The sequence below is a fragment of the Anguilla rostrata genome, chromosome 7, assembly GCF_018555375.3.
Source record: "Anguilla rostrata isolate EN2019 chromosome 7, ASM1855537v3, whole genome shotgun sequence".
NCBI classification, from domain to species: Eukaryota; Metazoa; Chordata; class Actinopteri; order Anguilliformes; family Anguillidae; genus Anguilla; species Anguilla rostrata.
The window spans coordinates 19,020,035-19,265,322 of NC_057939.1; the positions used below are offsets into that span (position 1 = coordinate 19,020,035).

The 245,288-nt window shown below is 43.4% G+C and overlaps 1 protein-coding gene across 7 annotated transcripts; it reads right to left on the bottom strand.

Moving 5' to 3' along the window:
• Window positions 1–5,249: 5,249 nt before the first annotated feature.
• ppargc1a (peroxisome proliferator-activated receptor gamma, coactivator 1 alpha) lies at window positions 5,250–240,459 on the bottom strand. 7 transcript variants are annotated; one of them, XM_064343468.1, is made up of 13 exons: window positions 239,968–240,456; window positions 38,995–39,174; window positions 25,873–26,064; window positions 24,767–24,889; window positions 23,112–23,550; window positions 21,292–21,337; window positions 21,040–21,113; window positions 16,284–17,316; window positions 13,884–13,988; window positions 13,056–13,176; window positions 11,195–11,316; window positions 10,618–10,769; window positions 5,250–8,032 (listed from the first exon to the last, which is right to left on the bottom strand). In XM_064343468.1, exons 1-13 carry the CDS (start codon window positions 240,046–240,048, stop codon window positions 7,929–7,931), a joined length of 2,772 nt encoding a protein of 923 aa, XP_064199538.1. In that variant the 5' UTR covers window positions 240,049–240,456; the 3' UTR covers window positions 5,250–7,928. The 7 variants fall into 7 exon arrangements, with proteins under 7 accessions (XP_064199538.1, XP_064199537.1, XP_064199543.1 ...); XM_064343467.1 differs by having other exon boundaries at window positions 25,873–26,067; XM_064343473.1 differs by having other exon boundaries at window positions 23,373–23,550; window positions 25,873–26,067; window positions 239,968–240,455.
• Window positions 240,460–245,288: the final 4,829 nt, after the last annotated feature.

Genomic DNA, 245,288 nt, shown 5'->3' on the forward strand with positions numbered 1-245,288 from the left:
GAAGTGGTCAGGGGGCAATATACTTTCCCCACTTCAAAGTCACCTGGAGACAACACTGACTGAGGTGAGTAAAAAAACTCAGTAAGAGCTCAGGGGACATCAGGAAAACAGGTTCCCTGTAAGTTGGGCTAAGATTACATTCAAAATGCAGACATTAAAGGTATAAGTGTAATACTTACCTGAATCTTCTCATCAAGATTCTTTGCATGACATTTTCCAGAGTGCAGTGTGCAATTAACTCAAATAAAAAGCATCATAAAGCAAGCCACAGGCCCTCTTTCCCCTGAAAATCGTACTGTATTAAATAATTAAAAGGACACTGCATCAGGTCACTGGATGATAAATATACCTGTTCCACATGAACACCCAGGTATCCTCCTCAGGCAGTCTGCTACCACTGATGACCTCCAGTCTGGTGCCTTAGCAATGTGCTAACACAAACCATAACAGGAAGAAAGACTCTGCTTTAACATATACGTCATTCACATCAAAAAATGGAAAGAATGAAAGAATATAGAAACACCAGCAATATATGTGCTGAAATTCCTAATATGTTGAATCATATGAATTCTGAATGATATAAACCCAAGCCCCTGGAACAAGTTTCTCATCTCTTTTTTTTTGTTTGATGGTCTTATTATTTATAAAAACGATGTGTCAATACAATTAATTTTGCACCAGGGAGGCACGGTTCTCCATGGGGGGAAGCAGAGCACTCTGAGTTAGGTGTGAAAATCTGATTATGGAGAAAAAGGGCACCAAAAAACCATCGTTATGTTTCTGTACTGTTTGCAAACACACTGTGTCAGTTTTTATGGGGGAGAGTTTGAAGACAAATTCCATGTCTGCTGGCAACTTTTTCTATAGCCTTGGCTGCTGGTAAGATGGAGTAGGAGTCAGGTGCTAAATGAATGCTCTCACATAGTGACCATGTCTGAAAGAAAATGCCTTCAAGCCCCATTCTATCTCTCATTCTGTATTATCTTCATCTGCATATGTATTGCAGCATTAGTATAATTTTAATAAATTAAAAGCGTAAATGCTTGAATCGGAAAGTGTGGACAAGAGCACATTTTCTATGACAGACTTGAACAATTACAGTTGGGGAATTACTTTTCAGTTATCTGCATTCTTTTCAATGAGAATGTGAAGGAATTCATTACCTAATCACCCATACTGTTCTTGCGCAATTGTGCCTGCGTGGATCCGTTTACTTCTTTCTCAGGTTACAATCTCATGCCAGTTTGCAGCATTAAAGCATTGCAACTACAGTATTTTTTTGATTTTTTAAAATAAATTTGGGCCCATATACAGCACCTGCAGCTGGCCTGAGAGTGTGAAGACAACTGGTGGTTCTCCTCAAAAATATACGGTGTTAGCCAGCTGCTTCTTTCACACCACAGCCACTAGCTGTGGAGGAGACCCAATCATACGCGTGTGCAGAGAGCAAGTCACAGGTGCCTGGATGGCCAACAGGGGTTGCTCGAGCAGTGAATATCTCTTGGGTGAAGCAAAGCCAAATGTTTACTGTTCCTACGGGGCTGGCGGCCGCAGTCGGCACTGGCACGGGTCAGATTTGATCCGAGACCTTGGTGCTCACTCGTACACCGCAAACGGCACTTTTACTGAGTGAGCTACCCCGCAGCCCTGCAACTACAGTATATTTATATTTGTCAAAATTATAGTGCAGCAGATGCATCCTTCGAGCTCCTACATATGCCTGTCATCTGGGGTAAAGCCATTTAAAGTAAATTACATTCCTGCTCCCGTCCTTTCCCTGGTGATGTGCAAGACTCTCATCCAAAGTCTTAAGTCTTAACAGCCTGTGTCAGCTGGCTGTCCCCACGGCCACTGCAGCATCTCTCTCTCTCTCTCTCTCTCTCTCTCTGCTTTTTGCTGATGGCCCAGCATGTTTTAGACTTGCCAGCCCAAGCATTCTAAAGGCCTGCTCTTGCTGCAAGGCATTTTCTGATGCCGCTCCCCTGCCAGTAACCAGCAATCCACCTTTACTGACAACATCAACTGGGGAAGCCATGTCTTGGGTGAAGTTAATTTATTTACTTTGTCTTTAGTTTCTCCCCCATCTCCCCACGTATATCTAATTCATTTGATCTCAACTTTCCTTTTGTTTTTTAATTAATATGAACGTCTTTAGCTCTTTCGAAGTAATTAGCGCTAAGCATTCGCTGACGACACATACCAGATGGTGATTGAGAATAGAGGGATGACTTGCTCAATCAGCCGCCATTTGTCTATAGCTATTAATTATCTCTAGAAGTATACATTTAGTCACAAAGTTGATGTTTTTTTGGGGAAAAAAAAAGAATAACGTCCTTATGTTCCTCATCAGTCTTCAGAAGTATTAAGGGCTGAAATGAAAACGGCAACAAAGAACGTGTGATTTTAATGACTTGATCATTAACGACCAGCGTAAATGTGAGAGGTAGAACGAGACGCAAGCTCTGGCCCTTTGTCAACGCAACACTCATTCAGCCCGTTTGGAATGAACAAAAACCTTCACAACATTTCCAGATTAAGGCTTGAATGTTTTTTTCTCTGGGTACAGTTCAGCGTCGGCTTGTTTGAATTTAATTATTTATATTGCTCCTAGTCCACTGCAGAGCCTCCATCTGTTTGGTCCTGGGTCTAAGGTGTTTTATTAACTGATCTTCAAACGAATAATGGAGAGAGGCAGCTGTACTTGAAAGACGGTGGCCTTTCCCCTCCGATTCAAGCCGGTTAAATGGCAGACTGCTACAGAATATTTTTGGCTGCGAAAGAGACACCGTCTTGATAACTGTCGCGTAAGACGATGAACCCCCAGCTTTCACAAAACCAAAACCGGCGCTGCGCGTTGGTCAGCCTCCCAAAGCAGACTGCCTGGTGACAAAGAGGAACTGCAGTGGCTATAAGATCCACACGGACATAATGGAGCAGGGAGGGGGTGGGGTAGGGGAGGGTGTCATGTTTTTGATGATGCATGGAGCTCTGAAATAAGAGACAGTAAAAACTCAATAATCAAGGGACCCCTGCTCCCAAAATACATTCCTCAAATCGCTTTGTATCTCATGCAGCTCCTTAATCCTGCTTCCTGGCATGTGGTAATCCTGTTTCCCCCCTCACTAGCTACCTCTAATAGTATCATTTCACTTTAATTATTCTGATAGAATTATACAGAGCAGTGGCTTTACTAGAAAGCCAGTTTCACACTGTCAGTGAAAAAAATAACTAAATTCAGGGATGGGTATTTTCCAATGAATTTTTGCTTTCCCAAGACAAAAATGTTTCAGATACTAAATTACTGGTAGCACTGCACATGTTCCGCCTCAGAACTTTCAATTAATTAGTCTTGTGTAGCCTAATCTTATTATCATGATTTCTTTTTACATTTTTTTTTTTTTTTTTACAATAGCTACCGTGATCAGCATATCCCAGAGAGAACACAAGATGTGTGTGAGTTACTGTATAATATGGGAAAAAGAGGAAATGCTAGTCTCCCAAAAGGTTTGTTGAAGAAATAAAAAATTGAATAAATTGCCATTTTCTCAGTTTTTACTTGTCCAGGTTGAAAAAACATAAGTACAAAATAATTTTTGATTAAACTTCCTGGTAACTTTAAAAATCGTAAATGGAAACCAGAAGATAGAGTATATAAGTTATATATTGATATTCACAAATATCAATAACAGAAGAAATTTATCAGAATTCCCTTGTTGTTTAAAGCATTCCTATCTATTTATGGACAAAATTAACCCCAGCAGTATTTTAACATATATTAAGCAACAACTGAAGAAAATAAAACATCTTTGATCAATGCCGGTTATTGTTTAGTTAACTCTGTTACAAAAAATGGTTGAACAAAAAAACATGAACATACATGGTTTGGCAAATACTGAACAAAATGTATATATTGCAATTCCTTCTCGTATTTAATATGCCAGATATATAACAGACAGCATACTATGCAAAAAAGAAAGAACGAAAAAAAAAATAGCCTCAAAGAAGAAATTTCCAGAGATATCAGCCCCATCTGCTCCATTCTGTGGAAAGGGCACATTTGAGCAGACCCCCTGCTACAGCACCATATAGCTGAAATGAAAGCAGTGGTCCTTTCTCTCAGGCTAAATAGTGCCCTTAATAAAAAAGCACAATCACACTCGCTCCCAACCTTAAACTTTAATGTGCATTCCATCCATATTTCTTTCATACTGCCAAAGGTCCGCCTCTCACAAAGAAACCAAGCAACCAGGCCAACCAGAGGAATATTATGATGAATGATTATGAACAGAACCCGAGATCCAGCCTTCACACACAACACAGTGGCAGCTCAATACATGAAATTGTTTTAATGAATTCAACGCCCTCCCTTTTTTTTTATCTTGCAGAATAATTTCACGGATCTCAACTCACTGTCACACCGTGGGGCTGTGTCATTTTTCAGTTTGTGCAGAGTTTGCAACAACACCCTTGTTTTGCCAAAAATAGCTGCTTCCACAAATGGGTCATCCAAGGAAATCTGCATATTTACTGCACATGCTTACCTGAAGAACAGGCCATATCAGAAAAAACTCTTTACATTTTTTAAACATTTTTTTTTAAAGGATATGATGATAAATTAAAAATAAACCTGTAAAAATGATGAACTGACATATTGCTGCAAGGATAAGTCAACGAGCTCAATCTTGTATTTAAACCATACAAATTATTAGGAGAGTTTTTTGAGAAAAAAACTAAAACAAGGAATGGTTTAGACTGGAGCAATTACATTCATATCTACAAAGCATGATGTACATTTTTTTATTTAATAAATCAAGTCGTGAGCTTGTTTTCTTTATCTTGCCAACAGACCCTCTTTACATTTAATGAAAAATATCTGGGGAAAAAAAAAAGTTTGTTTGCAATCAATAATTCCACAAAAGGCCAGGCAGCTTTATATGCGTTATGTCAACTTTAAAAAGGGAATGCAGTGAAGGGAAAAAAGTGTCATTATTTCAAACAAACAATAATGTTAAATTGCCCTCTGGTAATAAGGCAGAGGAGACAATGTCATGTCATATTAATTACTGTACACTGTAGAATTCAAGCACTCCATCACAGTAAAACCTCATTTTAATTGACTGATTTCCAAAAGACTGGTAACTAGCTTTATTCTGCTCGGTTATAGCACAATAACTAACGATTAAGGAAAGCAATGGGGGACAAAAAAGGAGACGTAAATCAATAAGGATCACATAAAGGCGTCTGCCGTGTTTCTTTGAAATGTTTCCCTTTATTGGCTTGGTGACGCTGATGAGAATTGCACATAAAAAATAAAATTCACAAGAAATTCATACAATAGGTAGAACCACAAAGGCATTGGTAAGGAGTTGGCAGAAGGCAACGTGGATAGGACACAGACAGACAACACAAATCCCCGTGTATTGTCCTTCCAAAAGAAACATGATCACCCACAACGTTAAAGCAGTGCCATATTCCTCTGTAATTCACATTATTAAAAGGTCTGCCACGCAGTTCAAATTTAGAATCATCAGGAGTTATATTATATTGCTACTCTAGGCAATTTACAAAGCAGATTTTATATTACAATGATTAAAGCCACATATACCAAATGGGACATGACACCATTACCCACGCTCTATACAGATAAAAGATATAAACAGGTAAAATTTTCCCCTCTTTTATTTTAACTGACTTTGTCTCTTTAAAATGAACAGTTTCATCTATGCAACCATATTTCTTGACAGCCGGCCAGTGAACAACAAGCTTCAAGACGAAAGATGTCCACCTCGTCTGATATTAGCTGGTATTGTCATTGCCTGGTTCTCTGTATAAATGGGACCTTAATTGAACCAGAAATCACAAGGTTACCTTTCAGGCCACTCTGATGGTGCCATGGTATCTGCACTTCACAGCTCAGCAAATGGAGATGGGCCAAAAATATACCGTACGTTATTTTCTCAGTACAGCAGATCAGCATATAGGTACAGTTAGATATGCATTTGGTTTGCTTTAGGAGTTATGCTGACTTTGCTTACAAAGGAAAAGTACTGTTGAGTATACAGTACAAGTACAAAAGTTAACTTGTGACATCTGTCTCTTTTTCTCTCTGACATGCACTCACAAAATACACAGTTTAAATATGTATTATTATTATTATTATTATTATTATTATCATCATCATCGTCATCATCCAGCCAAAGTCAGGAAAAGATACTGTGCTGAGACCCAGGAGTAGACATTTTGTGAGCAGCTGGGTAATGAGTCTGGTCCAAAACGACACAACATTATGAGCTAAAATACAATTTTTGAAAAATAATTTATTGCTTCTTTTTAATGTTTTTTTTATTATTCTTATTTATGTTTTTCAAACAATTCTTATTATGAAGAGTCAATAGTATATTATTATTCTTTTTTAAATTATTTATTTATTTTTACAACAAATACAAGATTTAAAAATCCAAGAAAAAAAATGTAAACCTTTGTTTGGCATTCACATAATCAAGCATGTGTGGAATAGTTGCAGATTAGAATAGGTCAGTAAAGTACCTGTTAAATTATTTTATTGCTTTATGATGATTTAATTAGAAAAATGAGACATGACTTGGGATTTAATTTTTTATAGTAGGGGACAGCAGGTTTTATTGAAATAAATCACAAACTAGGAGCAGCATGTTTTATAAAGTTGAATAATTATTTAAATCATTTGATTATTTCTGAAAGGCTTAGAAAATCTTTTAATGATAACATTAGTTCACTGTATACCCACCTTCCCCACTGATTTAACAAAATTAAATAATTGAATAAATAGTGTGCTACAGTACATACTCCATGTGTGATGGAGACTGTATAAATATCTTAATTCAAATAAATAGATAAATAGTGTTCAGAAAAAATAGGGAAAATTAATGTTCTGTTTAACAGAAGAGCCTGTTTTCCATAAAAGTGGTCTGAGAAAAACAAATCATTGGTGTACAGTGAGAATGAGTAATCAGACTGAAAAAAGGGATGGCTATAGATCATTTTAGAATTAAGAAAAAAAATGCAAAAGGAAGTTCTTATATACAATCATGAAAAAACACGTTAAAAATGTATATTACATTGGTTGTATAAGGAAAACACTGATTGAGAAACTTTAAAAACAGATAAAACTATACATGGGTAACAATATTCGTTTCACCAAAATAAACTTTAAAAAAGAAATCTGTTCAGGTGCTCCCCAAAAGAACAGCCCATCTTCATATGCATTTTTACAATCATATCACGTCATCTAAACGTCAGGTGTACAGTGTTTTTTTTTTTTTTAAACGTCATTTTAACTACAACATTCTTAATTAAGAAAATTTCAGCATCATTTAAAAAGAAGGCTGCATTTTACAGTGCATAGCTGTAACAAATAAAGAACTTTGTCAGATATGTACACAAAATAAAAATACTCCATTTAATAATATCTGTAAATACGTGACTACAGTTTTGCCAAAAAGTAGACAACAATCAATCTTGGACACCCACATATAGCCTTTCCCCCAATGCTTATTATTAATGTAACACCACATCCAAACATCAGACTAAAAAAAATACAACAAACAAACAAACAAACAAAAATAACTGAACAAGCTGCACGTTTTCACCAGTAAAAGAACCGCTAGTGTATTAAAACAAGGAAGATTATCCATTAGACAGTACAGGGTAAAGCACACACAGAGTGAATGTGCCCAGTTGGGAAGAGAATCCCCATTCATAATGTCTTCTCCCTTCAGCTTTTCAGCAGCTATGTTCATGTAAACTTTACTTTTATATATCTATATTTTATTTATATATTATCTTTTTTCATACATAGAGTGTAAAACTTCTGGTAGTTAGTCTCGTAGTCAAAGGAACATCTGTGAGGTATAGCGAATCCCCTCTGTAGATGGCAGGTGTGACGCTGGTTACCTTCTCAGGCTGCGCTGGGCCTCCCGTAGCAAGCTGTCAAAATCCATGGAGTCATACTTGCTTTTAGTGGAGGCGGGATCAAAGTCATCAGAATGGGAGTCTGGAATTACACAAAACGCAGAAATAAACAAAAGGGGCTCCGGCTCTCATCCTGTTCTGTCATTTTGCGCTCAAGATTAAGAGGAGAAATGGGAACACAACATTTATTTCGGTTAGAAAGTCAAATTCAGATACTCTAGTGTTTGTAAGCTCTTGCCAAGGACAGAAACTTACAAGCTCCGATATCCGTTTGACAGCTAGGATTATACTTGGACAGGTAAACGTCACTGTGGGTTTAGACCCATATAACCTCGTGTTTATTATTGTGGATTTCACTGATCTGATATAAACTATGGAAAAATTAACAATGTGATAATACTGTCATAAAATCACTCCTGAAGTAAAATGCTAAATAAAATAGCGACAGGTATGATTTTAATAACATGGCAGCCAATAGGTGCTAATCCTTGATTGGATTACATTTCCACAGTGCTTGAATGAACTTAAGGTTCCTCCATTTATCTTCTTTCAATACAATATGAAAGCTTCCTGACATTTTCTATTCAAGGTGAATGAAATGTTTACAATGCAACCATAAAGTGAAGAATGAGATGATGAAAATTTAAGATGAAAATGAGTTATACTCCCCCAAATGCATTATTTATTTTCCTTCCATTCTAGTGCTTGGAACAGCAAATTTTTACACATTTTACATAATTCAAAGGTGTGGTGGGAAATAAAGCTTTTGATAACGGACAAATGACAAACTAGCGAACGCGAGGCATATATTTTGATTTGCCGGGCGATAATAAATAACAGTGTCTTATCTCCCCTGGAGGACAGCTGCACAAATGGGCCCCACGCAGACAACAGCACACTCAGAGAGCCTGAGAAATGGGAATGACCATGGCAGGCGGTAGATGCCAGGTGTGATCTAATACAATGGCCAAGGGGTGGATTGTGTCACACTGCGCACCTTGAGGGATGAAATATGCCCCCAACACACCGCCAAGAACTAATGGACAGTGTCTTAGAAAACAAAAAAGTGAGGCGGCGAGATTGAGAGGAGGAACTGCAGCCACCCTGGCGTGACATTATTCAACTCGCTGCCTCGAACGTGACCACCACCCCCTCCTCCTCCCTCCCTTCCTTTTCTCTTTTTTTCCCCCTAAAACAGACAGTTCTGTTAAGGACAAGCACACTTCCAACACGAGTACCAATATTCAGTTCTCTCCCCCACTTTGGATGAAAAGGCGAAAAACGGAGTATCTTTTCAGTCAAACTGCTTTATAAAGCCTTAAGGTTAATAGATGTGCCCCCGGAACACACATTTCAATTATCAATACATTATGTCCACCATTTCTACCTTTTGTTTCATTTTAACCTGATGCTGTGCGCTGCACTAGATTGCCCTCATTATTCCAAGAAAGGGTTCTTGTTTCCCTAGAGCAACCTGCTCCTCTGTCATTGAAATTGTCTTCCAAAATCCCCGCGCCGTCCATTAATGACCTCACATTTTACAGACATAAATGTCAATTTGAAAATGGCTATTGGACGTTTCCCCCTTATAAACGTGTCAAATTATCTGCCCAACTAAAATGCACAGCAATGCCTTCTTCAGAGACCTGGTACTAACACATTAAAACACCACAGCCTGGACATATTATTCTCTTGCCAGCTCTCTTTAAAATGAATTTGCTGCATTTGAAAAACGTAGCTTTTTTGATTTTTTAAAAATCACTATATGCAGAAATTATTCAATCTACTCTATGCATTTAGGTATTTAGTTGACCGAGCAGTGCCTTCTGAAATACAGCTTGTTATGATCCCTCTGTTACAACTTAGGGAAACAGCCCTGTAAAACAGCATTATGTTCTCTCCAATTATCCCTGGCCTAAAATGCTTGATATTATAGGTGCTTTTTATTCTGCGGAAGTGTATGGTGGTACTTCCCAAGCACACATTTCTAATGGGTTCCCTTAAAAACAGAAAGGGGCTGATTATAAGTCAATCAGACCTTAGCTGTCAGACGCACTTCACCCCCTCACTGACAGCAACACACTGCTAGGTGTCACAGCGAGATCTTGCTTCTATTCAACATCACAACAGCTGGCAACAGATGGAGACACACTTGGGAGGAAAGGACTGATGGGACTCGACCTTGGCCTCCATCTTAACATTCTTCATCTTTAACCATTTGGGAGCCGGTGCATGAAATATACATGCACGTGCAGTATACCATATCAATTCATCTACGGGTGCACTTCGGAAAGTCGTACCCACTTCCTGCAGCGCACTTATAGAATATTTATTGAGTACAAAAATATAGGCGAGGCATGAAATGGATGACTCGCTCCTTCCCAAACGATACTCCTACATGGAGTAAATAATATATCTATTACCGGGATCAACACAATGGTGACCCCGTGAACTCCATCACATTCTGCACTTCAGCAAACACAGACACTACAACTGTGAATACATCAACTGTGAAGGATCACACTTGTGGCACTCTTATTTATTTATTTATATGATTTCTTATTTTTTTAACATTAAAACTTATTTCCAGCTGCTTGTTTTCCATCTGCTTTATTTCTACAGTATACTACATTAACTACCAGGCAAAAGATGCAAACAGGCTCTTACCCAAGTCTGTGTAATTTGACTTGCAAAACTGCTTTCTTCCACCAAAGCAGAGCTCAAACTGAGGCTCATTAGACCTGCGCAAGGTGTGTCCGTTCTCAAGAGCAGCGAAGGCGTCACAAGTGTAGCGGTAGGTGATGAAGCCAAAATTGTCCCTAGTTAAAAAAAAAAAAAGATAAAAAAAATAAATGCATCAGTCCACATTTGTGGGCCAACATCTCAAATTATCAAGGGCCATGCTTACACCCAGGTCCAGTGAGTAACGCACAAAGGAATCACCGACACTACACTGGTATCAAACTTCAAAGTGTGGCAGTGCTGTTCAACTTGAACTTTTCTAGTAAAACTGAAATTTCTAGAAAGATTTCAAGAGAGACTGAAATCCCAGGTGGCAGTCCTTTCACATGCAGCCGGCTACAATAGTCCCACCCAACGGAAGACACCACCTTAGATTAACTAACTACAAGCCAGTAGTGAGAAATACACAAATGAATGAATCAGAATAGTTCCCTTTGCCTCATACCAGGGGGCAACACCCCCCGTAGCCCCCAAATTCCAGCACTTCGCCCTGAAGCCTTACCCGTCGTCTCTCAGGTTTACAGCGCACTCCTCGATTTCGCCAAAGACTTCAAAGCGCCTCTTGAGCTCAGTTCGAGTGCTGTCGGATCGGAGCCTCCCCACATACACCACCCGTCTCTCCTCCTGGTAATTAAGAGCAAAGAGAAATTACAAAACGAGGCACTCTCCTTCACGTCCCCCACTTCAAGCGGCGACGGAAACCACGCTCTCCTACCAGCACATCGACACGGGCAGGCTGCAAAAAGAATATGGCCACTAGGTACTTTAAATCCTTCCTCTTTTTTTCCTTAGATTTAACAGATTAAGAGATTTCGAGAGAGGAGAAAGTGAGAGAAACAGAAAGGGGGGAAAGAGAGGGAGGGAGAGAGAAGAAAGCGAGAGAGATGTGGGAGGGGACGTTCATTTAACGTGCGTACTTCAATACTTCCGCAACACAAGTGCAAATAAAACATATTTGAATTTGAATCAATCGAGGGAAAAAAAGCACGGCTTTCCCGCACTCCCAGCGACTCCATTTATCCCGACCCCATGCCGGGAACTCTGGAGAAAGCCCACCGGCTGCCTTTGTCTGACGGTACGCGCGGAGCTGTTCTGCGCAGAGTTAATCTGGAGTTCACAGCGGAGGGATCCAAAAATGTTCAGCCCCTTCCCTCTCCCCCCCAACCCACCTCCTCGCCCAGCACACGACTGTCTGGGTTTCACCTGACTGTCTGAACCCGAGTGGGGGTGGTGGTGGGGGGGGCTTTGTTAGTCACGGGGCTGCCACAACAGCCTCAAGAAGTGAACGGGGGAGAAAATGCATAAAAACAAGGGGCTGTCAACCCCACCACCAACAACTACAGGAAAAGCAGCTGGGGGGGGGGGGGGGTACATTGCTTCTTTCACTGTAGCGGGTGCAAAGGTCAGCAACAGCAAAAGCTTTGCCGCAATGGAAAACACAGCTGCTTCTCTAAGGCTGCAACTATATCTGAGAACAATTGAATTTCGCCCGCTAATTATTTAACACAAAAAGCGCCTCTGGGTATTTTGTGTTTTGTATCACCAACATTATTTATTCATTCTTTCGTTTATTGGCGTAAGTTTACGGGGTTACTGTCATATTCTAATGGATACCCTAAGGACGCAAAGCTAGCTGTTACACAGAGGTTCAGTTAAAAAAAAAAATGATATCAATACCACATACACAGAATGGCATTCAACAACTGTTTTTCCCCGTCACAGACAGATAGTTGGTTTGGTTGCTGATAAATGATAGATTGGACAGCGTAAAGATGATATGAAAATGTAGATGTGCTGTTTGAGGCTTTCACATCTCGTTCTCAATAAACCTCTGCCGACAGGCTCGCTTTTCTGCCTGTAATTGTCTAGTCTGAAATTTATGCTTGCCAAGTCATGTGTATATTATTTGACGTGTGCATTTGTCAGTGAAGATATTGTGTTAGAAATGTCTAATCTTTTTGTCAGGGACAGGGAGGAGGGGTACTGGGAACAGATATTAATCCCAGTTCATTGTGTTTTTCACAATAAATTGATTCTGAGATAGATAACCGTAGCGCTATAAATATTTTTTTTTTTTACACACTTCTCCTTTTTCTACCCATCCTTAACGTTCTTTCCCCCTAGTGAGACTAATATCATCCGACACTATTTCTAGACGCCCCTCCCCACCCAAAAATGCGGGGGCCTGCAGATATGGAGGAAAGCAGCTGAGCTCGGGCGATTGCGCCGCTCACTTTGCATGTGTTCAGTCACCAAAAAGCAGGCGCCCTCTCGGCGGAGATAACGGGCTCGGCGGAGGAGAGCCGCCAGCCGTGTTAACGCAGGGCCCGCGGAAGGTTCCGGAAGCGCGACGGCGCACTCACTATTGCTTTTTGCCTCTGCCTCTCCCGCTGCTCGGCCCTCTCGAACTCCCGCTTCTCGTAGTCGCGGCGGTGCTCCTCCCTCTTGAGGCGCTCGTGCTGGTATTCCTCGTAGCTGTCGTACCTGCGGAGGAGAGGGCGCGTTACGCCGTGCACCCCAAAACCCTTCCCCCCGGCCGCCCCGCGGCCTGTCCTCCCAGCGTACCCGCACCGCACGCCCGCCGAAAACCAGAGTCAACACGCTTTCAGAACCGAACTGAAACAAATAAACACATTAATAAGGCCTTTTTTCCCCTCATCACAGAGGTTATGGCTCCCGCAGGACGGGGTGGCGGAGAGGCAGTTGGATTCAGGCAGCTGCCGCTGTCAGCAGAACTTCACATGTCATTACTTTCTGCTTAGTGTGGAATTTACCAGAAAAAAGTGCAACTTTCCCCAGAAAAGCTCCAGTCATTAAGCTCTGTGATTTCGCTTCTCTGAAATGATGTGACTCATCATTTCACCATCTTCTTAATTATTTGTTTTTGTCGGAAGGGGACCGCAATGCTTACGCGCGAGACGCGAGGGGCTGCCTGATAGAGCCTGACATACGTTTAAAAAAAGCCAGCTGTACGAAGAAGCAGGCTAGCAGAAATAATATAGCCTTCAGAACGGCGCTACGTGGGTGTGCGGGAACACTGAGAAAGCTCAGCAGCTCCGGGGGCTCTGACACTAGACATCCTCTGTTCTGGTGACTCATGCAGCAAGTGGCCAGGTTCGAAAGTTTGGGAAAAGATGATGTAACGGGAATGCCTACACCGGTGTAGGGCTCACAGGTGTGACGGCACTCACCTTGGCCTGCGACTGAAAGGGGATCGAGAGTGGGACCTGGACTGTGTGTGTGGGCTTTTGGGAGCCCTGGACTTGCACGTGCTGGAGTCCACATGCTGAGGAGACCTGTTCAAAACATGAGTGTAAACAGGGAGATATGTATTATACATGCGTTAGTCATATTCATCATCTAAAAAAAAAAAAACTAAAGAAAAAAAAAATTCATATTCGCCAACAGATCAGGTTAAACAGTAAAAAGACACTAACAGCACATTATTATGACATTTGTTTTATACAGCAATACATTTCTTCACATGGAAGTATTTATAGCAAATAGAAGATAACTTCACCTGTCTGATTCTAGCTAAGGATACAGTGCACTGACCACAATATTTTGAAAACCCTTTTTCTGGTTGCATTTCCTTTGGTTGCTAGATGACTGCTTTCATGTTTTATCAACCACAAAAAATGTTCTGGGAGTCATAATATAAGCATTAGCATGGTGCATTTCGGCAGATGAGCAGTGCAATTCACTCCATTATCCTGAGTTCTTCTAAGTCCAGTCGGGTAATTATTGAATTGATGGTGAAATTGAAGAGTAACATATAAAGCAGTGAGCCAGAACAGAAGATTTGTGGTGGACAAGATTCCTCTGACACTCCCGTTCACCAGGGGTTCAAAGATAGAACCAGTTTACTGAAAATGTTTCCTTTTGCCCTCTTGTCTTATATCAAACCCAATTCTGTAAAGGTTTAGAGTCTCTCCACAGAAACACAATTTCTACACAGATGATTGGTTTCTGGTGCTGATTTTAGCTAGTGTGTGTGGGCGGACAGTAACCCAACTGGTGGACGGTGCGTGATGTCTTTCTGCTTGATTGACCTGCACTCCACAAAAAAGAAAAAAAAGATGAGAATCTAAACCCCTTGGACTGCTGCACTTTTGCATCTGCAAACACAGCTCTAATTAACCTCTTCGTGCTAAATAAACCGGCACAGAAACACGGCTATCTGATTTAATGAGTGACGACTGAAATCTGCAGAGAAATGAGGAGGGAACGAAGGTCCAGGAGCCGGCGCTGACATACAGTGCCGCTCCGCGTTCGTGTCGGACGTGCCATCGTGGGGATTTCCCCACATTAAATATACAGCCAAAAACGGATGGAATTATCGCAGATGCCCGGGAAATGCACTGCACGGCTGTGAGAGCGCGGTAACAAAGCGCTAGCGCCGAACCGATAGCGTCCCTTTGTCATCCCGGCTTCGGATCCCTCAAGCAGTCGGCTCCGCCACGCCAGCCCCTTTTGGCAGAGAACCGGTTAATAAACCCTTTCCAAACGGTTCCCCTCCGCTATTATTTTTTAACATCCTTTTTTCCTCGCCCAAGCCCATTTTCTCTGTTTTCCAATCAAAGGCAACAGTGTAAATATTGTCTTCCAACAGGCTGTGATGCTGTAACGGTCTTCAAAGGGGAGCGCGTCCAGGACTCCGCCGCTCGCTGGTCTGGCTTTCATCTCCCCAGACAGACGGGAGCACTGATAAGCAAAACAACAGCTGCAGCTAGAGAAACGGCACCATCAAATATAGGTGCACAGAAATGGAAGGAGAAAGGGTGGGTAAAAAAAAACAAAAAAAAAAACAGGGAGACACGTCTCCAATTTCAATGGTAATAAAAAGCTCTGGAGGCTCAGCGGCACCGAGCTCTGGGCGCCGTTCGCCGATGTTTCTGATTCGTTAGGAAATACGAGGGGAAACGCAACGTAAATAGGATGCGTCTATTAAGTTCCTCATTTCCAGGAGCAAATGAAGCCGTGGCGGGGGACAGCCGCGGGGCCTTCTCTGATCTCCCCACCTGGGCTCCGATGATTCTAATCACGCTCATTAGACTTCATTACAGCAGCTTAACCTTCTCTCCGTTTTAAGAGCAAATAGGACATTTTGGGGAGGGGCCGGTCACACAGGCTGGCCTGTTACTCTGTAAGTGCATACCGGTGAGAGGTCTGACTCAACTGACGGGGTGCTTCAAGAGAAAACTCCTGTTCCTAAAACTCAAACCACCCCCCCCCCCACCACCCCATCCATGAGTCTCATCTTGGTTCACAACCATAGCTTTTAGCTCAGTTCTTTTCCCCCTCCCTGTAGACCGTCTTTAAAAATCAATTCACCACTTTCCATTCCGCACACGCAACAGACACAAGGCCTATTCTGAGATGTGTGGAGAGACTCGAGTGTCGCATCCCTTTAATTCTGAAACTCACGCTGACACTAGTCATGACGGCTAAGAAAGATGTTTACTTGCAAGATTTGACTCCCGCTGAGAGCGGGCTAAGCCAACTGCCTTTCATCCCACATTTAACTGCACTCTCCCTCAGCCCGCCATCGCGGGGGGTCCCAAATCCCGCGGCAGAGACGCCGGCCTTACCGTGAAGCGGAGCGGCTGCAGGGGGACCTGGAGCGCGAGCGGGAGAAGGGGGACCGCGAGAGGGAGCGCCGCCGGCGGAAAGACGCGGACCGGGACCGGGACCGGGAGGCGGCGCTGGGCCAGTGGAAGCGCTGGGAGGAGGAGAAGAGCGAGGCGGGCGGGGAGACGGAGCTCCGCGACGGGGAGCAGCTGGACGGGGAGCAGGACGGGGAGCCCTGCAGGAGCAGGTCCAGGTGGGAGCCCTCCCAGGGGAAGAGGAAGCGCTCGTGCTCGTCCTCGCTGTCCTCCAGGACGCCGTCCAAGGGCAGGCCCGGGTGCACGTACCCCGGCAGCTTGCAGTAATACTCGTCCCCGGAGTCGCTCTCCTCGGGCCCCGGGGCCCCCGCCGGCTTGTCCTCGCTGTAAATGGCTTGCTTGGGGTGACCAAAGTGCTTGTTGAGTTCCACCCTGATCTCTTGGTCGCGGAGCGGCTTCCTCCTGCCAGATTCGCCGCCGTCGGCCGGCGGCCTGGCCTGTGGAGCTTGACCCTGGCGCTGCCCGTCCCGGTTCGGGGCGGGCTCGTGCTCCACAGAGGAAACGCCCCGCAACTGTCCCGCCAGAGAGCAAGGGCGGGAGGAAGATGAGGAGGCGGAAGACGAGAAGGAGGAGTAGGAGGAGGAGGAGGAAGGCGGCGCGGTCGCGTCCCAGCATTCCGCGTGCCTGCCGTCCAGGCAGCCCAGCGAGAGGCCCAGGGAGAGGTGTCGCTTTGTGCTCATGAACTGGCAATAGTCGTGGTCGCCGAAAGCGCGGGGGGCGCCGCGCTTGCCCTTGCACTCCTCCGGCCCCCCCAGGGGCAGGGCGGGGACCTTGCTCAGCTGGGCGTACAGCTCAGTCTGCTCGGGGCCCCTCTTCAGGGCGCAGGAGGGGGGCTCCTCCAGGCGGGCTTTTTTTGCCGGGGGCGAGGAGGTGCATGAGGACAGCTTGCTTTTGATCGATGTTTTGAAAGGATTCTCTTGACTGGCTTTGTGAGGAGGCGTGGTCGGTGGTGTCAGACCTGAGGAGCAATAAAACGGAATGGAATTATAATAATTTGCCCGCAGCCTGTTTACGGACAGTAGACACACAGGCCTGATTAAAATATTCACTCTCATTCCGCCTAATCCTGATCCGTATTTTATTGCAATCTTGACAGATTAATGTAATGCTCTGTGTAACTTAATATAGCGTGGTAGTACATGGCTGAGCTGCAACGCCCCTTCCTAACCTTGGCAAATCCCCGCGCATGAAGAATCGCGCATTAAACACAGGCAGTGAGGTCCGTGGTCATGCTGGCATGGCAGAAAACGCCAGATCCTTCAGAAGGACAATATACACAGGACCATGGCCAAAACACTCTTAATAGAAATAATAATTTACTCAGATTCCAAATGACAATACATACATATTTTATTTTTTTTTCTTCTCATGTAGTTTTTCTCTGTGAGTCCAGGTTACATTATTATAGCCTTGATAATGTGTAATACTGTTACATTAAACCTAATGCGATATTAAGCTTGTAATGAAAACATACTGACTGCTGGGCAACCCTCCTGCTGTTGCTCCATGGATTCCCTACATATCTCCCTCATCCAGAACCTTGTCCATCCTGACAGATTTATACGCCGGCAGATGGCAATTATATGTGGAGGCCTGAGAGAGGCTTCTTTATGGCATTGTTAATGCACTCACACAAACAACACACAAATCCTCTCCGGAATTTAATTCAGACCTCTTCTCAAAAGTTTTGCCTTTCCTTTCCCCTTTTTTCTCCCCCCCGCCCCCGTCTGTTTGAGTGCTGGCCTTTCGGTCAGCGGCAACAAACGGCAGCCATTAGCGAGAACGTGCTGTCACTTTGGGCGTAGCAAGCCCGCCGCCTGGACACTTTCTGCAGCACTTACAAGGGGAAGGAGGGGTGAGGCTGAGACAGCAGTGGGCTCCTGTGGCATTCTCCTGAGCCCGTCACAGTGGACAGAGGACTGTGACTCATGCACAGGTGCGACTCCTCCTCCAGATTTTTACAGCGCGCGACGCCTCGCTTTTTCCAGGTAGACAAACAAACAATCCGGCGCATGGCACACACAATATTTCAGCCATAACCTGGCTCTGTTTTATTTATGATTACATTGATGAAATGAGCTGTAAAGGCAAGATGGGGTGGAGGGGGGCTTGGTGAGAGCAGGGGGTGTTCTGCCAAGGAACTTCTGTTTTGCAACCGAAACGCCATCTGTGCACACAGTGTAAGCAGGGTCATAAAGTAAGAGCTATTAATGTCTCCAAAATAAATCAGAATTAGATAAATGTATGCACGCTTTTTTTGCGAAAGCTGCTTCTGAGCGATACACAAGCACAAACACGAATCAAATGGCTTCAGGTGCTCCAATCTATTTGGTGCTCTGCGGTAAACTGCAAGAGGAGAAACTGATAACTAGCTTAAGCTTAAGGAGTCATTTCCCAGCAATTTGCAGCAGCCACACGAACAGGCATACTTAGGCATACCGACCCCGGTCTTATTATAGCGCTAATAGATTGTACTGTGTGCTACAGTGTCTTTATTAGCACACCGACACAACCAGAATGGATCTGCATTTGCAACGGCCGGCGTCAGGCTCCACCAATTACGGCTGGACGGCTGGTACATAAGCGTGGCAATTCTTCAGCCAGAACCGCACACTTGGTTAATGCACTCCCCTGCCACAACACACAGCACAAAGCACGTCACAGCGAGGAGGGAGTGACCAGTCCGCTCTTTGATGATCTGTAAAATCTACAGAGATGGGCCTATCTTTAGAAAACAACCTACCCTGGCCGACTTGTGTAATAAAACCCATTAAATTAATATCCTTAAGTTTAGATACATATTCCTTTCCCTCATCTCGCTTATATGAAGCAGACATTGTGGTTCTTCCTTTGTGTCAGACAAAACGCCGAACACACAGTGAAAATATAGTCCAGAAAAGCTTGCTGAAATTACTTTCTCATTTGCAGAGCAAGAACTGCGCCTCAGCTGTTGATTAAAACGCTATCTGCTTAAACAGAAAAATATCAGACAGAAAAAAAAAACTCCTTCCAGAAAATTCTGTGTATTGTAAGTGCAAGACCTCAGTTTTCTCTACTCTTCACCCACATGGTAAAACATTAAAAAAATTATTTTCCTCTCAAACGAAGCACAAATCCCTGAATAAAAATAAAAATAGAACAAAAACTCCTCACAGGTCCCCCTCAGGAAACAGCAACTCACACAGTGTTGACTCAGTCTTTCCTAATTTTTAGGCAGGGTAGTTATGGCACTGGAAAAACTAATCCGTGAGTTGAAAGAGTCAATCTCCAAGTGTTTCCCCGCTAATAGCTTTTACCAGTGTATAATCCTATAACACTTAGATAAGGGTGAGTGTCAGGGTATATCCTTATTAACTAAGGATAGATCGGGGATTAAAAACAATAGGGATTTAGTCTGATTCCTGCGAGTGGAACATTACCTATTTATGTGCTGGATTTTATTTCTGGCCGAAACTACTGGTAGAAGTAAAGAAATATTAACCGATTCCGACTACACTTAAAACCTGACAAACTGACGGCTTAGTTGACCCCACTGCCCTCGTGCCTCCCCCCATCAGCACAAACACACACACAAAGCACATCAGGGCAAAGCACGCTCGCAGAGACAGCGAGAGTGAGGTTGTGGGCAGGAACCCGTGTCCGATCAGATAAAAACCTGAAGGGCCATCAAACACGTTCTGATTTCTGCATCCAAACTGCCCACAAAAGCCCCTTACCATCTCAATTCAGCTAAACCATCTAACAAATATCACCTAACAAACAGTGCCTTAAGGCTTATGGCAGCTGAGCCAGTTTGCAAGAGAACGACAGAAAATACTCAAATATATTTAGTGCTCTTTCCTGGAGGCGGCAGAACAATACGAAAATGCCCATTCACTATGAGCCATTATGAGTAAAAGGGCAGACATTTTGTTTTTATTGACCCGGAATGATTAATCACAGCTTGTGGGATACTGATATAATTACCAACATAATTCATGCAGAGAGAGAACTGCTGAAGCTCAGTGTTTTATAGCATCAACTGCCACTCATTTCATTTAGGTTTAATTACCTTTGCCTATAGTCTTCCCCCTAACAAATAAATATATGCATTAATAATAATAATAATAATACCCTTTAGCACTGACCTCATTCATAAAATGGCACTGTTCACATAAATACCAGCCTTTACATTGGAAATTACCTTCATGTCCCTAATGAAATTAGCAGATTGTCTGAAAAGACGCAGATAATATCAGCAAACTGAATTACGTGGCAAAGCCAATTAAAACAATACTAATGCCATATCCATTTGCCTGTGATGTATCGGATAAGTGAACATCGCAGTCAAAGAGCATTAGCATCCAGACAAGACAATGGAAGAGAAAGATTAACTCTTCGATGGAGTGACAAAGTTTCCAGTCAACCAGGGGAAATAGGAGAGTATTTAATATAAAGGTACGTAAAACTGAACACAATGTTCCTTCACCTTGAACCCTGAACTTTTATGGAACGATTAAGCTAAAAAAAAAAACCCTGAAGTAGCAGAGCCAATTAACCCTGAGAAGGATATTTCACAGAGCTCCAGTTTTCCATTACAGTAAAAACTGGTCCAGCTATAGCATCTACCATTTTGAATATGCCCCACTCATGAAGAAAATTGAATAATTATCGTATTTATTTAAAACCAACATCTGCTTACCTGGAGTTCCAGATAGCTCCACACTCAATGTGCGTTCAATGGATTTGTTCTCAAATGGTGATCCCTTGTGGTCACTGAAACACAAAAACAGAACATATTTGAGTACTGAGGGGGAAATACGGTCTTATTTTTGAATGATTTTACAAATGGAATGAAATTACAAAATGCCTCAGTTCTTTTTTTGTTTCTTTGTCTGGTTCGTTTCCTTTTTCGATTTGTTGTCTAAAAATGCGGAAAAACTCTCTCACTTACTTTGGAGACTCTGGGGTCAAAGGAAGTGGCAAGGTGGTTGGTTTGGCTGTAGAACACAAAGGAGCATGGGTAATTATTTAACTAGATCACACTGAGCCACATCAGTTCCACATCTACATATCAATCTCAGATTTGATCATTGACAGCAGTGTTTTCTCAAACCCATCCCCGTATGACTAGAATATTTTCCATAGTTCTTTGGGAGTGATGGCTTCTAACTAGACTAGACCCCATTTTTTTGGTTTACAAATCACTGTTTGAGGCAGGATGGAGTAATGGCATATGCATTCTGATTCAGAGCTGTTCACGACTAACCGACTCACCCGGACAGGGAAAAAGGAAAAGCACAAACACAGCACATTATGCCGCATGAAACCCGACCATAACACTTTAAAAGCAATTTTAACATGCAGAGAATGAGAGCAGAGGCAGAAAGAACAGTCAAGGAAGCTTGTGCAGTTGCCTGAGGCTCTGATTATCTCCAACTGCAGCTAAGGAATGCCTTTCAGTTAAACAACTATGTCATTATAGCAGTGCTCGGCTGAAACTCCATATACAAACATTCGGCTTGATCTAGCCAGAAATTGGCTGACTTAAAAATGCCTTAATGTATCGAGACATAACATCCTCCTCCCTCCGCACTAAATTTAATCTCGAGCCAGCGCTCGGTGCGAATTGAAAGTGTATCACTTCCCTGCAGCCTGTTTTTGAAAGTTGCTGTCTCCTGGAATAGAGGGAGCAGTTGCCTGACTGTTTTCAAAGTGACTGTTAGGTTCAAATTAGCAGGGGGGAGGGGGGGGGGGAGGTGCGTTAGTGCGGAGTCAGACTAAGGAAGCGGTTAAAAAACGAGAGGGGGAGAAGAGAGAGGGCGGGGATGCAGCAGAGATTACCTAACAGAGGAAGGACCCGGTCGTCGGGGGGCTTGCAGAATGCCTGACTGTGTAGCTGTTGCTCTTGTGTCATGGAGAGGTTGAGGTCTCCTACTGGAATTACAGAGTCTGGGAAGAGGGGGCTCAGGGCTGTCTGTGCCCAGGATATGGGGCTGCCCAATACATCTTCAGCAACATCGTCCCCAACACAACCAGCCTGCTCCATGGGGCCCTCCAGCCACCCCACCTTCAGCCCCTCTCCTGGCTCACTACCACAGTACCCCACGGCCGCTACAGGAGCTGAGAGTTCCTGAACAGACCACCTGACCTGTCTGTCACCCTGGCGACCCGCCGCGCACGTCTCTGTGTGAACTCTCTCAGTGGCCCGCACTGAAGGCCTATTGCCTCTGGGGACCGAGGGGGCGGTTGCCAGGGAAATGCCCCAGCTGGTGTGGGAGAGAACAGCTGGGTGTGGGTTACCATGGCGATGGGCGGGCTTACGCTTGGACATCAGCAGCTGGCTGAGTATAGGGTGCCCTGACTCCTCCCTTCTCTGGACCGTGGCTGCGGTGTGCGTATGCGTGTGTCTGGCCCCGCCCGGGCGCTCGCTAGCCGAAACGCCTCCCTCCTCACGGCAACGGCCACAGCTGCCTGACTGACCCATCTCTCTAGGAGGGAGAGAATAAGAATGCATGTACCTAATGAACCTAGCGGCTGCCAGGCGCCCCGCGTCCAGGGCCGGCTGCGGACCTGGCGGCCTTCCTTCTTCACTGGACGGCCTGCGCTCCAGTTTGAGGCGGGCATTGCCACGGCCGTTCCTACGGGCTGGGGGGATAGGAGCAGGTGCTGTGGGTTCAGACCGTCCCTGAGTGCCAGCCCCGTGAACGCACCCTCTCCGCTTCCCAGCACCCACACCAGCCACACAACACCCGGCAGCAGCCTGGCTCTCACCTCGCTGGGTCTGCTGCTGCGGCTGCGGCTGCGGCTGCTGCTGCTGCGGCTGGGACAGCGACTGCGACTGCGCTGGCTGCTGCTGCTGCGGCTGCTGCTGCTGCTGCGGCTGGTGCGGCTGCGGCTGGAGCGACAGGGAGGAGGGAGCCGGCTTCTTTTTGGAAGAGGACGAGGAAGAGGAGGAGGAGGACAGGGAGGAGAAGGAGGAGGTGGAGGATGACGACGGCGAGGCGGAAGACGAGGAAGAGGAAGGGCAAACACCTCCGCTTTTGTCTCGGCTGCCGCCGCCCCCCCGGGCGCTCTTGGCCTCGCAGGCTTCGGTGTGCAGGGCGTCGGCGCCGGACGTGAGGTACTTGAGCAGCTCAGTGCAGGGGCGTCTCACTGGCCTGGTCTGCTGCGAACAGGCTCCCCTCGGTTTGCAGGTCCAGGGGTTCTCCGTCTGTGAGCGGGGGGTGGGGACACACCAGGAACACTCAACCTCACTTTTAAAATCAGTGGTTTCCTAAATAGGGCAAAACTCACAATGTGCAATCCCAGCAGAAGAGTGAAACTCATTTCATGCAGCCAGCTATTTGCTTTTATTCATATTCACAAATTTTTGCGGGCAGCAATTTAATCCATTTGATTGAAAAAAAAATATAATTTTACACCGTGTAGCGAATTTGCATCAGAATAATACAATCAACCTCTAGTTCTGTGGGTACAAGCAACATTAATTTACAAGAAAAAAAAAGGATAAATTGATTTCAAGCTAATTGCCAGCTAATTCTTCATTTATTTAATTGTTAATTCTCTTTCTCTTTTCACATCCTGAAAAAAATATATATGCAGCCAACCAGTTCTATTCATTCTGCTTGGTATCAGCTTCACACATGCAGCACACATGAAAACCACAAGTGCACAAACGACAAGAGTAATTGCTGTTTTGTGATGAGGTAGGGAATGCCCTGTGGACGGAAACTCTTCCTCCCCTGGCAATAGCCAATTATGCAGTGCCTTACGGGACCAAAAGCTACAGTCAGCACAGTCTGTACGGCTCTGCTGCACTAACAATAAGTTCCTACATGCTACTATATATCTGCAATGTAATCTGAGTATATATTTTCACTCCTATATTTGAATGGTACAATACAATTTGGAATGTTCCATTTGAAGCTATTTTTGTAATGCAGAAAAAACAACAACCACTTGACAATCAGCTGCCTTACACTATATCGGCAGTGTTCCACAGAAGGATAAATTCTAAAGACACAATGATAGAATGGCTCTATTCTGCATTTCCCCTTTTATATTCAACAAATATTCCATCTCCTGAAACCAAACATCTGTGCAATTTGGGGACAGCAGTTAAGTTAATTTAACGGTTTGGTTCAAACCATCAGTCACAATTCGCATGGGGGGGGGAAAGCTGTGTCCCTTTAGATGAGTGGTATATAAAAGCGGATATAGCAACAGCTAACGAGATGCCAACCCTGGCGTAACGCTTAGAAACCCAGCAGCAATCACCTTGTTTTCTTCGTAAGATGGCACAGGGGAGAGACCAGGGGACCGCACGTTTAATGCGCTCCAAGCATGCGACAGAAATTAAGGATACAAGCAAAACATCGAGGCCCACAGAAGCCGCTTTTTATGTAAACACTACAACGGGGAGTTACCTTGACGACAGCAGGTGTTGGTCTGTTCCTGTGGTTGCTGGCTGCATGGTTTTGTGTCTTGCCACCTGTGTATTGATTATAGCTGAGCTGTGAGTTAGCAGGTGCCAGCAGGAGTTTCTTCAGCTGCAAAAGGCAAGACAGAGGAGGAGAGGGTTTATGCGCGAGGATGGGCATGCGTGCTCTATTACGCATCCTCAACCACACTTAATTAAACCATCACGGAGAAGGGCTGATGGGCTTTTGTCTTTGTGCCGCTGGGGGTGTTGGGTAATTAGATTTGTCTTCAAGAATAAAAAAAAATAAATAAAAAACACAAACGCAACCTATACAGTCTCAGATCTGCAATCTGCTCATATTCTCGGCTGATGAGAACCTGACAAGAAACCCGTGTCTCCACAACAGGTGCGATGATTTTGCACACAGGTGACTCTGCACAACGCCTAATAATGATACCACGGATGAACATGTGGATTGGCTGCTATTATGCGGAGCCAACAGAGTAAACACAACAGCGGTGAAAACAGAACACATCAGTACTGCCGCTGAAGCCACTGCTCAAAAGGAAAAGGAGTGACCTCACAGGGGTTTGCAGTCCTCCATACAGAAAGCAGATGTGCTGCTCTTTCAGAATCTTCACCTTCTTTTTTATGCTTTATTTTTATAAAAATGGCTTGTGTCAGGGCTGCACAATAATGCATAAACAATAAACATTCGAGCTTATGCATCCTTTTGTTCAGAAGTCCATCGGTTTTGAAGTTGTAGACATGTCTCTTTCCATGGTTAAATGAGATGTCCGTGTGGCCTTTTTACCCTGCGCCGTTTCTGATCAAAGCACCACCCATGGAAAAGAGATCCCGACTAACCATTACACTGAATCATCGTTTTGAGGTATTCATCAAAGTGTCATATATCTTCACCCAAAGCCGTTGCAGCACGTGCATCCTGTGCGGTGAAATGAATACCTCGGTGATGTCAATTCACCTCCGCCTTTGCCTTCCATCCTCGTGGCTCCGATACACTCACAGAGATGGGCACCAAGCACTAAAAATGTGTGTACCGGGGGACTTGGGGGAGGGTTTATGCACTTATTTGGGGGAGAAACTTACCAGAGACGGCTCCTCGGTTTCCGGGGTAGGGGGGGAGCCGTCGGGCGTGGAGGGACAGCTCTGGTCGCTGGCATTGGTCACGTCCCCATCTGCCAGGGCCTCGAAGGAAGGCAATCCGTCCTCGTCCACCGGGATGCTGTCCAGGGTCTCTGTGAGCACTGCCAGCAAGTTGGCCTCATTTTCATCATCTATCTTCTTAGGAGGGGGAAAACGGAAAACAGGAAAAAATAGGACAGTTTAGAGGAGTCGGGGCTTTTTCTTTTTCTACATTTTCGCTCGCTCGCTCGCCGGGTAACGTACTTTATTGTTAATACCAAATTCTTCTTATTTTTTTCCCCCTCAGAAAATATCTGCAGTGCTGTTTTTTTTATTATTTTCTCTCTCTGCATGAGTCAGATCCGCCACTCATATATTAAGCATGCAGCTTACTGGACCAAAATAATATCTCCCCCTAGAAATCCATTAACAAGGCTGACATACAGCAAGTTTCGGGGGCTGGGAGGGGGTGGTGAGGGAAGAAAACAATACAGTAGAACTTGCTTCGGTCCCAAACTCTCCCTTCAGAACAGAATGATCAGCTTGACAGCAAGATGTTTGCGAGAAATCCTCAGATAAGGAGAATTACAGCCACGCTGTTTCTGAGGCACTGTAGTTTTCTTCTTTTTTTTTCTTTAAGTATCAGAAAGCACCAAAGATAGTAACGTGGGAAGACATTACCATTTCTGATAAGGCTTGCCGCGTATTAACCATGGTGTTCTCTCATTCCTTGGGAGGAATAACAGGCAAATGTCGTCTAAGCAAAAGCTACTCTGGGAGCAAAAAGGGAATGGGCATATTGTGCTGGAAGTTCCCACACAAAACACATGGGACCGAAGGCAGACGAAGATAAACACTTCATTACTCTGGGAAGCTCCCAAGCACACCCAACCGGAGGAAGCCTTTTCAGGCACAGTATGGGATTCACATTGGCCGGTGATGCCCTGCGGTGGTGATCACCCAGTTAAGAGCGAGCCATCGCATTAAAAAGTGGTGCTCCACCGGACAAGTCTCACACGCTCATGGTCACTCTTTGCATTTCTTTCCACCCGATTTGTAATTTTATGACATATTACAGACCACCACAGATACCTCTTGGTGAGAGCAGCTTTTGAAATATAAAGGCAGCAGTTGTTTCTTTTTTTGGGGGATGGGGGGACTGGGGGGGGGGTGCAGGGGGGGAGATCCCATTACAGATACAGTAATAAGCATTTGATTTGCCACTGACAACGTGGAAAATGCGAATTAGAGGTCTGCCAGGATGACATTTCTCATTTGGCTGCACGCTTCCTCACTAATGACTCAAAATGATAGAGAGAAACTTATTTCGGAGCAATACTAAAATGCCAAGTAGGGCAGCGTGGCACTGATGTTCAACAGTCTGCAGGATACGGTTTCCTGCAAATTAGCATGCCGCTTAAACGCTAACAAAGAGCCTCAGATTGCCGCTGCGCAGCCCCTGAGGCTACGCCATCCACGGCTTCCCTGTAACTCTCTCTATTGCTGGGTAGGTAGGTAATAGGGCAAACACCAAGAGCCTTTACTAAAAACTACATGTCTCACAGCTTGGATATTGTAACGGCAATGATTTAGGCCCTTCCCTTTAATGGCTAACCATCTGTTTGGTTTACACTTAAAAAAGAAGAAAAAAAAAATTTTCAAAGCAAAGACTTTGGACTGTGTTTTTGTTCTTCATTTAAAAAAAAAAAACACAAACCGGTTAAGGTTGACAACCCCCATCCCCACACCGTAAACGAAGAGCAGTTTTGATAGCAAACTCCAGCGGCCTTGAGGCAGAACCAGCGCTGAAAGGTCAAATGGAAAAGGTGCGCATCCCCCCCCCCCCGCCCCCCTCGCAGCCCGACCTTGAGCCGGCAGAGGGCCAGGAAGTTTGCGGGCTCCGTTTCGCGGGCGCGGCGCTCGTCGCGGCGCTACGGTTTCATTAGCGTAATGTGCAGCCGCGAGGATCACCCTTAATATCCTCCTCCAGCTCCTGAGGACCCGTGGAGAAGAGGCAGCGCTCCGGCTGTCCCCAAACAGCAGCGTCCTTAAAGCTGCAGAGGAGCGATGGAACGGGGTGTGGCAGAAGTGCGCCCCCACCCCCACCTCCACATTCAGGGGAGGCTGCCTTCACCCTCCCCTCTCCCCGCCCCACCCCTGCCCCCCCCCGACCCCCCACAGATCTAATGACTCCCAGCAGCATCTGAAGACCTGTTCATGCCACTCAATTAACTTCCTCTCCCAGCCCAAAACCTGACCCTCCTCCAGTAAACCCCTGTGATATTCACTGCTGAAACAAGCTGGTAAGATATGTGTCCGAAGGGGGTAGGATCAGCATCCCAGGCTAACACTGAAGTGTGCTTTATTGATTCAGGTAACAGCTGCTGAGAGGAAAAAAGAAAGAAAGATGGTCTCTTTGAGGCCCCCACCCCCCGACCCCCCCCCTCCCTCGCAGAATAGTTAATGGACCTCACAGAATTAAAGAGATCTTAACAATCCAGGGCTAATTGTGAGATCACAATATATTAACCTAATTCAATTCTAAAGGGTGCCATTCATGCTGTTTTACTCAAAATGGTTCAATTAGCCATAAAACATACTGGCAAGAGAGAGCAGCTCATTCCTTCTCCCCTTCCCTGCCTCCCTCTCTGGAGAAAGAAAGCGCACACGAGTCATTCATTATCAGGTGAGGCCTTTTGTTATCAGACAGGTTGTCTTTGAAATTGTCCTTGCTTTAACTCTTTTATGGAGTTCTATGGCACCATTGTGTTCCTTAGATATTATTCATGGCACTGATAACGGAATTGTTTTTTAATATGTACACTTTTGAACTCCCAGGCAAATTGCAAATTTAAATCTAGCCCTAATTGCTTTTTTGTGGAAAACTCTTGAGTGCTGGGGATCAAATTGCATGTACGGTATACAAACAACCTTTAGAGCAAGGGAAAAAAATCACTACATTGCGTCACAGCAATAAACCCAGACACTAAATTACACACAGGGAACTGGACAGTCAAGGCAGGCTGTGGGCACCATTAAAAAACACATTAAATCGAAATGAATAGTTTAAATGCTTACAAAAATGCATAAAAAATCTAATCTCAACTGGGCAGCACAAAACAAAGAGAGATGTACACTGCTGTTTATATCCTGTCAAAAACTGCTCAACGAACACGTGCACCCAGCCAGAGAAAATAATAAATCATAATCATACTTTGACCAGAGCATTTCTTGGGTTAAATTCCTATCTTGACTATTTAATTGCAGCGTTTTCATTTTCAGATTTCAAAGCTGTCCCTGGGATGAGGTTAACTGAATGGGCAGGTTTCCTAATCACAGTGGCCTCAGAATTAGAGACATGCCTCGCCACAGCTGAACTCTACGTAGAAAACACATTAGATTTGATAAACAAATAATGTCATTCTGCGTTATTACCCAGGCCCCAGATTTCAGGGGAAATAAATCAAAGTCACTCGCAGCAAAATGTTAGCTTTGCTGACGTGCACTGAACAGTCGCACAGACACAGCATATGGCAGGGGGAGACGGGGAGCAGACGGGGGAGACAAATCGCACGGGGCGGACGGTCGTCCGGCACGAACGCAGGAAAAAAAAAAAAAAAAAGCGAGGAATCACCGCATTCGGAACCGTAAAGCCAGCAATCAATAATTATGTTAAGCTTCTTAGAGAGGCGTACGTGCAGCCACACTGTCAGCCGCACCATACATTATAAAGAGAAATACAGAACTGTCAGGGCCGCCAGCGCTCAACTGGACTAATAATGGACTCGCCTCCGGAGCAAGAGGCCAATCTCATTTTCTGTCCAGATAGGAGACTCGGGAGCGTCTCAAATTATTCAAATGCCAATGCCCCCCCCCCCCCCCCAATCCCACCTCCCCCTCCCGCTGCCAGCTTCCCTTCTCAGAGCCGAGAGCAGGCCGACACTTCAGAAAACACAATCGCTCAAGTTCATGCCAAGGCATTCCTTACTTCGCGGATTAACTTTTCCTGACCCCACAGAAAAGAAAACAACAGCTGCCCCAACCCCCACTCCCCCACCCCCTTCCGCCAACAACAGCAAGAATGACAACAGCAGCATTAACTTCAGCAGAACCGCAGGCGGCAGCAGCACAATTAGCATTCGCAGAACCAGAGGTAGCAGCAGCGGCAGCACTGGCGCTAGCAAAACCACAGGGAGCAGCAGCATTAGCGTTAGCAGAATCAGAGGCAGCCGCAGAAGCGTTAGCAGCAGTGGCAGCCATTCCCCACACCCGTACGCCCTGCTCCCTGAGCGGGGGCCGGCCTGCATCCCTGCGCGGCCGTCCAGCGCTGAATTTCTGAGCGCGCTGACATTCCGGATCTCTTCAGCCCGGCTTGCCGGCCCGAGATAAAGAGAGACAGAAGCAGACCTCCACAGACTACTTAAATGCCACTGCCTTTGGTGACCTGAGCTGCTGATTTCAGGCAATTTCACTCCGGCTGACTAATGCCACAACAGGACTTGTCACCGGCGCCTCTCCCAGTCGAGAGTGAGAGGACGACATCAAAACCAATCTGTGAGCAGCTAGGGTGAGCTAGCTGAGAAAAGAGCAAGCAGACATCGGTAGCTTGGACTCCAGTACCTGGATCAGGGCACCTGAACTGAGAAACGCAGGCCTTTCCATGTGGGCTGGTTCACGTTAATGAACTAACAACTAAATTCTGCATTATGTCTTAATTTGGCAGTTTGACTGATAGTGTGGAGCACAGATAAAACTGCGACTGGCAGAGTTTAATTAACAGTCTGCTGATCTGCTGATCCGCTAGGGGATAAACTGAGGCGGTGGACCGTCGGAAGTATCAGGGCTCAGAGGGAAAAGCTTTCTGCGGCTCACCTGGGATCAGCATAACCACGCCGCTCCCATTTTACACGCAGTTCGCAGGGCCCGTTCCACAGCTGACCTCAGGTCAGCATATAAATATATTGTGATGTCCTCACAGCAGGCTCGTGTCCCAGCTGCCACAATTAGGTCCCCGCCTGACCTAACCAGGCAGGGGAAAAAGCCAGGCGGGCTTAAATCTGCTGATGCCAACACCTGTAGGTGTGAGAGCGCTAAGTTCTGAGCAGAACTTTCCAGCACAAATTCAGGAGCCAGCAGGCAGAGATATGCCTTGACAGCACTACAGAATTATGTAAAGATCCAGTTCAAGGGCCTGCAGCTGCAGCGCAGGCAAAGGAAACACAAAAAGTGCTGTGAAAGTGTTTGATTTGTAGACTGGAGGTCTTGGAAAACTTGAAATGGCCAGCCTGGTGCAAACCCAGAGAAGTCAGACTGTTTAAAAGGCAATTTTGCGAGACGGTGTTTCCACCAGCGACTTAAGAGGGGGAGAGGAACAGAAGGCTGAACTACCCCCCGGGGCCAAAAATTGTCCACCCACCTTAGCTGATGACAACCGGAGATCTCAAGCGACTGGAATTTGTCGAGAGGATTAGTCACAAGCGACTACGAAAGTACCAAACCCAGGGGGACACTTCAAACTGCAGAAATAATGAGCGGAGTGAAAATAGTGTGTGGAGGACCTGTATCTAAGGCTGCTGAACACTTGGTTTTGTTTTGGGCTTTACCATGTGACAGTTGCCCGGGGCTTCTTTAAAAAGTCATTATGATACATTATCTTGTTTGAGTTTCCTTTGTGTTGTTGTTTTTTTTTTTTTGCAAAGCCAGGTGACGGGACGAAATGCAACAGTTTATATTAAAAGGGAAATGCATATTCCGAGATTCGCTCTTTATATATCAACAAGTCTGACAGATAAATATGGAAAAACACAGCCATCGAAGAGCGTGACATTAAATGCTATGCAAATAGCTACCTGGTTAAGAAGCCACCAAATAAATCTGTACCAGTAAGCACCCCTTTGAACAAATTAAAATGCAGAGGAAGGGAATTCTAAATAGAGGGAAATGTAGCTTATTGGGACAAAAAAATTGACGTTTTTTTTTCTTTTAGAGGTTTACATGGATCTGAGAAGAAGGGGTTTACTAAATTCCTTCCTAACCAGGCACTCAGTTAACCTCATGGCCAGTGACCTTTCAGACACTACTAGGCACATCAGAGCTCAAAAGCTTTCCATCTGTCACGTCGAGTTCAGAAGAGGAGGATGCTGGTGTGAGTCGAGCAAAAGAAGATATCACTTAACGGGACAAAAGTGATAAGACATTGTTATGCAGGAACTGGTCTATGGGGTTATGGACCCAATATCAAAAATTTATGGTAATTGAAACCACAGAATCTTTGGAAATGCAGTAAATTTGATTCAGTATCAAAAGGTCACGCTATTCAATTTACACTCAATGCTGAGTATAATATGGAGAATACACCTGAAAGCAAATGATCTTATCAGCATCCAGACCTCAGCACTTACAGACTACATAAAAGCTATTTGCTGATTACTAAATAAACGCATTACCTTTTACCTTGACATTTTTTGTTCTGGGTAGGATGCTACTGGAGGCCGGCACTCCGAGGCCGTGACTTTGTAAAAGGGATTACTTGACTAGATTTCATAGACCTTCTAATTGCATTTTTTTTCGGACTGCAGGGCTCATTCCTTGCAGTAAATGCAGCGGACTTCTTTTTGTAAAAAAAGGCCGGCCCCGTTTGTACAGGACCACAGATATTTGTATTTTTTCAGAAGCTGGGAATGAAATGGTGAATGAAACGGTGCAGTGGAGTAGTCCTCTTCAGCATCAAACAAAGAAAGGAGGATTACATACGAAGGGGAGAAACCACACCATTGCCTCGCTCCCTCCATTTCAATTAGTTTACCCACTTTGAAAAGGAAGATTGCTAGTGTGATAATAAAATGGCAAGTTTCAGAGGTGGGATGCACTGAACTTTTCCATACGAGTAATTCTTATACATTGTACACTTAAAATTCCCATGGCGTATGCTTTTGAATTCAATTAGTGTCCTCTTTGAATAAAATATGTTACTGCCCACATAACGTCCTAAAAAGGCAGTGTTAATAACACTTATTAACATTCCTGAAACTCTTTTTTTTTTTTTTTACATATCAGAAAGCTTCAGGCAGGTGTTATAACGCTGATAGGCGCTTCAAAATCCACCATACTGTATTAGATTACAGTATGGTAGGTCTCTTACAGTACACAAAATATAAACCTGTATCCATTTTTGATCAATTTATTTTCATGCAATTTATTTTAATGTACTGTATGACTATATGTAATTATTTCAAGGTGTATGTAGGTATACCCGATTAGATTGTAGGTAGAATTTTTATCTTTGTTTGAAACAGTCACCAGCTGGGCCATTGGGAGGTTGCAAATTGCAAAGCAAAGGCATAAAGTAATGGAAAATTCATCATCACAATTGAACTTGAGTTCTATGGCAAAAAAAAAATCCAGTTTGACAAAGCAGCTATTAGAGTAGCATTCTATCACTAAAAAAGCATACAAAATAGAGAAAGGAAATGCAAAATAGGAGCAGCCAAATAAAAATAAATCCCGAGCATGGCGAAGTAGAAGTAATAAAAATATGAAGCATTCTGGGTAATACTTTGAAGACTGAGCAGTTTGCTCATAAGGCTGAGAATAGTCATTAATTTATTTATCTTTACCCCCACCAAGATAGTGACTCAGTATAACAGTGTCCGCACCCCTGATCAATATCCTTTATTGTTGAGGGAAGAGGTGGATCACCTGAGACTGATACCACATCACGCCTCATCATGGATTTAAATCTGTTTTGCATGCAAGCAGGATGCAGCCGTGGTTTTACACTGGTTGCATAAGGACAAAGCTTTCTTGGAATCTTCCATTTTAATTCCCACCCATCAAGAAACCAAAAGCAGCGATGCTCTGTCCACTTCTGCCTTCTCGTAGGAAGGAAACAATCAGATGGCAGAGCTTATTGGCTTAGCTTGTCCAGCCAGGTTAAAGAGAAGTAGCCCTGAAAGGCTTTTAAAGCAGATTAGTCCCGGACTAAAAATAGCCAGCGCAGGAGAAAAGGCACTACTATGGCTGGCCATTCAACGCATGTAAACACCACAATCTGATCTTTTTATACAGCGTGACAGCTCCGAGCGCAGCTCCAGGGTGCGCTAGTGTCTGAGCTCCGGGAGGAAATTGCCGGAAGAGGTGCCTTTCCCAACAAGCCAAAACAGACCCCTGCACCACACCCCCGGCACCCGGCAGCCAGCACCATAGAAGGGAGGGGAGTTCCTCATCTGTAAAAGGTTCAACATTCACTCACCCCCAGCCTAATAAAGGCGGAAGCATGTTTATAAAAAGGACATCCCCAGCGTGAGAGTCCCCTACCGCACTGAAATGGATCCTGGATCAGGGGTCATACATTTGATCCTAAATGTAGAGGGCAGCCTCAAACATAACATCTGACTCTCCTGTTTCAGCTCTCTGCTCCCATTTCAATAGAAAGAACAGTGTGCCTCTGTGATAGAACTGAAGGCACTCACTACTCATCATTCTGACACACACACACACACACCTGCACATAAACAGACACACACACACGCATACAGACAGACAGACACCTCACATACACACAGACATATAGAAACTCAACCCCCCCCAACACACACACACTCACACCACACCAAAAACGCATCCCCTGCTCTCCCTTGGAGTCCTGGCGCGAGCGGAGGGGGGAGGCTGTGGATTTGGCAGACGGGCGATGTCTCCAATATGATGTGGATAATGCAGCACATGCCTCGGCTCAGGTGGGCGTGATTACAAAGTACTGCGCCTCTAATCCTTGGCTCATTGAGAATCAGCAGCTTTCCACTTCAGGGACAGGCTGAAGAAAGCTAGCCAAGCAACTACCAGAAGATGTTAACTTGCTCTTTTCCAAACATGCCCTAGGGGGACCGTTTGCCGGCTGCAAGTGCTCTTTTTTTTTAACCACCTCCCCCACCCTGCTCTTCTTCTTCTTTTTAAAACCGAGTCTGCAAGTGAATACATTTGTTTATGCCTCCTGGATTTTAAACTTTCTAAAGCACTGTTTAAACAGGACAGACTGCCCTGCATGAGCCAGAGAACATGCAGGAGAGCACTGGAGTGTTTCAAAGAAATGCAGTGAAGGCCCTTGCCAAGGAACAGAATTGACAGCCACTTGATGATAACACTGGGACTAGCTGCAGGACGCTTTATTGCGGTGTCTGAATATTAACACAGTTTTGTGTTTTGTTAGAGAGATTACTTATAAATAATATAATCTGATGACGCTGTGTAAATATATGCACTCACAAAGGCATGGCAATGAACAGCAATGTTTTTTAATGGTTCAAGAAAAAAAAGAAAAAAGAAAAAAGATCTACAGCACGGTATGATAATTCAACCGCCCTAGCCGAACTGGTACATCTACTGGTGGCGTACTTTGAAATGTCAGCATAAATTTGCAAAATAAACACGAGCAGTCAGCATTGGTAGATGTTATCGGGGAACACAAAACACATTTGATCACATGTTCAGGGTAAAAAGCAAAGACTAATCGATCTATAGTTCCATTACATTATGCTGAATGAGTACGCATCACATCTGCAGGGTAAATTATAAAATATGCCACTGCAGGATGCTTTTCCGAACAGTGTGCACCCCCACAAGCCTCAGTCCCTTCAATAACTAATCATCTGGAACATCATCACATCCCTACTCACATAAAAAGCTATATCATATACATTACGCTGTAAATGCCATAAACCCAAGCATCTCTTTCAATGATGTCTTAGTCTTCCCTTAATCTATCAATGGAGTCTATTGCATTTATGCCATGGTTTCTATGCTTAAAATCCTTTAATGAAACAAGCAGGCATGGCTTTTATTACCAACTTGTTAATGCATATGTGTATGTGCGTATGTGTGTGCGCGTGTGTCTGTGAGTGCATTCCCAACTGTGTACCATTTTGTTTATCTCATTATGAAGCCATTTTGTAGATTACTTTTCATTGAGCAAACAATTGTAGGAGCAGATTAATGATGCAGTGGTATTCTTTGAATTCCATTCCTTCTGTCCTCTGCAAAATGGTTTCATGAAATGGTCGTATTTTCAAAAAAAAAAAAAAAAAAAAAAATCTGGGTAAAATCCTTGAATACAAAAGCAGCTCGGTTATATGGAGCTAAGTCTCCCTTTCCTCTAATGGTATGCTAATGAGAGACAATTTCCTTGGAACACAAGCCACAAACCGTGAATGTCTGTCAAAAAAAAAAGTGAAATATGGAGTGATCGCCTAAGGGGGGGGGGGGGGGGGTACAGGCAGTGAACTGTTCTCCTGAAAGAAGAGAGAGGCCCCTCAGACCCAGCCCACGAGCCCACGAGCCCACGAGCCATCCACAGTCCGGCATGTTCTCTGACATGTCTCACGGTGCTTTTGTTTTCCTTCGCAGAGCCCCTTGTGAGTGTCTCAGATGTCAGCCCTTTTAATCACTTTCCTCTTAATGGCAAAACAACCTGTTCTCCCTTTCTTCTTTTTTAGCAACCGAATCAACCTCCTTACGCCCGACCTGCCAGCAAAAAGCTGTCCTTTCATGCACTCCTTCCTTTCTCATTTGTGCTACTATGGAATACAAAGACAGCTGGGCTTTAGCTTTCTTTTTTTTTGTGTTTTTTTTCCCCCCTTTGCAAAGAAAGGATTTCACGTGTCGCTAACCACATCAAAATAACAAACAAACTCCCAAAGAAGGATCACAGCTTTATTTACCCTTCTGGGGGTTCTATGATTCGGACCAGAAAGCATCTTGTTCCTCCGTAATGTCTTAACGGGAAACGCTGTCTGTTCCTCCGCCCTCCCTCCGGCAAGCGGGACCCGGCGTGACAGCTGGATTTGGGCTCCCAGGCGCTCCCCCTCGAGCGCTACACCCCGCACGCTACCTCCCGCCACCACCTCTAGACTCCATTTTAGCGAACAGATAGGACGGATAAATCATGCTGAACTGGCACTGAAGGGCATCAGCCATCTAGTCACACAATCCCAGGCCTTTCTGCTTCCCCCTGATCATATCTGCCTCATCTGCTTGCCCAGGGCCACTTGTATTTTTTGGCGAGGGGAGAGAAAGCGTGGGGAGGGAGGAGGGGCGGGGCGGGGGAGGGGGGGTGATTTGATGAGAAAGTGAAATAACAGGGAGCAGAGTGCAGACCTAAACACCATGAAGAGCACAGATTTCCTGGGCCTCCATTAACCAGAGCACCACAGCAGCCTTGGCAGAACACGGTTGATATTTTCCACCGGGAGACAGCACAAAGTTATGCCAACTTGTTTTAAACAAGAGGTGATCACTCATTAGTGCCTATACACTGTGACTGGGTGTTTCAGCGACCCCTGGAGGCCAATGCTGGAAATGCACAGAAGGACAACTATTGTTTATGTTCAGCCACAAATGCACTGAAAATGATTAATGTTTGTATACGTTTGTTACCATGTGCCACTCTAACAAGATATTCAACTCACTCATACAATGCATCTTTATTGATATATTTTGTATGGTTACTGAAGTGGAATAAGTAGCCAAACAAAGATGAATTAAAGGCACAGTTTATGCTCTGAATTTAGGGTATACATAGAAAAAAATCAGCATGCCATCTCACCAGTGTTAATTGCCTGGTAAATTGAATGTGCAGTAAAACTATTTTAAACTGAAAATATACAATGTAAATAAATGAGAAAGTTTTGAATATCAGTAAGTAGGAGCTCTGGGATGACAGTAACAATGAAACTCAAACTAATGATGTACAGTCATCGCGCAAGCAAAAAAAAAACAAGCATTTCTGTTGCAGACTAAACATGCATTGACCCCTGTAAGTTTGGACCCATTTTCAGAATTTAATCCCAGAGAACTGATATACAGATCCCGAAAGAGCCTTAATTATGTTTCAGCCACCTGTATAACCAGAGAAATACGTTCACTGCACAAAGAACCAAACTTAAAAGGGGAATAAGTTTGTGCTTAGATTTTTTTTTACAACCAAAACAATCACCTCAAGAAACCTAACAGCATCACTAAATGGCCCATAAAAATAGATGAAGATTTGAAACGTTTGCTGACAATATTTCCTCGCGTGGGCATGGATGATGCTACTAACTGCGGGTTGAGTTCTCTTCAAGCGCCACAGTGCTAATGGTGATTGTAGTTTTTTTAAGTCTGTGTTTCTGTCCAGACCTCAAGTGGACTGCATGCCATTCAGACAGCAGACCCTGGGCACTGAACTGCTGGTCAGCCACTACTGTCAGTCAGAAAATGGCCACAGGGCATGTGGGTGGAAAATAATCTCTTAATTGCAATCAGAAACACTTATACAGCAAACAATGTGTGCAAATGATGATTAAGTTAATTAGACATGCTATTATTAAACCCCAGGACCCTACTGTCATAGGAAAACAAACAATTTTAACACTCCTTGAGTGGTCGAAACCCTAAGCCTATTTTTGACAAGGAACGGCAATGAAGAACTTTCTCTAATACTGGGCTTAACTGCTGATCTGCTTCATTTAATGGACTTTGTTGTTTGAAATGTGACAGAATCACAGGTGCAACAAGTACTCCGACCCTTTGGAGATATTTCACAATATGGCCTATAATCAAGGGCATGTCAACTTAATTGTACAGTTCCCTCTGTGCCTATACTGATAACTGCACTTGATTCCGGTGAATGGCTTTAGATTTTGGAAGCTGCTGTCAGCGAAGGGGACTATGGGCAAAAGTCAAAGGTTGGCCTCATATCACTCTGCTTTATCTCTGGCAGAAATATTTTTCCCTTTGTACTTCTGGAGATAAAAAGAACCTGTTTGTAAACTCCTGCAATATGGATGTTATACGAGGCCGTTTTTTAAATCAACCACCTAGTAATTATTTATAAATACCGCATATATTGGTACTCTAATATTTATTACCCCTTTACCATAGATAGACAAAATTTCCATTGAAGTTTCCTTGGTTTAACTAGTATTTATTTCCAAAGCTTGATGAAAAAAGCAAAACTACAAAAATAATCTTGCAAACAAATAAAATAATAAATAAACAAATATAATAAAAACACAATTTTATACAAGGTATGCAAAGATATAAAAGTTATCTTACCTCAAACAGGTTTGATGCTTCATTGCCATACTGATTGGAAATGATTTCTGATTGGTCACTGTACCACTTGAGTCCACCCAGAAAACTATCTGCATCCAGGTCACTGACATCTAATTCTGATAGGTCAAGTTCTGGAAGGTCAGGGCAGAGAGGCTGGTCTTCACCAACCAAGGCAGCACACTGTAGGGATAGAGACAGAGTAGGTGGTGTTAAAATACCACGATTAAACCATCGCAATGAGAGATGCAATAGGTTTGGGAGCCATTTAATGCAATTACTCCATGAGGAAAAAGAAAATTGATCAGCATTTGGATATTTTTGCACAACATCCCTAACCTCATGAGCACACATATCTATGCACTAGCAGACAGACAGACAGACAGACACATCACTTTCATCTTTGTTTATTTCCATTAATGCTTATTTCATCAAGTCTCTCTGGCTCCCCTTTGCCAAAGACACGTAGTTGACTTGTTGCTTTTCCACCTAAGATTTATTTCATAAGTACATTTTAACAGTAATGATCTATTGCACATTCAGATACTCCACTAATTCGTTATGCAAATGTTTGCAGCAGCCCCATTCTTCAGCGATATTGCAACTTGGGGGCCTGTCTGACGTGCTGATTGGCTGCATGCTCTCAGTCACATTCTTTGGACAGTGGCAAGACTCACCCCCTGACCAGCCAAAGTCTACACAACCGCTGCCATTGAAAATTACCTTTCGTTTTCTCCCCACTTTTTTCTGTTATTCTCTGCTTTCCTTATGGTGCCGGACTCCACATTGCTAAATGCTGCCTGTTGACGTTTCATTTTCCCTGCCTGTGTTTGTGTCTGTCTGTCCAACAGCTGCTCTACTGCTCTCACGATGCAAATCACTGGCTTCATCTAACTGCATTTGAGGGATCCGTGAATTTCAAAGCTGCCAGCCTGACTGGGATGTAAACTTTATGACACAATGCTGACAGAAACACTCTCAATGCAAACAAGTTCCTGGAACAGTTCTATAAACCCACATTACTTATTCAGCTGCCAAGATGTTACAAATGTTAATTGCTTTAGCAGCTATGCTTGCAGCAAGGTTACTTTGTTAGTTTTAACATTTTTATCTGAAACATATATTCCACATTTCCAGGCACAATGGCAGTTTAAAGGCAAACAGAGGCATTTAGCTAAAATGAGCAAAATAGGCGTAATATAAATAGCAGGAGCTTGTTAATGACTCAGTCATTACAACCTGACAGAGTATCTCTCCAGAACCTGAATGTATAAGGATAGCTCTACTGAACCACATACTTAGTAAAAAGATGACTTCACACATCACATGTGATAAATTATTTTGGGTACCACAATTCCAGGCACAAAGCCAACTGTGCACAATTCAAGAGGTGCACTTAGGCCAGAGGTGTCCAATCTTATCCGAAAAGGGCCGGTGTGGGTGCAGGTTTTTGTTTTAGCCCAGCACTGAGGCACCTGATTGTACTTATCAAGGTCTTGATTGAAGACTATGATTCGTAATTAGTTGAATCAGACAAAAAAAACCTGCACCCACACCAGCCCTTTTAGAATAAGATTGGACACCCCTGAATTAAACAGTGGACTTGCACAGCATACAGCACTTTTGCTGGGACAAGAGAAAATCAGCGTGGTACGTGATGATGTTAAAGTGCCGAAGCAACATACTGTAGTAAACAGGAAACTAAGAAGCACTGCTACAAGCAACTGAGGAAATGTAAAATGCAACAGTCATCACACCCCTATAATGGTCTCTCACAGCATTTTTTTGTTGACAGTACTTGGAATGGCTAAAATTCTGAGTTTTCTTTTTGGGTCATTTGATCGTTTGATTATCCAATGGAAGGCAAAGGCCCCCGATCCACACAGAGATGAACCGCAAGTTCAACTCAGGGCAACAAGGAGTGATACACCACGCCAAGTGGGTGGGGAAAAAAGGTCCAGCACACACGTCACAGTTGATCCGCACTCTGATTGCACTCTTGCAATGACAGCGTGTATTTACTACTAAATAAATAAATAAATCCCACCATAGGCTGTGACAAGATACATAACATCATTGCATATGTCCATCTACACAAAGATGTTTTCTTTGACACACACACACACACACACACACACACATATATATATTTTTTTAATCAGGATGATTTCATAAATTTCTCTCAAAAGGCACATTTCTATTAAATCTTCTACTCCCTTTCCCAGGATGTAAATGAAAGTGTGTGGCTAGACAGGCAAAAATAGTGGGCACTGCATTTGAGATCCAAACTGATTTATACCTAGAGAACACATAAAACCACCTGCTACTACAGCTATATTGATATGATTAAAATTACGGAGCTATGAAGCAATTTCTGCATTGTTTGGGGCTTTGGTAATCACTGTGATTTAGTTTTTTTTTCTCTGGGACGCCATTTAAAAATGGACATTTCAACAAAACACTAAAAGACCTCTGGAGAGCGGCTTCTAGAACAGCAGGATATTGCTCAACATTTAAGTGTCCTACCAATGTGAAGACACCAAAGCAGTATTGTATACATATATAAAATGTGCATAGTCAAAAATAAAAACTGTTTTCCGATAAACGTGACTTAAGACGACTCAGGCATGAAATTCTAGAAATACTTTCAGATCAACCGAGAAAATTTTAGCGCTTGTAGTCCATAAAGCATTGTCCGAGCCCGTGCAAAACCTACACTAAAATACACCAATCTATCCTGCATCAACATCATGACAGCTAGGACTATAAATATCATAGTCTCAGAAATTGAATTTGGATTACATTCGCAGGCGAAGCAATACCGACAGAAATATGAAAGCACAAGCCGTTATATCCCCATCGACCACCTACTTGGTTCAAAAAGCGCTGATCTTAAGGAAGCTGGCCATTTACATGGAACGAATCGGCCCAGGGAAGTGTTGTAGAGATGATGCATTGCAATCTATTTTTAAACTGACAGGACTTCGTACAGAAGAGCGTTCAGCTTCGTCTTTGTACCTTTCTATTATTCCAAAATTTCCGGTTAACTCGTTTAATTTAGCGTGCAGCTATAATCGCGGATTCTGCATGGATTAAAACTAAACAATAAACTTCAACGAGGCAAACATCAAACACAGCTCTATAGTTTACATTGTCAGCAGAAATGCAGACCGCGTAAACAGTGGAAATTTTAATTTAGTCATAACAGGCTTAATGTCTCAATTTCACCGTTTTACAGTTACCCACCCAAAGAGGTTTGCACAGACGTTCTGAGTCGCTGACGGGTACCTTAAAAGATGCGCTTCCGATACTGTATTACACTGTTTTTGGAGACCTGCATTTCTCCGTGCGCCGTCCGTTTAATAGTCTTATTAGATCTGAATAAGAAACTGATCATACGGCAGATAGTCGCAGGGTGAGACAAAAGTTGCGCTGTACAGGTATATAGACTAATAAATAATTCCAACATTCTGCTACCGCCAGTGTCAAAGGAATTATACTTTGCGATCACCTACAAGTCCCACCAGTTTACAACGAATAAAGACTCGGAACGATTTCCAAATGCATGTGAACACACTTTTCAATTGGACGACATCGTACAGTCACAGCCGAAAACCTCGCATGATGTAGCCTACTAGATAGGCTACAGCATCACTGTAATTTCTAAGACAGGGAGTTTACCGTGCCAGAACAAAGTAAATAACAGAAATAATATCTACAATAAAGGGAATATACTTTTCCCACTTCCTTATATTATTTTGCTTTATATCCCCCCGTATTCCCTGTGAGCAAACAGCACATACAACAAAACCCCCGTTTCTCCTTATGCTATTAGATGTTAAGGATGGCCCAGGTTCCCCGAATTGTTCCGACGCCCAACGACAGTTGATGATGAGTTCATTTCGATAGCTTACCTCGAATTCTCGCCACACAGAATCCTGATTACACCTGTCCCACGCCATTCAGCCACTGAATGACGCACAAAAATAAAAATCAAGCAAAAGAAATCCACTGGCTCTTCAGCTGTTTTCACTCAGGGAACTGCCCCCTTACTGAGAATGAACTGAGGGCACCTGTCTTACAACTGCTTGCCATCACATGACAAAGCTATTAAAAGTAGGCAGGGGAGTGACTCCCTCCAGTCCCCCTCCCCACAACTCGCGAATGACGTACTGTCAAGCAGGCGGGGTTTGGCAAACGCATAGTAAATCTTTTCAACTATTAAATCTCCCAATCCTTGGAAACGTATAAAAATTAAAGACATGTCAGACGCTATATACGTATATTATAACACGGTTATGAAAAAGTTAACAAAATAAATAAAGGCTAACTGTTTGTATTTTAACAACGATACAAGTGTATAGCAAAAGCAGATACCGAATCGCAGCGAGAGGAATTATTTACGAAGCGAAACATTGCTATAGCTAGTCTATTTGAGCTTGCATGTTCGCTTGCGAACGTCTGCTCAGAGCCCCACCGCATAACATAATATAGGAAGCTACATTTAACGAAATAAAATCACTTCCTAGAGAAATAATCTGTTGTCAGTGTGTGCAAACAATATGCATACGACTTTTCGGAAGCGTAGCCTATTTGTGGCGAAATGTGTATTTCAGCCACCGCATATGCTAAGACTGAATCGTTGCGATAAAGCGGATTTAACACATAGGAATATGTCTGGAAGGGAACGGTATCCTCCTCGTGCATCTTTATGAGAGCGCGTTTGGAAACACCGCCTGCTCTCCCAGCGTCGCTGGTGCGTGTAGTTTACGCACGAAATGCCATCACTGCTGTAAAGATTTAAGGAAGTCTTCGATTATTTCCAGTGTCATGTACTATAATTATCCTATAGTTTCCTATAGGGAGGTATTGGTATTGAATACAAAGCATTTAGTTTACATAGGCTACTAAATATTACATGGCCGGTCTAACACGGTTTTTTATTTGGGAATGAATTTGCCTAAGTACAGTAAGTACATTTTTTAGAGTTCGCGAGTTATTTCACTGTTAAGTTTCAAAGCTAATATTTCTAGTAGGCATGTTGGAATGAACGCTTCCATTCGATGACGCAAAACGGTCATATTAACCCTATCGTTATGTCAACGCTTAGGCTACTTCGTGTTTTAAAACAAACTGCTCTCTTTTGGTTTGATTTATTTCGGACCGGTACTTAAAGACATCAGGCAGCACATGTCAAAGTGTATAGTGTCAACAAAGCGTGTATACAAAATACAGCCACAGCAAACAAAAACAAAAGGTTCGTGTGGACACTGAAAACTTCAGGTCAGCTGCCTAGCCATCAGGCGCACAACATCTGTTCTTTACAGCATGCGAGGATCCCATTAATATCGACACAGTTCAGCTTACCACCAACATAATTTTAAAGATCTAAACGGTTATGGTTATCCATAACCTCCATAAGCACAAATAATTTGTTTCCACAAACTTCAGTAATTTAACATGAATACGAGACCACAATCTCATTTCTTGATTTATCACTTTTCTGAAAAAACAAACAAACAAAAACAAAATCGTGAAATTACTGGATGAATCACATATCTTTAACATTCGCAGTGAAATGACTAATGGTTGAATAGGGTAACATTAGTTTGTGCGTATCGCTTTCGTAGCGTAATTAATTTCAAGGGGTTGAATGACAGGGCTGGTTATTAGAATGGCTGTACAACATATCTTACATTTTGTTATAGTGGACTGTATTCCGTCTATTAAATTCATGTCAGCATGTGTTCAGCAACAGCCTTCTAAAATTAGCAGCCACATACCTATAATTGTACAGAAATTCGTATAAGGATAACAGATCTACTAAATGGGATTTGTACTGTACACATTAAAGGGATATCTGCTTATTACCTTTGCGACAAGCATCTATCTGTCAGTACATCTATGTATCTGTCTCCCTACATGCGAGCAATGATGCTAACATTATGCCTAGAAGCCAGACCTTATCTAAACGACTGAAGGCAGGCAGGTGGTATGAAATGCCCTCGTGCTGTTTTCATGAGGCGGGTGGACCACTGCCTCAGTTGTTGGAGGAGGAGCTGTAAAACGACATCAAATCTGATCTGCTGTACCTCTCAAAGCACGCGTAAATATAACCTAACGGGTAGCCCGCTTATACAACAGGGATCTGCGGCACAATATGGCACACTGAAATTGCTTCGTGATACATTCCACCCCAAAACCCAATGACTCACACTGAAGCCTGACTAGAACCGAATATTAGAGAAAAAAGTTTTTAAGATAAAATACTATTCGCATTCATGGATGATATATTATACACTTACTGTAAAAGTGTTTATTAGCATGAAACGCATCTATCTGAATCTGGTTTTAAGGTAAATAACAAAAATCTTACCCCGGAATTTGATCGCATCTGTTTCCACATTCATACGCACAGTTGACCTCAGGCCAGTGTTTCAAGCTGTCCCGATAAAGGTACCCCGACATCAAATGATGTACACAGACTCTGGATCAGAGAGTTACGAAGCAGTGCTTTCTCCTATCTGCTTGGCCAGACTTGCTTAGTGTGATAACTTCCATTAATGTGTAGCTACAACTTTGAACATGCCAGATATGGGGAATCAGAAGATTGCATCTCTGTTCTGAGTGCCCAACATGATCCCAAAGCCCGAATTCCCAAGACTGCTTAGGGAACAGCTACAGGTGAAATCTAATGTCAATCTTATAAATTATTATGAATGCTCACTGTATGTTTCAGCCTAACTAATCTATTTTTAAGCACAATGAACATGAATATTAGGCTTCTGGGAAGAAATGTTCTCTTGTTGTTGCAAATCCATCTTTCACTCACATCATCTGATCTGGTTACTGGCACACATTTAAAATCAGAAATACATTATAGTTTTTCCAGTTGGCTGTACTGTACCATATACTGTGTAATGCTATTTAAGTGCAGACAATCAAAAGTGTGGTATTCTATTTACAAAGACAGTTTCCAACTATTACAGCGGATATTCACAAAGAGCTTTATGCATTTATAAGAGAATAAAGGAACACAAATTTGGTGAGAGCAGGAAGTGGAACATGGCACCGTGGCACTTCCATAAATAGCCACAAGATGAAGACTTCCTTTTGTGATGTGGCTATTTGCAGAGCTATCTTTCCAAGCACCCACTCCAGGATTTACCCTGCTCTGGTTAATTTATCCTTCAGTATGTATATTGCCCCTTTATGACTATGAAGAGGCCAAAACAGTTTCCTTTTGACAATGACCACTATTAATGGAAGTGATACTATTGTCCTGTATCAATGTTAAAAGCAAAAAGTGGCCAAAAAAAAAAGCACATATGAGCAAAGATAGCACAATAATAAGCATTTTATGTCAATATCAAGCCTGTCTTTTAAAGAAATTGGAGAAAGAAACATTTGATACAAACATCAAGAGGAGACACTAGTTTACTGAAAAAGAAAATCCTTTGTTATCCAGTGTACTCAATAGTGTGGTTTCAGGTCCAAAGGAAGAGAATCTCATAGCCAGGAGTCCAGCGCACATATTAGCAGAAATGACACAATGAGGTTCGGAGTGTGTGAGGACTGAGCCTTGAAATTGAAAATAACATCAGCCCTGCGCTCAGCCATGTAGCCCAGGAGGGGTCCAGCACAGCGGGGCCCGTTCCCTTATTTTCGAATCGAGCGTTGCAGCAGGCGAGGGCCCCAACAGACAATAATATCATGGTTGTACAACAAAACAAGTTCAGCCTCCCTTTGCTCCTCCGCTCCAAAGGCAGTGTTTTTGACTGGTATTAAGGCTCTTTAAAAACACCGTTCTCTCATGAAAGATTTATTAGAGAGGAGTGGTTTCGGGAGAACAAAACTACGATGACTGAATGGCGGTGTGGGCAGCAGGCAGTGCAGCCTCGCTACAGTAAAGAGCTATCATAAGCTGACATTGGAGACAATGTTTTCTTTTGTGTGTCTACGTGCACAATTGGAGCAGCTTAGAGCCACTGATTGTGAACCAGAGGCACAGAACTGAAGAGTTCAGTGACTAAAACATCATACCTTCTCCAGTCCACCATTTCCAGAATCGCTGTTTCTATTCTGATCCACCCGCGCTAAATTTGGACAGGAAATTGAATAATCGTCTTCCACGGCTGTCGTAGTTACTGCATTCACAGAATAAAACACTGAACCTGATGCCATGAGAATGTGGTTGCATGTCATAACAAACTACAAAGTGCTAATGTTGCCTGCTTCCCCACGAATGTAAACTGGTTTAGAAAAGTAGAGAAAAAGAACTAGAGGGAAGTAGCAAGGGTGCTTTGAAGCAGGCAGTAGATGAAGATACACAACCCTGTACAACACAATAGCTCAGTATTAGTTAACATGCTTGTCAAGACATTTGTCATGGTTCAATAAAAATATGAGAGGAGAATGTGCCAGAATAGAACATTGTATTAAATAAGATAAATAAAAGGTGCATCATCCATAACCCTAACTGTAATTCAAGCCAAATAAATAAACACACATTCTGTGCATTTTTTAAAATGGTTTTTGAATAGGCTCACTACTTATGTAGCCTCAGCAGTATCTAGCTACCAGACAAAAATGAGGTCAGCTGCTGTGCTGTGTGTCTGCTGTTTTTCCAAAGCTATACCTAAAACCATGTGCTGCAACATATACAGTAAGCTCCATAATGCTTGGGACAAAGACATATTTTTCTTTATTTGGCTCTGTAATCCACAATTTTAGATTTGTATTCAAATGTTCACATGTGGTTAAAGTGCACATTCTCAGCTTTTGAGGGGATTTGTTTTTTTATGAACTTCAGTTTCACCATGTAGAACCCTTTGCATACAATGACTCTTTGAAGTCTGTGACCCATAGATATCAGGTTCTTTGGTGATGCTCTGCCAGGCCTATATTGCAGCCATCTTCAGCTCCTGCTTGTTTTGGGGACTACTTGCCTAAAGTTTTCTCTTCAGAATATGAAAAACAATGTTCAACTGGATTCAGATCAGGTGAATGACTTGGCCAGTGAAGATTTTTTTCAGCTGTTGGCTTTGAAAAACGCCTTTGTTGCTTTTAGCAGTATGTTTGGGATCTTTGTCTTTCTGTAGGATGAAGTGCTGTTCAATGAGTTTAGAGGCAATTGTCTGAGCAGATAAGATGCTTCTGTACACCTCAGAATTCATTCGGCTGCTGCTATCAGCAGTTACATCATCATTGAAGACAAGTGAGCCAGTACTTGTGGCAGCCATACATGCCTAAACCATAACAACCCCCCATCACCATGTTTCACAGATTTTGACAGGTGCTTTGGATCTTGGTCAGTTCCTTTTGCTCTCCACACTTTTTCTTGCCATCACTGCTCTTGCTATGTATAAAAAGTGCTGTCATTTTTAACCAAAGTGTATACAAATATTCTGAAATAGATGCTGAGAATGTGCACTTCAACCACATGTGAATTGTTTGATTACAAATGTAAAATTGCGGTGTCCAGAGTCAAATCAAGGAAAAAAGGTTTTTCCCCAAATGTTATGGAGCTTATTATACGTATATTATTCTCTGAGAATTATGCCTGGCTCCTTCTAAGTTGAAAAATTGTATTGCTGCATTGTGGCCAAAAATTCCAGACAGCCGTCTAATTATTCGGAGGAAAAAATGCTTTATTTCCCCAGTCTGCGTAAGGTGTTACCACAATGAAAATCCTTACGCTGTCATAAAAATCATTGTATCATCACCTTTTTTTCCCTTGCAGAAAGCATTTCTTTTCATTACCCTAAAACAAGGGTGTACCGCTGGGGCAAGCTGGAAAAGGAGCAGGGACTACCAGGGAAGAGATGACGCATTCAAATGCCATCTTTCACAGAGGTGTCCCACTGTCAGCGAGCTAAATTCACCTCAACTGCAGGGGACCAGGAGGATGAAGAAATTGAGGGAAAAGGGTAAGAGGTAGAGGGAGGCAGAGAGAGAGGGAGCAAAAGAGAGACAGAGAGAGAGAGAGAGAGAGAGAGAGCAGATCACCACCCTTCTCAGCTCACCCCTTGAATAAAGTGGAGATGACAGACTGCTTCACCACCCCCATCTCTCATCTTCAGATAACTCAAGGCGCACACCAACTGTAGGGCAGCCCTCAGTGGGCCTGAGTCAGCCTTTCATTGGCCCAAAACAAGCCCGTCAGGCTCTGTCGCTATCAAGAAGCTAATCTAAATACATGGAACAGCAGCTATTATTACATCCCACAGAGCCCCCCCCCCCCACCCATCCTCATGGTCTTCCCACTCACGCTTATGCTTACATATATACGCATACATTTAAAGGAAAGCCTCTTTGTCCTTTGCACTGTTATTCATACTCAACATGACTATTACATTTTTAGACTATCAACTCTTCAGCAGCGAATCAGCCCGTAATGAATTGACCAAATGTTTGCTGGGTTGTGGTATTATTTGGGGGGCATAGGCGCTGAGGCCAAATAAAGTCAGCCATTACAAATAATGCAAAAAAAAAAACATTTACATGCTGTGTGTCACTGTTTCCACACTCGCCTCCCCGTCCAGACGGTGTGCCCTTTTATTAGGGCTGTTTACCACAGAGTCATTTTGCATGACAATTTTGTGGTTCGCCTCCGTCTGCTTCCCAGGGCGGCGGTTTGCATGTTTCCCATGGTTTAGCTCACGGCGCGCAAAAAAACCCCGCCTAAGCAATAATTACCCCTGGCTCTCCCCACACCGAGCCGCGCGACGCCGCGCCAGCCCGGCGTTCACGCGGACGGCGGCGGGAAGATGCACGGCCGTCGCGTTGATTACGATATCAAAGCCGCCTCCTTCCCCGGCCCCCCTGTTCCGGCTGCGGAGCCGCAATCAGCGGCGGGTGTCGCCCGCCCCTCTCCCTCTCCCTCTCCCGCTCCCGCTCGCCGTGACCGTTGGAATCCTCGTCAGCGCGGTAAACAGGATTAATCAGCACTGGCTACAAGCACTCTCATCCTGATGATGAGTGTAATTAAGGAGTAATTGGCAAATCATCTGTACATGAGGAAAAATGACAAGGTTGCCGGAGACCTGTGCGCGGGGGCCTCCTGTTCCTCCGGCGTCGCCCCGCCGCCACATCGCTCAGAGGGGGGCGAGGCCTGTCGTGCTGAGCCGGACGCAGTCAGGTGGGCTTTTTTGGGACGAAAGCAGAAAGAAAGGGAGGAGGCCAGTAGTGATTTTTGTTTGAGAGATGGAGTGCTGAAACAATGTACGCTGACTACGGTGGTCCAGTTTGGAGGGCCTGTGGAGGGCTCTGAGGGAGAGGATCGTAAGAACACAAGAGCAGTGGAAGGTTTTAGCAGAAAGAGAGCTACAGGCCATTCAGCCCATCTAAGGTTTTCCTTTCCGTTTGTGTTACTCAAGCAAGCAGCCATCGCTGAATATAAGCGAACGAGAAAAGACTTTGGGCGTGTCACCAAGAACAGCTTCGACTCGCTAGCGCTACCAGGAGATTACTCAGTATTCCGGGCGATTCCGAAATGGAATCTGACTTTTATTTTGTCGCGTACATATGAAAAGAACAGCTCCTTTCACTGAAGTTATAATGGACTGGTGCTCGTTGCAAATGGAGGAAACTTTCCAGGGAGGGGGTCCACCGCGCAGCAGCTGATAACCCGAGATAGCGGCTGGGTAATTTGCTCTGTTCCCTATCACAGTGGAGCCCAAACTGCACGCTGAGGAAGAAAGGTGCGCCATAATAGCAAAGCAAATGGTTCATAGAGATATCCCAGTTGTTTTTCATCACATCAATTTCACGGTCGCACTACCGTTTTCTGTATGCTGTACAGGAGGGGTGGGGGCTAGTGGGGTTGGGAAGGGGGGGGGGGGGTTGGTGGGTTTGGTATCTGCCTGTCCTTCAGTCAGGGAGGGGGCTTAGACAAACTGGGTCACTGATATTCAGAATATGTGGGGAGAACTGCCACAAAAGCAGCCCTTAAAGTCTTCCTCAATTTTGCCTTTGGATTTAAGAAGCAAAGCTTTTGATTGTCGAATCCAAACAAGTGAGACGTAAACAAATATCACAACAGTGAAAGGGAGAAGGTCAGGGAAGACATTAACTAACCTGTAGGAGTTACAGCAAACAATGGCACTCCATGGTAACAAAATATAAACTATATCTTTTTTTATGCTCAAAATTCTCTTGTGACTTGCAATTTCTTTTGTATATGGAAACACTAACTTTATGCCTTAACACAATGGAAAAATATCTTGTGGGAAGGAATGTTTTTCCTCTAAGCTTCAGTTAATTTTAGAAGGCAGACATTTTATCTTCTGGCATATCTTTCAAGCTGTGGCTCTATTCTATGGAATCAGCTCTTCTCCAAACGGTTATGTTTGACTGGCAGACCTTATCGCGGTTCGCGCCCAAAGTTTTCCTTCAGAGGATTCCGAGAGTGCTGCAGTTATCTGCCAATCACATCTCCTCTAAAAACAAACCTGTTTATCCGAGCTTAATATCGCTATCTGGATTTCAGGTCTGCATTTAAGCATGTTTGCTAGATGGCAAATATTTAACCTGATCCGGCTTTATCTGCCTCTGAACCCTGTGGAAGCCCTTTCGATTTCTGAATCCCCATCCATACAAGGGGTTGTGTGTGGAGGCAGTGCCCCCAATACTGAAGTGAGCAGGAATTACCTGCATGCGCTACTTCTATATAGGCTCCCCGCATACATAATTATTTTGCTATGACTCTTTTGATTCAAGGCCTGCACTTTTATAGCACTGTGAACTTTGCATCGACTTATGATAAATGACCATTGGGACAACTGGCTACTGGTAATACAATTTCAATAGTAATTGCAGTATATAGCATTGCATTCAAAGACAAACCAATCATTCTATGCATGTGGAGGGAACTCTGTGTCTAGGTGATAGAAGAAACTTACCAAGTAAGGAGCCATAATTCAGCATTACACAACTAATTTTTACAATCGCTGGCAATATAATAAATGACAGTGAATTTTAATTGCTATTTCATTGTGGTGGGTTCCACTGCTTTTGTTTATTAAGCCCTGTTGAACCCCATATTAACAGAGTTAGGTTAATGATAGAGGTATTTTACTTAATAGCATTTTTATTACTCCTGGTATGTGTGCAGCAATTAATTAGTGTTCTGCGAATTAAGTTCGTTTTTATTACTGCCTACCAACGTAAGACATCATTACCAATTTTCAAAATCATTTATAAACTAAGGAGTCAGGTGGCATGATGTCGGAGGAAAAATGAATATTCTCCTCACTGTTCTCTTTTTTACATGCACAAGCCTGCTCCTTGCAGGTTGTGTGACTGCTGCAGCATGTACATTAGTTCAGTATAATAATAAAGGGCTTTCCTTCGGCATGCCTTGTTGAAAAAAGAGGACGGAAACCAATGTACTTAATTACTTAATTCCAAACATATTTACCTTTTGAGAGAGAAAGAGAGAGAGCGAGGGGGGCGGGGGACAGAGTGAGAGGGAGAGAGCGAGACTCTATTTGAGACTTGAGAATAAACATAAAAGATGACATACATGAAAGGATATAATCTTTTCAGCCTGAATCTAAAGGTATTCTTTAATTTAAATATGCAACCCATTTCTCTGAGAAAAAAAGAAGTGCAAAGCAAGCAAAACTGATAGGGACTATGGGCCTGATTCATCAAATGGTGGCCAGATACTTTAGTGCATGGTAAAATGAGTAATCCCCGGCTGTGTGCTATTTTAAGCCGTATTCATTAAACCTGGTACTTCAACACTGAAACAGTGACATTTACAGTGAACTGAAAGGCACTGCATGTACTGCGGTGACTGTGCATTTTGATTCACTGTACATTCAGTCACACCTTCTCAACTGAAAATGTGTGGGCATAGGCAACTGTTTACTGATAAGCATTTCATCTTGATTACACTAGTAGAGCTATAATATAATTACACAAACATATTTGCACACGGAACCATAATGCTACATCAAATAACGTCACATTTATTCAACATGTAGCATGGCTGCATATTAAGTGATCTTGTTGCAGAAAGAAAACAACCTGCCTTAAATAATTCTGGCACCATTAATAGTTGTACTAGCATGTGCTGTGTGAAGCTCAAAACACAGTGCGAATCCAGATATAGTGCCACAGCAGTTGATATTACTGTAAAAGCCTCAGCTTGGCCAACGTACAGTCACCACGTCTGATGCTGAGACTCTGTGACATCTTCATTGGAACTTTCTGCATCTAATTTATCCCCATCCAGCACTGCTGCCACTTCCAGTCAACCCTATTTCAAACACTTACAAAACCAGTGTCATTTTGTCAGTACCTACAGAACAATGAATGCCGGGTCGATACTTGGATAACTCCAAGGTGGTGCTTCATTTCATGGGAGGAATGGAAAGTTGCGGTGTCTGATAAGGCATCTACAGCTGCTTAACTTGTGATAGACTACTCTCCGTTACATTATAAAGAAAGTTGACGTGAAATAAATCTTCAGTTGTCACGCTGTCTTCCTTGTTCTCTTACATTTATCAGCCTCTACATGTGAGCTAGTGTGATTTCACACTCTCTGCTCTCACATGCTTGTGGAACTGCCTCTCGAGTCTAATAAACGTAAAAAAAAAAAAAAAACACAAATCGGGCTCTGACATAAAATTAGTGTCATGCACCTTTTAAACAAATTAAAAAATATAACCATTTTACAATAAAGGGAATCGGTCTCTCTGAAACGTCGAAGCACATTTAAATGTGAACGGAGATCTGTTTCAGTGCATTTCTTACCCCGGCACCGATTATCAGCGGGGAAGACGCGCTCGTCAGACACTTTTGAAGAGGTATGAACACATAAAAGTGGACCAAATGCAAACATGGCCCAGAGGAAATAAGGTAATAACGCAGTGAATATTAAAACATCCTTCTGCCCGCTCATCTGTCACCAGCTTCTCTCACGCAGGATCCATAGCCGACTTGCCTGGGAAAATGCACATTAAGCAGAAAATTAGCCCCGTGTACTGCATGCTGTAGTATGCCGTCTCTTTTTTCCAGGACTAAAGGAAACTCCCTACACATGTTTTCTAAACTGGAGAGTGTCACCACCGAATGACAAATTTTAAAATGACGTGCGCTAGACGCCAGATTCAGGCTGGTGTTACAGCCCGAGCATCATAATGACATTATGACCCCATTATTTGAGCTGCTAAGTGGTCGCTAAGCCTGTCATGTGAAAGAGGCTTGTCCCATGATGCATTCCATGAATTGCATATTTAAATAGAAGCGATGTAGGCCCATACCCTGTGCTGGATCAGGTTTTCATGTCATCCCTAGAAAGATGTATGTGTGTGTGTGCGTGTATTGTCCGCGTGTGTGTGGATCAGGTTTTCATGTCATCCCTAGAAGGGTGTGTGTGTGAGTGTGTGGGCGTGTGCTTGTGTGTGTGTGTGTCTGTGCGTGTGAGTGTGTGTGTGGGTCAGGTTTTCATGTCATCCCTAGAAGGGAGAGTGTGTGTGTGTGTGTGTGTGTGTGTCTGTCTGTCTGTCTGTCTGAGTGCGTGTGTGTGTAGTTACCACGGTGAGGGGAGCTGTTTTGAGTAATAGAAAGCGCTGGTTGGCATGTCTGCATCCCGTACTTCACATCGCAGCCAGCTGGCTGGCATTTGGGGCATTTCAGCCCCTGCCAGTGTCAAAAAGGGAAGCAAACAGAGCTTCATCATATATAAATGGAGTCTGGCAAACTGCAATCATCATTAAAAACACACTAACACTGAACTCCTGCATTAATCTGCCTGCCGCATTTAGTGACTGTGGCCTTGTGTACTGTCTATAAAACGGTGCCATTAAAATAGGCCACGGCTGTTAATGAATTTTGGACAGTGATCATTTGTAATTACATTTGCCTACCTCAATGACTGTCAAAACCAGCAATATAAAAGCAGATATACTATTAAGCAACCATGCTTTGAATAAAAAAGAAAAACATGTCATAAACAGGAAAAATGATCAGAAAATAAAATGTGAATATTGAAATGATATTTTTACTTTATGTCTTTATCGTGTGATGCGTGTGTGAGTGTGTGTGTGTGTGTGTGTGATGAGTGTGTGTCTGGGCACGCGCGAGCGAGTGTGTGTGTGTGTGTGTGTGTGTGTGTGTGTGTGTGGTGTGTGTGTGTGTGTGTGTGTGTGTGTGTGTGTGTGTGTGTGTGTGTGTGTGTGTGTGTGTGTGCGTGTGCGTGTGCGTGTGCGTATGTGTGTAATACTCAGTCATATTGCACTGCCCGTGACATGCCGTGGTATGAGAGAGTTTATCCTGACTCATTACGTGCGTAATGATTTTAGCACTTTTTTTGCTGTTGCTGTTCTTACAAAAAAAACCCTGAATGTAAGGGTGTTACAAATTCCAGCCCTGCAAAACGAAGGAGGGAAGATAGATAGACAGATCTAGACAGATAAATTGGGAGAGAGAGAGACGAGAGAGAGAGAGAGACGAGAGAGAGAGAAAGAAAGAGAAATCTGTGGATGGAGATTGGAGATTGGGCACACAGGGCTTCCGGTCCCCGTGATAAGGCCTGACGTCTCCCTTTTCACAGCCCTTACAGAAGAAAAACGATCCGCGGCGCTAGCGCGGGAAGTGGCTCCCATTGGACCTCCCGTTCGCGTTGACCTGATATTTTTGTGGATTTTCAATTTGATGTCTGTCACAAGCCAAAGCAGGGCATTGCCTCATTCTGTTACATGGCCTTTCACAAAACCCACTTGCTAACTCAGCCGCGCCATCTAAAAATAAAATAAGTAAATAAAACCCTCAAAAGCCAATGAGCGCCTTCAGTTCCCCCAACACGAACCATTAAAACACACTAATACGGTACCCAAAGCTACACTGCGCATTTAATAATAAAATACTCTGAAGTACCTTCAGTATTATTTCTATTTGGTCCTAGTAAATCACATTGGATAATAGTATTAGCTGGATAAATATGTAATGATGAAAGGAATTACATATTGACTGGCTGAAGAAAGGCAGCTCAGGTGTTTTTTTTTAGTTTTTTTTTAGAGATTCTGCTTGGAGGGCAGTCTGCTTCTTAAATCCCAGAATCCCATCTAGACCTTAACCCAAGACGCCGCCTGCTGCAGGTAAGCCAGGGGAAGGGGCGTGACCACAACTGCATTTGTGTCTCAAGCTCAGCTTTTTGCCCAGGGATTTTATCCCCACAAATATAAGAACCAAAGATCAGACCACGTGATGCCAAATCAGGAGATGATCCCACCTTCAATAGCAATGCAATCAATGGTAGGGAGTATGGAGTGGTGCTTCTCACTGCTGGGTAATTTTTTGATGTAATAATTTTGAGAAATTTCACTTTGCTTCTTGCAGTAAAAAAAAACCCCGAAATGTTCCAGAAAATATCCTTTCTTTCCCATTAAAGTGTCTAAGGCAGACACCTTGCGCTTCACAGCTCTTATCAGAGAGAGAATTGGGAAACGCGGTTCTTTTGCCTCTTGTTTTTTTTTTGTCATTGTTGACAAAGGCTTTAGAAAACAGAGCAGGTATGCCCACACACAGTCAATTATCTGTCCAGTGTTTGACCACCATGACTGCCAGAGATCCTCGTGACTCACAAGACTTTGAAAGAGGCTGGAAATCAGCTCTGCACAATACCCAATTCAATAGAAGTGAAGAAACAGCACTTTTAAATAAAAAGGGGAGAAGGCAATGAGGAGCAAAAAGGTGTAGATAAAGTTGAATCTGGCCTTTTTTTGTATAGCCAGTATCATATAGCCACTCCTTTAACCGACTACAGCTGGAATTGTGTCTGTGGTGTTCCAATACCTTTTTGTACTGAGGTTAATTACTGGCGAGGCATGAGGAAATTACATTCTCAAAATAAAGCATTATGATTGGCTCTCTATTGGCTATTTTAAGTCTGCATGGTTTTCATATTAGATTGCTAGGAAACCGGATTTGCAGACTTGTCCAATATCAAGTAACCTCATTTAAAGTCCCTATTAAACTCAAATTCTGACATGCAAATTACCTTTCTCCCAAACATGATTTCCCTTCATGAAGATTAAGTTATCCCCTGCACTTGAGAGCGCTGGAATAACGCAGCCTGCATTTCTTTAATAGTAAAGAAGTGCATTGCTTTCTGCTATCGTTTCCTGGGATAACTCTATGCATTTTGGTGCATAATGTGTCCCAGGAAAACCACACTGAAAATTAGCATTTATAATCTGGGAAGCAGTGAGGGGAAAGTGTCAGCAAATTCCTTTATTTTCTGATTGAATTCAAAAAGTGAGACAGGCCATGAGCAAAAGCCCAAGACTAAATGAATTGTTAATTAACCTCAGTAGCTTCTCCACAACAGCAGCAATTTCAGACTCCATTGATGTTCCGAATATCGCGGCGCAGCGTTTAAAGGCAATTATTTTGTGTTTTTTTGCAGAGTTCTATTTATTCCCGCGTTCCACATGAGGTGGCAGGCCGAGGCGCGGAGCGCGTCTGCTGTGTTTACAGTCCGCTTGTTAAGCCGCATTCAATACCACACGTGTCAACACAAATAAACGTGAAAAACGGCTCCCCAGGCTAAGCGTCATGACGATGCACTTGAGGGACATTACCGTGTAGAACAGATCTCCCCGAACAGAGCCGCGCTAACGGGCTTCCATGCATCACGAGCAGGTTAATGCACCACCACTTCTTACTACTGGCATGTTTAACAATCGCTGGATCTGCAGCTAGGGCCAACCACTCAGGACACACAAGAACGTACCTGTGGACAGACATCTATCCTACAGACAACCCCACTACAGGCAACTCATAATGCGGCATTACACTGGGATACATTTTTATTTCTTTAAGAACGAAAACAAACTCTCAATTGGAACTGCCATTCTTGGTTGACTGCGTCGAAAATCATGCATTACAGTCCCTGTAAATGTGTCTGCGTTAATGTTAATGTTTTATTTTCCGAAACTTCAGCGCTCACCACTAAACTGAACATGAGGGAGAGTTAACATCTCTCATCTTTTCTTGCAGCATCCCCAGCGCGTGCTTTGAAGAGCGGGAGAACCCGTAATCCGTTAACCTCTGCAGATCCGGAGCCAGCAGGCTCCAAACAGATGGTTCGTAATGTACGATACGCGCACATTGCTTTCCGCAGCCTCCTATTGCACTTCTGCACCGCGAAGGTGTCTCCGCTTAAGTGCAAGTCCAATAATATGCACAGGAGACCGCGTGGAGTCCTGTGGGGGTGGGGGTAGGGGCTCAGCACTAAGAGGGAAATGAAAGGCCTATTTTCGCATATGAAACGTTTGGGGCCGGCGGTGCTGAGGAAAAAAAAAAAAAAACCATCTTGCACATCGGGTCCCGCAAGCCGCTCCCATCAGACCCAAAGCATCATTATTTGCACCTTAAATCGCTCATCTGGCCACACATCTGGTGTGCTCGCTTTTTTATCCCGGCTCTTCTCTGCAGACACAAATGATTTATACACGTGCCAATGAGTCTGGCAGGCAGGTATCAGGCGAGAGAACCTCAAGGTTTCTTACAGTTAACTTTGTATTGCTTACCTTGATCTAAATGGACTCACTCTGTTCAACTGCTGACAGCATTCAATAAACATGAAGACCCTGCCAGCTTTAGCCTCACTGCACTGCACTGCACTGCACTGCGGGGTATAATATTGTACTATATAACTGCAGTATTTATGTCAGCATGCCTGATTGAGTGTGCGTGCATTAACTCATATGTGTATTAAACGTAATATGATGTGAAATAATATTTAACCTGTCATTATGCAGGAGCATATTTCCTTTATTTTTTGTTCTACTCTGCTAAATAACAGTTTCACAAACTAAGATTCCCCTCCCCTTAACTTCAAAGTGCCTTAATCTGTCTGTTAGGAAGAAACAAAAGAGAATTTGACTGTCAAAAATACCCATGTGTTTGGGCTACACTCTCTAAAGAAAGGGTTCCAAAAGGCTCCTCTGTGTCTCCACAGAGGAACCCTCTGGGAGCCTCCACACTTTTCACACCTACCATAGACGATTCCACGAAGAACTGAAAAGGGTTCTCCTATGAAGACAAGCCCAAAAACCCCCACTGGGCTACCAATCAAGGCATATAGGAAGAGAAACAGCTATAAGAGAAACACCTATCATAAAAGGTCCATGGGGAGGCTCCATATTGCAAGCGCTATGGGGGCTGACTTCATGCATCAGATGGGAATGTGCTACTAGACTCACACCGTGGATTCCCCAGGCTGGAGCCAAGGAGGCCCTCACCAAATATGCCTTAGCTAAATACCTCTCTATGTGGCCCCTGGTCCCCAAGGGCTTTTCCCCTAGAGTTGGGGTTTTCAAACTCAGCTCTGTGGGACCCTTGCGTATGGTGGTTTTTCTTACAGACAATCTCTTGCTCAGTATAGGACCCTAACTGTTAAAGTCTTTTTTCATATTTTCCCCCTTTTACTGTCATTTTCTTCAAATTATGTAATTCCAGAAACTAGACATCCACCTTCAGGATTATGGACCCCACTGATTTCACGTGTTGGTCTATAATCAGTTAAAAAATGCATGCAATCTTTCTAAAGCAACCAGTTTCCATATAACACATTAGTGAACATGAAGGCATTAGTAGATCTGACTGATTAAAAGCCCTGGGATATGAAAATGGGGCATTTCTTCTTCATGGCAAGAGTAGATATAGACATAATGTGGCTTAAGAGGGTAAGTCATCCCTCTGCAGACATTAAGGGTCGGCCTGAGAACAATTTACAGCTCATTATAATTCGGAGGACACAACCGCGGTTGGAACGAAAACCACGCACATCGGTCCCTGCTTGAGAGCCTCTGTCCTCGAGCAGTGCCTGCTGACCACTGGCAAGGGATTCTGGGGCCTTTTATTCAGTCTCATTCCAGCCAATGATCTCTGCGCCGCAGTTATCGCCATGCAGCACATGGGCCCGTTAATTAGGCTTAATAGTCCAAAGGAACAGTTTTCGAGGTGCACAAATGAAGAGATCTGGAGGAGTGATACAGGGTACTGCTAGGGTTCTGTGGGGTTCCAGGTCAGGAAGGGGCAGGAATAGGGGGTTGTAGTCAGCATAGGCACAGTTTCTGTTCATAACAATATGGCGACGCTCGAAAACTTTACCATGCCAGCAGTCTCTCTGAGAATAATGGCGATAACAGACAAATTACAGTTCATACACACTGCACTAATATAGCACTGCTTCTAATGATAAACAACAACATGCACAAAATGCACAAAATGTTTCATATTGCTTGTCACTTCCTACATTTTTAGTGAAAGCCCCATACTTTAAAAAGACATTGACTGGTCCTGGCAGACCAAACAAATCAACACAATATTTGTAATAACAAAAATATAAGTTATTACATATTTTAACATGTTAACATATAACCACTGAACAGTTATTATTAACAATGAGAGACTGACAATTTTTTTCTGTAAGCAGGGAGAACAGAGCATAATTTCAACGTATGAGAGAGATCTGCAGCACATCTCCACATACATGTCAATTAAAACCTAATTATTCAGAAGGAAAAACATTACATTATAGCTATAAAATTTGTTCGAAAACCATTGAAATACGGAGGACACATAGATATGTTCTAAATGCATCTAAGGCATACATATTTTCACAAGTATCTAAGATTTAAATGAATATCTGCAAACTGCTGTCAAGGATTTGTTAATTGATGCAATCCTCCTCCCTTTTTAATCGCTTAAGCTTATCTAAATCTGTGTTTAACTCACTGATAGCAGAGCATTGATGTTTTTTCTTTTTTTCCCAAGACACGCACAAAAATCCCTGTTAAACCAAAACCTCCCTGTTTCAACATAACAGTTTGTTTTGAAGCCTTCAGTGGAAATTATACATTCCCCTATAGACCATACATTCGGCTGCGCTAATTTCCTTTTTAAACGCCATCAGGCAAATCGGGTCCCGTGCAGTAATGAGTAAAATTATATCACATCTCTCACAATGCACACAGCTTCATTTTGCTCCGTCTCTTAACCGAGATCCCGCCGGTTTGCTCACACCTCACGAGCCCCAAAAATAATATCACAGTCATTTTTCTGTCTTCTTTTGTTTATTACAGTTCTATACCGACAACAAACAGAGGCAACAGGCGAACAGGCGAACCTTACAGTACCTACTTCACAATAATGACCCAATCAAAAGAGAACGGTGCTGAAAGTGAGCCGATTAGATACAGTATGAAGCACTCGATGTGCTGTGCTGACAGTTGAAGGGCAGTGATTCGGATTTGAAAGTGCCTGATACACCCAGGTTTTTATAACACCGAGCCCCAGGCAGAGTGCCTCTCCAACGGCTATTATTCCCGTAGTTAAATGTGTTTCTGCAGTCCTCAGACAGCGTTAGCCGAGGTCCGGATGTGACGGCGGTTATTAAAGCCTGTCGAGAGAGCGCATTAGCCGTCGCGTTGGTTTACATTAATTGTGACACTGATGATTTAGCATGATCTCCCTCCCCCCCAACCCCCACAATTTTACTTTTGTAAAAAGAGTATTGAACCCTGTGGAAATTTGCCTTGCACAAGAATAACAGGGGCAGGAGTTGTGCTTATGGGAGGTTGAGAGACGCCAACTGTCCCAGACCACCCCCCACCAAAAAAAACCCCTTCTCCCCAACACTCGCATACCATGTCATGTTGTAAGTCCTGTTGCATCATAACAGAGCATGGTCTGTGGGGTCTGTGTACAGTGCAGTATGTACAATACTGCAACTCAATACAGCTATCACCATTGGTGAAACCACATTTATCTGGTAACTTAGAAGTGAGAAATTAGAAAACATAAGAACATAGCACGGGCCCTGTACTTACACTTGACAAACACAGAGCATTGGCAGTGGAGAACACGTGGGAATAAATCACTAAATTAATTACTTTATGCTGAGGTGGTATTACACCTTTGAAATGCCCCCTTGTTTTGCCCGCTTGAATTGAGGAAGATAAAGCTTTCAGGAGGTCTTTGAGGTGACATAGACTGGGGCCATATCTCATATCTGAGCTGAGAGACATGCTCAGGAAACTGTAGGAAATTGCCATGCTTGAAGGCTTGGCTTTGGTATCCTGCCATGAACAAGAAAGAGGACATGTGCATGTATGGAAGGGATAAATTCTAAATGAAGCGCCACAGTTTGGAGATTAGCATGCACTGTAGAAGATGGCTTTTTCCCTTCTCTCATGAACAGTAATCCTGCTGTGGGCAATCACGACATATCAAAAAATAAATATATTATATTCTGTAATTATTTTGCTCATAAACATCCCCTAATGCCTGCATGCGTATCTGAAAAAATGCAGACGCAAACAAGACCGACGTCTGGGAGTGACGAAGACTTTGGGAAGGGATAAATCTGTGAAAATTCTAATCCCTGGTTTGCTGAAACCCTGGAACCCCCTGAAATAGATTAGGAACTCTCAGGCCAGCTTTCATAAGGCACCGCGCTTCCTCAAAGTCATGAAGCAGCACTTGCCTAATGTGCAAAGCTGTAACTTCCTGTAATTATCGTTTCCCATTTGGAAAATGATTCAATAAACAGCGATCCACAGTGCCTTGTGCATACAGAGGACGGTATATGAAAAGCAAGGGGGCAGTTCAGTGTAAATCTATGGCAATCAAACGAGAGCCTCGTTAAAAACTCAGTTCTGTACCTCATCTCCTTATATCCCACAACAACAGGTTTTTATTTGCAGATTTATGTAAACTGGGAAGGTCCTACATACCTTAATTTTGTTTGTATCTTGTGATATCTTTTGAAATGAGACCAAGCAATAAAAGCAAGAAAATAAGCTATCGGCATTTGCATATGGTTCCCTCTGGAATGCAGAATCCTTCATGGTGGATGAGCACACCGACATATTAAAACAAATCCTAAACAGTGTTTATATATGTAGCAAGGGGATATGTGCACACTAAGTCAATAAAGAAAAATGAAAGAGGTTAAATGAAACAAGAATAAACGTGTACTGTGCTAGGATGCTTTATTCAAATATAAAATAAAATAAAAAATGCCAAAATGTATTAAAATAATATACAAACCAGTCAAACAAAAACCACCTCAGGGAGAATATGAATTATAAGCAAGATAAACTACCAAGACTAGTGCATTCAGCAGACAACTAAATTACTGTATCCAAACTGTCACTAGACAGGGTGACAAACTGACTAAAGATGTCATTGGACTGACAGTAGATGCAAAGCATGTTTATGAAGGCAGCTTTCGGTGAAATGGCCATGGGAGTTTCAATGTGGAAAAACACCCTAACATGTACATGTATGTTCTGTGATTCAAAGCTGAACATGAAAATATTCCATCAGTTGGTGAGTAGCTGGAAAGAGTATCCAGCTGAAGTACTTTTTGTTCTAATCAAACCCACATCGTGCCAGTGCTCTCTATGGTCAGAAGCCCTGTAAGGTGGCACTTAATTGGCTGCACTGCCACTCAAGGAAGTTTTTAAGGAAACATTTTAGTCAGCAGGGAATTCCAGACTTAATCACAAAATAGCACCTCCTCTGGTCAAACAGGTGTATGCTGCCAACCTATAATTGCTACCGGAAGAAAACGGAAAAGAAAATGGAAAATAAAATGAGGAAGAATTTCAATTTCCAATTCATGTATAAAAGGCAACAGTATGTTATGAATTATGCAGCCATCAAACATTTCATCACATTTATCACATCACATTTATCTTCCTTTTATGTTTTGTAATATTCCAGAGACACTATGATTTCAAATGAATAATGTTGTTGCTTTGCTGGGTAATTACTTTTTTTTATATAGATCCATATACACAGACATAGACCAGAGACCAGAGCTTTGTGTCCCTCACAGATACCCCTTGCAATCCAGTTATTTGAAATCTATTGACAAACCACTGACTCGAGCAAACAGTCCCTATCAGAGTAATTGGCATGTCACGATGACAAATATTTGCCAAGCCATCCACTGATCAATTAAGAAAATGGGTCAATAGCCGTTATCAATGAGGCAGGCCTAAAAGTATTCGTATGACTTGGATATCTCCGGGCCCAACAATAGGCTCTGTTTTTCAAAAGAGCCGAATGCTCTTCCACGGGAGGTATCAGTGCTTTCTCACCTCAAATGACAATGCAGACAGTGGGCCAGCTGCACTTATCACAGCTCTGGTGTCTCTGTTTACCCGTAGCCAGGGAAAGCTATGCGAGAGATAGCCAAATATATGCATGCCACAAACTTTCCCACTGCTGCGCTGCATGGCCTTATGGGTAGAGTTCTCTTGGGCTTGGCTTGTTTGTCCATGCACATACTTAAGCCTCTCCTGAGGGGTCAAGACAAGCACAGTAGCAAAATGCCACAGAAACAGCTATATAAGCATCACAGAGATAGCATTAAATCCAGCAATATCATGGATCACAACACCTAAAACCCTTTCAAGGTCTTTGAACATATAGTTTTTCATTTATAAAGCAGTTCTAAAAGTTTTTTTTTCCCTTTATTTTTCCTGGCATCCAGCTCTTTTCCTCCAGGTACCGTGATGCAAACTTGAGTGCCAAATAATTTTCTATAAACTTTACATAAACAGTCTATACAGCAGGAAAAGTTCGTTTGGGGTCCATTTTCAGTCTTTTGATCAAAATGCAACAGTTTTTTTCCATAACATTCCCAGTGGTGAAGAAAGCATTGATATTTTAAAAATATAAATAATATAATCTAGTCATTAACGACTATTTACAAAGAACATCAATGAAAACCAGTGACTAAGTTCTACTGTTTTACTTTCAGTGCATCATGGGAAGCAGTCATGCCAGCCACTTTATGTGAGGCCCCAAGAGTGGGTGGAATTTGCCATTTAGGCTGCCCATCCAGAAGGGGGTGCTGTCTCATGTTCAGCAGGGCATTCAGAAGAGGAAATCATCGCAACGTGCGTGACGGACACGTGCCGTTTTCTCCGCCTCCGTGAGAACCAGCTAGGGGAAGAGCGGCGAGGAGCAGCTAACCGCTCCACCAATGGGCCGTGGAGAAAGCGCGCGCCGCGCGCTGCGTGTCAGTGATCACATCTGCGAACGGATGGACAAGACTGCCATAAAACGCCCCCGGGGAACACAAGCTGTGGCCTCGCTGTTGCTTATCAGCTCTTTACGAAATTAAAAGTCATAAAAAACACTTTTCTCTCTCCAGAGAATAGGCCCATTCTGCTGCTAAATACTGAGGGTTTACAGAAATATGTTAAACAATCATACGCAGTTTGGCACCGGCTGTGCTTCCAGAAGCACGCGATAAACAAGCCACGGCAGTCTTTTTTTTTCTTTAAAAAAATCTAAACAAAAAAAAAAACGACCGAGACAACAAAGATTTTTCGGGTTCTTTAGTACTTGCGTTAAGAATGAAAATTGAAGCAGAAAATGGAATTCAAAAATGAGAAAGGCCAGATTTCAGGAATGAAAGCTACTCATGTTCTCCTCCCACCCCCCAACCCCCCCCCCCCCCCCCCTTCGTTAATCGCTGTGCAAGTTAATGAAAGCTGATGTTGGCATTTTGTGAGTTTTTAATTATGCTAACAGCAGTACCACGCAGCGCCTATGCATGTGTTCCATATAATGACTCTGTGTTCTGTTTCCACCCTCAGACAGGCGGCAATCACAAAGCTCGACGGAAAGGGGCTCCAGGAGAGAGGATCACTGTAATCCCCGTAATACAAAGTGCGAGCTCCTCGGCTGTGTGCTGTAGTAGCGCCTGGTCATTCGGCTGCCCACTTAGTGCCTTTCCTGCTCCGCATCAGAACAGGGAGCACCAGCCACTGCTTGCCTCTTATATTCCAATGATTGCCGGGGCTATTTTGATTTCAGTGTGCGGCCCCAGAGCTCCCCACTGTTCTGAGCATTCGCACGCATATGCTCGGCACTAGAAGCCATTCCATGGAAATGCAAATGCCAAGGGAAGGATACCAAGAGTGGAACTATCCTCTTGTTGAAAATCTTCAATAGCAGTTAAAAGGTACATGGAGGCTTTGTTTTTTTTTTTGTTTACTTGGCTTTTTAAACCTGCACTTGTTGTTTTAGGACCAACTCTGTAATGAAAGAAAACTTTGAACTGGGCACTTGATGTCTCAGCATACGGAGTCTCTGAACTCAATAACATTCTCTGCCCTGCTGTGTAAGGTCCAGAATCCTAACCAAGAACTGCCAGACCACTTAAGTGGCTTTGCGATATAAGAATTGATAGCACTAAACCCTTAATAGCTATTTCTCTGTAATCTTTCCTATGAAAGGCTAAACTAGGGGTATTGATTTGTTTGAAAAAAAAAGAAAGGGGAAAAAGTACTCCATCAGAATCAAACATCTTCAAGTGTGACAAAGCTCTTTATGGGCTGAAGAGATAAGCTAACACTGCACAGTTTTATCTGATAAATATCAAAATAACAGACATATAAACAATACAAAACAAAAAGCCCCATAACAAAGCAAAAAACAAAACAAACATAAAACACTGACAGCCTTGTCATGTACGACTGTCCAGGAGAAATTAACAATTATTCTACTGAAATGATGCCCCACAGTTTGTGGAGGTGGGGACTTTACCATTTCAAAGCCAGACTGTGCCACAGCCCGTTATCAGGAGTTTCTCTCTTAATGAAAGAGGCTAATCTCAGTGTGCAGCCCCACCAGCCCCCGTCGGCCTGCCTAAACACCTGCAACAGTGCGTGCCAGTCAGTCATATCCAAGAACACGAATCCTACTGGCGCTAAAGTGCATTTGCAGGTCCAAAAATAGGTAGATGGCGAAGACAAACGTTCCCAGAAAATGCTGCTCCTGTCTTCTCCCTGTTTAGAATTCTAGAGAGGGAGTGGTCACCCAGACATCTATGTCCCGATTCTTTCTACCCCTTCTCTTCAACGGGCTGCAGTTTTAAATAGATGGTTGGTTCACGTTTACAGCCCAGAAAATTACGTTGTATTCAGGCAATTGGGGAGGCTGATGAGGCAACTGAAATGCATCAAATTTCTAGCTATGTTCAGCAGACTTCCAGCATCTCAAATACTTCCCCAAAGCTACTACCTGCTCATAACTACTGCCGATACGTGCATTTACTTAGTCGATAGAAGCTGTAAAAAAGACATAGCAGCTCAACCCCTAAAACACACACTCAGACAAAACATACTCACGCCCTGGAATTAAGGCTAAATGTTCCCAAGGTTTGCAATGGACCTTTATGTTGGTCCAACCAGACAAGAGCCATTGTGCGTGTATGCACGTGTGCGTGTGTGTCTGTTGGTGGTGGTGGGGGGGTGGGGGCAGGTACAATCAGGGGAGTAGCGGCTAGAATGGGGGACTGGGTGGGTGGGGGGGTTGCAGTCAGCCTGTAGCCAGGGGAGGTGATTCCCAGCTGTTAAACTGAGAATGACCTGAAGAGCAGGTCTTTCAAATGCTAAAATTAAACTTCAAAAAATGATGAATTACCAAGTGTCACACTGAGAACAGAAAAAAAAAAAACTTCAAATCATTGGACACTGGAAAACACCCGCTTGCCACGACTGACTTTTGCTAGGGTGACACAACAGCATGTTTGTCTGAAGCAGCCAATAAACCCAGTCCCGGTGTGACACACGCTCATATTTGTTTTGTGTGTGGGGTGGGCTTTAGAGAGTGCAATAGCCTCTGTAGTGACCTGTGGTCGAGGGATTCTTTCACTTCATCACACACAACCCTTGGCTCCTGAAAACACAAAAATGATTCACTTATTAATTACATAAGTATGAACTGGACGGAAGCCACGCTGCCACATGCACTCATAAATATGTACACATTTATTTACACCATAATTTGCCTAATGTATGTAAGTTCAGTTGTAATGCTCAAATCTACATGTACAACAGCTCAAGGGCAGTCGCTTATGTATGTTTACAACCCCTCTCATGGTGCCAGCATGATAATGCAGTTTGTGTCTGTGTCAAACAAACGTAGCGGCCACCACTGATAAACCTGGAATGTAAAGTTTCCATCTGGATTGTTTGCTAAACGGTGCATGACTATGATTTAAACAGCTTGCCCAGACGTCACTGCTGATGTAAACGCCAGCGAGCAGGAATCAATGCTGTTTTTTTCAGTGCTGCTTTCGTCCAATCTTCTGGACTAGGGCTTGGGCAAGAGAGTTTGAATGACTCGTGAACATGCCCTCATCTACTTACAGACAGCTTATGACAAGATGGAGGGTCCCTCTCCCTCTTTCTCTCATTTCTAAGGGTCTGGTTCGAAGAGGAGGAAGATGCCTATTGAAATGTAAACTTATTTATGTGGCCATATAGATGTGGCCACAGACCCTTGAAGAAAGTACTTTCTGAACAGTTGACCATGTGACATTTTCTCAGAAACCACTGCTAAAGTAGAAGGGTTTGTAATACAAAATGTAGACATTTGATAAATTTAAAATGGTCCAGTTAATTACACCAGCTGTTTAAATCTATAGCATGTACGTGTATAAGCTAGGTAATTCATTCTGACATGTAAAAACAAGTCTGCTACGAAGATAAACAATTCCCCAGAGCCCGGTGAATGTTAGAACAAATAAAAATGCATTTGAAAATGCAAAGGATAAGACACAAAGGTGATCTTAATCAAAACACCAAATTACAATGGTTTCAACACAATTGGGAACTACGGTGTGTTGTCATGAGCACACATAAGCAAGAACAGCACAAACATGTAGCTAATGCTGCTGTTATGAGGATGTTACTAAATATTAGTCAAGCAGGCTATGAACAGCATCTACCCCGAGCAACAGAGCTGACTGATTGATAACTACTTTAATTAAAATTAGAGTATCAGTGCACACAATGAAATCATTAAATACTGTGCTGCCCCAGAGGTTCAACGTTGAATGACACTCTTTTGAATAACTGTCTCTGACCACACTTTCTGCAGATGTAAAGCACTTTTGTGTTTGCTCTCGTCTCTTCCTCATTAAATAGAGTATGGACCCACACATTTATGATCATTTTCACTGACTGAAGTCACCTGAGTCTTGCATGACAAACCCAGAATGTGCAGCGTATGGCAATGTCTCAAAAAAGCAATCACATTACAATAGAGGACACGGAACAACATACACGCAATATAAAGAAATAAATTAGTAAGTTTACTTTATTAATCAGATAATCACATTAAAAATAATAAATGAGATCATGGTTACACTTTTAAAATAAGGAGCCATAATTACATAAAGGAATATGATAGTAAATCACACAGAAACACACAGCATGCGGAGGAATAGGATTTATAGTTGGATATTGGCTAATAAGTAGCCACGTATGCCTCCAGTTGGATAGCCTTGTCCTTCCTAAAGACCTCTGGATGTAAAATGCATGAGCTATTAATCTGTGAGGGCAAATCATACATATAAATGCATTATTGCCTTATTACCCAGCAGCATAGATTAATTTAAAGCAGTTGTCTACTTCATTCATTTAGCTGAGATAAACCTAAATTAACTGAAAGACCAAATAAACACCTTAAATAAAGCATAAGACATTCAAATAAGCAGGGACACAAACTACCAATTTCCTTTAACATGTAATTTAGCTTGTAATGCCAAAGTGTCAATGCTTGTTGTTGAAACATAACATAGCCTCTCTTACATTAGCAATGCAAGTACAATTGTCTTCTTAGCCAGGTATACCTTACTGTTGTTGGTGCATTGTCATTGTCGTAAATTGGCGATGTGATGTTTTGAATAAACCCTTACAAGCAAAATGCTCCAGCTTAATTTTCTGGAATTGCTGGTGCAGCTTTACATTGACCCATAAACCTGTTTTCTGTGCCACGTTTTTCTTGTGCAGAACACTGAAAACACCACTTCAGCACAACCCTAACGACTCCATACCTCAAAAGCCTGTCCACCTCCCATCCCTACTGTCAAACAATTCAACATGAAAAGAAACAGGTTGCAATCTGGCGCCAATTGCAAATTAATGTGTTAAACCTGATGTTTATGTGTGCAAAACAAACAGAAAATGTGGTGGTCCCCAGATTCACACTGTATATTAACTCCCCACTGTACAGTCAATTATTGAACATCAAGCCTAATTATGCTCGAGTGTTACTTAAGGGCATTCCTTCCCAAAATTGTTCCTGGGGAGCCTCTGTGTGCACTGTGCTTGTTCCAAACAAAAGTTCAAATCCTTAAGTGTAATGAGCTGTTAATTGATCTGCAGTACAAATTAAAGATCTGCCATGATCTTCAAAGGCAACATTATCCTAACACAGTATGTGTATACATATTTATTCAAGACCTCGACAATCCCATCCTATCTCTTGGTCTGTGACATTTCATGTTCAAAACAGACAGAAGAACAGCCAGGCAGACAGACAGCCAGTTTCTACAGATATCATGACTGCGGAACAGTTTGTTATTCTGGTCTGTACTGCATGCATAATGCCATTATAGCAGCAGCAATATATCCATGAATGTTTATGAATGCTAAAAAGCAACAGAACCATTTAAACACAATTTGCGATGAGGAATAATAATTTTCATCTTATCAAAAATACATTTTATTGTACAGTAATTTGGCATATGCAGTTATTTGGTGCTAGGCAGGTTGTTGATGGTAATCTATACTGTAATTGCTTGGCCAATGTATGTGTAATAATATTAGTGATACTGACAGTTAGAGTAATATATAAACAAATTAAAATTATATGCATTCAGAAAATTGCTACACATTTCCCAAGAATTTCTGTTCAAATGGTAATCTGTGTGTCTATAATTTATTTCTATTCCTGCAATGAATATAATTATGTAATCATCTGTAATGCTAATAATGATTTAATGTATACCTATCTGAGTACAGTTATTTCACCTGAATATTTGAAAACTAGTACTCTCTCTCTCTCTCTCTCTCTCTCTCTCTCTCTCTCTCTCTTTCTCTCTCTCTCACACACACGCACACACACACACACACACACACACACGCACACGCCCACGCACACACACCACACACACACACACACACACAAACCACCTTGGTAGGGTTTATACACTGATGGTGAAGGTGAGCTCCCCCCCCCCCTTAAATGTAAAATGCTTTGAGATCCAGAGACACAATCCATCATTTATTGCAATCCATTAGCTGGAGCACAATATGTAAAATTCATACGATTTTAATTTGGTAAGCAAAAGGCTATTAGGTAGCATTAGACTCCAAATGCATGCATTGTGCACAGAGTAAATATTACATTCTAGCTGCTTTGTTTTGCTTTTAACATCACTATGGGATCCTCTCAGTGCCAATGATCTCATTTTGAGGCTTTTCAGCCTTCCTGAAGTGGTGAAATGATACAGTGGTGAAGTAGTACTGGAACACGGTCCAAGGCAACTCCCTATTTCTGTGTGAGCTATACCTGGTGCATAACTGGCATACATGTCAATAAAGAGACCATCAATCAGTCTGAATAATTGATATGTTGTCCAGTCAAGTACAACACAGCTTGCACAGAAGCCCAATTTTAAACAGCGTGAATATGTGAATAAAGATGCTCCCCACGCAGCTCTTGGTCCCTGCTGCTTCATGCAATTATATGAATTATGCATTTAACTACCATGCATTCAACAGAATGGGAAAAAAACTAGCTGCATTCTGTGCAATTAAGCAAATTCAGCAATTATTATCTGATATGCAAATACGCAGAGATAACATCAACAGACAGTGTATAGAGGCAGCTCAAATGACCCAATGTGTTCATGAAAAGCAGCCATGGGAATTGAGTCTTGGACTTTTGTATTGAGGCTAGCATATCACCCTATTGTGGTTACAACCATTAATTTCCATTAGATATGTAAAAGGTGAAATGTACATGCATAATGAACGCAATATTTTATCTTTTCAATTAACAAGGTGTTGTCAGATGGTTTAAACTAGACCCTGATGTTTTTTTTTTTTTTTTAACAATCCAGTGGCACCTTCTATTGATCCTACCATAAAAGGTGATTTTTATCATTTCCATGGCTTATCAGAAAAATATTTAGCAGTTTTTTTCCACGGTAAGATTTTGACACGGCTAACCATTGGTTTACCTCTGTTTTTCATTTTACATGAAAATGATCATTACCGATATATAAAAGGAGGTTTCCCATGGCTTCTTATGCCAAATAAAAGCAGGAAGAGTGGTGCAGTTTTGTAATTAGTTCTAGGTACAATAAGAGCTGCAGCATTATTGGCCCCCTCACTCACTCATCGTGACTCATAAAACACTGTCAGTGGCTCAGACTCCCTATTGAGAGAACATAAGCCCCATTCCGGTGCTGCACATATTCTTCCCAGTTCTAATGTGAGATTAACAATGAATCCCATTGTCTGTTTAATCTGCCGGGGACAGCACCAGCACCAGCCCCAGCGTTTTGTTTTAAATATCAGAGGAGCGGGGCATTTCAAGGCTCACCGTCTCCCTGGAAAGTCAGATTTCTCTACGCGTGTGCACGCACACGTGCTTGCTGTGTGTGCGTGTGCACCTGCAAGGCGGCGTGTGCGTGCACGTACGTGTGTGTGTGTGTGTGTGTTTGTGTCCAGATTCCTGTGGTCCTCTGCCTCTCCTGCTGCCTTCCTCTGATCTCAGAATTTTTGTCTTTCCTTTTCTGTGTTCCCGGCCTCCAGCCATTTGTTTTGATTGATTCCAGTTTTGTTTTACACAGAGGCTGGGGAGATAGGGAAGGCCCATTCAGAGCTGTGGCTGCCTTTAAGTCACCTTCCGCACCAGAAATGGTGGAGGACCGGGGCTTTACTTTCGAATAAACACAGGACATTGAGAACGGGGCACGCTGCTTTCCGCGGCTCTTGCGCGGCGCAGGTAAATTAGCATGATTATCAAGCGGCCGAGAGAAAGGCAGTGTTGTTCCCATAATCTGCCCGGTGCTGTCAACAGCAGCTTTGTTAGAATGAGATCAGATAAGGGGCGGCTCTAAGTGAACCGCTCTTCTGACCGGAGAGGCACATGACTGCTACTGTAAGTCAAAGTTTGCCCTTCAGGTGAACTTCGGCTCAGTTAGCACGAGCGCGGAGGTACGGGGGGGGGTAGCCTCGCTGCCGCCCCAGCCCTCCGCTACCCACCCCACCTCACCCCCCCACCTCAAGGAGGAGGGGCAATGAGGTCAAACCCCTCAGGGCGCCGGCATATACGTATGTGCTTATGCCTGCATGCGTGTGTCTGCGCGTGTGTTTGTCTGTGTGCGTGCGCTCGGGCATATCTGTGTTTTTGTGCATGTCTGTTTGCATGTGTGTGTGTATATAAGTGGTATGTGTGTTTGCGTGTGTGGGTCCGCGTGTGCTTGTTTATATCTGTGTTTTTGTGCACGTCTGTCTGCATGTGTGATTGTATGTGTATGTGGTATGTGTGCTTGTGTGTGTGTGTGTGCGTGCGCGTGCATGCGTGCATGTATGTGTGTGGTGGGGGTTTGGGGTTGTGAGCTGCCTGTCCAAATCCTGCAGGGCGGGGGGAAATAGACTAGCATTATTGGTCTCTTGCTATAGCCTCACTCACTCTGCAACAGTTTTGGCTCTCAAGCCCTGCAGCTGACATGTGCTAGCAACACAGTCTCACAGAGAGGAAATCTGTCAGATAGTTCATGCTTCTGTTATTTTTTTTTTCTCTTTATTTCCATCTGTTTGTATCTGCCCACCAGTGTGGGCATGTTCACGGGCGTGCGTGTGCGAATACGCACCATGCACGAACGCTCACAAGGGACAGGCAGCTGGAATATGTGTACATATATTTTAAAGCAAGTTCGAGGCAGTGGCTCGCGTTTTATCTTTATGACACCTATAAATTTCTCCTATTTCAGTTTGTACTAGAGAAAATATTTCACCAAATAATTTCATAGACCAGACAAAAATAGTGGTCGCATTGAGTAATCAGAATGGAACTTGAATGGCTTGCAGACACCTCCACTGCCCGTTATATATCCCAGACAAAAGGAAGCATGTGTAGGTGCCAGGCAGATGTGCTTTTTTTATTCCCCCTCTGCAAAGCTGCTGCTTCTGGTGAGCTGAGCAACCGGTGTTTACAGGCATTAGTTCCACACACAGCTCCTCAGAGTGATTCAGGGTGACAGTTGCAAGATGGATAGAACAGGAGTATGGGGAGAAAAGCTATTCTTTTACAATAGGAGTGGGGGATTGCAGCGCCGAGGAAGATTGAATGCTCACAGACATTCTCTGCAAGCCAGTGTTTAAAACAACCCTCTGATTTGCAAGAAAGTGCATGCAGACTAAAAATAAATGAATACATAAAAAACAACAGACACACGAACACTGTGCAGTGCCCAGACAGAGTCTTGAAAATAAGCTGTCTGTGTTTGTCTCTGAATAATCTCTGAGTGACTGTTCTTGTTCTGCATTGTAGGCTTCATGGAGATGTGACCTCCAGGTAGTGAGCTTTTCTGTGGTGATTCTGTGCCAATCTATAGGCAGTTGTTTAACAGAATAAGACTATAAGAATACACAATGAAAATGAGAACAGGCCATTCAGCCCATCTAGGCTAAATGTTTCCCTAAAAACTAGAGAGTGTCTTGCTCTGTGTAAAGCCAGGATTTGAATATCCCAAAGGTCTCTGCCTCCACTGCATGACATGGCAAGCTGTTCCATGACTAAAGGGTGTTCTGACCAGGTCACCTGGCGGAACCTGGAACACCTTTCTATGGATTCATTGTTAATGGAGCATGGAATCAATATGGTCACGATCCATCAGAGCAACATAGCCAGCCTCTTTACAGCTCTCCAATTCTGTTTTCCTTCCCCTTCATCCACTCCTCTCCTTGGCTCCCCAGTTCTTATTGGCTACTCCACATTTACCCCAGGATTACATTTCCACTGGTTTCCTCTACGACCGAATCCTTCTCTTTCATTTTCTCTTAGATGATGGGACAGGGTATTTCGTGGTACAATAACAGCAACTCTTGCTCCATTTCCTCAAACAGGTGCCCACAGTACAACAGCAGTGGGGCCCCCGGGGCCCGCTGGTGAGTGGGTTTCACTCACACCAACATAAATCATTAACGACTGAAGACTCGGAGAGGAGCGTGTAACCAGTTCATCTGAGTCCAGCTGCAAATAGATCAATCATGTATTGAAAAAGGGAGGATGGCAGAGGGAAGAATCAGCTCTCAGCTTTAAGGGCCCCAGGCATGTAGCTCCCTTATGTGAAGACGTTCTTATATGAAAGACGTGTGGAGGCCATGTTCTAGCTACCATCTCAAGCACATTATACATAATGCATGGCCCCTGGCTTGCAATTAGCAATGCTTACATGCAAGAAGAAAATGATGTCAGTTCTGCCTTGCAGAAGTGCTAATTCATGAGAGAGAGCTAGCCCTTGGCCCATCAAAAGACAAAACAATAATTAGATAAGATAAGATAAGGGGAGTATTGACTTCCAGTTGCATAATTCCTATACCTAGGCTTGTCTTTTGTTGTTCCATCCCATCTGAGAGGAGCGATTGCACATGCTAAGATTTTATGCCTGGCACTGACTTCAGGTATAAGACTGTTTCTTAACATGTTTCTAGCACCACTAAACATTACCACTGCCTCAGCAGTCCAGTCAATTATGTATCAGTGGTCAGCGCTATCTTACATCAGTGCCAGGGGCAAACAGTGAATATATAATTCCCAAGGCAGCATAATCATGGCACGCCCATCCCATCAAGCATGCACCATAATCATGCAGGGTGAATTCGAAATGAGCTCCAACCAACCGGAGCCCTGAAACAGGGAGCATGGCCACCTCCTCTGCTTAGACGGAGCTCTGGAAGACACCAGCTTACGGCGAGGCCGTGTAAACAGACAGGCACGCTGCCCCTTGTATCCTTCCCCGCCCAAGCTAGCATTTCTCAAACCGCCGCCCTCAGTCAATTTATATACCCAGGCAGGATTTATCTACCCCCTAGACATCACAAAAGCCTTCCCGGGAGTATTTTGCTATGTGCAGCCTAATCCACCTGATGGATATCAAACCTGCAGCCTTTTAATCCATAGCTAACAGTCGCACTCTGCCCTGTGATTATAGCAGCGAATCAGGAGAGAGGAGAGAATCAGCCCACGGGCCAAATATGTGTTCCTTCTGATACCGAGCGTTATTATCGTTCTGTTTGTGTACCTGATTAGTCGAAACCCGCCGTCAATAACAATCTCCCTGAATAATAGGGTGTGAAGACCTTTAGGAGACACGATAAAAGAAACATTTGATTTAAGGGCTTCAAAGCCGAAGGAGAAAACCAGAGTGCAGACCTCAGTCCTCCTCCAGAATCCAGGCGACGGCGAGCAGGTATTTTTCCCCCCTAAAATGAAAACTAATGACACTTCCAAATGGTAGCATATTCATCCAGGCCAGAGCATTAAGCCAATCATTGGAAAAATGCACTCTCTCCACCCGTATTATTATTGGTACATATCCATTATTCTGTTCCTAATTTCATTGCATATGAACCATTTTACTTTCACTTTTATATTTGTATCTGTAAGAATCAATGTGAAACAAGTGATAGCACTGAGATATAAGAATATATTTTGAATGGTCCATTGAATTAAGTTTTTACAAAAATGTAATATCTGTTATGACAAACTGCCCATTGTCTATAGTCAAAAACAATGCAGCTGCACTTTCAAGTTGGGATGACGACAATCTTACAGTGAAATACATTCATTAGATGGCCATGCTGTAAAAAGCTGATTGGTTCAGCCTCTTCATGGTTTCGTGTGTGAGCAGTCCCCTCATCTGTATGCTAAGAGTGTTTATGGTCTCTCAGGGTTGTGTGCTTTATGACACAGAAATGACGAGCTGCTCCGGCTCCATAAGGACAGACGCAGTCCTTATTATTTTGGGACATGCAAGCAGCTTTTTTTTAGCTGGGGAGGGAGGGGAGGAAGGTGAGGAAGCCAAAGCACAAACAAATTTCATGACATCATTTAAGTGAGGCCAAAACTCTGGAAACTAATCTTCAGCCGGATGCTATGATGTTGAATATTAGTTGGAATAAAGCAGCTGCACCTCCAAATGATTCTGCATTTCCAGCTAAAGGCAACCTAGTCACTTAAAACGAATGTATTGCCTCTAATTTGAATCAACAGGTGAAATCATGTTATGAAGCGGAGTAATTAGCATAAACAAAACCAAATTTGCTTTTGAATGACAATTTCCCTTTTTGAAAATGAGTGGCTAATTCTTTGATAATGACAATCAGAGATGATGTTGTTTGGAAAACAGAAAGTTTTGATAGTTAACCCGACTGAAGAACAGCAAATGTTTGGAGCTGATTTAAAGTGTGACTCAGTCACAGGCATAAAAAAGCACTCCAGAGAGGCTCAGCCAGCATAAGCACTCACTGCTAGCACAAACCAGGCCATGGACTACCTGTTGTCAGCAGTGAGAAATGTGCCTTCCCTTAAATTGGCAGTATCACCTGTAGAGTACCTTGTAGCCTGCAGTTTGGAAAATGCCTTTGGCCTGTGGGTAAGTGCTTTGGAGGAGTACACACACTTCAGCTGCAGTGCTCCCAGAACCTAGTGAGTGGATCGGCGGTGACTCAAGATGCACAAGTTCCAATCACAAAATGTGGAAGGGGGGAGGGGCGGAGGGGGGTGAGGAGGGTGGAGGAAAAGTATTGTTTGAAAAATATGTGAAATTTTAAAACATAATGAGAGCTCAACCTTGAATTTCATGGGTGTAAAACCCAAGTACAATATAGAACAGTGCTGGCATTGTTACCCTCTTCCTACACAGCCTGAATAGACAATGGGATTTTGGCTACTTGGGAGGCTGCTCTCCTTGTAAAGCAGGGGGAACGTGTGGCCCATGTGGACATAGATGTCTGCACCGGCTGCCTTGGCCCCCAGCCCAGACAAAGCCACCCGGCCTCCCCGGGCCTCACACCGCTGATCTTGTGATCCACGCGGCGGGGGCTCACAAACGAGGGGCCACGCCGCGCCCGCTTCGCCCAAACCGCCCCTCTTACGGGCCTCATCCTCCAAACGCCGCCGGCCCTGACGACCGCGCGCGGTCTCTCGCCCGCGCCAAATTCCTTTTAGCCGACGGGCGGCGGCGTCCGGGCTTCTGGCTTCCCGGCGTCGAATCTGACTGCGCGAGTGAGGAGGGAGAGAGAGCGAGAGAGAGAGACGCTCCATTCCTCCTCCTGCCGGGTAAAGGAAGCGGCCGGCCCCAGACGGTCATTATTAAGAATCCGGGGACGTAGGCAAAGCGTTCTTTATCCTGCGCATCAGATTGGACCTGCCGCGGATTCTGTCCATGGAGCACTTTATTATTGCTGTGGCAGGGCTTTGAAATCTACTGAAGTCCACTCATGGAGGAGAGAGTGGAGATAGGATCAGGCGGACAGCTCAGGAGGGGGTCAGAGCGGTATTAACCTGCGCGGGGATTAGGCGGGGTGAGAGGGGGCCCCGGCACCTGCTGCAGCAAAGTGCCCGGGGAAATTATATCAGTGTCCAGGTGTGCGAGCGCATGTCCGTATGCTGATGTGCGTGCGCGCACGCGGCTGCGCGTATGCGGACGCATGCATTAGACGCCTTAGTGTGTGTGTGTGTATGTGTATATGCTTCTGCGGCTATGTGTGCATATCTGCGAGTGTGTGCGTGTCCAGGTGTGTGTGTGTATGTGCACGAGTGTGTGTGTTGTGTGTGTGTGCGTGTATGCTTCTGTGGCTGGGTGTGCATGTCTGCGAGTGTATGCCTGCGAGTGTGTGCGTGGGTTTGTGCACGCGTGTGCGTGTTTGTGTTGTGTGTGTTTGTGTGTATACATGCAACGCTCCCCATGGCCTGATTAGAGGCAGTGGCTCAGACCCCTCCACCCCTCATTACACGCCATTCACTGTAAATGGGCTTCCAGGCTCCCACCGTCCTTTAAAATTCCTGAAACGGCTCCCTCAGACACGCCGCAGCCCCGCCCCAGCCCCGCCGCTCGCCGACATTCGCTCGCCGCTTTTATTCGCGTGGACGTACGCTGGCGGGCGGAGCGGCGCGGGGGTGCCCCGGAGCGGGAGGAAGGGGCAGGAGACGGAAGAGCCGGGGCACAATGACGCCGGTCCCGCTCGGCGCGGCTCAGACAAACACGTCAAGCCAAAGCCAATTGTTTAGATTCCTCAACTTTCCTCCTCCGGGCTATTCAAAGGATCAAAGTGGCTCTGGTTCGATGGCTTCCCAGCTCCTCTCAATGATAAATCGCACATAATGGGAGCGCGCGGATTTGCCGGCGAGACAATGCCGGGGCTTCCCCCTCTGACAGGTTTTTGTTTACACGGGGGGGAGCCGCATTGTTAAAGGACCCCGGGATTAACCTTTGCCTGCAAACGATCCCGGTGATGGGATCTGGAGCGACGCCACGCGACGCCGTGATGAAGAAATGCTCGCGCGCCCTCGAGCGAGTCCGGGCTCGAGCCGCGGTGCGTCGCGAACGCGTATCCCAGGAAACGGCGGAATCCGCCGCCGTCGCCTCCTCTCACGCGACCGTGAGGAATCGCGCAAACGGCAACCACCGCTTCGGCAACACGGCGACGGGGATAACTCAGCAGCGCAAGGACAGCTGGGAAACTGGTGGTGCAAACCAAGCACTGCCTACTAAAACAGTATATTCCTTCAAAAGCCCTGTCGGCTTGTTTGCACATAACTGTAAAGTCAAGATACAGCCAATGGATAACACTGTATATTTCTGTGTGTGTGTGTGTGTGTGTGTGTGTGTGAGAGTTTGTGCATGTGTGTGTCTATATGTATGGACAACCACACAGATACATAAATAAAACTATCCTCCCATGGATTACAGTATTGAGATTTTAATTTTGCTTTACAAAACCTCCCTAAATAACAGGTTTGAAAACAACCCTGCAAGAGACAGCTTGTTGCTAATGAACACACTTTAAAACACTGTTACGTCTGACAGCTGAAGCAGATACCGACACCAACAAAGGAGGCTGTTTAAAATTACGGATGAATATGTTATATTAGGTGCCACATCTGAGGATAATAAGCAAGTGGCCATATTAATACGGTTCATTGCCATAGAAACAGGTTGGGTTGTTAAAGAAAGGGATATTAACCGGACCCATCTGTGCAGCACTCTTTCATAAAATGCCCCTCTGTGTAAGCTTTAATACTGAAAGTGTGGCGCGTGAGTCGCCCACCCCCCTCCCGCCCATCCTTCCCCCCCCCCCCCCCCATCCACGGGCAATATTTGCACGGAAAGCAAAATGTATCAAAAAACTGAACTCGGATCACCTTTCATAGTTCGCCCACATCCACAGAACAAATTGAACAGGACCAATTGAATGTAGTGATAAAGAATTCAGGAGGAGGCTTAGGGCCAAGACAAACGGAGGGACATAAAACGGAAGCGGGCCTGTAAGTCAGGGTGTGTGTTCCCGCGGCCTCTGTCCTTCGGGTTGTTTTACCATTCAGTCTCCGGCCGCGTGACATTTCCTCCCGATCGCCGCGCGTAACCTCCCCGCCTCGCCGCCCACACCCGGGCCGCACCTCCCGCACCTCCCTCTCCTCCTCCGTAAATCTGATTTCCTCAGATGTTTGAGGAACTCGGCGGCGCGGCGTGACTGCGAGGGAGGGTCACGCGCACCTCCTCAGAAATGTCACAGACACAACAGCAACACAGGAAGAAGTTGTCATTAAAATTGATTTATGTTTAACTCCCCTCCCGGTGGGGGGGAAAGGGTGCTCCTGCACAAAGCCATGTGGCAGAGTTAGCATTCTAGCAATAGCTTTTGACAGCAAATAGCACAGTCCCTATAATTACCCCCTAGTTAGTTCAGCTATAACCAACATTTAAGCTCAGAGGCTTTCGCCAGCCATACCAGTCATACCATACCCTACAGAGATGTGGAGTTTAAATATAACATGGCAGGCATATTAATTCCTAAAAAAACAACAGCAACAACATTCTGGTGGCTCAGTCAGTAAAACTGTTTTCCTCGAGCGCAGGCATGGCCCCAGTAGTCGAAGGCCCATGCCTCAGCTGTGCCATTAGCCAGGAGCTCTCACTGGTGGGACCCAACAGCCTGAATGACCGCAGGGACAGGGAGGGTTTGAGTTGGCCAGGGACGCCTGGGTTATCAGTGCATTAGCTTCTCCCAAGCACACACCAGATACCCTGAGGCCTTCGGGTGTCTGTCAGCGAGAGCCACACCTCTTTGTGATAGGCAGCTCTCCTGCAGTGCTGCATTGGTGTGAAATGGGTAGTGGTGGGGAGGTTGGGTGGGGGGTGGACTGCATAGGAAGAACACACACGGTTCAGGTGCAAAGGCACTTGCACAGGAGCAGGTGGCTCGGAAAGTGACTCGAGAAGGTCGCTATTTTCGCTATTTTCAAAATAAGGAGGGAATAGAAAAGATAAAAAATCATGCCCAGTGCATGCTGGGATAGGCTCCAGCACCCCCATGTGACCCTGCCCAGGATAAGCAGGTATAGATAATGATGGATGTATATGTTTTTAAGAACAGCTCCTATATTCATGACGACGATTCAATTCAATTATGGTATACAAAGCAGTTAAGGTTTAAATGTTAACACACCATTTCTAATGGGCTGCTTTTACTACTTACAAAAGTAATCCAGGAAAAAAAGTTTTATTTAAGGGATGCAGTAAACTTACTCTCAAATCATGAGAGGATCATTAATGTTTTATGAACCCAAGCCAATAGATGAGGATAAGATGCCACGGCCCTCGTAGCAAGAAAGTTTGGGCCCGCACTTATAGTGTCAGGACTTTTGTCCACACAATGCAACTTTTGTGCTGGTGCTCCGCTCCCCAGCGATGCTCTCTCCCTTTCATCGCGATGCTGGACAGTGCTTAATTTCCTCACTTCCCTCCTCTACCACAAATCCTAAATTACTTTGGGAGAAAAAGGTAGGGGAGATAAATAAAAAAAGTGTCACAGGTCTGTACATTTTCTGCCTGGGTCAACACATTGGCCAGTGATCATCCCGTGGAGAGACTGAAGGGAGGGAGAGGGAGAGCTAGAGAGAGAGATAGAGAGGGAGAGCAAGAGAGCACAGAGAGAAAGAGAGAGAAACTGGAGAGAGAGAGAGAGAGAGAGAAAAAGATGAGTGAGAACCTTGTCATTGTCATTGTCATCCTGACAGCTGTGCCCATAACAGGAGCAGGGATGGGATGCTGTCACTCAGAGCCGCCGCAGGTCCGGAGCAGGCGGAGCTGAGGCACCCCGCTCGCGCGCTCCCCTGGCCACGCTCCCGTGAGCAGTGCGTAATTCCTTCGCGCGGACGGTGATTTACCGCGGCTCCTCGAACCCGGGGGCTGACCTAATGATGATGACCCGGGGTGCCGCGCCGCCGCTGCATCTGCTGCCCGCGTCGCCTTCACGTGCCATTTACCCCGCAAATGAGCGGGCCTCGCCCCGCGGCGCCCCCAGCAAACACGGCACGGGAACCGGGCCGGGCGAACCGCAATTAGAGCGCCGGCCCCATGTCCCGAGGCAGCCGCGCCGACGCGGGCGGGGCAGCGGAGCAGCGCGCCGCTCGCAGAAGAGCCCCGCGGCCGCGGGCCGGGGTACCGCCGGGGTCAAGCGAAACAGCCATGGTGGGCCTTGATTAATGCGCCGGTCCGCCCCAGTCCGCCCCGGCTCACGCGGCGTCCTGCTTTCACGGCCGTCTCACTGGTGGCCCAGTATGACACCCTGTAATTTTTTAATGCTTCGCTGTAATTCTTCAAAAGGTCAAAAAAAAAAAAAAAAAAAGGCAGAGGATCCAGCGCCTAATCTCTCTGGAAGAATGAAGATGTGAACGGAATTAAGCAGCAGGCATTCCCAGGCTATGATTAGCGGGTGGGGCTAAGGACCTGTGTGAGCACGTGCGAAAGCCCTCCCGCCTCTCCCACACGGGCTCCTCCCCTCCCCCTCCCCCTCCCCCACCCCGGGTGCAGCAGGGAAGACCTGGAAGACGGTCGGCGTTCTGTGTATCAGCGCGGGTAATTGAATGTTGGAGCCCTTTTTTCCCCAGTCTTTGTTGTTCAATCGATACCCTGTTCCCACGGGGACTAATCTGTTTCACAGGAATTAGCCGCTCGCACACCCGGGCGTTTGGGCCGTGCGAGCGGGTGGGTGGCTGGGTGCGTTCGGTTCACACCACTCGCGCCCAACATCTGACGGAGGCCGCCTCCCCATACGGAAAAAAATAAAACCAGGAGGTCCCCCCTCCCCCGGCGAGTTTCCACTGATATACGATCCCAAATGCAGCTGGGGGGGGCTGGATTTCTCATAGCATTTCTCAGTGGCATTTCTCATAGCGAGGAGAGAGCACCATGCATCACCGGGGAGCCACCAAGATTTATTTATTAAAGTCAACAAAAAGCAACAGCAAATGATCATTAAGGATGAGAGCTCTGGCCTCTCTAATTGGAGGTGAGGGGAGGAGGTAATTGAATCCCCCCGGACCGAGCGCTGGAAGTGGAGGTTAGCGGATGGAAAGTCTAGATCTTACGTTATCCCGGTGAGGATATATTATCTCCATTCGGGCACGCCCAGCAGCTGTGTGTCCCCGCCGTCCGCGCCGTCCCCGCCGTCCGCGCGCGTCCTCGCGTCGCCGTAAACAGGGCAGCCGGTAAACAGGGGCGGTCCCATCAGTCACATGACAGACTGGATGGGTGCGTGGAGGGACAACCCCCAACCCACCCCCGCCCCCAACCATTTTTTTAAAAGGAAATCAAAATCTGGAGAACAGATTTGACTGACATTCATGGGCTGAATTAATAATACTGAGCATCAATTATTTACGGCACCGCTCCTTTAGTGGAATGTCAAAAGGTGTGTGAAACAGCGATTTCTGCCCGAGCAGCATTTCAGCAGGGCCATCTCCCGTGTTTTTTTCCCCCTTTCAGGATGAACGGCGTCCGCCTCTTCTTCTCCCTCCACCTCTTGCTCTCGCACGCAACTGTTTGGACGTGTGGAAGCGCGAGCCTATCTGTGACAGCGTGGGTTTGTCCCCCCGTAAAATGCGAGCTGAGCAAAGCGAGATGAATAGATATGCAGAGACAGACGTTGATAAATATTAAAATGCATGGGGGGAATAAAACACATACACGTGGACCTGGATTTCAGCACAGCCGCGCCTTGCATCGGCGTGATATATTGTGTTTGCTTGTTTGCATCCTCCCCAGACTACTTATTCACAGCAACTGGGGGACGGGCTATGAGGCCGCATGCGTATTCAATGCATGTACTTTTTACGCTTTTAATTTAATTTCGGCGCACAGTAAAATCTGTAGAGGCAATTCAGCTCATAAAGAGTTTATACAGTACACGAGTCCTTGCTGATTAGAAGGAGCTCTATCAGTGCAGCGCTATCAGGGCTGACTTTACTCCGAGCATTCTGAAGTGCTTTTCCTGAGGTTCCGGCGCGATTGACGTCATCGAGTAACCTCTGTGGGAAGGTGTGTCTGCGCGCGCGGGGGAGGGAGGAGGCGCACTAGGTAGTGGCACCAGCCGCAGACGCCCTCTCCGCAACCTGCGTGACTGTACGTTCCCTTCGCGAGGAAGGAGAGGCGCGAAACCGCCCACTCCAGGATATCAGAGGAAGGCTGCGCAGTTAGCTGGCGTCAAAAGATTAAGCTGGCCCAAAAATAACATTCCCCAAAGATAAGTCCGTTTATTTACTAGATTGGCTGTGCAGATGGTATAGATGATAAAGAGCCCGGCGGGTATACACGATCACAGGCAATGTTATTAATGATCAGTGAGGTATTTAAAATGTAGTTTCAAGGCGGCAGTAAAAACCTTCTCAGGGAAAAGGGCTGCTTTGTCATCTCGTTTATCGCCCCCTTCTTTCGGGAGGCCGGGGTGCGAGCGGTAAGGAGGACACGCCACTCCATTCTTGCCACAGCGTCCACCCTGCCAACCCCCCCCAATCGTAATGATATTGTAATTAAAAGCTTGGAAAAGGCGAAGGCTTCTCTGGCGTTCCGAGCACGGCGTCGGCTGACTCGAGCCCCTGTCAATATGCTCCGTTCTGCTCGCGCTTTAAATGCAAGCGAGTCCACGGCAGTGCCCCAGTTCGAAGGCAGCTGCCTCGCCGCCTGCATCCTTAGAAGTGAGCTCCCTCTGAAGGCGGCGTCCTAACGGGAAAGGGACCTCAAAAGGCAGCGAATTTGGGACGCACTTTGAAGGCAGGAGAAGTCTCAGAGCATTCGCATACCCACATGAGATCAGTGTTTACTGTTACTGCTGACGCCTTTTACCTTCCAACTAAGAGACCCAGCGCAAATAAACACGGATCATTGCCGCAGTTGTCCTGATGCTCTATTTAAAAATTACAAAATTAGTTTTACATTCAGCAGAAAAGAAGTAATTAAATTTTTTGACACAATCTTAGATGACAAAAACATCTTGCAGTGAAAATATTTTCAAAAAAATTATTTTATTTTTATTGAACGTCCTTTCTAGTGTAGGTTTCAACACAGTGAAATATATGGTTCTTGAGAAAAAGACTAGACATTCATGTCCCCTTCAGGGGACAAAAATGAATTGCAGAGTCTCAGGAGGATATATCTCAACGGTACAGACCAAGCCTTCCAAATCTTAGTCCTCGAGGGCCTTGGTCTGCTGGCTTTTGTTTTCATCTTCAGATCAACCCCTAGAAACCAAGTGGGGTGCATTAACTGCGTACTGAACTGCGTAAACTGAGCAATTAAGTGTTTTGTCATTATGAAAACCAGCAGATCCTGTGGCCCTCCTGAGACTGGGGTTTGGGAGTTGTACAGAGACACCCGCAGTAGCTGTGGCCAATCAGAAATAAAGATGTTCACAACGTAACATTAGATGACAACACGAGGCCTACAGCACAGATGAACGCTTTCTGAACTGCTAGTCGAATGGCAGTTTGGTTAGAGATCTACTACATATCAGGTACTATTGTGTTTTGTGTGTATTTTGCCGTTTCGAAGGGGCTGGCTGTCGTCCATGTTGGTGGAGCCCCCCCGCCCAAGCCCCCCACCCCCAGCAGAAGTGACGAAAGGCTTAATCTCCAGAGCTACCTCATCAGTCCAGCCAGCCCAGCAGAGGCGTGAGGATTTATTCACCGCACCGAGAGGGCTCCACCAGCTCCGCTCCGCCCTCACTGCCTGCCCTCTGCTGTGCCAACTGGCATTAATCAGGCACCCTTTCACCAAGACTAAAAAAAATTAAAATGAAAAAAAAAAGTTTCTGAAATGAAGTGATTCACATTTCATGGTACATTACAAATGCTGTCCTTTACAATTACTGACACCTAATTAGGTACATTATGAGGAATATTAGATGCTCTCTGAATAATCTGTGTTTATGTGCCACATCCAAATTGCTGAAACCTCTGCTACGTTATGTCCTCTGTTATGATGGCTTTCACTGATTAGCTTCTCAAGTCTCCTTTCATCCTCAAAACAGAGAGAGATCAATATTTTATTAACAGATAATAACACAATATTATCAATGTTAGGCATGTATTTGCGCATATTTGCAACCTCCGTTGGAGTGACTATAGCATGATGGTTAGACACGCATGGATGGTGCCACAGGAGCAAAGCTGGTTAGTGCCGCGGCAACAGACCGCTCTTTCTTCACTGCACACACGCGCGTGCGGAACGGCACGCTTCATTCCATAACAAGCACGGAACCGTCCAGACCCACGGCGCAACTCACTGGCACCACCTGCGCATGCGTCCCACAAAATGTCCCTCAAAGGTCGTCCGTGAGTGAGTGAATGAGTGAGTGACCACAATAGCCCACAGCGGCAGTTCCTGCGCGCCGTGGGAAAAAATAAAAGAGGAATTGAATTGTTGAAATTAAAGTAAAACGGACACGAGTCCATTTCATAGCTGCTTTCAAGAGTGCTGAGCGCATTTTCGCAACACGAAAAAAGAGGGCTGAGATTTAACTACAGTTTCTTTTTAACTGTAGAAAACACGAAACTCCTACATTTCTCACTGCTGCCTTCTATCAAAACGCAGAAAAACTCCTGGATGTGTCCCCCACGATTTGTCATAAATACAAGTCATTATGAAAATGAATATTATAACTACATATTACACATACGAAACCTATGTGTGTGTGCGTGTGCCTGTATGTGTAGATGCATACATATACATATATATACAGTATATATATATATATATATATATAATATTTATGTAATATGATTTTTTTTTAAAAGGACATAAGCCTCTTGGAAACACGTAATAAATGCATAGGGTGGCTACTACTTTACAGTAGGCTGTGGTCATCACCTCTCTGTTTAAATCTGAAGCACTGTTCTCAATGATTTGATGAAATGATTCCTCAAAGATTTTCATGTTCATCATAGAGAAGAAAAGCCTCTGGGTAGGGAATTAAGTACAATTCACCTTTTCACTGACCTGGGGAGAAGGCTGGTAGTTGGCCGTTGGGGGTTTGGAGGGGGGAGGGGTGCAGGATTACTCTCCGGCTTGAAACGGGCCTTATTAAATGACTCAGTGACCAGGCGAGGTCCCTGCTCTTGGTTAGCCTCTCTCACCCACAGGATCTGACAAATAGGGCAGCTCTTCGGCAGGGCGAGAGAGACGTTTGTTCGAGGATAAAAACAAACCCTCAGCCAATTAAGCACGGGGAGTGAGGAAAATCACCGCGGCAACGGCGGCGGGGTTGTTTTCCCGTCTCTGAGTTCAATTACCTGAGGAGAGGAGACGGGGCGATGTCTGAAGTGCTGCGCTGTTCCTAGACAGCTGCAAAAGACACACAGAGGCAGCTCCCGCCCCCGCCCCCCCCCCACACACCCCCCCAAGGAGAGCTACAGTTGGCCGGGGCTCCCAACCTGTGGGCTTGGGCTGCCGGGCAAAGCAGGGATGATTGCAGGGTACGGCGGGGGCGCGCAGTCACGACAGCGGCACAGTCTACAGGGAGGGGGAGAACAGCTGACGGGACACGGATTTAAGCGAGGAAACCTGATCCGATTGACTGGGCGCGTGATATCCGTTTTCCTCCTTTTATTTATTTATTTTTTTTAATAAACACACCCACTGTGTTCGAACCTGATAAGTGTTGCTGGAAGCACTGCCCCCCCCCCCGCCTTCCACCTTGTCCCCACATTACCAGCCGGCCCCTCCTGGCGACCCACCCCTTTCCCTTTCTCCTCTCTTCCATAGCCGCCATTCATGTTAATTTATTTGGATCACTTCCACCTCAGGGAGATAATCCGCTAACTGGCTCATTCATACGGATGACATCATCAAATCCTTTCCTAACGTTTACTGAATTAATCCCGCTCATTCTTTCTGACTGAGTCTATTATAAAGCACAAATCCTGAGCATTAAAAAAGGGCCCAGCTCCGGTGGAGCACCAGCCGGGCTCTCAGGCACTCAGCCCCCTCCGAACACGCAGACTCACATCACCGCTCTCTATCAGCGCCCTCCGCACCGTGATTGTGCAGCCGGGTACCAGAAGTGTTCTCCATCAGAAATAAACCAGACGCGCCCGTCTCTCCAGCCAAATCAGGAGGTCGCAAAGTTCAGTGAGCGTTTGTGAACGTACCCCAGAGTGTCCAAACCAAAACTGCCACTCTTGGTCCTGCAGACAAATTCTCCATTGTAGCAAAGAATCTACTCAAAAATATGTGCGCACAAACATGCACACACAAAAAGGCAATCACAAGCACACATACACACACACACACACACGCACCCACACACACACACACACACACACAGGCACACACACACACACACACACACAACCCCCTCCCGTGTACCAGTAAAAACAGCTGCGACAGAGCATATCGAATCAGGACCTCACTTCCCTGACAGAGGAAGGAGTGAAATTAGCAGGATTTTACATTTTTTTCCGAGGCAGTAAAACGCCAGAGCCGGGTGCCGGATGCGCCGGGAGGGTCAGGTCTACGACGGGGATCTGACCGGAATAAATCACGGCAGCGAGGAGTGGAAGCCATTAGCCAATAGGATTTCCTTCTTTGCTCCTTGCGTGACAGCGCTGATGGGATTGCCTTGATAGCGGACAGCTAAGTGCTTCTATGATACAGTGGTAAATCAGGACAACGGCATGATGTGAAATTCAACAAGCGGCTCTTCGGCGTGCACCGCCGAGGGAGGAGCCAGGGCCGGCCCGACGGGCCAGGATTTCTAAACAGAGCTGCTGGGAGGAGCCTGCTGTCGTGTGCCCGCCCCCTTTTTTACCCGGCCAATGACGGCGTGTAAACAGAGCAGAAGTAAACAACATCTGACATGCCCCCGCCTGCACCTTTAAGAGCCGCGCGACAGCCCAACCCAGAGGAGACCTGCTCCGCTTCGCTTTCTCCATCTGCAATGACTCACCGCCTTATGGAGAAGCAATCGCATTACGCATGTGAAATTAGCCTCCGAATGAAGTGAACACACCTGCAGTAGCGCACGCAGGAAAACCCGAGCTGTAAACCCCCCGGAGCAGCCTGATTGGCTGGCGGGGGCGGCTGACTGACTGACTGACTGAGAGGGTTGGGGTGGGGTGAGGTGGGGCGGGGCGGTCGAGGCCTGGACAGCGGCCGTTGTACATTGTGATTTTTTTCCCAGATGGCAGCCTGTCACCACGCTGCCATCGTTAGTCAGACATGGATACAAGTCGCAGACAGCGTCACGCACAGCCGTCCAGCGAGTCCAGCCACAGGCTCTACTGTGGCTGCTCGGAAAAGCTGCTTCAGCTACTGCCAGATAAACCAAATAAACAGATTTTTAAAAATATATATAGATATAATTAACTCTTTAAAATCAAAAATAATGAACCACAGACCGAGTAATACATGAGCAAGCATCAGAAACACATTTTAAAGTTATCTGTTGACTACAGTATGAGCAATTGTGACGGAATGGAAACACTCGTGAAAGCTCGGCGGATACTTGCTACATGCGCTACATCCACAACTACACCAGCCTCCCCGCGGCTGCTAACATCCACACGCCTGCGTGACGGACATGCCTGGAAAAAGCCCCGCCCACTGGAGAGCCCGGGGGTTCCCTCAGGCTTCAATCGCTCTCTACCAAGAAAGAGGGGAGAGCTCACTCTTGTAGGTCCAACTTTGTAAGCGCATCCCCTCTGAGGGTCCTGGGTGGCTTAGCTTGCTTAAGATTCGTATCTCAGAAGCGCTCGGCGAGGCCACCTGTTAAAGATGGCTGCCGGATTCCTCGCAGAAGCGTCGGGAGCGGGCGAAGCCGGAAAGCCCCGCGGGGCCGGAAGGTGCGCGCGGCGTTACGCGTCCAGGGCTCGCGGCGGGCGCTGAATTATTGGTATGCAGCGGGCGCGCCGCTCTTCTTCCCCTTTTATTGATCGGAGGCAGGTGGAGGATTCCGTGGGAGCGCGCGGCCTGGGCTGACGTGATGGATCGCGGCCTGGCGGGGAGGTGTCAGGGAGCCGACGCCCAGCGGCGCCCCGTCTCCCCCCCCCTCCCCCCCGGTCCGGGCCGGGCTATCCGGGCCCGGGGAGGCTCTCCTTGGGCAGGCCCGCGTCCCGACCGCGCCGGAGGGGTGTAATGGGATTTCCAGCTCAGCAGAAAGTGGCTCTCATCAGGAGCCGCTCCTGGTATTGATCCGCAGCTGGATGGACGGTGATTCATCAGCGTACCATAATGCCCTGCAACTGCGCGGCACACAGCCTAGCGCACGCCAGGCACATAGAGAGCACACACCCCCATACATGTACAGCCAGGAAACCCCTCACGCAAGAATGTATAATCTGTGTGTGTGTGTGTGTGTGTGTGTGTGTGTGTGTTTTGTGTGTATGTGTGTGTATGTTTGAGAATGTGTGTGCATGTGTGTGTGCGTGTGTGTGCATGTGTGTGTGGGTGTGTGTTTGTGCGTGTGTGTGTGTGTGTGTGCACACCTAGACACATGTGGCATGAGGTGCACTTGGTGAGTATGTGCATACGTGGGCTTGCTTTGCTTTGATTTCACCACAAGTGTCCTTTGGGATTGAGCTGTGCTACCATGAGCAGTGGTATGGAAGCCTTGGACTGGCCCAGCTGATGTAAAAGTAGTAACGGGGTGGGGGTGGGGGTGGTACTCCATGCCACAGCAGTCAGAGCCCTGTGGTCTGGCTCGTCAAAAGGCAGCAGCACCCTCTGACACCCGCCACTCACTCGTCACCCTCGCAGCTCTATATCTCGCCCTCTGCTCCCCCGACAGCTCCTCTGTGTTGTCATTACACCAGTATTCAATTACCCTGACCCCAGCGAGGGCACCCCTCGCCTAGTGTCCCGCTCCATTGATATAGAAGGTTAATTGAAACAGAATGCACTGCTAATTTCCTTTTTAACAAGGAGGCACACTCGCAATAACTCAGGATATATTATAGGGTCTTCCTTGGCTCGGGTCTGCGGAGGGTGCAGGGGGGTGGGGTGGGGTGGGGGTGGTCACTGTGGTTCTGCTCCCTTTGTTCGCTGACCCAAACCCCCCCCCCCCCACCACCCACCCCCGCCCAAGAAACCCGGCCTGCGGGTGACAGGCACAAGCAGCAGCGCGCTCACGTCGCCAGTCTGCCCACAAACAATGGAGCGCGGGATTGCGTTACCCGTCTCTCTAATGAGGCGGGGGGGAACTTTGCATTTCAATACGCGCCACGCGCTCGCCTGTTCCTGAAGAGAAACCCTCTGCCATTCTACCCCGTAACAATATTCCACAATATTCCGCTCTCTGTTCTCTTCGGCTGTTGGAACACGATAAGATTTAAAAACGTCACGCAGAGAACAAGTGGGTTTTTCTTCAATCTCCTTAAACAAATAACCAGCAAATGAATGAATTTTGAACAGCTGAAGCGGGCTGTATCAAAAAGATATATCTTAGTTTTCTTTTTTTTTTTTTCATTGGGATTAAATTCTTTTTTTTTTTTCCTGATGTGTGCTGTTTGCTTTTAACAATTCAAAGCTTTTCTATTTGCTGCTCACCAAGTACAATAAAAAGGTACTTAATCTGTAAAATCTCGAGTTCCAAAATCAAAAATGCTAATGTTAATAATTTTGCATGACAGACAAGAAAGACAAGCACATTCATTTGCTACTTTACTTTGCAGATCCATACCAATTTATATGCATATTCTGCAGATTTAAAGGCCACCACTCATGTCTTTTTAATAGGCATGCAAATATCTTTGTTACAGATTTCATCTTTGTAGATTTTTACAAGACAATTCAAAGTTCACATAAGATGGGCTATCCATAAATCATATCAAAGCCAAAGTATAAGTATAGAAAAAGTACATCAGAACATTTCCAACAAATAAGGGTTTTCTTCATTACATGTGTGATAACCCTTGTAATCATTTCTCTGTGAAGTGAAATGAAATGAATACACAGAAGTCAATTTTGTTTTGATGTGAGTGGCTATGGCATATCACACCATTTAAAAATGTGAATAATTAATGAGAACCATCATTTGCTCCCCTAAAATCTAAGCGAGATTCGTGCTTCCCTGCAGAGCATGTATAGTTCAGTGAAGAATACATATTTGAAATCAATGAGCAATTATTACTGAGAACATGAGATGAAGAAATAAAATGCTAGTCATGATGTAGGAATCATCTCAAGTAACCATGGGAGGGGACAACCTTCCTAGACATTTAAACTGTCATTTTTGAAATTTATTTACCAAGAAAAGTGATTATTTATATCTGAGAAGTATTTACATTTTTTGACATAATATAAGTGTCTTAGATGACAAAAACATGCAGTGAAAATATTTCCAGTAGCATAATTTATTTTATTTTTTGTTAATGTCCCCTGTAGTGGACAACAGAATATTATGGTTCTTAAGATTAAGACCAGAGACTCTGCTGGGTCTTAGGAGGGTGAGGCGTGATTTTGTTTGCCCTTATTAAAAAAAAAAAAAAAAAAACGTATATTTATTTCAGACGAACCGGTAGATTCAAATGGTAATAATCATCAGAATAATTCCGAAGCAACACAAATAAAGCACTTTATCACTCTCCCACCCTGGCTCTGCTTTCTTTGGGCCTGCCTTTGTTTTGAAAGATTAAAAGAGGGGGGAATATTATTGATGTGCGACACTGGCTCAGATAAAGGATGGCTGGGGCCCGGGCTCCTATCTGGCTCCTCCAGTGAGGAGATGTTTACTCACCGGGAGCGGCCGCCGCTGTCTGGAGTCTGGGAATCGCACCGAGGCTTTTTTCGGAATTAGATTCCATATTGTAAGAGTGCAATTAGAGGGCCACCGTACGGGACTACAAGATGAATTCTCTGTGCGGTAATGGGACAGGCGCGTTACCGGCAGAATATGATTACAATAGATCCATTTCTGTCATGCTTTCAAAAGCAATGCCGGGGCTGAAAATAATGCATATCTGAGGATGAATCAATACTCTTTCACATAAAATGGAAGGCAAAGCAAATATCGCGGCTAAAGACCCCGATGAAGAGACTGCTTTATCAAAAATACATATTTCACCGGCGCTATGATTTACTCAGACGTGGGCGAAATGACTTATATGAGGATGTCGTCTGCTCGGCGTGATCTCTTCATAAGTTCGCGGTCTGAGGCACTTCAGCGGCTGCCCAAGGCCTCAGGAACCCGCGTCTTAAGCTAACCTTAGCCTTGCATTACGAAGCTAATTGAATTCTGATACCGTACAGAGCTAAATGAAAGTGGCAATAATTAACTTCTCACTCTATGAAATGGCAAAGTTCCTTGAATTACACCGTTTCAATTGAGTAAAACAAAGCCCAGAGCAGCATCCCAGCTATTCTAAGAGAAAAGGCTAATTATTAGCAGTGCATTTTCAGGATTGGCAGGAGCCAGAGCAGCCCTCCTTTCTAGCAGAGCCCTCCTTTGGGGCAAGGTTACAGGGGTGGGGGCAAAAATATTGCAGGAGTGCACCAATGTCAGACGCCCTTGTTCTCTTCAGAAGTCCTGCTGCGTAGTGCCTTCCTCTCATGGCCACCTCTTTCAAATCAATGGCATGTGCTTCCACACACCCCGGACGCTTCCTCAGTCAGCGTGGGGTGGGGCAGGGGGGTGAGCGCCACACAAGTGCTAAATAATGCAGCCATTTTGGCTCGGGCAGGAACGCTGACGTGCATGAACATCAGAGCCGTGCTGAAACCACTAACAATTGACCCCCCTGCAACTGAAGCAACTTCTCCAGCTGACAGGACCACCTGCCAAAAGGGCTCTAATGTGATCCTGTAAGGGCAATGCTGGGGAGGGGTGGGGGGGGTTGGGTGAGGGGGTTGTGGGATGCCTCCAAACTTCCATGTTGCGACAGAACCTGACCGTTAAATTTAAACAAAAGAAAGGTTGAGCGATTCTTGTTACTGTAAACTTGCTCGTGCTCCCTACTGCATATCGAGTGGTCCTGACTGGTTCCACAGGAACGCTGCGAATGTGACCTTTCCCAGCATGCTTTGGAGAGCGGGCATTTCATTAGGGAGCCCAAAAGGATAAGGCCGGTTGCGCTCGCGCACGTGGCGCGGTGAAGCAACGCCGGGCCCCGAGGGGGGTGCGAGCGTGACGCGCGCTGCGGTCGGGTGACCTCCCAGTCGTCTGGCTCCGCGGCCAAGCGGCACCGCCGGCAGGTCGCGGGCCTGAAACCCCATCCGGGGGGCCTGAAACCCCATCTGTCAGGAACGGCAGACCCCGAACAATCCGGCCTGCAGCAGGGCACCGCGTGACTCCCGCCAGCGCATTCTTTCCCCCCGCGCGGGATCATCGAGCCTCTCGCTTCAAACCCGCCGCCGTCGGAAAGGATCAGCGCGGCTATCGTCACGGCGCAGTTTTAAATTTAAGGGGTGCGAGGGGAACGGGTGCGAGTTGAAGGGCCAAAGAAAGGCACACGCTCGTGGGTATTACCCATACGCACTTCCAGCTTAAGTTCTCCATAACACGAGTCGAATGTGCTACCGGGCTGGCTGGCTGGCTCTGGGCTAATTTGAATTCAGTGCCAGCCGAGACTGATTTCAACACATCCTCTAAGCAGATGACCAATTTAGCACTGGAACACTAAACATTTTCCCTGCTGCACCCGCTGCTAATGTCATTCGTAACCACGTGCCCGCACTGTCTGGTAACATGAGAATGCCCCCGCTATGTAATCTCGCTGCGGGCCCGGGCTCGTGATGTAATGGCAGGGGTCACGGGCCGATGTGGGACATGTGAGGATCGGGCAGTGTGACAGGGCCTGTTTCCACGCTTGTACATTTGACTTGGCTTTTCTTTTTTTTTAGGAGCGAGACGCTGGCCGGTCCACCAGCCTGCTGAGCGAGCGTTCGAGTGCCGAGGGGCCAGAGCTTGCCTGACTCCAAATCTCTGACCCCGGGAATCCCACATAACAACCGATCAGGAGGGGTAATTAAAAAGAGCGCATATCCACCACCACAGCAAACCGTCACGTGGCTGAGGACACAGCGGATGGGGAGAGAGCATAGCTTAGGAGCTGCAAAAGGTGTGAAAATACCGCACTTTTTATTTTGTATGTAGAAAGGCTCGGGGGGCAGGGGTCATAGGTTAGCCAGGGGTGAGCGGCAGAGGAAAGCAGGCAGTTACTTTGAAAGCGAGAGGGAAGCAGAGCGGACCCAGTCACAGGCTTGCTCGTCTCACACAAGCTCAGCCCTCATCTCCATCTCCACCAGCCAATAGGGACCTGCCTGCCGGGAGGATGGGGGGGCTTCCTGCTTGACCTTTGACCTCGGTGAGTCGTGTGATCATCTCTATTTAATGTCCCTCACGCTCTCATCTCTCTGCCCGGCTCTCCCATGGCCCAGGAGCGCCATCCATGCAATTTCCAAGATCTTCTCATTTGTGGTGACCTGCCCAGCTCCCCTTTCCCATATCACACTAACACAGAATTCCTCTGAGCCCCAAAGGGTTCTTGAAGGGAATATCCTCACAATAGCAGAGCGGAGCCCCTCTCACATTCTTTCCCGCTTTTTTTTTTAGCCAGGCCGCATGTATAGCTCATGCCAGGCTATATTTCCCAAGTATCCATCATTTCTCATGCTGTTCCAGCCACTTTCATGCTAACGGAAAGAGAAGGTTGCCGTGTGATATGCTAATGAGCCATGGAACGGGCCCAGAGTCGCCTTGAGAAATGGGTGCAAAAATTATGTCAACATATTTCCGGTTTCATGAAAACATTGCTGAGATTTTGGATCACACTCAAGTGTTCAAATTTGAATTGGACCACTTTAACAAATTAAATAATAATAATAATAATAATAATAATAATAATAATAATAACAGCATCATATCATCTATCATAAGTCTATCAGCGGGTATATTAGTAATGGATATACCTGCTTCCTGAAGATCAGCTGGTAGGCCATGAAGACTAACTGCAAGGTATAAATATCTTCACTAGATGTTTCGGAAGGTGATAAATGTTGCTGCTCGTTTTGTACATTCAGATTACTGCTTGCCATATTAAAGGTAATGATATGATGACATTGTATATTAAATCCAGGCAGTCATAACTGTTGTCAGAAAGCAATGCTTAGTAAATTGAAACATAGGAACAAATGTTAACAAAAGAAGCTGGCAATACTTGTATTATGACAGTTCGTGGGAAATCTGTAGCTAAATCAATGGCTTCACTTCCCAAAGGAAGTTTCCAAAGATTTGTTTTTATCTCAGAATTTTTTAGATGAATCAAAATCATAGAGTGCATTGGTGTCTACACAAGTAGTAACACCCTATTAAAAATGTACTGTGTGGTGTTTCTGACTCCTTGTGTTCAGACTCAGGATCTCTGGAGGGCTGATTGTTCCACTAGGCCGTATCTCTAGCTTGTTACTGGGTTTTGTGGACGATGTAGACAATGTAATTTCAGGCTGAATCTCTGCCTCAAACAAACTGCTGTCAGGAGCGAGCACTGGGGAGGGAAGCTCTCGGGACGTCACTTTGAAAACTATCAAAAACACAAAGTGGTGGGGACAAGATCATGGCAGGAAAATGACCACCACTCATGAAATCAGTCTGATGGTGTGTGTGTGTGGGTGTGCGTGTGTGTGTGTGTGTGTGAGTTTATGTGTCGTTGCATCAGGGATCAAAAAACAGAGGGGTTTATCTGTAAATTACAACTCTGGACTATTCTGAAAGTTTGACCACAGCTTTGGGGGGCTGGGGTGGGGGTGGGGCGGGGGGTGTAAGTTACAGTACACTTAGTGCCAGACAGCTACTATTGCCATAGGAACAACAAGAGTTGGCATTCTGGAATGTAGCACTAAGCACTGTGGAATTCCCTGTAATTTACATTCATTAACGAGTAGTGTGAATTTAGGAGAGCCAAAAGACCGGTGCCAGCCCTGCCAGTGCTGATAAGGAGGGTCCACTTTTCACAACCTCTTTGAGTTTCTTTCTTTTCGCTTTCTCCTAAAGTAATGAACCACAACAGTCAGCCCCAGAATTCATTGATTCTTGTTTTCCTCTGTAGTTTTTTTTTAACTTGTTCATTTCTTTCTTTTTTTAAATTAAAGTTGATGTTTTTTGGGGGAAAAATGTATTTAATGCAGTAAACTGCCTTCAGCCTTTAAGAGCTGTGGCCCTGTATAACCTACCTGCATTTCAGAGGAATTTAGAGAAAATTCATTCCATTCACACAGTCTTAGTATAGGCTACATGGGGGCGCAAGGATAGCTCACACACATTTAGATCTTCCAAGGCACACACACGCGCACACAAGCGCACACACACAATCTCACAAAAAAAAAAAACGTACAAACATACAAATAATCTTCCAAGTCAGAGTAATATTTACATATCCTGTTTTAAAAGGTCCCGTCCAGCATTTTGTTACTCCATGGGACTGGACTAGTGACTAGAGCAGCCAGAGGACTGAGTCTTATTTAATTTTGACCTTTCTTAAAATCTACAAATCAGGGAGGAAGCAATGGCAGCACTGGTAATAGTGCATTTGTACCATTTCCAGACATCACTCAAGAACGGTCTTCTCTTTCACCTTTATTAGGCATCTCATCAGCAACACAAACGGTAATGAAAAGGCACTGATGCTGACAGAGACCTGTACATTTCACATTGCAGGTCATATACAGTACTGAACCCCAGTGAAATATGGAGCTTCGCTTTTCAGGACTGGGTGTACCAACTGATACAAATGCTACGCAGAGACAGGAACTCAATGTGACCCACTACCCCCAGGCCTAAGAGTCGCAACATTTGCTCCAAAATAAACAAGAAGCAGTCAGAGTTTCCATCCCAGGGACTGGCACTGACTGGAACATTATCTTCACGTCATTAACGGGGGGGTCAAATAAACTCAGTTCTTCTTATTTGTTTCCTTATTTCTTCTGCATTGCTGCAGACACCCACTCTGTGACTCATATTACAGATCATTTAGTATCTGTAATTCAGCCGCATGCCATCCCAAAAAAAAGAGAGTTGTGAAGCCCAAAATTTGAATAACCTCACATAACAACATTTCTCTTCAGCTGTAAGCCCTGTTACTCTTTCTGATGCAATAGAGCACTTCAAAACCTCTTCTCTTTCACGGCCCTGTGAGTGGGACTCAACAGAGTATTGAAATTTCAATGCTTTTTCTCCTGAAAACTGGGTCTGACTCCAACTCCATCTTGGTTTCGATCCCTCTTGAATATTTCCATAATGACAGTCTGTGAGAAACGGAGCAAGGTTTTTGCTGTTGCCAAAACCTGTTAATTGCATGTTTGTGCATCTTGTTTGAACAATGTTGTCGAGCAGTTGTTGAAAAGTCATTGTAGAAACAAACAAAAGCTTGCGAATATGCACAACACTCACAGGTGGTCCCAGAATTCATTGCAAGCTCTGTCTTTGAGACCTGGCGCCCCAGGGTACAGCCTCTTAATATTGTCACAATGCTGCATTATCCTTCCTCTGAGGTCTTTTAAGTACAGATATCATTACATTGGGAAAAGAAAAAAAAATGTTTTCAAATGTAAACAAGTACAGTGTGAGATCGGGTGAGGGTAATGATAGTCTGGTAAGAGCTAAATAAATAAACAAAAACTGCATTTCTAAATGTCAGACAGCATGTGTCATGCCACCTAGTAGGCCTGGTGCTTGAAAACTAAAAAAAAAAGAAAAAACCAGGATGGCCCTGTAAGCCAGCTGAAGATGATAATTAATGTGGACAGCGATAGTGTTTTTGTTAAGTACAGCGAGATGACGCTTTTTTTAATTCAGGACTGCGGGACGGGATAATCTGTGCTCTTAAGCTGTCATCCCGACGAGACTCCACGCCAGGTAAGTGCGGTAGCAGATGACAAGCGCCAGGCCGGCTCCAGCTGTGACAGTTAAGAGATTAGGGCTCGTTTTAGGCAGGACACGGCGTGGGGGGCAGGGCTCTGTTCCCGCCGTAGCGCCCTCTCTCCACGGAGCCGGGGAGGGACGGTTAACACCGGACGCTAACCTCGTTCTAATTCTGTCCTGCCCGTGACATCACAAGGCGGCACTCTGGGATCTTGATGTCACTATTCCCACAAGCCCCCTCACCGGGACAACAGCAGTTACCTTCATCCTCTCATTTCACGCCTCGGCGGCTAGATCCTTCACTGTCAACCCCCCCGCCCCCCACCCCCAACCCCACTCCCCCTACCCCTGCATCCCTCTCCCCTCTGAGACCATGGAACGACACACTTACTGCCCTCAGATACAATTTTTAGCAGGTATGACAGCCTGTGCGTGCTGTCTTTCTACTCAGCACATTAGAAAAAGCCCTGCAGTGGTCAGAAACAACACAGGTGATGGATACAGCAGCCATGTGATGTGCCTTACTGAAAATAGGGAGATTTCCATGGAGCTCACGCCGATGGAGAAAAATCCTTCTCCACGGAGGCTGTGGAGCATGAAGGAAGGAGAAAGCATACACAGCGCACGAGACTGTTCAACACAGGAAGAACAACCAACAAAGAATCGCATACACGTAGAGAAGGCTGCTCAGCACGGTGGGTACCGATTGCAAACAACAAACGTCTGCAGATTAGTCCGTGCCAGAAAAGGAATGCAATTCAGAGTTTTGGAGAAACTCTTAGTTTTTAAAATTGGGATATGGGTGTCTTAAGGGCCCCTGTCCCATTGTTAGCGCTCAATGGAAACAGAAAAAAAGACGGCCATTTCCAGGGAATGGGTGTTTTAGGCTGCTTGGTTTGGGCACACTGTGACTCAAAACAAAGCCTGCTATATTTGCGGCACAGGGCAGGAAGCCAGGAGAATGTGGGATTGTGGGATCGTGAGGGAGCACCTGGACATTAAGCCGTGCCTCCTTTCCTCTGTAGCTTAACCTCCCCCCCCCCCATCCCACCACCCCCACCACCCGAATGAACAATTCCAGCTTATCACACCAAGCAAAGGGAATAATTACCCGAAAACTAACCGGCACCAAGATCTTTAATCAGACAAGTGTGTAATTACTGCGACACAAATTACTTCAGTTCATTACAAGCCAGTGTAACATGGCCGGCGATGGATTGTTCATCATTTAAAAGTATTATTTACAGAGGCCGCACGGGCCATGAAGGGATAAATACGCAGTCGTCATTAGGACCAGAAAAGAAATGGATGTGCTGGTCAATGGAGCATTTTTCAAAACACAAATTAAAACAAAGTGGAAACGGGAGATAATAACTGAGTTACTTCTGCCTGAAGTAATTGTCTCTACATTTTAAAATAATTTGTCGGGGGAAAATCCTCTTCCCTAATGCTATTTAAACACATTTACGACCCTATAGGAAGTTATTTATATGCAAGTGCAAGCTTTTTTTTCTTTGGGAGAAGAATCATCGCTAAATGTCAATGAGTGCACTTTAAGTTAGTGACATATTTCATAAATGCGAGCGCTGTGTACTTTCATGGGATTTTCTATAATCAGGCTGGGCCAGCTGTAGAGGGAAAAGCCGGGCTCAATGCAACACAGCTAAAATTTGCGCATTACTTTAGCCTAATATGATGCCTTCCTTCCCCCAGAAGAAGTCAAGACAGGTTCCAAAGTACCATCCACAGTCTGTCTTCCCAGCATGCAACAGGAATTTTGGTTTCTGGGTTTATTAAAGACCCTGGAGAGTGTGGGGGGCTCATTATTGTCTTCATCATCTCTGCCAGGGCCTTGACATTACAGTATTGCTCACAAACACCTTTGGCATGATCTCTCTCTCAGTGGAGTGAGCAGGATAATTGACTATGCAATATATATATTTTAAGCAATCTAAAATATATGAAATGCATCAAATTATTAATCTTTGTCAGATGACTAATGCAAATCCAAGAAGCTGACAGAGCACAAAAATAAAGAATATAGTGGCACCATAGTGGAGAATGACAAGACTATAGAGACAACATAGCAGTGAAAACACCAGGCTCTATAATTTGTAATCAAGTATCACAAGTATAGTATCACAAATGTTAAAAAAACACAACAGAAATATATCCTCTTAATGGCTTCAGAACAAATATTTAGAGACAAGATCAATGCAAATTACACTAACAGTGCTACAGCATAGCCTTGAAGAATAACTTACGATACATCAACAGGCAGTCTTTTTGCGCACAGTAGCCTACTGTACAACTGAATGCTATGGCCAGCCATTTAATGTATCCTCCAATTTTCAAGGCCTATAATTTGCTCCCATTGGAAATATAAGTAATGTTTCATTATAGAAACAAATAATGAAGGCAAACTTCTGTCTCCATTCTTCTTACTAGCCGCCGTTAAAATGCAACACGGCGTTCTCACTTTTAACGATGCAGTCGTTTCAATTCAATTTCAGTAATGGTAACTGTCGTGGTGTCAAGAAAGCTTTTGTAATACCAGCGGTTGTGGCAGCCCATCAGTAGAAAATTACAGCCCAAAGAGAACACAATCAGCTTCTCAACTGGTTAAAGGGGTCACACGACATGCACAGCAGACGACTCAAAAACTCCATCTTTATTCAGCAGCTGCCTTCGTTCTGTTCATTGTCATGGACTGAAAAACTACAAACCCTCCGTGGCTGTTCCCCAGCAAACATCTGACAACAAATCATTACTGCGTCGCTAAAATTGATCAACCGTCACCTGGTAATTGATACCAACAAAGTGACTTTTTTCTTTTTTACGCTGAGACTTTCTGCCACGGAGATGCAGTGAGAAATGCGATATGTATTTCCGTCCATTATGCATTCATTTCCATTCCGCATTTCAATTTATCACTGCTACATTTGGGAGGAAATAAAACTATTGTAATGACTGGAAAGACAGGAATTTGTTTATTCAATTATTTTATTATGTACATTTTTGATCAGTCCACTTCAACGCCTATTTAAAAGCACCTGCTATAATTGTGTAATCACATATTTCATATATATGAGCACCAAAAGCATAGGATAAACTGCACTTCGGGTCATGTTTGCTTGCAGCTCCGACGAAGCTTCGCAACACTGAGTTTAATTAGTTGTGTCATATGCAGTTTAGTGCATTATCTAGTTTCTGCTACTATTTCTGTCACGTACTTCAGTGTTAATGACCTTCATCTGAGTGGATTAGTCATTCCAAAACAATATACATTTTAACCAGTCTCTCCACACCAGTCTATTTCAACCGCTTTTCATAATAGGCTGGATGCACTCTGCATTAAATTGATTCCTTACAATTTGTGAGAATTCCACGCAATCAGCGCAGGTAAATGGGCACAGTGATGTGATAACAGTGGGAAGGAGAAGCCTGGGGCTTCACAGACTCCGCCGGTGTTTATGAGAGGGACTCGAGTGACAAATGCGAACACAGTGCAGGTCATTCCTTCCGTGTGGAATGTACCCAGGTACAGTGGGTTCAGCATACCTACCAGGGCAAACATAGCTGTGGAGGCACAGCCTTGACCTCTGCGCACCGACTGTCTTCACAAACACCCATCCGTGAAAAAATACTTCCCCCTCCCAGCATGGAGGGTGGGGGGGGGGGGCTCCCTGGTGATTTACAGGCCGCAGAACAGGGGGGGGACCCTCTCCCATCTGTATTCCGGGGGGTGCTCCTTCGCTCGACATCCGCGCGTCTCCGCTCGAGTTCCGCGAGCGTTCGCCATGCCAACCGTGCGCTGGCGACGCCCATAACTCTGTACAACAGGTGTGCAAACATATATCAGGGTCACACTGTGGGCCCGGCGTGCGACTCATTTGGAAGCGATCAAATCATCTCCGTTCGCCCCTCGAGCCGACGGTCTCCCCGCGGCTCCAATATGGTCCGGCGCAAGCGGGGGAGCCGCCATTGATTGAAGCCGCGGCGGGGACGCGATGCAGTCGGATGCAGAACAAATCAAATATTTAGCCTGATGCGGATTCCTGAGGCTGATGACTTAATTACCTGGGGGGAGGAAAGGGTTTGTCACTCAAACAACACCGAGAAGCGTCACGCGCGTGTTCCGCAGAACCAGAGGATCCTCGGCTACACCGTCACCCTTCCTGTCCTTCGGAAGGGAGTAGTCTCGCGCCTCCGCAATTAGGGAGGCCTGCAGTGAGCTGGGGAAAACCTTTCAGTGCAGCCGGGATAAGAAAAAGAGGGGGATTTCTGCATAAGAATCCCTAAAAACAAAATTCGCAGAAAAAGAGAAGAAACGGCTAATGACACACAACACTGGCTGAGGGTTGAGTCATCGCTGTTCGACTGTGGTGTGACATAGGCTTAAAGCGCTACCCATAAACCCCCTTGATGGACATCACCACCGCCCCTACTGTCACGTTTGGCTTACGAGAATAAATTTGAAACGAAAGCATATCATCTGTGCGTAGAAAAACTGCAATATACGAAAGTAGTTGCTGGTTGCTAGGAAACAAATGACTTTCTTCCATGTATAGACCTTGTCACGGGCATCCCAGCGCTGAGTTCCAAATGATACAGTTTATGAAGCCAGTAAGATCAAACAGGGTAGAAATTTTGCAGGGGCCTGCGTTAAAAAAAAAAAAAAAAACATACACACACACTCACACTCCATCTCTCATGCCCACACACACACATATACACACACACACACACTCCTCCCATTGACCGTACAAACAGAAAAGAGAAAAGACACCTTGAAGAAGATGAGGTCTTTCCTCTGGGCCATTCTTCACAATTACCAGGGAAAAGGGGGAAAAAACCCGGCACGGCAGAGCGGCGCTCTCTTCCACGCCGTCTTCGGCCCTCCCGGATCAGGCATGAATTATAAATCGGCGCGTTCTCCGCCCCACCTCCGCACGTCAAAAGAGTTTAATGCCAATCGTTGCCATTTCTCCCTCCGCATGGAAAATCGATAGGTCCTCCCTCCCGAGACGAACGCTCTGCCGGGGCCAGTGAATTAGGAGGAGCTACATTCCGCAAATCAATTGAAACACACAGGTGCGTCAAAAACGCCCTCCAGCCAAGGGCCCGTGGCTCTCCCTGCACCTCGGTGGGTGATAATATACATGATGGAGAGTGACAGGGTCTCTCCTCGCTGATCCACTCCTGTTTAAGGATAGAAACCTTCTCTGACACCTTCTCTTACCGTGTATAAGAGGCTACTGGCAAGCGCACCAGGCTCTTTGTCAGTCTACGCCTAGCTTCAACCTGCCATAGCTCGCCTCAGGAACGAGTCAGGGCCCTGGTGAAGGTTGCCTGCCAGTCAATGAGACAGCAAAGACAGTGCGTGTCTCTTTCAATCCAAGAAGTGATACCCACTTACCTAAGTGCATGGCGTGGATCTTGAAACCCATCCAAGCACACACACATACACGCGCACACATACGCACACACACATACACGTACATACACACACACACAAAAGAAATACGCACAAATACACAAAAAACTGTCACAAAATATCACATTAAATATGTGATCACACACACGCACACACACACACGTGCGCGCACACACACACACACACGCACACACACACACGTGCGCGCACACACACACGCACACACACACACTCCCCATTTCCCATTTGTCAACACCCATCCTTCTCTAGTCCTCTGCAGTCCTTCCACAGATCTAGCTGGCTGTCAAAGTGCAGTTATATGTGTTAACATGAGTGACAAGAGCAGCGCTGTCATGCAGTTCTCCCTGCTCCATTCCTGTCCTATGCGGTAGCACCAGAGGCCAGCCTGGCCTGCCAGACCACTCTGCATACCTGCCCAAGGTAAGCTGCTCTAATATCACCGCACACTTCACACACTCTGATTAAAGCTCATCCAAAATGGAGGGTTCCTGCTCATTTATGCACAATCACCCGCATTCAGGAAGCCGAATCTGCCATAAGGAGTCCGCGAGAAGACGACACGCAAGGATATGTAATTATTGTGTGGTTAATTAGCAAACACACAGCGCCGAAACGATGTCCGATGTCAGATAACTGTACGAAACCTTGGCAATGGGAACCGGAAAACTACCCACTTGTCCGTGCTCCGGTCTCACTGGAGTTTTCACTGGTCTCGCTCCATCGACCAAGGATTTATCAGGTTTCGCAAAACAAACAAGCAGTGTGTGGTCATCCTAAGTGTTCCTAATTGCCTCTTTAAAATGCACAAGAGCTATTAAGGGCTACATTCTCATTTTTTCCCCCGGATCTTAATATGTGACGAGCGATTAAGCGGAGTGACTTAATTCATTAGAAGCGGATTCCTAATGATTATTAAACTGCGCACAACTGAGAAAATAACCAGTGAAGAGGGAGAGGGAGAGAGAGAGAGAGGGAGAGAGAGACAGAGCATGCACAAGAGAGGCTCTGTAAATTGGCAGTAATAGTCGGGGGGCTTGATGTGAGGCATTGCTCTGAGCACCAGGAACATGGCACAAACAGGCAGTCGGGAGAATTGCAGCCCTGCCCGTGATAAGGGAAAGAGGAGGATGGCCGACAGGTGCAGGAGGAAAACGTCTTTGTGATTTGAGCCCAAGATGGCAGTGATGCAGGGGAGGCGTGGAGACATTGGCTTGGGTGTCACACCACATGCAGATGGGCAGCACTGGCACAGATGAGCCGGGAAAAGAAAAAACACGAGCTGCATCTTTTTTTGTCAGACCCCGCCCCCCACTCCTCCCCCCCCTCCCTCAACTGCCACCGCCACCACCACCACCACAACCTCCGCCACCAAACGCATACCTGACGCTATCTCTGAAGGAGATTTATGCACTCCTGAAGGCAAATTTATGAGAGGCAGCTCCACAGTAGGGAAGGCAGGCTAAGAAATTGCTTTTGAAAAAATCTGATTCAAAAGATTTATTTCAATCTACACCAAGGATGTATGATACATTCAATCTGTTTATTTGAGTGAAACAATCATTTCAAGCCTGAGAGAAGTCTATGGCCAGATAAGGCAGAATCACATTTAGTTGTATGCATTTAGAAAACCTAGTTCCACATGTTCTCTTCCATTTTTATTTCAAGGGGAAGACAATGCATCATTCATTCCTTTGTTTGTTTTGTTTATTGATAAATTGATAGTTCAGTTGGGCATCAGCACCATTATTAAAGATCTGAGAAGAGAATATGTTTAAGAGGATCACCATAAAGTGCAAAGCACTTCCTTTGCGGTTGACTGTAAGCAAATATGTTTCCGTTGACATATGTGAGTTTTCACACGAGACAATCCCACAATCCTTATTGTTTACTCCCACAAAGAATTGTGGCCTAGGTCCACTGTTTGCAGATGAGATCGGCACGCAATTCGGATTAGAATATGCGATTAAATATGTGATCAGATACGAGATCAAATATGAACAACAGTGTTAATCAAGGTAGTGCGTTTGTAGTCCCTTCAGTCAAACACAGGGCACCATCGGGTCACAGTGAAGAGAGAAGATCTTGGAGGGACATTGCAGTTGCATGCCTCAGAGGCTTCAGACACACATTTGCTAGGGCTCAGCGGCTTCTGAAATAACCAGCTCTCTCCACAGCTGTGCATCGGTGCAAACAGGCCTAACTTGTATCACAACAGAAACTAAAATGTACATTTTCTACAAAGAACAGAATTTTCTCCAAGTCCATGTACTGGTGATTCTCATTAAAGGGAGAATTGAGAGTATAGTGCAATGGACACTGCACCTCATTCGCTGTCAGGAACTGTGCTGTACCATCTGGTGTTTTTACTTACAAAACATGAGGGGAACTATATCAATGGTGTTACTCACTTGTGAAACTGCTGTTAGTTCATGTACACAGGTAAAATGTCCAGTTATTCCATAAATGACTATATGTTAACAAACTAATAATGTGCATGTACTTGTTTGAGACAAGACAGCCAATCTGACGGCAGTACTTAGGCACAGTGATAATGTACTCAGAGCAGTTCCATTGGGATATAATAGGCTAAAACAAGTCTGCAAGCTCTTCAGACTGCTGGTTTATCATCTTAATGTGTCAACTGAGCAAACATAGAAAGAACTGGGAAAAACACTCATTCAATGCAATGGGAACAATATAGACCAAAATGTGAGAACCACTTTAAAGGCATTTTGAACTTTCTTTTTGGGCTGGCTGCAACAGAATGTTTAAAAGCAGATTAAACAAGCAGGCATGCAAACACACACACACACACACACACACAAAATCGTACATGTTTTATCGAGGCAATTTAGTTTTTTAAAATATTTATGTCCACGCTGACGAACACTGACCCAATTAAACGGAACAAATCCATTTGAAAAACGGGGGTTCGGAATTGATACGTCAATGTTGCCAGCGTAGCGGCGGGTTCGCTGCCAGCAGAGAGAAGGAGAGCTGTGCACGCGATAAAGCCTTTAATTCCTACAGGATTAATGGACGGGCATTATGTCTCCGACTCAATAGGTAACTAGGAGGTCCTGCGCCGCGGGTGGAAAGGTCGGGGCGTCTCTCCGGCAGAGGAGGATGAACCCGGGCACTCCTCCATTAAGCGCCACTCCACACCGGGTGGGGCCCAGGGGTGTTTACAGGGCAGGTGACATATTTCACGGGACACGCTGACCTCTCTGTCCGCTGCTCAGATCAGATATAATGCATCGCTGGACAAATGGGCACAATTAAATGACAGGAGTGCGAAGGGCCACCGGGAGAATTCTCCTTGATTGAAGGCTCAACCTAAACTGCGTGTGATTATGCTCATTGCCATTAAGGGAAGGCAGGGTGGTACACTAGTTAAAGCAATGGACTTGGAACTAATGGGCATAACGTCAAATTAGGAATGTTAATGAATATCACGGCACTGAGTTAAACATTAGTGGGTATCTAACTGGAAACGCTCAAAGGTTTAAATTAATAATTCACATTTTAAAACCAAAAAAAGACATTTGATTATGGTTTTCCAAACAAAAATTCAAATAAATGAAAAAAATGCTCGCCAGTAAGTGTGCGTGCATGCACGCGTATGTGTGTGTCTGAGTGCTTTGGTATTAGACACAAATGGACAGGGGTTCGAACAAGGGAAGAGATTTTAAAACAAAGTGACCGGAACTCATGTTATCACCAGCAGGACACTGCTGGCCGCGTAGCTACAGGAACATGCAAGCAGTCCTGTGGGAAGCCTTTGGCTTCACCCCAATCCATTATTTTATGTTCCTGACTTACTGAACTCAGCATTCACTAACTTTTGTGAGCCAGAGGTAAAATAGCAGGCATATTGAGGGCTGCCCCAATCTTTAAGATGGAGGGCAAAAGAAGCCTGCTGTTTCTCCATCAGATCAAGTGCAAAATAGTGTGTTTCAGCCGCACAGACCTTATTTATCACACAGCAGAAGTAACTTTGAGTTGGGAGCCTTAACACCTTCCCTCTAAATCTAAAATGGACTGGAAGCATTTAGAAAAATAGGAACTGCAATGGCAGATAAGTCTGTTTACAATTGTAAGTGCGGTATTAAAATACCATATTTCGTATGGTAACTCAGCTTATTAAATTCAATGGAGGTTTTGAATGTTTGTTCTCTGTATAATTATAATGCTGGGAAAATGTCTCATTTCACTTGCTTGTTATTACCTTGATATCCTTCCAACTAGTTTTAATGCCTAAAGGGAAATTAAAATTGCTGTAAAGTACTTTCATTTTCATTATCATTTCTTTCCTCTAACACAAATTGTATGTACATTTTGCAAGTGCATTCATATTTATAACTATAAGAGAAAATCCGTCTATATTATATGAATTTATATAGTGAAGGAAAAACTGCAAATACTAGTAGCTTGCAAACTACTATGTTCCAGCACATATGTGATAGGAAATATATTTGAAGAGACACGTTCAATGATGACCCTGAGAAAAGTACACTGTACCCAGAAGCAGTCAGTGAACACTCCTGTGCAAAAAAAAAGAGTTACTCACAAGGTACACTGAAGTCATCTGGATGAAAGCATCTTCTAATCAAATGAATATAAAAAGTAAGTATAAAAAGGCGAGCCCTTCTGTGTTTGCATTCAGAGCCAGCCGATTTGGACTGGAAAGCTTTCCAGCATTCAATTTACTCCGTATTACTGTCCTCGTGTTCCTCCTGCTAATCTTTTCATAGGGTCACGGCAAGAACAATTAAGGGAGAAAATCTGACAGGTCGCAGAGAGAGGACCGTGTGGGTGTGTAGGTGAGTGTCGTAAAAAGTGGCTCGGAAAATACGGGTGATTTATAAGATCGTGAAGTGCACCTGGTGTACAAGGCCTGCATGAGGGCTTCTGCCGTTCCCTGCCCCTCCCGGAGCAAGCCACGCCCCATTGCTTTCTGCTCATGAATTATGCACGAAGGCACAGCCCCAGCCATAAAAATATAAATATTCATTCATGCTGATAACTAGATGAAAGTGTTGGGGGGGGGAGGGGGGGGTGGTGTCTCAATAGATCACTCTGAATCTTTCTCTTTTTAGGTAACTGTTGAAGTGTTTAGATGGAGAAAAATGAAAGACACTACTGCCGTTGACAGGGTTGAAACTTTGTCCTGGGAGTCCATACTGCTCTCTATTTCTCAGAGACCAGAGGATATGACCATATCTGGGGAACTTTCCTGTCAACTGGAGACAGACATGACAGAATGCTACACTAGTTACTTTTCAAGTTCTTGCAAATTACACATAATTGTACTAAACTTAATTAACATCTCACAATATATTGTCACAGTATGTTTTACAGCACACATTTAAGATCCACTTATAAATGTGAAATCTGAAAAAGAAAACTTGGTAAAACTTAACTTGAATGATATAAAGTCAGGTTAATATTGCAATAAGCATTACAAAACACCTGACATTACATAATAACCAGCAATAACCAGCTCAAAACCTACAGTATGTCAGAACAGTTATAATGTATGCGGCAAATTTTTACAAAAGAGATTTCAAAATAACAAAATTATTTCTGCATACATTGTGAAAGTGTTTTGACATCTGTCACAGTGAGCTATAATATGCTTTAATGACAGGTTGTGGCAGGTGTTATGCTATGCTTACGACTGTGTAATGCAGCCTTTATGGCTTATAGTTCAAGTAAAGTGTAGCCAAAAATTTCAAGCGACTATGATGTGCCTCACTTTATATTTCTGCTGTACTAGGCATTTCCTGAGCAGCTGACAAAAGCCTCCAACTGTACCCGCTATACATAGGGCATTATCACCAAATACCACTCACATAAGTTGAAAGCTTACTTCCAAACAGTCATGCTTGCTTCACCCATCAGCGCTGAACAAGATGGGCAAAGATCCACCGAGGCCTGTCCATTCAGAAAGATTAAATCCAAACTAAGCTGCTATCCAGGACATCGTGAAAAGATAGAGAGTTTTTCCAAAGGTAAAAGACTCAAATACCGACAGTTAATGCGACTGATGGATTAGACACAGACCACGGGATGATGGCACGCAATGGAGAGAAGTGCCGGAGTTTCGCTGCTCAAACGGCTGCACTAAAATCATGATTAATGCACCGATTTAACTAATTACCCTCTCACCGGACCATCGCTTTAATGGCGCAACTCATCAAAACAATTCTGTTATTGCGTGCGGTCGGAATACATGAGGGAGCCAGGCGGAGAAATAAACACGGAGAAAGTGCGCCCCGCTCTCTCCCTCCCGCCCTCCCCCCCGAAAAAACCCCGCCCTACACCCCACAGCCCCCGCTGCCATTCAGGTGCACGGAGTCACACCATTACACCGAGACACCCAGTCTGCACTGTTGACTACACCTCTGTTTAATAACCGGCCCGTTCCCCATTCCCTCAACCACCAATACAGGGCCCATTAACTGCTATGTGACACATCACTTTAAGCTCCAATTTTAACAACAGAAAATAGCACTTCTTGAAATATTGGGGCAGTTATGTCCAAGTGCCCACCCTCCAAATAATGAAGAAATCACAAGTACATTTTTCAACGGCAGGTTATGTTTCACGATGGGACTTGGTGTCATATGAATTGGCAAGCAAAAAGAAAAAGAAAAAAAAGACTCATTCTGGATGAGAGAATCGGGTTTACAGACTGTGATGTCTGCAGCTAGATCAGATTTAGGTTTACCTTTAACTCTTTCTTAATCTTTATATCTGAAAGGACAAAGTCCACATGCACTAGGGTAGAGCATGGACACACTATTTTTCTAAGATGTCTGCTCCGACAGACATCACATACTTGTGGAGCATTGCTAATTGAGGATGATGGGTCTGGACTGCTGGAACTAAGAACCCCCTTCATCATCTCTTCTGCTTAAGGCTTGATTAATCCAATATCTGGTCCATCAGTACTTAGGCTCAGGCCTCAGAGATGAAATTTAAAAAATGGTCATTATGAGCTCTGATGCCCATCTGAAGCTTTTTCAAGCCATGTCAAGTAGGACTAGTACTGTGATACAGTATTCACAGTTATTAAAGGCATTGCCTGTGGACACTGCTTTTCTTTGTTTACGGGGGGATGGGGCCTCAATGGTGCATTAAACTCTCAGAAAAAAGGGTTCTTAGGCTTGTCTCCATAGGTGAACCCATCTTAGATCTTTATGGAACCCCACTTTGGCCAGTGTGACAGGAGTGAAAGCTCCCAGATTGAACCATTTTGCCCAACAAAGAACCCTTGAACTAGATACGGTTCCTCTATAGAGACACAGAGGAGCCTTTTGGAATCCTATCTTCTGAGAGTGCAGTAAACAATGATCTGCAATATTGTAAACTTGTACATTTCAACCAAACTGAACATCAGGAATAGAGATTGATAAATTACACATTTTAAAGTGCATAGATAAAATGACTGAATTCATTTATAATTGTGATTCCTGAGGGAACACTGTTTTGCATGTTGGGCATGTGCTCATGTGTGCATATACATTCAGTTTCTTCGTTCATATTTACTTATTTATTTTAAAAACATTTTTCCACCATCAATCATTCTGTTCGATTTAGCCAAAATTAACAGTGCCTAAATGACATCACATACAAAGACTACTTCAGTAGATCAGAAAGAAAAGATCTTGATTGTGTGGCAGAAGTCCTCCATGCAGATATAATGCTACCACTCAGATCTGCCAATCAGGGATGACTGGGCGGGGCTGGGTTTGTCAGCTGAGGTGCAGGGAGAGACCGACTAGGCCCAATGGGAAAGAGAGGAATGAACCAGCTGAACTGAGAAAGGAGAGTGGAGACCTGTAGATCCGTCACTTTCACAAATGAGATGGATAAAAGAGTCCTTGATGCCACCGGGTAAGAAGGAAAAAAAAATCTCCCGAATGCAAGACATATTGCAATGCTACCAGGTTCAAAATCAACAAAGTAACCAAACAAAACACAATTCATTTTGCTGGTGGTTAAATACAGGAAAGCGACGGTCACTTAAACAATGCCAGCCTTGAAGCGGTTAACCGACGGCACGGTCCATTAGCCCCTCCGTTTTGAATGATGCCGTCGGCGAGAGCGGTTTGAAAGACGAAGCGCGGCACGGAGAGGCGTGCGCGTCGCGCCGCGGCCCCCACAAGGCCGAGGATTTTTCACCATTAATTTTGGCTCCCCCATCGATCCAGCCAAATTGTTCGAAAACAAACCCCTAACAAGAAAGAATTTGACTACAAATGATTTTGTGTACAAGACGCGAGATGATCGCCTCATTTTGTTGACTCTACATTTTCCGCCTAATGGAAACTAATAAGTGAACCCTTTGCACATGAAAAGCCGTCCCATTCCATTTTCTCACGCATTAAGTGGCAATCACGGAAGTGTATAGGCTGTTCTGCCGCCTGTACCTTAACCCCCTCTCCGTCAGCAGCCTGCTGCATGCACACAGCCCGTGTTAATAACTGGCAATCATTATAATCTATCACAGCACTAGAGTGAAGTCCCTAGGTGCACGTTACCATGATGTCTCTGCACAATAAATAACTAAACAAATAAAATGACTGCCCCTGTTTACTGCAAAATGTTCTGTTGTGTATGCAAATAGGTCAATTACACCACATCTCTGGTTATTTCAAGCCTGTTCTCCTTTATCGCTTCCATGGCAATTCTTGTAAGAAAATAACCAGCATGAAGGTATGTCACTACTCATTCAGAATCGAGGAGCTATTTTTTCCCCACAGAAGGATATTCAGTAAAAATGACACAGCCCATTTGTCTTCTGTCTGGAGTTTTTTTTTTTTAAACCTGTGAGGCAGCGAGGAAAACTGCAGTTATTCACATTTTCACCAAATCAAAGTTCATGAGGATAATGACAGTGGCTCTGAGGAGATCTCATATTTTTAAATGTCAATGCTCTGTCAATAAAGGTTTAGGGGTTTCATTAACTTTTGTGGGGGGCGAAACGATGGGAGGGGGCGGGTGGAGGAGGGGGGACGGAGGTGGGTCCTGTTGGAACCCCAAGGTGTGACTCGTGTTCGGGACAGCCAGAGGCCAGGTGTGGCGGCTGTTAAGACCAATGGTTCCTGACAATGCGCCATTGTTATGGGCCCCTCCCCCACCCCCCTCAGTCCCGCTCCTCTAACTCCCCCGCTACGCTGACCCGCCATCTCGTGTCGTCTCTCTCTCAGCCTCGTCCCGCTCCTCTCCCACAAGCCTTCGCTCTCCCACGCACGCGCTCGTCACGTCCACTGCTTGACTGAGAAGCGGCACGCACTGACAAGCGGCCCAGCTCGCGCCTGTCAGCCCCGTCCTCCCCCAAACCCCCCCACCCACCCCAAACGTGCGTCCCTTCAGAGGCTTGATTTGAATTTCCGTCGCCGACACCGTTGTTATTTCTCGCATTCGGGGGCGGGCGGGAGCTGAGGGGAGAGCGAGCCCGCGTTTTCTGACAGACCATTATGAAGAGAACATCATTTTGGGAAAGAAAAAGGCCTTGACATGGACCAGTCCACACGTGATGGGAAGAACTGCGGAGGGGGGTTGGGGGCGTAAGCCTTCCTTACAACATTGTATTGATCGGTCCAGTTAGCATACTGCTTTATCCACTCAGCGCTCAGTGGGCTAAGGTGATAGACAGTGAGACTTCAGTGATAGCATTTGATTGTCAGCTGTAGTGGCAGTTATAAATTTACTCCAGGATAGCTATTTACTGTGACGGCTCAGGAGCGGGGAGGGGGGAAGGGGGTGGGGGGGGTTGGGGGGGGGATGGGGGGCGCAAGCTTTCTAATCTTCAGGTTCTATCATCCCTGTGATAAAAGAGCTTTTATAGAAATAACATACTGCTAGGATATCCTCCAGACCGGAGCAGAATGGCTCCACAGCGGATGCTAACATGGAACCTTTCCGTGCATAACCTTCCGTGCGAAGCTTTACAGTAAAATATGGTCTCTGTTTGTCGTAGGTTAAAAGCACATTAATCTTTGTTTACAGTATAATGCTTCCAGTGTTCGATATTCATTTCATGCTCAGGACAGCAGTCGCATGCGGCTCGGATTATTTCTTCAATACTTCAAGGATCAAAGCCTACCTCGCATTAACTGACTACGTAAGGAAAAGAAGGAACGTGACCACGCCAGGTATCTGCAAACGTGGAGCCCTATGAAACATGCATGCCGTTTTTCAAAATCTATAGGTTGTCTGATGACACTTCATACGGCACAGTGGTGTAAAACACTTTATCAGCAAGAGACTGTGTGTGTGTTCTGACAGCAACCCCACAGCCTTTTAATTACAATCAGATTCCATTACGGCATTCTCTCTCCCGCATCCAATCAACAACTAAGCCCCAACAACAGAGGGTGGGGAGGGTGGAATAAACAAGAGTGAACCAAGAGCTCTGGCCAGTACCCCACATTGATTGCTTGGACCTGATGAAAAACAAAGGTCTTCTCTTTTAAGGAACAGCTGCTGATGGTTTCATTACACAATGAGCCTTCAGAAGGTGTCTGAGGCGCTTGATTTATAGGGCTGTCATAGCCGTAAAGTCGGCTGCTCGGCTGTCCAAATGGTCACAATAGAAGCGTTGCCTGGCGTGGTCCCAGAGCATCTGCAGAGGGGAAAAGGCTAAGGACAACCAGGAGGAGGGCGAGTTTGGGGGGGGAGGGGGGGGTGGGGGGAAGCGAAGACACACAGAACCGCTGCCATGCTAGCTCACCACCAATGCCACAACTTTTAAACTCTAACCACCCAAAACAGTTTATGTATATAGATGGGAAGAATAGAACAGACTGGATGTGTTTTACAGCTGCAGTAAAGAAGGGCCCAAATGCCATGTTTAGGATGCAGTAACAGGGCCAACGGGAGGAGAGAGAAGAGCAGAGGACCCTGCAGAGGGATAATGCCATGCACAGTGCTGAGAGAAGCTGCCTTAATCTCCACTTACTGTACCTTCTCATGCAATTTCCACTTACCTCTACTGCAGGTTTGGTTAGGCACTTCATCACTGGTGACTGTACCCAGCCAGCAGCTTCAATGACCTGCCTGTGTGTCTATGTGTGTGTGTTTGTCTGTGTGTGTGTGTGTGTGTGTGTGTGTGTGTGTGTGTGTGTGTGTGTGGGTGTGGCTGTGTGTGTGGGTGTGTGCGTTTGTGTGTGTGTTTGTCTGTGTGTGGGTGTGTCTCTGTCCGTGTGTGTGGGTGTGTGTTTGTCTGTGTGTATGTGTGCGTGCTCGTGCACTTGTGAGCTCATTACATTCAGAAAGCAATGACTTGTAATTGTTGACTTCCTTTTAATTTACAACGTGTCAGTGTTGGGAATTGCCAGTTTAATATGTATCTGACCACTTTACATTCCTGCCCGTCAGGAAAGCTCCCAGAGTTCACTGCTGTTTCATTAGCCGCGCTCCGCTGACAAGCACATGTCTCATCAGCATATCCTGTCCTGCCTCTCACATCCCAGTCTCCCATGAACCCGCACACATTTCTTCTGGGGTTTCCCCACTTCTCGTTTTAGAACAGTGTGGCAGAGAAAGAGGAGTCTTCCAGAGGAGGGAGATTTGATTTCCTTTGATATACAGCACTTTGATCATTTCTTTGTTCCATAAATAGCTGACTGTAGAGCTGGTGAGCCAGAATGGCTGGTGATCCCCAGGGAGCAGTATGGTGGACAGCATGGAATTCAGCGATGATTCCACGCCTTTCACTAGGTGAGGCGCGTTTAGATCTGTCGAAAAGACCCGTCTTACCCCGGGGTGACACCACAAGAACGATTTTCGAGAGATGTCACCCGAGAAGAAGCGATGATGTAATCATAAGGACAGAGGATGCAAGATTTTATTTTAGATTTGAATTTTTATTTATTTATTTCCCGCTTTGATTTCGACGAACGCTATCGTCAAAGATCTTCCGCACATCCCACGAGCGTCGGCGTTTCTCGAATGCGGAATGGTCGCGCGCGTCGTCTTATCGCGCGCGGTTCCCTCCGTCTCGGCGCAGGTCCGGGAAACGGCGGCGCGTACCCCGTCCTTACAGATCACACCCATTAACCCCAGCCTCCTTTACTGCTGAAGGCGAGCCGGCTGTCATCCGTGTGGGCTGGAGCAACAAAGCCCGGGAAGTGATTAAAGTTACGACGCGCACGCGTCTCCAAAAGCGAGCCCGCTGGCTCGCCCCCTTCCCCCTACGCTGGGTCTAATAGCGTGTCTCTGTCAGCTGGGGAAAACGTATCGCGCTGACAAGTCAGACCGCCGCCTTCATTTCAGCCCGCGGAAACAAATTGGCGCCCGCTCCGTGTATGTCTTTATTATCACGGGCCCATTACCACGCGCGGTGTAAATTGCCAGCTTTACCTAAGTAATGACACTTGGATGACACACTTGTATATGGGAATGGAAGTTCCTGCTGGATTGATAAATTTGTTACTTTGTGAACCCGATAAATGACAAATGAGTTTAACTGCCACCGTTAAGGCATTTATTATATTGATCTGGTTCGAGTCAATAAAGTGCGCCATACAGGCTCATATAATATCACTTGAGCGGCAGCGAAAATCAATGGACACTCTTGATATTAAAAGAAAGACTAATGTTCTTAACTAATGGAAATAAACATGTAATAAATGATTTCATTGAGCAGCCAGTGTGGACCTCACTTAATCCTGACACAATTGATACCTCATTAGTGGGGTGATTGTTTTTTTTTTGTTGTTGTTGTTGTTTTTTTTTTTTTGCGCTCATATTTATTGTTGACAGTAGCAGTGGCTATCACCATTTTTCACACTATAGGCTTGCGAGGGTGGTTATTTTAAACTGAACCAGCACCTGACAACGGAACATAATGTCTGGTGGTCCAAAATAAGTACTATAAAAGAGCACAGGGCAGGGAAGTGGCTAATTAGAAAGAATTTTCTGGTGAAAAGACACATCGCTGAGAGATTGCAGGGTGTGAAGAGCGAGTGGACTACTGCCAGCCGCTGCTAAAAAGGGCATTGCAGAGCCATTACAAGCTATTCACTTTAAAAAAATTACTACATTTTCTGTGTGCAATAGATGCAAAAATAATGTACTATTGGTTTCAGGGAAAAGTAAAAAGTTAAGTAAAAGTAAAACAGATGTGATTATAATCCCATAGTGTTTTTCATTCTGTTATCAACAATGCTCATCTGATATGTGCCCATTGTAGCCTTTAGTTCTCATAGGCTCTGGTTGACTCAGAAAGCTTCTAGAACAGCCTAGCACTGATAAATTCCATTTTGAATAACACATGCAACTACAACTTGGAAAAAGGTATTGTGGTGTAATGATGTCCGCTGAAGATACCAACAGAGTGGGAAAACATTTTGGACTGAACAAGCACATACCAGTTTCAAACTCCCTTTTTTGAAGTCTAATTTCGTTGTTATGTTGTTGCACACAATAGGCCCAGATCAGTGCTGTGACCGATTCACTGTTCCCTTTACCTACTGAAGTCAGAGGGTCATGCACAGAGACCAGGCCTTCCCAGGCAGCTTGTTTGATGCCAAGAAATGGCCACATTGTTCTGAGTGGCCGAATGGCTGCCCAGGGTCACCACTGACGGGCAGCAATCTCCAGTTATGGCACAATGACATGGCAGATCATTTCAGGGGTCACTTCCCTTTACAGAAAAAACCACAGTTCTCTCTACAAGATGATACATACACACACACACACACATACATATATATATATACAGTGTCCTCCAAAAGAATGTTGATGGCAGAGTGAAATTTTTTATTATTATTTGCTATATAGTTAAGGCATTTGGATTTGAGATCAAAAGATGAATATGAGACAAAAAACAGACAGTCAGTTTTTATTTAATGGTATTCACATGTGCGTATTTCTTACCATTTTACAGTAACATCTGTTTTATGTGGGCCCCCTATTTTCAGGCATGTAAAATCTTTTTGAACAGAAATCCTTTCTGTTTCGGGGGGGTTCTGTCTTCAGTCTGCTCTTCAGCAAGTGAAATGTATGCTCAGTTGGGTTTCGAACAGGTGACTGACTTGGCCAGTCCAAAACTTTCCACTTTTTCCCCATTGATGAATGCTTTGGTTGCATAGGCAGTGTGTCTGGGGTCATTGTTTTGCTGCAGGATGAAGTGCCAGCTGATGAAGATTCTTTGCACATATCCAGGCAAAATCTGTTTGTTCCCTTCCAAATTCATCCTACTGCTGTCATCCTCTGTTAAGTGATCAATACAAACGAGTGAGCCTGTTCCAGAAGCAGTCGTACATAACCAAGCCATGACACTACCTCCTACATATTTCACAGATGAGGTGGTTTGCTTTGGATCATGGGCTATTCCATTATTTTGGTCTTATCTGACCATAAAAGCTTGTTCCAGAACTCTTCTGGTTTCTGATTTGTGCTTTTTGGCAAATTCTAATCTGGCCTTTCGATTCCTGCTGATGAGAGGTTTACATCTTGCAGTGTAGCCTCCATAATTCTGCTCGTGAAGTCTTCTGCATACAATGGCTTTTGATATTTTCACCCCTGCACCACCCCTGCTGGTGACGTCACTGACCGTTGCTTTAGGGTATTCCTTCACAGCTCTTAGGATTTGACTGCCATGAACTTCCTTGGCTGACCCACACAGTGTTTATTCCTAAGCCCACCAGTGGTTTCTTTCTTTTTTAATACAAACTGCTGTACTTGATATACCCAGTTTCTGTCCTATCCTTCTTAATGAATCTCTCTGTTCTCTCAGCTTACGGATGAGTTGTTTTTGGCCATAGATAGTTTTGGTCTTCATGGTTGTGTATGCCTCTGACTCCAAATGCAGTCTCCACAAATGAAAACAAAGGCTACAACCAATACTAGAGACTTGCTGCTCTATTATATGTGAACAATCCATGCAAGTGGATCTGTTAACTTCATTTTGTGCAGCTGAAAATGGGGGTACATCTTTTGATTTCAAATTTGATTTCAAATCCAAATACTTTAAGTATATAGCAAAAATAACCAATATTACTCTATCGTTACCATACACTTGTATAAACTATATACAGTATGTGTATGTACATACATACATGAACACACACACACTCACACACACACATATGTCACAAACACCAAGCACACGTTGTAAACACAAATACACACACACCACTTACTTTCACACACAGGTAAATTCCCTTTGAATTACCTTCAGATATGGTTGAGTTACTCTGCTGTACACCCTGCACCTATGTCACTCACTCTATCAGTTTAAGAGTGTTCACTTCAGATCAGTCCTGTCCACAGTACTGAGACAAGACCTGATCGAGCAATGCTGATTACTATTTCAGTAAACTCTCTGTAGTGTATGCTGGAGACCTGTGGGAAATATTTGAACAAGTCAAACTGTACGTGTGCTCCTTTAAGGTTCACTATGGCAACAGTATTTACATCCCACGATACAGAACAAAACATACGGTACGACTGGAACATTTTTCAATCTACGCATTTCCATAATTACAAATTTCATGCATAAAACAACTGCACATTCAGCAATATTACAAAATAACACGAGAAATATCAAGTCTGTAGTTTGAATCATTTCTAATGTGATTTCAAAAAATTATTGCGGATAAATGTCAGAATTAAGCCATTAAGAGAAATTGTTTTGAAAACAAAAGGTTACATTGACTGATCAATCATGTGATGAAAAATAGATGTTTGTTCTTTGTAATGAACTGACAGCCCTAATTTAAACTGCTGTGTAGGAATGGGCACATTCAGATACAGGAGCAAAGGCAAATCTGGAAATAAACATGTCAAAAATTGGATATCTTACCTGAGCGACATTGAGGCAACGTTGTGGTAAAGTTGAGGTATTGTTAGAGGGCCCAGGCATTTCCCAAGGGGAAAGACAAAAAGAAGAGAAAACATATTGTGTTATATAAGGAAATGGAAAACAGCATTTTCTTCAATTTTAGTTATCTAGACTAGAGCTATAGTTTGGTCTGTTTTTATTTTATAGAAAACCTGTCTATATTTATATACTCCATGATATTTTCAAACCAAAGAGACCAAGAACCTTTTAAAGACAATAAAAACAGACCAAACCGTATCTCTAGTGCCATGGTTTGGGCTTTTTAAAAATAAATATCTACCTATATGTGAATACTCCTTGATATTTTCAAACTAGCAAGATAAAAACCTTTTCAATGGCATAAAAGACACCTCAAGTTTTCTGAGTTTTAAGTTGATTGACGTGTCCTTAAATCACATCACAGGTATTCCATTGGTTCCACAGTAAGTGTAAGAGTCCAGAAACTAATTGAGGGGGTTGGGTGGAGGTGGGGATGGGGGGGAGAAATGCTTGTTGACAGTAAAATGTAAAATTACATAAATTAGAAATAAAATTGATTATAATAAACCTAAAATGAGATGGATGACAAATGATGCCTGTCTTTTATTCTTGACGCTTTTACATTAGACTTTCTAATTATTGTGGGGATTTAATGTGTTTGTTAATTCTGTCAATAGTAATTATGTCTCTTTTGGCTGCCGTATGCATGTTTTATGCTAATACGCTTTTCTGTATGTATTTCCGTCTGCTGCCAAACACGACTGGCCAGCAAAGAGGCTTACTCCCTGTGGATCACATGCTATTCTAAATATACTTCAGCAAATAAATTCAAGACATTTTCTTTCATTGCACACAAAAGAATGAATTTATAAACTATCTGAGGTATAAAATTCAAATAGTTTGCTGATTGGCACCAGCAAACTTCACACTGGAGGACTGTACAGGCAGAAACAGTTTTTCTTTTAGAAAACAGTAATATAGAATAGACATATTTGGAAAACTACCTTATATTTTTTTCCATTACTTGAAGATTTTTAATTTTGTTAACATGGTGTGTGCAAAGCATCCAGTACCCAGTAAAATGTTCAACGCTTACAGAGTTTATGTATGTCCAGGAGGAATCAAATATACTTTATCAGTGTAATATCTGCTCTACCAGAACTAATTTAGTATTGAACATTTTACTGTGTACAGTTTCTCAATGAGGTTGAAATTGGTGCATGCTGTAACCAACCACAGTGATGTATTGGCAGTGGAAAAGTATGTCAGAGAGGAAAATATTATTATTATAATTTTTCAAATGAACTACACCTTGCTATGACTGACTGGCCAAAGTTTCTTTAAAAACAAAGTCCTTGGTGCTGTTTGTAGTAAGGTTGTGGGCTTAGTGCTTTTGGAAGGGGAGAACAGCCCCGTCAGCAAACACACAAGGACAGGAGGCCCTGTTTAAAAAGGGACAGACACAGTTAACATTGAAAAGAAGAGTATCTTTCTGCTGCTGCTGCACCCCACCTCACCCCATCTCTCTCTCTCTCTCTCTCTCTCTCTCTCTCTCTCTCGTGAATTGTTGGTCTATATTATCAGACTGTGGTGTAGCTTCAATTTTCTTTCTATCCATCAATCACAGAGGACATTTTTTTTTGTTTGAGGATAAGATAACCAGGTGTAACTGAACACAGACAAAGGGCTAAGCTTACTGTACAAACACAGGTACAGTAAGCAGGGCGAGAGTTCTGTGATCACACCCTGTGTGTCTTTTTTGTCTCCCTGTCTGTCTGTAAACAGCACAACAAAAAGGACCATGGAGGGATTTCAGGGGTGAAAATGATTGCCTAGGGTGTGTTTTCTTATGGATTCTCTTAAGGGTGGTATGCGTTCTGTTTTGTATACAGAACACACCCAGCGCCACTCCAGCTGTTGTTCTTTATGTGGCCCCATCAGTATTAATTTTATTGAGAGCAAAAGAGAGCCGTGTCACATGTGAGGGATTGTGTAAAGAAACCAATAAAAACCCCACTCTTCAAATAGCTATTTTTGGTGTGAGAGGCCTGCTTATGGTTTTCTGAAACATTACCAGTTTTTCTGAGTTTTTCCCAGACAGAGCACATTAGATTTTCATCTGCACACCTGTGCCGAGAGGGTCCCCAAAGAGGGTCCGCAGGGCCAACACATTGAATTACCCCCGCTCCTTCACTCCCCATGCTCAGATTGCATACTATCAAAACAGTGAGAGCCCCTCCAGCCCCCCCCTCCCCCCTTCCCTTCTCCACTCCTCACTCCCGCCTCCCTCCTCTGGTCCAGTGACTCCGCCGTAAAAAAAAATAAAAATGAGCGGAGGCACGCTGGCCTTCTCAGACGTTTTGTTGTGAAATGTCGGCCCTGCAACAGCACAATGCACATAATGAGATGGTAATGAGGGATAGGCAGTGTAGCATACGTTTACAGGTAAACGGCACGCTAGCGTCCTGCCAGGCCGCTAAGCTGATGAATGCATTGTTAAGACACAGCAGGAAGAAAAAGGCAAAAAAAAAATCAAAATCAAAATAAATAAATAAACAAATAAAAAATAAAACCGCCTAAATTGTACAACTGAAAGGAACACCCAGGCGCTGGGAAGGGTTTTATTCTCTTCCAGAGAGGGCGATAAAACGTAACGGCCGTCGGACGTGGCTTACTGCCGAATAGCCGCGCGATTTTAGACGAATTGGCGGTGTGGTCGGAGGTAAGGGTTATAAATAAGGAAATCAGAGTTCCTATTTCCCCCTGGTCCTCCGCCTTGCTTCGGGCCATGAGTCACTTTGTCTCCTTCCCGTTGCTCGGGAACCGCTCGCCGCGAAAAAACTGTGTACGCGCGGGGGCCTCCCCGGAAACCAGATTGGACGTTTCGACGAGTTACCCGGGGTAAAAAAAAAAAAAAAAAAAGTTCTAAAAATACGAGCCCGTGGAGGAGAGCGACTGCAGAGGTTAAGCAATCCTAGGGCTCCGGGCAATCATTCAATTTAAAACACACCAGGAGCCTCAGCAGCTCAGGAGCGGAGCATAAAGAAATTTAACAATGTAATGTTTTACGGCGTACGGAAATGAGATCTGAGTGGGGGAGCGAGGGCGGCGCGAGGAGGCGGCAGCATCCGCGGGGGAAAGGTCACAGACGGAACCGGGTTCGACACTTCGTTCAGCGCACGGACTCCGCTCTGAAAAGACTCTGTGACGGTCCTAGAAAATATGTCCAATATGCTGCCGAATTCACATTTAAGCCGTAACCGTGAGTTACTGTAGCCAGGACCGGAGGCCTGAGAAGGCTGAATCGTGAGAGGCCACTCAAGTTATCCTTCACATCGTCCTTATACTCACTGATATTCAGACTGCTCCTTTAGGGATATTGAAGATTTCATTTGGACATTTTTACAGTACATGTACGCACTTGGCAAGTGCTGATCAAAGATAAAGCTGCCAGGTATTCCAACAATTTCATTATTCAGTTAAGCACTTCATTATGTATACAGTTAGACTGTATCAGTACATCAGACAAACTGTAATATTATTAACCCTCCCAATATATATATATATATGTTCCTGGGAAGTCCTCAGTCAAATTGAGGGCTTTCCAGATGGGAATTACAGTATGGGAGAAAATTAAAAGATTGGTTTAAGATAGTAAAGAACGATAGAACAGATAGGAAACAGAGATCTAAGTGAGAACTTTGAATAATCTAAATGTATGTTTTAATCCAATGACCGCGCACTAAAATGTATTTTTATATTAATATTTAAAATCACCACCCCTACACCCCTGCTCCCCACCAGAACAATAAAGACCATCCCCGTGACCAGCTATTGCACAGTCACTGTCTGTTTTAATATGTTGGTGCTTGACAATGCATGACTGAATCAAAAGGAGTTTGCTCCTGGCCCCAGGTGCAAGGGTCCCTTCTGAAGGCCAAAACAGAGCGACCGCAGAGCGTCATCCTGTCAGGCCCAGCTCAGGGCGCTGGGAATTTAGAAACCGCAGAGGGTCTGAGTTCGAGCGGGAGCACGTCACATGCGATAAAGCGTCCGAGGGCGAGCTGCTGTATATTTAAAGGGCCGCGAAGGGGGCGAGAGAGGGGGGGCCCGGGGCGGTACGGGTGGGACGGGGCCCGGCCCGTGTCGGAACGGGGCCTTCAGGAAGGCGGGGCCGCTCCGCTCAAGGCTGGCAGGACGGGGGAACGGCTGGCAGCAGCCTCTGCGGTGCGGGAACCTCCTCAGCAGGCAGCCTGGATGCATTGTAAATAACAAAATCTGCTCCATTGTGCGATTCATTCACTTCTGAATACGGGAGTGAGCTGAATAGAGGCTTGATAACAAATCAATAGAGCAGACATGTCGAAACCATGTCCTTGAAACACTCTCCTCCTTTGTTCAGTGCGTAACAAATAAGCGGTTTAAAACTCCTTCCTTTTTAAGAAAGGATTTTTTTCTCTTCCTCACTGCAGTTTCACAAAACGATTAAAATGCTTGGAAGCATCTGCATCATGTGTTTTTTTTTTTAACGCACGGCAGTGCTCTACAGTTGAAAGCGACCTATGGGAAAATAACAGCAAACACAGCCACTCAAGCCCAACGGTTTCTTGAATTGAACATGCTGTGAGTTATATTTGTACTGAAAGTTAACTCCACACTGCAAACAAACAGATAGCTTGTCTGATACCAAAAGACTTGCCAGAGGTGCAGTACTTCACCTGAAATGTTAATGAACTGTCTACAGAGTTCAGGGTGAGGAGTATTAACTAGCTAGGATTCATCCATTTCATTTCAGTCAAGGATTTTGTATCTTGGGAACCTGGGAACTTGACTAGCCTAATTGAATGATGTACGCACTCAAACAGGGCCAAACTTAGAATATTAGCCAGCTTCATAGGTATCCCAAACAACTCTTAAAGGGAAATAAGCACATCCTTTTCTTCAGAAATTATGGAGAATATTTTTAGAACAGGGGAACTGACATCCTTTTATTACATGACCCTCGCAGAAGAAAAGAGAAAGCCCAGAGGCACAAACACTGAAAAACAGCAATCTCAGGGAAAAAATACGAAGTTAAAACTGACAGAGCTGCAACACATATATGCCATATATTCCACTGGGTTGTGGAATGCTTAAATAGAAATGCAGGATTCAAATGATAATTTATCATTTGAAAGACTCGCTCTCCTGCTCTCCAGTAGTATCATGTTGCACACCACAAGCTGTGTCACCAGTTTCCAGATGTGCATTGGAGCAGTTCACAGTGTGGGTGTTATTAGGTTACTGCTGATGCAACATCCCATAGACTGTAGAAAAATATGGACAAAGTCACTGTGACATCACCCATTGACTCTCCATGGGCTTGGTGAAAAGGGTTTTGAAGCCTGGGAAGTGTAGTTCGTGGGTGCCGCCATGTTGTACAAATTGGAACAAGACACTGCGCAGTAGGGACATGAAGCCCAGTCGTCCACTAAGCGCGTGCTCGGTAGTGATGCAAACTGTTCCTGATTCGTTCACAAAATATTCTTGGCTTGTTCAAATAACACAATAACTTAACCACACGGCATATGGGGAGACATTAAACCAAGAAAAAACACCTATTGCGACTACTATTTCTTATTTTTGACTGTATTGTTGCCACTGACTTACATTAAAACGGGAGGCTGAAACACCGATACTGGAACCATCCGCAGTGGCGCTAGTGAGCAACGTCAACAAGACAAGGAAGTGAGCTTCAAGAACACAGCCCCGTTTTGGCTGCTTGGTACAAATGGTCATTCTTAACTGTAGAAAAAAGTAGAACCCCATTTCAACACCCCACACCCTCCCCCCTGGAAGTAATGTCTTGCTTAGCTCAAAGCCTTATTCAGTTTTACAAACAATGCTTTGCTACAACCTCACTCATTCTATCCCTCATTCAGCCACACAGGTTGGTCTGCACTGGAGCAAGTGAACTATGAAGTATTTTGCTCAAGGGTAAGACAGCAATATTCCATCTGGAATTTCGACAACAAGCCCTCAGACTTCAGCACAAACCACCGCCAAAACAAGCATTCCCCTAGATAGCGAACCAGGCAGCTTCTCCCTCAGTAGATGCCTTCTTCATTCATTTGGGTACTTTGTGCTATTATCATTATCGATCTTCAACAGTGATTCACAGGTGTTTCGTGGGGCTCAAAGTCAGCACCGAGAATTAATAGAAAGTGTGAACAAAACACCCCAAAAAAGATACAGCGAGACCTTAAAACTACGACTGAAAAAGGCCTAAAGCGGTCTGCAGAGGACACAAAGATGTGCATTTTTGAAATCTCTTGTAACGCTCCTTGAAAGTGACCTATGAGAGCAGACAGAACGGGGATAGTTGTATTCAGGGAGCGTTTTTAAAGCGGAGCTCGCAGACAAGCATGGGTGCTGCAGGCCCCAGCCAACCGCCGACGGAGGAAAAGAAAAGCCAGACGGGGGAAGCGGCGGCAGCAGCGCCCCCTCATTGTCTGGCCTGTTATCTGGGGTGCGCCTTTAATCTATTCTGTCCCGCTTTCTCAAAGACGCGCGTCCGCCTGTTTGGGAGAATTCCCCGCCAAACTGTGACAGCGAAACTCAAAGCCTTTGAAACTGTCAGTTTAAGTTTCCGCCGCGGTTTGGGGAAGATCCTCCGTGAGGCTCCCCTAACGTTCCGACGCCCCGTCTCACTCCGTCTCATCAGAGGCTGTTAAATTAATGAAAGAATAAATTACGTTAATTACCAGAATATAAGAACAGCTGCGGCGAACACCAGAGCAACAACAATAAAAAAACAAAAAAAAAACGAAATAAATGTAAAACAGCTCTCTTGGCCCTGGTTGGCCAGCCCACGTAGAGAGAGAGAGAGAGAGAGAGAGAGAGAGAGAGGGAGAGAGAGAGAGCGCACATTTATGTGGCTACTTCAGGTTCCCGCACAGATTCATTTCTTTTGTTCCTCGGGAGCGAGGGAAGATGTGCTGGCACGCATTACTCTCCCTGAGTAAGGACCTTGGTCATGGCCGGCCTGCCCTAGTTGCAATGACACCTTCCCCATTATGTGCAGGTGCATACTTAATGAGGTGCTTGTTAACCACACACCTGCGTTTACCGGGGAGCTGCAGGGGCGCAAGGCCCGCCTTGATTAATGTCCTCTTCCGCTCTCCCTCTCTTCCTCCCTCTCTCTCTCTTCCTTCCTCTTCCCTCTCCCCCCAGGAGCGGCGGAGGCCTGCCCGCCCGCGGCCGCGGCGGTGCCTGGAGAGGGGGCTCGTCGGAGGGCGTACCGTTAACCCTAATTGATTCTGGAGGGTGACACGAGGAGGCAGGTGCTGCAGTGACTGCGCAGGACCTGCCACTTCGCTCTCTTTCCGTTCGGCTCTTCCTCTCCCTGCTTTCGATTGGGGCTGTGCAACGAGGTGGAGAGTTACTTTCCCCCCCGATTGGTCAGACCTCCCGGCCCCTCTCTGGGTACCCCACGGTACCCCGCTGGTTACTGCGGCGGCGCCGGCCAGGGCTCTGACAGGAGGAACCACACGGGTTCCGCCACCGAGCGGAGACGTTTCCCGAGCAGCTTCGAGAGACAGCGCATTTCTGCGAGGTTACGAGATTACGAATACATTTCAGCTGATTTGTGGGGTTATTAAAAATGGCTTAGCATCCACGTTATCCTCATTTTATGTTTCCCAGAATTAACCCTGCAGGTATATCAAATCCCTTTTTATTTCTTTTAAGCGCCAGCTGTTGGTGGCTGTCTCGCTTCACAATCCGACCGCAGCCCTCCGCCCTTTTGTATCATGTTTACTGAGCATCTTTTCCTGGCAGTAATCTCAGTCTCTCCTTCCATGTTTGATTATTATTAGAGCGTTTTAACAGCATGCAATAGAAACATTTACATTTACATTGGCCCACAAAGAAGAGGCATTTAATAATGCAGCAGTCGCTCCCTACCACTCCTTATCAAGCCATAAGCCCTTTTAAAAAAAAAGAATTGTCCTCTTAACGTATAGCATATGAATTATGCCCATCAGTTATTTTATTATGCAAAACAGGAAAGAGATGGAGTGTGCGTGTGTGTGAGAGAGAGAGAGACAGAGAGAGAGAGAAAGAGAGAGACAGAGAGAGAGAGAGAGCTTTTCCCAGATGCTAACTGTGTAAGCAAACCCTCAGAATCACTGCCTCTAACGGAATTCATAATTCCTGGGAGAATCGATGGGGCACGTTGCTTATCATTTCATAATGATGATTGCTCAGAGTCTATGTGCACTCCGCCAGGGAGTAGCAGAAAAAAAAATGTGTGAAGCAAAATATACGCCTTCAAAAAAAATTACAGGACATTCAATTGCAGATTATGCATTCGCCCCCTAATAAGTATGGTACAAGGGAAAAAAAAACTCATGCATTTAAATATGCTTTTTAGCCAAGCCTATTTCTCCTCCATTGTGGCCCAAGTAAAATGTCTGAGCATTATTTCTCCCCTCAACTAGTGTTTGTTTGCTTTACGTCTGAACGGTGTTTCCGGGGTTTGCGAGTCACAGTGGGTCATTCCGTTCCAATTAGCGACGGCCCTGCAGGCGAAGAGAAGAGAGGAGGACGGGGCCTCGGGTGACGCAGCTGTAAAGACCCCAGTAATGGAGACAATGAAATACCCAAGAAAGTTCAGGCGGACTCGGGGGGGCTGGCGCAGGCCTACGTGTGTGCGTCAGGGGGACTTTGCTAAACCCCTTTATGACCTATTTCCTAGAGGCCTGGGGGACCCGCTAGGCAAAGGTGTTGGCGGTGCCTGCCAAGCAACCGCGCCAAGCAACCGTGCCAGGCAGCCGTGCGGCCTGGTGAGGAGCCGGGATGCGTGACACCGCCTGGTGACAGTCGCCGTCCCGGGAGGTACTGATGTAACACTGGAGGGGAGGGGGGGAGAGCCTGGCAGAATCCCTCTAAGGCTTCATGCACACTTACTTTTAGAGCAGATCTCATTTGGCTCCAATATGGCAAATGTGTGCTTATGCGTGGATTTGTTCACGTCCAATGCCACGCCATCAAGAGTCAGATTATATCTCCACTTCTCAAAGCAAGTGCTGAACACCCCGTGTTTTTGAAAAAAAATCTGTTACTGCAACTGTGAAGCACAGTGAGCGTGTGCGGTGCAACAGAAGCCAGTCTGGCTGTAGACAGCAAGTACAGGTGGATGCAGAGATGCATTTTTGATCCAACAAAGAATACTCAAAGGGAAGTACACTTGCTATTGCAATGCGGTTAGGCCAATGCAATAACATATGATCCTACTATCACTATTTCCCAGACTATATATAGTATTGCCCACTACAGAGGGGTATATGCAGAGATTCTGTAAACGCATGCATGCGTGTACCAACAGAAAGTCTGTTTGAATATGATTAGTTAAAATGGCATTCAGCTTGGAACGTGTCATCGGGGAAAAACGGGTGTTCACTCACATTCTAAGTATCTAAATAATGGCTTTGTGAATTTAATTGTGAGATATAGACAGACTGCTGTACATTTGGTGTGATAAATATGTCTGCCACCACAGCATATTTGAGTGCCATATGACAGTACATCATTTATGCAGCACCGTATTAAGAATTATGTATAGTTTAATGGAACAGTAGTTGTGATTGAGAGTCCTCTATTAGGAGAGAAATTTGCGCCAGTCCATTCCTCAGTAACGTGTAATTTTGTATATACTCTCCATGTGCACACCACTAAAATCGCTTTAAAAAATAACAGAGGAAAATTAGCAATATGACCTTAAACAGTTTCACTTGATATTCAATATTCAAATAGTCACCCACACCCACAAAGCTGTTTGAGATAATTATACAAAGTTGTGTGTGTGTGTGTGTGGGTGGGGTGGGGTGGGGTGGGGGGGGGGTTTGGGGGGAATGGGGGAGGAAGGTTAATAAATGAAATGATACAGCAAATAAATATGCTGGGGAGGGGCATCTGGGTTACATGGGTGTGTAAGCCCTGTATGAATACTTGGGGTTTACAGGAATGAACAGCCTTTGTTTGCAGGCTCCCACATTCAATCACAATATCCCAAAATGTTCATGGCCGTAAACTGCATCTGGTTCTTATCATTATACGAGCAGCTCCTGTTTCTAAAGCAGTCTGTGCGGGGAGAGCCCGCCCCCTCTGGAAAGTCGCAGCAAGGCTCCTGAGAGTGGTTAATGATACAGGGGAAATGGAGGAAACCCTGTGGGACCCACTGCCAGAGCCATGCCAACATGCGATGCTTATCTTTAATTTCCTGTTTACTGAATCAGCGGCAGATGCTGGGAACTGCCACATGTCTCAAAACACACTTGTGAAGATGCACACACACACACACACACACACACACACATGCATCCACAGACACATACACACACACACACCCACACACACATACACACACACACACTCACACGTACAGAGTACTGTCATTCATTCATAACAAAATAACAAATGTTAACAAAGACAAAAGATATTTTAAACACTCAAGCCTGCTATTAATCATATACTGATTGAGCGTAGTCCATAAAGCCACACCATGCTAGCAGCAAGGTTTTCTGGGAGGAAGAGGATGTCAGCCACCGGGTTCACTGGGCCCTGAAACTCTCTGATTAATAGACTGATAATCCCATCCATAAATAGGTATGGCTCTCTCTCTCTTTCTCTCTCTCTCTCTCTGTTTTGTGTTTTATGTATCCCTTTTTACTGCAGCTATAACTATCATGGCCGTATTTTATGGGTATTGCAGTCTAACAGCGCGCTGGCTCCACTCCACTTTGATGAAGAGTGACAGAATGTGTTCTTTTAAACTTTGGCAAAGAGAAAAAAACACAAAGTAGGATAGCTTTCAAACAGGGCTGGGTGAAACAGCAGGCTCGCTGGAGAATTGATGCTTTTCTAGTGGATGCACTGCCTTAGGGTAGGGCAGAGAGGGAAAAAGTTTGTCGGCGTTTCTTATTCAGGGAGTAAGGGCGTCTGACAGGTACTGGATGACCTAACACAGGTGACCACTGGTACTGGAGAAGTGACTAAAGGGATGCCAAAAAACGAACACGCAAGCACAAGAGTGGTCAAGCCTCTCTCCCACTGACCCTGGCAGCCAAACAGGACCGGAAAGGCCTCCGTTCTCCATACTGGCTCGTCTGGTTCGGGCTACGGCAGGGGCAGTGCTCGGTGTGCGAATGCTGTCAGCGTGACCCGGGATTACACGGGTCAGAGGGTCCCAAGTAAACAACGGAGGAGGACGGTGGCAGAAATGCACAGCCCAGCTCAGCAGGGAAATGAGGTGATGGGCAGAAAAGCTTTTACCATATCCACGGTAAAACATCTGTGTTATTCACCACGGAGGGACCGCAAATGGTCACAGCAGTCCGCGCTTAAAAAACCCCTGCAGGAAATAAACATGCATGGAGCCAAAATTATTCCAAGGTGGAAACTTATGCAGCTACAGATTAATCTGTAAATATTCAAGCAACCTGGAACTCTCCCCCATGCTATTTACCCTCGGAACTTTCAGAGTCCTGGGTTGTGTGTTGCAGATTTCCAAGTGATGTGCTGTCTGGTGCATTGTGGCCTTATAGAAATGAATCTGGACCATTACTCCAATCAAGTGGCAGAAGATATGTTGAGTGATTAACTGGCGAGGAGCATGCTGTGTGATGTGTGTTTTCAAATCAAAGAGGAAAACTATAACAACAACAACAACAACAACAGCAACAAAATCACTGAAACACTTTGGTCCAATTAGGCACCATCCAACTGAGTCCATCTTTAAACATGACTACACAGGAAAACGAGAGGCATGAACTCCCCTTATAAATACAAGAATGCATTTGTTTATTTCACAAAATTAGAATTTTTTTTTCTCAGACTCATATTCAAATTCTTGCTTTTTATGTTTGTGCGGGGAGGGATTGCTTATGCTACACAAGAACTTCATTACCATTTCATGTCATTAAATCTGCCAAGGGGCTTTAATGTGCAGCGTGCTTATATAATCTCAAAAAAACACACAAATTGCGTGAGTCCGCGACAAAGCAAACTCAAACTGGATGGAGAGATTATAATGCCAACATTACGAACGTCAAAACTGAGCCGTGGTCAGTATGTTCATTATTCACTATCATATGCCTGCTAGGATTAAAATGCGCTCACAAGCCTCTCAGATACTCACGGAAAGGGGTTAGATAGCTAGATATGGGTAGGCGCTGGAGTAGTGGTTATTTACGGGGTCCAGCAATGTTGCCTTAATTTATTGATACCAGTTTGTTTTCAATTTAAGGCAGGTTCTGAGGAGCGTCGCAAAATTTCAATTATGTTCTTAGAAAAGGCAGCGACAGTCCTTTCAGTGCACAATGCTCTCCTGTGACTTGATGAATGGCTACCCTTTAATGTTATGGGGGATTAAAGATAACTTTTGAACGATCGAGGGTGAACGTATAGGCAGCTCCTCTTTCACCAGTATAATAAGTTTTCAGCTGCCAGTATTTTAATTACTTTCTTTTTAAACTCAATCTGTGTTACACATTAAAAAGCAGACACAAACGGTTCAGGTATTCCATCGATTACAGGATGCCATTCAAGATGGGGGGGGGGGGGATGCATTTTAAATCATTCATCTCACAATAAGAGTGAAGTTGCTCTAATGAGCTTCCTGTACACCATAAATTATGCTAATGGATTTTTACCCTCTAATGTGCTAACTTAGTTTCTCTCCCTGGTATAGCTTTTGATGTCCCTATAGCTATGCGACTGTTGCCAACACGTTTGAAAACTAATGTGCTGCTATTTTGGTAAATTCATTAGGACACTGTCAGGATGCACTGAGCACATTCATTACTTCTGATGGGGAGGTCAACACTTTGTGATTTGCTTCTATCATAGAACACGCGCACGCACGCACACACACGCAACATTTATACTGTCAATAAATTATGAGTCACGTGTATTTATTCCTCATTGCACTGTAATTACGAGATCAGAATGCAAAGGCTATGAAGTGAATTGTGATTATCTGTGCGCAATCGCCAGGCAGCTGTAATTGGTATTCCAGCAATCTTCCGGCAAATCAACGCCTTTGCAAGCTTTCTGAAATAATGGACTTTAAAGGTGAGCTGCATTCTTCCCTTCTAGACTTTGAAAATCCTTAATTTTACATTCTTGGGGGGGAAAAAAAAATCAGGAGACATGATGGAAATTTAAATGAGGCCTATAAAACCAACCATACTTTTATTTGCATTGGGAAGATGGATTAGGGCCAAAAATAAAGTGCATCCAGAATAAACAGTTAAATTCCCACATGCGCCACAATTACGCTGGTGTCAAACACGGTTAATATGAGTCCATAATAACGGCGCTGTGTGTTTATAGCCTCATTTTCATGTTTAAATCCATGACAATTTTAGTCGAATCTCTAAGCTCTGATGACAAATGAGGGGTTTTCAGGCAAAATCTTTCTATTAAAGGGACACAAACTGGGTAAAAGGGAGCACTTAGTGAAATAAAAGGGTAAACAAAAAGGCATTATTTCACAATGACAGATAGCATGCAGCATATTAAAGCAGTGTATAATGCAAGTTAGACTATCGTATAGCAGACACAGTTCTGTCTGGCCTCATATGCAGAAAATGTGGCGGCACCTTTTGTTTTGACCCACCCAGTGAATAGAATAGAATAGAATAGAATAGAATATCTTTATCTTTAAATTATACCCATCTAATAATCATTTAAATTCTAAACGGCTTGGTTAGAGTCAGTCTGCTGGGATGAATGGCCTGAAACATGCGGCTCAAGGATGATGCTGGCAAGCGCTCCTCATTGGGTTGTGCTGAAAGATCACTCCTCTTTCAACACATACAGCGGCTCAAGGTATCATGAAGTAAGGGTTCACAAAGGGCACACTTTGAAGCCTGCACTGGAAAATACACATTCCTGGGTGAAAACGAAACCACCACAACACTGGCTGTGCTACCACACAAGCGAGATGGTCTACAACTGACATTCAGCATCAAATGCTAAAACAGATTGCTCGCTTTTTTTTTATAAATGTGCTGCAATTCGTCAATTGTAAAGGCAGGTTTGTATACCATCCTTATTGTAAAACTCATTTATTCTTTCCTCTGATTTACTCTTGGACAAATCTGTGTATTGCCCGAGGTAAAATAATTGTTATTATTTTTTTTCTCCTATGGAACGGACAACTGAAGGTGGGATGCAGGACAGCATCTGAGGGCTTAAAGCAGAGATTGCCAAATTGAGACTTCCAGGCTCTGACGCGGTAGTGGTGAGACTGTGCATGAGCGAGCCACCAGGACTGGCATGCCTTCTCCTGGCTGGGGCCCGGCAGTGGGACCAGCTGGCTGGCTCGACACCTGCTCTCATCAAACTTAGCATGCACGCTGCAAGTGGGGGAACGGAGAATGGCGCTCGGAAGACGCGCTAAAGGGAATGATTAGGATGGCAATATTTTGCTGTTGTTGTCCTTGTTCCACCGAAGAATAATGGGTTTCCACTGTGTGTTATGAGGACACAAATGATAAATATGATTTGCTAATGAACAGCTGCATTTAGGCACTAAAAACAAAGTCTTGCTGGAGAAAAGGCCTGTTGCCGTAGAGATATTCCAGTGAGAACAGTTCAAACACGCACTCAGGGCAAGGATAATGTCTATTTATGCATACTAATAGAACAGAACAGTACATTAATCCTCACTTCATTTCTGTATAAATATAACTAGTCCACTCTTTTATCTGAAAGTAACATTTACAATATGCATACATGGAAAGAAAATATCAAACATCTTTCTCCAAGTTTTTGGATTGTGGTAACGCTTGAATGCTTCCAGCTTACAGTACATGTTCCTTTTGCCTTTAACTATTTTTTCCAGGTTGATGGCACAGCAAGAGCATATTGATATACTGAATATCGGACATTCAATTAGGAGTCTGATTACGCCCTTTTTCTTTAAGATCCCACTGCAGCGGGTGAGGAGGCAAAGAGAGGAGATAGCGTTCTGCAATCAGCCAGCTCTGGGCAGCCAGAGTCCTCTGCCACTTCCTGGATCTAACCTATAAATACTGGAGCTGGAGGCACCCTATCCCTCACAGCGCCCAGAGAAAGCAGGTCACATACATCAGAGACTTGAGAAGCCTCAGTCGCGGGCTCCCTATCCATAGCACTCAGCTCCACTCCTCCATCACGCCAAACGGCGCCCTGACAGAGAGCAATTGAGAAGCCCGGCATCCACGTGCTGCGCGGTACGGCACAAGCAAGGCAAGTTCCCGCCATGGCGGAAATCAGGGTTGCTACAAAACACGGCTAGCAGTCGTACACAGAGGGCATGCAACGTGCAGTACTTTTATAAATGAGGTGCGTTTAATTTCAACGTGTGTTTTTTCTCAAGGAATCTGTTTATCATACTCAAAATGGCTTCCCTGGACTTTTAAAGCGATCTTTATCAAAAAGCCCTTTGTCATTCGAAAGCCATGCAGAGGCTCCCTCGCCATCCTTTTTAATGTTTCTATGGGAGAGATTAGGAAGTGCTTTTCCCCGTAATCATATTAGAATTGAAAAATGGTGTTTTATCGAAAGTTTTATTTGTTATTACTTTTCCATTCAACTGAAAAAAGAAACAAAAAGTTCGGATTCTAAGTGCTGAAAATATAGAGGGAATACCAAAAGGACAAAAATGCTGACAGGTTATTGCTCAGATAAGTTTGAGGGAAAAAAACTAAGGGAGGATGGAAAAAACAGGACAGGCTCTCAAAGGAAGAATTCACTACAGCAGAAAAGGAAGACTTTAATACAATTTTGCTATACCGAGCCAGTTTAGCTAATCTCTGCCACCCTCATCAAATAAGTTGTTCATTACCTCAGGTGTTCTCTTAATTATTCCTGCAATCTCTAACCTAGGTATTACGGAATACGTGCCTCCTCTGTTAATTCTCTCTCTTTTTTCCTCCCCCTTTCATAGCCGCAATGGCTAGGAGCATTTTTTTTTTCAGCTGGTCGGGGAATTCACAGGGCCACTGCATGGATGTAATGCAAAATATCAGTGACACAGTAAGAATTGCTAACGTCGTTACGTCCGCACAATGGGCCCGGAATGTTCCCAGCACTGACGGAGCGGGCAGCCCTGGACAACAACGGGCATGCAGCATCCCCGGCTCAAATCGGATAGCACAGGACCAAATCGAATCAGGAGGACAAAGACAGAGCGAGAGAAAGATAGAAAGCGAGAGAGAGAGAGAGAGAGAGAGAAAGAGGAGGGAGAGAGAGAGAGAGAGAAGGGGAGAGAGAAGGGCTTTTTGGACTCCCATGGTTTGTTTGCATACTTCCTCCCCATTAGCAATTTGAAACCCAGCTCTGCCCTTGTGCAATGGCTGATGCACATGGGTTACCTCTCAGTAAGGACAACACAATGGTGGTCTGGTGAACCTGCTGCTAACATGCCCTCAGTGCTTATAGGAGGGAAAAGGCACGGAAAGTCCTTAATGATATCAGCATTGTACAGCAAGCAACCGCGGACTCTGACATTTGGTTTTAACTAGGCCCTTAGGAAGCCTCATTTAAACAGGATGGCAAAAAAAAAATCTAATTTAATTTGCAAAACATATACAAGATCTTTTGGAGATAGTTCAATGCTCCGTGTCTTCCGCAATGCTGCAAATTGCATTTAAGGATTTTAATGAAATCCTGCCTTCAGTGATGGTCCTTCTCAGATAGATAGATGGATAGAGAGATTAGATACGTACACAGGCACGATTTTGTGTGGAAGATGCCATTTGTTTCTTTTGTTCACATTCCATCACGTCCTTTTTCCAGATCCAGGAGATATTCTGGAATGCTGTGACACTGTTTGGTATTGGTAATCTTTTTTTTTTTTAAATGCTAATTTGCAGGTTTCTCATATTTGAGATTTAAACACAGATAGTTTATCTTAATATTGACAGTTCAAGGTGTGTGTGAATAGCAGGAAAACCCCAAGGATAACATTGATAAAAGATAAATGGAACCAAACAACGCACTTCAGGAAAGGTCGAAAGGTCAGCTTGCTCAATTTATTCTCTCCTGGCTCCTCTGTCACACGTGTCCTTCATCCCCTGTATGACAATCGTTCTTTAAGTTTGGGGCAGGACCCATTCATGGATCTAAAACACATTTGTGACTGCAACAGGCACCATTCATGTATTAGAAATGAATGATGAATTACCATAGAAAAGAATACAAGAACATCATAATAAATTATAAAATAGACATCAATCGAAAACCAAGGTGGCAGTGTAATACAATGGAAACTGGGCTTGTAATGCAAAGATTGTGGGTCTGATTCCCAGCTGGGGCACTGCAAAAAGTACTTGATCTGTATACTCAAAAAATGGCACGTTAAAAAATGTATATGATCTGTGTAAGTCACTCTGGATAAGAGTTCCTGCCTTTTAAAATCATATAACAGATTTTAAAGTGGAGTCTCTCACTTCAGAATCAATCCACACTACCTGGTAAGATGTTTCTCACCATTCAAAGGTGCATGGGTTTACAGTGCAAGCTTTAAATCAACAGTGTGTTGTACACCACCGTGTGAATTATAGAGTATCCCACAATAGTAGAATAAAACTATTCACTATTTTTGAATGCCAGGGAAGATATCCTAGTCAGCTTAATTCAAATGAAGCACTACTTTTCAACAATTCAACACTCAAGCTACTTGAACTCTTAACTATATAACAAAGTTAAATATATTTTATAATGTTTTATGTTTTACCCTCTAGTGTTTTTTTTTTGTTGCTTAAATTAAGGTCAGGCATATCTACATATGACAAAAATGCATCAAGCATTCCTCTGCTCCATCAAGGTTCACTTCTGTGAAGATTCCCCTCAATCTCATAATCTGTATTTCTGCAATTAATGTGTTTTTTTCTTCTTCAGTACACTAGAAATGCAGGCCTCTTGAAAATGAGGAATATGCTAAAGCCTCCTTATTTTCCCTGTGCATAAATCTTGGCTGAACGGTACATGCTAACTCAGCACACACAGGAAATCCCGGGCTGCAAAGTTGTTGTTGTCTGAAAACCAAAATAAAGCTTCAAAAGTTTCAAAAGGAGACAACTTGCTCCATGCATTAATAGTTTTTAAATAATAATAATAATAATAATAATATATTTTTAATGAAAGGTTTATGAAGATAATTCAAACATAAATGTATTTCAGAGGCTTGTTTGTTTGCCATAGTTTTTTATTGCAAAAAACAATACCTTTCGTTGCACAGTGAAAGCTTTCCACTTCACATCCTGCTTCATGCAGTCAAAGCCACAGGGATTCATTATCAACAGATAGCATATCTCCCGAATCATACCATCGGTTGGTACCAAATGTAGCGTGCAGTCTACCACATCTTATAAATGAGATTTATTTTTGAATTGGAAACAATTTGCCAAAAAAAACTCCAACAGCTACTTTATATCAGAATCTCCTCATAATGCTCATACTAAACCTGTTTGATGCTTGAACATTGATGGTGCATCAGAGTGTAATGTAAGGCTTAGGTATTACAATCAATATTCTAATCAAAATGCTGCACCATCCCTACTTATAGTGCCCTTTAAAATTATTCACACCATTGATAGAGATGACTAAGTGGACCTACTATTACCCATTTCTCTGGTAATTCATTTTTCAATTGGCAATGTAATTAAAGGTATTGTCTCAACACCCTGAAGATATTTTTCTCTAAAATGAGAACACCATGCTTAATATTTGCTTCTAAACTCTTCAACATTATAAAAAATTGGCAGGGTAGTAAAACTAATGCATAACTCTTCTGCATTTCAAATGTACCCAGTTGTTACGGGATTTTCTAATGATTTTTTTTTTTTTTTAGCAACAGATCTATGGGTTGCTACTGTGTCCTGGACCAGCATGCCAAATTTCAGCCAGGCTGCATTCTAGGGACTGGCCCAAAGCAGAGGGTTCCAAGTTTGTGGTGTGTGGGAAAAGACGTTTGGAAAGACTCTGTTCTACACTTCAGATTTCTGTGCCGAAAGGAGCCAGGGACGCTAAATGTTTAGTGTCAATCAGGTTTTTGTTTGACAGCCAGTTGACGACTTCATTTGCAGTCAATTTGTCAACGGTACTGAAATGCAGTTTGTAATGATATTCAGGAATGTTATAATGACATGTGATACACATACTTTTTGAAAACACTGCTCACAATTATTGCATACTTGAAATTTGAAAGTTTTAATGTAGTTGTATCTACATCAGCAAGTCCAGATGGAAAACTCTTTCATGGAATATTGCAGAAATGGCTTACTTCCAGTATCCAGTTAAAATTTTCCCAAATGCAGCAGGTATTACTGTTTAAGTTACAATATAGGGTTAGCAAAAAAAAAAAAAAAACAAACTTGTGAACTAGAAATAAGACGACAATCTCCCTTGCGTGTTGGTATTAAGAATAGGGAACATTTCTGTTAATAATATGACTAAACATAATTAACCAGGTGAACATAAACATTTGGAGAGTGGAAAATTATAGACAAGCCAAGACCAATGCAGGTATAAATGGAATAACATTTACACGCAACTGTGAAAAATGCCCACGCATGTGCCTGCACACACGAATGTTAAGGAACTGTGGTGGCAGAAGAGTGAAGCATTGTGGGGGTCGTAGGCAATCAGGTCACTCTTCAAGTTGCTCTGCGGGTTGCTCTTTAACAGAGGAAATTAGTCTCCTCAGGCAACTAAAATAGCACCAACCCCACTAATCATCAAAACACAGACAAAAAATGTAGATTGGTCATAATTATATGTAACAGCAAAATTAAAGAGAAGAAAATGAAACGAATGAGTGAATACCCTTATTATCTAAAAAAAGAGAAACAAATACAAGAAATAGCATAAGAGGAGTGAGCTACACCAAATTGCAACATTGTCTCGCACCGTGGGGTAGAAGGAGGCAGCAAGACATTTCATTTGTGAGCAGTCTGCACTCCCCGACGTCCAGACACTCAGTGAAACCACTGATTTTCTACTGCAAATAAATCAAGAACAGCAGAATTATCATTGGGACAGATTTATGAGTATGATATGCAGATATGTGGCAGGCCTCCATGACATAAGCTGAGTCTGCTCCAAAATGCCATCTTCATATTTAATTGCTTAAAATAAACAATAATGGCAAGAACAGCAGTAAACTAAATTGTGTTGGGCCCTCTACTAATGGCTTTCTGAGAAAATGTGCAGAATTTTTTTTTTCTTAGAAAATTACATACATACATCTAATTGCATTAAATAACAAGTGATTCAACAATTATTAAAAAAAAATTAAGTTTGGTGGTCCTTCACTGCCAGAAAATATGTCCGCATGTACGTACGCGCACAGTCAATAATCTGATACTTTGCTGAGAGATACAAATACTGTTAAGCGGGGGACCAAAATGGAGGTTTTATAAAATATCAATGATAGCATTACCATCAAAAAAATATATAGCTGGAAATGACAAATGAATTCATATAAAGTATTTGAAGACATTCATTTGTACATTGAATCTTATCACTGGCGCCTTTTATTTTGTCGTAAACTTTTCTGAAGAAATGCATTTGTGGTATTTCGCAATTCACGGTGCCACATTGCTGGCTTTATCAGAAAGTTGTTATAGGGCAAGTGATATATTCTGGAAGCTGTTGCAGCATTTATCTCTGTCACTTGTCCTCTTTGATTTATACTAGTTCCCAATGTGGCAAGCGTGGCTCCCTCTCCAATTGGTACTTTGTGATAGCGGAGTGTTCGGTCCGTCTACATTATTGGTGACATTGAAGGCTTCTCCCCAAATTAATGCAGAAAATAAACAAGGAAGAATTAAATTCTTGCGGAGTCGTAAAAGAGCGACAAGATAATGCAAGGCCTCGGATTTCCAATCTGTGTGAATCCATTACTGTTAACGTGGCTGCACCGCGATGACTTTGATCAACTACAATTAATCTCTCACCAAGACCAAGGCTCATGAGCGCAAACGCACTGGAAGTATGATATAAAACACATAGGAAGGTTTTGAAAGCAGGGGAATTGACAGAATGTATAGGAATGTAAAGCTGATTAATGAAGGTAGAAGGCCACTGATCTAAAGACATGTTTGGGCTTTGGTCAAAAAACGAACAAACAAAAAAAACCCCCAGAAGGTCTTACATGATCATCTCCAGCATATTCATTAAAAGACCACCAGGACCGTGCACTGCTTAACTCCGTTTTTTTCCCAAAGTGTTTAATTACTGATGATTTATCATGTGACTGTCGTTCACTAACGGGGGGCGTTTTTCTAACCATTCCCACGCCAGTCCTGCTGTGCGCTGGGATCCTCACATCATTATACAGAGCTCATTTATATTAAAATGAGTATTACCTCTAATTCGCCCCATACATTTCTGACACAGCATGCGTTATGTGTTGGCTTCAGCCTGCACCTGGTTTTGTACAGCTTCAGAATACATCAAATGCTTTTTTTATCACATGGTAAATACACATTTGATCCCATGGAAATTTTCCATGAAGATTAAGGGAAGACCGTGGCTCCGGATGCACGGATTACGCAAACTTCCAATGACGCGTCTGCAAATGGAAGCAGGATATAAAGAAATAAGAAGCATTAAAATAACTAAAATGATAATAAATCCTGTATTATTTATGAATCATTGCATGTCCTGTGGTAATCAATAGGGAGCATTGATCACAGATTTTCATCACATCCAGGGACATTTGTAATGCAGCCTCCGTTCTGCTACCACAGCAAGACAGATGTACAAATGCACAGGATGGATACTTAAAATACACAGCGACATAAATATGCATGGAAATTAACCAAATTAGGCAAAGGCTGCGGTGCATTTCCCAGGCTGCCACCGTAAATCAAATTCAATTCTCCAGGTGCACAGCCAAGACTACCTAAAGTGTCTAGAGAGGCTGAGCATAACACTAGAAACACACACACACACACACACACACACACACACACACACACACACACACACACACACGCACATGCACGCACACACACACACTCATATACACACACCCACACTCACACACACACACACACACACACACACACACACACACACACATACACACATACACACACCCACACTCTCTCACACACACTCACACACACACACACACGCAGCGACCCATGAGGATTGTGTCTTCAAATTTCAGCCTCCGAGAAAGAAGCAAACCACCAAGCTCAGCCTGCCTCGTCAGAAGAAACACACAAGAGACCAGTAAAGGAGGACACACGTAAAGGCTAAATACTTTCTAATCTGGAGGGGAAGAGGCCTTTACCACAGTAAACCCGGTAGCGGCACTTTGATTGGAGGAAACAAAGACTGAGGTTATTAAATACCACCGGCATATGAAAAATAATAACATATTGATCCCATACATGCTTTAAGAGGCTGTAACTGCCTGATCCCTGGTATTGATCCGAGCGGGCCTTCAGCTGGACGTTTTCGGGGACCCCTGGTGAGGAGCGTTTCGGTAAGCTGTTTTGCTGTCCCTTCCCTTCCCCACATAGCGAATGCAGGTGGCACATGCTTTGTTACACAGCTACAGGATTTCTACGGAATTCTACAGAGCGTTTTTCAAACTGGGTTAACTCCTCTTAAAGCTTACACACAGTTTTCTGAGCTTAAATCACCCCCTAAACTATTCATTAAATATTAAATAAACAATAGGGGGCTCCTTCAATAAAAAACAGAGTCTATGTGAAGGCACAGCTTCAATAAAGACAACAAAATTCTCAATAATTCTCAAAATATCTCAAAAAGATCTCCAGAGGACCACAGTGGATGTAGCTCTAACAGCAAGTCAAGTACTGCCAACCCATGCTTCAGGACTGATATCTGTGCATACAAAAATTGTAGCTAATATGTAACCGTTCGAGAGCGATTCATACCACTTATGCTATTGCCACTTGCATCAAATGCAAAACAAAACAACTCACTGAGTGTACAGATCTGCAGAATTTGTGCACTCTAATTCATCGTGACCTCGAAAAATTTCTGAGTTGTCTGCATCAAAGCTAATGTTACCAACTACATATGCAGTGCAAGAGAATAAAGAAAACAAAACTTCCAGGGAGGAGTTGGCAGTGGAAGTGTTGATAATCCAGGTGGTTACAATGAAAGCTGCAGCTGCTAGAGATAGTTTCCAGCTGCAGTGTGTCTAGCAAGAGCGATTGCTTCTATTTTATAGAGATGGCATCCCGAGACACGGCAAAGTGTTCTTGACTTTGCTTTAGTTATTGATTAGCCAGCTATTTCTGTCAAAGAGCAGCTTTCTAAGAAAAAAGCCGCGGTACAGCTGAGAGTCTAACAGACAGTCCTTTACCACCCATGCACTCCCGGGAGCTGAACTGCAGCGGCAGTGTCATCAACACAGGCGCAAGGCGGCAGCTCTGCACCAACTTAAACGTCCGAGGAACACAGCCGGGCAATCATTTCTGATAAGATTTCGATTTTACTCTAAACAGGAAAACTGACAGATGCTCAAAGTTGTGCTCAGAGAAGACGGGAAGTGAACCCATTTTTCACACTGCGACGGCTCTCACAGCTAACCGGTACCGCTACGCGGTGCTAAGTAATTAGGTAATTAACTGAATGGTGATTTTATATCAATAGGGCTCTCGAGTGCCTCATTCAGTAGAGGCACCTGCCACAATCACAGGCTGGGCCATACAGACTAGTCGCTGCATTTGCAAGAAGCACAGCGCAGTGGGTTCCATTCCACTAGATGTGGGAGGGGGTTAAGGGGCGTGTCTAAAATGGTCTGGGTTCCTCCTGCTACCACTGTTTTTAGCTCCTCCCAACAATGCAACAGACAGCCATGGGCTACCAGCTGTCACCAGTGAAAAATATGTCTCTCTTCACTTTGGTGCCAGCTCTCCTGTGTCACTGTGTGGACTAATCTTAATAACAATAATAATAGTAATAATAATAATAAAAGAAGTAGATTTTTCTATATAAATATTTCTCATATATGGAGAATATGAAAATAGTATTACAATGCAAGTTGAGAGGCATTCATTTAAAAACATGTACTATAAACTCACAAATTATAGACTTTTATATTTATTGATGCATGCATGTTTGTAAATGAGCCATGTTGGCTAATTCTATAACAATCAAAACAATCAAAAGTACAGACATAACATCAGAAAATAGCACTTCATAAAAAGGAATATGTCATTTTTAAAAAGCCATTCTTTAGTAAGAGGATACAAGTGAACATCTAGAGTATTCATTTTTCAAGGTTAGAGACACTGAATGTAAGTGACATCCTGAAGTGTAACAGCAAGCACTATCTCTCCGAATGCAGACACTCAGTAAGGCTGTTTTTTACATGGGTCAGTGTGTGTCTCTCTTCTAGTAAGCACTCGTAAATATCTCTTTGCTGCAAGACATCACTGAAATTCACAATAAATCAAAGACAAAGCAGAAAACAAGCGCCACCCAAACACCATACACTTACTGTATCAATGTCTCCCGTAATGAAAACAAACATTCAAGTCATTTCAAATAAAGGTAATTGTTGCTCAGTCTCTTCAATAAATGCAATTTGTTCATTACTGTATCATAATGCGAAGCACTAAAAAGCAATTTTGTCCACTTGAAGTTTGCTTTGAAACCTTAAATTGCTATGTTCCAAGCTCTGCTGATGATAATTCTGTGCAGTAAGCATTCAGTCTCAATGAATTGCTCCATGAAAGTGACACCACTTATGTTCCTCTGCTCTTTTGTATTGAAAAGCAACCTTCTAACCTGAGCCTTTTAAACATCGTTCAAATAATGTTTGAAGAATAACCACCACAAAACAAGTATATTAGCATAGTAAATTTAACACACAATTAAAAAATAATGAATTTAGAAAACCTTATACAGACATTTTGATAAATGATGATAATTAATACAGTGCCTTGTAAGATACCTTCTAAACACTGAAAGTTGTAGTAACACTGAAACGTGTTGATGTCAAGTCCATACAGTTACTAAAGGACACAGCCAGTTCCATGTAAAGAATGTGATTTCTTTACACCAAATACGTTTGTAAGATGTGCTGTAAACACAAGTTATTTTATGTGTAATTCATTCTGAACAAAACTGCCGCATATCCTAGTGTGATGATTCTCAAAGGCTTTCATACTGAACGCTTGACAATACAGATATGATGCCTATTAACTCAATACTTAATACTGACAGATTGATCACATCCACTCTAATTAGTGCGTTAACAGCAGTCTAATTAAATGCTTTGTCCTTTTTAAAACCCATGCAGGCTTGACTAAAACAACAGCAAATAAAGATTTTAACTCAGGAGCCGTTAAAAGAGTAGCCACATCATTCTGAATATAAAGACAGCTGGATAATTCAGTACACTGAATACGATATTGGATAAAGTTGTGATCCGGTAACATTTCCTCATGCTGATTGTATCGTGGAAAACATTGCTTGCTAAAGAACGCGTATTATTTAAATCTCTAATACCACCAAACAGAATTTGTAAGAAAATCTGTATCGAAAGAAAACACATCACCTGGAATGGATTATTACTATAATGCGGAATTAGACTGACAGCAGAGAAAAATGCTCTAGTGTGGGGCACTTCTGCTGAAAATCAGTTGGTAGGCAGAGTGCTTACATGCATGCATATGCACGACTCACTCTCTCCTGGCATTCCCTGCTTTTTAAAATTTGCATTCATAGGTAGTAGATTTGCAGTCAGCAAACTTCTGTTTTCTTCCAACCAAAAGCTGCACAATATATGGAAAGCCATGCTGCTATCCATTTTCTATTTTGCTTTTATGCGTAAAGAGCACATTGAAGTCAATTGCCATGTTACATTCAGGTGTTTGTGCTGGCTAATGTTATAGCTTATGACAGCAGAACGGAAATGATCATACTGGTGAATTGCACATTTGTTCTAAATAGATTCCAAAAATAACTGATAGCTGATTCAAGTGCGATAAGATGGAATGCACATATTTTACAACTGAGGGGAAAGGGTTTTCGGGGTTTTTCTGCTTTGGAACTGCCCACCGACTGTATATTTTTTCCTCATTTATGAAACATATTAGACATGAATAATACATGATGATGTATGGTGTTGGAAAGCTCACTATTTTTATAGATCAATTATAAATGAACGGTGATTGTTTTTATGATGATGGTAAAATGTTTGAAGGAAAGAATAACAAGTTTATCATCTGCATAAAACACAAGGACATACATGGACAAGTACTGGATGAAATATGTAGCAGATTCCCAAGAAAATGTGAGCTGCTGGAATTAATGACCGCGACATTGGGAAGGAAGGAGAATTACTGTTGGCCAACACCATACTGACAAAAGCATGGATCAAAATTTCAATCTGACAAAAAATAGAAATGAATGGGGGTGGCTGCTACAATAATCTAATCTTTATGATCAGTCAGATTAAGAAATAGCGACCCAAAAGTGTCTAACTTTATATGGAATAATGCTAACCAGAATAATGACACATACATATCATTGAAGCAGTAATGCCTTAGCATTAGAGGCAGAAATGTGTTCAAACAGAGCAGCACAGTATGCTTAGTTATAAGACAATGTTTTTCAGCACAGGTTAAACGGTATTTCACTGAACATGGCTTCATTTTGGATAACATCTGCTCACTGTTGCAATATGGTGTGGTAGGCCGCTGTGACAAAAACATAACACTGTGCCTCAATTTCAGCTCCAGCACACCTCAAAATGACAGTGCTTTATTACCCACCCACGCTCGAATGTGGCAAGTAAGAAAAAGACATTACATTTCTGACAATATCCGATGAGGCTTTAGAGCTAAAAAATGAAAGATGAGGATATTGTTATACTATACATTTTTATAGATACATTTTATAAGAGCCATTTTATTCTCATAGAAAACAACTCGTAAAAAGTAAACTGAAAACCGATGATGTTAATATCCACATGAACTGAAAGCTTGTTGGGACTGCTTTTCTGGGATATTCTGCAAATGTCATACATTGAAGGGGCAGCGGGAGGAGGCGAATGGTCTAGTTTGTCCGGCTCCACAGCCGGTAATAATAAGAAGCCAAACTTATAGAGCACAGGAATAGAAACCGTACCTTTCAGCCAAAAAAGAATAGGGATGGATAAAGTTTGCATTGAGGGCACAGTGAAAATGCAAATTCCTCTCTGTGCAATAGAGGAACATGGTGGCAGTTCTGTGCAGAGCTGGGCCACTCTTCTGTGAGTCTGTATTGAGAGGGAGTTTGATCTATAATCCCAGCACCCACTTCCTATTCAATATGCTTAAATGGGATTTTCAAAATTTGAAAATGAGCTTGATACATTCGTGAGGAGCCTTTCATTCAAGGCTTCTGAGAGTATTTGCTTTCACAAAGCCAATTCAACATGTGTACGCACTGTATGGTAAAAAAAAGAATCAAGGCAAAGATAAAAATAAAAAAAGCAACAGTGTCAAGTTAACACTGAAGAATAAAAAAAGTTTTCTGAGATAACAGGGAGTAGCCAGGAACAGAGTGATCCTCACACCCCCAGCAGTGAGAAGACAAAAAAAACCCCATAAAAACAAGCACAGATCATTGCCAATTCTTCTTCCCTTCATGATGAAAAACCTTTAATCATATTTCAATGTGTGAATGTCGAAATTCAGAGGTTTTCCCCCCCACTTCATACACAGTGTAATGCAGCGTAAAACAACATGTTTCATAATTAAGAGCAAGGAAAGAGTTTGGTGTAAAGGAAAGAGTTTCTGGACAGCGGATTCTTGATGTCTGTAACTCTTTAACAGGCCGAGAGCACTGCAGCCCCTGCTTAAACGTTCCTAGTGTGTCGGAGGCGCCTCATCAAAGCTCAAGGACACGTTTGGAGGCTATGTATATAAAACAGATTAATACACTTCGTGACATTTAACACAATTAGTGCTTTAAGGGCTGCATCGCTGTGCAGCATATCATGAGCTCCTGAGATCCCTCTCTGATTCCTAACTTAGTGTCACTTGTCTGGCGCCCTTTTACCACTGCCATAGCAGAAACAACCCCCTGCCAACCGCCCCCCCCAGGCCCCACCGCACCTCCACCCAGTTCCACATTACGCTTTCCGACAAGTGGAGGGCAGTTGATAATCTCAGGGAAACTGACGGGAAAAAACAAAGAATAGGCAGGGTCAGAGAATCGCATGCATGTCAGGTCATGTAACTTTATACTGTCAAGAGGAAGCAAAAGTTGCAAAACCTTCCAACTAAAACTGCACAACTGTAACAGAGATTAATACATGATACTGTATAGCAAAGAGTAGTTGTTTTTTCAGTTCTTGAATAAGCTGGCTAGGAAACAAGTTTTCCAAAAAACATTTGAAATGTTTTTCTGCGCATCATTTTTAGGCAACAGAAAACAACATTAACATAGCTGCAAGCAGTAATTACAGGGGCCAAAAACTTCCCAGAATAGAACACATTGTGAACATACATTTTATGGAAAGTTCATCGGGTTCATCACATTTATACATTTGGGTATTTAGTAGACACTTTTCCTGAGCAACTTACACGTTACATCTTTTCTTTTTCACAATAAAATTTTACAGCTGGATATTGTACTGAAGCCATTTAGGTTAAGTACTCTGCTCAAGGCTACAATGGCAGTGCTCCAGCTAGGAATCACACCCACAACCTTTGAGTTACAATGAGAAAAATAAATGCATATGTACTGTACACTACATACACCGGGACAGACCAGGTACCAGCATGGCCTGGCTCAGTATAGTTATCTCAGTGGAAAGGGGGATATAAAAGAATGCAAAGGAAAACATTTCTCACTAGAAGCGCTGTGTAAAGGTGCCCTTTTTTACACACAGGAGAGCAGTTTGCCCTTAACGCTTAAATGGCAATACGACTTTAACAATTACTTTCCATAAAACTTAACCGAGGACTATATTTCTCTGAGCTTCAGGAACAACACGCTGCCCCGATGCAAAATGTGCAAAGAAAGAGTGGTAAGGTGAGAAGCACAGACACAGCAGAAAACAAGGAGCGGAGATGGGACTGCTGTCGCAGCTGAATGCTAAAAGTAAACCCAGACCTGCCGAGGCCCATGTTTCACTCCACTTTTTGAGGCTAATATTTCCTGTCATATTTAATTTCCAGACTTTTCCACCTGAGCAGGGGCTGTGGCAAGGGGACAGGCAGCAGTCCCAGTGCCCCTCCCCCAGCCCCACTCCAGAACACCACCAGTGGGCCTGCCTGGACCCAGCCATGTTTCCCCAGATGGAGCGTAGCATACTTCAGGAGAGCACACATCTCAGCCCTGCAGTACACACTGGCCTCATTGCAACTTTTATTTCTGCACGGAAAAGTGACTGCACATTTGAGGACACTGGCAAAACGACAGAGGGCCAATCCCCGAACATTGGTTTAATAGCATGTATGGCCAGCAGTCTTTAGCTGTTGCATTTCAAGATATATTCAATCTACGTCCATAATATTAATGGATTTTTTGCTTCCCTTAAATCTTTGCTAAAGACTATCAGGTCCTTTCTGTGAGGCTTGTCGCTCTTGATCAGGTGTGTCAAGAGCTCTCCAATATCCGATAGATTTTTAATACGCACTGTTAAAAATCATGACAGATGATTTAATACAGTATTAGCTATGTTCACACGCTCATGTGCGTTTAATTTTTATCATTCATACCTAACTACAGTAGAAAGCCTCTATCATTTAGGGGGTTATTTTGAGCGTTCTGCTGTTCCAACTAGGACACAGCACAATAAAAATTCTAATCTGTCTGTTTCTTCAGCATATAAAAGTGAGAGTTCACTCACTAGACAGAATGTTGCAGTTTTTGGGTTTCACAGACAATGTCAAGTTATTGAGTTCTCTTCCCTTGTTAATATTCAACGTTTAAGGGCACGCCATTTTTAGTAAACTTCTATTTCCGAGGATGGAAAAATACGGCCGAAAAGCTCGCAATAGCGGGACTGTCGCTAACGATAAGAGGCGTGCCATACACATTTATTTTTAACCATGCTTGCTTATTACATAATGGCCCTTGATTAGCCCTGCAGTATAAGTGGTACAATGCATAAGAGGTGTAAAACAGGTACTGAGAGAACCCAAATGTGAGGGCCTCCGTGGTAATGCAAGCTAAAGGTTAAAGCAGTGGGGGAATTAATATGTCTTAATGACATTATAATGAATGAGGAAATATGGAACATCATTTATTAAACAGAGTCAAGTGTGTCAGCAAAGTGCGAGGACTCACAAACGCATTCATTATTCCACGTCTCTCCGTATGAACAAGAGGGAGAGTGAAATAATGACAGCTGAATGGACATCGTAAATTACCACAGAGGTGAGAAATGTCCAGGGCTTGTTCTCCGCGTGCACCGGCACCACAGAGTGTCCTTTTCATATAGCGAAAGAACCTTTTGTTGAAATTCAACATGTTCCGTTAGCCTATTCAAGAGGCGTCAAAGTTACCTTCGCACGTGCACCTGAATTTTTTTCCCCCATTTGCATGCCTCTGAATATCATGCCTGTTTGGAATTCCAAGCACATGCATTTTACATATATGTGAGCATATGCAGATGCAACTGTGTATCTACATGTTTTAAATTATTCGTAAATTCATGTAAACTCCTTTGTCAATGCAAATTCTGGATTTTTTTAGCTTAGGTCTAATCACACAAGTAAATCTGGGCCTCAGCCTTTTAAGGGCAATGGTAGAACTAAGTACTGCCACATAGATAGTTTACTGTCATCATCTGCGACATACTGTTAGCAGCTATAACGGAGGTCCTTCCTTGAGTCCTCGTTTGCTTAATTGTACCTCGGAAGCTTTAATATGCAGAACACAAATTGCAACTAAAATCCGTCTAAATCACTCCGTGTAATCTATTTTAGACCAAAGATTTGATATGACCTGACACCTGCTTTGATATTAAATGATACATTCTTGCTTTGTTCAGTGCACCATCTGTGAACTTCAAAAGAGCTTTCTGTGTCTTTCACATGAAACCCAGAGCTTCAGCACGTTTTCATCAGTCCTTCCCAGCAACATCAGCACCATCGTTTGTCATCAACACGCCCACATCTCTCTCACAAGGGATTATTATGGAGAAGAACACAGAATCTCAAAAAGGATTCCCATTAAATCAACTCGGACTTTATCTAGAAGGCATGTTCTTAATGAATGTAATGTATACAATGTTTTCATCCAATTTGCTACCAGTGTATTTAGTATTCCGGAGGTCTGTTGAAACAGAGCGCAAATCAGCATGAAGGGATATGGATATTAAACAAGTGTACTTATTGAATTGAACCTCCTGATTTAAATTTGATATTTGTAACCAGGCTGAATGAGGGTCAAGATCGCTAATTAAATGCAACTTGAATGGCAATCAGCTGAGCTTCTCTTGGATCTAAAGTCCGTACTGACGAATCAGAACAATACAGTGCATTTTCATTGATTCCCACCAACATTTGTTATCAGTGCTGCTACGTATGTTAAATGAAATAATCATTTATTTCATAATCATAATAAAATTTATAATGCTGTGAAAACCCAGCAGTGGCACAGTACTTAAGAATTACAATCCATTTGGCTGAATCAAATAGTAGGCCAACAGCTTTGTGTACATGAGTAGTTTTGAAAATAAAGATAAACTTAAAAAGCCTACGCCTTTTTTCTTTTGTTTTGTTCTCTATTGTGGTAGTAGACATTACCGTACCTGACAGTGTTAGTGGCGCTATATGTTTCCCGTACTGCGACTATAGAAGGATATAGGTGCAACAATGATTTATTCTGGAAAAATAAGAATGAAAATATGAATATGAAGTCAAAGGTAACACTTACACTAAAATACCGGACACCATTTGAAAATATAAAGAGATGAAAAAGCAAAAAAATTGCTTTGTGTCCTGTGTGTTCGTATACATGGAGATAGAAGTGTCTCACCTTTAAGATACAGACTTGCTACCTATATACATGAATCTCTGGCGTAATTTCTCCTTTTCATTTTGCTTACATTTAATTCCAAACCACAAAAAACTATTGCTAAAAGTTTTAAGAGAAGCTTTTGCTTTTTTCAAAAGCATTGTTACCATTAATGACTTTGTAAGAACTTCATAAATCTCTTTTATCGACTGTATATAAGACTATAAACAACTGAAAATTATGAAAAATGTCTATTAGTGTAATGTCAGCAGTACACTTACCTTTATTAATAAGAGCTTTTATTATATTGCGCCTGACTGCTTGACCAAAGAGATTGGTCTATCGTAAGGAAAAATGGGTCAGTTGGAGTTACTGGAGTGAAAAGAAATGTTAATATTAGGGAAGAGCAAAGTGGCCAAAATTCCTTCCAGACTGGTGAACATTACTACAACAAAAACGGCTTACGTTCCTGCCAACATGGCCCGCCATTTAGCTATGAAACGATGCTGCTTGTTTCATTTGTGATAAAAATCAGAACCTCTAAATGCTCATTTCAGGAGACAAGGCATTGACAAGAGCCAAGATGAGGAGCTACAGCCGTATGAAGAACAACATGAAACACTGTGACATTATGGCGCTTTGGTGAAACCTGATAAATCACATTCCAAATTTGTCTGCAATAGCCCAGAGGTGTTCATCACTGCTGGTGTGGACACTAGCACGGATATGGATTACAGGCATAAACGCCAGTATTGATGCAATGATTGAAACACAGAGTGGAGTGTTACGTAGATGATTAATTGCTTATTGTCTTGCTCTGTCCATGACTGATGCTAAAAATACATGTGCTCAAATGGTAGCCTTATATGCAGAATGAATGCTTAAAGCACTGTATGACATTGTATAACTTTTGTTTTTAATGATCCATTATGCGGGAATTACTTTGGTGTTATCAATCATATTTTCAAATCAAATTACCAATATGATTATATTTCATTCTTTTCGAGAATGTCGAAATCATGTCTGATACACTCAAATTCTTTAACACTGACACAGAAAGAAAGTTAAAACATGAGCAAAACTGCATCATTTTGTTTATGCAAATGAAATGGTGACAGTACAATTAAAGTCATTAGAGCAAACTAAAGGGCTGTCCCTGGACACTCTAAGAATTAGAGAAGAATACAGACTCTTTCATCAAAGGTAATTAGTCTTCATATTGTAGTGCATCGTTCAGTCCATTTCCATTACACTTGTGGGACTGCATACGCGGACATGGCTAATAGACTTTGTTAATGAGCCAATAATTCATTATCAAGCTTCAGAAAAAAAAAAAACATATATATGTACACATACCATTTTACCATTAAAAAAAAGATCGATTCATGTGTGTCTGGCAAGATACATCATACGATCCGTCGACAAATGTTTAGGAGAACGAAATATTTACAGTGTGTTTGGACGAGGGGGAGTCTGAGTTCCATATGAGCTGTCTAAACGTGTCAATGTGTCCTTCTAACGGCGGCTAAATCAGAAATGCCGTGCGATTCCAAGCCTTATCTAGAGAGAGGGAATGCCCTCTTTGTCCCCCGCCACCTGGTCAAAACATAAACAGCTGACTTGCTCCTGACCTCTGCAGAAGCAATAAATCACTGATCCCCGCTAACAGTGTTACTGCCGTCTATGGAAGTTTTACGGCAAAATTCCAACGGCTTTATTTCGGTGCGCGGCGTGCTTGTCTTTTATTTACTTGTTACCTATTTTCGTTCGGAGTGACCTCCCCAATCCGAACGGCGAGCTTAGCGCACGCGGCTACCCTTTACTGCACAAAAAGCAATCCCGCTAAAGAAGATCAGCCCGTGCGTTTGGTGCAAAAGGCCAGACACGGGACGCGTAAATAAATCTCGGGTCACATCACACGTAACCTTACATAAATAAGCCTGGGGAGGGATGTGTCAGACACACGCCCCGTCTCTCCGGGATACTGTACACCGCTCTTCTGTATCCGAGAGACGAGAGGCAGGCCAACAAACAGCCGTTTTTTTTAAGATTCCATTCATCACTTTTTTTTTTTTCTCCCTAACGCTGCAAATTTAATGCCCGGTAACAAGATGAAAACATTGTATTTCTACAGGCAGAGCAGGTAACATGAGATGTTAAAAGCTCGAGCGTTCGCAGATATCTAATTTGAGGACAAGTATAGTACTGTACCTCGTTCACCAGCTTCGTTTTACCAGTATGACAATATCAGGTATTGACCTCATGGGGGTTCATTAAGGGCAGCTCTGATTTTCACCACCATCAATTTCCTCCATGTTTAATTAAAAACTGTAGAAAGTTTCTCATCCGTAATGACAGCCCCTGCAGAACAGTGAAACCTCTTATTGCTCTACCTGTACTACCCCCGCAATTCTCCTTCCCATCAACCCTCGCTCTCCTGTTGACAGAACTCATTGTGAGTTCTCTTAGGGACACTGCATCCCACTATATAGCAGATACACATACCGGATGGGAGGCACAAACAAGAGAGAGATGGAACAAGCATTTCAAACTGATTTCATCCATCAAAATACATGTCCAGTTCTTTTCACCCCTGCCGCACGGAAAGCTGATCGAAACAAATTATTTAAGGTGTTCAAAAGTCCTGAACATGGAACATTGAAGGTCACTGAACATGGTTAAAAAACAATGCTGAAACAAAATGCGCTTGTGCTAATTCAACACAGGCCTTTGAGCTACGTAAACCTTTTGGGATGTACAGGCTAATTTCCTCTGTTTTTATAGTAGTAATATAAGTAATGACAAAATAATATTTAACACAATTTTATTTAATCTTATAATTGTTCAGGGGTTCCTGATTGGCTCAGCCAGTAGAGGTGTCCACCGTGACCGCTGTAGGCTGACTGTGCACTGGGCCATTTGCCAAACATGGCCTGAATGTGCAGAGGCTGAACACAGCTGGTCTTGCACCAAGTCAAAATTCTTTGTGTAGATGTGGGTGTGACAAAAGTACCTCACACGGGACGACTGCCAAATCTAAATTGGAGAAAAAATAAAAAGGGGGTTCAAAAATGTTATGGCTGTATTTGAATAGCACAGCAATTAGATAGAATACTGCGGCATGTACAAAAGGAAAATGAAACCAAAATACACATGACTTCATGGTCTGCTTTTTTATTTATTAAAAATAACTAATAAAATCTTCTGCCATTTGGAAATGCTCATGTGTAATTTACTTCCTGAACAGCTGCAACTCAATTCAGTCTTCAGAGTTCCCAAAGAATACCCCCGCACACCCCCCCATCACCCCCCCCCCCTCCCCCCCCAGCGAGAGGTGGAGCGGCACACTCTCGCGCACTACAGGAGCCCCCCCCACTTTCTCCCTGTCAGAATAAAGCAAAACAAAAAAGAAAGGAGGGCAGACTGTCTATTCTATTTTAAAATAAAAACTCCAACATTTTATTTGAATACCAAATTCCACACGCTGAACTTTAAAATATATTCTCCATAGTCTTCATAGCCTATATATTTTTTCTTAAAATCACCCTTTATAGCCTACATATTTTTGTCTTAAAATTACATAACCATCTAGCATTCTAGAAATGGATATCCTGATCTCCCATCCAGCAAATTGATGTTTACTGAATGAAACCTGGAATAAAAGATGATGTGAAAATTGTAATGCATGGCTCTATTTCATTTTTCTATTTCTATTTCAAAGAAAAAAACAGCAGATGAATGACGGTTGTGAAAGATTAGGAATATTTGTTGGCAGTAGACATAAATAACAGGCATCATTTAACTGCAAGATGTATTGAACCGAACAAACATAAATGATGCATTTAACTGGCGGAACTTTTTTTTTTTTTGCTGCCTCATCAAATTTTATGACCGTAACAATATAATCTAATTGAATACAATCTAATCTATATGTGCAATCTGAAACTGAATAATATAACATTGCAAAATGGCAAAAAAAAAGGGGGGAGAGCTGTTTGCTACAAAGACTATGACTGTGACAGAGAAGTTACGGGCCTTCGCGAGAATTTTCAGTTTTGTCAGGGAAACACGACAGGTGACACCGCCTGAAAACAAGGCGAGGCCAGCCTGGCTTCAGAATAAATATGCGGCATTCAGCTTCCTGTTGTATTTCATGGCAGAAAGCATGACAGCTGGGATGATCCATGACAACTGGCTCTACCTGATAATTAATGGGCTCTATGGGTGTTCACTTGCAGACTCTTGAAGTGCCGTGAAGCCTGAGAGAATTTCATAGCGTATGTTCTATGGTGGAATACGGGCGTGCAATGCGATCTGCCTCACTTTGATCTCCACAAGTCTGGGCAGCGCCTTGTTAATTCGAGCTGAAATTTATGGTAACAGCACGGATTGTAATCACACGACGCACGATTCTGACACATTTTTTTGCATCTCCATTTACATGGAGAACAGGATTCCGATTGCTTCTCCCTCGTCATTAACTATTTAGAGTGGAATCTTGGAGAGAGCTCCGTAGTCCCGATGAGAAGTAAAAAGGACACGTGAATTATTAATATATCATGTGTTCCGTGTATTTACAGTACATGAGAAAACACAACGCAAGCGGCGGGTTACCCCTGTAAATGCCTCCCGCGGCCCTCGAGGCATGCAGAACAGTGGACACATGTTTCATTTCATGCCACATTATGTTCTCTCTCCCTGACACACGTGCAAACAAACACACGCCAAGCGTGCGTCACACACGCCAAGCGGCCAGCCACTCTCAGGAAAGTTAAAAGCTTCCGTTTCCCATTCACGAGCACAGCTTTACTACCTGCATAGCCAAAAGCTGGAGGGAAAAAAAACAAAACAATTCCAAGCCGGTAAAGGCTTGACTGTAAAGTGAAGCAGGTCATACAACTTGACGTGGCTATTCATCGATCTATTTATTTCCAGTTTGTCAAAGAGTTGCTCTGTTTTCTGATGGACACCTGCCCCTCCGGGGTGTCAAGCAAGGAGGCCAGTGCATTGGCATCCTTCTCAGACCCCCTCTGGGCAGAAGGGTCATTATGTGTCCTGACCATCTGACCCATTAGGCCCCAGTGAGTGAGGGTGGAGGGGGGGAGGTGGGATGGGAATGCGCAAAGGCCAGCGCTCCTGGTTGGGCCCCCCAGGCCCTGCGTGTGCAGGGCGGGGGACAGATGCTCGTCCCGCTGGAGAGCAGCCACGCGTGCAGGTGCCCCCCAGCTCTGTACACGCGCTGTACATTAGGAACAGTTAGACAGCGTTTATGGAGGGAGGAGCTGGTGTACAAACACACAGCGGGGCGATACCCGCAGACCCAGCCGAGCCCCTCGCTGGGGCACACACAGCCAATCACGTCATCTATATTCAAAAAACAAGCCAATGAAGGGAAAGGAGGAGGAAAACAAACAGAGCCTTGGAGGCGTAGAGCAGTCAACAAATGCACAAGGCTCACTCCTGCAGCAAGGCATGCTGGGGTTTGAGAACCTTCTCTCTCGTTTTGCTTCAGTTGCCCAGCTTTTCGATCAATTTCCAATCGATGAAATGCAGGCGAACCGCGAACGAAAGCGTGCGAAGCGCGTATCGATACGCTTGCATGTTTGTCTGTCTTTCGGAGATGAGAATGAAAACACGACTCGGTTTCCATGTCTGTTCCGTAATTCCTCTTTCACTTGAGTGAAGAGCTCTGATGGGGAGCAAGACCAGATTCACTGGCTCAGGGAGGAGGACAGGGTTCTAGTCATGCAGGACACGATCAGATGTGTTCAACAGCATGTAACTAGTAAATATGTATCTTGTAAGAATTTTTCTTTAATATTGAACCTATATACTCTTCTCAGGGAAGTGAAACTCCATAAATCTTCCTGTACAACTTATACATTTGTATGGTGAATCTGTTCACACAAATCTTGTATATGTGAGGGGGTGGTATACGCGTAACATTTTAGGAGCTTGCTACGGGCTTTTGGGTGCCTTTGAGTTGATACTGTGTTTGCTTCCCATAAATCCGAAACATTCGCATTTAGAGAAGAAAGCAGCTTTGGTCCAAACTGTTGACACCTGAAAACCTCCGGGGGGTTTTGGGTTATCCGCGTGCACCATGGAAACAGCTCTCCTTATTGGCTAAGCCTCCAGGTTAAAACGCCACACTGACCCCCTAAGCCACTTGACTGAATTTTTGAGCTGAATTTTGGAAACACCTTTTTTTGGTCTGGTTAAATGACACCATATAGCAATTCATATGAATTCAAGGCATTGGACAGAGTAATAGACTGTTGTGGGTGGCAATCGCATCAGATTTGAAATGCATGGTTTGCCAACTACGGGATCCATATCAACAGGTTTTTATTTTTTTCTTCTGTATTTTGAATCCTTGTAAAAATCGATACAGATTATACCTTCATTTAATGTTAGTGCTCAGGATTTAGATGTGATGTCAGACAGACAGAAATGCTTTCAGGTGCAAATGCAGTAGCTGAGAAATGCTTTTGGCTTGAACCCAAATAAGGACATACACTTTATTTCAAATGTATATCTTATAAATAAATCATCGTCTTCCTCCCCTTCAAAGGGGAAAGTTGAATTTTACGGCTTTATAAATCACCATCCTTTTTTCGGGGAAGTTTGTTTTTTTTAGATAGACGCCTGCTAAGTTAATTCAATACAGCTTTAACTGGATTCTGCAGCATACGGGAATAGCCATCTCTCTACAGCTAAATCAACATCAGACGACAGTGCTCCTCCGGGGTCTACAGCAACACAGTATTCTCAGTCAAAACCACTGTTCTCAGTCCCCTGTGGAGGGTCTAATGCAACGGTAGCATCTTCATTTCTGCAGTCGTCTACTGTAGCGTGAAAATCCAATCCTCTATTTCACCACAGACAACTGAAAGGGTTTCTGCAAAGAATAACTACACCACAGTCGTGGCACGCTAATGCCCCTGAAAAAAATAAAACAAAAAAACAGTTGAGTTTAATGCCTTGTGTCATCTGATTCTGATTCTTGCTAACCAGTGAAGAAAACAAAAAGAGAAAAAAGAACTGAAGAAAAATAGATCTAGCTATCAAAAAAAGAAGAAGGAATTCCATGTAAGATTGCAGCATGTAAGTGCTGTTATTTCTGCCTTAACTGGGCTGGGCTGCCCCAGCTGGGTGTTGATCTTGTCAGGGAGATAATGCGATGAGATTCTGTTACAGTACAATGGCCTCGTTGCTGCACAGGTGTTGTCCAACACATGTACGGCTTGGTGCCTCCATGTGCCTAAATCAATTCAATCTGTCTGCCACAACCGATTCCCGACAGCACCCGGAGAAGAAAATTCAACTGCCACGTCTGTGAGCACAGTGCCAATGCTTTCAAGAAATGGTAATGTGACAAGATACAGCAGCACTTATGTTGTGTGTCGAGTCTTTTACAATTGTTTCATATTGGCGTGAACAGTCGGCAAATATTCAAAAAGTTTTAGAGCCCATTACAGCCTGCCTCTTTGCACGCTCACGCTGGTGTCATCCATATTTGTTTGAATTTGTTATAACCTTTTCGCTGCTTTACTCTGCTGCATGAATCCAGGAATTATACTTTGTTAATTTGTACCTTGCATAAACAACAGTATTTACACTGCACTGAATTTCAAGTGTCGTATAAACACCCCATTTAACTTCATAATGTTGGCCAACATTAAACAAGAAGAGTGGTTCTTGCATAAAGTCTGGTTTAAAATGTATACATAAAAAAATCTTCAGTTTGGGTTTGCCATGAAGGCGAGAAGCAAAGGATTCAACGACTTGAAACCCTGAAATATAGTGAACCCTGTGGACCACTTCAAGCCATGGAATGAAACAAGGATGCAGGGAGACAAATGGAAATTTAGTGCAGGAACTGAAAATCAAAGGCATTTCCTCTACAAAGAGCCAAGGAGGAACTCCCTAGCCATGTTGATGAAGCAGACTGTCTGGGATGCTTCTGCAAACAGCTCGATGAGACGCTTGAATCAATAAACCACCATTTGCAAAAATGTGCACAACGGTGTGAATAGACTGCAGCTAACTTTCAATACTTAGTACCACTGCTGCACCAGATTTAGCAAATAAAAGGTTGGAGTATTGATCTTACACTAAACAGAATACATTAATTTTTTTAAACCAAATCAGTTTGTTTTAAAAAAACACAATTTGTGCGATACGGAGACTGGTTTGCACAACCGGCATTGTGTGGCCAATGGAAGCACAGATTTTAGAACGCGGTGTACTCATGGTTGAGAGGAAAATAAGAGGATGAACTACTCCTATCTCAAAGCGTGCCTCCCCTCTCCCCTGTCGAAATACTGCCCCACCAGTACATGCTTTTGGAGGAGGGAGGGGGGAGCAGGAGTGCCATGGGCTATTTGAGAAGACCGTCTTGCCCCCCAGTCTCCAGACTGCACCAGCAGAAGGACTTCTGTGAGGAGGCCTAACCAGGCCTTAGTTAAACTTCAATTTAGGGTAAATATTTATCAGTCATGTGATACTGAGCTGTTGATGGAGGACATCCTATTGATGAGCCGACTCCATTAATGCAGGAATATTCAAAGGCTTTTTCTATTCACCTTTATGGTTACTAAAAGGCAACATGTTTGAGATACATGAGACCAAAGCCATTTTTACAACTTTCATTTAATCAAAATTTAAATAAGCTCAAAATGAGTAAGTGTGCCTTACTAGATTGACATCTAGCTGAGAGATTAGTACTGAGGCATGTATGTTATGCAGACTAATTATCATAAACAGGAGCTCAAGGCTTTAGTACACTGATCATATGCACCATGCTTTCTCTTCAGAGAACAGCAATATCTCCCCAACTGACGCATGGAAGAAATCTAACTTTCGAACGCGGAGAATCTTTATAACTTAAAATGAGATTGTTAGGAATACTGTGCAGATGAATGCCTTCACTAAGTACTGCAAGTCTGAAGGAATTTGACAACAACCAATTGCTATCTAAGTAGTTAACACAAATGTGGTGCAGCAAAACAAAAAAAAAGAAATAAATACACTTTCTACATTCTTTTATAATCACATCTAATCAGCGTTGATTGTGGCACATATCTATTTAACACTGCAATATTATGCACCGAAGTAACTGGCTAATATAGTTATGCCTGACGTATCTGATAGCTGCAGGACTGATGTATGTTACAGTGTTTGACTTTTGTGACTTTTGTGAATTTGCCATTTTGAGATTTCTTATCATGTATCATACTGAATGCATTTTCAGATATTTTATTGGGCAGATCATCTGGAACAAATGTTTCAATTTTAGTTTATTAAAAGATCGTTTAAAGTATTAGTATAGTAGTAGCTGTATTGGCAGATAGCGCAAGAAGGGATATTGCACAGATATAGAGAACAAGATCAACAACATAACTATCAAAGGGATGTAGGTTGTTAACTACTTATCAAGATTATGTGGTAAAGACACACCATGTTACAATTATGGCAATTCCTACTGAGATTTTGCACTGGCGTGAAGAGACACTTATACAATAATCTACAATAATCATGTAGGATAGTCATTTCTCTAAGGGGAGCCATGTTTTTTCTCTGAGTACAGTGTACAGTGCATTTCCTCATTTTAAACCAATGGTGCAGTGTTAATGAAATGCAGCCCAGACTGGTTTTACATACTGTAGGTGTAATGTGAATAAAGAGGAAATTACCATTCCACTAAGGGCACACACTTCTCTGGGTTTTTTTACTTATTCTGTCTTTCTTCTTCTTTTTTCCCCTCATTTTTTTTCTTGCTCTCTGATATAGTTCCAGTGAAGTGAGCTTCAGAAATCTGGGATCAAAAACACGCTGGCACCACATCTTTCATCAACTAACACCTGGCGGAGAGCACAGCCCCTTGTTACCTTTTTCTGTTTAGCTTCCAGTTCCCTCATCCACCGCTCCTTAAGGGCGTGTGTATAAAAGGAAACTTACAAAGTGATAATCCCCCCTATTTTTGATTAACTTTTATTCTTTCCAGCTGCTTGGCATGAATATTCATGCGCACAGTGGCTTGTAAAAGGGGCTCTGTTGGTGAAACCAATCGGTGAGCTGACGCAGGGCTGGGTTGTGACACCACTGGCAGAAGTGGGACTTTGCTGTAACTTTCCAGGACGTTGTTCCCCGTGAGCTAAGCGAAAGACTAAATAAACAGAGGGGGAGCTTTAAACTGCAATTTCAATGTGTTTCTCTTTATCGGTAAAGAAAAAAAATGATTCTTTAAATGCTTTTATTTTATGCTCTATTTTTTCCCCCTATATTAAACAAGAAAGCTAGGGGAGCAGAATTAAGAAGGGGGGGGGAGGGGGGGGTGGGGGGAGATTAATGCGGATAAAATTGATTTCTTAAGCTTCTCTCTTTTCATGCAGGCAGCAGTGGAACAGGATTTATGAAAGCTCCGGAGATGCCCATCTGGTAACAGAACGTCCTCTCGGAGCGCAGGAAGAGCCCTGCAACCTGGGCACCGCTGGGCCTGGGCAAGCCACGCTAGCCTGGAGAATCAGAGGCAGCGCTGCTGGTGTGTGCGTGTGTGTGTGCGTGTGCGTGTGCGTGTGTGTCTGTGCCTGTGTGCATGTGTGAGTGTGTGTGTGTGTGCGTGTCTGTACATGTCTATATGTGTGTGTATGCCTGTGTGTGTGTGTGTGTGTGTGTGTGTGTGTGTGTGTGCGTGTGTGCGTGTCTGTGTATGTGTCTATGTGTAAGTGCCTGTGTGTCTGGGTATGCGTGTGTGTGTCTGTGTGTCTATGTGTGTGCACACAGGTATGTGTATGTATGTGTGTGTGTGTGTATGTGTGTGTGTGTATATCATATCTGTGTGTGTGTGGGTGTGTGTGTTAGGGGCGGATCAGCTGGCTGCCTTTACCCTCTGGAAGCAGTGTAACGGGGAGGAGAGCATTCCTGGCCCCTGGCCACCTGCAGGGCTGCTGTTTCAGGCTGGCCGCGCAGGCGACTTGAGTCAGAGAGAGTGTGGAGCGGGTGGCTATCTGGCACAGGAAGGTGTGGAGTGAAGCGTGTGACTGAACCTCACGTGGGCTGAAACCCAAACAAAAGAAAATCCTATTTAACTTTCAACAAAGAAAAGAGTGACTGTGTCTGCCGAGGACAGTACATTAACCTCAGAAATTAGTGACTAGTTAGCTAGCTCCCCGCGTTACTCCAGTCTGCTGCTCCTGCCGCCTCCTCCAGGGCCCCCTGAAAGGGCTCGCAGGAGCAGCGCAGTGCCAGCTCATTATATTAAAGGCGCTCCTCGCTCAGGTGCTCCCCCGCGCTCCGCGCCTCTTCCAGCGAGCGCACCTTCGCACCGCGGAGGAGAGGAGCCGAGGCGACATGGATTAGGGGAAATGATCACATTAAGCTGATACGGCGCGGCGGCGAGGGGAGAGGGGAGAGGAAACGCGGAGGCTGACCTTGGGAAGGCTCCCTCCCCAGCCCTTAAGCCCTCCACCTTAATGAGCTCTTCAGCGAGGGAATGAACCGCACATACAAGGGAGCTGTTGACTTGCATTGTTAATTCCATTAGCCCGTTGGCAACTCTGTTAATATTTAACAGGCAGGGCTAAACTGTCCCTCACGAAAACTTGAGGCGTTTTTTGCGGTGGGGAGATCCATTACCATTTGCAATTTTCATCTAGTAAATTTGCCAGAGAAAATCATTTTCTCCCACAATTAATAGTACTGACCCGAAATACACAACCACAGTTCAGCCCTTGACCACTTTTATGAAAAAACATGCAGGCAGAGAAGGATATAGGAAGGAGCCGAAATAGCATCTTTAGTCAAAGCCAAATGAGCAGAGACCAAGCGGATAAGTTAGAGAGGGAAAATAAAAAAATAAAACAGAAATAAAAACTGAGGTAACTCACCAGACACGGTCACAGTCTGATACCAGAAACCTCTTAGCTGATTGGCTCTGCCCGACCCTGTAATCGAGCGAAAGCCCTTTAACGGCACAGACCTGGTCATAGCCAGGACTGGAACCCCTGCCATTGCCTAATCCGCTCCTCGAAGAGAGCCAGGGCCCTCTTCCTTCCGCATCTGCTGCATAAACGGTCCTTATGGCGAGCTGCTGGGTGGGATCGTGCATACAGTAAGTAGTTTCATATCTCCAATGCAGTGATTAGCCAGTTGAGGTTGTTCAGGCCAAAAGTATGCTCGGGCCTTCTAAACAGAATAAAAATGATGGATAACAATTGTGGATTTTGTGAAAAACAGAAATTCAAGTACTACCATAGGACAGTAATACATAATGACTGCTTTTCCAGTACGCAGAACAAAAGCAGGTCTCCTTAAATTACATTTACAATGAGACAAATTCATCTACCGCTGCAGTGAATTCTGCCCTCCCCCGGCCCACAGTCGAGTGCCATCCTTGCATATGTAGCCATTGTGCTGTTTTATGCATAGAGATGCTTGTAAATGAGTTCTATTAAGCGTCGTGTGAGAAAGCACTACAGCCCCCCCCTTTCCCCGTTCTAGGTTTATTAAATCATTTGCATGTAAAAAGTTGAGAAAATTGAGGGTATCCATAGTTTCCACACTGCTGGTGCAGCTGAACCCCCACCGCTGAAATCCTGGCACAATAAGCGCTGGGGACCTTTTTCATTTACCATTCAGAACAAATCTGACTGCGCCAGGCAGAAAATAAATTCTGACTTGTAAGTAAATACATGTAATTGAAGCAGTGGACTGTTGAAAATGCATCAAGTACTGGCCCTTTTTATTACAGGATATTTATCTCTTCCCTCACAAACAAAAGGCCAAGGGAGAAAAACTGCAGCACACACACTCTCTCTCTCTCTCTCTCTCTCTCTCTCTGTGCGAACATGCTAGTGTGTGTGTGTGTGTGTGTGTGTGTGTGTGTGTGTGTGAGTACATGTGTACATGCATGTGTAGGGGTGGGAGGGTACATGTGTGTGTATGTGTGTGTGTTTGTTTGTGTGTGTGCACGTGTGTGAGTGTTGGTGAGTTGAGAGAGTGAAAGTGTGTGTGTATTAATCGCCTCTTAATATGCACAGGAGTGGCAGTAATGCAGGACCACTGCAACACACTGCAAAGAGTGAACCTGGGGATACTGTAAATTATAATTGGACCTTTCTGGCCAGTGTCTGGCCAATCACTGTGGAGCTCTGACACCTGAGCTGCCTGTGACCACACCTTCACTATCACTTCTTTATTTAAGTAGAGGCTCTTTGTTACTGATACAAGAAGCTCCAGCACAGCTTGGGACAAAATATTTCAACATGTAGTGAGCCTTGATATTTAAGTGTAATTTATGGAACACGCAGCAACGGTTCATCCTTCATGAAAAAGCTGTTCTCACATGTGATGGGCTCTTTCCTCCAGCAAAAGGGCTGAGGTCATGCAGACTTCATTCTGCAGCAGAGAAGGTTCAGGCTATAGACACCCTCACCTGAAGTAAAACTAATAATAACCTGTAATTGAGTAATAGTCCCTCTGAATTGGGTCCAGGCTGGCTAGATAATGACCAATTGTCAGTTGACATGGACGATTTACATAGGGCCGAGGTCTAGACCATTGGATGTCGAGCAGATTCAAGGGGATTACAAAAACAATCCATAATGAGACCATCACATCGATTCCAACGTTACACTAGAATTTTACGAGATCTACCCCCAGCTTTCAGCATGCAGATGAATCATTATTTTAGCAACACAATAGTTCAAATGGTACAATATAGCATCCATAAAGTATTATTCACATTTGTGCGATATAATACAAAACTCATTTTTCCAAGCTGATTGTACACCCTCTGTACCATTCTGCTAAACTCCAGCTTTGATGAAACAGAAGTTCTCGGTGACGCACAGTCGAGTCTTACAGCTGCAAGATAAGACAGGAGAAAGCCGCAGAGTGAATCATTCAGTTCGTGGGCTTCATGATCTGAAACAAAATACTCATTCTTAGCCATTAATAAGCCATGTCCTGAAATGTACTGTGCAAAAGAATACATAGAAACTGAAATTACCATATTCTCTATTCGTGGGAAAGTTTTTTTTAAATTTCATTCAAAAACTCTTTAGAGTCGCTGATTAGTGCTGCTCCTGTTATTCCTGTTTGGTAAAGCTCTTAGGGAATCAGAGAATGGCCAGTATTCTGTTCATTCAAAAGCACCCAGAGAATCACGGAGCTGATAAAAATGTAAGCAGAGATCACTCTTCCATCAGGCTATATTTTACAATAATGTGCAAACGTGTTTTTATGAGGACTGAAACATGGTAGCAGTCCATCTTGAAGTTAACCCTCAGGAAACCAGAAATACCAGCACCTTCTCAGAGTCCTTTAAACACATTGTAATGACAACTACAATAATAGAATACACTCAATTCTTAAATGCAATACCTTTGCTAATTTCCAGAGTTTCTTTTTAGACTATCTATTTAAAAATAAGACTTTATTTTCACATATTTCTACTTCATGTTCGGTATGTTGTCCTTTTCCCCCGATCTGTACGTATTGCATAATGGATATGCCACATCTTGTTTCAGGATGTGCCAGCCTTTTAAGTGACCCAACATCCCTAAAGCAGTGCATTTTTCACACTGCACCTTTCACATAAACCTGGCCCTCTCCAGCTCTTTAAAAGAAGCATCTATTTACATTTAAAATATATATATATATAATTATGGGTGCCACAACACACCACACCAAATCCAATTCAGTTTAAAATGCTTTAAAAGTCTATTTTGGCAAGGCACACAAAGCTATTAAAAAAGCTTTTTTAAAGCATTTAACTGGTTTTTACAACAGGGCCCACTGAAGAACACTGGATTGGCATTCCCAGCATAGCAGAGCGCCGCTAGTCAGGTGGGAATATTCCTCCAGGCCTGCATGCAGGAGCTGCACAGTCAGTGTGAGGGGCTGGTGGTGCACAGGGCTGGATTCAGGGCTAAATGGGCAAAGGAGGACGCCGCACGCTGCTGGAACCTCCGCGCTAATTCTCACGCCGCGTCAGAATCAGCTCTCGAACCCGTGGGCGTTACGGGCACGGGCTTTGATCAAAGCCGCGCGGGCGACTTTAAAAGAAGCAAGGCTAAGCCATTACCCCGAAAGAGGCCTGAGACACTGGAGCAGGGGAGCGCGAGCAGAACCGCACGCAGTCCGCCCTGTCCTTTACCTCCGGCTCCTATAGCGGCGGCAGCCATCACTACACTGAGCGGCACCAAGCCACTGCTCTCTGGAATCGATCCAAGGCGAGATTGAAAAATTAAATGATGATTTTACTAGCAAACAGTTTAATCCCCTCACTTTATTCATTCATTATTTATGCCTTTAATTAAAAAAAAAAATCTTGTGTTCTCTTTTATGTGGTTACCAATACTTGATGTTATGGATTATCAGCAGCGGGGTTGAAAATAGTTTGTTTTTAATACAACGTTTGAGGATTAAATCATTCAAATTTACAGAGATCTGAATGTAAAGATCTTAGGTTCGTGCAAATGTTGAAAACAAATAAGCCTGTGGCTGTCTTAGCACCCAGTTTGTTCTTCAGAATATTAGAAAATAGTGAAATAAGAAAGAACTGGGACACTGACACAATTTTTTGTTGTTTTGGCTCTGTGCTCCATCTCACTGGATTTGAAATACAACAATAGATGAGATTAAAATGCAGACTGTCAGCTTTAATTTGAGGGTGTTTACATCCACATCAGGCAATCCATGTATTACAGGCTTTTTTATACATAGTCCCCAATTTTTGGGGAGCAAAAGTAATGGCACAATTGGCTGCTCTGTTTCTTGGCCAGCTGTGCATCTCTTTGCATCATTAGTTCATTCACAAGAAAGCTAACAAAAGGTCTAAGGTTGATTCTACAGTAGGTGTGGAATTTGAATTTGAAGTCTGTTGTTGTCTCTCAACGTGAGGACCAAATAAGTGTCATTGCCAGTAAAGATGGTCATCATGAGGCTGAAAAATCTAAATAAATCAATCCCAGACATAGCCAAAAGATGGGTGAGTCAAAAGCAACTTATACATTGTTAGGAAGAAAGAATGCACTGGTTAAAAAAAACTAGAAAAAAATTAAGTTGAGAAAGAATGTTGATTAAAAAACATTTTTGTGTGGTACAAGGATTCTGAAGTGTATAGAAACATCTTTTGGGCTCAGAGCCAACCAAACCAAATGTCTCAAATCTCATTGAATGGCACTTCTCCTTGCAGCAGGACAATGACCCCAAGCAAACTGCTCAAGCAACATAGGAGGTTTTCAGGGCCAAAAAGTGGAATGTTGACTGGCCAAGTCAATCACCCATCCTGAAAACAATTGAAAATGCAGTTCACATGCTGAAGGCAAAACTGAAGGCAAAACGCCCCAGAAACAAACAGGAACTCAAGATGGCTGCAGTAAAGGCCTGGTAGAGCATCACCAGGGAACAAACGTGGCATCTGGTTATGTCAGTGGGTCATCAAATACAAAGGATTTTCAACCAAGTACTAAATATGATGACGATTATGTTAATTTATACAATTACTTGCTCCCCTAAACTAAGGGGACTGTGTATAAAAAGGGATGTCATTCCTGGAAGGATCACCCGACATCGATAACAGCCTGCACCTTATCCTCATATTCATTGTTTCATTTCAAATCCAATGTGCTGAAGTCCACAGCCAAAACATCACAAATTGTGTCACTGTCCCGATATGTCTATACATATATATATATATATATATATATACATATTCTCACATACATATATTTGCACACATTACAGGTAAACTGACTGCACTTAGTGTTTAGAAAAATACTATTAATTAGTGGCCTTAATGAGGATTTTTATAGGCTGCCACAGCAGCGAGCACATAAAAAGACACCGTCATCACTAATTCAACATGGCAGCCCTGCGGATCACCATCTGCTGCTCAAGAAACTGTTAATAAAGTCACAATTATCTTTTTGTAAGCACTTTATTGAGAATAAAATTTGCAAATTAATTAGCTGAGAATAGAGTCCGTAGAAAAAGAGGCCAAATCACCGCAGACAGACGCAAGCAATTTGATTCCACAACATTTGCAACCAAACAAAACTGTTGTTCTAATGATAATTTGGGAGTTTTACAGCAGATCATTTGAGACAAAGGCTTTGTCTCACTTGTGTCTCTCAGCCTCTTAAAGACCCAGTCTGCACACAAGACAGAAATATCGCACGTTACCGTGTGCGCGCGCGGGATACTTCAGCACCCCATCTCATTATTCGAATCAGAATATATTTACAATTACTGTTAATGACTACATAAGGGAAAAGAAATGTGTGACTTGAGCAGTGACGGCAAAAAAAAGCAGGCAGCCGCAAACTACCCCCCACAAAGCACTGTGACAAGCCTTTTCATTTTATACAGTATGAATTTGTGTGTGTGCATGTGTGTATCTGTGTGTGTGTCTGCATGTCTGTGTGTGTATGCATGCATGCATGTGTATATATACAGTATGTATGTATATATATATATATATATATATATATATAATATATATATATATATATATATTATGCATATATATATATATATATTAAACCATTTACATGAGTCCATCATTTCTTTTATGACCCTTTCCTTCGCCACCACAAAGAAGAACAGTTTTTTTTTTTTTTTTTTGACAGTCTGTGCATCTACGTAAACGCGAAATGCCTCGCGGCACCTTGTAAATGTAGTTATTCCACTGCGCCCGAGACCTTGAAAAGTTTAATTCATGCTGATTGTTCTGCTTCTCCTCGCCGGCGATCAATACAGCCCATTTCAGCATTTTCACTACCCTACAAACTTCTGATAAAAGCACACTCTCTTCCAGGGCTTTGACAAAACACTGGCTCAAGGGTAATGCGATAGAATGCCCGCATGCAAAGCAGACACTGAATGAAAAATTACTAGAGGCAAAAATGAAGGTAGGACACAAAGTCAATATCAACATGCTACATGCTGTTTTTGGGGAAAGGAAATTACTATGCAGGTAGCATTCAAAGCAACTGTATTATTGTTGATAGAAGGAGGGAACTGCATCCAAACACAAGTCAAAATATACCTGTTCTACTCAGGCACAGCCATGCTGACTGTCAGGGAATGGTGAATCAGTTAATTCATATCCCTTTATTTCCTTGTTATTCCACCTATTTCCACCGCTGAGGTTTTTTTTCTCTCAACACTGTAGCTCAAAGTAAATGTATCTCATAGTGCTCTTTATGCTGTCCTGCCAAGACAGTTCAGTACTCCAGAGGGAAGAATCTTGAATGCATATTAAGGATAGGGATCCTCAACCATTTACATAAATACCCAATGATTAGCATTGCCAATTAAAGCAAAAACAACACATGTCATGAAGTGCAATGGACCTTTTGTTTGATTATGGCACTCAAGCTGGTATGGAGCTATCACAAGATAGATGGAATTTTGGAATTGAAGAGGTGGAGTGACTCAAGTTGAGTCACACAAATAGAGAGATCAAGCCAGGGTGAGACCAGGAAAGGGAGTCCTTTGCCAAATTGACAGCTGGATATCACTGAGAAGGATACTTGTCATTTCCCTATCCCCCTTGGAGAGTGCTGTGATTGCCACTCAGGATGCCTGAAAGGGAACTGACAAAATCATGGAGGTTATCTCCTCACAGGTGCAAGTGTCCTTCTGTCTCTCTCATCTGAAATCTAAATTTTTTTATGCACGTGTGGAGGTGATGATCTCCTGAGCAATGACCACAGAGATCTTTAAAGGCACACTATGCAGAATTTCCTTCCCCACTTCACTGTGTTTACAATCAAAAATGTCTCCTCCTTCATTCTCGACCCTGCCAACACCTCCAAGATGACGAGGCTTATGCACGAACAAAATAATTATTTTGCTCTGGCTAGCTATGCCTTTGCGCTGGCTAGCTATGCCGGTCGCCTTGTAACATCATATTACAGACTGCTACAATCGCATCTCTATCAAAAATACAGCAATAGCCTAGCTGCACTTATACCAGTCAGGCAGTCACATGTATACCAAAATGCTTGACTGACTTATCCGATAGTAAAACTACCACATCGCTGTCAAAGCAAAGTTACGGGGTAGCTTCCTTTATCTGACTGATGATGGAAAGGACCTACGCTAGCCACTGCTAGCATGGCACCAGTGGGTTTCAGTCTGCTCTAGCTTGCCTGGAAGCATAGCAACATTCTGTAACATAAGCATGCATATTCAAAAACACATCAGGACCTTGACGCATTTATTTTTATTTATATATTATTTTTCGTATCTTTACATAGTCTAGCTTTGTGTATCTATTGCAGAAAATGTCTCTCCCTCCGTGTAACTAGATGGGAGACCGCCTTCCCCTTTCAGCAGATTAGGGAAGTAGCCTAGGTGGCTACAGGCCATTTGTTAAAAAATTGTTATTCACAATTACATTTTTGAGCACTAATCAGACGATAATTGAAATAAATAAAAGTTCAAAATAAATGAATAAATGTTCAAATGAACGGCTATGCTGGGGTCTGCTCATCTGACCTTCAGCAGGATTGACTGTGTAGCTGGACTTGCGTGTTCAATGCAGTCCCCAAACACCACAGGTTCCTCCAGCCAGGACCGCGGTTATCATACAAGTTGTACCAGGGCAGAAAGGGGGAAAAGAGCTAATCTGTAAAAATGTTTTTGCAAATGTATTCTTTGAGGCTCTTATCTTTGACCAGGACTGCAAACTCCCTCTGATCCTACCTACACCCCACTCCTGACCTGAAATGGCCAACGCTGCTTCAATTTCCCAGACACCTCTGTGAATGTAAGTGCACAGCCTTGAGTATTTTCTTCCCTTTATCTTTTGACTCATTTTGAATAAATAAAGCAAGGTGTATTAGCAACAAACCGCCGTGGTGTCAACTGAATGCAGGAATTACAACTGGAAAAGCTCTGACATCCAGCTCCAGAGATTAGCCTCCCTGGCCCAATTTATTTCCTATTTCACCCGGCAAACCGCCTTGAGGAGACTTCAACTCCACTTAAAAAACGGAAGTGCAGGGTAATTGTCCTCATTAGCATGATTTATTAACCATAAATTCTCTGCTGTTTAAGTATCTCTTTGAAAAACGGGTAAAGGATCTCCTTTTTAATCTTTAATTACCTTGTCTTCACAGTGATTCATATATTGGTGTAAGTTCACAGAAAGGATTACTCCTTGGTCACTTGATATTTAACGAAATGTATGTGCACACGTGTGCGTAATCAGATTTGCAGTAAACACTACCTCGGAATGAAATGTGGGCCTAAATGACATTTCAAAACTACCCAATTAATTTTATTTGCAAATTTGTGCATACAAAATTTTGACACGCGCTCACTCAGAAACAAAATTGACAGTGTTGTAATGACATCCGCAGTAGTTCATTTGAACATATATACTGGTCACAGTCAATAATGTAGAATAAAACACCTGCTGCGTGGGACTTTATTAATACAATTATGATCAATTTGAGTACTGACAGTGGCCATTTCATATTAGTATCAGACAGAGCATGGTCTAATATTTGAACTATGCTTAATTTGCAAAAAAAAAAAAATGTTGTGCTGACAAAACATGTCTCTGCTAATAAAGAGCCCTGTAGGTACAGTGAAGTTGTCCATAGAAACTCCAAAATAAATAAATTAATAAATGAATTATCTGGATCTCTCTTTTTTGCGTTGTATTGACCTAAACATACACAGAGTATATAATATTGCAGGTACTGACTGACTAGCCCTGCCGAAGATAAGGCCTGGTGAAATTAATAGTGCGATGAATTTTCCACAGATAGCATGCGTGCACGCTCTCCTCCTGTTTCCCCTCTCTTGTCCCACTGTATCTTACATGGTTGTCTGCCAGGTCTGTGATTTATGTTGTCCCAGGTAAGCGCGTTTGCATTAGCGTTCCCCTCTGAGCCCAGGCAGAGATCCCATCCCCGCCTGCAGTCCTCATCGGCACAGACCTGGCCCCCGGCTCCCCAGCCCACCGTCACGCTACTCTGGAGCTGCAATGCGCCTTTTCCTTCAAATGAGCGCTCACATAACACCTTTGATTTGCCAGCTTGGAGAAAGCTTGGTTTTTGTGGTCCTGGCAGCCTTCCACCGCAGGCGCTGGGCTGCGCCGTTCTGTGTCAGTGTGTGCGAATGACCTGGATTGGGGAGCTCTTGAAGCCTGTTACTGTGATTCTCACCGGGTGCTGCTCTGTTTAAGGAAGCACTTGAACCCTACTTAGCTTGATTTGATTTCCTTGTGTTTCAATCCCGTCTCTGCTGTAAATCTGTACTGCTGAGTTTCTCAGAGCTCTGTGCTTCTGATTGTGAGTGCGCCCCTGCAATGGGGATAAGAACTGGACTGAAGAAATCAAATAAATGGGAAACACACCAAAGAAATCTGGTTATGAGCAAAATATATTGCAAAATAGAGCACATTAAATAGAGATGAACAAAACATAAACATAAGAAACTAGTGAGACAACTATAGCAGTAATAACCATTATTCTTATGGGAAAAACGACTACAAAAACAACTTTTTTTCCCTCTAGTGGTGAAACACCATTACTGCCATTCACTACAGGGGGAGCCATTCTCTGGGAGGACATCGGATACTGTATGGGCGGGTTCCTCCAGGCTTAAAAAAAAAAAATCTGTCATCTGATCATCACACATATCTACAGATATTATGCAAATATTTTCCCTAGAGAGTATGCCAGTGTTTGTGGAATTTTGATTGAGATGTTGCACTCACATTTTTGTCATTACAGTGATAGATTGCAGAAGTTGACAGCACATTTTGGCACAACTCCTAGCAATGCAACACCTTCACCCCAGCGTCTCAGATCTCAGCCCTGTGAGAGAGGCAGTCTGCTCCACTGAATGCATGCACCGCGCCGACCCAATGACCTCGTCACCTGGCCAACACGTTTGTGTGTTTACTGCTGCACGGAACATTAAACCACATTTCGTCACGTTTTGCCAGAACAGTATCATCAAATGTGATGATGAGAGCATGCCAGGACACACCAGAGCAAAATGTAAAACAACATTTGGGGGGAAGCTGACTGTTTGTACCAGGAAAAGGAGGTTCATCACAAGGCATGTCTGTCACATCGCATTTTTCAACTGATCCAGGCTCGATATATGGTATCACCTGGCTGAAGGTAAAGGCTCCTTTATCCTCAAGCTATTGATTTAAACAATTATCCTTTTCACTGTGAATTGGAATTTTGATTTATTTCAGTCACTGAAATGTATGAGTTATGTGTGTAAGTTCTAAATCACAATGACTTATCTGATTCCTGACAATCATAAAGCGTATCAGAAATATTTAAAGGATCTGATTATGGGAAATAACAATAACTCACTTGATCAGTTACTTATTTTAGGGTTGTATTTAATATTTAATTTTATTTATTAATACTAGCCATAAAAGCCACTGTTTGGTCATTCAGCAATTTTGAGTATACTGTACTATTCTAAATAAACCTCATTTAATTACACCATTACTTAAAAGCAGTTTCTACTCTTTCTGCCGTTTGATATTACTATTTTTATACTGACGTTTTATATTGCTTTGTTCTCCTTCGGTAAATGACAAAGGTCTATACACTAATATTGAATTATTAATACATGGGAGTTATTTGCAGAGTTTGTGCTGTTGAAACCCCTAAAACTGCCTAATGGACAAAAACTGTGAAAGGAGGACTATACTGTGAACAAAGTATACACAACAAGCACGTAACTAGTATGTTTAGATTGCAAATAGTTGTTTTATTAACTCAGATGATTAACCTGTACATAAATGACTGATATATCAAAAACAAAATGTATTGTAAAATTGTTATGTATATTATATGGTAATATATCTCAACAAAAAACATTTTCAGCGTACAAAAATGGCAAGTTAGTCACGCATACGAAGCTCTGTCGAGAAGTCATTAATTAAAACTTGCTAAATCTAGGCCTGCCGGTACAAGTATTAATATCAGGGTGAGGCCAAGTTACAACAAACAATATTGCCTAACTTAGCTCACACAAATTAAACAAGCTTGTATGATGTCTTCTTCCATGATGCAATTTTTGTTATTTGACTCTTTAATGCGACACATGAAGTTTGAATGACCATGTCCTCTTCAGACAGTGAGATGAAAAAACACAGGGCCAAGTTACACAAAAAGATTTAGTCATGAATAGGGTTGGGTACCGAAACCTGGTAGCAATGGCACTGGTTCCATACGACCGGTGCCTACCAAACGAAATCGCAATATAAATTTCAGCGGTTCATTTTGGTGCTGTCTTCACTAACGTTACACTTTGTCGACTCAGTCAGTGACAGCAGGTACTGTTAGCAAGCTAGCTAATGTTAAACTCGGTAAAAGAACCAAAGGTAAAACTGTTTACAACGTGGCTGTATTTCACCCAAAAGGATTCAAACAATGGGATGTGGCGTTGCATTAAAAAAGTTTTCTTTGATGTTGTCGTTTGCTCTTTACTTTAAAAAGTACAATGCAATGTGATACAAAACTTTGTATTTTCTTACATGTTTCTAACCATAACTTTCCCCTTCCATAAAATCCCCAACTTCATTAAAAATAAAATAGAAAATGGATATGTTCGAATTTACGTTTGGATATTTTACCCGATATTCTGCTACGAAATGCAGTAATAACTCAAGGGTGTCCCTTGCTGCTGGTCAGCAGAATTCACAGTCGAGCACACGTTCAAGTTTTGTACACACTGGGGACAAAAATAAACATGAATTTGTCATGCAGTGTCTGTTAGAATTCTTAAATTAGCACTTAAAATTATATTCTGAGTAGAATGACAGTTTCAACCCTGGTGCTCCCTCTGCCCCCATTACAGGCATTGCAGTGTAGGTGATAATGGTAACCTATACATGGCTAGTTTTATTCAATGACACTATTACACCTCCCATAGAAAGCAGTATCTTCATTTCAGACTGAATGACTACTTTCTGTGCAGTGGTCTTCTTTTATGACAACTGCCACAGCTGATGACTCTATTTAATTCAGTTTAACAAGTCTGTCTGTAACCTGAGTTTTACGAGATTATTTTACTGCCCGAACGGTGGTTTTGCTGCCATGTTTATTTTAGGAAGTGCAAAAGCTGGTGTCTCGAGCACTGCCAAATATAGACACTAAACGAGAAAGCACAGACAGCGAGGCCTGATCACAACGTGAAACCTCATCTGTAGAGCACGTCATTTACAAAACTGTACCCTGATGTTACATAATGAAATGCGTCTGAACTGTGCATCAGTAGTACACACGCCGTCACTGAATAGAGGCTCCATTGCATCGCTTCACAGTTTAATAAATGTGCTCTAGAATGCATTTGCTCTCTTTCAGTTAAAGTTAAACCAACACTGCAATAGCTCATAGCACATCTGCAGTCACCGGGGATCGCCAGCCAAAGGCCAGGAGGTTGCCTGACACATAAACTTTGTACATTGATTACAGATGATCCCTTTGTATCCCTTTGGATTTCATGCCGGATTGAGCGTCGACCATAAATCTGACATGGAAATCTATGAACACACAAATAGACCTGACTGTGGTGGCATTTAATCAGGGGATACAGGGAATAGCATTACCAGCTCAAAGTATTCCTCGCAGACTGCTGACTGAATGGTACAAGTGTATGTTTAATAGATCCACGGAGATCAAGATGAATACACATAAACCCAGACAAATTCTACACAAATTCCTGATGGAGAAGCTACTCTGGTTTCCCTGATTGGCCGGTTCGGTAAATGGAGGGAAATGCACACAATGCTAAGGAAGGAGACAAACGCAAAAGCACTCTAAAGTAACATTTACCGAGCGAGCTGCTCAGAGCCAGAAGTGAATTTGCTATCTGGCAAACAGCGGACGAGACCTGAAGGATAGCCAAAGATTCTAAAGCTGGCTAATTAAGGCAGCGAATCATGTTGAAATATGATTTCGCGTTTTAATCATTATCGGCCCGTACCCCATCAAACTGTTTTCAGCTCTTGTCAAGATTTCCCCATGTCTCTCGGTGTTTAATGTCAGCAGTTAATTAGCAGTTAAAGCAGAATCTGCCCAGCGACAGATTAATGGACATCAAATGGACAGCCGAAGGAAATGTCTAATTTGGTCCCTATGAGCTCACCCACCACACCCCCCTGACCAGCTGATTCTCCCAGCTACAGAGGCTGCCCCTTCCCCCATTGACCTCAATCAAGAGGCTTTGCCTCCCCTGCATTCTTAAAGACCTGCTGCCACCATGAGGTCTGCTCTGTCCAAACGTCAGGCCTACCTCGCAGTGCAGGCACTACCCCCACCTGGAACTGCCGCCGAGGGGGGTGTGGCCACCTCTACAGTTGGGAGTCCTTCTCTCATCAAATTATTACATAACATATTTGCATTTTACCAGAAATTCAATTGAATCCATGCATGTTCTCCCCCAGAGTATTGCATACTAACACTGGAAGAAATAAATAAATTAGAGGAGATAGAGATGGAAAGAGAGAGAGAGAGAGAAAGAGAGAGAGAGAGAGAGAGAGAGAGAGAGAGAGAGAGAGAGAGAGAGAGATGATAAACCTCCAGCTCTCTACTTTGAGGATTACAGTAATAAACCAAGCTGACTACCCAATTGATTCCAGGAGACCTTTAGCAGAACTCAGCATTAGTTATCATTTGAGAAAACTGGGTATCCCTTGAAGCGATGTTTCTGCAAAGACCTACAGATATCAGTGCTGAATTCATAAATAACTGTTCAAAGTTCTACTGCGATCCTTAGTCTCATGCTACAGGTTTTGAGTGTGCTTTGTGTGATGGGTGTGTGTCTGTATGTCTATTCACGAAATTATTTAAACTTTTTTTTTATTCCCCCGCTGTTCCAATTTCTTATCATGCAAGATTTGGGAATTTTTACAAAAATAAGCTCAGGGGTGTGAGTCAAGAGTGAAGACTCTTAGCTCCATGACGCAGAAGACAGAAATGATACCGCGTTAAGCAGCGACACAGTGAAATGTTCAGTGTTAAACCAACTCTTACAGAGCTTATAAGAGTCCATTATGGCTAGAGTGGACTCATATAAACTCTGTTTGTTGCATTAACACCGGACATTTCACTGTGTGGCCGAAAAGAAAGAAAAGCGGAGGACGAACAGAACAGTACCGTACAGAAGAAGAGATGAATGCCAGGAAGCAGAGAACTATTCTCCCCAGCACAACAGAAGCAGGCTCACTCATTGTGAAAGAGAAATCATTCAAATCCCTCTCACTCAGCACTTAATGGAAACCTGGCCTAATGCTCCATGTGGCACAGAATAAAGAATCGTCTTATAATCACTGACCACAACTGCAATGCGCCCAAAGGGGATTCTGGGTAACTGTGATTTCACATGCTGCTGTAACTCAATCAGAATGGGTGAGTAGTAAGTACCCCCCACTGCAGAAGCACCAAGATATTAACACCACAGAAAATGACCTCAAATTGCAGTTTCTCCCATTTAAACCCCATTCATTCAGGATTTTCACTTTATGTGGCTTAGTACAGATGGGGAAAAACGACATTTCCATAATAGACGTCAGAGAATTTTTTTTTTAAATGAATCTTGAAACTATGTGAAATATCAACATATGGTTACAACTTCTTAATCTCTGGAATTCTATCAGGATATAAGCACAAACTAAATAAGCAAATGACAATGTCAAACAGTTGCTTTTAAAAAGTATTTATTGAAACATAATAGCATTAGCACACACAAGCACATCAACCATAATGTCAAATGCACTATCCAAGAGTTAACTCTAATGCCATTTATTGGTTTAAACAGAATTGTAAGAGGACTCACTGTGAAATATACCTACACAGTAGAACAGGATGATAATTGTGATGCTTTGATCATTACCATGACGATGCTGATAAGAACAGTGCTACAGTAATACCAACTCACACCAGGAAAGGAACATTCTAGGCTTGGGACATCAAAGAAGGGCCTTTTGACATCCTACATTGATTATAAACAGTGCGAATGTGGAGACATGTTTGTGGGAGAAGAAAAAAACACACACACACTAGCCTCTTGACTAATAGGAAATATGGGGTGAAAGAGAGTGCTATTCTCAGTAATCCGGTGTGCGATTCAGTGCCTGAAGAACTGCTGTAGACAGGAGAAGGTACACAGTCATTTTCTAAAGTACAGATCTCCTCCTTCCCCCCGCCGTGACCTCTGTTTCACATCCAGTCACCTGAGCTAAACGTGCCATCACGCTGATGTCAATACCGCAATTTGTTTCGCTACTGCCTTTCTTATCAAGGTTAAACGGAATAAATCAATCATCCTGTTTGGGGCAAAATGGAAAAAAGGCTGTCAGAAACTAGGGGTTATAAATAAAGGGACAGAAGAACCAAACACTGAAATCCGCATTTCAAAAAGTAATTATCTCAGGAAAAAAAAATAGATGAATGTATTGTGGAAGCCTTTTGCTAAATTAAAACAAGGCAAACCATCAGAGCAGTTCTGATTAACACTGTGTTTAACCTACACCACATTGCCCTTGCCTGCCATATTTCCATATGCTGATGCACTGAGCCCGATATGCACTTTCATCCACCTCTCCCTGCGAAGAACATTCTCAATTAAAGCTATTCATTTACTGGAGTTTAATTATTTTGTCAAGACACTGCTGCAAGTCTTGGTCCACCTCAGGCCCAAGAAAATTGTGCTACTCAATGAATAGTCACCTTTTTATCCTGTTTAAGTGGTTCAGTAATGAGCCAATGGCATTCTGTGCGTGTGTGTGTAATTATGAAACCTCAGGAACTGCAGCAATGTGTCTTGTGTCTTTATTCAGCCTTTTATCTGCGCAAGCATGAGTTTGGAATGCATGAATTAAAGGGATCACACGACACCGAATCCCAAGGTCGCTGACATCACGGGTAGAATTGGCCCATAAATAAACCATGGGAGGTTACTGGTTTCATGCAGCTGTGCAGGGGTATTTATAAACGGGACGGGCACCGCGTGACTGTAAATCTAGCGACAATGGCGGGGCACGTCAGGACCTTTACCGAAGTGGCATTCGCGTGCGGGACCTCGGGACGGGCAGCGATGGGCACTGACGCATCGGAATGGGCTGGTCGCATGCCAATTCCATGCGGCGGACTCACATGCGCTCGCAGAGGCATGTGGCCGCGGCAGCCCCCGAGGCTGCAGGCTGCAAATAAACCTCGCTCGCCGCAGTTAACATTCAGCTGCCTATGCATGCGCTCTTCTTCGCACCCACCGCAGTTTCACTGCCTTGAGCTGGGGGGAGATTGATTGTAATCCCGCATTTATAGCCAAGCCCAGTCCAGGTGCTGGGAATAAACAGTTGTGGTTGTTTTATATGGGGTTTATGGCACAGCTGTTTGAGGGCTGATGCTGCAGCATAATCACTGACTTGAGTTTGTTCTTCTCGAATAATCATTCAGGACTCGAGAAACAACAACAACAACACCAAATCAAGCAGCACAAATCCGACAGGCTGCTGGACCACCAGGGGACGATGCCAAAGTTGTCAAAATAATAAAAAAGGGAGCGATCAGCTTTGTTTTCGATCCCCCCATCCAAACAGACGCTCTCAAGCATGGCTTCCGTGAGAGAGAAAGCCAGTACAAAGCAGGACCGCTGCATCAGAACGACAGCTCTGCTGTTCCAATTCCCCAGCACACGTATGTAGGAGCATTAACAATGTTTTAGCACTCTTCTGCTGCTGGGAAGCAATCCACTGCAGTGTCACTGTAATCATTGTAATGCATCTCTGTTCTTTTAATTAAGGGATAATGTCCAATTTCATGACGTTTATGAGGTTATAACATCCATTAGCCCTCAACAGATGCCGCAGCTGAATAACTAACTAGCTTAGAGCAGAGCTGTGTGGGGTCTTCCTCCTGGCCAGAACGACCCACTGTCCAGCTTACAGATTCACAGAATTCACAATCTCTTCCCTCTTTTTCCTCTTTACAGTATAAATTGGAACGAGATTTAAAGAGTATAGCTATTGAACTTTCAACAGCTTATAGCCATGGAACATAAAACTGGCATTAAAATTTGTGATTGCAATTAAATAGAAGTTATTCACTCTGAGAATGTCAAAAGCAGTTCTAATCATTTTTATTGTAGTGTTTAATTATTGTTTTATACTTTCAGTCGCATAATTTCAACGCTTCACCTCACCTTCCTTTTTGCCAATGGCGAGAATCACGAGTGTCTGTGCCCTCAGATTGCACCGAATTCCATCTGATTCCATCAATCTTGTCAACCATTTTATTTCAAGAGGCTCTAATATTCTGCCTTAGTTATAGAACCTATTATACAAATATTCAGAACATGAGCAAATTCATCAACGTCATTAATGGATTCTCGGGGCTTTCAAATGTCTCAGTTGGTAATAGGCCAGGCCCTATATTTAAGACATTTGAGTCTTCAGCAACCGTGGTTCCTTGAATTACCACCGCATTAGCTACCACAGGTTAGCATTTGCTATCAGCAATAGGTAGATGTCTCCTCTGACTGATGCTAACTTTCCTGTTGTACTTTGTGATTGACAGCATTAAAAATAGTGACTGGTTCATGCACACTCATCAGTTGAGTGCTCTTTCTGATGTATAAGGTACAGCTGCCAATCCAGAAGCACAATTTGAAAAAAAAATGGTTCTTTACTGCTGACCGTTGACTCTGAAAATAAGATTTTTGAAGAAAAAAGTTAACTCCAAAAGAAACTCCAAAGAAGACCATTTCTTTTGTATGGTCTTAATTAGAACAGGCACTTTATCTTTCCACAAGCGCAGAAGTACTTTGCAAACTCGGCCAACATCAATAAGTTAATTTAAGGAGGTTACTGTATTACAGCCCTTGTTCGTGTACCTGACCAATCACAAAGCCCTGCTGATGGCGGTTTGGTTTTGCCGTTCACATTTTGATTTAGGGGGTGGGTCTGCCGTACCGCCTCTCTGACAGGAAAGTGGGGGGGGGGGGCTATCCTGCCCCGGATCCTTGGGGCAGGCCGGGGGCCGGCTGGGCAGCTGTCCTGTAATTAATCCCCCTCCCAGGTGCCTGGCCCCAGCATCTGTGGGAGCAGTAGACACACACCAGCGTGGCCCATGTCCAGCACTCAGGGACACACATCAATAAGATTTATTACGCTTTTGTGAAAGACACACAAACCCTAATTAACATATTGGTCAATTTAGAGCGCATTAACTTCAAATTCTTCTGCTGCGCTTCCACAGTGTCCTCTTTGAGGCATTAGTCAAAGCTTTCGCTAGATACTGATCAATGGCGTTACAAATGCTCATGCTTTTCTTTTTTCTTTTCTTAAAAAATTGGTTTCTCAATTTACAGTGGCTCATAATCACCCTAACCTTTGTTTCCGCGCCACGTCTGAATTCTGCATTTTTCCCCGTTTTTTACTTTTATTTTATTATTTTTCCATTATTTCATCATTCAATTCATTAGAAGGTCTGTGCCTCCATTCAAACCAGCCTTTTGGCCACAAACACATTAACAATCGATGCCAGAGGCACTACATTACCTTGTTGTGTCAACCCTTTCCAAAAAGCCCAATCAAGCATTCTTGAAATTAGCAAAAAATCTAAATTAAAAAATCAAAAGTTCATTTGAAATCCAGGACCCCGTGCCCCTTTTGGACTGAGATAGCAGCTCCGCTCGATCAATTATTCTGTTTTGATACATACCGTACTAAAAACAGAATAAAAGACTACCCACATTAAGAGCTGTGCACTTCCACTGCAATTCATGTTCTGCTTGGTGGGCTTGGCTTAATAACGCAGCCAGTGTGTACCACACTTCACCGAGTAATGTTCTGTCGTTCGCGCCGAAGGAACAAACAATTCCGTGACCTGTAAGACCCTTGGGACGGAGCGCCGCGTCTCTGGTGGCTCAGTTTAAGTGGCAATGTCAACATTGCCTTTGCCCTTTTCTATTTTATCTGTCGCTATTGTACATTTGAGGGCTTTTGTCTCACTCTAAGGAGAAGGTAAGTGTCCTTGGGCGAAGGGGGGTTCCAGAGGAGCTAATGGTATCTCGCTGTATGACTAATAAGAGAAAGTGTGACAAACTAAGACGAATGGTTTTGACCAACTTCATTACCGAAGTAACAGCTTGACAGTGCCGCTGTATAATATAGCATTTTTCATCTGAGATTCACATTTAGAGACTGGGACTATTTTATTAGTAGGTGGAAAGGTGCTGGGTGCACGTCCAGCATAACACAAACTAGGCTATAAAACTGTGTATCCTTATGCAGATTTACTCACATACTGGGTTATACAGACAGAAAAAAGTAGAGCAAATCTTCCAGTGGAGGAAACAAACTTAGAAATGGATCTGCGTTAACTTTTTAAACATTAGGCTGCCCCATCTAAAGTCTAGTTCATACAGTACCGTATATGTAGCTTCAGGTATGATGTATATGATGATAGTACTTCTCACTGTGGTTGTGAAAAATTGTATTTTGATAATATGTATGTATGTTTTACTTGATATAACTCCAAACTGACAATTGATGATCAATTTATAGAAGGTGATGAAAAAATTCATCTTGAAATATTTGTCAGTTGTAGCCATATGCCATTAATTTACAGGCATTATTTGTAGAAAGGTCCACACATTTATCTGCTTTTTATGTATTTTTTAAATAACCTTTCATAATCTTTCAAACTGAAATCACCACAATGTCAGTTGCCTTCTGTTTTCAGCTGTATCATTCAACAATCACTTGTGACTTTTGCCAGTCTTTAGAAGAATAGCTTGGTTTGTTTTCCCTTTTTCATTGAATTACCGAAATGTAGCCCTGGAACTGAAGAGCTGGTTTAAATATTTTATGACCTCCCAAAGTCAAAGGATAAACTTGATAACAGGTGCCTGATGAAATGGCTGTCAGTTTAAGATGTATGATCAATACAGCAGGCATCTGTACAGAATAGACCTCACTTATTAATGTCAAGGACAAATATATATACTTAAAATGAGTGTAAATAGTTGTACATTTTACTGTATTGAGCTGCTTACAATTAGCTATATTCATTATAAGAAGACATAGTAGTTGTACAGGAAATGGTGGGAGTATTAGAAGTGGTGGTGTTATGGTGGCAGCTGCAGTTTCTTTCTCTTCAGGTTGCTAATTTCGGGAAGATGTACAACAAATCTACAAATAGACCAAATAGACACAGAATAGCACTACCAAATCTGTGGGGAAAAAAACGTGAATTTGTTTTTAAATCACATGAATGAAAGTGAAGATTATGGGATGAAAGTGCGTAACTATTTTGTCCACATCTTCCATCAAATTCAATATAACTAATTTCACACGAATGAAATTTGAGGCTGAATAACTGCTTTGCCCTTATCCTAGTTCCCACAAAGGGTTCCGGAGCGTTCCTAGCAACTGTCAGTTCCTCCACCAGACGTGTGTCTGGTATAATTCATAAAGTAAATCCGCACAAGTGAAATAAATCTATTTCCAAGCTATAGGGTAAAAAAAAGATTCAAAGGGCAGAGATGTTTTCCAGCTCATTTCATTGGAAATGCAGCCCAGCCCTCTTGCATTGTGTTGTGTTTAAGCAGAGGAGTCTCTCTTCCAGAAAGAGAAAAAAAAATCTATCAAAATCTCCAGGGAATCACTAGGTAGAGCAGCTGTCTCACCTGAAGGAAGAAAAAAATGGCAGAGTTGTAGATTGCATGTTATTGTTGAGCCTTTTTTTCTTCTTCAACTCAGCCTCTCTCTACATCTGTCTGCTTTTTGGTTTTTATTATTATGGGGAATGGGGCCTGGGCCATTACCCAGCTACAATTCATGCAAATTCCACTTAAAATGGCTCCAAAACTTTAAGAACCCAAAAGAACTACCTCACCAGAATAAAAATCAATCTACAGCTACTGAATAAAGTTTTGGAACCTGCTTCATAGCGTACTTTCTACAACTGTGCCTTTCAAAATAAAATAAATAAATAAAGATTGAAGGGTATATACTGCATGCATGGATATATAAGCGGAATATATGGAATTTCTAAAAATCTCTTTGTAAATATCTCCTTTACCATAATTGTGTTCAGTATTCAGTCGGCCATTACAGAGCTGAAATCTACAGCTTCCATTAGAGGAATGTTGACAGTAAGAGAAATGAACAGGCTTTTCAGTAATTCCCCCACCTCCATCTGAAGCGGTTAAAAATATTTTTGCTTTGAAAGCCCTGGGAGAAGATGGGTTGTGAAATGAATTATTCTAAGGTCAGGCGCGAGTCCCCCCGACCAGACGACCTGCACCATCCAGCAGGTGTTCCAACCACTTCTGTCCATCGGGCGGAAAATGATTCTCTTTTTGTTCCCAGTCACTTGCTGTGAGAGATCTACAAAGATTTATGAATTAAAGCTTGAACTTAGCGTCCTGCCTCCCACCAGCCGAGTGAAGTCTGGGCTTCAGATGCCAGCTCCAGTCTTCAGAGGAGCACAGCCAATGACGGGTCACTGGCTGGGGTCCACACCGTCTCACTGGGTGCCCGGGTGTAATCTGGAAGAAGGCCTTTGAAAATTGCACACAGTCCCGCTAGCTTCCCTCGAATTCAGGAAGATTAAGATGTGAGCGCTATGAAGCAAAACAAAAAAAAGGATTCTGTGAGGTTTACAAATAGCGTTGTATCTCTTATGATTTTCAATAAATAGGTCAAAGAAAATAAAATACCACATATCAAAGTGTTCTTACTGAACGTTTGATGCATTGTCTCAAGGTCTCCCATTAATAGGAAAAGGGGGAAAAAAAACCCTTTCAACTAGGCTTCCCTGTGGGGAAATTAAGACAAAAATGAGTTTTTATAAAGGAACAGTTCATGAAACTCCTGCTCTGTAAATGAAGTCTAAAGAATCAATCAGTCATGTCCATTTTGGGGGTGTCAAAAAATACTCACATGACATACAGCCCCACTGGGCACCACAGGGGTGACCTATCAAATGCCAGTGTTAGTACATAATTAAAAAGTTACAATGTTTACATAAATTGAGTTTCTGCCTGTGAGCACCATGCACACACAGTGAAGGCACAGGAGCACGTTTAGCATCCCGATAGCAATGGTGTCAGCTATCATTCTGAATCTATTTCAGCATTTTTTCTGTCCTGCTTAAACAAATTCTCCATTAACATTCTTGTGCCCTGTCCAACATTAAATAATGGCTGTAGAGTGGTGATTTTCTTGGTTTAGCATTTTTCCGAAGAGCCACTTATTTCAATTTAAGGGTCAAATCTGCATTTCAGCCATTTTCTGCTTGTGATTTACTACAGGATACAGAACTGTGGGAAGACTCAATCATTGCTTCCATCATAATGTGCGTGCTTTGCTTTAACTACAGTATGCACAGAAAACCTTTATATCAACACGTTAGATGCCATTTTGTCGAAATTCTTAGTGGCTTTGAAAAATATTTTCAAATGGATTCCATTCCTCCACACAAATTACTTTAGAAAAACTGGGAGTCTGTGTGCAAAATCAAAGCTCTCTTTTTCCTCAGAAATTAAGGGCCATTCTTTGAAGGGAAACTCTGAGGGAATAAAACTAGTCAACATAAATAATTAACCAGCGCAACAACAACAAAAGTCCTCGCTTTCTGTGCCTCAGATTATTTTCCTTATCAGTGAACATATTTACCACAAGTTCTCCATCAAGTTATTTTTAATACTCTTCTCATCAAGAAATCCAGTGGCTCCATTCCATGCTGTCACCTCTCCTTTCATTTAAAATTGATTGATACAGTGCATTGAAAGGGAATGCTGGGGTGCACAATGTATTCATCACAATCTAAATAAACTGCCTCCTGCCCCCCCAGACATATCCTGTATTAACTTTGAACTACACAAAGCAACAAACTGTACACACGCACATACATACACACACAAACTTGCACACACACACACATACACGCACACACACATACAAAGCAAACCACAGCACACCACACCAGGGGAATAGGAATTAACCTAAGGTGCCAAGTGCAATTAAGCCTAATTTCAATAATATTTAATATTTCATATTCGTACACTTCCCATTAGCTTAATCAAGCTGCAACAAATGTAAAATGTTTTCATATATTTAATAACAACAACAGCACCTTATGCATACAGGAAAAAAATCGGAATTGAATTTAGGGGGTTGTTATTGGATACCCCAGATCAGCCTTTAGGATTACAAATCACATAACTGATCTCATTTGTGTAGAAGCAGCACCAAATCTGCACCATCAGCTCTACCTGTCCAAGTTTTCAAAGCTCTAAACGGATTACTATTAGCCAACGCTAGCTTGCTAATGACATTATTTTTCTAATGATGTGATGCTGTCTTTCGGTAGGGAAGCAATTAATATTCAGTATTCCATGCGCAATCAACACGGGATGCCCTAATTTGAGTGGATGGGATCCATATCTATTACAATAACGCCACATTAATGAAACAGAGCACTGGGTTAAGTCTCTTGGGTTTAAAAAAACTGGCAGTGCTATGTGGTTAAAATGCCTTAAACAGGTATATAACTGTATATTCGCCCTGTGCTCAGCTAAATGTTTTGTGTCTAGTCCAATGCAAATGCAGGAACATATGTTCAAAAGTAAGGTCTCATTTGCAATGCTTTATTGCATAAAACCTAGCAGCACAATGATTTAATTAGGGGCTATGGAATTATGTGAAGGAAATGCTGAAACATATGGAGGTGGTTATACATAAAACATAACTATCATCTTAAATTAACTGCCAGTTTTTTAAACCAAGAGGAAGATTCACAGAAGCTGAAAAATACCGTTTAAACAAATTTTAATCTAGTTTAAAAGCCTAAATTACACAGATAATTGATCATTTCCTTGCAGATTAAAGTAGATTATCGTTATGCACAACTGATAAACATAGTACATTACATGATATTTAAATATATCAACATTAATACATGTGATAATAATTTAAAGAAAAGAATAAACCATTACTGTTACCACTGTAAGCATAAAACCCATTTGCCTTCAATTTTCCATACAGTACATCAAATTCTTTCATATATGGACATAATCTTTTGCAATAAATCCAGTCTAGCGCAAGTTTTATTCACCGCGATCCTGATCTCGAGGATTCACCGTGATCCCACCATAACACGGCGCTGAACATAGTATCTGATGTTCACAGATCAGTTTTCCTTAGCCTATGTGACGAATAGCTCTAAAAGCTGATTAGCACGTGGTAAAAATACATAGGTCGCTTTAAAATGAAAACACTAGTCCACATAAAAAAGCAGCCAGACAGGTCCTCTTTGGCAGCAGAAAGCTCTGTGGTATTCCATTCAGCCTAATTACTTTACCGCGATGAGAATTACAGCGGTATTTTTCTTTGCTTAATTTGTTCTTCAAACCAAATGGAATTCTCATCGGAACTCGGTGAACCATTAACCACTGACTATGACCACCAAAACGACGGTCCAATCATTTTTATTATAAGCCTGGACGGTTTACATAAACTTCCATTTTGCGTGTGTGGGCGTGTGTGTGTATGTGTGTGTGTGTGTGTGTGTGTGCGTGTGTGTTGCCATGTTGGATTGATAGATGGACAGAATGCAGTTGCCTCAGTTTCTCTGCTTATTTGCGCTGTGCCCTTCGGTAGGAGTGCTGTGCTGGATAGTTACATGCACATCGCAGTGTAGCCTCTGTTATAGTCTACTGCTGGAATAAAATACAGCCCTGAGATAACTAAAGAGGCTTGATATATTGACCCTGTGGAGTGCATCCATTGCCTATGCACAAATGCACAAAGTGTAATTCATTTTTGATAGAGTCAGTCTTTATTTATGCGTCATAAAAAACACAGCAAAAACTATTGCCTAAAATTCTTTTCTGCTCCTCAGTTTCCCAACCGTATTTCATAAATTGTCAGAAAATAGCAGGTATAACTGTGCTATATGTATAAAAATATTAAGTAATTACATATAATATATATTAAATATTCAGGATTGAACATCAGCATAGGCTGGCGGAAAAGGAAGCAATTAGCTACAAATATTTTAGCGCATGATTATCATACAAGTTCATCCAAGCCAGTGAGTAATTAAGTCTAGCTGTGTGTAGGTGTAGGGGCAAATTACCAGGTGAACTTGGACAGACTGTTGGAAAACCAGTGCCTGTTGATTTGTGCCGTGGGACGGCTGAAATGTTAATGTAATTTCAGCTGTGAATTACGTGGCGATACTGCCGAAGCTGGACTACCTGAGTTATGGTGGAGACAATGATCCTCTCACAACGTGAAATGGGGCCTGTAGGCTTCCCTTCTGTGTGGAGGACTCCTGCAGAATAAACCCCTTTCATGGAGACCCCTTTTAATGCAGAGAGAGGATTAACTGAATTTAACAATGCCATACAGCTCCATTTTTTATTCTCCTTTTATATCGGGGCAGTTTCTTAAATTAAGCCCGAATGGGGTGACAGTCAGCCGTTTTTCTCTCCGACGTACAACAGAATCGACAGGTGCTGGCGGTTTTGCAAGGGGTGTAAATTCGTCAAACAGAGGAATGCGTGTCTCCTTGGGGGGGTGGGGGGGACTAAGAATAAATGGCATTTGTATCTCTGTCATGTACATCAGGCATCAACTACTGCGATATACAACACTCTTTTATGTTGACAAATCATCCACTCTAAAGGATGAACACAAACTCTTAACTCTTTCAGTGCCTGCCAGTGAATTCACAGCTATGCTGGAGGAAAAGGCCTTTGTAATCAATGGGAACAAGAAAATAACTCCCAGATCTGTACATTGTCTTAATAGCCATACAAAGCTATATTCTTATGTGTGTGAATAGTCCATTAACCCTACAGTAGATGTATGAAGTATAAACACATAACAGATTATTAGGCATGCCTAAGCATGGCTACTTCTTATTTTTAATATTCCAACAGTAACAGTGCTAGCATATAACATCCTTTCACAGGTGAGTCTTAATAATAATTTATCATGTATTTTTCCTTACATGCAATGTGCCTAAGACAACAACAGGAGGAAATAGAGCCTGAAACAATATATTAAAAGGTTACATAAAATGACCAAAGAACACAATTAGAGTGACTATGCCCAACATCATGAGATTCCAGCCGAAAATACTTAGTAAAACAGAATTTTTTATTTTTATTATGTAAATATAAATTTCACAAGGTTTCCTGGAGGCAAGCAAACCCAGCGTTAAGCAGCTGCATTTAAGGGTTTTACTCTGACAGTTGTTAGTAAACACAGCACCACAGACACAAAACCCAAGATCACTATAAACAGGATCTCATACAATACTGGAAAAAAATTCAGCCTCAGAATCGTTCCCAACAGGGGTCTTGGCCATACTTTTTCTAATAGAATTTCCACTCACAACTATGAAGAGTATCTTATCATTTCTCCTTCATGACATCATGACCATAGCAACCAAAATCAATGCATTAAGAAAACTCAATATAAACGTGTGTACGAGAGTAGGTTTTTAATTCATGTTGGAGAGGGTCTCTACAGAATTCTCTCTAAACAGCTGCATGCACATTCACTGTAAAATGTGTGTCATGTGTGTACATCTGGTAAATATTTTATATCAAAGAAAAATTAGCCCACAAGCTGTACACTTACCTCTGGGATTCAGAAATCACATGGTTATTGAAACAGTGTTCCATGTTAATAATGCTTGCTAGTTTACTTTATGAAAATATCCACAATAAATAACAAACCATCATGAACATTTATTTATTTGATGTTTATTCCAATAATAGCTACAGTAGCTGAAATAAAACAATCACCCCTGTTGATTGTTAGCTAGCAGAATAAAAAACACATGTATTTCAAGGCCAGCCTTCTGACTCTACTTGAGTATCAATGATCCTTACACAAAAATACTCACTGTATGTCTTTGCATGCTCACAATTCACATCCATATTTCCAGAAACACTAAACCATTTCTGCCATTAATGTGGAAATAATTTTGACCAGTGAACATGATAATAATAGCCTTTTCAGCAACCAATAGGAAGCGTACCTGCAAATGAGTACCCGGAGAGGTGGGAACTACGTACACATGACATCTGTTTATGCAACACATGCAGAGAGGACAGAGCACACAGACAATTAGATCAGACTCAGCAGTAAAAACAAGTGCTTTTACAAGCATTGTTTACAAAGTGGTACATAATACTGACTGGAAATAATAAGGGTACATTATTATGTCCAATTTATTTGTCAGCGCTTGAATTTAATACAACTGATGAAATAATTTTCCATATTTAACACTTTATTAACACAGTGTTGCTGGTAGCGGTTCTCGTAATGGCTTTGGAACAAATAATGGAACAAATAAAAAGAGCATGAGAAAAGAAGTGTCTGCATATGGAACAGAATATATTATTATGCAATAATTCTGTAGTTATTGATAAAGATGCTAAGTTTCATCCTTCAGTTTATGTATTTAGTTATTTCAATGTTAGCCTGTAATAATGAATAATTTGCTTTCCTACAAATTTATTTTAAATTAAAATTATGTCAGTAAAATGGTGGTGGGGGAGGGGGAATAATTAACCAAGGCACAAGAAAAGCAACCCAGTTATATAATTTTTTATTTTTGTACTTTGTTTTGTACTGTTAAACTAGTGGTTTATCTGGTAAGTAGCACATTACATTATTTACTTGTCTAATTGTATGTCCATTGCATTAATAAAATTTCATGTCAGTATGAAAACCAACAACACGACATGGACTGATGCATTGCACTTTTCCAGGAACACTTCAATGTGTTCACAATGGCATGTTTATGTAGTTTCACTGCAGCACCAAATTGTCTGAGGGCAGAATAAGCATGGCTATCAAACAGAATAAAAAGAAAATGAAAGAAAGAGAAAATGGAAGGGAAGGGTATTCAAATGAGAGGGAATTCAGTTTGTTTCTTGTTCATGCTTGGAGTGAAAAATGATGAAATATTGTTTTCAATGTTACCAGCAGCTTTAAGAAGCCCTAAGTCTGGTGGCATCAATTTAAAAAAAAGTTTACTTAACAAACCAAAAAGGTGGGGAAACCCTAATATGTTAATTTACCTGATCATAAAATCTGAGTATTCCTAATATGCGGCTGTAGACTGGACAAAATGCATGGCCACATTCTGTACTGCCTTTTTCATGCAGATAATAAAATATCATGACATGCTGCATATCAAAGCAGCCTGAAATGTTTAGATTTCAGTGCACAGTCCTTCAAGTACAGATGTACCAACAAAATCTTTCCCATCACATCAAAGGACTTGACTAGAATACACTTCAAAAATCTGACAAGCAATCCACGCTTTAAAAGGAGCAGTGGTATTGACAAAGATGTGAGAAAAGCTTATGGTTGTTTACTAGTTTCTACAAGTGTCTCAAGGAATGAATTGCTGAAGAAAAACTCTTTCTGGGGTAAAATGGCATCTCTGAAAGAACAAAGAAATTTGCAAACACCAGCGACAACAGGTGTAACCTTCAAATATACAAAACATGGTGTAGGTAGTCATTTTAATCAAATAAACAGCCATCCTTGTCCCCACATGAAAATGGCCTACCTAAGGTCAAATGTCTTTCTGAACCATTTATATTCACAAATGACACGCTTGAATTTTAACAACATATCAAGTCAATATTGCCACTTGACATTTCAACCCTTGACATAGGGTAGCAATTAAATTAAATTAAAATCAATTAGCCCCCGCGAAGTTCGACTACACCTCCTCCTTGAATTCAAATAATTGCCTCCAATTCCAGTTTGCCATCTATAAAAATTTGCAAAGCAAATGGTCTGGTACCAAATGTATCATGTTTAATTTAGCACTCAGTCTATTTCCTGAGCCCCTGATTCCATACTTCAACACTTTCCAATATATTTGCATGATTCACAGTCCTCACTAAAACATTTCGGTATTCCATCAGTATTAGATTTAATAGATGTAATGGCTGGTTGTCTCAAATGACTGACATCTGAATTCATCATATGGCATATTTATCTATTTTAAACAACATATTTATAAGCCATAATTACACCGAATATGTGTCAGTCTCATATCTCATTTTCCCATAAATAACTGTCTCTGAAGGCCTACCCACGCATTCTTACTTCTGCACGGTGCCAGTGACCATGCAGTGTCTGCGTTTCCATGTGGCTGAAATAGTGCAGGTACATCTGTATGCAGGTTTGCCGCTACCTTATTTTACAAAACTTGGTCTACAAACCCACTCAAGACCTGCTGCCAGTCTAGCCAGGTGTGTGGGCAACCCTAAGCATGTAGCATGCATTTCAGTCTTGTCATAATCCCGCCCCACTATGTGTTCCATTGAATATTGAAAAAATAATGTAATGATCATGTGTACACAGCAGGAGTAAGATTTAACATCTAGCTGCACTGTGACATTAGAATTGTTTATAATAAACCTATTGGGAAAACATGAAGCATGTGGTGAAATTTCACAGTAATTTAAATATTAGATATGAGCTGCATTTTACCTTCATGAGTTACTGTAAAACAATTGAATGAAAGTATACTAACCCAAAACCCTGTATATTTAAGTAGGAGGAAGCGTGAGCAAAAGCAGAACAAAAGAGGAGAAAGTCAAACAAGCAAAAAATAAAAAAAAGCTAAAAGACAACAAACCACATAATGCAGCTATAATTCTTCAGTATGAGCTTTTCAGTATACGGCAGCTCATACACAATTAAACAAACAGTTTGATGGCTTAGATTCAGAGCGACCGCAAAGTAATTGAAAGATCTGCATTCACAATGTTTGCAGACTGCAGGTGGTAATAACCCTTATCTCATTACCTCAAAAGAACTTTACAGTAAAACCAGGGAAACTCACTTCAAGCACCACCACCAGCACCCATCTGGCTAAGTCAAGGCAGCCATATTGCACGAAAAAGATTATCATATATAAACTGAGCCAGAGAAGAAGAGAATAGTCTAATCCGATTGACAGTTCCAGGTTAGGAAATTGACCAGGGCACCAGAGAACCCCCTACACTTTTCTATAAGTGTTGTGGCATCTTCAATAACTGTAATGAGGCAAGGCTTTGGTTTAATACCTCATCATAGGTTTTTGTCCTTGGTCAAGTGGGAAGAGTGCCCCCTACTGGACCACCAGCATTTCCCAGAGGTCTCTCATACAACTCCAGCCCAGACCTGCTTATCTTCAACTGTCAGGGAATGAAAAGTTCCTAGGGTGGCATTCTCACTAAAAGATAAGATTACATCAAAATTAAAAGTCCCAGCATATAAGTGAGACGAAACGGAAATTAGTACACTGGTAATAAGATATTTTACTCAAGAATTAACACATCCTGCAGTCAGTGTACATTATATCAGATTGAATGCATATTCATGAGTGGTGGATGGAAATACTGAAAACATAGCAGAAACACACTTTCTGTCATTACAGAGTAAAACTGTGATTACCTCCAGAAATCCCAACAGATCTTTTGATGGCATTGTGACAGGTAATTTTCACATGGCAATATAAATGTTATAATGTAGTAGACATTTATTTTCGCAATAATTTCTTCAGTCACAAATGGAAATGGGGCTTTCCCAGGGAAATTAAAACAACCATGATTGGTCCAAGTTCAAACCCCAAGTTCTCCAGGCTGCTCTCAAATTGCCAATCCACGTAAGCAAAGGAACCAATAACATACATTTGCCCATTGCAATTTCCTTCAACCGCATTACAGATACAAATGTTCCATCTCAATTGGCATCCTTAGTTTGAAACCCATGGCAATTCTCAGCACTATCATACCCAGAGTGTCAATTACAATCAGTGCCCAGGGAAGCATGCTGTGTGTTGCAGCTGGTCAGGGAGAGGAAACAGCCGGCTTGCAGAGTCAGAAGACTTAAAGCTTACCTTCACTGATCCAACCAGCACACAGCTTTCTAGTATGGCTTCACACTCCAGCTGAATTTTTTTCAACTAACAAACAGCAAAAATTCAATATATATACGGTATGGGCAAGGGCCTTTATGTATTCCACTTATCTCTTGTTGAATAGGCAAGCCTGTTCATAACATTAAAGATATGGGGACTGAGAGATAACCCCGTACTCTGACCCCTTTCCATCTAATCAAAGTCTTTCAGGACTGCAAAGTAGCATGTGCAGGATGTAGCTCCCGATAACACACTGTTCTGCTTGCAATTACTGTACTTTTCTGACTCTTCCACAAAGCTACACTGACACTGTAATTACGATTCTTGCATTCATATAAAAACTTGCATGGGCGCCCTTTATGCATTTTAAATCTATGTTAATGCGCAATGAAAATCTTAAATGGTGAAGCCAGACTACTGTAACGCTTATAGAGTAAACATGGCCTGTTTACATTTAATATGTTTTTCTCATCCTGTAAACATAGCTCACCGCCTTTTTTCCCCACTGCAGAGAAGCCTGGGCTGTTTTGATGCTTTGCTGGCATCATATGCACAGATCCAGTGGAACACATAAATTAAGGGGTGCTCTCAGAAATAAAGGTACATCTTTGTTCTTTGAGGAACAAATTTCCCAAATGTACCCTGAAAGTACAATAATGTTGTACTTGGGTACTCATAAGCACCTTTTACAAAAAAAGGTACAAATAAATCATGTATTGCCGGCTTGGGATACAATGATGTGCACCCCAGTGGCAAGCCTACCCCATGCCTGCCCCTGCCTACCCTTTTAGGTATTTTTGTACCTTTTTTCAGAGAGTGGAGGTCTGCCTCTGGGACCCTCCTGACTGGTCCATCCAATGAGGGCTGTTTGTGAAAACACTGGATAGAAAACAGTTTTGAGGAACGCTGGATAGGACAGAGGACAAAGGACAGACCTTTGCCTGGTAGGAGGCTCTATCACTCTATCAGTATTCAGCTGGGGGAACCACCCGCCCACCCGTGCCATGAACTATTATCAATTAACTTCAAAACAATAAAGAGAGACTGAATGAAATATGGTTAACCTCTTCATTTTCACAGAAGGTTGCAATGATATTAGAAAAATACCATTTTATAATAATTTGATAGTCCGATGGTAGCATGATTTGTGGACAACTCTGACGATAGCTGACCCCTAGTCATATGCATCACCCTGAGTCCTTCCCTCAAAGTGCACTTCACACAAAGAGCATGGGTTCTCCTGTTTCCTGTGCAAATTGACAAACTCTCATAAATGTATCCACCTCCTCACTTGGCAAAATGGAGCCCCCCAGAGACCCACCATAGGTGATGTATGGTGAACTTTATGCTACAAAAAATCTAAGTGGGAACCACATTAAAGAGCAACTCAAATCAAGGATTAAAGATGACTATTTTGGTATATCTCTTCTTAAGCACTTTTACTGAAAATTAGCAGAATTTGTTTGCCACGTTGAAAAGGGACAGTCATGTACATCACCTTCACCACATTCATTCTGTCTATCAGTTTGTGATGTTTGTGAGGTGCGATATCAGGTTGTTCTGTTCTTGATATGACAGGAATTTCACAGATTAATGAACATTAGCACCTCATTACACACTTGATTAGCAGAGTTACGCACAAAGCGTAATGTACTGTACATGGTTTTCGTGTTCATCTATTATACATTTAAATGGCCAAATATTTACAAAAATTCAGCACATGAATCATGCTCACAGCAGTGTCTCCACCCAAGATTCAAGGCTCAGCCAAGCCTGTCCTTTGATTTCTGGTTCCCATACCACTGGTCTATTTTTCCACCCGGAGCAGCAAGCTGCTTTGGCCTGGCCACTGATTTGCCTGACTGTCAGCCTGAAGCCTCTGTAACCTGCACCGCTGATTGAACTCATTAAAAAACAAGCCATTAGATTTGTGGCTTTCACAACCAGTCCTGGAGGTTCATTTCCACCCCCACACCCTTTTGCATCTTTTGTATTCCAGCAGAAGTAAAAATTACATTACCCACAGCAGGGAAGGATTGACAAGGCAATTTGAGAAGCTCGACTATGCTGAGGAATTTTCTCCGTATTTCCCTGATGAAAAAATGTCTATGCATACATATACCCACACACACGCTGGGCTCATAAACCTATTCACTTCTGCACTGTGAAATGTAAAATGAATGCAATGTTATTATGACAATTAAACTTTCTGAGTGAATAAACACATGTAAACCCGTATCTCTTACTTCCATATAGGAGCGCTGGCTGGCTAGAAGAACCCTGGCAGGTTTCAATATGTTACAGGGAGATTAATTTTACCAGGATCATGCGAGGTAAAACTGCTACTGTGGGTGATACTTGCCCTCATTCTGTTTCCTGGTTGAGATTTAAAAGTGAGTGTTTCAGGGAACTTTGTAAGCTCTGCATTACCGCAGGAGCCATTCCTCACAGGCTCTCTCTGCAAACAGCTTTTGTGCTCACGTTGGGGTGCGGCAGCCTCGATGCTACGGTAAGGTGCACAGCCAGATGTAGGCATTTGTTCTTTTCCAATTGCACCTGTTTCCAGTTTCACTGCTGTAAATACATACTGAGTTTCCTGTATGTATTAAAAGACATTATTTATTTGTTTAATGCTTATATTATATTAGTTATATAAAGAACCACATTTATATATTTTTTCGCCAATCAGCAATGATGGAAAACAAGTTAATTATACAAATGCTGTATGTTTACGTGCCCGTCTGTCATCGGTACTGACTGACCACAGGGAACGTATTGGCATCATTACTCACATAAGTGACCACATGAAAAAATTTAAGAGCAATGGAAAGATAAAGTATAGCAGTACAAGGAGGAAAAAATCCTTTCTCAGAAGTAATAGCTAGCTAAGCTAGCTACTGCATGCTACTGCATGTTGTGTCAAAACAGATGGTATGGTATGACTATGTTATTATATAAAGAGAAGTGAAATCAGCTAACAAGCAAGCATTGTAACTTGGTTTCTAATTGAAAATTTTGTAGAAGGCAGGTTGAGTAAATTGGCAGATATCAAAATCTTGTTAACCTAGACAGCTACAGTAGCTACCCAGACAGCAAATGGTACTCACAAGTCTGACATGCGCTGATTTGCCTGAGTGACAGCTTTAGATCTCAATGGCGACGATGTTCCCATCACTGGCATTGACTACTACTGGCTTGTACATGCAGGCCTATGGACGTCAAATATGGTGTTATTTCCCATGTAGCTGCCAGTTTTTCTAATCAGAAACATTTTATTTTACATCAAAAGGAAATTGCATAATTTTCCTCTTTACAAATTTGAAAAGGTAAGTCATGTTTTTAACATTTAAAAAAAGTAATAGCAAGTGCCTTTAATTCTATTTATATATCACTGGGATAGCCTATTATTATATGCACAAATAAAACAATTAAACTTGCTAATTTTGTTTTGCCAAAACTTTCAGGTCAATTTGGGAGGTCAGTTGTGAAAAAAATGTTTTATGTTAATTGTTAGGTAAAGAGAATGGGTTCACCTGATCTGTTTTTCTTTCTGTCTCAAGTTTGAAACAGCCTACACCGAGAAGGCAGACACTGTATTCCTGATTGGCAATTCCACTCTAATTAAGTTGTACACCTGTGGTGATGCTTTAGAAACTAGTACACTATATGAAAACATAATCAACAGAGCTACGCATTAACTGAAGAAGCAATATGCTGAAACATCCAAATCTTGTAGCTTTGCCTTCATGTACAAAAACGCTGAGTGTGGATCTCCATCATGGATTAATTCATAAAAAATAAATAAATAAACAAGCGCAAGAAACTATCAGATGCTAATGCAAAAAGTTCACTGTTAATTATAAGCGGCTAAGCTGCATATGAGACATGCAATTTGCAGATAGAATCTGAACCACCACAAGCTATTAAATGAGCAGTTTATAATTGCACTGCATGTTTAGTACTCATTGAGGTGGATAGTTAATAATTTCAGAATAACAATCTATCTGCAGTTACAGCCTGAGACAGCTCAGACGTCACATGACTGAAAAAGCAGAAGGAACCGCCATGCTGGGACCGCATGCCAGCGCTGACTCAACCAGGGGCCGCGGACCCTCCGCGGTGCTGTGTGGCCCACAGCTGATCAGCCTCTGCAGACCGCCTTCTCCTCTTGCTGTCACCCTCTATCTGGTGCAGATTATTGTTCCTCATTATTCATATCCAAACCGAGGCCCATGGGATGTGTGTCATCACTTCGCCAAAGCGTCTGAGTCACTCCGACGCTGAGTTAAGGTGACTTCTCTTCCCCTCGACGTTGGTCTGTTTGGGCGAAAGCGCTCCCATTAGCCGCGCCGCCATAATGAGCGGCAAGGCGAGACACGCGACCGAGAGCGCGCGCGGTAAATAAACAGAGCCGATCGGGTCGTTAGCGAGCGCACTTCATTAGCCGCGGCCCGACGGCGTGCCTGTGACAGGCTACGCCCACGTCACAGCGAGGGCCGCGCTGAGCTGGCCCCAGCTCTTCTGCCTACTTCTCCTTCCCAGTGCCTCGCGCTGTCACTCCTGCGGACGCACTCAGGGTGAGCAATAGGGGGACCGCGGTCCCGTTCTGACACGGCAGGGGGGGAGTTACGCACAAAAACTCCAAGTGAAGCTCCGCACTGCCAGAGCAGCTCTTGGCACAGAACGCCGGCCCTGAAGATTGTCAAGTTACTCTGAGCAGACGGGGCTTGGCAATGAAGGTGTTATTCTATGAAAAAAATAAGCTCATATAATGACCTGTATGGGCTTCCTCGCTTGATTTAATTTGTTTAGCCTTTCATGCGATGGAACAGGGTCGTCATGACGACAGAGCTGGCAGGAGATGCAACCTAGGCATGCCCGGGCAAAAACGCCACGCGGAGGCTGAGCCTCAAAGAGGGCCATTTCCAAATTTACACGTGAGTACAAGCCCTACCCCTCTTCGGAAGATGCAAAACAAACCTCACCTGATCTGCCGAGAAATCAGCAGTCCGGGGTGACATTGCTGCAGCCCTATTCATTTGCATCAATGCGAGAGAAAGAGAGATGCTTTCATCATTCAGGTTTCAGTAATTAACACATCACACCACACATGCGTGGACGAGCTTTTGCACGGGGCAGTCTCCCAAGCATCAGCATATTACACACCAATTTTCCTATATCAGTTCATATTCACATTTGATTCTGTCGCATCGCTGATGGGAGCTGGAACAAGGTCTCTGCGCACAGAAATCTAAATAACATTACGACGCCTGGCGCAAACCTCATTTATAATCCAGTGCCTCCGCCAAATTCTATTATTCAGGGAAAATTTCAGGAAAATAAGAAAAAAATGGAGATAACACAGAATCAACATGCATCGCTAAGATGGAGGTAGGTAGACTCTCAGCCACAATGCTTGCAAGTGCACAAAAGGTGGCTGAGGACATGCTAATTAAACAAACATTTCCCTCAGCCAGGGAAACCAAACACCTCCTTTCACTGCACCATTATTGATGTACTCAGTAGCCGAGAAGCCCATCCTTTCCGGCAGAGCTCAGTGAGCCTCATAAATTAATAAAATAATGATAAAAGTCCTAATGAAGCCCTTGAAGTTAAGTAGGTCCATTTAGGTCTTTCCTGGTTTTCACTTTCTGGTGACATACAAGTCAAAGGAGAAGGAAACTATGCGAAATGAATGCATTCTCCTTGTGATCATAAGATTTCTCTGGTTAATAAGTGGCACAGCTGTAATTGCATACATACTCAGCACAGATGCATCATGATAACCTAGGTGACAATTTAAGATTAACTTCAGTTAAGCGTGGTTTTATCACCAGGGAGACGGAATCCCACAGTACACTGTGAAAACAATGCCCTATTATTTTAGCATGCTACTGTAGTATGCATGTACTATAGAACAGGAAAAGCTTAGGCCCTGGTGACAGATGCTGGAACCCATTGGAGACTTCAAGGTCCCAATCAATGGTGTGACCAACAGATGCATTACTTCTCATGCCTGGTCTTTTGTACCGAGATAAATCATTAATCAACTGTGGCCCCAAATAAAGGGGACCCTAAGCGAGAGAGCGCTGGCCAGCTCTGGCCCAAACCTCCTGCTTCCACTGAGCATCCTGAAACCTCTGCCCCCTCCCCAACTGGGACCATCTCCTCCCAATCTGTCACCCTCGTCCCTTATCCACACCACTTCCAAGGTCAAATCCTTAACTTTCCCCAACACCACTGCCGTGTACACCCACAGACCGCTTTTCCCTCCAGACACCCTCTTCCCTGTTAAGCGAATGACACACTCATCCAGACGCCCTTGTCCAATACTTTCTCAGATGGACCAGCAATAAATAAAAGATTCATTCCCCCTGGGTTAACAGCAAAATATCTTCAACAACAATAGCCAAACAAAAAAAAAATCTAAAACCAGTCTATTATCTCTATGGAGCTATACATTGAGTACGAAATGAATGCAGTTACCTGTCACCTTGTCTTGGGTAAAGGGGATTTAATTACTTATCAAACAGGCTTCAATGTCAACTGAATAAATCTGTTTCATAAATGTGCAAGTAACCATTTTTGACTTTTCACTTCCCAAGGGGAAGAAAATCAATTTTAATCAAAATTCTTCAATCTTTTCCATATGTATGCTCTGGTGCAGTGTACATCATCTGAGGTAATAAATATCGCTGTCCTCCGAAAAAATAATTGAAGTTGTTGTTTGCTGTTGCTTAGTGAAGCAGATTTTAACTGGGAGTGCTGTGGTTCTGCTGCATCGTATTGTCAACGTTCCTAATGAGTTTGTGTCATAATTGAGAACCAGAGGAAAGGAAAAAAACATTTCACAGCACAAAATGTCTACCTGTAATATTGATCAAAACCATTACCACCTTTCACAAGCTCTGCACCCTCTTGAAAATATATACAACTGGGGCAATTTTCAAAGAGCTCTCTCTCCCAACTTCACAGACCTCTTGCTATATATATCAACGTTATGCAAATACCAGAATTCAAATACTTTTTTCAAGTGTTTTCTTTATTTCTCTTCAGGGTTACTCACCTGAATTCAACTCATATTGCATTTCTTGACCCTTAATCTTCTTGAAGGCAAGGGAGATTTTGAGGCAAGTTGGAATAGACACATAAAAAGAGCATATGAACTTATTTATTTTCGTCTAAATGCTAAAGGGCTGACTTCATTTCAAATTCCATAGCCTTGCTGAGGAACAAAATCCCAACAAATTAGCTGGAGTGACAAGCGCTATAAAATCTGTGGAAAAACTCATTTGCCGCTCGCATTTGAAGACTAATCTATTTATCACACTTAGTAGCTGTGATGTTAACTTAAGTGAATAGCCCCAAACGAGGCATCAAACGTTCACTGGACATTACATATTGAATCAAGAATGCTCGGGAAGGGTTTTTTTTTTTCCGCCCTGATGGAAAGCCGTGCATGTTTATACATAAAATGCCCGGAGAATATTTGCTCCAAAAGGTTGCTTCTGTGAATCACAATAACCTTCTTAAAAGGGGAAAAAAGGGAGACGAGAGAAGGAAGAGAGGATGGACAAATCTGCTTACTTTGGAGCTTATTGAGCAGAATGAATCATGCACAGACATGAAACGTGACTGCAAAGCAAAAGGTAACACAACCAAGCCGAGGAGAAGGGAGGGAGGGAGGGGGATGAAAGGAGAGATGAAATTAGTTCCATCAGGCTACTCTGATTGTTCTTTTTATAGTGTGCTGCCACTGGGGATCCAGTGCCTTCTGGGAGAGTCACAGGCAGGGTTGCTGACACAGAGCGCTTTCAATATCACTGACAGAATTGTTCAAGGTGTCACTATTGATAGTGACACAGCTCTTTGAAAGAGAGGGAGCTTTCTCCCTTTCTCTTTCTGAGGATTTTCATCGAAATTGTTTTTCTCTCTTTTTTTATCATTTCAAACAAAATTGTGACGGACCGGGCTGGCTTTACCTGGAAGGATGTGTTGTTGTGTGATCTGAGGACAAGAAGTAAATGGCTTATTCAGATTTCAAAAGACTGTGTGTGGTGCTATATTGACAAAATGCTGTCACCTGGGCCATTCAAAAGAGTTAAGGTGAATGTTAAAATTGACTGATTGGACTTGATCTAGTTTTTTCTATATGAGATGAAACTCAGAGTATTGATGCTTGAGTGTGTTCATGTCTGACTTCCTGGGTCACCCAGCAACCAAACATGCAAGCAATTTAAATGAAGACAGAATAACTGCAGCTCAGAAGAGAAACAGTACATTCAGTCGTACATGCAGTGCATCGAAGGTGGGACGGCCAGAGAGCTCCCACTCGCTTACCTGTCTTTGGGCAAGCCCCTACAGGTGAATCTCATTCATTAAAAAGGAGGGATTGTCCCCTTATGTCACCGCTGGCTTCGTCTCTCACATCCTTTCAAGTCAATGTCATGACCCATGAATAACAAATATGGCCTCTGCTGGATTTGATTTCAGTCAGGGAACAATGCGTAGGGTTCCCGGGCTACTTCCACATTAATGACTCTCAGCCCATTAATTGTCCACGGGGACCCGAGCAGTGCTACAAAAGAGCCCAGGACCAGAGGCACTTTTTATGCTATCGATTGTTTATCCTGACCTTCATACATGAAAAGAAGAAGAAGGTGGAAGATGGGATGCATCCTAAGCAACAATCGCCTCGCCATCTCTCCCATCCTCGGCCAGCCATTCAGAAACCCTGATCCTGTAAAAGAAGCCGGGCCCATTCTCGCGAATTAGCCAAAGAGTCTGCAGTCATTAATCTATTACAGTACCTTTCCTCTTCAGAGGAATTCAGGGAAGGGGAACAATAGCAAGCCAAACAAGTGCAGCATGACAATGTTGCTCCTGTCTCTGAGAAGACGCTCGCATTATTATGGAGAGGGAGTCGTACGGTTTAACCATATGCTTCAGAAAACAGAAATTAGCTCGACACCGGTGGGGATTAGAAAAGAGGGGCGAGTTTCAAAAGCAGGCAGACTAGCTTGTCTGGATATTTAATCTATAAATACCAGGAACTGTGACTAAAATGGCCATTTTGAAGCAATGAAAGACCGGGTATGTTCAAAACAGATGTCAGGTGTTTTTTAGTTGGTCTTGGTGTCTATACCAGCATCCCTAATACTATTATCTTACTGGTGCATAGTTCTATAGGAGTATTAGCAGAACAATGGGACATCGCATTTATCTTAAAAAACACACCTTGTCAATATATAAACACAGTCTTGTTACCTGCTAAGAGGAATCTGGAACCGCTGCATTCTCTACCTCACAAACACACCATGATATGCAAGCCTGTGACTATTTTACTTGATGACAAGTTCAAGGCAACCTCGTGAACATATCCAAGCCTTTGATTTCATAATCCCACTGTCATTTTATGTGCAATTGTACCGTTTCACAAAAGGGATTAGACATAGTGAAGTTAACTAAAAGTGTCCCACGCGCTAAAACAGCTATGAAATGGTTATATTTTAGAATTTACACCACATTATACAGTTCCATTTAAACAATGAAAAGTAAATAATTAATATTGTTTAACGGTATAGTACAGCTCCGTGTGATATAGTGCAAGGAGAGCCAGCACATGCACATGTTCAATATGAGCAGTTTTTATTTTATTTGGAAAATAATTCGAATTTCAGGTAATTTCTGAGATTTTTGAATGTAGCAATAATCAACATCATATTGTTATTGACAATTGTCATTGTCTTGCTAAGCCTTCAATGATCTGCATGCTCCATGTCAGAACGGAGTGCTGTTACTGGTGCTTGCTTGGTTTCCCCTCCTGTGGCAGTGCCCATGGACTCCTGCTTTAGATTATACTTTCTTCCTGACAGCTCTACATTGCTGAAGCTCGGTTCTTCAGAGAATTTATGCCCCATTTCCTCAGTTTCAATGCACAAAGGCCCTTCACTTCAATTCCCAGAAGCTAGGAGGCAAAATTATACTCAAGCTCACATTGCGGTTGGGTATACTGTGCATAATAATAAATATGAAAAACTAGCATTTATCGGTTTTGATTCTGCTTGAGGCCAATTGTCCAATTCAATTATCTAGTGAGGGATCGGCTCAGAGAGAAAGAACTGCAGACCCCACAGTGCAGTTTAGGTTTTCTCCACTCCACCCCTCTGGAAGTGAGCGTGCTATGGGGAAGATTTGTCCACTACAGCTCGCTTCAGAGAGCACACGCGCTACGACCGGAGGGCTCCCGAATATAGCCGGGGGGGCGGGGGGGGACAGGGGTGGGGGGGATGGGGGTGGGGGGGATGGGGGGGTGGGTTAAGAACAGCCCGTCCTCCCCTCGTCCTCCTCTCTCTCGCTCTTTTAAAAAGATCGATCCCTTCCACACATGTAAAGTCAAGTCTCACTTCATTAACTGATTAAAGATTCTGTCTCAGGACACGAGCGCTTTAGACTTCGCCGTTGGTAGCGGGCCAAATTCGGAGCCGAGCTCTCCGGCCCTCCACCCGGACCAGAGAGAGAATACGTAAAGACGTACTGGGAGGGGAGAAAACATCCCGATTCACGGGAGCTGAGGGCCACGAGTAAGGGCCGTGCTGATAACGCAGGCTAACGGACAGCGCAGGGCATGAAGCTGCATACAAATGGATGCTAGTCGCTCCCGCCCCGTCCACCCCACGCTGCCCTGCCCAGGGACATGTGCAGCGTCACCCAAATTATTTCTAATTACTTTTCCCTTGATGCACCGTTGAGTAACGGGGGTAGGATCGATACCGAAGACTAACAACAGTTAATTAATATCAAGGTGATCCAAATAGATTTCCATCCCGGCACGTCAACAGACCTTGCAATTCCCTCTCATTGTTATTCCGCGGCCAAAGGCTGGTGGTGTTTGAGATGCCAGCGCAGTGTCCCTTACGTAAGGACTGCAGTGACTAATACAGTGATAAAAAGCGGGTTCTTCCAAGACTCCTGTGCAGAGATTACGCTGCTTGAAGTAATACGTCAAATAAATAAAAACTGAAGTGATACATTTTGAATTTCAGACCAAGGAAAAAGAGGAATGTATAATGTTGGGTTTTATCGGGAGAGTAAATAACCAAGCGAGGTAAAGGTGGATGTTCGGCGCTGTGGCAGACACAACAGCAAACACTGTTTAACCATGAGGGCCTGTCAAAACTCATTCGCTGGATACTCATTTAACAGGGGTGGCGGGTACAAGCCTTCACCACAAAAATGTCTGCTCTTTACTGCAGCACTCAGGCTGCAGAATCTTTTAGGTGTTCTTTTTTTAAATAAATATTTTTAGACTTTTTTATTTTATTTATGTGACACCATTTAAAATCTACATCTAAAATATTTTGATTCAGTAGTAATACCACCGTATATTACATCCACTTGGAGCCATCGAGGCAGTGTGGGACATCTTTCCTTTCAGCCAAGGGAAACACACAATGCATATGTGAAAGGAACACTGTGCTGTAGCAGCTGCTGCTTCAGTTACAATGTTCAATCACAGAGATGAAAACAACCATGAGAACAAACAAAATACAGCGGGGGGACTCAGTATAAAATGGGCTGTAATTCTAATACAGATCACCTGATGTGGATGTAAATACCCTCAGGTTAAAGCTGACAATCTGCTCTTTTAACCTCACATTCTATTTCATTTCAAATCCAATGTGGTGGAGTACAGAGCCAAGACTACAGCAATTGTGTCACTGTCCAAATAACTTACGAATCGCACAGTACATGAAACCAACTCAGCTTTACAAACTGACCTTTACAAAGTATTCCCTAGTTTGCATTTTATAATCAAATGCATATTTAAAATTGATCCCTCGGATGAGGGCTCATGTCTTTCACTTTTCTGAACGGCTCAAATAATACATAAACATTTCCGCTGTTAAGCTGCAGGCATGTGAATGAGAAGATATCTGGGGTCAGGTTAAATCAGCATTGCAGGTCCTCTCTGGCCTTTCATGCTAATTATAAGATTTAAATGTAATCCCATATAAAGTCAGAGATGCTGTATAAAAGCCGTATATGCTTACAGGGCGGGAGACTACCTCATACATGTATTCACTGCGCTTAATGGCTTATGATGTCCCTTTTACCCCTGCTATTCCGGGTCATCACCCTACATTTCATACGGATCTGCGCAAATACGTGCCGCATGTCCGCGCGTGCATGTTTTGGGCTGCGCATAGCGCGTCTTCATCATCCCAGCAGGAGACGGTTTAGGACACCGCCGCCATGTTTTAGCTCCCGGGGAGATGTTCAATATATAATCAGCCTGAAGGTCAACTGTGCAAATGACGGGCGATAACAGACGCAGTGGATCCCGTAGACAATGGGTTAGCCCTGAGAGCGCGGCTGACGGCACCAGGAGAGTTCCTTTCCGCACAAAAACCTGCCTGGACAGATCAATGCCGATGCGTAGGGTCATATCATGTCCACCGCTTCGCAAAGGTCAGACCCGGCTCTCCTAATAGCCAGGGCCCGAGTCTTCAAGCTAATCACGTGCGGCTCCAATTAGTTTCGCTGGCGAGGCATGTCCTGACCTCCGTAAAACCTTGCCTGGAAAGCTGTCAATCAGTGCCTCGTGAAAGAGGTTGAGGGGACGATCCCGCGCGCGGTCACCATCCGCTCGTTTGGAAAGGCGACTGACACCGACCCGCCGGCTTATCGCGCACACCTCACCCGCCACCTGGGTGTCAAGGGTCCCTGGACTCAACACAATAGCCTGAAAAAACATCTGCTCGGGGTCTGGGATCAGGATACGCGTGTGAATGGGCTGAGGTCAAATTTGGCCAACTCCATTATGTTTTACAATATATCATTTTTATTGGCATCACAAAAACATGTCATTCCAGATGATTTACAGTGCTTACAGCTTCAGGCCTTGCATGTTATGTTACCCAGTAGAACTGGGCTCTTACTGAAGAGATTGAGAGGAAGTATAGCACTCTATTCCGCAGTATAGCGGTATCCCTCCTGATAATAAATTCCAAGACCCTGTGGTCCAAAGTCACTTTGCTCTCTCTTCCATACACGATAAGATATCCCCCTTGCACACTCGAAATATTCTTAGGTTGGATATGATTGAACAATCTCCTTTAACACGAGAGGAGCGTTGTGCCTTCAACAAACAGATGATGTAAGAAATTCAGTGATTGAGCCATGACATTCAGACATTAAACTAATATTTTAAACACCTTCAGTACCTTGCATGGTTTCAGGGAAGCAGCCAGCAGACAGATCAAAGAAATATGAGATGAATGGAACATGGGTTCCAGACTCCAGTCTCCTCTCCCTTTTTCCTTTTTTATGATTATGCAAATATGAAAAAGATGAAATAAATTCTGAAAAAAAAACTAGACAAATGAAAGTTGGCTCCTCTTCCCAGGTAATACCATCTCCTCACATTTCTATGTGCACATATATATGCACTGGAAAAAAAAATTGGAACAATACCCACTGGCACAGTAATTTGTGGGTTTCCAGATGTAATACAGTGAGAAACATACTTGCCCTCATGGGGAAATAAACTCTCATGGCACATGAGTCAGAATTTGTATTCCACAGCAATAAAAAACTTTTCTCTTCCTTTATGCCAGGTACTTTGGCTGACTAAATAAAGGAAGGAGAAACAGAGGGAGGGAGAGAGGGAGAAAGGGAGGGGGTAAATGACCGTGCAAACAAGGTCTTGGAAGGATAAACCTGTATTTTAAAACATAGGCATAAAAAAATGAAGAATTAAAAATGATTTATACTGTCCTTTTTTCAAGCCTCCTTAAATTCATTTAAGTGCTATGCGTCTAAAAAAAGAAGAAGAAAAAAAAACCCACTCTACCAGGATACTGCCATCCTTAGGGCACACTTCCCCAGGTCCGGGGAGGCTTAGAAACAGCACATTCCTGTGCCACAGTGCACTGACAACCTGTTAACAGGGCACAGGAACCGAGGGAGGGAAGGGGTGAGGGGCAGAAATTGCAGTCGAATTGCTTTGAAGGTGATAGTGGGCTCCCGCATGAGATTGTCGTTAACTCTTTATTGGTCGCCTCCCTCCTGTTAAACCCCCTCCCCCCCCCCCCCCGCCCCACAATGCGCGACAGAAAGAAAAACACAGACGATGAGGAGAAATACACACAGCCAGAGCCAGGCTGTAATACCCCAGCTCGGGAATCTCCAGAGTAAATAAATGGCAGGCTGCATGAGAAACCCGCTCCTTCATTTCAGCGGAACGTCTGAGGCAATTCACAGAGCTGGACATGTCGAACAAAAACCCTTAAGCAGAAGCCACATGCAGAAAGATGAGCGATGCACATGCACACAAATGAGACAGAATCCCCGAGATTTACTGAACTGGAATGCAGATTTTAAAAATACTGAGAAGAAGGACCAGCAGTCCCCAATCCGTGAATTATGCCAGTTCTAATTTTGTTCCCTTCCATCACTTTCAATTATCAAACACTCCCTTTAAGAATTAGTTATTTTATCACTACAGAAAGACCAATTGTCCTTAAAGCTGTATTTTACATTAGCCGAGCCCGCGGAGAGAAAATGACTTTCATTAAGCTTTACAGCTGACTAGCTTTTATATTCTTCAAAAATATTCTCAGCCCCCGTTGATCATGTGACACGCGCTAGCGAGAAGCTAAGATGGATGTGAGCGAGGAATATCAGTTCGCATTCACAATGGATACAATTAATCTTTTGTGGTGTTATTTCTTATCAGAAGATTATTGGGTGAGGTGGGGGGGAGCAGTTGGGGGGGGGGGGGGGGGCGCGCTTGAGGCAAAGCGATAGTGAGTGTTCGACGGAGTGAGAGGTAACCGTTCACCTACCGATCTAAAATGGTGCGGAAACAGAGGGTGCAGCAAATATTTCCCAAACAGCCACAGAGATGACATGCTGAATGAACTTTGACAGCCTCCAATCAATACTCAACTGGCAACAAATTGAACTGGGGTGGGGGGGGGGGGGGGGTAGAAGAAATATATTTTGACAGCAGACTAATAAGCCCTCTTGTCTTGTTTTACTCCTGCTGTTGCCATGACTAGGTTCCACGCGCGGGCTGGATCAGAGGGCCGGAGCGAGACCACGGTGGCAGCCCAGCTGGACACATGATGATAACGACCGGGCTCCAGCTACTCTTTAAACCTGGCGTCTCCTCCACCAGCCAGCCTGCTCTCAGACCGTTCGGCCAAAGCAAATGCATTCTTTATGCTGAGCGGAATACCATCCCCTCTGCAAGTGCATTTTACTTACTGCACTTATTTATTTATTTGGCCATTGTCTTACCAGGGAATGTAACTGAGATTAAAATCTATTCTGCAGAAGACACCTCAGAAGAAGATAGCAGTGCATTTAAATGCACAACACAAAATATTAACAGACAACACAGTGTATAAATAATTGTTAATATTCTATATTCTTTTCTTACGAGATATTGGATATCACACAATTGTTTAACACGTTTTTGAAATCGATCAGTTACAGGCTCCCAACTTCAGTTGCTTTAGGTGATTCTATAGTGATAGATCTGGCATCACTTCTATGTAAATTAAACTTCTACATTCTACGTTTTTCCCTACTCTGATATATTTAATGTTTAATAATGTTTTGTACAGTATATAGTGTTACTGTTACACCCTGCTGCAACGCCTGGGACGACTGTGTGATTTCACTACATTAAAAAAATAATTCTCATAAGCCAATGTTCCAAACTCCTTTTAAATATCAGCAGGTGCAGCTGTAGGAGCAGTGGCCTTATTTCAAACCCCTGCACTTTGCTGACTGATTTGCTGGTTTATGTTGAGAAGTGCCATGGGGGCCTTAAGATGGGTCTGGCCGTGGGTCTGGCACAGATTCCTCACTACAGGATAGCCTCCAGGCCCAGACTTTATGATCTCAGGTCTTTACCCTGGCACCACATTAGCCTTTTTAATTCCTTCCCCACAATAGGCAGACGATGACAATGATGAATCCACTTCAGCACCTAAATCTTTCCCCACTGGGTGCTTTCTCGGCCCCTGCCACACATAATTAAGGTTATGACCAACATTTGTATTCTCTGCATCCGGCGTACTCACCACCTACCCCCTACCCCCTCCACCCCCCCAACCCCGCCCCACCCCCCCAACCCCCCGTACACTGCATTCTCCACATTCATCATGTACTGGGTGAGCTGATCTTTGCGGCAGATCCAGATCCACTTGGAGTTTCCTGAAGAAATCATAAGTACCCCCGCCCCCCTCCCCCAACACCTCCCTATCCCTTCCCTAATACTGTACCTCCCAGTCACAGCCAACACAGACTGCAACAGTGGGCACATTTCAGTACTAAACAACAACAACAAAGACTGAGGAATAAAGAATGACGTTTAATAATGCGTTAACTGGCATGCGGGTAGGATCACCCGAGGCATTAATACTTGCCCGAAGCGATCATTAGTTTTGCTGCCCTCTTGGCACGCTGGATGTGCATGCCGTTCGCACGTTAGCCTGAAAAAAGAGCTAGACTCAAACCCGCTAATGTGATGCGCAATCACTATACCGGGAAGAGATTCCAGGCACTCAGGAATGTTTAGTAAGGCCATCAATATGAGATCAAGTCCACTCCTAATGATTTCGCCACTAATATTAATGCAGTGTATTTATAGTGGGAGCCGAGCCTCAAAATGTCAACTGTAGCATTTTATGTGATAATGCCATATGGGTGCAGTCAGCTGGTAAAAAGCTTTCCTCCAGCCCTTCATGCTCAAATGCGGCTCCGCTAATACCTAAGCAGTCGCAGGTTCGCTTCACTTTCCGCGGCGTTCTGCTAGATTAGCATTGTGTCTCGTGGTCAGCGGTCGACGTGCTCGGAACGGAGGAAGTCAAGGGAGGAGGGGAGGCGTGACTCAACCTGGGCGGATCGGCGTGGCGGTGAACGGGATGGGAGCACGGCCCTCTCGCAGCGTCTCCTTCACACTGGCGTGAGGTTAATGTACCCCCTCCCCCCCCCCCAATGGGCTACTCAGAAGGGAGGAGTCTGCAATCGCCACATAATGACTATGAATAGCAACGCTCGGCTACGCCATGAAAAACAAACAGTCGGGCGAGCGCCAAGACTCATGCGGCTCCTCCAGACCCCCCAGGGCACTGGGAACGCGGGCCCGCGCTGTGAGGTATCGCACGCTCTTTGTTAGGCCATTCCTGTTAGTCAAATGTGTTTTTCCACGTGCCCGCCCCCTCCGTCACTCCCATCACCCACCTCACTCCACGCCCACCTCCCCCCCCACCCCGCTCCCCCCTGCTCGCCCCATACTATCAATGCTATTTTTTTCTCCCTGCATTCACACCGTTTTCACACCACAATTATTTTTGAAAACAAAGGCAAACATTGGCGCGCCCTTCGAAGAATCGCTGGTGGCGGCCGCTAAAGAGAGGCAGGACCCACAGCGGACAGACGGAGGTGTTATAAATGGCCTCACAGCGGCGACGAGAAGCTGAGGCAAAATGGCTTTGGGATTAATGGGCACGGCTGGCTGTCACTTCGATCCCGGGGCAGACGTATACGTATGTAAAAACGGCGGGCAGTTAAGAGGTTAACATAATGAAAAGTTAATAGACCCAGGTATAAATGATCATCGGGATTTCATATCTTGCCTTGAAATGACTGGAATATGACTGAGCTCAATGCTGCCATTTTTCTTGATCCAAACTCAAGGCATAACCCTCGCTAGCGCCGGCCCCAGTCTCCACATGGCCGATCCGCACAAACAAAGACATAAATCTCCCCTCAGGCCTCTTCCAGGAGAGGACAGCACACTCTCTAATACCAGCCACACCAGGCCCTCAGCTCTCTAATGCCATACTAGCAGCTACACTGCCCTCATCTCTCTAATGCTATGCTAGCAGCTACACTGCCCTCATCTCTCTAATGCTATGCTAGCAGCTACACTGCCCTCATCTCTCTAATGCTATGCTAGCAGCTACACTGCTCTCTGCTCTCGAATGTTGTGCTAGCTAGACTCCCCTGAGTGCTATGCTAAAAGCTACACTGCCCTCATCTCTCTAATGCTATGCTACCAGCTACACTGCCCTAAGTGCCATGCTAACAGCTACACAGCCCTCAGGTTGCTAATGCTGTGGCAACAGCTACACTGTCTTGAGGTTGCTAATGCTATCCTAACAGCTACACTGGGATGCTCCTTTCCTCACTTGTTTTTGTAATTTCTATAACTTTGTTTCTTTATCATTATGTACTCTTCACGCTCATTCTCAATCTGTCTGTTCCGTCTCCTGTGACAACAACAACACAGGATTGATCAATGTAACTAATATGATGTCAGGAACGATGGAGACACCAAATGCACCCCACAACCCCATACTATTGCAGAATTACGTGCCATTATCTATACTCCAATATTCCCATGTGAGAGATCCTGGAAGGCCTCAAAGTGTTTTCATAAGCAACAAAAAAACAAAAACCCCACCGTGACAGAAAACATTGTGATTATGTAAACTAAAGCTCAAAAGATGAACAGGCAGATCTAAAAGATGCATGGCTTTGGGCGGGATTTTAATCAGGACAGTATTTGAGGAGGGTAATCTGTTTACATGCCATCGCACGTGCAAAACAAATAAACAGGGCGTCCAGGATAGGTAATGTCCTGTTTTCCCATCTTAGACACATGGGTCAAAGGGGTAGCTGTTCTAACATAAGCAGATGAGACATTATCATGTGTCATTCTGTCCTAATCACATCAGATCTTCCTGGGTATTTTCTTTTTTATTTTCCTCTGGTGGTTTACAGTCTATACTTCATGACTTTCATGATGTGGACAGGCCAGATTTGTAACAAACAGAGAAATCCAAAGAGAACTAGCTTGGAGACCGACTCCATAAGCGAAATCCATAAGTCCATAAGAGTGAGAGCTAAACACCGATCTTTGGGAGAGTTGTTCATCCCTCGTTCTGCAGTTCAGGGCTCGGGGGCTAAGATAATATCAACTTATATTATCAACACAAAACCACTTTCCCATCGCCCCTGGATTCAAGAGAACGGCAAAATGGTTCCCAGAAGAGAATGTAAGTGAGTGCGCGTATTATCTCTGATCTCAGCGATGCTGTAGTTACTGGAGGACACGCTTACGGTTTCGACTGTCCATCCAATAGACGCTGTTTATTGAGCTGTGACACACAGTCGGAGCCCGCGGCTTTGCTGTTGTTTTACATTCGCTGTTAAAGGCCGTCAATCCATCACGAGCAACATTCCGCACCATCCGTCAACGAGGACACACCCTAATTTACATTCCAGATTTAATTGCAGCTTTCAGTATAATAAACAGATCCATACTAAATTAATTATGCCCAAGCAAGCGAATGTGAGGGGAAACTGTGCGAGGCGTTGCGGAATCAAAGACTGTTTTTCATTATCAGTGTTCTTCAGTGCCCTCTTGGTGGGTGGACTAAAAAGATTTACTAAATAAAAATCAAGTAATTTTTTTTTCCTGTTTACAGTCCTCTGTAAATGGCAAATCATCCACAGTTCCTTGCCCATATGTGGTAGCTTCCCACAGAACCATAGACAGAAACAGCTCTCAAGGAAAGGCTGAGGAGAGCTTCAACTCATGTTTCACCTGTCTATATTCTTCTCTCTCATGCACCTCCTTTCTAAATGGCACCATGATTTACATCATTCCTGTAAAGAAATATCTGATTAAATAAACATTTCCACATACATGTTTGCGCACATCTAAATACAGATAATCTCAGTGTACACTGTCACTCCAAACAGCATATACAGTGGTGAATCACAGGAAGATAAAGCTATCTTGGGGAAAATGCGATTTCCTTATAATAATCTGCAGCTACTTGGGCCCGGAGGGAATTCACTTAGGAGCTGGGAGTTGCCACAGACGATGAATTAAAAATGGCTGCCCTATAATCAGCACTATTCTTAAAGCGCATCAATTTCCCTGCCTCGGCACCGGGGCGTGACGTCCGGGGAGCGAGGCAGGGGTTCCGTTACCTCACAGACATCTGACGCATCAGCGTACTACTGACACAAATACTCCGACGGGGCAGGGGGCAGACGCGTCTGAGCCTCCACGCGGGGATAAATCTCCTCGCCGTTCATGAAAAGGGAGGGAGGTAATTTACTGATCCAGTCTTCCAGCCCCGCGGGGGGCGAGGCTGTTTATTCGCACGTTGGGCATGGCTGGCGCCGTGCCCGCACCACGAGACCCTGGCGCAGGCGGTTCCATCGCACGCCACCCTGGCTGGCACCGGCTTCACCTCTGCCTACGTACAGAGCGAGCGATGACGCGTGCGGGGGGATGGTATTTTTGGACGACGAGGCAGTGGTGCAACGGTCCCCTGCTGAATGGTGTGGGATAATTATAGCCCAAAGGGCAACATTCCTTCCGACTCTGACATTCCAGAGGATGGGACAGTACTGACGCAGGGCTTCTCAGGCAAATGTCACTGACCTGCAAACTGAATGAACAGAGCAAGGCTGCCCATAAAAAATGGACGACACGGCACCCTCACCAAGTTTGACTCCAGGAAGGCAGGGGTGAGATTAAATGAGTTTTGGCCGTCTTTGAGTTCGGGATCGATAGCATGCAGATTCCTGGCTCAAGCTCAGGTCTATTTTTGCTTGTGTCCTGCTGACGAAAGGGCTAAAAACAGCGCGGCCCTAAGCTATGGCATCCTGCAAAAATCGCGTGTCACAGACACAGCAAAGGTGCAGGGAACGCTTGCAGCCGAGTTATTAACAGTTTGACCTTTCTATACAGCAACATTCTGACTCGATTTAAGGAACAAAAAAAGTGAGAATGTGACAGTTAACTTCATATACAAAACAGTAGCCATACATATTTCTGTGCCTCAAATGTGCTATTATTTCATAATTTCTTCGTTTCATAGTTTCTTTGCTCAAACTGTATGCGTGTGCGTGTGTGTGTGGTATTGTGTGCTTGTGTATGTGTCTGTGTGTGTTAGAGTGTGTGCGTGTGTGGTTTTGTGTGTGTGTGTGTGTACGTGTGTGTGGTTTTGTGTATGTATTACATCTCCAGTAATAACCACTGGGAAAAGTACACTGAAGTACTTAAGCTGAAACCCCAAAAGAAATCCAGAATGGAATTTATCATTTCTTCCTGCGTTATCATATCTCGCTCTCACCGAAAAATCTGATTGCAGCGTTATGATTTTGTGAGGCCCTCCACATCCAAACCCTGATAAAAATGTGGCCCACACCACCCAGAATTACCACATATATTACAAACAAAGCATAATATGAGCACACTAATCTATGGCTTGCAGGAATCTCCTTCCCTGACACACAGACTTCCAGTGTTTCAGGTTTAGCGTTGCATTGCTTTTGCCAATGCTGCACTTTTCCTCCTCCCTGCTGCCCATGTAAAGCAATCCCATCATCCTTCACAGCAGAGCTTGGGTACAAAGTACTGTGAGTGATCTACTGCTCAGTGATGCCAGATGCACCCTCTTAAGTCCTTGTTCTCCTGGCTCTAACAGCATCTTTTTCACGCTGTCAACTGCCGACGTTCTCCTTGACGTACCCCACAAACACACTCACACACACACACACACAGGCAGGGCACACACACAAACACACACACACACACACAAACACACACACACACGCACACACCTGGCTGAGCTCGCCCATGCCTGGAAGCCCACAATCTGTCTCCTTTACAGAAAACAAACTGCCCACTCAAAACACTGCCGCACACTATACGATTTCCCAAAGTTCCCTTGTTTTCAACAGCACAGGCCTTCACCCTCATTTGGTTTTTCAAGTGTTCTACTTCAAAGCCCTCTCTCACTCATACCTCCTGTGTTCCTACTGATGCCGTTGGTCTGCTGGCTTGGTTTGAAAAAATTGCATCCTGCATTTCCACTGAAAAAATAGTTTGACCAATTTCAAGTTTTGTCAGTTTCCACAGAAACGGTCAGACAAAACAAATTCATATGTGCATGTACATTTACATTTGTGAAAAGCACTTTCAGGAGCCATGGATGAAGGAAAAAATACCAACACCTGACTTACAAACAAGACCTTCAGGTACTCTGACTGCTATACTGCTCAGGTCACACATCCATCAATGTTTCAGCATATAGAATCAACAAGCAGTTTAAGTTTGAATAGAACATTAGGACTGGTGGATGTACCTTGTGCTCCAAATTCCATTGATTGCACATCTTACCAATAGGGGCCCAGATTCAGATCTAGGATGAGGCATTAGTTGATTAACACCCCTCCATTCCACCCTTTGCGTATCAGTAAAGTCACACCCCGGCCTCCTCTGGGCAGACACAGATGAAGGGGCTCCCACGGGCACTGCATCCTGGAGGTCCAGGACCAGCATCAGCATGCAGCCACTCCCGTTAACCCAGCATAAATATGCATGGAAGGTTCTGTCACTAAGTTTAAGAAGCACGCTGTACCTAATGCATGATGGCAATTTAAAAGCCATGGGTCCAGAAGGGAGAGCACAGTTTATCAATGACTTAGGGCGGTCTTTGATGATTCTTCTACCCCCGACTCAATTTCAACCACAGAATTTGAATTTGGGTTCTGCTGATGGTGACCCTCGGAAAAGCTCTGCTCCACAGGGATGCTATTTACAGCAGTGGAGAATAAACCGCCAACCTCACTGCAGTTAAGCAGAGGCCCAGGAAGACGGTATCCAACTTATTCACCTGTTTTCCACCCAACTCCCCTCTCCAGTGAAACATGATCATTCTTGCTGTGGATTTTATCATAAACTTATTAAAAAATTTACTCAAAACTTCATTAAATCTGCTCCGATGAACCTTGGAACACAAAATAGGTTCAAAAGATAATTCTATCACGTATGCAAATACAGCGCAGGAAATTTCATCAGCATTCACACTGGAAACAAAAAGCCAAAAAGTGACCAAAATCGTCCAGCTCAAAAGATAGATAGCAGCTGTTCGGATTTAAAAAAACACATGGCACACCTAGCTCAACATATTTCAGGCTGTAATTAGCTACCCCCGAACATATAAAGAGTATACACTGTATAATCAGTGTTCACTGATTAAACAAAATATGTAAAAAAAAAAAACCTGGATGGCATGAGTCATGAATCAGGCCGAGAGTGAATCAGCTCCTCAGAAACAGCTGTACACAATCTCGCTGACATCTCGCTTATTCAGCAATTAGCAGCTAAGAAAAAGCGAAAAAGAAGAACTGACAAAAGTGGAGGTGCGAGCTCGCACGGCCACAGATATAAAAAAATAAAAAAAACCCGCCCATCACCTTGGCGACTGCCGTCTGCGTCGTTTCACCCGCCGCCACAGCCACCGATTCGGCTGACTGTGAAAACGGCGTGCTACAGGAAGGCTTCTCTGTTCACTCTCTAATTGCTTGGAATGCAGACTACTTACAGAAGCAATGAGGGGGGTAATGAGAAACTAATTTTTACTAATTTCAGCTGGCTCTGCTTCCATTCTGTTTGATTGTGAGAGCCTTCTGCATCATTACGGCAACATCTGCAGTAACTCACGGTGCATAAGCCATAAAGAAAAACAGGGGGGAGCGTTCAAACACTCGCGCGCACATGGGTGCAAAATTGGGTTTTGATAGGTTTCCAATGAACCATTGTTTTTCGTTTGATGTTTTTTTTTTTGTTTCTCTTTGTTTTTAATGAAAAACACCAACTTCTGTTGTCGCGGCTCTGACAAAGAATCTCAGATGGAATTACAGAGGACTCGACAGAATTGAGAGATGTTAGTGCAATTCTCTGAACCCATACGAATTGTGTAATGTTTACCATTCATTTAAAACAAAAGAAAAATATGTAGGATTTGAGTCTTCTGTTCTCTATACAGAACTGGGCATTCAAGATGGAGTAGAACAGATTGGTCTACTGATTGCCATGTGGAATCATTAGAGAACAGGAAGCAGTTCTCTAGTGGTACTGTTCTGCCCAATAAAAAAATTGAGTCAATGGATGGACATATTGTGTGGTACTTAGCTAAACTACTATTGATCAATTAGCTGACCTTAGCTACTCTATGCTCTATGCTCGTGCTACCTTAAAAGCATGTGCAAATGCTGACACATGCTCAAAAACACTCGCTCTGCAGAGTTATGTGGTTAGAAATCTGTCATATTTAGAAATATTTCTGTATTGTTTGGTAGCTTCAAAGTAAACTTCTTTCCTAAATTCCCTTGGCATTCCCAACCTTTTCAAACCTTGTTTTTGGACCATGAGGTGCATCACTGCACTGAGAAACAATGCTTCCGCTGGGCATGCCACCAGAGAGACATCTTTCCAACAAAGTTTTGTTGTTTTGTGGTTGTTGTTGTTTTTCAGTCGCTATCTTACAGCTAGGGCTACCAGAGGCTTGCATCACGAAGCAGGATTACTGAGTTAGCTGAATGACTGCACTGAGTGAAACGCAGAACTCTCCCAAATCCGATACATGGGCTGAAGTAAAAAGAGCTGTTCCAGGTTTTACTCAGTGCAGTTGAGGGTACAGCTGCACTGAATAAGGTTGTCTCCTCTTGTTTTCTAGCATGGTACTTCAGTCCCCCGCCAGCCAGAGGTTGCGATAGCCTCTTTGGCAAGCCCCTTCTCCAACATCCATCCATCCATCCATTATCTATACCCACTTATTCTTGGGCAGGTTCGTGGGGGGAGGGGGGGGGGGTGCTGGAGCCTATCCCAGCGTGCATTATCCCATTTGCACCATCTCAGTAATCTAAGTTCATAAAGTAATTGGCACTAATTAAGCACAGATGATGACAGACAGCAATGTTTACAAGCAACACTCACGTGTAAAATTAAGTTTGATTACTTACTACTGTGAACATGCTACAGTATTTTAAAATCTTGTACGGATAATTTTAGGTGTTGTTAGAAGCAGTGGGAAATGCCCACATTAAAAATGAGCAGTTGTATAACTTTTAACTTGCACAAAAACATTTTTTTTAATTCACGATTCTACTAATTAACTAATCATGGTCAACATTCAAAACCTTAAGTATCACGTGTCTTAGCGCTGAGCTAAAGCAAAAAATTGCTATATATGGATACACTTTTGAGTTGCTCAAATATGGGGAGAGTCAGGAAGGAAAGTGAACAGGAATAGAAGTTTAAATGCTATGAAAAGCATGTCTTTGAGCCAGTGATACTCCATCCCGGTCATGGAGACACACAAAGTTGGCTGGTTTTTGTTTTTTCCTTAAGATCAGCAACAGATTCAGACCCGAGAAACCAGGTGACCAGAGTTAACTGTGTAATCAACTGCTTTAACCGATCGGTTGCTCTGCTACTGAAGTGCTGAGTAACAAAGAAAGCCAGCAGACCCTGCGGCTCTGCAGGACCAGGAGTGAGGACCGCTGGCTCAAATACATGCTTTTCATACCATTTGAACTTCCATTCTTGTTCACTTTCCTTCCTGACTCTCCCCATATTAGATCAACGAATTGTTTTTATACATCTCTCTGTTAGAAACTCGATTGTACAATTAGTCACTTGACTGTGTCTTTGGGGTGCCTACGGGGACCCCTGGAGGATAACCATTGAAATACAAGTTTAAATCACTGCAGGTCACATGGCGGAAACAAACTGGTGGCCGTACTCACAGGTAAACTGCCCTATCACAGCCCTAAAGATAACTGAAAGGGGTTAGAAAGTTTGATATAAAAATATACAGACCTACATTCACTGGACACAAGTTATTCAACATAGATTTGCGTTCAAAGAAAAAACACGGTTCGAAATGCTGTCAAATTTTATTGCAGAATCTTTTGTGTGTATTTTAGTTAAGCATTCTTATGACATGTCGCCAAGAATATTTATTCTTACATATCTTAGAACACCTTTACATGTTCTGTAATTACAATATAGAACATTAATTACAACATAGTACATTTGAACTACTAACATTTAAAACACACTTCTGTAAAAATGGAAAATATGAAACGTCCCATTTTTGTTCTAAAGAATTTGTCTCCTTAAAACAGGTCATGGGATCTACTGCAGCACTGTACGCCGAACGTAAGCCAAGAGTAAGTTTTACATCCATGGAGATCATGACTGCCACTTTATGTTTGCGTTTGAATTACAGATCCTCACCTCCACCTTTACTTTATCCCTCCTGGAAAATACACTCTATCCAACCAGCCTTTTCAAAAATGCAGAACCGTTAAGATCGCAAGACATTGCACCACGAAGGGCGACATCATAAAAGATTCATCTTGCATAAACAAGGGAAATCAGATTTAGGTTGGTCGCCTGTAATTGAATCGGCTTTAACTTAATCCAGTGGCAACATTCTTGATTGGCCAGATTTACTATCGGTCTATCAAACTGTCCCACGCAAATTGCATGGGGCCGGCTGTTTACCCTGGCTCTACCTGTACACCTAGGCGGAAACATGGTTCAGGGTTCTTAGGGGGTATTCTGTTACGTGGGGGTTTCTCCATTTTTCCATTACAGTGCATTGAGACACCGGCTCTTGCACATGAGGAGGAGCAGTGACTCGGAGGGCGAGTCTCAGTGCCTGTTTGTTAGCGGGGGAAGGGGGGTGGGGGGGGGGGGTCACACAGTGACCTCACGGAGAGCTACTCGCTGGTGGCCCACCGTGGCCTCTTCAGAGAGCGAGCGGTCGCTCCGGCGCGCAGCCCCCTCGGCCCCAGGGTGGAGCCCTGCGCGAGCAGCATGGCCGGGGTCCATTGTTTGCCTCTCGTCGCGCCGCGCACGCTCTTATACATTCTGCCAGCGCCCCGTCTGAAATTACAGCTTCATAAAAACGGCTGACACCTCTGCATCAGAACGCACCGGCTGACTCAGTCTAGCAATCTGCATGACAAATTAGATCGCGCACGCAATCAAAAAAATTTGCACATGAAATTTTCAGAGAGCGGAAAACCCCATCTGAGGAACCTCGCTATGTGGCAAATGCGTTTTTTTTTTCCCTTTCTTATTAGTCCTTGGCAGAGTCCCAGTGCTTATATAAGTCTCATATTTGACTCCTTCCTCTGAACATCGCTGAACAGGTGCCCGTGAAATTAAAGTTGGTTTTCAGACGCACGGGGGGAAAAAAAAAAAATGCAATGGCACTTCACTGTCACTGAGGATTACCTCCAGAGAACACGACAGGCCGCTCTACCACCCACGGTGTGTGAAAATGCTGCAGCACACACAGCCGCGGCTGGGGACAGGGAGCCAAAACTAGTGAAAGTGCAAACACTCCAGCCAGAATACAGAAAGGCTGGATGGACATCTCTCTCTCTCTCTCTCTCTCTCACCCTCTCTCTCACTCACTCACTCTCTCTCTCTCTCTCTTTCTCTCTCTCTCATCACTTCATGCACTTTGATTTGATAATTGCTGCTCCAATAATCGGTTAGTCAAAGATGGCGGATGACAACCTGTCCACGGGCACCAGCACGGTTCAGTTCTGCGAGCATTTAAAAGTTTTTACCCTTATCGTGAGGCACAGCCACGTTCTATTATTTTATTTCAGCCTTCATTACAGATTCCATTAAGATCTGCTCAAATTGGGCTTTTTCAATGAGTTCTCGCGTCTCTTGTTTGTTTTAGTCCTCTTGTCGGTGAGTCAAGTGTTTTATTAAGCCTTTTCTGAGATAACGGAGGAATTACAGAAGCACAGAAAATAAAAAGCCTGTTACTTTTATCTTATTAGTTGCCTTCGTATCAACGTACTGTAGCGTCTAGTGTGTAACATCTGCACACTTAGAGATGTAAGATGTTTGGCTCGGTTCCAGCAACGGTCTCACAAGTTCATTATTTTCTCATGATCCCGGCAAACGTTTCCCCGCGACCACGCGAGTAACTCACCGGCCCGTTCCTGCTCCAGATCCACGCTCACGCGTTCCAGCGGCAGTTTGTTTTCACAGCAGCCCCACTTCCTGGACGGCTGTATTAAATTCTGACACGACTCGGAGGGGGGGGGAGGGGGGGGAAGCACCGCGGCACTCCGCTCGCCAGCTTGAGAGATTTTCTGCGCTCGGCTGCGGAAATCGCGTAATGCAAATGAAAGATTGTTATAATTTTACTACATTATTGCAAAGTTCCTTCTCCGTGGCAGTCTCCCGGCCTGGGCTGACTGATTTGTAGGAGCCCGTGCAGTAATGCTTCCTGCGCACTCACTCATAATGAACACCACGCTTTAAACTGTTGTGCGTCGGAAGCCGTTCAATTAATATTACGCCGCCATTAAATAACTATTTAACTGACAATCTGGCGGATGGATGAGCGTATACGCTCCGGGCATGGGTGTATTTTTCAACATATCTCACAAATTTACACCGGCAAACGAAGCACTTTGGGGAAACGGTCTGTAAATTAAATGTTAAACAGCCTCGCCGCTGTTGTACCACAAGGAAAAAAAGGAGAGAGAAAAAAAAAAAAAAAACCAGCGAGGTGGATATTTTTTTCGCAGCCGCGACAAAGGATGCCTCATTTGAATATTTTCTGCCGACTACTACAGCTCAGGAAAAAGATCATTGGTAATTAGGCCCCGGTCCTTCAGCCTGGTGCTGAGATGAATCGACTGCAAGGTGTAAAGGTGTAAATAAGCCAGGGGGAGTAGGGAGCTAACCTTCTTCCCCTCTGTGTTCCGCGCGGCTACAGAGAGGGAGGAGAGGAGAGGAGACGGAGCGAAGGGTCTCTGGACTCCGCAGACAAACAGCCGCTCTCTCGCGGGACGATCGCGGGGGCGCCCGGGGGAGCGAGCGCTCCGCGCTGACAGATAAAGGAAACCCTTTTCCCCAGTCGATATTCATTCTCCAGGCAGGTCTGGGCGTTTTGAGCAGGTGAATACGCATGGAGAGGGGAGCTGTCACAGCCGCTGCTTCAGGCGCACTCTCCTTTCCATTGGCCAACTGGGCGCAACCAGTGACTCGGGTAACTTCAGGAACTCCCAAGACGAAAGTGCATTTTTAATCTGTGAGAGATATTGACGTGAGTCATCGTCAATTTATGGTCGTCTTCATATTCAGATTTTTCGAATTCTAGGTGCATCCCCAGTGAGTGATGGATGGTTTTTGGAGCTGTCACCGGTTGATGTGTAAATAAGATCATGCAAAAGGCTTGAGGTGTGCTATTTTGGTATTGCCTGGCCCAACTTTACCTTCTGAACAGCACCTTTTAAGAACTTTGCATGGTGAATGGACAAAACATAGAAGCATTACTGCTATACTGGCTATACTTTTAAAAAGTGATCAGTTTCGTCAGTCTCTTTCACACATACACAAAAAAGCTCAGAGCTGGGATCTCATTCATGTTCAGCTGGGAGTTGCTAAATTAATTTAGAGGATATAAGCTTTTGGTGCATTAACCTGGCCTGTTCATTAGACAAGCCAGGCTGATAAAGCAGGGATTGTGAGTGGGGACAGGCACCTCATGCTGGTAGAGGTGACAGAGAGGATCACACAGCTCATGAATATTAATAGCAGGCATGTCCTGCCTCCACATGCCTACGAGAATATTGACCAGTTCTGTGTCTGCAGAGCCACGACCACAGAAGCAAGATGAATCAGAGCGGTTCTGAGACTCCCCTAACTCATCTAGGCAACATCCAGGCAAGGCCGTAACAGAGTCTTTCGCTCTTCCCCTATCCCTGACTTTGTCTGAGCAGAGACAGATTCAGACTTGACCTGCACTGAGGGGGTGGGCTGACGGATTGAAGCAGAAGAGTGGTTTCAATAAATCGAGCCGAGTGTTGAGTTAATGTACTCACCGAGCTATCAATAAAGAGGATAACCATATACTACCTTCCCAGGGAGTGATGTCACTGACAACCTGCTGGGCAGAACCCCTCCCTCCCTTCCCTCCCTCCTCCCCCAACACAACCACAGCTCCCACCACCCCCCTGCCCCCGCCCCTCTGCCCCGGCCTAGCCAATCAATAACATTGCACTGCTTCACTTGAAAAACCTGCAGGTGAGCAGAATCTGAAGTAGGGGGGATGACAGGAGTGACATTAAAGCTCTCTAATGCAAAAGAGGAACAATGCTTTAATGTAGCGGTATACATTAGCAGAAACAAAATCCCTTCTCCGAAGGCCACCGGATATAAATAGTGGACCGAACATAATCAACATGAAAGATTTGAAAATGGCACTCCTCTGAGCGTCTGTTTGCTTCCCTTTTTCTGGCATACTGATGCCAGGGAGGAAAGTCAAGCCTAAATGGGGAGAGCACAGCTGGATCTCCAAAATTTTCATTCCTCCCCACAATTCCCCTGTCTCGCTAAGAGTGTGTTGATGCCCCTCATCCTGTCAAGCAAAAACACCTTTTTTTTTAATTTTTTTTTTAAAAAGCACCTACTACAGTTTCCACTGTGGCTGAACAAAGCAGGCCAGAATTGCCTGAAGCTGCTTTTATCCCCTTGGTTTTGCAGGAAAACACACAGTCCTGTAGAGGCTACGGTTAAACGACATGTCTCTGCCACAGCGTTTGTCACACAGCGTCGGACACAACTGCTTTCACTAACCTGTGACTGGTCTCTCTCTCTCTCTCTGTCCATCTATCTCTATCTTTCTGTCCATTCATCTTTCTCTCTCTCTCTCTGTCGCTCCAACATCTGTTCTTTTCCAGAGGTGTGTTTGCATAGCTTTGTTGAAGTTTGCTCGATGCTGGGTGTCGTGGGCTGTGGTGTTCAGGTGTAGCATTGGGAGAAGCATATGCTGTGGTGTTCAGGTGTAGCATTGGGAGAAGCATGCGCTGTGGTGTTCAGGTGTAGCATTGGGAGAAGCATGCGCTGTGGTGTTCAGGTGTAGCATTGGGAGAAGCCGCTCCAGTGCTTTGCAGCTGTGCGGCTTTGCCCGGTGACCTGTAGTATAGTGCCTGCGGCCAACACCTTCAGAAGAAGCATGTGGTCCTCTAAACTACAGTCATCTGAGACACTGAAGACAGCAGTGGCTTTTCGGAAGAAACTGGATCCCTTCAAACAGAATACATGAGCTCAACCAGCTAAGTGCAGTATGTAAGCAGCTGCTTTTTCAAGTGGTTGGAATTCATTTGTGTCGCGGCGTCAACAGCTATTTTTAAAACATGCAAAGTTAATGCATGTTTTCCTGTTTCCTGTTCCTCATTTATATTCCAGTCATTCCTGTCAGTAAAAACATGGGTAAATGTTCCATCAGCTATCCATTTACCTATAAAAGCAGTCATGATGGAAAGAAAAGCTAAGTTAAATGAAATTCATAAAAGCTAAATAAGCTAAATTCTACTTTAAAGCCCCACTTTAAGAAGGGGGGTTCTAAGTGAACTGATCAGGGCATAATTGTAAGCTTAATACTTATGACACTATGAATCGTTTATTCGCAGCTCGATTGTTCGCCCACCAGAAACAAATTATTACATTTTGCTGGACTAAATGAAAGGATTCCATATTGATAAAATATCAAACAAATCGCTCGTTCATAATAGATCCCTCAAAAGCGGAACATAATTTGGGCATAAATAATTCATAAATACAGGCCTTCCCTTTAATCTCTTGCCCATTGTCCTCTAGCAGTCTCAAACTGCAGCATAACCCATCAGGACAAGACTGCGCAGTAAGCAGAATGTTCCCCTCTTTGGTTTCACACATCTTTCCACAAAATGGGTTTTTACTCAAACTAGGTGCCCTGGGATTATTTAAACAGCTACCTGCGGATCAATACGTACTTATTCACACAGTAGTACACACAACACCTGATGCCCGCTGGTATCACCTACTCTAATACCAGATGCAACCTGCAGACAATAACTTTTAAGTGCCAACAGGGTTCTGGTTGATAAATAGGCTATCTGACATCGTCCCTGTGTTTCTTGCTGGGGTGAGCCAGACATAATTGAATCAAGTAGCCATCAAGCAATTCCAATGAAAAATTGGCCCCCCACTTCTAAATTGGTATTTTGTGAAAGAGGCTTTGGATTTACACTGTATGTTCCGCAGCTATCGCTGTTTCGGAAAGGAGGAGCACAGCTCTGCCTTCTCTTTTGCGGAAACACACGTTGGTATTTCTTTTTTATTTGACAACCAACATTATGCTGGTCTGAGGCCTTCCCTGAAGGCATAGCAACATTACAGTGTCATCAATCCTGAAATAAAATAGCAGCTTTTTGTAGATAATACAGTACATGGTCATCTTATGGTTATGGTTAGTCGATGCTTCTATATTTTACTTCTTTTAATCACATTTTTAGATGGGAGCGAGTGGGCATACTGTATATCGTAGACATCTGTAAAGGATTTTTTCCGTAGCTTACAGGGGTTATTGCTTTATGGTCTGTGAGCCGGGAGACGGTAACCTCTCTTGAAAGCAATCTTGCTAAAACTCGGAACAGACCGCAAGCCCAAAGTCTCCCTTAAAAAGAATACAATAATAATGAAATCTTCCAAAACATGGATTTATGGACTTCCCCCTTCATAGAAAACAATGGACTTTGATCATGTGTGTACAGCGTGTGTGTGTGTGTGTGTGTGTGTGTGTGCGTGCATGTGTGTATGTGTGTGTGCGTGCATGTGCGTGTGTGTGTGTGTGCGTGTGAAGGGAGGTGAAGATTCAGCTACCTCAGAATCCTGAGGTAGCGGTGAACCATCATTTTACTTTGGAAGCCTAACACGAGGGATTGGTCCTTTCCTGCTAAAACCAATCATTTGTAAAATGTCACCTTTAATTTCTCCACTGCATTAGGGTAAACAAATACGTGCTCAAGGCCCCTAAGAGCCTCCCGAGCTCCGGGAGGGAGAGGACTCATTGATAAGGATCTATTAGCCCAGACGGCCTTACAAATTGTGCGGAGAGACAAAGTCGTCTTTGGCGCGTGCCAGTATGACTGATGTCTCCACACCTGTGCGGTTAATCCCCCCCGCCACCGCAGAGACGGATTTCTTTGGCTGGTTCACAGCGCTGGGTCTGGCTCACACCCCCCCACAACCCCCCCACCCCCACCCCGCCCCCACCACCACCACAGGTGCTGTGCGGCTCAAAGTTTTTAATAGGTATCGCAAACACATCACTCTCATTTTCGCAACTTATATGTTGTGCACCGAAATCTGCGAAAGGAATGGGAAGCAAAACATAAACGCGCTTCTCAGACACTTTATATGTAAATGCAGACAGGGCAGTGGATTGCAGAGGGTCTACATTGTGAGGCTGTTGACAAAATGTTAAAGGCCTCCACAGTGAATACCATATAATCTCACTCCCCTCACTGTTCTTCTTTTTTTGGTCTATTTTGTAATATATATATATATATATATATAATTAACATACAGGATGTCAGCATTTTGCTATACAGAAGAGCAATGATGTGTCAGGCATGATATTTAAACCCCAGCACTAACAGCAGCTGAAGATTAAATAAGTTCTCTGGAGGGCTTCCTTGGGAGAGATGCATTGGTCACCCCTGGGGAGGCCGCAGCACTGTTTGTTTCTGTTCTACGATCATCTGAGCCACCACAGGGCTTCCTCAGAAGCAGGCCTCCTAATCAAATGCGATCTGCATGTGCCGTCCGCATTCCCCCAGGAGCAGCACCCCTCCCCAAAGGAAGAGGGATCCTTTCCACGCTTGCGAGGAGGAAGTTGCCGGGCTACGAGAGAAAAACAGAAGCGCCAGAGGAAGTTAATGACGAAGCACGCGCGTCTCCTTCGCCGCAATTAAAGCGGCTCCCGGTATATAACTATTGCTTCAGCCTACCTCGCTGCGAAATTGGGTCACCCAGGATTCATTCTGTGCATGTGTGGGGGTGTGTGTGTGACTACATATCCCATCTGTTCAGGATTCACCTAAGCACAACCCCTTCCTCAGCCTTGAGAGTAATGTGACTTGACAGAAAAGGGATTTTTTTCATACAGCTGAAGTTTACACTAGACACACAAAGGGCGAATATTAGAGTTACTTTGTTGTACGCATGTTCGTGTCGTGATTTTCGTAGCATAACCGGAATGGATAAATAATTAAGCAGGCCAGGCCCTGGAACAGCCTCAGAGTAGGAAGAGAGGAACAAAATTGCTAGCGTGCTTTCAGCATTGAAGAATACCACGACATGCACATAATTAAGCACGCTTTCCAGGAATTTCTATGACTAAAATATGGAAGAGGTCCCAGTTTTTTTGTATTTTTTTTTTCTCGTAATTAAAGCAAAACATTGCTATCGCTAGCATAAAGGCACAGCATGCACTGTACTCTAAAGCTGCTTAATGAGACAGATAAATGCTACACTCATTTTAGCCATTTATACCTTTTATTCCAGTGACAGAAATGACAGAATAAAGGGCGCAGACCTTACGAATGACAGATGAAGGACACCTGCAGCAAGGCCCTTCATTAAATGCAAGTGCCCAACTGCGGCCATTGCAGTCAATTAGTCAAGGCCGCCTAATCAGACTTTTGGATCTCTTTCCTCTCCAAGATGGTAAATTAATAAGAAATGTTTGGAAAGGAACACAGGAGTGTGAGTGGGATGTTCAAATCTGTTCAAAGGTGGGTGCTTCCTCCCAACCGTAACCGCATCCCACACACACATGTTCACACACACACGGAAAGGCCAAGGACTCTGAATATGACCAAACCAGTCACCGCCAGTCAACTTTCCATATCACACAAACATTAACAAGCAAGCTCATTTCATGTACATCACTACTCAACTTCATTAAAAATACAATAAATTAATAAATGCACACATAATAATATGTCACTAATCAATTTAGTTATAATTCATGACATACTACATACTGTAGATATTCAGGACTTTTTATTATATTCCGATTCTCAAAGTTTCAATAAAACCTGCGAGGCAAAGACAAAAGAAGAAAAAAAAAATCAAAGTCAAGTTTGTCCGAGGGATGATTTGTTGCTGTAAACCAGTGAATCTTTTTCTCACAATTAAGAGTGTGGGTATTGATTTCCAATGAGCCTGTGGAGTGGCTCCGCTGCCTCCGTCGCAGCGAGCCCTGGGGAGGGGTGACCACGCTTTCCCTCTCGCGCGAGCTTTCTGCTTCCAGCGCGGAGCGAAGCCTCGGGCGCCGGCCGTCAACCCAGCAGGACACGGCGACCCTTATACCGGGCCTCCAAATCAACAACCCGCACGCTCCAATAACGCCACCCCCACCCACCCCCCCATTGACCACAGCCCGACGCTCTGTGAATCCTTACGCAGGAAAAGGGGAGGGTAACCTGGAACCGAAGATCAGCTGAAACAACGCTGCTAAAAAAAACAGTGAGGAAGATCACACGGAGGTGTCGAAAAGCGACACAATGAGGCCTCCTTAAAGGCACGACGTCCGCTCTGGTCTCCCCGCGTCCCTTTTAAAGGACACCGGTGTTTTTATGGTTCAGCTCAAAAGCCCTAGATGTGTACTTTCAGGCTTCCAGAAAGGTTGGAATTTATATTTGAAGCTATGCTATCAATGGAAAGCGAAAAAAAAAAAGATAAAATAGAAAAAGAAGCATCTCTGCTTTAATGTCAATGACAATCAAATTCTGTGTGACTGGACGCTGGGTAAAGGTGAGACACCACAGCAAGCCGCCACGCCGACTGTCAGCAATATGGATGACTGAATGGAAGCCATCTGATAATTCAGCCATTTCACACTGAACCAAAAGGCCAGTGTCACGCTGCTTTGGTTAAAAAAAAAAGCACATTGAGAGGAAAAAAAAGGCTCAAGAGAAAACCAACCGTAGCTCTCCATGACCAAACGTGGCATTCGGACAGATTTATTGTCAGAATTATCACGGATTTGTTTAAACTGATTAATTGAGTTGTTCACTGTTGAAACTAAAGGAACGGAATTACAAAGGGACTTTGAAGTATCTGACAAGCTGGAATACATTAAAAATATAGCCTTATTTATATTCATTACACTGGCCCATGGCAACAAAAGAAATAATCTGCACCAGTGACATTGTTTAAAGGATGCAAACATACTGTTTTCCCCAGTTTTCCAAATTATAAACACTGTAAACACATTGTGATGCATTGCATTTATTGTAACCAATTTATTGTTTCAGAATATATTTCCACAACAACAAAACTTCCAGTGGTGTTATAATTAATGATTAAATTAAACCTTTGTTTTGCAGAGTGAATTCTAAAGTGCATGTAATCTTCTCTAGTCGCAGAAATAAAACGCTAGCAACACTACAACATCAGTAATTTTAAGAATGCTGGGCCTCTACTGAAACTACTTCAAGAGGGTGCTGTAACTCAACCTGACCACCAAAGTATAGGCTAACAGTAGAAAAAACAAAAAACACCACGGCAGCTTTCAAAAATGCAGTCACAACGACTGACTGTCATTGAGCCCTCCTCTCCGCAGGTCACCTCACGCTGCTGAAAATGGCAGCGCGTGCGGTACCCAAACATAACCACCGCAAAGACCCGGCTAATCGAACCCGCCACTGCACGCATGCCTCAGGTATCTTGATCTCAAAGAGCTTCCTCCTGCCAAAAGATTCTAGCGACGGCTGACATTACAGGCAGGGTCCACTTTCAGCCCAACTATGTTCCATTAGTCATGTCAGGTGACACGACTGGCGAAGAAGGTCATGGAAAGTTCTGCTGTTCTGCGGAGATAACGCGAGCATGCGCCCTGCCAGAGAGAGGAACGGGCTCAAATCCCAAAGTCAGCCGAAGCATCTTCAGATGAGTTAAAGGGCAATGCCAGCCCTGGAGAATCACTGTATCTGTATTATCAAGGCTTCCTTTCGCAGCGGGTTTTTCTGCAAAAAATAAATGTGGGTGGTAAAATCTCACACACGGTCTCAAATATGCACTCCCGGTATCAACAGTTGTAAGCCACTGATAAGGTCTGTGAAAATGACAAACAGCCGCGTGCGTGCTTGTTGCTTCCAATGTTGCATTCATAAAGCATTCACACCTTTTCAGCTCCACTGAAAACTCAGATGTGATTATTGCTTGATTTGATCACAGCTATGCACATTGCATACCAGACCCCTCTTCTTTATAGTTACTTTTTTCATGATTTTTGATGATAACTCACAGATGGTTACATATATCCCCTATAATACCTCCACTTCTTGTTTCTGGTAACTAACATGATTTGTAGTGCACACAAAAACCCATGCACACACTCACACATGTGCACAGACACAGGCATACACACACACACACACGTGCGCCTCTGCAAACACATACACCAACTGACCACTACAGCACACACCAAACTGATGTGATTGCTTTAGCTACAACAGAAAAATATCATGACAAACTATATTTAGGCAGCACTTGATGCACTATATTAATTCATGTGAAAAAAGCAGTTTCATTTATGGTGACCGAACTGCATCAATTTGATACAACTGAATAATACAACTGAATATTACCCACCATTGCTATTTCCTATCCTGAAATTTTCTGTAGGACAGTTGTAACAAGATTCCAGCAGCCTTTTTCTCATATCAAAACTAATGAAAAGTTTTAATAGGAACGCAGCTGTATTGCTAATCTCATTAAATGTCATAAGGGCGTCAGGGCAGAGAATAAAAGGTTATGAAGATTATTTAATCTCCAGGACAACCAAATTTGGTACAGTAAGAACACTTCTTCATGACATCAACACAATCATATCTATAAAATATTCACTATGCAATAAATTATTATTGGATATGTTTGATGAACTTCTCAGACAAATCTTTTTAAAGCATGAATACATTTTATATGCAGCATTGTACACTTCTACTTTATTAAATAATCTCTACTTATCAGGAACATCTGATGAAACCAAAATGGAAAATTGCACTGGACCAAAATCTCGAACTGGCTCAGGTGTCAAAAAAAGCATTAACTGTTCTAAAATGTCTTGAAATCCCTTGACCAACTGTCAACAGCACATCAAAATGAGGGCCAAAACACTTGGAAATCCATTTCAGTAGACTGCACAAGCCTGGCCTTTACTTTCTGGGTGCCTTTTACAATGGAAAATGGAACCCTACAAAGGAAGGCTCCAGAATCACCAAACAGCAGCCATGGAAATTACTTTCAAAAACTGCACACAGTAACAAAATATACAACATTACTCTCAAAAAACACCACGTTCATATGCCTCCATGCGCTTACGTTCTGAAACACACAAATGCAAAGAGCCTTTTCTCTGAGAATTCAGTTTGCTTCCCTGCAACGAAACGCGCTTACATTTCCATCACATCGCATAATCAAACAACACACAACGCCTTACATCTAATGACACAAATCTACTGTGTCGGATCTGATTGGGATCCCGAGTTTTACCTCCGGGTTTAACTGCGACAGATTGCTGTCAAGCGTACTGTAGCGCTCGGTTTCTGCTGAGTTTTTGGGTTTGGAGCGGACCCCCCATTACTCATCCGCGAGGCGGTACCTCGGCGAGGAAGTGACGCAGGCTCTCTGGAGAGGCCTCTTCCCCAGGCAAGCCTCCCAGCTCAATTAGCTTAACTCACCCAGGCTTTCTGCTGATGAAGGAATAAACACACCCGAGCAGGAGAGAGGAGGGGCAGCCCTTACCGGAGCCCACGATCCTGGGACTCTTCAGTTTTTTAACTCATTCTAGGGCCATGGATTTCAACCCTAGTTCTAGTGCACATTCAAATGAATGGGCATTCAGTGCAGTCCACTGTAGGACCAGACTGTACTCTGATTACACATGCAGAACTTAGCAGCCCCACTGACAATACAATTTACAACATAGTGGAGGCTGTTAAATATACGCTCATTGTTGCATTCATTTTTGTTGTCGTTGTGCCTGCGTAAACATCAGTTTCATAACATTGTTTGGTTGACAGCTATAAATTCCAGAAAAGTAACAGTCTAGATTGAGTAAAGAATTTTTGTCCAAACTTGTACTCCTAGTCAAGACAAATGAATAGAAACATCTCCTCTAAAAAACACAATCAACCAGCTCAAGCTTCAAGGAACAAACTGCTATCAACTAAATAATGGCATTTTTCCATTTTGCGCAAGCACACAATCACAACAAAAAAAGCCAGCAACATAATCTGTCTCCCCTCTGAAAATGAGAATGATCATTTTTAATTTGCCCCAAGCTTTTCACCCTTCTTGAAACGACTTCCACCGGTCCCGACTGCAGAAGGCAGGTGGTCCACATTTGAAATTCAGTGCATATATCATGGAAACCGGTGATGGACGTGTTATCAGAACGTCCTAAAGAGGCCAAGGTCCTGAGGAGCCGCTTTCGACGGCGCGTTTCCGTAACGTGCCAGCACGGTGGTCCTCCCGGCGGGGGGGGGGGGGGGAGGCACACGCGCTCCAAAGGCAGGGTGGGGAAAGCTCCAGAAAAAGTGCTTGGCCAGCATAACTCAAGGCCAAAATCTATTTAATCACAGAATAAGGACAGTTCAAGAAGTGGCAATGTAATATTCCCTGCATAAACTCCACAGCCTCAACTCCTGACCCCCCGCCAGGAGTGCGGCCGCTTTTTATGATGTGGAATACATCTAAGTGCCAGCCCGCCAATACCAAACTCATTTCATCAGAAACAAATAAACGCCGCACGCTAGCCCGGACTCAGCGCCATAACTCTGCGTCTTTGGTGTAATTTGGTCCTCGGTGCCGCTCAGCACCCACATAAGCGCATCCCGCCGCAAAAAAAACAAAAAACAAAACAAAACAAACAGGGGGAGGTCAATAATTGCGAATGGGGCGGGAGATGCAAAGCTTGTTTGTTGTTATTGTTTTCTCTTGCATTTTCGGGGACGAAAGGGGGGCCTGTCGGCACAGCGTGCCCCGCGCCGGTCGTGTCGCACCTGCACGCGCACGCAAGAGGTTAAGAAAAGCAATTAATCCACGCTCGCCACAATCAAAAGAAGGTCACCTCCTGACACGCGCCCGCGGAAAACGGGATTGAAAACGCTCCTTTTGCGGAACTCGCGAGCCACGATCGCCAAACACCGGCCATCTCGTGAAAAGAAACTCCCTTGTATTCACGCGAAATTGATAGCAGACCACTGGATATTTTCTGCCCTCCATTCAGACGCCATTATTACACAGGCTTGCCCGGGCACGCTAATGCTGTTTTCCCCCCTTTTCATTTCAGCTATTTATTTTCCCGGAGCACAACATTTCACGTCCGTGAGCAAGGAAGACATAAAATTTCATGCATTAGCTAATGACATCAATATCTGATTGCGCTTTATTAAGAATTTCATTGATTGTATTGCAGTTTTCCAGGCCAATCTGTCTTCCAGAATCTGTTGCTATGCCACATTACACTTTCAGTGAGCTGCTAAATGTGTATCATTCCAGTTTTTGGCTCTGTGCAGCACTGTCTGCTGAAGAAGGACAGAAGACAGGAACATCTACGTGCCCACTGATCATCACGGAAGAAAACAGGGAGCTGTTTGGCATAAAAAGGCAATAAAAACAGTGTTTCTTAATGTCAAAACTCTCTGTAAATTCAGCTCCCCAGAGATGTGCCTTGTTAGTGCTTGTTACCGCATCATTCTTTTCCTGCAAAATGAACAAAAAAAAAAAACAACTTTCAACCCCAACAAAAGTAGACGGCAGCAGCCGACACTGTTCTTGTTCAATTCCAGACTGTCTCTTCATTTTATCTTCACAGGCCAATTAAATATGATACTTCCTCACAGTGTGAGCCTGCCGTGGTCTCGTACTTGTACCCCACAATGGGGATTAGCAGCAAGAAAGGCTCAGTGCCACTTGTTATATACTCGCTTTCATATTTTGCACAACAAATAACGCAGCAGCAGGCAGAAGCTTAACCGGTCAGCAATGAGTAAGTGGCAGCACTTTTATGAAGTCTGATTAGATAATTATTCATCCATATAATCGCAATATGTTGCAAGGTAAAGAAGAGACGGTTGCTTTAATGCTCCCATCACAGCTGGGCCCATGGGATTCTCAGTCAAAGCAAAGGAAATGGGTAAGAAGATAACAAGTAAACAGACAGAATTCCCCAGCACCAAAGGTAAAAGCTACAAAATAAAAAAATAGCAGATGAGATTTACAGCTGATCAAACTGCAGGTAATGGCATTGCCACTAGCTGGCATGGCTGGCCTCTCTGAAGGAGGGGATTATAGATTTCACTGTCAGAAAGCAGGAAAAACAGGGACTTTATATGTCACATCAAAAGCAGTTAATATGGGTGGGTGTAAATGGCATCAGAAAGGAACGGGTATGAGATGACTAAGGAGGAAAAGGGCCTCTTTCAAGATTACTAAGGCAGAGTTTATATGCGAAATATTGTACAATGTAGTGAAGTACTGATACTTCTGTTGATCTAGCTGTGCAAATAATTTGTAAGATTATTAGATCCCTGTGTCCCAGGTGACTTACCGTGCGCTGCTTAGATTTCACATACACGGAGGGAGTCTTAGCAAAATAAAGTGACTTTTCCAAGTGAACTGCACTCACCCTCTTACACAGCCCCTAACCACCCCACTAAGAGAACACGAGCGGGTAAAAGCGTAAGCACTAAAACGTGAACCTCACACTGGAATTTTCCTTGTCGTGTAACCATAACACCTGTGGAGCACGAAGACAAAAGCAGCTGGGGCTGAGGAGGCCCAAAAATGACAGCAAAGAAAGAGATGGGTGCCACGCGTCTGACAATTTGAAATATGCATGAGGCGAGCTGCTCAGAAACGTATGGAAAGCAGTCTGTTTTCAGAGCCCTTTCTTAAAAAAAGATTTGGAGTGATAGGCCTCACTCTTAAACGGCAGAGTGGTAAATACTCCCCACCGATGTCAAAGCACGTTGAATCTATCACTTTCTGAAGTGTGAGTGCCAGACAGTGATTCAGTCTGGAATGTCAGGACATGCTGATGTGTCATGAAATTTTCAGCACCTTGGACAGCTACGTGAAGAAACTGAGCGAAAGGAGACGCGTGTTTTTCTCTTTTTTCCTCTCTTCCTCTCTCTCTGTCTCTCTTCCCCTCTCTCTCGCTCTTCCTCTCTCTATCTCTCTCCCTCTCTCTCTCACACACACACACACACATCACTAGAAAAATGCATTTCCCCCAGTAATAATTAAGTGAATGTGGCAAAGACTACCATGCATAGCCCATGGCCTCAGTGCTCTTTTTGGAGAGGAGCTGCAGTCAGCTCTCCCTGCAAGGCCCTGAGACTCCAGTCTTCTGGCCTCCATGACTCAGAAGAGGCTGAATAATGTAGAGGTTTTACACAGTCCTCAAGCACGAGTGGATAATCTGGTCCAACAACAGACTGTGTCAACACTTCCCTTTTATTTATATATTTATTTCTTTCTTTATTTATTTCTTTACATACTGTCAAATCAAAATCCTAACATAGCTGCAGTGTTATTTTTAAGGCTTCTCGTGAAAGATGTTTTTAAAGTCTGGCCACATCAGCCCATCCATGTTGTGTTTCCATGTCCTGTGCGACCTGCATTACAGCAGTGCTCTGTGAGTCAAAGGAAACAATCAACTGTGTTAATGGATGAATTAACTATCCTGTTGTCTCTAATGAGGAGTTCAATTCTTTTGCTCCATGCTTAGTTTCTACTTGCAGATTGATATCGGTGTTCTCTTTTGCTATGGATCCAACATGGCCTTAGTGACATCAATCTTCAGAGTTCATTTGTAATTGCTTGCTATTTTAATAATGTTGTCTTTTGTTAACAACATTCCTCATTTCCTTTGCGATTAAAGCAGCCAAACTACAAGGTGCACACACCATTTAGCTACAAAAATAGCCAAAGGCTTCTTGAACAGTGCATTTCTTTGCCTTCATTGCAAATGGAGGAGAGTGGCACACATGCATCAGCACCTAAGCTATCACCACTGCCTGGCCCATCTCCCCTCTTTGTACTCAGAGTACAATGAAGACTAAGACATGCTCCAAGAAGTCTGTTGATGTTTTTTTTCTTACTCTGTATGTGAGTCTGTAGCCTTTACAGATGGGGACGTGGTTTTCTGTGCTATTTGAGTTAAACTTGGTAAAAGGCGAAAAGTCTGAGTGACCGCCATTCATGAATCATTTACAAGCTCCTATCATTAAAAAGTAGTTCTAGTGGTAATTCTTGAGCACACAGTGTAATAGCTTTTTAAAGAGTATTCTCAAACTTTCTGAACCTGAACAGAACAGTACACTAGAGCTATCTGCAGACTGATATAATCCAATACATTTTGCAAACAGTGAACAAGTGAACAGTGAACAAGAGACAGATGTATTTCACATTAAAAGTAGGCCTATTTAATTGGCATACATTAATGTTCACATTCCATACATGATTCTTCAAGAAAGTACAATGCTTCACAGTTGATATGTTACATACCTTTTGCTGAATACGTGTAATGACAATTTCAAGCAGAAACTATTTCCTTTGGAATGGAGCAAATGGATGTCATACCATGTTAAGGGAAATGTTTTTAAGATTTAAAAGATTGTACCATTGTTCGGTTTTATCAAGTATTCCCAGAATAGGCATTTTATTCTGCCAATTCTGTTAATACATAATTAACAAAAAGGCAATGGTGTGGTTTTTGGATCCCTTGGAACGCCGTGTAACTTTAAACTGGTATCTGTTAGTTAGGGGCAGCGGTTTCCTAGGAACGAGTTCACCATGTCTATGCTTTTCCATTGTATCAGCATAACACATGCGACAGTCGCGCGTGCAAACAGCGCCGAAAGTTACTGTACGCCACGTACCATTTGCGTCCATTATAATAACTCCGGCGATAAATTAAATACTTACAGGTAATATGCACGTGGGAGATTACTATATGCATCGCGTTATAAATACAGAGTCGCCAAATGTTGCTGACCTCGAAGACAGCATATGTACAACTGACACTGATGGTGACGCAGACACAGAAATGCACACTGCGTTTCTGTTCTCACGTTCTGCATCCTTAAAAATCGAGCGTAAGATTTGTATTGCAAAATGTATGTTATTGTTTATCGGACTTAAGGTGTGTGCCCTATAGCCTAACATCGAAATTAACCGTAAACTATTCAAACTGCATGCAGTGCATGGAAGAGGTCCATTAAGTTATATCAAGTTCATTTGGTGATTAGTGCACACTAAGGCATTGCATTGACACTCCGTATCCCTCACACCAACCTCAGCCATTCCAACAGGGTTAATTATATTATATTTCCGAGATAATTGGCACATTTCCCGGTGAAATACTCGCTCAAACCATTACTCCATTAAAAATGCAAATTAAAATCTCTCAAAAACAATGTCGAGCCTTGAGGGTCGCTAGTCAGCGCCGCGTCGCACGTTGTATCATGGGATCTGGGTGTACGGCATGTTGTTTCATTTGCTTTCCCTAGTTGCACTCCTTGCGTTCAAATATGCATTTTATTGTAGGCTACTGGCATTTATCCGAAACGAAAGGCTTATTTTTTTAATTTTATGCCAAACTATAAAACTGTACAGCTGAACAGAAGTAGTCTTGTACTTAGTTGGAATGAGTCCTCAGAATTCCGATGAAGTGTTGGTCCTACCTGGTCGTGTGCATTTTCCCAGGTGAAGTTGTGAAGACAGGAGGAAAACAGCTCATCTTCAGACAGCGCATAACCTTCCATCGTGTGCGATGTCGGGAAAAACGAGGAGAATGTTCAAGTTTGGAAATCTTTTTTCTTCCCTCGACGAGTCTCTGCCCTGCTTGTTCTACAGCGCCGAGTGTTTAACCAGAAGGAACTGTGTGTTGCTGCTTTGCTCTGTCACGTGGACGCCTCCTTTCGAAAACCGAGAACCCTTCATTGGAGCAAGATTGTATCGTGCTTCTTTATTTATTTCCCGTGAGACTATGTAACCCTTTTAATCTCGGTTTTATTAACTAACAATCAAATTCAAAGGCAATTCAGTAGTAATAGTAGCGTTCACCGTTCAGCGACGAGCTTCAACAGGTCGTTTCTTGTGTTAGGCACAGTAGTAATTGTTTCAACTTCCATCATGAATAATTAATTTTTCTCTTGCTAATAGTGAAGGTTTTAGATGAGCATTAATATATGACTGACAATAAACTGCATTATTTACTCCTGCAGAAAACCTTAATAAGCTGTATTTGTGAATATTCATTCTAGTTTAGAAACAATGTTGCTGTTGCTTTAAAATAAGCACAAGTTGGTTGGCAATGCTTAATTATCTATTATAATTACCACATATGAGGAGCACAGACTTTTGCTAAATTTCACCATACGGTAGATAATTAAATTTGTAAGAGAGACAATGGAAACTATGTTGATAGTACTGAAAAGACATGTTGTGTGATTACCAGGAGATTGGGGAATGCATTCTTAAGTGTGGTGAACAGTCACTGATTGTTTCTGATCGAGTACCATAAAATCTACGCAGGGAAGCCATGTAGTAGTATCAATCAGCATAAGAGTATGTGTGCATGTGTCTGATGTGAGCTTGAGGTCACTGTATGGAAACATCAGCAATAAAGAAGCTTCTGAACGATATGATCTAAGGGATATCAGACATGTTGTTTACTTCAACATGCCAAAATGTTCTCTCATGAGGGGAAGGGGGATGGGGGGGGCAGAGCAGCGCTAATGGAGGTGCACTGTTCCGACCGCCGAGCGATCAACCATTGCAGATGGTCAGTCACCCTTCTGTTCGGCAGGGACAGGCTGCATTTTGCAGCAGAAAGCGTTTGACCTCCTGGTACCGCATGCCTGACCACAGGCAATGACTCATTTTCAATTTAATGAGAAAACCGTTCCGCAGAGACTCAATTACAATTTGTATGGGTTGACCCATGAAAATCATTTCATTTTTCTATATCTATATATGTACGCCGTTTCTCCTGCAGACATTGTGCATCCTGGCAGCCACGCCGCTGGAGTCCACCAAAGGCAATTCATCGTCTTCATGGGGGAACACCCCCTCTCTTAGAGCGCAAACCTGCAGGCAGTGATGACCTTATGTCACAAAGAAACCCTACCCATAGTTCTCTGGGGCCACGGTGTTTGCGCCCGTATTCGCTCGCCTATTTTTGTTCCGAGCAGGTTGCGCCTGTCTTGTTCCATTGTTGGCGTGCGGATTTGGTGATTTTTAATGTCTAGCGTGAGGCTTTGTAAGAGGGGAGGACTGGCTTTTCTGACACAGAGGGAATCCTTTTGTTTTCATGCTTTTTGTTTCTTGTCCCTTGATCAGACGTGGGCACATAAAGTCAGATTTAGCCTTTTGGATTTCGTCAAATTGCCTTAATATAGAACAACTTTCCAGTCTAAATTGGATTTTCAAGACCCACTTCAATGACTTGCATAATAGGAAGAGGAAATCTAAAAAAAAGTACCATGCACTTTTTAGTTCTCGTTTCTCTCCCTCTTCCTCTGTAAGCACTATCGCTTGGATTCCAATGATGCTCACTAGATTATTAACACCCTGGCAATTTTTAGAAACAAGTTTACGACTTCCAAAACACTAGTATTATGTAATGTGTAATTTAAGAGACCAAGATTCATTTAGGCATAATTGTGGATGAGTCATTTCCTTACAAGATTATTTTAGGGATGTGCTGTGCATCTCTTTAAAGCTATTCTATGCATCTGAGAAGGAGGGCCAGTTAACTTCCTATATTTATAGACCCCACAAACAATTATTGCTGTTACAATGTTTATAAAAATATTGATGTTATTTAAAGTATTCCTAATGTGCTTGTAGCCTTTTGGTTCCATGTCTTTTTGATGACAGTTACACGATCCAAAATTCTGTAAAATACACAATACATGAATCAAAGAAATGGACACTTGTATTCTCAAACGGAAAATGCAAGGCCTGTTCATACCCAGCAGTCCGATTTCACCTGACTCACTTGCTCTGAGACAGAGAACGCATTCCAGGTGAAATAAACATTCAAATGCATGGCCTGTCCCTTATCTTTATCACCCTGTCTCAATCGACCATAATCTGTCATCTGTTACAGATTAAATTAAGATTATGGGCTGCAATGAATTTACAAAGCTCAAGAGAGAGGGCACCTCCAGTTTTCAGTTAGCAAGACTCGCCAAGCAAAAGTGAGAGAATCGCCAAGGTTTCAGACTCGTAATTTCAAAGGCAAGTCTCTCTGAGGATGCCAGAGGTGATTCTCTTTTACCATTTCTACTTTATTGCAATATCCTACGCTGTTTGTTCCCTGTGAATGCCCGGTTCTTTCTTACTGCCTATATAATCGAGACATTGAGCTGCAATCCTGGCAACAAATATTTCCGAACATTTCAAAAGAACAAAACAAACAGGAAGAGACAATATTATGAGAAGCAAGCAAAGGAAAAACAAAGCTTTTTTTCCCCCAACCATCCCTTTATCACGAATAGCCAGCTCAGTATGAATGTAGTTACTGAATCTGTACTTCTCAGAAGATTAGCTGGTTAAATAAGACAGCCAACCATGCATTTCAGTAGGATTTGTGAGTTTTTGTTGAGTTCATGTCTATTTTATCTGCCTCCTCAGGTAGTCGGAATATACGGATATATTAATATTACCAAGGATTCCTGTTAATGTTTCCACAGAGGTTCCAGTTGAATGAGACAAAACGGCAAAAGCTGCTATTCATTTTATGTATAATCCACTAAATTTTATTCTATTGCGGTTATTAATTTTAATTATGTTGAATTATTAAAATGCCCCCCACCTCCATCTCCAGTCTTATTTGAAAGGTGATCCTGGATGTTCAGCGTTATCGATTTGCTTTTTAGTAGTACAAAGTACTGAATTCATTTTTCTTCAAACAACTAAATTTACTTGGGTCAAGACTAAGCTAAAAAGAGTCAGCATAACACAACTAATTTAACTACGCAAAAGGAAAGCATCTCCCACAAGATGTCCAATATATAAACCAACTGGTATATATGTAATATAGCAGATAGACCAGCAAGCAAGTCAAAGATGGCATGATTGAATTGTTCCATTGCACTGTCACCAGAGGGGCTATTACTTCAAATTAGCATACAATTTCAAACCAGGACAGATGGATTTGTCACATTCCGGTTGCCATCTTCTTCCTAGATTGGCTGTGCTTCTGCTGTGTGATGGAGATAAGACACCTGTCTGCACCAGATTTGGGGTGGCTGGTGGAGGGTGCCAGCGTGGGGGACTGCTGAGGTGTCTGCAATAAATTCTCCCGCAAACTGTGCAGTGGTACTGCAAAGCCTTCTTCCCACAGACTGTTGGGGCAGGAGAGGGAGCCATTCCGGCTCAAAACGGTGATTATAGCGACAATCCACCGCTGTCTGATGCCGTCATCCTGACTCTTGTTTGTCCCTGAGTTTGCGTTTTTTTGCCGGGTAATGTTCAAAATGGGCTCTCGATTGTGTCCGAATACGGTCCCCCGGGCTCCTCTGGAGGGCGCGATTACCGCTGTAGAATGCGAAATGGCTATATCAGCCCGCAGTGCCAAACACATGGTGAAAATCTCCCCTTGCCCAAAGATGGGCCACCTCAACAGGCAGGGGGCAGCCAGCATGCAGCAACTCCCCATCCCAACCCTCAGATCACCATGGAGACACAAACGCAAGTCACTGTAAACCACGCTGCATTAAGCCGAACAGCCGCATGCAATACGGATACACGATAATGCAGACGAATATGCAAGAAGTATTTCAAGATTCCATTCGTCCTGCTGACACAGTCACGAAAAACAAATAACTATTTAAAGATGCGTTTTATTAATGATTATTCACTTAATTGCTGAGTTCAGGGCCGATGTTGAGGTAAACATTTTAATAACCATTATCTAATCCTTAATGTTCCTATTGACGGTTTTCCTCGCATATAGCAATATTGTAATTCTGCAATTAAAGATACAATAGGAGGGGGAATGAGTGATGTCATGAGCTGAAAAGCGGGTAATTGTATGTTTAGTTCTGACTGTATGTCATTAGCCTTTCTCTAATAAAATATAACTGGAGAAAAAAATAATGATTTTTCAGTAATTATGCTCGAGAAGATCAATGCAAAACACTGAGCACGAAAAAAAAAAAAACTCTCCCCAAGATCAATTGCATATAATTTCCGATCATCTAAAACGAATGTGTTTTCTGCTGGGCTGATTCAAGAGGCTAATCTTTAAGTGCAATTTCACGGTTACATTTCCGTTTATTTTATTAATTAAAAGAAAAAAAATAACACATGACTTTTTGTCATGGGGTGAAAAACAGCCATACACTTAAAACTTCAGCCATACATGCAGCTCCAAGCGGTATAAAGAATGTTAAAATGCACACACCGAGCTTCCCATCCAACTTGAAATGCTGTCAGTGCCGTTATTATTCTACAGGCTCCTTCTCACAACACTACTGCATACATCACCCCATAAAAGTCAGCTCTCAAAAGACTTAGGCCGGCCTTCCCCCCGTGGTGATACGCCTCTGTAACTTCGATCAGGGGGGCAAGAGCTTACTTAAGGTCCCTTCTGAAGTTCTAGTGTCCTCCTCGCAGGTAGCCGTAAATAATATTCAGCCCGTCTTGGACATCGACTGGTGTAATGCGCAACGCCATAGGTGGAAACGGGATTCGGTCTTCGTCTTCGACCAATGGTTTAGCGCGGTGCGGAACGTAAACCCTCGGCTAGCGCCTCAAACACGTTCGCTTTAACAGGCTGAGGCAACATTAGCAGAGAGCCGAAACCGCTTCCTGGCGGTCCGTTTCGGGTCAGCAAACGGCTTTTCTAAAAATGCTCGGACCTACATCTGAGAAGGGCAAAGCAAAGGCGCGCGCCGTAATTCAGGTGCGATGAAAGCTGGGTTTGAAAAGGACCGACTGAATCGCTAACAGTCGGAATGCACAATGAGAGAAGAGAAAGAAAATGTCACAA

Bases quoted from the DNA above. Each gene is read 5' to 3' on its own strand.
- ppargc1a (XM_064343467.1), bottom strand. From the start codon at position 240,048: ATGGAAGGTTATGCGCTGTCTGAAGATGAGCTGTTTTCCTCCTGTCTT. The intron at 13,177-13,883 runs GTGAGTGCCGTC...TCTCCTCCGCAG, and splicing joins CCTTTCAGTCGCAGGCCAAG to GTACGACAGCTACGAGGAAT. The intron at 11,317-13,055 runs GTGAGTGCGCCG...CTTAATTACCAG, and splicing joins GGCAGAGGCAAAAAGCAATA to GAGGAGAGACGGGTGGTGTA.